This window comes from Sarcophilus harrisii, chromosome 3, assembly GCF_902635505.1.
Source record: "Sarcophilus harrisii chromosome 3, mSarHar1.11, whole genome shotgun sequence".
In the NCBI taxonomy this organism is placed as follows: Eukaryota; Metazoa; Chordata; class Mammalia; order Dasyuromorphia; family Dasyuridae; genus Sarcophilus; species Sarcophilus harrisii.
The window spans coordinates 517,942,804-518,231,161 of NC_045428.1; the positions used below are offsets into that span (position 1 = coordinate 517,942,804).

General features: G+C 35.3%; 3 protein-coding genes across 6 annotated transcripts in view; 1 reads left to right on the top strand and 2 right to left on the bottom strand.

Moving 5' to 3' along the window:
• Positions 1–1,308, bottom strand: part of LOC116422600 (E3 ubiquitin-protein ligase TRIM17-like) — a 13,935-nt gene extending 12,627 nt beyond the window's left edge. The window contains exon 1 of the mRNA XM_031961446.1: positions 970–1,308. Within this exon, the coding sequence (XP_031817306.1) occupies positions 970–1,308 (339 nt within the window). The remainder of the gene's footprint in view (positions 1–969) is intronic.
• A 72,237-nt stretch (positions 1,309–73,545) lies between these two features.
• On the bottom strand, positions 73,546–175,681 carry LCP1 (lymphocyte cytosolic protein 1). Of its 2 annotated transcripts, none has more exons than XM_031961914.1 (16): positions 175,441–175,681; positions 106,500–106,587; positions 105,342–105,505; positions 104,733–104,862; positions 104,121–104,253; positions 100,193–100,274; positions 97,664–97,829; positions 95,448–95,590; positions 92,140–92,235; positions 90,866–91,061; positions 89,233–89,311; positions 88,052–88,166; positions 85,041–85,174; positions 83,223–83,346; positions 79,681–79,805; positions 73,546–75,345 (listed from the first exon to the last, which is right to left on the bottom strand). In XM_031961914.1, exons 2-16 carry the CDS (start codon positions 106,561–106,563, stop codon positions 75,213–75,215), a joined length of 1,884 nt encoding a protein of 627 aa, XP_031817774.1. In that variant the 5' UTR covers positions 106,564–106,587; positions 175,441–175,681; the 3' UTR covers positions 73,546–75,212. The 2 variants fall into 2 exon arrangements, with proteins under 2 accessions (XP_031817774.1, XP_031817773.1); XM_031961913.1 differs by lacking the exon at positions 175,441–175,681 and adding an exon at positions 129,424–129,522.
• Positions 175,682–175,857: 176 nt separating this feature from the next.
• Positions 175,858–242,974, top strand: LRRC63 (leucine rich repeat containing 63). Of its 3 annotated transcripts, none has more exons than XM_031961915.1 (10): positions 175,858–176,076; positions 183,037–183,245; positions 187,571–188,194; positions 188,405–188,479; positions 189,515–189,672; positions 199,717–199,815; positions 203,955–204,091; positions 211,087–211,170; positions 214,231–214,470; positions 242,659–242,974. In XM_031961915.1, exons 2-10 carry the CDS (start codon positions 183,155–183,157, stop codon positions 242,711–242,713), a joined length of 1,563 nt encoding a protein of 520 aa, XP_031817775.1. In that variant the 5' UTR covers positions 175,858–176,076; positions 183,037–183,154; the 3' UTR covers positions 242,714–242,974. The 3 variants fall into 3 exon arrangements, with proteins under 3 accessions (XP_031817775.1, XP_003764635.1, XP_012400750.1); XM_003764587.3 differs by lacking the exon at positions 242,659–242,974 and adding an exon at positions 228,029–228,536 and having other exon boundaries at positions 175,866–176,076; XM_012545296.2 differs by lacking the exons at positions 183,037–183,245; positions 242,659–242,974 and adding an exon at positions 228,029–228,536 and having other exon boundaries at positions 175,871–176,076.
• The last annotated feature ends 45,384 nt before the right edge of the window (positions 242,975–288,358 follow it).

The following is a 288,358-nucleotide window of genomic DNA, read 5'->3' on the forward strand; positions in this document are numbered from 1 at the left end:
CTGTTTTCATGTTTTCTTTTTCATTAGTTTAAGTTCCTCAAGGGCTGGAGATATTTTTTGGTTTTTGATTTCTCTCTACCAGTTATTACAGTACTTAAAATATAGGAAAAGATTAATATGTGTTTACTGATGGACTGTTATTAGGGAAAATGATGGTGGAAAGATAATTGGAGTCACTCGTTTCCAAGTACTCTCTCAAGACAAATTTGTAATCTTTCACACTATTATATTATTAGCAAAGTCTTTGCTGCTCAAAGCCTATTTGTCAAATGAGTCCTAATAGTCTCTTCCTGAAGACCTCAACTTTTTCTGCTTTGATTAGTGAGGGAGTCAAAGTCTGAACAATACAGATCAGAAAGCTCAAACAAGAAGACAGGCATAGTTGTAACCTCCAGCAAGAGACAATTTTTAGACCCAGCACTGGATTTGAGATCAAAAGACATTGATTTGATTTATATTTCTGAACTCTTGTAATACTCTATGAATCTCAATTTTCCTTGTTTTCCTAAAAAGTCTAATAATGATGGGAGGCTTTTAATGAAAATCAATTGAGATTGGGGATATGTTATTGAGGGAGATGAATACTTGCATTCCATGCCACAGCCCAGACCAGAGGTCGCTCCTTCTCTTTTAATAGAATTTTCTGAACTGTTGTACGATTTCTGCTCAAGACTTTTATTTTCCATAGGAGCTTCTTCTGTAAAAGAAACAGGAATAAACATTGTTAATAAATGTTTTTTTCTTAGCCTGAGTTCTGTGACAGCACTATAGTACATAGCTAGTACTATTTCATTGATTTGTAGGGAAGTCACAGAAGGAAAGAAAGACTGTGTCCCACTCTGACTTAGCCGAATACTCAGATTCAAGAGACAGACTTATGTAGGAACAGCTAAATTGTACATGGAGAAGTCATTGTCAATGGTACCTTAAGTCAAGTGGAGGAATGACATTGATTTGTGCAAGACTCACCCTGTAGCACAGAGCAGCCACTGGAATGGACCAGTGTATGTGGTTCTCATGACTTCCTGACTTAGAACAGGTCACACAGAGTAGGGTCTTCTTCCTTTCACAGAATAACTTGAGGTCTTCCCTGTGTATCTCACACATGCCTTCTCCTTCAGGGTACATGGCCATATCAATTAGAGTTCTTAGCTGAGAGAATTCCCAGCATATAGTACAACATAAAGGTGGAGAGGTTTTGTTCCTGAAGCAAGACATACAGATATTATGTCCACATTCAACTCTGATTAGATTAATGTCTTCTTTCGAGCAATTAATACAGAGACCTTCTTGTACTTCATCAGCCATGATCCTGAAGAGAAAAAATGAAGCACAGTAAGAATATTTCTATGACATTTTGGAAGTTGAAAAGAAGCACATTTCATGAAACATCATAGCAAGCAAAGTAATAATTGATGACACACCCCATAAATTTGGGGTAAAGTCTCCAACAATTATAGACACCATCAATTGGAAGGATGGGCACAATGTTGGGTCACCTTGTAGTAACATCTAGCTTTGACCTACATTGAAGTTTGAAAATGTTTGCCATACATTATTCTTTTTGGTCCACACAAAACCCCTATAAAGTATAAGTATCTGCATGGTTGATGGGGAATCTCAAAATAAGCATCTCAGTGACTTGTCCAGAACCAGTCAGGTATTCCTGTTTCCAAGACTGGAAATGTACATGTATGAAATAATTTTGGTACTCTTACTCAAAACAATCAGTATTTATTCAATTTGTTATGATTTGATGTACATCAGCATCTGTATTGGTGAATCAAATAGAATCAAATAAGTTGTTATTGGGATAAGAATTATAAATGATTAATCCACCATGTATTAATGATTGTATCATACTTATCACCTAGTTTCTTGTTACTAGATAGCAAAGTAATGAGCACATAATTGTTGTATTACTTCCTTCCTTGACTTGATGACATGCTATGAGAAGATTTATTTGCTTGTGCAATAGCCCTCACTCATGAACCACTACTGTTCACTCCTTAGTAACTTTTGTTTCAAACCCACAATTCCCTTAGTCTCTAGGATAGTATAAATCAAACATTTGGAATTTATGACCTATTGAAGATCTCGTGAATTGTGAAAAGTCTACCGACATAGATTTCTCTCCACTTCCAGAACTGATCAAGCAATGAATTGTAATGTCTCCGATTTTCATTGTTCTCCCAAATGTAAAAAAATAGCTAGCACCCAAGAAAAGGGGTCTTTGATAGTGAGAAAAATCTTGGATTCAATTAATTCAGGATTTCTGGATTTCCCAATAAATTAGTTGTGTTTGGAGTTCTCTATTACTTTGGTTTCAGATTAGAATTTTCTATCCTACACCAACTAGTAATTAATCAACATTTAAGTGCCTACTATGTGCCAGGGTGTGACAGAAGTTTACAAATGTCATTTGATCAGCCCAATGATCCTGAGAGTTAGGGGATATTATTTCCCTATTTATGCTGGCAAGGAAACTGAAACAAACAAAAGTGAAGTGAGTCACCCAGAATAAAACAGTTAAATATGTATCTGAGGCTAGATATTGGAATCAGGTCTTCCTGATTCCAGGCCCATTGCTCTACACATTATGCCACTTATATAAAAATAATAAGTATAATAAGTATTAATAACAATAAATAGAATATTCTGATACAAAGAGAGAAAAAAAGCAAATTAGGAATCAGAAACTATGTTCAAATTCTAGTTCTGACTTTTTGAAGTTGGCCAAGTCATTAAAAAAAAAAAATCTCTTCTGGATTCTAGTTTCCCTTCATAAATGAGATGATGGAACTAGATAACCTCCAAGGTTTCCAGCCATACCAGAATTGTAGATCTTCAATAGCAAAGAATTTTCCTAAGAGGAATGCCTACCTTCGATATCCTGCCAAACCTCTGAGCTTCTGGAATCTAGCTTTCCAATGTCTTAAGCCAAAGCAGTACACAACACCAGAGTGGGATCTAGAGCTTATATATATTTTTCTCATACACTTCTTCACCTAAATAATCAGTGTGAATTACTAGGATGAAGTGATTGTAAAATACAAAGTACTTTTTCCCCTCCAAGAAAACCCTTTTTTGATTCTTTTTCCTTCAGACACAGAATGAATCTAGGTGTTCCACTCATCAATCAATCAATCAATCAATCAACTATTTCTTAAGTGATGACTAAGTTTTAGCATTTGTACTATGCCTGGGAGGGGAGAGATACAGAACTAGACAAAAATAAGATCCCACCCTTCTAAGAACTCATTAATAGTAAGGAGTACTTGAAAACAAATTTGTATCTAACCAAGTACAAGGTTACTTGCTTAAGTACAAGGGATAAGTCAAGCTTTGAAAGTGTTTGGGAGAGGAGCTGCCAATGATATCAGGCAAAGGTTATCATTTAAGCTGAAATTTTTGTTTTGGGTGAGGAGGAAGAGAGAATTGACTTCTAAGAAATTAATTCACCTATCTCTTTAGCACCTAAGAATAATTAGGTAATAATTACCAATTCTGGTCTTTTTAAATTACAGGTTTTTTGTTGTTGTTGTTGTTTAAATCAAGAGTTATCTTATTTATATTTTATCATGATTTTAAAGACCCAACTATTTATAGGAACCAGATGTGGTGCAAGTTTTTGAAACACTAATGTACTTTGTGAATAAAAAACTGAGTGATGAAAGTCCATGGTGGCTCCAGTCTGCCCAAGAAAGGGCTCTAAAATTTTGGAATTAAAATAGGTACTCTCTTATACAACATGAAGGAGATTCTTTATTGTTCAGTTATTATTGTCTAACTCTTTGTGACCCTATTTGGAGTTTTCTTGACAAAGATATTAGAGTGGTTTGCCTTTTTTTTCCCTCTAGTTCATTTTACAGATGAGGAAACTAACAGATTTAGTCACTAGATTTTCATAGGATTGCAAGTAAATTTCTGGAGTCACTTTTGAACTCAGGATGATTCTTTTTGACTCCAACCCAGGCAATCTATCCACTGTGCCACCTTGCTTAGATTACCCTTTATCATTGCCTCACCAATCTCCACCTCTGGCCAGCTTCAGATGGATTCCCATCTCCATCCAAAAGAATATTATGTTTGGAGACCTTTGAGGCCTCCTGAAATCTGTAAACTCTGTCAGAGATACCCATGGCTGGGTTAGCAAACTATGGACTAGCAAACCTGGTCAAATTTTGGTCTTTTTTAGGTCCAGTGTAAGTGCACATCTCCTTCAATGCAAACTTGCCCCTGGACCCAGAGTAACCAGAAGGTCTTCTACTGAGGCTCTTGTACTGTGACCACAGGTCCAGGGGTCCTCAAACTATGGCCCACGAGCCAGATGTGGCATCTGAGAATGATTATTCCCCTCACCCAAGGCTATGCAATTTCTTTATTTAAAGGCCCACAAAACGAAGTTTTTGTTTTTACTATAGTCTGGCCCTCTAACAGGCTGAGGGACAGTGAACTGGCCCCCTATTTTAAAAAGTTTGAGGATCCCTGTGACTAATGTGAGCCAGATATCATAGCATAGGAGCCAGATCCAACCTGAAAATCACCATCAGCATTCCAGATACATTATTGTTATGAACTGTGCAAGCTACTGGTTCCTAGGGGACTTTCTACATATAGTGCCAGGATTATTTGTGGACAAAGATATTCTCAGATATTGGGTGTATTTAGAGTGGGGTGAGGGTTGAAGGGACCTTTGGGGATTCCATGATTCCTCAAGGAATGTACTTAGAGGAAATTTTTATTGTATTATTTAAACCTAGCCCTGATTAACTAAGACACCAGACCTGTACACAGACCAAGCCAAATTTAATTAATTTAAGGGAGCCTTCCCTCAGCATCATCTCAAATAGCTTATGTGTCTTCTCTGGAAACTGCCTCCATGCTGGACAGTCAAATGTCATTTTCTTGTTTCATTGTTTAAATTCCATGTAACATGTAACTTAATCAAACTGAGGATTGTGAGAAGGCTATTTTTGGGTTTTGGGGTTCTTTTCTGTTTCTGGATATATTAAATAAACTTCCTTCTAAATTATTTCAGTCTAGTAGGTTTCAATTTCGTTCTCTACCACAACAATTAATCAACAAACTTTTCAGAAGTCACCCAGGAAGGAAATTAGGTCCTCTTAGGGTAAGTCTTGTTTGCACTGCCCTCCCCCAACCAGTTGGCATCCCAAAATCCTGCCCCCAAGCACTTTCTTCAATCAACATGTGGTTCCCCACCCCAGCTCAGCACTACCAAGATTTCTCCTTTCCTTTCTGAAAATACTGAGAATGCCCTGGACATGAATGGAAGTAAAACAATGAAATGGTTCCATAAATAAAATGCCCATCTAGGGACCTCATTTTTAGCTTCCAAGGTCAAAATCATAAACTGTCAGATCCATGAAAAGATAGTGGTATGGCACAAAAGTCTAATACTCTAACAGGATGATCTTTAATCCTGATTGTTGGCTGTTTTGAGGAATTTCATGCTTTCCAACTAAGGGACCCCACAATGAGCCTTCATGGATGCTTTAACCCACCCCCTCTTGTAAAAGGCTCTTCTTAACTATCCTAAATTGTCACAGATTGCTAAACAGAACTAAAAGAGCATCAAAACCAACTCTAGCCCATAAAATGCTGAAGCTGCTATCAGTGAGATGACCAGAAATCTCCTAAGAAAGCCAAATTTAAGGAGGACTTCTCTTTTTGGTTTTGGTTTGGCTCCTGAAGTTATTTGACCTGGTCCCTACCCCCATCCTTACTCCCATCCCTCACTCATGACTGGTGGTTATAAGCCCTTAAGCTTTTGTAGAAAACCAGCCTAAGAAATTGCCCAATAATGTTCAGATTTGAAATGATCATGGTTTTAAGTTAGAACTCTATCCTCCTTCCAGTTGTCACAACCTCATTTCCCTCAATTAAATCTTAAAACTTGGCTTGGGACCAAACAGTAATTCAATAGTCTTATATTTGTCCCTTCAGTTTATTCATTAACCTTACTTGCCAAGGCCACATTGCATGATCCATTAGATTGTTAGCTCCTTGAAAGGAAGACATATATACCATTAGAATGTGAGTTCATTGAGAGCTGGGATAATGAATGGTTTGGTCTTGGTTGGTGTCCCTAGGGATTTGCACAAAGTCTGGCATGAAGAACTACTGACTTGCCTATTCATCCCAAACCAGTAAGGTAAATATGAAGCTGGGTCTGGGAGATCTAGGTTTTTTACTAGTAAGGCCAAGAAAATTGAATTAGCTTGGGAGTTCACACCTTTGAGGTGTTTAGTGGCAGTTGTGGGCTTTCTTTGAATTAAAATGCATCCATTAAATGTTTACTGGAGGGACAGATGCTTCCAAAAGATGAAAGGTAAGTTTCTCAGCAAATTTCCTTTATTATCAAAGACCAAAGATGGCAGCTTGGCTGGAAATTTAAAGATTACCTAGTCTGGCCACCTCATTTTACAAGTATACAAATTGAGGCTAAGAGATTTAAATGACATGTCTAAGCAGATAAGAAGTTCAAGTAGGATTGGAGCCTCAGCACTTTGACTCCAAATTCTGACTCCAAATTCTGGTTACTTCCTCTTTAATTTATTGTAGATTGAGAAATTGAAGGGGAGATCTGAATTAATGAAGAAGGGGCTTGATTGTTGTTATTTACTCATGTCTATTCACTTCTTGACTATTTGTAGGGATTTTCTTAATAAAGTTAATAAAGTGATTTACCATTTCCTTCTCGATCTCATTGTAGAGATGAGGAAATTGAGGCAAACAGGATTAAGTGATTTGCCCAGGGTCACTACTATTTTGGAAGCTGGAACTCTAATAAATTCATCCAACCCCCATTACCAGAACCCTAATCCACCTACCCTATTTCCATTCTTACATAGAGAGAGATGGATTTCTAAGACTGTCTAGCTTGAGAAAGGTCTGGGATCTGGTCAGTCATGTAGATTCCATCAGGCTCCTCTTGATCATACCCTAGACTCTCTCTAGTTCCTTCCTAACCCTTCCCTTTTTCTTCCTGTTACTTCCCAGACCCTGTCTTTGCTCCTCCTCTTCCCCGAGTCTTTAAATGTTCCCAGACTCCCAAGATTGTAATTTAATCATTGGATTCTGCCTTGCCTCTTGTCATGTCTGATTGAACCTGTGAGCTATTTCTTTTCACAAATCTCTTTTCTGTGATGAATTTCTCCCTTAGATGTTTCTGGTCTCTTGAACCACTTTCTCCTATTCTAACAACCTAAAATTATGCTTTCTCATTGTATTATTTTCTAATAATCTAAAATTATTCTTTCCCAATCCACTTCAACACAGTGAGGTCAGATTTGAATGCAGGGAAGAGTGACTATGTGTAGTACAGGGATTCTTAAACTTTTTTCCACTCATAACCCCTATTCCTTGAGAAATTTTGACATACTCAGGTATATAGTATATAAAATAGGTACACAAATCAAAAATTTGCTGATAATAAATCATACCTTTGCAACCCTCACATTAGGTTACATGACCCCATATGGGATTTCAACCCACAGTTTAAGAAGCTTTGTAGTAGAAGAAAAAATGACAGGATTGATGTATGTATGTTTTATGTTATTCTACCAGGTGTTCCACTGTAATTGTTCACCCTACTGTGGTAAAAAGATCCCCAAACATTTGCTGCATATTTTCATTGTGTTATACCATTAATTAAGTCCCCAAAGCATAGTGCAAGTGTCATGGAATCCTCTGAACAGGAATATTTTATAAATATATACCATTGTCATAGAACCTTTATAAAAGTACTTTATGACAAAGAAATTATACGTAGTTTTTGAAGGTAGAAATTCTAAGTACAACCATTACAAATCATTCCTTGAAAACATTTTAATCAATATTAAGATCACAAGATTTTAGCTTTGAAAAGATTTTTACTGGTACCAAGTATATGTCAGATATGGTGTAAGTGTGGGGGATATAGGTCCTATAAAAGCAAAAGAAAAGATTTCCCCTGTTTTCTAGAAGCTTAAATTCTAATAGGAATATTATTGGTGTAGGAATTTCAATTGTATGTACTCTTTGTCTTGATGCTGTGAGGGATGTAGAAGATCCTTACTCAAAATGACTACTTAGAGATCACTCAGTAGAAAGCAGAAAAGTTATTTATTAATAAATTCTCATGAGAATGAACAATTCCACTGCGAGTAGGGAAAGAGAGAAAGCTCTCAGTAGAAGGGCTAAAAATTTAGGAAAGATATACAGTTTTTATAGGTTTGTTTGCAAAGGATTACATCATAGGTTGAGGAGCATTGAGAAATAGGTGCCTTCTCCCCTAATTGAATGTTAAACATTGGTGCCAAAGGCAGATTAGAACAGAAGGCTTTGTTTCCCTGATTCTGAGAGGAATCATTAGTCAGACCTTCAAACTTCAGATTACTGAGTTGACGGCATTTAATAATCTAAATATTGATAACATTGAACAAGGATAAATGTCATCATTTCTGGTTAAGTAAATATATTTCTAACTGGCCAAGGCTCAAGTAAATATGAGCCTGCACATATTATATAGGTCATAGATGAAACACAGAAATAATGAAAATAAAATGCAGAAAAAGAATTCATACATTCCTGTAAGTTCTTCACTATATCTCTCTCTATTCCATACAATGCTGTCTATATTTACTAGAACGTTTGCTACAGGTTTGTGGTAGGAAATCATTGAATATGATTTTACTTATTATGGTTATTTCAGGAAATGTGCTTGCTTTGAAGCAAATAAAAATAGGGAATGGGAGAACAATCTTATTCTGTGTCATTGTCTTCTTCAGACTGAAGGAAGATGAATTTGAAGAGATACAAGAGAGAAATTGAGTGTCTTCTTTTGATTAAATCTATTTTAGCTTTGTCCAAAGTCATGATTACTATGTCTTTTTTTATTAACCTAATAAATTCTACTCCTGTTCTTTATTTTATCTTATTGTTCATCTCTCATTATGATAGTGTTTTCTGGAGTAAACACATTTTAATTCAAATTGTTAGTCTACTATTCATTTCTATTTTATGGGTAAATTCATCCTATTCACATTCTGAGCTATAATTACTTTTGCATTTTCCTCCTTGTTTTTCTGACTCTGTTTACTTTTTCTCTCCTTACATCTCTGCTTTATTACTACTCACTACCTTGTTCTCCTATTCCTTAACCTCTCTGCCCCTCCCAGACTCCCTCATTTATCCTCTCTCTCTACTATCCTCTTGCACTCTTTTTCTTTCTGAATTCAGAAAACTTTTATTCTCTTCTAATTATATATGTTGTTTTCCCTTTAACCAATTCCCAATGAGAGTGAGATTCCAGCACTAACAATTCTCCCACCTTCGAGTTTCTTCTGTATCAATTTTTCCTTTTATACCTCAGTTGAATGAGATAATTGCTCCTTTTTTGTCTCTTCTCACAATTTGTTTTTTTTTAAATCACTCCATCATTTTCAACTAGCTGAATCTTTTCTTAAAAACTACTTAAATAATGATGACAGTCATAAAAATATTGCTAATATTTTCACATATGAACTATTTGACCTCATTGATTCCTTTATAATTTGTAACCCAGAACCAAGATCAAATATTAAACAAAACTGGTCTATAAATAATAAATCTGATTTCCCATCCATCCAAATATAGGTTCAAATAAAAAAAAGTTTTCTGACATCATTCATCTTCAACCATTTTCTTGTAGACAGTAGGTCCTCATGAAGAATATTATGGGCTTGATGGTCTCAATCTAAGCACACCCATTTATTGAAATGACTTGTGTTTCTCCTGAAAAGCCAAGTGCAATTATGATAGATCTTATCTTCAAAAAAAGTTGTAGCAATTGTAGCTCTTTAATGATCCTGATACTAAAGAGAGAAAACAATATATAAAGACAAGAAACAATAATTCCAAAGAATGACATTTCATTATCCAAGATTCTCATGAAATTTAAGATTTTCAGAATAAGAATAATCTTTAAATATTATGCTATATTTAAGAAAGAAGATAATACTTTTAGTCAAACCCCAGATGTCTGTTTTAGGCATTTTCTCTTTAATAAGCTCCCACATAAAAAGTCAGCATATGACACAGAAAATGTTAAGAAACTCAGAAATTTTATGTAAATATACATATATATGTACATACACATATACATGTGTACTTATAACATTCTATATTATCAACATTTTGTCTTCTAAGATCATAAATAGATACAATTTCTTTTTTAAAGTTAAAATTTTTGAAAAATGAGAAAGCCAGCAGACAACACATAAATGCAAGAAATGTAGAGATATCTTTAAAAGTTTAGTAACTCATAAATGCATAAAATGTATGCATTGTTTTACATGTAATAATACTTGTACAATGGGTGTTTTACTGTTTAATAATATAAATGAACAGCTATGCAATTTTTTTTCACCTATTCACATCCTTATTGAGAAACAGACTGTGACTTAATGTTTGGATCTGAGGTTTCAAAGTGCTAGAGAAATAACAAACAAAACCACTCCAGTCAGGATGTCCCCCTCTTTAGTAGTTCCTTTGGAGATCAAGTAACAGTCTAATTTTAAAAGGAGACTCGAGGAGAGTATCATTGTCTCCTGGGGAGGGGACAAAGTTTTTTGTCACAGGTTGTGAAAGGAGTGTTAAGCAGGTAAATATCTATTCTGTCTTCATTTGGAAAGCTCTAAACAAATTTGAACTAATGGACCTTGACTTACTAAAGGAATGAAAGCAAGATTCTTAGAATAATTAAACCAAAACTTATTATTTGTATTTCATAGGAATGGATCAGTAATTCACAAGGAAATAGATATGTTTCACATAAACACAATTGTTCATCCCATCCCTAGAATTATAAAAATGCTTTTAAAATTTAAAGGTGAATGAAAAGATTTATAACAAAAAGGAAATACAGCTCTAAGCCTTGTCCAATTTTCTTTTGGGCCAGAACTAATTTGATTTTCACAGAAATGGAATCTCTGGATTGGAAATGGAATGGATACCTCTGTAGCCATCTAGTCACCTTTACCTGAATAATGCAAAATTCTGAAAAATATTTGATAGTCATCCAGACATTCTTTTGTTTGTTTGGGGTTTTTTTGGTCTCATCACCAAGAATGTTTTCCTCATATCAAAGCCAAATTTGACTTTTTACAATCCCTAAGCAATTCTCCTTGATCTAGCATCAGAGATCCAGCAGAGAAATTTAAGATTTCTTTCACAAAAAAATCAATCAAATAGTTGATGACAACTGCCATGGGGCCCCCTAAATCTTCTCTTATTAAAAATACATATGCCCAGTGTCTTTACTTCATGTTTAAATCATGATAACTCAAGTTTGGAGGTGGAGGGGAGAAGATCTGTTTATGAATGTTAAGGGTAAGATGCCTGCGATACCCATGGAAAGATTTGTCCTTGAAGTAGCTGAATAGGAAGTTCTAGATATCAGCATAGAATTTTCATTAGAAAAATATTTGGGGGACCATATGCATAAAAGTTAAATCCCTGAGAATGAATAAGGTTTTTAAGGAAGACAATGCAGAGAATCATAGTTGCATCCTTATTCTCCAGATTGAACCAGAAGAAATAAATCAAATGAAAGATTTTTTATAGATAGCAGGAAATTCAGAGGAGGAAAGAAGGGAAATATATATAAGACAGAGCAAGAGATCTAAAAACAGAGACAAAAAGAAAGAGGTGATAGAGATAGAGAATGTAGAAAAGAAGGTTGGAGGAAAGTGCATGCAACAATAAAAGAGGAAAAGGAAAGAGAGATGTAGGAAATATCCCCTTCAGTTTTCCCTAATGTCACTAAGAGGCAATGGTCTGTGTAGCCCTCCTGTGCAGCCCTCAAATATTGCCCAGCTTCTTGCTGTGAGGGATGTAGAAGACCCTTACCCAAAATGATTACTCAGAGATCACCCAGTAGAAGGCAGAAAAGTTGTTTATTGAAAACCTCCGGAGGATGAGCCGTCCCATCGCAAGATAAGAAAGAGAAAGCTCACGGTAGGAGGGCTAAAGAAGTAGTAAAGATACATAGCTTTTATACAAAAAATTACATCACAAGTAAGAGAGCATTGAGAAGGGGAGGGGGAGGCATCTAATTGGTTGTTGCTATTTGGGGAGATTGGAATGGAAGGTTTCTGTTTCCCTGAAATCTCCTGATTTCGGGGAAACAGAAAGTCAGGCCTTCAGGCTTAATCAAGCAGATAGTGGTTTAGCTAATAGACTAAATATCGATAAATGTCAAATACCAATAAATGTCATCAGCTCAAGTTAAGTAAATATGTTTCTAGCTGGCCAAGGCTCAAGTAGATATGAGCCTGCACATATTATACAGGTCATAGGGGAAACACAGAAATAATGAAAATAAAATACAGAAAAAGAATTCATACATTTCTGTAAGTTCTTCACCTTATCTATTCCCCACATTACGATTTGGAGTGAGACACACTGTCAAGATTTCCTGGGGAAAAGAAGCAACTGAGGGGGCTGTGGAAAAGAACCAGATAGTCAGGCCAAGGTTGAATAAGGTTCTCTTCTCCATTTTCAGAGGGAGCCAAGGAGGAAAGATTTTGTGAAGGTTGAGCATAGGGGAGTGGGGAGTGCCTTAGTTGGAAAAGACGTCCCTAGAACAGTTACTTCTTGTCAAGATCCTCTTTCCCTAGCTACCTGGGATGAACAGGAGAGGCAACATCAAAGCTTAATGCCCTGACCTGGCTCCAAACCTTGGTTAGTCTTTCCATGGGGGAGGAGCTCCACATGCTGGCCTACCAGCTGTGCAGGGTTTTCTGGTTTGGAGAATTGCATCTGTTTGTTTTTTAATCTCTGCATATGATTGGCACAATGAAAAGTTTTATCCCCACTTTCTACTAGCTGATAAATAATTGAAGATTAGTTGATAATAAAACTTTTCTACAATATCCTTTACTGGTAGCTATTCATTTTTTTTTTTTTTTGGAGTCATATTTCTAGATCTCGCTACGTGAAATTTTGATGTTTCCATGAAAGGACTATGAGAACAGTTCTTTCCCAAGGGGAACTTCACTGGTTCAGTGAAGGAAAATTGTTGAACCTACAATCAGTTACAAATTTTTTCTTAAACAATTACCCATATTCACACTTAGAATCTGAATTTTGCTGATGTTTTCAGTACTGGATTATTACTCCATTTCTTAAACTTATATCTTTCTCTCCCAGCTAATTTTATACCTCTCTCATTTGATATTTCTGTATTCTCAAAATATTAGAAATAGTTTAAACTTTGGGGGCATTTGGGAGGAACTTGGGATATTATTTTTCAAAGATTCTTAACCTAGGGTATTTACATTGTTTTAAAAATATTTTTGATACCTGTATTGAAATATAATTGGACTCTTTATAATATTGTATATTTTATGTATTTAAAAATCTCCTGAGAACATACTTCATCAGACAGCTAAAGGAATTCTTGACACAAAAATAATTTATGATTGTCAACTATTGTCAACATTTTTATTTCTCTAAATAGTATTTTTTCCAATTACATGTAAAGATAATTATAAACACTGATTTTTATAAGATTTTTTTATGCCCAAAGGGTTTTCAAACTGTGCATCCCCTTTGATCCTGCATCATTTCTAGTGGGCTTATATTCTAAAGAGATACTAAAGGAGGGAAAGGGACCCACATGTGCAAAAATGTTTGTGGCAACTCTTTGTAGTGGCAAGAAGCTGCAACCTGAGTGGATGCCCAGCAGGTACAGAATGGCTGAATAAGTTTTGGTGTATGAATGTTATGAAATATTATTGTTCTATAAGAAATGATCAGCAGGACAATTTCAGAGAGGTCTGGAGACACTTACATGAACTGATGGTATGTGAAGTGAGTAGAACTAAGAGAACATTATACACAGCAACAACAAAATTATTTGATCAGTTCTGACATGGCTATTGTCAACAATGAGATGATTCAGGTCAGTTCCAATGGTCTTGTGATGAAAAGAGTCATCTACACCCAGAGAGAGGACAGTGAGAACTAAATATGGACTACAACATAGTATTTCTACCCTTTTTATTGTTGTTTGCTTGCATTTTGCTTTCTTTCTCATTTTATTCTTTTTCATCTGATTTTTCTTGGGTTGCATTATATTTGTGGAAATATGTATAGAAAAACTGCACATGTTTACCAGATATTGAATTACTTGCCATCTAGGGGAGGGGACAGGGAAAGGGAGGGAAAAATTTAGAACATAAGGTTTTGTGAGAATAAATGTTGAAAATTATCCATGTATATATTTTGAAAATAAAAAGCTTTAATTTAAAAAATACTAAAAAAAAGATTTTTGAGTTCTAAATTTTTCTTTGATACACACATACATATATATTAAACTACAAAGAGCTTTGTTTCTTCAGTAGATTTACAAAAGCATTTCTCCTAATATATTGACTACCTTGGTTCAAAGATACTTGTGGTGTTCCTTAGGTAATGCTGCTTTTTCTTTTCCCCTTTCAGTCTGTTTTTTGATATATAATGACAAATAAGGAAATGTGTTCAGAAGGATTATATACATTTAACTTATATCAGATTACATATTATTTTAGGAAGAGGGGAGGTAAAGGAGACAGAGAACAATTTGGAACACAGAAATCAACGTTGGAAACTGTATTTGGAAAAATACTATTGCAAAAACAAACAACATTGCCCTACATTTATAATCCTATGACTGATTAAATGTGAAAGCAACATGACAAGAAGATTTGAAAAGATGTCAAGTTTATTAAATACAAAAGATTTCAGCACCATTCAGAACCATTTCAAGCTCTTTGCACAGGAATTTGCTCATGCGGTCATTCTAGTAGGGGTAAAGAGGCCTGGTAGATGATTGATCACTATGAATGCCATTCCTGAAAATAGGGATAGTTTTTGCATATCCATCCTCTTCAACAATTTCATCCCAGGACTAAGTTCATATAAAAAATGATCTTCCTTCGATGTCCTCATATTGAAAACTCCCAAACATGTAAATAGGGTATGTCCTACCTGAGAAGCTAGGGACAATTCTGATTGCCCTCTTTTTTTCCTCAGACAAGTCATAGAAATTGATTCTCTCTGACAGTTTATGTCCTATAAAAAGGGAATAATATCAGTTGAAAAGAAAGGATTTCAATATCCTTTCTGAGAGGAAAGCTTTAGTTGCATCCTATACAGTTCTTTCTCATGATAATTCCAGAGCAAGAATTTTCTGTAAAAAAATTATGCTATGCTTGGGAAAGGGAATAGCAAACCTCATTGAAAATTGGAGTTCTCCATTTCAGGAATTCCATTTTTCTCTAATACACTGCCATACCTATTTCTAGAGCATCCATTTAAGGAATAAGAAAGCTTTCAAAGCAGAAGATGGCAATTTAATCTTTCTGATTTTAAGTAAAGCAAAATGGCCAGCTGAGCAGGTGAGCAACTCCTTTTTTCAGTAAAGACCAGGGTAACTCCAATTATAAAAATTACCATTCACAAATAAATGATCCCTTGTCTTTAGAGGCAGCAATTACTTCCTGGGCTGGGAATGCCCAGGTTTTTCCACCTATCATGGCCTGAGCAAAAAATTAAAAGTTGCTTTCCCATTAAAAAAAAGTCTTCATAGAACTAAAAACTGTTAATTATTGGCATAGCATAATTAGCTAATGATCCAGTTCTCTAGTGTTCTAAAAATCTTAAAGTAAATTGGATCATTAAGGTCATTAGGGTTTACCTCCTCTAATTCCTTCATTCCTTTAGTTCATCATGCAGAAAAGAGAAACATTGGGAGAAAATTATGTCTCCATGTTGTCTATTGACTGGAGCAATATGTTCTTAAGGTAATGATGTGTGTTCCCCAAATATCTGAAGGTTTATTTCTTAATACAGATCTTTCTGAGGAATCTCATCTCATAGGGCTGTCAGGATCTGAGTATCAAAATCTTATATTTCCCACCATGTCCCAAGTGCACTGACAATAGCCCTCAAAGGAGAGGACCCATTAAATATAGTCGTGCATCTCTTAGTTCCTGGATTTTTATTTCATTCCCAAAACATATTCTAAGATAATAGATCCGAAGAGATCTCAAAGAAATCATTTAGCACAACACAACTTCCATCTGTTATACCAACACAGAAATAAAAAATTAGAAAATGAGTTTAAGGCTACAAAGTAAGTGTCAGGAATAACAAAATGGTTTATACTTCTGATTCAGGAACTTCTTTCTCCTGGACTATCGTATTCTCCAGTGCCTAGCCTATATTGATCATCTTACATATTTTAGGATAGAAGCATATAGTACTTTTTATTAAAATCATTTTCTGCCTGGTCTCCTAGGAAAACACTTCTCTGAGTCCTAATACCTGTTGTTTTCTACTCTTTGTGAATTAAGGTCTATAAAGGTACCAAGCACCACGTTCAGATATCCTAATGTCTCCAACTTACCCCAAAATGCTCTGTGTTCCTACAAGCCCTGCTCTTCTGCCTCAACTAAGCTCTCAAATAATTTCATGGAGTTTGTTCTTCCCTTCAAGTGTTTTACTCCTTGTTTTTTCCCCCAACACTCTAATCTGGATCAGCTTTTCTCTTCTACCTTCTGACAAGTTCCAGACAAATGAATTTATCTATAGTAGGATTAATTCCCAAATTGAAGACAAAGGCATCAGAGTTTGAATAGCAGAAATATTCAAAACTAATCACACTGTTTATAAACAGATTGTTTGCCTTCTAGAACTTTTGTGAGGAAAGCTTAAAGATTCTTGCCCAAAGGACTAATACTTACTTTCAAAGAATTTTAAAAATTCGGTCACCTCAGTGATATAAGAAACATCCATTCTTGGTATGAAAGGTTGAAAATTCAGCTGAATACAACTCCTAAAAGAGAAGAGAAATCACTCATATTGTACAATCTGTGCCTTGTACTAAATGCCCTGTTTCCTGTACCTCTTTTGAGTGAACATATAGGTTCAGTCTCCCCCCTCACTTACCACCAGCCCCAAACTAAACTACCTATCATATAGGAAGAAACATACCTTTCCAATGTTTCTGCCACATCCTGGGGGGGAAAAAAAAAGGTCAGTATAGTTTATGAATCATTTCACCTAAAACCTTTTCAGGAGCCTCTAAAGCTCCATAGCTTCCCTGTCCTAAGCAAGGACTTAATCACTGCTTTTTTTTTTTTTAATTATTTTCTTGATTTCACTGAACCTCAAGTTGGAAACCTGGATTCTGCATACAGATTTTCTTCCCATGCCAAAAAGTGCTTGAGCAATTCCTGTGTTGTACTAGGAGAAGTATGGTCAAGAAAAAGGTCTCCAGATGACAATCTGTTTTATTTCATTTGTGATAAGGCCCATTCAGATATTCTATATCATAAGGGGAGGAGGGGGGAAGAAGGAAAAAGTACCGATAAAAGAACACCTAGAAATCAATGAGTATCTTTTGAACCTATCTCCAATAGCAGAGAAGCCATGAATGTTCCACTGCCTTTCATTCTAGCTGCTGCTGCTTACACATGTTATAAATCCAAATTAGAGGAGCCAGGATTCCTAGGTTTCAGATTCTTGAATCACTTGACTAACACCAATACTTGGAGCCCTCCAGGCTACTCTTAAACCAAACTGCTTAGTCACACACCTTATCTCAAGAGCAAACCTACTCCTTTTCCCCCACAGGAAACAGAAGATATATATGGCAAGAAACAAGGGCAGATCCCAAAAGACAACTGATGAGTTTATTGTAGTCTCACTTGTAGCACTGCTATATCTGGCTTGTGCAACTTTTCCTCCAGTTCAGTAATCACAGACTTTAGGCATCTATTTTGGTTGGACATCATGGTCTCCCATTCCTTCTTTTTTTGCATGACTTGATGTTCCTGTATAAACTCCATTTCCTTCAGCCTTTGATTGAGTTCAATGAACTTCTTGTTCTCCTTCCCCACAATGAATTTTTCCTCATTTGCTTTTTTCCATGGTAGATATTCCCATACTCGCTTAAATAGCTTCTGAAATATTCCTCCTCTGTTTGTAAAGTCCTGAAGAGAGAGATATTAGTGATACATTACAGAGAATTCCCAGGAAGCTAGAGACTTTGGTGTTCCCCTCCTCCTGAGATTAATGAAGGGTGCATTTAAGCTAGAAATCCTGAGAAAACACAATATCCTGGCACAATTACTGGGGTACTGGGAACTCTACAAAAGATTGAGTCTCCAGAAATTAACATGTTTCAGAGAGTTAGATCATAGAAAATAGAAACTAGGTTTGGTCACAGAGCAACACTTTTCATAATCACATATGGTTTTAAGGTATATAAGCAGCATGATTTCTCTTAAATAAAAATCTGTTGAATTATCAGCAACCCTGTTCCCTATTTTCAATAGCCACTAGCCCATTTGTGTTGTGCTGGTCTCAATATACCAAGGGCAGCACCCAATTCTCTCCTTCCCTGACTGTTCAATGTGGTGTGATACAAAGAACATTGGGATAAGTAGGAATCAAGTGACTAGGAATCCCATCCTAGCAGTTGTGTGAATTGGGAGAAACTTACTTAGCCTCCGATTTCAATTTTTTAAAATTTGTAGAGGGCAGGAACTCTGAAAAGGTATACTTAAAGAGTCAGTATGATTGATGTAATCTTACAACAAAGATATTAACTCAGTGGAATGGATGAGATAATGGTTCTCTAGTTATATAATGATTGGTTTATACTCTGAATGATGAATTGTAATAGATTAATTAAGAAATTGTAGACTGGCTGACCGAGACTGTTGGTGCAAACTGGGAGACTGAAGGAGACAATAAAGACTTTGGACTTTATTCCTGACTATTCTTGTGGTGATTATTCTGTTGAGACCAAGACATAGTTTGGAGGACCTCCAAAAAGCTAGCCAAGACAAAAACTGGAGTTTTATTATACATGGATGACATCAAAGGCCTTTTCCAATTTGAATTTTTTTATACTTCTTAAGACCATGAAACAACTTAATTTCAATTTGTCTTTCTCCATCCTCTATCTTATCCCCAAAGAATTATCTCTATTAACTCGAAATTTTGTAAAAATGATTTTTCAAAATTGTCTTTACATATGGAAAAAATAAAATGCTATTTAAAAAAGTTTTTTTTTCTCATAATATTGTTGTGGTTCCCTATTTCCTATTAAAAATAATTGATACTTCTTTGTCAAAAACTTACTCTTGTCCATGAACTAGAGCCAAACTACCTTTTAAAAGCATCTCCAATTTCCAGACCATTCCTGTGTAGTTGACCAGATTTCCTGTTTCTGTATCTTTGGTCATGTTACTTCCTAATGGTTGCAATGCCAATAACCTTTGTAAAGGAACTTTCCTCACAGTAGGCAACTCACCTTTCCTGATGCTCATTAATCTCTATAGCACAAAATAGAGAAAGTAGGCTATCACATTCCTCTGTTTTACTAGTCTCAAACCAGCTAAATTCTGGGGAAATCCTAACCCAATGAAGTCATTTGTCCTCATTAAATGCATCTAAGTTGTGTAACTGTTACTATATTTGTAGCAATCTCCTCACAAGCAATATAAAACTGTCATTGTTTACCTACCTAGCTATAATTTGCCTCTTCTGTATAAGGCTGAAAATATGTCTGCCTATCTGGAAAGGCATCAGAAATATGTGTCTTAAGTTCTCCAGTCTTCCTCATCATCATTGCCCTCCACGTGCACTAGGATTCAGTAATAATGGCCTCCTTGCTGTTCCTCAGACAGGATTCTTTATCCATAGATTCCTTTATCACTGGAATTCCTCCATGCTAGGAACTCACTCTGTCCTCATCACTACCAAATGGGTTCCCAGCTTTCTTCCAACTGCACTTAAAATCCTCTATTCAACAAGGAATATTTCCCCATTTTTTCATATTCCCTTCTTCCTATGATGTTCAACTTATCTTGTATATAATCTTGATCAAAAATACCTGTTTTCATGTTTTCTTTCTCACTGGTGTAAGTTCCTTGAGGACTGAAGCTATTTTTTGCCTTTTGATTTCTCTCTACCAAGTATTACTGTACTTAAAATATAGGAAAAGATTAATATGTGTTTACTGATGGACTGTTATTAGGGAAGATGATGGTGGAAAGATAATTGGAGTCACTCTTTTCCAAGTATTCTCAAGACAAATTTGTAATCTTTCACACTATTATATTATTATATCTTTGCTGCTCAAATCTTATTTGTCAAATGAGTCCTATTGAGTCAATCACTCTCTCCCTGAAGACCTCAACTTTTTTCTGCTTTGATTAGTGAAGGGGTCTAAGTCTGAGCAACACAGATCAGAAAGCTCAACCAAGAAGACACTGATTTGATTCAAATGTCTGAACTCATGTGACATTATGTATGAATCTCAATTTTCCTAATAAATCTAATAATGATGGGAGGCTTTTAATGAAAATCAATTGAGATTGAGGATATGCAATATATTATTGAGGGAGATAGATACTTACATTCCATGCCACAGCCCAGACTAAAGGTTGGTCCTTCTCTTTTAATAAAATTTTCTGAACTCTTTTGAGCTTTCTGTTCAAGACTTCTATTTTCCATAGGATCTTCTTCTGTAAAAGAAAAAGGAATGAAGACTGTTATGGAAGGAAAAAGTTGGAACAGAATTGATTGCAAGGGACAATATTGAAAAATTACCCATGCATATGTTCTGTCAATAAAAATTTAAAAGTAAAAAATAAATAAATAAAATTAAAAAAAAATTTTTTTAAAGACTGTTAAGAAATCTCTTTTCTTAGCCCAAGTTCTATGATATATAGTACTATAGTATATAGCTAGTACTAGTTCATTGATTTGTAGGAAAGCGTCACAGATGGAAAGAGATGCTGTGTCCCACTCTGACATAGCTGAGGACTCTGATTCAAGAGACAGATTTATGTAGGAACAACTAAATTGTACAAGGAGAAGTCATTGCCAATGATACCTTAAGTCACCTGGAGGAATGACATTGATTTGTGCAGGACTCACCCTGTAGCACAGAGCAGCCACTGGAATGGGCCAGTGTATGTGGTTCTCATGACTTCCTGACTTAGAACAGGTCACACAGAGTAGGGTCTTCTTCCTTTCACAGAATAACTTGAGGTCTTCCCTGTGTATCTCACACATGCTTTCTCCTTCAGGGTACATATCCATATCAACTCTAGTTCTTAGCTGAGAGAATTCCCAGCATATAGTACAACATAAAGGTGGAGAGGTTTTGTTCCTGAAGCAAGACATACAGATATTATGTCCACATTCAATTCTGATTAGATTAATGTCTTCTTTCGAGCAATTAATACAGAGACCTTCTTGTACTTCATCAGCCATGATCCTGAAGAGAAAAAATGAGGCATAGTAAGAACATTTCTACTCCACTTTTGAAGTTTAAAAGAATCACATTTCATGAAACATCATAGCAAACAAAGTAATAATTAATGGATGACCCCATAAACTTGGGGCAAAGTCTCCAAAAAATATAGATACTATCAGTTGGAAGGATGGGCACAATGTTGGGTCACCTTGTAGTAACATCTAGCTTTGACCTAGAGGTTTAAGATGTTTGCCATACAGTATTCTTTTTGGTCTGCATAAAACCCGTACAAAGTATATGCTATTATCTGCATGGTTTATGGGGAATCTCAAAATAAGAGTCTAAGTGATTTGCCCAGAACCAGTCAGTTATTCCCTGTTTCCAAGACTGGAAATGTACCTGTGTGAGATAATTTTGGTACTCTTACTCAAAATAATGAGTATGTATTCCATTTGTTATGATTTGATGTATTGTCAGCAATTGTATTAATGAATCAGATAGAATATGATTGGGTTGTTATTAGAATAAGAATTATGAATGATTAATCCACCAAGCATTGATGATTGTATCATATTTATCACTTAGTTTCTTATTATTAGATAGCAGTGTAATCAGCATGTAATTGTTGCATTATTCTCTTCCTTGATTTGGTGACATGCACTAATAAGATTCATTTGCTTGTGGAATAGCCCTCATTCATGAACCACTCCTGTTCACTCCTTAGTAATCATTGTTTCAAACCCATAATTTCCTTAGTCTCTAGGATAGTATAAGTCAAACATTAGGGGCCACATGATTTATAGAAGGCCCTGAGAGGTTAAAAGGTCTTAGAATCTTTGAACTTTTTGAAGTTTATGACCTATTGAAGATCTCATGAATTGTGAAAAGTCTACCAACATAATTATGATTGGAAGACAACCTTAAGATTTTTCCACTTCTGGAACTGACCAAGCAATGAATTGTAATGTCTCCCATTTTCATTGTTCTCCGAAGTGTATAAAAATAGCTAGCACCCAAGAGGAGGGGTCTTTGATAGTGAGAAAAACCTCGGATTCAATTAATTCAGGACTTCTGGATTCCTAATAAATTAATTAATTGTGTTTGGAGCTCTCTATTACTTTGGTTTCAGATTAGAATTTTCTATCCTACACCAACTAGTAATTAATCAACATTTAAGTGCCTACTATGTGCCAGGGTGTGACAGAAGTTTACAAATGTAATTTGATCAGCCCAATGACCCTGAGACTTAGGGGATATTATTTCCCTAATTATACTGGCAAGGAAACTGATACAAACAGAGGTGAAGTGACTCACCCAGAATTAAACAGTTAAATATGTATCTGAGGCTAGGTATTGGAATCAGGTCTTTTGTTCTACCCATTATGCCACTTACATAAAAATAATAAATATTAATAGCAACAAATAGAACATTCTGATACAAAAAGAGAAAAAAAAAGCAAATTAGGAGTCAGAAACAATGTTCAAATTCTAGTTCTGATACTTTCTTTTTCAAGATGGCCAAGTCACTAAAAAAAAAAAAAATCTCTTCTGGATTCAAGTTTCCCCTTCATAAATAAGATGATGAAACTAGATGGCCTCTAAGGTTTCCAGCCCTATCAGAATTATAGATCTTCAAAAGCAAAGAATTTTCCTCAGAGAAACACATACCTTGGATATCCTGCCAAACTTCTGAGCTTCTGGAATCTAGCTTTCCAATGTCTTAAACCAAAGCAGCATACAACACCAGAGTGGGATCTGGGGCTTATATATGTTTTCCTCAAAAACTTCTCCACCCATATAATCAGTGTGCATTACTAGGATGAAGTGACTATAAAATGCAAGGTATTTTGTCCCCTCTAAGAAAATCTTTTTTTTTTTTATTTGTTACCCTTTTTTCTTTCTTTCCCTTTTTCCTTCAGACACAGAATGAATCTAGGTGTTCCACTTATCAACCAATCAATTGTGATATGTAAGTTTTAGTATTTGTACTATGCCTTAGGGATACAGAGGAAGACAAAAACAAGATTCCACCCTTCTAAGAACTCATTAATAGTAAGGAGAACTTGAAAACAAACTTGTATCTAACCAAGTACAAGGTTACTTGCTTAAGTTACAAGGGATAAGCCTAGCTTTGAAAGTGTTTGGGAGAGGAGCTGCCAATGATAATAGGCAAAGGTTGTCATTTAAGCTGAAATTTTTGTTTTGGGTCAGGAGGAAGAGAGAATTGACTTGTGGCAAATTAATTCACCTATCTCTTTAGCACCTAAGAATAATTAGGTAGTAATTACCACTTCTGGTCTTTTTAAATTACAGGGTTTTGTTGTTGTTGTTTAAATCAAGAGTTATCTTATTTATATTTTATCATGACTTCAAAGATCTGACTATTTGTAGGAACCAGCTGTGGTGCAAGTTTTTGGAAGACTAATATTCTTTATGAATAAGGGACTAGGTGATAAAAGTCCATGGGGGCTCCAGTCTGCCCCAAGAAAGGGCTCTAAAGTTTTGTAATTACATAGGTACTTTATTATACAACATGAAGGGGATTCTTTGTTGTTCAGTCATTATTACTTATGTCTAACTCTTTGTGACCCCATTTGGAGTTTTCTTGACAAAGATATTGGAGTAGTTTGCCATTTTTTTCTCTTTAGGTCATTTTACAGATGAGGAAACTAACAGTCAGTCACTAGATTTGCATAGGATTGCAAGTAAATTTCTGGAGTCACTTTTGAACTTAGGATGAAGTTTCTTTTTGACTCCAACCCAGGCAATCTATCCACTGTGCCACCTTGCTCAGATTACCCTTTATCATTGCCTCACCAATCTCCACCTCTGGCCAGCTTCAGATGGATTCCCATCTCCATCCAAAAGAATATTATGTTTGGAGACGTTTGAGGCCTCCTGAAATCTGTAAACTCTGTCAGAGATGCCCATGGTTGGGCTAGCAAACTATGGACTAGCAAACCCCACAACACATGGATGGGAGGTGGTCAAATTTTGGTCTTTTTTAGGTCCAGTGTGGGGGTGCATCTCCTTCAATGCAAACTTGCCTCTGGACCCAGGCCAATCACAAGGTCTTCTACTGAGGCTCTTGTACTGTGACCACCAGGCCTTAGACTAATGTGAGCCAGATATTATGGGAGGAGCCAGATCCCATCTGAAAATCACCATCAGCATTCCAGATGCATTATTGTTACAAGCTGTGCAAGCTACTGGTTCTTAAAGGACTTTCTAGGGATGGTGCCAGGATTATTTGTGAACAAAAGATGGACCTCACTTTCTCAGATATCGGTGGATTCAAAGAGAGAGGGGGGAAATTGGAGGGACCTTTGATGTTCCTTGATTTATCAAGGAATGGACTTAGAGGAAAATTTTATTGTATTATTTAAACCTAGCCCTGATTGCCTGAGACAACCAGACCTGTACACAGACGAAATTTATTTCATGCTTAACTCCGAAGTTTAGGATTCACTAAACAGAAATTCTGAGAAAGCAAATTTAATTAATTTAAGGGAGCTTCTCTCAGCATCATCTCAAACACTTATTTCTTCCTCTGAAACTGCCTCCATGCTGGTCAAGTGTCATTTTCTTGTTTCATTGTTTAAATTCCATATAACATGTAACTTAATCAAACTGAGGATTGTGAGGAGGCCATTTTGGGTTTTTTTGATTCCTCTCTCTTTCTGGACATATTAAACTTCCTTCTAAAATATTTCAATTCTAGTAGGTTTTAACTTCATTCTCTGTCACAACAACTAATCAACAAACTTTTTATAAATCACCCAGGAAGGAAATTAGGTCCCCCTAGGGTGAGTCTTGTTTGCACTGCCTTCCCCCAACCAGTTGGCATCCCCAAATCCTGCCCTCAAGCACTTTCTTCAACCAACATGTGGTTCCCCACCCCAGCTCAGCCCTACCAAGAGTCCTCCTTCCCTTTCTGAAAATACTGAGAATGTCCAATATTTGGACATGAATGGCAGTAAAACAAAGAAATGGTTCCATGAATCAAATGCCCATCTAGGGACCTCATTTTTATCTTCCAAGGTCAAAAACATAAACTGTCAGGTTCATGAAAAGCATAGTGGTATGACTCAAAAGTCTAATACTCTAACAGGATGATCTTTAATCCTGATTGTTGGCTGTTTTGAGGGATTTCATGCTTTCCAACTAAGGGACCCCACAATGAGCCTCCATGAGTGCTTTAACCCACTCCCTCCTGTAAAATGCTTTTCTTCACTATCCTAAATTGTCAGAGATTGCTGCTCTACACTATAAACAGAGGTAAAGAGGAATCAAAAACAAATCTGGCCCATAAAATGCTGAAGCTGCTATCAGTGAGCTGACCAGAAATCTTCAAAGAAAGCCAAATCTCATAAATTTAAAGAGGACTTCTCTTTTTGGTTTTGGTTTGGCCCCTGCAGTTATTTGACCTGGCCCCTTTTCCCTCCTTACTGCCACCTCACACTCATGGCTGGTGGTTATAAGCCCCTAAGCTTTTGTAGGAAAACATGCTAAGAAATTGCCCAAGAATGTTCAAATTTGAAATTATCATAGTTTTTAAGTTAGATCCTCCTTCCAATTGCCACAACCTCATTTCCCTCAATTAAATCTTAAAGCTTGGCCTGGGAACAAACAGTAATTCAGTAGTCTTATTGTTGAGGTGTAGACCACATGTTGAGGTCTACATTTGGGGTACCTAAATGAAATTAGGGTTTAGTTAAGGGCTAGTGGCAGGTTTGAGGTACAGGGAGTCAGAGTTCCCCTGCAACCCCCTTAGATTCAGCGCAAGGATACGGTGGTATATGAGGTCTAGAAGCGGCTCGGATTCCCAATAAAAGCATTTATTGGCCCAGAGAGCTAGATTAATAAAAGAGGCTTATTGAGTTGAGAAGTAGGAGATAGGTGAAGGTAGAGATAAGGAGGGCACTGGACAGAGGGTCCAGTGGACTGAGGGCCCTCACATGGTGACCATGTTTGGAATCTCTGCAAAGAGGGGTTCCCAGACTTAGCTCGAGGGGCTTTGGGGTGTAGCCCCAAAGTTGGCTCAGATCCGGGTGGGGCTGGGATAGGTCTGGACCTTCTATTGAAATTCAAAGGGACCAGGATTTGTGAGTCAAAGGGTAATTTACATTAGCTAGGGGTTGGAATCAAAGATTGGAATCTTCCTTCATCATTCCCCTCAAGCAGTTGGAACTTAAATTCATTTAAGGAAAAAGACATGAGGCAAAGTCAGTTATTGAGACAGAATTGAAGATTTTCTCCTTCCAGGATTTTTCCAAGTTCAGGGTCCTTCTTCATCCCCCTTCAAGCAGTCACCCAAGGCATTGTGGGAAAAGGGGCGCTGATCTCTTAACTGCTTCGAGCTGGCAAGGGTCATAGAGATTTGGGGTTCATGCCAGGTGAGGCGTGAGGTATGGGACTTGGGGATGGCAACAGGGCATTTAAGGGGTGCTTGTCCCGGTCAGTTGTTCCCAGTCAGTTGTCCCATGTTCTCCAGGCTGAAGGGGCGTTGTGAGTCCAAAGATGAGCCAGATCTCGGAGCAGGTTAAAACTGGGTTCATCCAGGATGGAGATGAGGCAGGAAATGCATCAGGCTCCCTGCAAGAACCCATCTAACAAGGAGAAGTAGGAGAAAATGCTGGGCAAAAGATTATTTGTCTATAGTAAAAGTGTTAAGTAGCCTAAAGTTTACCTTTATTTTATTCCGGAAAGCTAATTTCTCCTGGGGTTGGTATTAAAGGGTGTGGACTAAGAAGTCAGGGTAGGCAAGAGGCCTCTATTCTAGTCAAGATAAGAATGCAATTTAAGTCTTAGAAATCTTTTAATTTGTGCCTTTTCTTTTAAAAAGAGTTAGTTCCTTAATAAGCAAAGACCTTGAGCCTTCCTCCCACTTTCCCCACTCTTATGGGGAAGGGGCAGAAGGGTAAAAGATCCCAGCACTGCCACCCAGCTTACCGGCCCCTGAGGTGTTGGGATTTCCTGGAATAAAAAGGGAAACAGGGCCCAGACCCCAATTCCCTCGGAGCAAGCGCTGGAACCAACAAGCCTGTGGTGTGACGAAGTTTCTCCATGTTCCTCCTGCTCGAACTCAGGACAGAGACTGGGGTCTCCTCTGACAGTTTCTGGGACACCTACAGGCCTAAGTCTGGGAGAGATTTGTATTAAAGGCGCTTCTCTCGATGAGCAGAAGTTGCCCTGAGATGAAAAAAGAGCTGAAGTCTCAGTTGGAGGTAAAGGAAACCAACAAACAGGTTTTATAGCAAGTGGAAAAAATGAGTTTTGGACCCGAAAAGTTGAGGTGGTGGGTGGTCAGGTTTCATTAAGGTTCAGTTTTTCAGCTTTAAAAAGAGATGTGCAGGGTGTTTTGCTTGCCGCTTTTGCCTGAGGCACAAGTGTTAATTCGTCCCAGGTTAGAAAGAAAAAGCACTTTAAAGGATGGACTTGTCCTTAGAGAGATTAATTAGCTAATCTATTCAGAAATTCAGGTGTTGAAATTAAGGCATTTTTCTCAAACCCACTGCATTGAACACAACTTAAATCTCCAAGGATGAGGAGGAAAGCTAATTCATTGCAAACCGAAGACTTTCCCATTCTACGTAACCTTATAGACGTCTCTAGAATTCAAAGGGCCTCCTAGAAGGCCTTTGCCAAAGAAAACCAAGATTTCGTCCCTACGACGTCTCGTAGCAACTCATTTCCCAAGACTCCCGGAGTCTCCAGCAAGCTCAAATTAGCTCAAGACTTTGAGCCCCCCGTTATAGAACGGTGATGTGGTGGCTCCTGGTGAAAACCTCTCAGAGGCCACCATCTAAGGGCAGTGCTAGGACTGGGTGTGGGTAGTAGGAGGGTGTAATCTCCCTTCAATAGCTTCTCACTTAACTCTAGACAGTATGCATATTCTATAGCCCCCGGGCTCCCTGAGGAATGGGGGAGGGAAAACAGGGTACAAGTCTAGAGAGCTTGAGAAAAGCACAGACAGGAAAGACAGACTTCTCTCCTAAAGGCGGCGTTCACCTAATTCTTTCAGTTTCTCCCATTAACTCATTTCTTGCTGCAGTCAAGGAATGAGGGAAAAAAAAAAATTAATTGTCTCAACCTAATTTTTATTCCCAACCATCATTCAAAGGTCTTTCTTGAAGCTGCAACCTGGCCAGGTTGGAGCCAGAAAAAGAACCTTTAATTATTGGCAGGACATAGAACGCCAATCCAGAAAATAGAACAGAGTGTGCTAAGAGCAAAGGTCTTGAACTGAGAAAATTAGAGCGTAAGAGTTCCCACCTGTAGGGTTAGGTAGGGAAGTGAGAGCCAAAGAGACAGACCTAGCCTGGTTTACCTAGGTTATCTCTCCACAAGCAGCTGAGAAAAGGTTTTAAGTAGTGCCTTGAAGCTAAAAAAACCCGAAGCAGTTTAAATCCACTGTCTTTGTAACAGCCTCCTGAGACATTAAAAGCAATTTGAGGCTTCATTAAGTTGCAGGGAGGGCATTTCTAACACAGCATGACCAAATCAGGAAACGAGTTCCATTTAAAAATGGGCTGAGCACGCTTCCTGAGGGCTGGAAGCTGCCTTTAAGCCAGGTTTCAGATTGCCAGCAAAATTCTGTTTTAAAAGTTGGTGAAACCTTTCCGGAGATTTGAGAAGAGTAAGAGCGAGTCCCCAATCTCCCACTGTATAGTTAACCCAAGAAGGGACAGGAGTATTTAAACGCGGTTGCCAGCCACATGGAAGAGGTCTGAAATAGCCTCAGTTCTACCTCCCACCCATGGAAGAGGGAGAGAAAGGCCAGGTGAGGTGGGAGAAAGAGATGCCATCTTACCCAGCGTCATCCCAATGCGAGGGCTCCTCTAGCGATTCCATGTTGAATGAGGGCCACTCATCTAAGCCCCCAAATCTTGCGGGAGAGCAAGACCTGAAGGAGAACTTCACCCCTGTCCAGGAGTAGCAGCCGTAGAAGACATTCTCTAACTCACCCAAGTCAAAGGACCTTTCTCCTCGTGGTGGGCCGACCTTAAAACTCCATTTCATTTAAATGGAGGGAGAAGGCTCCAAACGGCCCTCTTACGTTTCTCCGTTATCTCCCCACACAGATCAAAGAGCACTGGCCTGGACCCTGAGAGGTGGAGAGGTCCCAGAATCCATTGTCTCCTTGGTCTGGAGGTGTTAGACACCCTCTCCTCTCTCTCTCTCTCTCTCTCTCTCTCTCTCTCTTTCTGAGTCCCTGCCTGAAACAGGGATTTCTAGTGATGAGATTAGAAATGCCGAGATGCAAGGAAGGGCCTTAGTGTCTTAAGGATTTGGACAGAGGAGTTTCCTCAAGTAAAAGAATCTGCTCCAGGAAAGATTTTAGAGGCAGGGAGTGTCTAGATTGTGGACAGGTAAAAACTTTTAGTTTCCAAATCCTTGCACCTCTCTCCATCTCTTAGAGACAGAGAGCCGACAAAAGAGGCCTTTTGTCAAACCCAATTCCTCAAGAATTGTGCCAGACCTTAAACTCCCACCTACGACCCAAGCCTGACCGAGGGCGATAGGGTCCACTGCAAGATTAGGAAAGAAAAGTCTTTACTTTTATCCAGAGTTCCTGATTGCCTGGTCAGAATAGAGGCCTTTTTCACCTGAAAGTCAAATAGGTGAGGACGGATATTCTCCCCACTACCTTAGAGAGAGAGAGAGAGAGAGACGAAAGAAAAAAACAGATTCTTCCCAGAAGAATATTGCCTGAACAGCTCAAAACCCAGATTGGTTCTGAGTGCCCCAAAAAGGTTGGGGTTCGGTTTTTTGCCAAATTATCTAGCTTCCAGTGTTCGTTCCCGGTCAGGGAACCAAATGTTGAGGAACCAAATGTTGAGGTGTAGACCACATGTTGAGGTCTACATTTGGGGTACCTAAATGAAATTAGGGTTTAGTTAAGGTCTAGTGGCAGGTTTGAGGTACAGGGAGTCAAACAGAGTTCCCCTGCAACCCCCTTAGATTCAGCGCAAGGATACGGCGGTATATGAGGTCTAGAAGCGGCTCGGATTCTCAATAAAAGCATTTATTGGCCCAGAGAGCTAGATTAATAAAATAGGTTTATTATTGAGTTTAGAAGTAGAAGATAGGTGAAGGTAGAGATAAGGAGGGCACTGGACAGAGGGTCCAGTGGACAGAGGGTCCTCACATGGCGACCATGTTTGGAATCTCTGCAAAGAGGGGTTCCCAGTGTGGTCCTTTTAAGTCGGAGACTTAGCTCGAGGGGCTTTGGGGTGTAGCCCCAAAGTTGGCTCAGATCCGGGTGGGGCTGGGATAGGTCCTGACCTTCTATTGGAATTCAAAGGGACCAGGATTTGTGAGTCAAAGGGTAATTTACATTAGCTAGGGGGGTTGGGAATCAAAGATTGGAATCTTTCCCTCATCATTATATCTGTCCCTTTGATGTATTCATTAACCTTACTTGCCAAGACAACATTGTATGATCCATTAGATTGTTAGCTCCTTGAAAGCAAGGCATATATCCCAGTAGAATTTGAGTTCTTTGAGAGCTGGTATAATGGTTTGGTCATGCTTTGTGTCCCTAGGGATTTGTACAAAGTCTGGCATTAATTAAGTGAGCACTTAATGTGCTGATGAAGAACTACTGACTTGTGAATTCATCCAAAACCAGTAAGGTAAATGGGAAGATGGGACTTGGAGATCTAGGCTTTTACTAGTAATGTCAAGAAAACTTGTATTTTAAAATTGAATTAGCCTGGGAGTCCACACCTTGGAGATTTAAATTAAGAAGGGTGGGGAAGTGACTGGGGAATATAAAAGCTCAGACCCAATTCAATTTAGTGGCAGTTATGTGCTTTCTTTGAACTAAAATGCTTCCACTAAATATTTTCTGCAGAAATAGATACTTTCAAAGAGATGAAAGGTAAGTTTCTCAGCAAATTTCCTTTATTATCAAAGACCAAAGATGGCAAATTGGCTGGAAATCTTAAAGATTACCTAGTCTGGCCACTTCATTTTACAAGTATACAAATTGAGGCCAAGAGAGATTTAAATGACTTGGCTAAGCAGATAAGAAATTCAACTAGGATTGGAGTCTCAGCACTTTGACTCTAAATTCTGGTTACTTCCTCTTTAATGTATTGTAGATTGAGATATTTAAGGGGAGATCTGAACTAATGAAAAGGGGGCTTGATTGTTGTTATTCACTCATGTCTGACTCTTCATGACTATTTGTGGGGGGTTTCTGAGTAAATTTAATAAAGTGTTTTTCCATTTCCTTGAGGCAAATAGGATTAAGTGATTTGCCCAAGGGCATGAATGATGTGGAAGCTGGAACTCTAATCAGTTAACCCAGCCCCCATAGTCAGAACCCTAATCCACTCAACCTATTTGACATTGTTATTTAGAGATAGATGGACTTCTGAGAACTGCCTTGATTAGTAATGCTTGACACTGGTCTGGGATCTGGTCAGTCTTGTAGAGTACCTGGCTCCTTTTTATCTTTCCCTGACCTCTCTCTAGTTCCTCCCCAACCCCTCCCTTTTTCTTCCCCTTACTTCCCAGACCCTGCCCTTGCTCTTCCTCTTCCCTGAGTCTTTAAAAGTTCCCAAAGGACCAAGATTATAATTTAGTCATTTGATTCTACCTTTCTTCTTGTCATGTCTGATTGAACTGGGGAGCTATTTCATTTGATAAATCTCTTTCCTATGATAAATATCTCACTTAGATGTTTCTGGTCTCTTGAACCACTTTCTCCTATTCTAACAACCTAAAATTATGCTTTCACATTGTATTATTTTCTAATAATCTATAATTATGCTCTCCCAATCCACTTCAACACAGCTAGGTCAGATTTGAATGCAGGAAGAGTGACTATGTATAGTACAGGCATTCTTAAACTTTTTCCACTCCAAGCCCCTATTCCTTGAGAAATTTTGATATACTCAGGTATATAAAATAGGTACACAAATCAAATATTTGCTGATAATAAATCATACCTTTGCAACCCTCACATTAGGTTACATGACTCCATATGGGACTACAACCCACAGTTTAAGAAGCTTTGCAGTAGAAGAAAAAATGAGAGGCTTGATGCACGTAAATTTATGTTATTCTATCAGGTGTTCCACTGTTCTTGTTCACCCTACTGTGGTAAAAATATCCCCATACATTTGCTGCATATTTTCATTGTGTTATACAATTATATCCCCAAAGCATAGTGCAAGTGTCATGGAATTCTCTGAACAGGAACATTTTATAAATATATACCATTGTCACAGAACCTTTATAAAAGTAGTTTAGGGCACAAGGAAATTCTAAGTAGTTTTTGAAGGTAGATATTCTAAGTACAACCATTACAAATCATTCCTTGAAAAAATATTGAGATTTTAGCTTGGAAAAGATTTTTATTGGTATCAAGTATATGTCAGATACAGTGTAAGTGTTGGGGGTACAGGTACCATAAAAGCAAAAGAAAAGACTGCCCCTGTTTCCTAGGAGCTTAAATTCTAATAGGAATATTATTGGTGTAGGAACTTCAATTGTACATACTCTTTGTCTTGATGCTGTCTATATTTGCTAAACAGTTTGTTCCAGGTTTATGGTAGGACATGATTGAATATTATTTTACTTATTATGTTATTTCAGGAAATGTGTTTGCTTTGAAGCAAAAAAAAAAAAAAAAATAGGGAGTCTGAGATAAAACTTATTCTGTCTCATTGTCTTCTTCAGGCTGAGTGAAAATGAATTTGAAGAGATACAAGAGGTAAATACTACCTGTTATAAGTGTCTCATAGTGACCTCTAAGCAAATCATTCTTGAATGTGGACATACTATGTGCAAGAATTGTCTCCAGAAAAAAACTTTTTCCATCTTCATGTTGCACTGTATGCTGGGAATTCTCCCAGCTCAGAATTCATCAAGTTGATATTGCCATGTACCCTGAAGGAGTAGGCTTTTGTGAGATGCACAGGGAAGACCTGAAGTTTTTCTGTAATAGCAACAAGAGCCTACTCTGTGTGACCTGTTCTAAATCAGAGGATCATGAGACCCACATACATTGGCCCATTGAAGTGGCTGCTCTCCTTTGTAAGGTAAGTCATATTGAAGTCATGGAAAATCCCCATAGTGCTTTGAAGTATTCCTTGGTTGTGACCCCTTCCTGTTCATTTTGGTTATTTCTATATTAATTTATCCCATTGAGATATTATCACTCTGCTTACTCAGCAATCTATCAAAAGAGGCCAGACAGCCACTTTTTCCTGCTGTGATTCTTCCTTATAGATCAGACAGTATTGGTATTTCAGGGTTCATGAATTTCTCAGCCTTTCACATTGCATGCTCTCAGCCTAGGGTGGACACATTCTAATAATATTTATTCATATTATTCTTACAGAAATGTATCTTGAAATATTGGAAGCTTATGCAAGAGTGTATGGAAGATACTCAAGAACTAATAATGGAAGAGAAAGAGAAAACAATGGCATGGGCTATGCAGAACATTGTAAGTATCTAACACTCTCTGTCTCGGTAAGATTTTGCAAATCTCTACTCTCAGATGGATTTCCTAATCCTGCTGAAGTTATTAGTTATTAGCCATATCTGGTAGATAAGACTACTGAGGCTCATGGATACTGTGTTACTTTTCATAATTCATGGTACTAATGAATTTGGGAGCTTTGAATCAAACCACTGTCTCCTGATCTGAAATCTAATGCTTTGTGTTAAACTGTCCCCAGCTGAAGCTGCCTTCTCATTTTTCTTCTCTGATTTGTGGTGCCCAGTCTCATGCCCCTCCAACCAAAAGCAGAAAAATAGGGTATTGGGGGAAGAATTTTCTACAAAGAATTAATTGATAAAACAAGCTTTGAGAAGTGAAGACCTTTGTGAATAAAATTCTGGGACCTGGTCATAAATTGGCCTCGAAAAAATAGTTAGGTAATAGTGAATCACATTATCCTTCCATCATCATCATTTATAGTAGCAATGACATGTTGATCATAATACTTTCAGATTAGTATGGCCAACTCAGTCAGATAAACATAATATCCACTTCTGCTCCAGCAGGTAAATTTTTTACAATATTTGAGAATTCCAGGCAGGAAATACTTACAAATATAAATGCATTAATGCATTTGATTCATTTGATTTAATAAGGAAATCACAAATAACCCCAAAAGGTGAGCATTCTCTCAGAAGTTGGCTCTCTTGGATTCAGTAAGACAAAGGAATTAAAGGTCATGTTTTCTTCAGCATAACCTAGAGAATCCTGTCAATTCAACAATCTTTGGGTACCCATATGCTTCAGAGAACGCTTTGCTGAATTCTGGAAGACATAAAAACAAGTAGGCTAAAGATACAGTCATTAACCTGTGTGCTTTATTTCTAATTCCATGAATTGACATAAATAACAACAAATAGCATAAGTGATACAAGTAAAATAGCAGGAAAGTTGAATTGGCTACTAGGGGGAAGGATAGCTTGAATGTAACCATTACAGAATAAAATGATCAGTGATATGAAGGCAGAAAAATTGGCTACATCCCAGGATGATATGAACACTGAAAAAGCCTCTATAAAGGCAGGCTGGACATAGGTGTTTGAAGACCCAAATTCTGGCAAAGTAATTTTAATTATCCTTAAGAAAAAATATATTTTGAAGATAGGATTGATTGGACAAAATCTAAACACACACTCACCCATTCTAAAGTAAATAGAATTGTAAAGGAATTAAGGTTTAAATTCATGATTTTATAAATAATTGAGGAATATGAGGAAGCAGAGAAGTAAGCTCAGAAAAGAGAGATAAAAGAGTCGGGAGTTTGGGAACTTTGGGGGACTTCTTAAAGAATTGAGGAACTAAGTTTAAAATAGATGAGTTGGCAATTGTCTCATAAGGATTATAATGGTAGTTGTCAAACCTTAAATTGCTCCCAGTGGAAAATATTTTACCTTTTAGAATGAGAAGAAAGACAATGGACAACAGATTGCTTAACTGTCTGAAGAATCCCAAAGATTTAGAGCTGGAAAAGGACATATAAATGTAATCTACAGATTCACTGTTTCTGGTTTTAGCAGAGAAAAATGAAACCAGCTGGGTAGAACTGGAATCCCCTGGAATCTGACTCCTACTTAGTCCAGTGCATTACATGACTCCACACTGAACAGAGGGATAGAACGATTTGTTGAGGTCACAATGTCACTAGATAGAGATGTATATGGTTATATAATATATATCTCCTGACTGACATCCTTTTCTTCGGGGATACAAAGTTACATACCGGAGGATGTTTGAGAAAGAAAGTCTTGCAATACAAAAATACCTACTGGATATGAAGGATGAAACTGAGATAGTGGAGTATGAAGAAATTATTGTCGAGCAGGTGGATAAGATATTCAGGGAGCTCTATCAGACGCTGAAGGAGTTGGAGGCTACACTGGAATGCGAAATAATGGAAGAAAAGAAGAAGTGAGACGCTATGATGGCCAGACAAAGCAGACTTCTAGCAGATGTAATCCAAAAGTGGGAAGAAAATCTTCAGAAGTCAAATGTCGAACTACTCCAGGTGAGATTACGACCAACTGTATGTGGTGACAGGCAATTGATGGAATCTTCTTCCATTCTTCTTTCCCAGGGTTTCTTTTGAGGTCTCTCATCTGCTGCTGTTTATGTTTTCTACAAAAAAGAACAGAGAGGTCACTTCCTTTCAGTTTAGCCTCACACCAGCAGAGGAGGGATCTGTGTGCTTGTATGTTCCAGAGTCCATGCTCAGGAATCCTTTGTCTCCAGCTTGCCTCTCTCCCACAGGCAGGCAGCAGCAGTTAGAGTGAGAGACACTGAAAGTATTCATGTTTTGTATGCTCCTCTGGAGCATACTGGAGATGACTCCAGTAAAAGCCATTCAGTTCTTTAAAGCTTTTAATGACTATTTGTTTTCCCTCTCTGATTTTTTTTTCTCATTGTATTAGAATGTACCTCACTGAGCCACATCATATAATGGGATAAATGTATGGTCATCAGGAGACCTCTTGCTTGGCCACCTTTGAGCTAGCACAACCCAGGGACTACCCAAGCACCACCTAGTACAGGAAGAAAGTTTTTGCCCCGAATCCTACTTTTCTAAGTGGACATTCAGTGAAATAAGGAAAATAAGAGAAAGGGGCAATGAAGACCCTGCTGGAGCAGGGAGGGGTGGAATTCTGTGGTTTGTAAAGGATAGTCACAGCTAAGAATTTAGTAATAGTGATTCATGAACTATGATCTTGTTCTATTTTCTCCCTCAGGGTTTTGCCCATGGGATTTTCCATACAAACTTCTTTTTCACCAACTGAAATTTCTTCAACAACAATACTCCATCATGACCAATTCTGATGGGCCTGGCCATCTTCAGCAATGAGATGAACCAAATCAGTTCCAATGGAGCAGTAATGAATTGAACCAGCTACACCCAACGAAAGAACTCTGGGAGATGACTAAGAACCATTACATAGAATTCCCAATCCCTCTGCTTTTGTCTGCCTGCATTTTTGATTTCCTTCACAGACTAATTGTACACTATTTCAGAGTCTGATTCTTTTTGTACAGAAAAATAACTGTTTGGACATGTATACTTATTTTGTATTTAATTTATACTTTAACGTATTTAACATGCATTGGTCAACCTGCCATCTGGGGGAGGGGGTGGAAGGAAGGAGGGGAAAAATTGGAACAAAAGGTTTAGCAACTGTCAATGCTGTAAAATTACTCAGGCATATAACTTGTAAATAAAAAGCTATAAAAAAGCCCCCCTCCCTCCCCCCAAAAAAGGGGTCAGAATCACATAACTGAAAATGGACAGGAAAATACCATTTTTTTCCTCACCCAAAAGCAGACCCCTTCAAATCTATTCATTGAAGTTGAGGATCTATGTAAAATAGAATCCTCTTGCTCTAGATTTTTAATGCTATTACTGACCAAATATGCAAGTGATAGGAATGAATATTTCACAAGAAGTTTAAGTTTATTTAAAAGTGAAGTTTATTAAATACAACAGATTCAAAACCATACAGAATTACCAATTTCAAATTCATGGCCATTTTCACATACTGCTTTTTGAATGTAGGTAAAGAGGCTTACATTAGTTATACCTCAAAGAAAATCACTCAAAGCAGTAATAGTTTTTGTACCTCCTTCATTGTCAACAATTATATCTTGGGACCAAACATTTAGCAAGAATTCTCTTTCATAGATGGCCTCAGCTTGAACATTGCCAGTTGTATAAACAGTTGATGTCTTTCCTGATGAATCAGTTATAAATGTGATAGTCTTCTTTTTATCATCACACAAATTGTAGACATAGCACTTATCTGACATTTTGTATCTGACAGGAAAAGAAAGAGGAGTCCAAAAGAATAGGATTTCAGTCCAAAGTGAAAGGGAAATTTTGGAGAGATATTTGAGATTGGAGAGATGTTGAGAGTTGTAAATTATTATATCATGGTGAGAGATAAGGAGAACATTCCTAGACAAGACCTAGTAATCAAGAATGATTTCAGTATCTCTTATTTGACTAATTGCTGCTTATGTGTGGGAAAAGATGGAGGGGAAGAATTCTTGAGCATCAACTCTTTGTAACACTCTCCTACAACAGCACAAAGAGCCATACCCTCCTGCTCTTAGGCCAAAAGTCTGGTTGGAGGCAGACATTTGCCTAAAATATGCCAGAGGATAGAACAGTGTGCCTATCCAAAGTTAAAGTGTGGGGACCTTCTATTAAGGCAGAAAACAAGGTGGGAGTAAACTTAAGAAGAGCTACTGAAGGGGCAGGTGGGTAGCACAGTGGATAGAGAACTGGATCTAGTTTTAATCAGAAAGATCTGAATTCAAATCCAACTTCAACACTTATGTGTGTGATGTTGGGCAAGTAACCTCTGATTGCCTTCGCAAATAAAAAATAATAATTTTGTTTTTAAATGAGTCATTGAGAGATCTGTCTCATTGGTGTTACTCTGGCTGCATTAGACTACAGGTGTTTTCCCAAAGAAGTATAAGTACATGACATATACAGTGGGGAAGATTTCAAAAGAAATCAAGAAAAGAATTACTTGTTCCTATATTCCCCTAATCCTGAGGAGGTGGTAATTGGTCTTACTCTGTAACATTTCCAAGTTTGGTTTCTGATTCTTTTCCTGCAGCTCAGTGATTAGATCTGTTATGAAATTTCTTTGAGTGGACATCATGGCTTCTCACCCTTTTTTGCTCCATGATTTTACATTCCTGGGTAGCTCTGTCTCTTTTAGTCTGTGATAAAGCATGTTGTATTTCTCTTTTATCTTCTCTAGAATAAGTGTCTCCTTTTCTGCTATTTTCTTCTTGCCTTTCAAGTATTTAAGTACTCCTCAAATTTTTTTCTCACTTTTTTTTGGGCAATTCTCTGTAATCCTGATTGATTATTCCAAAAGATATCTATAATGTTTAACTGAAATCAAAGAATTAAGAGAGTTTTGACTTGATATCAGTCTGTGTCCTTCTGCTTAGGACTAATGGAACAGTCTTGCTACTGTAATAATGTGAGCCTTCTCTTTTCAGAGCAAATTTCTCTGACTATGCCAGATGAACCACAAATGTTTTATAATGGATATTATTAATACTAGAATGGGATGCAAGGATAAAGAATTCTATTGCTTTGATTTTAATCTCCTGGAATTATAATCAATAACTGTCAACTTCCTAAATTAGGCAGCTAAAACAAAACAGTTCTCAGACTTATACTATTTCTTTGTGCATTGTCTTAATAGTTATATAGTCATGTTTGAAATTTTGTGCATAAAATATTGCAACTTAAGTGAATGATATAAAGATTTGTTATTGTTGTTTGTCTTCATTCTCAAAGAGGACCATGATTTCAGGAAGGTGATGCCATGACATGCAAGTGAATGGGATTTAAGCAAGGGAGGCCTGGGCAAAACCACTAGTCTCTCTCTTTCGAAGGTATCTGGGTCAAGTGGAAAGATATAAAGATAATGTATATCTTCAGAATAGGGACAGGACAAAGATACGATATGACAAAGGCAAAGCTTAACTTTAATGAATTAGCAAACTTCACTTTAGACAAAGCAACAAGCTTACTACTTGGGAGGGAAAAGAGATACGAATGACTTTGAAATGTTTTCCATTGGGTAAAACAAAATACATAAGTCTTTTGATAGTTGTAACTATATCAGTAATGTGTTAATAATTGTATCTTGTTCTGGGTTCCTCTGATTCCTCCTTTCTAGTCAAGTACCTTTATAAATAGTAAAAAGTAGCAATAGCAGGAAGTAAGACTGCAAAGGAAAATTTGGAAGTCCTGAACAAACCATACCAAACATCAAAAGAGCATTATCACATATTAGCCAAAATTCACATCTTGGTAATGTGTGCTGAATCAGGGAAAGCCATTTAAGTTTTTTGTTTTTTTTTTTTTTTTTTTATTATGTCCTATGCTATGTAAATTTTAAATTCCAGACGTCAGTAATAATACCACTGGATCACTAAATGATTCTGGTAATTTTGAGTTAACGTGAGCACATTAAGTTTTAAGTTTGACTGATAACTTCGAAGTGACTTGGATATGTTAGTGAATACACCCCAAGATAGCAGAGATAAGAGTTAATCTTTTCTCCAAAAAAACCTTTTAAAAACAGGACCTCAAATCCCTCCCTGTTGAACATTTCCATCTCTTATGGTCCATGCTGCAAAGTGCTCCCAATCAACCGCAGTTATATATATATATATATATATATATATATATATATATATATATATATATATATATATATTACACTGTGTCTCTTTCACTCCCCCTTTTTTCTCCATAGCTGCCTGCCTTCATCATTTCATCACCAATTCCACCTGCACTACAAGCTTCTCTATACTCCTCCATCTTTTAGCTGCTTGTCTTTGTACTTTCTGTGCTGTTTGCCCCTATACCCTCTGTGCTTCATTAAAATATGATTACAGTCCCATTTCTTACTGCCATTATGGTCTTTCCTGGTGAGTATCCAAAGAGTGGGCATGTCTGTCTCATTTCATAATTTTATAAATTAATTATCAATTCAAGTGGTCTCACAATGTTTTCTTTTGTGACAGGGAAAAACAGTGGAAAAGTCAAATTTAAGATGATAGCCCTAATTGATAAATTTTAATTTTGAACTTAGAGGCTATAGGAAACTACCGAATTTCTTTCAGGTCCATTTAAATATCCATAAATGTCTAAATATACGACTTTATATATGTTTTAGTTACTATCTTTGGATGGATTTTTACTTAATTGTTCTTAAGGTCTCAATTCTCAAATTGAACTGAGCTCTTTACATATAGAATTGTTTTAATTAATTTTCAAGAAATTTTTTTATTGGAATATTTTTTGAAAATGAAAAAATAAAGAGGAAGTAAATGCTTATTCATATCCTGCACTAAACAACTTAAACTATCATACATAGAAATACATACATTGTATGCATATAAATTGTTAAAAGAAAAGGGAAAAATACTCATAGAACTCCGGATGACCAGAAACAGAACCCCTGGTCAAAGCAGTCAGGAAGGAATAAATCAGATTTAAAGCATAAATTTGACATCCTGGAAAATAAAGAATGACTCAGTAAAATGCCATGATTCTTTGTATGCAATATATTATTATGGTTTTACAAATAAAAAAATCCAATAACTTGTCTGTCCAAGGAGATACGCAGACAAAAAATATATGTCACCATTCTCTCTCTTTTTTTTTTTAATAGCCTTTTATTTACAGGATATATACATGGGTAACTTTACAGCACTAACAATTGCCAAACTTTTTGTTCCAATTTTTCCCCTCCTTCCCCGCACCCCTTCCCCTAGATGGCAGGATTACCGTAGAGTTAAATATTTAAAATATAAATTAGATACACAATAAGTATAATTGACCAAAACATTATTTTGCTGTACAAAAAGTCCCTCTGAAATATTGTACAATTACTTGGAAAAATAAAAAATGCAGGTGGCATAAATATGGGGATTAAATTCAATGTAATGGTTTTAGTCATCTCCAGAGTTCTTTTTCTGGGCATAGCTAGTTCAGTTCATTTGCTCCAAGAAATGATTTGGTTTTCCCTAGGATGGCCTGGTCCATCAGAACTGGTCATCATATAGTATTGTTTTGAAGTATAAAGTCTCCTGGTCCTGTTTTCCTCAGCATCAGTTCGTGTAAGTCTCCGGGCCTTTCTGAAATCATCCTGTTGGTCATTTCTTTAAGAACAGTAATATTCCATAATATTCATATACCACAATTTATTCAGCCATTCTCCAACTGATGGACATCCATTCAGTTTCCAGTTTTTAGCCACTACAAAAAGGGGTGCCACAAACATTCGTGCACATACAGGTCTCTTTCTCTTCTTTAGTATCTCTTTGGGGTATAAGCCCCATAGTAGCACTGCTGGATCAAAGGGTATACACAGTTTGATAACTTTTAATAGTTCAAACTACTTCCAAAATTTTGGTTTCGTTCAACTCCACCAACAATGCACAATTCCCATTTTCCCGCATCCTCAACAATCATCTTATTTTTCCTTCATCTTGCCAATCGACAGGTGTTAGTGGATCATATGACTAGAAATAGTTTAATTTTTCATCAAAATTGTCTGTTCATATCCTTTGACCATTTTCAATTGGAGGGCTTTTATAAATTAGAGTTAATTTCTATATATTTTAAAATGAGGCCTTTATCAGAACCTTTGACCGTAAAATATTTTCCCAGTTTTTGCTTCCTTCTAATCTTTCTGATTTTTGTTTTACAAAACTTTTCAGTTTGTATAAACGAAATTTTCTATTTTTGATCAGTAAGATCTCTTTCTGCTTTTAAAAGACCTTCCCCTTCACAGGTCAGAGGTAAACTTCCTGTGTTCCTCTAATTTATTAATAATTTCTTCTTTATGCCTAGGTCATGAACCCATTTTGACCTTATCTTGGGGTACGTGTTAAGTATGGGTCAATGCCTAGTTTCTATATTAGTTTCCAATTTTCCAGCAATTTTATCAAACATAATTCTTTCCAAAGCTGGGATCTTTTTTCCAAAGACTAGGTTTAATTTTGTTGACTGTTTTATCCCGAACCTAATCTATTCCCTGATCAACTAATCATTCCTTAGCCAATACCAAATAGTTTGGTAACTGCTGCTCATAATATAATTTTAGATCTGGTACAGCTAAACCCCTTTTTGATTTTTTTCATTAATTCCCTTGAAATTCTTGACCTTTTGTTTTTCCATATGAACTTTGTTTTATTTTTTCTAGGTCATTAAAATAGTTTTTGGGACTCTTGGTATAAAAAAAAGATTAGTTTAGGTAATATTGTCATCTTTTTTATTTCTGCCCTATCAAGAGCATTTAATATTTTCAATTGGTTAGATCAGATTTAATTTGTGAAAAGTGGCTGTAATTTGCCTAAAGTTTTGATTTTCCCTTGGCAGATAGATTCCTAAATATTTTATATTATCAGTAGTTACTTTAAATGGAATTTCTTTTGTAACTCTGACTGTTGGATTTTTAGTATATAAAGAATCTGATGACTTATGGGTTTATTTTTAACCAAAACTTTCTAAAGGTGTGGATTATTTTAATAACTTTTTACAGAATCTGGGGTTCTTAAAATACCATCATGTCATTGGCAAAAAATATAATTTGGTTTCCTATTGCCTATTCTTATTCCTTTAATCTCTTTCTCAGCCTTTTTATAGCTAGCATTTCTAATAAAATTAAATAGTGGTGATAGTGGGCAACCTTGTTTCACTCCAGATCTTTTGGGTGGTTGATTTCCCCTTACATATGATGCTTCGTGGTTTTAAATAGATGCTTGATTATTTTAAGGAAAAGTCCATTTATTCCTATCTCTCAAGTGTTTTTGATAGGAATGGATGTTTGATTTTATCAAATCTTTTTCTGCATCTATTGAGAGATATATGGTTTTTGTTAATTTTTTAATGGCCAATTATATTGATAGTTTTCCTAATATTGAACCAGCCCTGCATTCCTTATAAATCCTACTTGATCATATTTATTATCTTGGAGATGATTTTTAGTCTTTTTTAAATATCTTTTTAAGATTTTAGCATCAATATTCTTGGGAGATTGGTTATAATTTTTCTTTCTCTGTTTTCAGCCTGGTTTAGGTTCAGTACCATGTCTTGTCATAGAAGAATTTGGTAGGACCCTTCATTCCTATTTTATCAAATAATTTATATAACCTAAAAATTGTTCTTTAAATGTTTGGTAAAATTCAATGTAAATCCATCTGGTTCGGGGGATTTTTTCTTGGGAGGTTTTTAATTGCCTTTCTATTTCTTTTCTGGAAATGGGATATTCAACAATTTATTCCTTCGTTAGTCTGGGAAGTCTATATTTTTGGAGGTAGTCATCCATTTCCTTAGGTTATCAAATTTATTGGCATAAAAGTTGGGCAAAAAATCCTTATTTCTCAATTTCCTCTTCCTTGGTGGAAAGTTCTCCTTTTCATTTTAAGACTACTAATTTCATTTTTTCCCTCCTTTTCTAATCAGATTTACCAAACTTGTCTATTTTATTGGCTTTTATAGAACCAACTTTGTTTTATTAATTAGTTAATAGTTTTTTTACTTTCAATATTTTAATTTCTCCTTTTAATTTTAAATTTCCAATTTAGTATTTGATTGGGGGTTTTTTAATTTGGTCTTTTTTTTTTTTATTAAAATTCATTAATCTTTTCTTTCTCTGTTTTATTCAAGTAAGCCCTAAGGATATAAAATTCTCTTATTACCCTTTTGCATCCCAAAATTTTGGTTGATGTCCTCATCATTGTCATTATCTTAGGGGAAATTATTAATTTATCTATAATTTGCTGCTTCACCCAATCATTCTTTAAGATGATATTGTTTAGTTTCCAATTCTTTTTGGTCTATTTCCCCTAACTTTTTTGTTGAATGTAGTTTTTATTGTATCATGATCTGAAAAGATTTATATTTCTGCCTTGCATTTTAAAGCTTTATGTCCTAAATTGGTCAATTTGAAAGGTTCCATGGACTGCTGAGAAAAAGTATATTCCTTTCTATCTCAAATTTTCTCCAAAAGATCCAACATAAATTTTTCTAATATTCTATTTACTTCTTTAATTTCTTTCTTATTTGTTTTGTGGTTTGGTTGTCTAATTCTGAGGTGCAATTAGACTCCCACTATTACAGTTTTTTGTCTACTTTTGCAACTCTCAACTTCTCCTTTAGGAAAGTTATGCCTACCACTTGGTACATATATGTTTAATATTGATATTGCTTCGTTGTTTATTCCCTTTACGGATGTAGTTCCTTCCTATCTCTTTTAATTAGATCAATTTTACTTTTTTGGGTTGGATAAGGATGGCTACCCTCTTTTGACTTCACCAGCATAATAGATTTTGCCCAGCCTTTTACCTTTACTCTATATGTATCTCCCTGCTTTAAATGTGTTTCTTGTAAACAACATATTGTAGGGTTCTGACTTTTGATCCAGTCTGCTATCTGCCTCCTCTTTATTGGGGAGTTCATCCATTCCATTTGGTTAGAATTACTAAATCTGTATTTCCTGCCATCCTAATAACCCCAGATTGTGCTTTACTTATTCTTGCCTCCCCCAACCCTCTTTCCCCCTTTTAAACTTATGTACCCCTCTTGTATCACGATACTTACCCTCTTTATAATCCCTCCCTCCCCCCCTTTGAGTCTTTTCCCCTTCCTTCCCTTATTACTCTTTTTCTTTTCCCTTTTCCTCTCCCCCGTTTTTAATGAGGCGAGGAGAGAATTTTCTCTAAAACAAATGTCAATTATTTTTTCTTTGAGCCAACTCTGATGAGAGTAAGATTCACACAATGTTCCTCCCCCTCTCTAAATTCCCTCAGATATAAGTCTCCTTTGCCTCTTTGTGGGATATGGTTTCCCTCTTTTTATCCCTCCTTCCCACCTTATTCTGCTTGCCCTAAAGAAAGGACTAAAGATTACTTCCCTTTCTTCTAGTACATGAGATTGCACTTCGTTCAATATAGTTGATGTAGTTCCATTAAATACAATAGCTTTTAACAGTTACACAATCCTAAGCATTTAGTTTAACTAAAAAAAAAAAAAAAATTGTCACATGTCGAAGCTCAAACATTAAATGGACTGATTGCCAAAGAAATTCATCATTCAAAAGGAGGCTGAATAGATATTTGTTTTTTAAATTGTTTTGGTTATAGCCCGGGATGATTGGGGAGAGTGAGGCTGGTGTCGCCCACATTGCGAAGCAAAGGTTCCCGGTATGGAGAAGGATAAAGCCAGCACAGGTGCTCTCGGACATTCCTGGCCTGGCTACACAGCTTCCCTGTGCCCTGTGCCAAAGAGGTGCCGCCAGGAGCCACAGCATCTCCCAGCCGCAGCCGCCCGGGCTCGGCGCAGTCACAGTGTGGAGCGGTTTTCTGAGGGAGCCGTGACTGGCAGCTTCAGGGCTTTGAAAAGGCTGTGGTGCCATCTTTCAGGCCCAGAAGAAATTCCCAACTGGGCCGCTGGAATGGAGCCCAGAATGCTCTCAGACTGGGAGTGCAGTACTCATTGCTGCAACAAGAACCTTACCAATAAGGAAACTGCTCCACTGGAAGCTGTCAGGATCAACAACATCCAAGAAGTCTGCCGGTTCTTGTTCCAAGGTGCCAACATGAACAAGCTGAACTGGATACCCCCCATGAGGTGCCACCCCATGGTGGCAGCGATCAGCAGAAGTTATATTGTCATGCTAGCCCTGCTCACCTTAAGAACTGATCTCAACTTAGGAGACAAATTCAGCGGCATCTACAAGACCACCAAGAAGCAGGGTGTCCACTTTCTGGAAAGAGTGCACAAACAGAAAACTAGAAGTCTATAGGAAAGGGATCTGCTAAAAGAGGCAGTGCAAACGAGATTAACCAGCTAGAAATCTTCTGTTGAAGACCAAAGACTACAAGAGTACCTGAAGCCCATAGTATTCTGTACCCAGGAAGAAAACATACTTGAATAAGAAAGCTATAAGGTGGCCAGAAACCCACATTCATGGAGTCAGAAACCATCCACTTGAGGAAGTGGAAGTCAGCAACAGGAACCCAGGAAATCAAGGTCAGGACCAAAAAGTATCCAACCTGATGCCCCTTCCAAAAATTCTAGGGGGGATGAACCTAGCAATGGAATAAAGTCGAAATCAGGATCTGGAAGTGAAGATATAAGTAAACAAAAGGAGACACAAATGCTATAAAGAAGCATTATGGATCCTAAGAGGCAAACCTAGAGAAAAAGAGTAACCTCAAACAGAATCTGAGGCAGGAAAATGGCTTGGCCAGAAGAACTCCGAGAGTACCTAGAAGGAGAAAAAAAGAAAACTGAAATGGGAGCTAGCTTAAAAAGCTATTACACAAGTAATAGGCTCTCTGAAAATTAACAGATCAAACAAATCAATAATTTTATGAGAAAAGAAACATTAGAACAAAACCAGAAGAAATATAGAAGAAAATATAACGTATGTACTACCAAAAATGACTGGCCAAGTAGAGATAATTTAAAAATCATTGAACTTGACAAAAAATTGTGATTAAAAAGAAAGTCTAAATAGCATATTTTAAGAAATTATAAATTGAAAAATGGCTAGGTCTATTAGAACCAGATGACAAAATGAAGCTAGAAAGATTTCTCTGGTTACCTCCTGAAAGGACCTCCCCCCCCCCAAAAAAAAAAATAGGAATAGCCAAAATAAAAATCTTCCAGATCAAAGAAAAAACACCAAGAATCACCCATGACTTTATAGCTACAATTACGAAAAAAAAAATCTAAGGTAAAGGGGGAAAACATGAAGATTTAGGACAATAATTTACCCTGCAAAACTGACCATATCAAATAGATTAAGAAGGAGTATACTCTGTTGCTCATGGAACATTTATAAAAACTGACCTTGAAAGCATATAAAGCTAAAAAGCATAAAAAACATATAAGCAAAGAATAGAAAAAGAAAAATATTAAGCACATCTTTTAGTGTCCACCCTTCAAATAAACAAAAAAGACTTTGAAAAAATATTGAGAAAGAGACTAAATTATTTAATCTTAAAGAATTGGTGGTTTAAAGAACAAATTATAGAAGTGATAGAAAATTTCACTGAAGATGCAGTTAAAGCATTCTCAAAGTCCTAAGCGGAAAATTGGTAACTATGTAATTTATATACTTTTATCAATGAAAAAAAAAGATAACAAATCAAGGAATTGGGCATGAAACTTAAAAAAAAACTAGAAAAGCAATAAATAAAATCCAATAAAACGTCTGAAAATCAAAGATGAGATGAATAAAAGCAAAAGATTGATAAGTTTGAATTGATTGTAAAGTACTGATTATTGATAAGTAAAACTAAGAGCTTTAAAAAATTGTTTGAAATCTACAATGTGGTCTATTTGCTTGTTTAAAAAGCCAGTTTTCAAATTAGAACACTGGAGAATCATTAACAATAAAGAATGGATTTTCAGAGGTTAGATAATTTTGATTAAAATTCCAGGTCACAAAAATGTTTGAATTTTATTTTGTGAGCTTTTCTTAAATGAGACATTAATTTTCCTTCTTTCTCTTTAAGTGTCGCAACATTGAGACAAAAAAAATTTAAGATTTATTTTACAAAAATCAAATTCTCAAGAATCCTCCTTCAGATTCTTCCTCTGGCCTATAGATAGCTTTATCTGTCCCATATACACATTTCAGATAAAGACACAAAGAATATGTATATACTGTTGTAAATAAATCCTTATGTTACTTGATATTAAAATTTTTTAGCTCCTACCAAGAACAAATGAATGTACTTGAACCAAACTTAAACAAATTGTTCTGTCAATATTATGCCAATGTCATCATCAGTAGACCTTGGTCCTGATAAACTTATCAATGAAGAAATAACTGGATGACCTTTCTGAGGACTAAGTTCTCCAACTATGTATTGTACGAAGCTTGAGTTATTTTTAGATACCTATAAGTGCTACCACCCTATTTTCTGTATTAAAAAAAAAAAAAAAAGCTTCACTGTTGATTTGTGTTGTAGCTCACATATTTCTTTTAGATAATATTTTTATTTTTCCAATAATAAAAAAAATTATTTTAGAGACTGTTTCCTCATAGGTTCACTTCAGCCTAACTTTATTATTTAGTGCAAATTGTCCCTTTTATAAGTGTGATATTGGAATGGGGCTTGGAAGGAAATCCTCTACAAATAACCTGTAAGTGAATTCATTCCTTTGTTAAAAGTGAAAGTGTGAACTCAGATCTCAAGGATTTGGGAAGAACTGGAACTGGATGGAAGAGTAAGGTTAGAAGGATCAAATGACTCTAAAATTCCTAAGAGGGACCTAAAGAGTATCTTTGTATCATTTTTCCTGATCATCATGTGAGTACCTTCCTTGCATGAGTTCTCCATAAAATAGTTTTTTAGACAAACATAATGTTTGACGTTCAAGTAGTGTGGCCAGTCCATCTGAGTTGCATTCTCTGCAGTAGAGTTTAGTTTGAAAAAGTTCTCAGTGCCTGATTTCTTATCCTGCCAGGTGATCTTCAGAATCTTTCTAAGACAATGATTTATTTTCCTGGCACAGTGCCAATATCCTTTTCAGGTTTGATAGGTATACAACAATGAGATCTGAATTGTTATTTATAGACCTTTCCTGTTCTGTGATTTCCTATAGAGACTCTCAAACACTGAACTAGATTTGAGGCAATGTGTCAACCTCATTATCAATGTCTGCATACCTAGAAAGTATTTTGCCAAGATAAGTGACCTTATCCATAGCATTTAAAACTTTTCTATTTGATGTAATCTATTGTTCCACAAATGGTTGGTATGGTGCTGGCTGGTAGAGAAGCCTGATTTCTTAGTGTTAATTGTTAGGCTAAAATCAGCACAAGCAGCAGAGAATTGATCCATACTTTGCTGCATCTCAGCTTCAAAGGCTGAATTGAGTGCATAATCATTCATAAACAAAAAAAGAGAAAATTATGCACCAATTCTCCCTCCACTTTAGTCTTGTCTTATAACCTTATCAAGTTAAATAATTTACCATCAGTGCAATAGCTGACCTAATGCTATGTTCATCCTCATTGAAGGTGCCCAACAATATTGTTGAAAACATGATGCTAAAAAGCATCAGCACAAACACATAGTTTTGCTGTACTGGAAAAGTTCAAGTGCATTATCCATTATGCAGAACCTGGACAAGCATACCCTGACGAAAATGACAAACTTCTCCAGGCAACCAAATTTTGACATAATTTTCCATATGCTCTCATGACTGACAGTATCAAAGGCTTTACTCCAATCAACAAACATTGTATACAGACCTTTGTTCTGCTTCTGGAATTGTCAGGCCCCAAAAATCATATTGACTGTTAGTCTAGAAAATTTCAGTCAGTTTTTGTATGACCAACGGACCCTCTTACACACACAACTTATAAATTTCAGTTGGAATAGAATAAGCACTAGGTGCTTTGCCACAGAAAAGAAGCCCAATGGCATTCAAAAATCTCTTCTTCTGTTGGAAGTTTAGCTAGAGACAGATTGACTTCAACCAGAACTAAATGGTCAATGGCTTCAGCATTGATTGCTGATGGTCTGTTGAGAACACTATTCAGTTCATCTTTCCAGAATCATGTCTTTATCACAAATCAATGTGGCTCCCTCATTTCCAAAATATATAGAGAATTAACTCTAATTTATAAAAAATCAAGCCATTCTCCAATTGAAAAATGGTCAAAGGATATGAACAGACAATTCTCAGATGAAGAAATTGAAACTATTTCTAGTCATATGAAAAGATGCTCCAAGTCATTATTAATCAGAGAAATGCAAATTAAGACAACTCTAAGATACCACTACACACCTGTCAGATTGGCTAAGATGACAGGAAAAAATAATGATGATTGTTGGAGGGGATGTGGGAAAACTGGGACATTGATGCATTGTTGGTGGAGTTGTGAACGAATCCAACCATTTTGGAGAGTAGTTTGGAACTATGCTCAAAAAGTTATCAAACTGTGCATACCCTTTGATCCAGCAGTTACTACTGGGATTATATCCCAAAGAGATTATAAAGAAGGGAAAGGGACCTGTATGTGCACGAATGTTTGTGGCAGCCCTTTTTGTAGTGGCTAGAAACTGGAAACTGAATGGATGTCCATCAGTTGGAGAATGGCTGAATAAATTGTGGTATATGAATATTATGGAATATTACTGTTCTGTAAGAAATGACCAACAGGATGATTTCAGAAAGGCCTGGAGAGACTTACACAAACTGATGCTGAGTGAAATGAGCAGGACCAGGAGATCATTATATACTTCAACAACAATACTATATGATGACCAGTTCTGATGGACCAGGCCATCCTCAGCAATGAGATCAACCAAAATCATTTCCAATGGAGCAGTAATGAACTGAACCAGCTATGCCCAGAAAAAGAACTCTGGGAGATGACTAGAAACCATTACATTGAATTCCCAATCCCTATATTTATGCACACCTGCATTTTTGATTTCCTTCACAAGCTAATTGTACAATATTTCAGAGCCTGATTCTTTTTCTACAGCAAAATAACGTTTTGGTCAGGTATACTTATTGTGTATCTAATTTATATTTTAATATATTTAACATCTACTGGTCATCCTGCCATCTAGGGGAGGGGGTGGGGGGGGGGGTAAGAGGTGAAAAATTGGAACAAGAGGTTTGGCAATTGTTAATGCTGTAAAGTTACCCATGTATATATCCTGTAAATAAAAGGCTATTAAATAAAAAAAATAAATTAATTAAAAACAAAACAAAACAAAAAAAAAAAACAAATCAATGTGGCTCCATCAGCACTGAGTGTTAATATATCTTTAGCTCATACAAAGCCTTCAGGGCATGATAAAAATACTTTTTATTGTTACTATCAGTGTGAAACTAATTTCATCTTTTTTTTTTTTAACTGAACCAAGAATCTTGCTTCTCTCTAAGTTTCACTTGGACTTTATGTTGGATGAACTTCAATGCTGCCTTCTTAGACAGATGAACTATCTTACTGGTAAACCCTGTGTAGTTTTGTTTGTTTGTTTTGTTGTTGTTGTTCTTAATTTAGCAACTTCTGAATTTCCCCATCATTTTCATCAAGTCAGTCTTGATTTTGTGAGTATTCTGACCCAGATGAGTAATTGTAGTGCTGTACACGAAATTTCTGAAAGCTGCCTATTTCTTTTCTGTCCCACTGTTGTAGCTAAAGGGCTATAAAACTGTGCATACTTTGATCCAACAATACTACTATTAGATCCAAATCTCATTCTATACCTTTAATCCATCTATTCTCTGTCAAAATGTGATATGACCTATTATTGATCTTTTGGAATTGGTCATTACATTAGAGCTTTTAAGTCTTTTAAATTTTTTGTTTGTATTTTGTTTTTTTAATTAACCAAGTTTTTTTCTTATTTTCTCTCCAGTACTTTTTCCTTCAAATGGAGACAAAGAAAAACAAATTCATTGCAAACACAATTAATACACATTTCTATAAAAATCATTTGACTCATTCTGCATTCTGAATATTTGATATCTCTATCAATAAGTGGGTAACATGTTTTGTTATTAATTTTATGAAATCTCGATTAGTCAATATGCTGATAAGCTTCTAATTCTTTCAGTATTATTCCTAATGTTCTTAATGAATCAATTATTATCTTAGTTTTGTTCAATAAGCCTTGCCAGGTTCCTATGAAATCTTTTTCATAATTCAACATAACACAATAGGGATATGATTTAGGTGAACAATTTTAAGTTCCAAATGATAAGATTGTGGGCATCAAGTGTTGGGGGGTCAGTCATGTGAAGAATTCACAATAACCATTCTCTTTAGCAAAAGGTAGGTTCAAGAAAAGATTACAGACAATGAAGAAATACAATAGACACCAGGAGTGGTAAATATGAAATAGAGTTGGAAGATTGCATAGTTAAGACATCAAAGTGATTTTAACAATTAATGATGTAAAAGACAAGTTCCCTAGTGGAATTCACAATTAACAAAAAGAAAGGGAACACCTTATGAGGTTAAAATATGCCATTAGCTGGCAGGCTAAATCTATAGAGGAGTTAGTTATAAGAAGAAGAAAGAACAGAGACATGGAGAGGTGAGAGGAGAGATACCATGTGACAGGGGCGAAGAAAGGGGAAAGACACCACAAGGCAGAGAACCATAGTGAGCTATAACTCCAAAAAGGATTCATCAAAGATAGCATGAACCATGGACAGATTTATAGGGGAAAATTAACTTCAGGGTTTGATATCACTTGGATTTCTGGCTGAATGCTGCAAGATGTGGCTATAAGGTTAAACTGATCCTATTAGTGCCCTTTTCTTCTTGCTTCTGGGAATAATTCCATTGATACTTTAGTGGTTCTCTGTCAACCCTACCTAGTTATTTTTTCAATAGTATTCTAAGATATTTAAATACTCTAATTTCCTTAACCATTTCCCATTTGATGGGTTTTCTCTCAGATTCCCATTCCTTGTTAATCTACTTTCCCTCTAATTTGTCCTCCTCCCTCTTCCCTTCACTTCCTATTTCCCAAGTAAGTAAAATATGAAGTAAAATGTATTTCTGTATCCCATTGTATGTACATATGTGCTTATCATTCTTTTCTTCAAACAGTCCAAATGAGAATGAAGTTGAAGTGTGAGCTGCTCACTCTACCCTCTTTTGTGTTTGTCTGTATAGATGTCTACTTATGCACCCTGATTATGTGAAAGGACTTGTAGAGCGTTCGATAGATATTGCTGATGGTACTGTTTCAGATACTATCAGTGGAATGGACCCATTCTGGGGGTGGTTCTATGCTTCACAAAGAAAATTCTTCCCAGGATGTCTTCATTCTTGGGATTGGCAATTTTTACAGCAATGGATTTCCTGCCAATACTTGTGCTTGTCATTCCTGTTTCCAGATCCAAAACCAATTGCATTTTCTATCTGCTGACAGCACCATCTTGTGGAGAAATTATCAAGGAAAACTGTCCTGATATTCTAGGACCAGGGAGTAAAATAGAAATTGAAAAAACACACTGATCACCTCCTGAAAAAGATCCCAAAACAAAAACTCCCAGGATTATAGTCAAATTCCAGAGCCCCCAGGTCAACGAAAAAATATTGCATCTAGAAAGAAGTAATTCAAATAGAGTGGAGCCACAGTCAGGATAACACAAGATTTAACAGCTTCTACATTAAAAGACCAGAAGACTTGCAATATGATATTTCAGTGGAGCTAGGATTGCGATCAAGAATCACCTACCCAGTAAAACTGAGTATAATCCTTTGGAGGAAAAAGTGGTCATTCAATGAAACGGGATTTTCAAAGTATTCATAATGAAAAGACCAGAACTGAATGGAAAATTTGATTTTCAGATACAGAACTCAGGAGAAACATAAGGAGGTAATCAGAAAAGTGATATCAGGGACTTAAAGTTTATCTAGTTTATATTCCTACATGCAAGGATGACACTTGTAACTCATTAGAACATTCTTATTATAATGGCAATTAGAAGGAGTATATATAGACAGAGGGCATGTGTGTGAATTGAATATGAAGGAATAATATATTTTTTTTAATTGATAAAATTAAGGGGTAAGAGTGGAATGTACTGGAAGAAAGGGAAAAGAAGTGGAATGGTACAAGTTATCTGCCATAAAAAAGAGACAAGAAAAAGCTTTTACAGTGAAGGGGAAGAGAGGGAGGAAAGAATGAGTGAGTGAACCTTACTCTCATCAGAATTGTTGGGCAATATTGTATAGCCTCAATATGGGTATCGAAATCTATCTTACCCTACAGGAAAATGAGGGGAATGGTGCCTCGGCCCACGAGGCAGAGTGTGTGGACCCTGGAAGAAAAGAGATAAGGGCAAGAGAGAGGGGACGCACAAAATGGAGGCAAGTCAAATCATTCTGAACAAGCCTCATTTTAATGGGTGCAATAGTACAGATATATATAGTAGTAGGAAAGAAGGCAGGGTTGTTCAAACACAATACAGGGTGGGGGTCCTAGACAAAGGGTTGGTATCCCGCCCAAGGATGAGCTGCTCAGATGTTTCTGGTGGCAGAAAGCTCTATGATGTGATTAGGGGATGCCTAGATATCTGCCTATTCAAAGTTAGGATGTGATTAGGAGATTCCTATTCAGGAAGTCTTTGGCATGATGCGATTAGGAGATTCAACCTATTCAAGGTTGGCCTTATGTGGCTGTAGATTAGTGCCTGCTCCCCACAGAATGGGATATGAGAAAGGGGGATGGGTGATAAAAGAGAGGTCATAATAGGTGAGAACGTAGTCAGTAACAAAACACTTTGAGGAGGGACAGGATAAAAGAAGAGAGAATAAATGGTGGTGGGGGGGGGATACAATTAGCAATAGTAATTATAAAACAATTTTCAAAGCAAGTTTTTTTGGTAGAACATTATTGGTCTCTGGAAAATGATGAGCAGGACTGCTTGCCATCTAGGGGAGGGGGGGAGGGGGGAGGGAAAAATCGGAACAGAAGTGAGTGCAAGGGATAATGTTGTAAAAAGAAAAATTACCCTGGCATGGATTCTGTCAATAAAAAGTTACTATAATAAAAAAAAAAAAAAAAAGGAAAATGATGAGCAGGATACTCTCAGGAAAAAAACAAAAAACCTGGAAAGTCCTCTATGAACAAACATGGAACAAAGTGAAATATACTGTATACAAAATAATAACAATTATTCTCAGTAGTATAATCAATCATCCACAACTTCTCTATCTAATCTAACCTTTTGAAAGTTTCAAGCTGTTCCTTCCCACCTATTTTTAATTTTATCAAGAAAGATCAGGACTCTAAAAAAACAGATTCCTGCCCTAAGGTATAAACAAAACAATCTCATACCTGCACACTCAACCAATGTTACAACATATATTTATTTCAGGTTTCCCAGAAAATAAAATGGGTGTAGAATAGTTGTATTGATTCACCTCAATAATTGCTCAGATGAAGCTCTCTGCCCATGCCCATACCATTTAATTTAAACTCAGTAGGATCTAGTACTCCAAGACCTCTTGAGTTTACATGGTAACTATCAATTATATATATGTTCATCTTGGAATATTTATTGGTCTAAAATCAAGAAAAGAACCAACATCCAGGAAGTAATTTTTTTTTTGTCTGTCAACCCCACCTAATTATTCTGACCTCATCAGGATTACAAAAGATTTCAATTATATTTCAATACAGGTATCAAAAAGATTTAGACATCAATGAATGTTGTCACCTACTCCCTACCTCATTTTATCTGAAAACAGGAAGTAGCGACAAAACTTACCTTTCTAATATCCAGTATCCTGAGATTAAAAAAAACAAAAACAAAAGCCTAGAAAATGGTTTGGGACAGTGCATGTCAAGTTCCTTACTATGCATTTTCTGTGATATTCACAGATCTTACTTTATCGTTATTATTTCCTCATCTAGTGGTTACCAATGTTTAACATAACTTTTTTTTGATGAAGGACCTGAGTAGCTTCCAGAGAGTAGAAGTCCTCTGTTTACAGCAAGTAAGAGGCCAAGAGGGAGCCTCAACAAGTTTGGCTGGTTTCAGCCAAGGGCCGAGAAATGGGGGGAGGGTGTAGCCATAATGCCAATTCTTAGGACTCTGAGATAGAGGTAGAAGGTCCTGGACCTTTCTGGTCAAACCACTCAAAAGTCTCTCCTAAAGCCCAAATTGTCAAACCATACCCAATGCAATTCTCCAGCCTAGAAGACTTTGCACAGGTGGTCCTCAGCACATGGAGTATCTCTGGAAAACTGGGAAAAGGAGATGAATCAATCTGTAAACTTTAGTAGCCCATCTCTTCTCTTCCTCCCAAGTAGTTGGGGAAAGAGAGCCTTGGAAAGGAGTAATCTAGATTCTGAACTAGTTGTTCTAAGGAGGAGAAAATGGAGGACTTTCTCAACCAAGGAACCTCCACATTCAGCATTCAAAAAAAAAAACAAAAACAAAAACAAAAAAACCTGCCTCCTTCTCTGGATCCCTCTGAAAGCCAAGAATGGAGCCTGATTTGACCTTTGCCTGAAAGCACTGCTCTTCTCCTGTAATGCTGGAGAAACTGAGGCAAGATAGAGATTAGAGAGATATAATATTTTATTTATTGGAGAACTTAATTAATTGACTGGATTGGACTCTCATCTCCAAGTATCCATTATCAAATGTGAGATTCCAGAAAAGGGGAGGGAGGGAGAGGCAGAGTGAGCACTGGTCATTCTGATAAGTTGGGATTTTACTTCTTTCTCATGGTGATGATTTAGAGTAGTTCTTTGAAGAAAAGCTTTGGACAATATTCAGATCCTACCTTAGATACACACTAGGGGTGTGATACTGAAAAAATCAATAAATGCTAAAACATTTTACTTTTCTCTCATTTTAGTAAATGCATCTTTCTGATCATCCTACTTTCCTGTATCAACTAACATTTATTAAGCAATTACTGAATGCCAGGTAGTGTATTAGGCTCAGGGAATATAAAAACAAAGAATGAAACAATTCATAAAACTCAACAGTCATAACAATCCACATTTGTATGGTGTTTTAAAGTATACAAAGTATTTTATTTGATCACAGACCTTGTAATATAAGGGATATTACTGTCATCTCATTCTGTAGTCTGAGAATTGAGGGACATTAAATGATTTTTTCAGTATCACACCCCTAGTGTGTATCCAAGGTAGGAGCTGAATCTTGATTATAATCGCTTCAAGTACAGCATTTTACTCATTATGCTGCAATGTCCTCTCACATTTTGAGGACTCCAGCTTTTCTCCTCCAAAGTCTTTCTCAGTCACAGATCAAATTTCCCAAAGACATCCTATATTGTCCAAAGCTTTTCTTCAAAGAATTACTCTAAATCATCACCATGAGAAAGAAGTAAAATCCAGTGAATTATTTTTGTCACTAGATGAAAATGCTTGCTAGCAAATATTGATCTGAGTCAAGCAAAACTCATATGTTATAGGAATAGACCAGAACTTTTACCAATAAATATCGGAGTGAAGCAAGGATGTCCACTTTCCCTAATAATTGAAAGAGTTCTGGAAATGCTAGTTATAGCAATAAGACAAGAGAAAGGAATTCAAGGAATAAAAATAGATAAAAAGGAGATGAAATATTTTTCCTGGTGTATACTTGAAAATTCTAGGGAATTAACTAAGATACTAATTGAGACAATAACTTCAGTAAATTTTCAGGCTACAAAATATGTCCCTAAAAATCAACAGCATGTATGGAATAGAGAGATATAAGGTGAAGAACTTACAGGAATGTATGAATTCTTTTTCTGTATTTTATTTTCATTATTTCTGTGTTTCCCCTATGACCTGTATAATTTGTGCAGGCTCATATTTACTTGAGCTTTGGCCAGTTAGAAACATATTTACTTAACCTGAGCAGATAACATTTATTAGTATTTGACATTTATCAATATTTAGTCTATTAGCTGGTCCACCGTCTGCTTGATTAAGTCTGAAAGCTTGACTTTCTGTTTCCCAGAAATCAGGAGATTTCAGGGAAACAGAAACCTTCCATTCCAATCTCTCCAAATAGCAACAACCAATTAGATGCCTCCCCCTCCCCTTCTCAATGCTCTCTTACTTGTGATATAATTTCTTGTATTCTTGTATTAAAGCTATGTATCTTTACTACTTCTTTAGCCCTCCTACCGCAAGCTTTCTCTTTCTATCTTGTGATGGGACAGCTCATTCTCCAGAGGTTTTCAATAAACAACTTTTCTGCCTTCTACTGAAGGATCTCTGAGTAGTCATTTTGGGTAAGGGTCTTCTACATCCCTCACAGTTGGGGGCTCATCCGGGATGGGGTCTTTGGGGGAGAAGGCTCTGTGCACCCCAGACAGGGACAGGTACCCATGGAGTAGTTTTCTCCACGGTCTCTGGTTCAGGGTGAGCAGTCTCCCTTCCCTCTTAGACAACGACCCAAGGCAGGGATACTCAGTGGAACGCAGAATTGAAGACTGAAGAAAGTAGAATCCTGATGGCCGGCATTTTCAGCCTGAAAAGAAACATGTGTTCTCGAGGTAAAGCTCTTTGGAAGTCTGGGGATCTATTGGCTGGGTCAAGGGAGACCCTGAGGGATTAGCTCTCTTAAATTTATTTTTGGTGGACTGCTATTGACCCCAACGATAAAGGACCTTTCCTAAGGAGGCTCTCAGGTGACTGCGGGGGCGTGAGGGTAAAGAAGGACCTCTACCCGAGTGTGAGGGTAACATAAGGCCTCCACCAATACCTGGATCGGGTCCAGGTTGGTATAGAAGCAGTCCAAAAATTTGTATCAGGACATTTGCTAGGGAATTCAAGACTGGAATGAACTTACCAGGTATAAAAGGGAAGAAAACTGGAAGGATGTATATCCCAGGACTATTTGGGTATATCAGACTTAAATCTTTTTGTAAAAGGTGAAAATAGAGTTTTACATTTGTCTGTGTTGTATGTCTGCTTTGCATTGCCTTTCTTCTGTGTTAAAAGTTAGAAAGCTCATAAGAGATAAGAATTCAGCCTCTGTATTGCAGGCTTAGAAAAATATCAGGCTGAATTGTTGGGAGTTGGTAATTCTTTCAAAGTGCTTCAGAATGTAATTTGGGAACTAGTTTGGGGCTTCTCAAGAAAAGAAAATCCTTGGCTAAGATGACAGGAAAAAAATAATGATGAATGTTGGAGGGGATGTGGGAAAACTGGGACACTGATGCATAAATGTTGGTGGAGTTGTGAACGAATCCAACCATTCTGGAGAGCAATCTGGAATTATGCCCAAAAAGTTATCAAACTGTGCATACCTTTTGATACAGCAGTGTTACTACTGGGCTTATACCCCAAAGAGATACTCAAGAACCTGTATGTGCCAAAATGTTTGTGGCAACCCTGTTTGTAGTGGCCAGAAACTGGAAAATGAATGGATACCCATCAATTGGAGAATGGTTGGGTAAATTGTGGTATATGAATGTTATGGAATATTATTGTTCTGTAAGAAATGATCAGCAGGATGAATACAGAGAGGATTGGAGAGACTTACATGAACTGAGGCTAAGTGAAATGAGCAGAACCAGAAGATCATTATATACTTCAACAATGATACTGTATGAAGATGTATTCTGATGGAAGTGAATTTCTTTGACAAAGAGACCTAACTCAGTTTCAGTTGATCAATGATGGACAGAAGCAGCTACACCCAAAAAAAGAACACTGGGAAATGAATGTAAACTGCTTGCATTTTTGTTTTTCTTCCTGGGTTATCTCTACCTTCTGAATCCAATTCTCCCTGTGCAACAAGAGAACTGTTTGGTTCTGCACACATATATTGTGTCTAGGATATACTGGGACATAGTTAACTATATAGGACTGCTTGTCATCTAGGGGAGGTGGTGGAGGGAGAGAGGGGGAAAATCAGATCATAAGTGAGTACAAGGGATAATGTTGTAAAAAATTACCCTGGCATGGGTTCTGTCAATAAAAAGTTATTATAACAAAAAAAAAAATCTTTTTTCTCCTTCTCTCCCTTTGTCTCTGGCAGTGGCTTTGCAGGAAGGGGGAAAGAAGGGGAAAAAATAAAAATATAGATTGAAAGTTTGGGAAATTTTGAGAAAATAGAAGAACAGTGGCTATCACTCCTGTAAACAAGGAGCCTGTTATCAGGACTCAGCCAGAAAAAAAAAAATTTCAAGGTAAAGCAAAGATTGGTACTTAACTCTTTCCTGGTTTATTAAAGAAAAGAAGTTTGAATGGAATATCTAGGTAGATTTTAGGAAATTTCACAAACTAAAGTACTGGTTAATTTTAAAATAACTTTAAATTGGAATGTGTTTTAAGACTGGAAACAGATTAGAAATAAGAAATTGCAGATATTGGAAGGGAGGAATAAAAATAGAGTAAGAGGTAAATATCTGAACACAGGGGCTCTCTGACTTGTTGGATCTGTGGGAAAACTAGACATACTTCTAAAAAGAAAAGAAAAAAAAATTTTTTCAGGAGAAGAAAGAAAAATCATTATTAGTAAGTTTGCTTTCATGGAATTAGAGAACAAAAAGTTTAAGAAGGCTAAACTGGGTAATTATTTGCAACATTTGATTAAGAGTTTGGGGAACTTACTATATTTTAAAAAGGCACTATAATTTTGAAATTGAAATAAAATTGAAATTGGGGAAAATAATTTTACTGTTGCCTTGCACATGTTTATTCTGAGTGTAAAATCTTAAGAATTTTTTGAATATTGTGGCCTTTACATCTGAAGAGAAAAACTTTTCTTTTTTTATTATTTGGTTGCACTTCAAATTAGAAATATAGGTTATTAAATAAAATGCCAGTAGCTTACCTTGGGGGGGAGGGTCGTGTTTGTATCTTAATGGTATGTTGCTTTTTAAAAGTATTGGGTAATTTGTAAACTATATTATGAGTTTTGTGAAATTTGGTTCAAAATTAATCGTGAATCTTGAAGTTTAAAGTTTACAAAGGCAATTTAATGACAAGGGGAAAGAGAGATTGATTTACAAAAGCAAATAAAGAGAGATTGATTTACAAAAGCAAATAATAGTTTAAATGGGGCATCTAGTCAGAAGGATTATTGGTTTGGGAGTGTTTAAAGCATGTTATAAGGTTTGAGCAAGTAGACATTGGGAAGAGAGAGAGACAGAGAGATGGGACAAGAGAATGAAGGTGATTTAAGAAGGATTGATTCGTAGGAGCAAATGATTTCAAAAAGAAATCAGGGGGAAAAAACAAGGGACTGGTTGAAAAGGGTAGTCACAGAGAGATGGCTGTGAGACAGGATCTGTTTTTGTGAGGGGAGAGCAGCAGAGCAGCAGTTGAAAGTGGTAGCAGCTTGGTTCCTTTGGCTGAAGAAAACAAACTGTAATTTAAAGGAACAAGCTGCTCTTACAAGATGTTAATTGATTGAATATTTGTTTCTTTAGGTAAATAATGGTTATGAATATTAAAGAATATGATCAGAAATGTGGTATATAGTTTGAAAGGGTTATTTCAAAAAGTTTAATTGATGTTTTCAAGAACTTTTCAGATTCTTTTTATGTGAAAATAGAGTTTTAATTAACTGTATTGATGCCAATTATCTGAAAGGGACTCCGAGGATAATAGTTTTTGCCTTCTTCCTTTTAAAAATGTTTTTGTTGTGAACAATATGTAGTTTGGGATTTTTCTGTGTATTGGGTATTTTAAAAGCAAAATGATTGGTATAATATTCAATTTATTCAAGACGCAACATCTACTTGAGTATGTAAGAATTGTGTGCATTTTCTAGGATAAATTTCTTCCTGTTACTGATATAAGGTCATGGTAAATGGTAAGCAACCTTTGGGATTTATCTGAAACTTTGGAGATAAAATTCTTTGGGCTTATAATTAATGCTATTTGGGAGTTTTAAAGCTCCACTCTCTTATGTGCTAAAGGTTGAGTTTTAACTGCTTATATTATATTATAGTTATATTATTGCATTTTATTTTCTTCCTGTGACTGATTTCTATCATTAGAGCAATAGTTAATAAGAACTGTTCATGAAATTCAAATATGTCATACCTTGCTGTTTCCAATCTGATTATATGTAATCATTATATCCTAAATATTTATTTGCATAAGTATTGGCTGGTCATCTTTCTGTTACTGGATATTTGTGTTTTGTTTTAAAAATGTTTCTAAATGATAAGAGGACAATTAACAATGGTCTGTGAAACCTAACTGCTATTTATTGGGACTATAGTCGTCTGCCTGTCCTGTGAAGCAAGATTGGACAATCTTCACGTAGGAACTGCTGGCCAATCTATACTGGCCTCCCCACATGTTGTTGCAGTTCCAGACTGTTCTAACCTTTTTAGATTTGGTTTTTTGTTGTTCTAGATTTTGGTCAAATTACAGATTATTGAACCTCTTCTGAGACAAAAGATCGCCCCATCTGAAGTTTAGATTGACACCACACCCACACCCCTGCATAGATTGAGAGCCTTTGCCCATTTCTCAGCCAGAAGCAGCTAAGATTGAGACCATCACCCATGCTCCTGATGTAATTTGAACTGATATGGGGGACTTGGGAATGGTTGATGAATGACTGTTAAATCCTGACTTGGTCATCATGACTGTGTTTTAAGATTTGGGATTGGAAATTGTTAAAATTGGTAACTGTTGCTGTTAAGAAAGTTATACTATGTTTATAATATCTACGTTCACTTCAAAATATGTAATTGTTTGAGGGATTTTAATTTTTTTTTTTTTTAGGAAACTCCTTCTGTACTAGCCTGTTATGTATAGGAACTTTAATTCACTCTTGAAATTTATATGTGGGATGGTTATTTCACTATTTTGTTTTTGGATGATTCCTTTCCATGAGGAAAAAAAAAAGGAGAGGAAGAGATAGGGAACTAGGGAAACTAGTGGATTTTTCTCAAAATACCTAAAAGAGTGGGAACCCATAGTTTTCTGTTCACTTTGCCTTAGGTACTTCTGCCCCACCCCCTATACCACCAGTTTAGATTGAATTGGAATTCCTTCCAGGAGTCCTCAAATTCCGGTCCGAGGGCCAGATGCGGCAGCTGAGGACGATTATCTTCCTCATCCAGGATTATGAAGTTTATTTAAAGGCCCACAAAACAAAGTTTTTGTTTTTACTATAGTCTGGCCCTACAACAATCTGAGGGACAGTGAATTGGCCCCCTATTTAAAAAGTTTGAGGACCCCTGCAAGCAGTCCTTTTTGTTTTTACTATGTTTTAGTTTTGAAACCCTTTATTCTGTGGAATTGCCCTGGTAGACTCAGTTTTGGGGACTATTCTGTTTTTAAGAAATCTCCAAGATATAGACACCTGTCTTGGGACTGGTAGTCTCTAGCCTGTAACCCCAGTTTCTTAATTGGTATCTCAGCATTTTTAATAACATTGCACTTTTGAGATCAAGCCTCTAAAGTTCGGGGTTTGCCTGCCTTTGTGGTCTAACTGTGCATCCTCTGATAGCTCTGTTCAGAAATCTGTATTCTAGTAGTAGCCCTGTCTGTCCCTCTGGGTGGGGACAGGTGGAGCTACTCCAAGCCTCATCCTTCTCCTCTGGAGTGGGGTGCACCTCTGAATGGGCAGCACGACTGTCTCGAGCCCTGCTACTCCCTATATAAGCAGAAGCCAAGTTAAGTGCACAAATGACTGAAGACCACCTAACACAGTGAACTGTCCATCTCAAAGTGGATTCTCTGTCTGAGAAGAGGGCCTTTGTATTGTTGATAACTCTGGGGTTGTTAGGAAGAGACTTGCCCTTGCCATAAGTCCTTGCATTTTCTAGTTTCATTTTGATTTATTTGCCTCACATTAGATTGGTCAAAATTATGGTGCTGAGACCTCCCAGGTATCTAGGGAAGGTAATTCAATAATTCAAATATTTAGAAGGAGAGTGTGTAATGCTGTGCCTCAGTTTCCTAGATTGTCATCTTTGTTTATTTATCTTTGTATTTTTATGTTTGCCAAATGCTAATCTGTTCTGTGATAACTATTTCTAAGATAGTTGGTGGAAGCAATTTTTATGGTATGAATTTATTGCAATCAGTGGTATTATCCTGTTGTCACTATGTCTACCCTGTATAATTATATTAGTAACCAGAATAGTTCAATGGTCCCTATCAAAATATTGCATACACAAGATGCTATTAAAATGATGATTCTTCAGAGAAAAGACTGGAATGTCTAGAGAGGGATGATCTTGATTGTGAACTTGTTAAGCAATGTATAGATATGTTAACTTATTCTGAACAGTGTGTAAGTTAAGTTCTTCATAGAAATATGATAAAAATCATTTACATATTACAAGGGGGGAATTGTATAGAATGGAGAGAGATAAAGTGAAGAACTTACAGGAATGTATGAATTTTTTTTTTCTGTATTTTATTTTCATTATTTCTGTGTTTCCCCTATGACCTGTATAATTTGTGCAGGCTCATATCTACTTGAGCCTTGGCCAGCTAGAAACATATTTACTTCACCTGAGCTGATGATATTTATTGGTATTTGACATTTATCGATATTTAGTCTATTAGCTGGACCACTATCTGCTTGATTAAGTCTGAAGGCCTGACTTTCTGTTTCCTAGAAATCAGGAGATTTCAGGGAAACAGAAACCTTCCATTCCAATCTCTCCAAATAGCAACAGCCAATTAGATGCCTCCCCCTTCCCTTCTCAATGCTCTCTTACTTGTGATGTAATTTCTTGTATAAAAGCTATGTATCTTTACTACTTCTTTAGCCCTCCTACAGTGAGCTTTCTCTTTCTTATCTTGCGATGGGACAGCTCATCCTCCGGAGGTTTTCAATAAACAACTTTTCTGCTTTCTACTGAAGGATCTCTGAGTAGTCATTTTGGGTAAGGGTCTTCCACATCCTCATAAGCATTTCTAAATAATAATAACAAAACACAAGAAGCAAAAATAGAAAGGGAAAATCCCATTTCAAGTAACTGCAAAATGTATAAAATATCTGTGGAAAGCACACAAAAGACTTTTAGATTCAAAAGTATTCCAACTTAAATAACCAGAAAAAAGATTTAGTGCTCATAGCTAGGCCATGCCAATATAATAAAAATGCCAATACTATGAAAATTGATTTAAATTTTTAATAATATATTGTACAACCAAATTACCAAATAGATAACTTTTTTTTTAGAACTTGATAAAAGAATTATTTTTTAATGATTTAGGTTTGTCTTTTGGTAGTTTTTTTTTTTTTTTTTTTTTGAGAAGTATACTTGAAACAAGGTGTTAACTCAGTGGAATTCAAACAAGGGTTTGTGTTATGGGCCAGAACTCTGAACTTAAAACAAGGATTCTTACAAGGTGTTAAGTCAGTGGAATTGATAAAGACAGCTGCTATCTAGTTTAGCATGGTGCTTAATAGTTCTTAATAATTCAGTATGATTGATTTAATCTTAAGCTAATGATATAATGATTGGTTTATACTTAGTGTAGAGCATATAAACTGGGAGCTCAAGCTCTCGGAGCGAAGTAGAGAGAGATTCAATTCCATCTTCGGTCAGGCTCCTGATGACTGGCCTGGCCTCTTGCACTTCTCCACTGAAACACTGACCACTTGCTCTGATTACAGACATTTGCTGTAGGAGATAAAATCTTTTGGGACTGCAGCTGATATTTATTTGGAGTTTTGAATTTAGGTATGACTATCTGCATAAGGAATCATCAAGGAATATACCACAAGCTACTCAGAAGAAGCTGTTATAGGTGAAAGATAAATTTTGGGAATGAATTAGAAGGATTATCTTGGTCTCAACTGAGATAAAATCCTTCTGACTCAATTTCCCAGTGGTCTTCTTTTGAATGAGAACCCACCTGATTATTCCTGAGTCTGGTTTAAGGTGGAATGGCTAAAAAAAAATTTGGGCAATTACCTGAAGTAAAACTGCCTTAAATAAATCAAGTCCCTGATTTTTCCTCTTACAGTAAGCAAATAAATGTGTGTAATCAGAGCAAGTGGTTAGTGAGATATAAAAGACAAGTATGGAGATATTGTAATTCGCAGCCCAGCCCTGGAGGACTTTTTGGTTGTTGCTATTGTATCTTTTTTTAAAATTTATTTATTTTTATTTATTATAACTTTTTATTGACAGAACCCATTCCAGGGTAATTTTTTTTTACAACATTATCCCTTGCACTCACTTCTGTTCCGATTTTTCCCTCCCTCCCTCCACTCCCTCCCCTAGATGGCAAGTAGTCCTATATATGTTGAATATGTCGCAGTATATCCTAGATACAATATATGTATGCAGAACCAAACAGTTTTTTGTTGTTGTTGTTGTTGCACAGGGAAAATTGAATTCAGAATGTAAAAATAACCCAGGAAGAAAAACAAAAATGCAAACAGTTTACATTCATTTCCCAGTGTTCTTTCTTTGGGTGTAGCTGCTTCTGTCCATCATTGATCAATTGAAACTGAATTAGGTCTCTTTGTCGAAGAAATCCACTTCCATCAGAGTACATCTTCATACAGTATCGTTGTTGACGTATATAATGATCTCCTGGTTCTGCTCATTTCACTCAGCATCAGTTCATGTAAGTCTCTCCAAGCCTCTCTGTATTCACCCTGCTGGTCATTTCTTACAGAACAATAATATTCCATAACATTCATATACTACAATTTACCCAACCATTCTCCAATTGATGGGCATCCATTCATTTTTCAGTTTCTGGCCACTACAAACAGGGCTGCCACAAACATTTTGGCACATACAGGTCCCTTTCCCTTCTTTAGTATCTCCTTGGGATATAAGCCCAGTAGTGTTGCTATTATATCTTATATTACCTTTTTACTTCCTGGGGCTAGAGTTTCTTCATCTAAAGGCTTACTTCGACCAAGTATTTGGGGCCACTCCCACTTTGACTTTTGTTAAACTTTGAGAGAAAGCTGGGAATTTCATCAAGCCCTGATGAGGCTAATTCTAGGCCCCTAAAAGTTAAACTAATCTGTCTAAAGAGTCTTTTACACTGTATGTTGATGGAAAGTGGGGCTAGGTCCTTGGGGTCTCTGGAATCTTAGACCCCTGACTTATTTATCAAAGATGTATACTGTCTTCAAATGTGTTTTTCATGTTTTGCTTGATCATGGGGGCTATATGGAAAGAGAACTTTTGACACCCAAACAATTTTCCATTAAATGTGCAGAGAAAATGATTACTGCCAGCTATCCTTGGACCCAGAGAGGTTTCTGTTGTTTTTTAAAAGAAGGGGAATTAACTCCAGGTGAAGGGAAGCAGGCTTATAGATCAGCTGCCCATGTTGCTGATTGTTTGCCCCTGATCATGGCAATTTTAATTCCCTGACTCCTGTGTTCCCTCCAAGCAAGTAAATTCTGAAAAGGGTCTGCACACGTGCCCCTTGCAGGAACTTCAAACTGCTTTCAGTTTTGTTAATACCTGTTAAAAAACCTTGGGTAAAAAACCTTTTCTTGTAAGGCTCTAGCGTTTTTGTGGGAGAGATCATACTCATTGAAGGGCACATGCTCTATCTAATACACCTACTCCTTTGAGGAAACAAAAACAAGAATTTGGAAAAACATTGCTTGCTAGGAAAGCTGTTAGGATGAGAGGCATTTTTGAAAGCCTCATTCCCCCCAGCCTTCTTCTGGGTGGGGTTCCTGGTTACTGTCCTTAGTAACCTCTCCATATTATCTCTACTATCTATTATTCTATAAACTCTTTATTCTTTCTCTTTTACTCATATTTAGCCCTTGCATTTTAATATACTTGTAAGAGTTGCTTCTTCCAGACTCTGAGCCATGAAATTCCAACTACTTGGTCATCCTGAAAATCACCGAGACCTGATTCTGATATTCAGGACCAGACTTAGAGAATAAACTGAATGGAATTCACTGACTTTTTTTCTTACAGAGAGGGAATCACAGATTTGGACTATTAGTAAGCATTTTTAAAGTGTCTACTACAAGCCAGGAACTGCTAAACTCTGACGCAGAGAAGGACAAAAAGAGTCCCTGTCCTCAAAGAATTCACAATGTAATGGAAGAGATACAAGTATACAAATATGTTTAAACAAGTTATAAACAGGAAATAATTAAAAGAGAAAAGGCACTAGAATCAAGAGGGGTTGGGAACTTCCTACAGAAGGTGAGATTTTAGGTGGGATTTGAAAGAAGTCACAAGGCAGACATGAAGAAAGGGAGCATGGGGATGTTTTGCCACAGTTCTCTTTTAATGTCCTGATCTAGTTTCCCTAATTGTCCTATTTAGTTATTCTGCCTCAGGTTATAACCATTCCCTATTAATGTTTGATAGGATAAAGGTCTTATATCGTAGACCTTAGGCTATACTTATTCCTTCTTAATGTTTAATGGGATAAAAGTCTTTATCCATTTTAGACATCATTAGTATATCAGAAGCCTCTTCATTACCTCCCTCCATTATGTCATCCATTTCCTAGGTGCTTCCCCCTTTAGGTCATCCCGATCCAAGTACCTCCCCCATTATGTCATTGGTCTTGTAACTCTATAAAAGAATCTTGTATCCGACATTTAGGGCTGGATTCTTTGAGACGATAGTCTCATTCAGCCCTGGGACCAAACCATGGATCTATTTGGTCCCAGTAAATCTTTCCCTTTTAAATAAATTATTAAATTGTTCTCTAATCTATCTTGCTCAGTTTCTCCAGCATTACATGGAGACAGCAAGAGAAAAATACCTTGAGTATTTTGTTCCAACAACAGCCAGGAGGTCAATGTCATGGATGAAGAATATAAAATTTAACTGTAGTGAAAAGTGTAAGAAGACTGGAAGGGGAATGAGGCTAGATTATGAAGGGATTTGAAGACCAAACAGAGGATTTTATATTTGATTCTGAAGGTTATAGGGAACTACTGGAGTTTACTAAGGTGACATGGTCAGACCTGTGTTTTAGGAAAATAACTTTAACAGCTGAATAAAGGATGAATGAGGTAGAGAGGGTAAGCAGACCCACCAGCAACTACTGCAGTAGTATAGGCAGGAGGTGATTAAGGGCCTATACCAGGGTGGTGATTATGTCAGATAAGGGAACATATTTGAGAGATGTTGCAAAGGTGACAAAAACAATGACCAACCACATCTCCGAGGCATATACAATGAAGTATATTACTCACCTCTTATAACAAAGTTATAGACTGAAGATTCATTTTCTTGAGATTTCATCTAGTAGAACTTCTTGACTTTGGAGAGAGAATACTGAGATGAATGTTAATATTACCTAAGCAGCTGTTAGACAACCACCAGAATGGTGAAATGTCAAGCACTTTACCTCCTTGGTTTCAATCATAACATAATTCAGGAAGATGTGACCTTGTATTTATATACTTTGAGGCAGGGAGGAATTTTTCCCATTTTCAAGTCTCAAGAGAGTTTACAATTTTTTCTAAGATCTCATATCAAATAGAGCCTGCTGTCAGAAAATATTTTATTATAAATTAAGCAAGATATTTATTGAACATCAGTAATAGCTCATATTTATGTAGCATTTTCAGGTTTGCAAAGCACTCCATATTATGTTATTTTATTTGACCATTACAACTACTAAATGAAGTGATGCTCTTATCCACATTTCACAAATAAGAAAACTGAGGCTAAAAAAAGTTAAATGTGCTTAGTGTTACACAGATAATGCCTGAAACAGAATTAAACTCAGGATTTCCTGATTCCAAGCCCAGAACTCTTTAATTCTACTTTGACAAGCTAATAACTCAATGCAACATATAATGGGAGATTTGATCCTTGCCCCATAAGGAATTTGTAATGTTGTAGTTTAAAGCAGTCTTTTGTGTTTTGTTTTTTTCTCTTCATTGAAGATGAATATTTGATTCCCATAATTTTTTGTCTTTAAAAATATATTATTCTTTACTCTGATTCTTTTCTCTTTTTTTAAGATTACTTGTATACATTCATTTTTAACATATTTCTTCTCATGTTAGGGAACAAAAATCAGAAAGGGAAAAACCGTAAGAAAAAAAAATAGTGAAAATACTATGCTTTGATCTATCTCCAGTTTCCATAATTCTCTCTCTGGTTGTGGATGATTTTTCCATCCAAAGTTTATTGGAATTTCCTTGGATCACTGAATTGCTGAAAGCAGCTGCCTATCACAGTTGATCATACAGACTTGATGATGATGTGTAAAATGGTCTCCTAATTCTGCTCATTTTACTCAATATTAGCTCATGCCTTTCCAGGCTTTTCTGAAATTAGCCTGTTCATCATGTTCTAATAATAATAGTATTCCATTATATTTATATGCCATAACTTATTCATCCATTCCCCAACTTATGAGTATTCACTAATTTTCTAATTCTTTGTTACCACAGAAAGCAGCTAATTAGAATTTTTCATTTTATATTGATATTGAATAGACTGTTGGGCCACAGTTCCCTTTTAATGTCCTGACCCAGTTTCCCTAATTATCCTATTCAGTTACTCGGTCTCAGGTTATAACCATTCCCTCTTAAATGTTTGCTAGGATAAAGGTTGTATATCTTAGACCTCAAGCTATCATCATTCCTTCTTCTTTTTTTTTTTTTTTTTAATTTATTTATTTTTTTATTTAATAGCCTTTTATTTACAGGTTATATGCATGGGTAACTTTACAGCATTAGTAATTGCCAAACCTCTTGTTCCAATTTTTCACCTCTTACTCCCCACCCCCTCCCCCAGATGGCAGGATGACCAGTAGATGTTTAATATATTAAAATATAAATTAGATACACAATAAGTATACATGACCAAACCGTTATTTTGCTGTACAAAAAGAATCAGACTCTGAAATATTGTACGATTAGCTTGTGAAGGAAATCAAAAATGTAGGTGGGCATAAATATAGGGATTGGGAGTTCAATGTAATGGTTTTTAGTCATCACCCAGAGTTCTTTTTCTGGGCATAGCTGGTTCAGTTCATTACTGCTCCATTGGAGATGATTTGATTGATCTTCTTGCTGAGGATGGCCAGGTCCATCAGAACTGGTCATCATATAGTATTGTTGTTGAAGTATATAATGATCTCCTGGTCCTGCTCATTTCACTCAGCATCAGTTTGTGTAAGTCTCTCCAGGCCTTTCTGAAATCATCCTGTTGGTCATTTCTTACAGAACAATAATATTCCATAATATTCATATACCACAATTTATTCAGCCATTCTCCAACTGATGGACATCCATTCAGTTTCCAGTTTCTAGCCACTACAAAAAGGGCTGCCACAAACATTCGTGCACATACAGGTCCCTTTCCCTTCTTTATAATCTCTTTGGGATATAATCCCAGTAGTAACACTGCTGGATCAAAGGGTATGCACAGTTTGATAACTTTTTGAGCATAGTTCCAAACTACTCTCCAAAATGGTTGGATTCGTTCACAACTCCACCAACAATGCATCAATGTCCCAGTTTTCCCGCATCCCCTCCAACAATCATCATTATTTTTTCCTGTCATCTTAACCAATCTGACAGGTGTGTAGTGGTATCTTAGCGTTGTCTTAATTTGCATTTCTCTGATTAATAATGACTTGGAGCATCTTTTCATATGACTAGAAATAGTTTCAATTTCTTCATCTGAGAATTGTCTGTTCATATCCTTTGACCATTTTTCAATTGGAGAATGGCTTGATTTTTTATAAATTAGAGTTAATTCTCTATATATTTTGGAAATGAGGCCTTTATCAGAACCTTTGACTGTAAAAATATTTTCCCAGTTTATTGCTTCCCTTCTAATCTTGTCTGCATTAGTTTTGTTTGTACAAAAACTTTTCAGTTTGGTATAATCGAAATTTTCTATTTTGTGATCAGTAATGATCTCTAGTTCTTCTTTGGTCATAAAGTCCTTCCCCTTCCACAGGTCTGAGAGGTAAACTATCCTGTGTTCCTCTAATTTATTAATAATTTCAATCTTTATGCCTAGGTCATGAATCCATTTTGACCTTATCTTGGTGTACGGTGTTAAGTGTGGATCAATGCCTAGTTTCTGCCATATTAGTTTCCAATTTTCCCAGCAATTTTTATCAAACAGTAAATTCTTATCCCAAAAGCTGAGGTCTTTGGGTTTGTCAAAGACTAGGTTGCTATATTTGTTGACTGTTTTATCCCTTGAACCTAACCTATTCCACTGATCAACTAATCTATTCCTTAGCCAATACCAAATGGTTTTGGTAACTTCTGCTCTATAATATAGTTTTATATCTGGTACAGCTAAGCCACCTTCATTTGATTTTTTTTTTTTCATTAATTCCCTTGAAATTCTTGACCTTTTGTTTTTCCATATGAATTTTGTTGTTATTTTTTCTAGGTCATCATTCCTTCTTAATGTTTGATGGGATAAAGGTCTATCCATTTTAGAAATTAGAATTATCAGAAGCCTCTCTGGTACCTCCCTCCATTATGTCATCCTAGGTGCCTCCCCCATTATGTCACCATTCTTGTTACCCTACAAAAGAATCTTGTATCTGACATTCATAGCTGGATAATCTCATTCAACCCTGAGACAAAACCATGGATCCATTTGGTCCCAGTAAATCTCTCCCTTTTAAATAAAATATTAAATTGTTCTTAATCTCTATCCTGCCTCAATTTCTCCAGCATTACAAAATATGTCTAATCCATCTTTCATGTGACAACTATTCCAATATATCCCATCAACCACACAATCTTAAGAGTTGAAAAGTGTATCAGTAGTCATCAAGTCTATAACTAAACAAGAATCCTTTCTCCAGTATCCCCAACAAGTGGGATCTAACATGAGTATTCATGAAGTGATGGAAAACTCAGCTTACAAATGGGCTGATTCCACTTTGAGATAACTTTAATCGTCAAAAAGTTTTTCTGGGACACCTAAGTGATATAATATGGTATAAAGCACTGGTCCTGAAGTCAGGAGGATTTGAATTCAAATTTGCCCTCAATTGGTTACTAGCTGTGTGACCCTAAGCAAGTCACTTCATCCCTTTTATAAAAAAGTATTTTTCTGTCTATCAAGGTAAAATATTTCTCACTGCTCCTAGTTGGGACAAATAGGTGTTACAGAAGAATGCTGGGCCTGGAGCCAAGAAAACTTGAGTTCAAATTCAGCCTGGCACTTTAGCTGGGTGACCCTGGTCAGGTCACTTAAACCTATTTGCCTCAGTTTATCATCTGTAAAATAAGGTGGAAAAGGAAATGTCAACACTACTCCAGTATCTTTGTCAAGAATATCCCAAATGGAGTCGCAAAGAGTAGGACAGACCTGAAATGACTGGACAACAACAATGACAAAACAACACAGGATTGTTGTGAAGACTAAATGAGATAATTATAAAACATAGTATCTAGCACATAGTAAATGTTAGATAAATATTAGCTATTAAATTAATTGTACCTTGTAGGGACAAGTAGAACAAGTTAAATACTTCCAGAACTTCCAGAGTATACTATCAACTTTCACTCTATGTTTTGGATTTTTTTGTTTTACATTAAGTTTCATGTATCCTATGCTACAAATTCTACCAACTAATCTTATCTGGCACATTTTGAGTACATTAATCCTTTAGCAACAATCTCCTTCCCATGTCTTTCATGAAGAGAATTGGAATGGACATGTTTTTGAGAAGTTTCAATCAATGATTTCACACTCATCACAAACACTTTGTAACTGCTAAAATTTCAAAAGAAAACATCAGAACACAGGAATTTTAGAGAACGCTTTATTTGGACAGATTTCTAGCATTATCTTTATTTTTCATTAAGGCAATTATATTCCTCCTATATGGAAGGAGGTTAGCAAGAGAGACAGTTATCTAAGGCTATAGGATAAGTATAGATTAGACTAAGGCAAAATTCAAGTCTGTGCATATAGATACAATAGAAACATTGATTGGTGGGTCAATATAAGGGATACCTCTTAAGAGAACCAATAAAGGATGTCTACTGCTTAGACAGTGGCTAAAGTCCATTAAGTTAAATCTTTAAATGAGACACCTCTGTAAGCAGATCATTTCAAAGCAATTAGGAGATGGTCTGGTGTTAGTGAGAACTGATGTGTTACTTTTAGGCCTTTAAGTTTATTTCTTGAGATTTTCTTAAGTACAGCTATTCAAATCCATAGGGCTTTTTTTTTTTTTCAAATAATTATGTAACTGTCTATTAAACTGGTTATCTGACATGGATAGGATGGATAATTCATTGGCACATATCCCCATGAGGTGCATCATAAGGACTCTAAAGTTTCATGAAAGTAAACTGTTAATGACATGGTCTATATAATAATTGAAACACTAAAATTCTGAGAACAAATCACACTAAGGTATGGATACCCCCAATATTGCTAGGAACAGAGGTATTTCTCAACTGTTCAATTTTATCTGAATGTTAATGCACATGGCTACAATTATGGAGAGTCAAACAACTTCAGTGAATATATGCAAGTCAAAACCTCCATTTACTTCATTTTAATCTCTCCACATTCAAATCTGGGTCAGAGGAAAGAAATGAACCCAGGATTTTGTGCCCAGGTTTCTAAGTCCAGTCTTGTCTTGAACTGGAACACTATGTGGATAAAAAAAAAATCGCTGTTTACTTATTGAAAAACCAAAAGGTTGGACTTTTGGATCCCCATGAGTTTGGGGAGTAAGGCATGGTTAGGCCCTGGAGATGGAAGAACATTGCCCAATAATTTAGGCTCAAATCTGATAGGTAGAAGACTGCCCCCCCCCCAAAAAAAAGATACCTACAATTAATGATAAGGATGGCTGTAGCCTGGGAAGGGGCAAAGAAAAGTCACAGGCAATGCTGCTAAAAGAAGAGGCTGTAGGTTAGGAACAGGGAATGAGAATTAAAAGAAGAGGCACCAGCAAGGAGTATCAAACCAAGAGAACCTCACAGAGACTAAAAGCTTTGCATAGAAGTGGTAGATTTCTACTGACAGTCTTAAAAACTGCTGATTTCTCTTCTTCCTCCATCACTTTGTTGTCTTAAAAAAATCTTTGCAACTGAACTTGAAAAGGAATAATAACAATACTGTAGTCTTTACATTAGGCTAATGATTAAAAGGAAGTTGTTGGGCAGGGTTTTGAGAAAAGAAAATTTCTGGATTTTCAAGGAAGCAAATATATTCAAGGGTATAAATTATTTACGTGAGGTTTTGGGTTTCTTTTGCAAAGAAATGAAGTACATTTCTATGAAACACAGGATAGGTGATTTGGCTGAACAACTAAATGCTGCTTAGAACCTTGTTTTAATGTTATATCTCAGAACTCTGGAATGGCTTAGCCAGTCCACATGCTTCTTGGGTCTTGAAAAGGGCATCCAGTGTTGAGGCAGTCAAAATTGTGTGATTTAGCCTCTAAGTCCAACCCTATTTGGCCTTATACTTTCTTCATCCCCTTTCCCATGAGACATGCAAAAACTGTCATCACCATTTTAGGTTTCACCTCCACCAGGTCTTCTGGAAGAGCATATACTCTTGCACCAATTTTTCGGGCCATAGAAATGGCATATCTAAAAAATAAAATGAGAGATGAATTAAATATCTAAGAGGGGGTGTCATATAATTTCAGTTATGTATCATTTTGAACATATTTTACTACTGTCTGAAGGGCTCTAAAATGGAAGTTCACATCTGGGTACATCTGGGGCCAATAGTCAGCTCTCTTCTGAAGGAAGGTTTCAGATCCTGCCTCCATTTCAATCTTTTTATACCACCAAGCAATTTATAAGATTTTCTTACTATTTCTCACAAAGGACTCTTATTGTGCAAGGGTATTGCTGAAGAAGTGCTTGTATAAATATATAAATGTATGCTATTATTTAATATCATCTAGACTTTTGCTTTAACTTTGCAATCTTTGTTGATTCCCTGCTATATGTCCTACAGTAGTTATCCCAGAACTTCTCCACTCTTCTGAAAACTATATACCTGTCTTCTTTCCTCCAACACTGTTAAAATGACTGTAAGTCTAATTTACTGAAAAGATAGAAGTAACCATATTCCCCATTCTCTACTTCTAGATGTCTTTGCAAACTATTCTTCCTTCTTTCCCTCTTATATTATCTTCTACTATTGAAGAAAACTGTCTTTTCTTGATCATGACCCCTTCCTGAATCTGAAATCTTATTGCAGCATTTTCCCTTCTTTTCAACATCTTTAATTGTTCTCTTCCTGTTGGCCCATTATCATTAGCTTTTAAATACTTTTTGGTCTTCTTAACTTTAAAAGAAAAAACCATTTACTTTCAACTGTTATCTCCAATTTCTCTACACTATACTGTAAATCTATGCTTCCTACCTCTTCTTCCTCATTACTTCCTTTTTCCTTACCTGAAATTGCACTTTCAAAGTTGAGTCATCTCAAAGTTATCAAATCCAATGTTTCTCAAATACTCTTTATTTTATACAGCCTTTCTGTTAGCATATGATGTTATTTAAAGCTCTTGAGTTTTAATGCTATTTTTATAGTTTTCTTCCTAAACCTATGATTACACCATGTCTGTCTCCTTTGCTAGTTGCTTTCATTCTTACCATTGAGAAAATATAATCAGTTTTCAAAGCTCAATCTTGGGCTTATTCTATTCTGGTTCCAACACTGATAGGCTGGGTGACTATAGGTGAATCACTCAACTCTTTATAGCCTCAATTTTTCTTTTTTTCAAAAATGGACATATAAATTCTATCTGATATGGTTGCTTTTAGAAAAACCTTTAGCCAACCCTTAACTGCTACATAAAATGTGAACTGTTTATTCTTAGCTAAATTCTATTCTTTGGAAAGACCATTTTCCTGCCTTCAATTATGACCTCTAGGTTAATTCCCAAATCTATATTCTTAGTCCTGAGCTTTGTCCTGGGTTTCCATCCCCAAATTTGCAACTATCTATTGGACATTTCCATGTGGCTATGTTGCCAATACCTTAAATAACACAAGAAAAACTTAACATTTCTGTTTTTATTAGCAATAACCATTAGTCTTTCAGTTATTCAGGCCCCAAACCTCTGAGTCAGTTTTGACTTCCCCATTTCCCTTACCTTCCCACCACCACATCTAAACAGTATCTATTTTTTTTATTGGTTTTCCTTTTGATATACCCTTCCAGTCATTGACCTCTGCCTCCTCCTACCCTGGTTCAAGTTTTAATCACTGAACACCTGAGACTACTGTAATAGTCTTTTAACCAACTATGTTGTCTCCAGTGTCTTCTTCCTTCAATTTATTTTACATATGACTGTCGGGTTAATATTAAAATTAATATTTAGTGGATTTTGTGGATTTTTTAGAGCTGAAGGGAGCTTTATAGATCATTATATATAAACTTTATAGATTATTTAGATCATTTGCAATTAAAGAAATTGCTGTCCTCATGTAACGAATGCCTATATTAAAAAACCTCCAGTATCTTTACCTTTTCTAAAAATTAAATCTCAAACCCCTTTGTCTGATATTTAAAACTCTTTAATTTAGCATTTAAAAATTATAATTTTAGAGAATTGCTCAAACCACCAAGAGATCAAATGATGATCTCAGGGTCAGGAAGCAATGAATTAGAGGCAGGATTTAAACTCAGTTTTCTCCCAAGTTTTAACTGTAGTCACAGAGAAAATTTCTCACCTAGAAATCCTTGACCAATGAAATTATGGGTCTGACATATTTTTAAAATGTATTTTTCAATTTAATTTTCCTGCTTGACCTTCTCCCTCAATAAATCTTTGTTAATTTAACTTGGTTTTGATCACATCAAAGTCTCTTGTTTTATATTCAAGAAGTTTTTATCCTTTTAAAGGGCTCAAAACAACTAGCACCAGCATCAACAAACCTTTATGCAATTCTTGTTATGCTTAAAGTTGTGTTAGGCAGTGGGAATTTCAAGAAATGTGATAGTTTAAGTACTCTCCCACTTATCCACTTAACATCATTTTGGGTGGCTGAATGTATAATTTAGGATTGGGGAAACTGAGAGAATAAAATATTCAAGAAGATTTTGCCTGGTTTGATGCTATAAATACTAAGGCTCTTGATTCTCACATATAACTTCTGAGGTAGAAGACAATAAGAATCATTACAACATTGATTGCAATGCCTAAGGGTTTGCAGTCTTTTTTGTTTCATAGATCCTTACAACAATCTAGTGAAACTAGATCCCTTCTCAGAATAATACTTTAGAAAGCATGATATAAGATTACAAAAGTAACAAATTATATTGAATTTGTCAGATAAAAATATTTCAGTATAATGTATATGTCATATATACACATACATTTATGTGTTATAAACAAGTATGTTTATACTTATATATTTATATCTGTTTATATATATGTTTGTGTTTGTAAGCACATCAATATTTATGTGTATGTGCATATATATATATATACATAATAGTATTCACATCTTGTTGATATGTGTATATATGTATATGTCCATGTGTATATAAATGTGTTCACATGTATATATGCATACATACATGTATATATTAATATATAAGTACACACACATATACATGGACCCACAAACAAGTTCATAAGAAATCCTGCTTTAAACCCATACACTTGACAGGAAAACAGAGGAAAAACACAAAGCACTCTTAGTTGCCTGAGTCAATGCCATACAATTTCCTTTAAAATTCAGTTCATAAATCAGTAGGGGCTAGCAAGCTGGTCTGGAAGCCAGGAATAACTGGACTTCAGTCCCATCTCTGTAATATTCCGGCTGTGTGCCCTGTGAAAATCATTAAACCTCTCAGGTTAAATGGTCTAGGTTATTTCAGTTCGAAGAAGATTCCCATATCAATTTGGATTAGTAGAAGGAACTTTTTTTACCAGGAATTTCTTATACCAAGGAAATCACAGGACCAATTTCTATCCCAATTAAGTTTGTAGATGTTGGTTTAGTTCTGAGGCTAGTGCTTTAAAAACTTATTTGATGTACTTGAAATGTGTTTTTCTAAAAATTCTTTCTACAAACATTTGTTGTGTGCCTGTTATGAGCAAAACAACATTTTAGGTACTAAAGAAGGTACAAAGTTTAGGTAAGATATGATTCTTGTCCTCTTTAGCAGGAGGAAATAACACAATGTCACATAAGTGAATCAGAGTCCCATATCAAAGTTTTGTGTGGGCTAACTTTTGACAAAAAGTGTCTTAACATCAAGAGCCATTTTCTTATACTGGTATGAACATTAACAGCTGTTGAACATCAAACAACAATGATAGAAATAACACTTAAAACATGTCAATAGCAGCAATAATGCCAGTATGATTCACAAGTTAATGTCAAAAGACTTTTTATTTTAACACTCTCCCTTATTCCCCTTGGAAATCTGGGTTCTCTACCCTTGAGAAAAACTTTAAGATTCTGTCACCTTTGATGGGCAGTGTGGCATTAGGAATAGAGACTTGTTCCTGGAATCAGGGAGTCCTAGAATCAAATCTCATCTCTGACAGTGGCTCTGTGATAAGAAATAAAGTCTCTTGACTTCTTACAATCCATGATTAACTTTCTAAGGTTCTAGTTGCAAAGTAGTGTCAATCTGCATTAGTGAAGTGAGTTTCCTATACAAACGAAATCCCTGAGACAACTAGGCAGTGTAGTGGATAGAGACCTGGGTCTGAAGTCAGGATAGATGTCAGTTCAATTCTAGGATCACATGCTAAACAAGTATGTCTGTTTCCCCAAATGTAAAAATAGGGACAATAACATTATTTACATATTTTTGTGAGGATGAAATGAGAAAATATTTGTAAACACTACTAATATATGTAAAACATAATAGGTGTTACATAAATTCTTATTATTCTTTTCCTTTCTTCTTCCTACCCCACCCAAAAAGAAAATGTTTTTACATACTTGGCATTATTGAGCTTTTCTTCATCATCTAGATTCTCTGTTTTCAAAAGATCATATTTAATGGATCCTGGCTGAATAGCATCAATGAGATCCAGAACAGGCATACTTGTGCTGATCTTAGGATCCTAGAGAAAGAAAGAAATTTTACATACAGATATGTCTATAGTTATCCCTCTTGTATTAATTTCCATTGGTCACAAGAAAAATAGACCATTCAAGTTACATTTTTCTGATTTCTATACAGTTTATTTTGAGGTCTCAGCAGAATTTTATTCCTTCAAATGAACTACTTCAGAATGGACTATAACCTCAAGAATGAAAGGAAGAGGCCTCCGGAAGTTCAAATGTATCTATTTATTATCATTTATTTTAAAAATTATTAATATTTGTAACAATAAGTCACACTTTTAAAGAACTTTAATATTTACAAAGTTTTTTTTTTCTCCTCCAAACAGCACATTGTAATTATTGTCAAGTGACAGAGAAGGAAATTGATTCTCTAAAAGCCAGCAAGTGATTTGTCCATAATGACATGGCTAGAAAGTGTCTGAATTGAGACTCAAACCTATATCTATGGATTCTAAATTTGGTATTCTTTCTACTCTCAGAAGAAATCCAGTTCATAAATACCTGGGAAGATGTCCATTCATTCCATTAATGATAAAATACATCAGATAAAAGGGGAAAAAAAGCCAAACCTTAAATAAAACTGTAATTTTATGAAATCTATATTAATAACAAATAAATTTATCATTCCCTACATATTTTAATGAGTACTGTTTGGGAGAGAAAGATTAAGATAGTTCTTACTCTCAATTTAGTTAAAGAGAAATAACAAGATAATGCAATTTTTTTAAAAAATGAGAACTAAACAGCCTGCAAATGATGTGGATTTCAGAAAAGGGTTAAATCAGGAAAACTAGAAGAGACAGAGAAAAGTCTTCTTGGAAAAGTTTGGCCTTGAGTTGGTCTTTAAGAAAGGCTAGGATCTAGATGGGCTGAAGAAAGCTGAAGGCAAACTAGGCTTGGGAAGTTGAACAAGACATGTTCACAGGACAGTGAGGAATCTCTGAAATGTACAAGAGAGTATCATATGCATGAGATAAGTTAGGAAATAAGGAAAGGTTAGATTATTGAGGACCCTGAATGTTAGGGTGGAGGAGCCATTGTAAGTTCTTGTACAAATAAGAATCATAATGATATGGTGGCAGTGTATAAGATTCTTATTCTATGTTTCTATTCAGAAACATTATTTACATATATGCATATTTGTACATACATACATATATACACACAAATCTATTTATATATCTATCTATCCACACACATCCACACACACTTTTTTAAATGTCATAAGTGATCCCAAAATGCCTGGGAAGGAGAAAGCACTAAAAGCTAAAATGAGTCAGTCTTTTCACTTTCACTTTAAATCACTTATTTTAGCCTTCTATCATCATGAATTTTTAATTTATTAGAATTTCTAAGAAGCCAAAAATGCCAGATTTTAATTTTATCCTGATTCCTAGATTTGATTTATTAGACAAGATGCTAAATGCTAACAAGCAGTGTAAAGACAATACCACAAGAGGGAGCAGGAGACTAACTAATAATATCAGGAGATGGTTAGGCAATGAAGCAACTAGAATGGGGAAAATACTAGATTTTCAATCAGAAACCCCTGATTTATATCTTGTCTCCACCATACATTAATTATGTGGCCTTAGGAAAAAAGCAATTTTTTCTGAGCCTCAACTCCCTAAAATGAAAAATGGGCATAAAAATATCTGTACTCCCTAAAAATGTTATAAAAGTTATAATCCACAAGCAGCATTTAAATTGGTTTGGATGTTTGTATTATTTATGTAAAATACATCATTTGATCCTTAAAAGAGTCCTATGAATTAGGTACTGTTGCAATTATATTCATTTTTGTTTATGAGGAAATCTTAGAATGACCAGCCTAAAGTTATACATCTAGTATTGTATACTACTATACATCTAGTAGTATAGCCAGTATACATCTGGCTAGCAGAGCCAGAATTGGAACTCAGGGCTTTTGATGGCAAATCCAGATGACTCTTCACCTCCTAATTTCAGGACCTTCACAAACTGTATAATAAAAAGTTGACTGGGAGTACAAATAGAATTCACTCATTTTGTAAGAAAATTTGAGACCAAAATGGCATCTCACTTTTGTCCAGGAAGTCCAATGTTTCTCGATTGCGCTTTCATTTTTACAGAAGATTTGAGGGATAACAACAACAACAAAATAACCTGAATCTCACTCTTGCAACTTTTATCCCATTAGTTAACACTGAGGACTATGTTCTACACAGTGATTGCCCAATGGATCTAGAGCAACTCCATTTGCCAAAAGCAGAAGCCACTGGCCTTTTACTGGGGAGGAATGACTTTTTATTTCCTTGAAGTATCATGATGTCTCATGGTTCAGGAGACTACTGATGCTATGGCCAAGACTACTCACTGAGGAAGATAGGAAGGCTTTTCTCTAAGGAAAGAGTGAGGATGGAGTTATTCCCCATTGCCCCTTGGGAACACCGTTAGTTGTATTGTCTTCCCTAGCAGCATATTCATCAGGCCTCATAGAGGAGTTGAAAGTTAACCACTGGCTTACACATTCTAAGGAAAATCATCTACTCTATCAACATCTGATCTATATTAGTTGGAGTTAAACTAGGAACTCATGACACTTGGACAGCTAAGAGGCATAATGGATAGAATGCCAGACCTGGAATCTGGAAGACCTAAATTCAAATCTTGCCTCAGATATTTACAGCTAGTGTGGGCAAATATTTAATCTTATTTGCCTCAGTTTTCTCATCTGTAAAATGAGCTGGAGAAGGAAATGCCAAACCACTCCAATATCTTTGCCAAGAAAAGAGCCACAAAAAGTAAAACATGACTGAACAATAATAACTATTTCTCCTCATTTTAAAAATGCCACAGTATCCAGGATTTTATTAGGGCAATAGCAAACTTTGACTTTTGTTTTGCTCTTGATTCATATTACATTAAAAAGAAAAGGAAAAAAAAAACCTTTTAAAAAAGGAACAAGATTTTTCTTCATCAAAACAACCATAAGTGGTGGTTATGACCTGTCAATCATACTGGCTTTCTGTGTATATTAACTTCTTAAATGCAATTATTCTGCAATTATTAAATGCAAAAATTCAAGATTGCATTACTTTGATGCAAGTATTCCTAAAATCAAAGCCTGTGTTATATTTCTAAAAAACAAAAATAAAAAGGGTATTGATAAATATGATAGTGTATGAAAATAAGTATCATTCCCAAAAATGACTTCTTAGAGAAATCTGTCAATATTCATTTCATGTTATAAATGTCACAACAACAATGGGTCATTCTGATCCTAGACTCTTTCAAAGTCAATAAGAAAAAGTTTCTATATTTAACAAACATCATATAAGAGCATTGTACAATACAGCAAGAGACCAGGAAATTTCAACACTGGGAATAAGGCTCTAGGTCTTTAACAAGCAATGTAGGACTGAGACTTTTACCTTGAAACTACTGATAGATGAGCACTTCTCAGCTTCTTTCAATGTTTCATTCACCCAATTGACAATAATATCATCATAGACTTTCTGTCCTCCACCAATATCTTCAAGAATACTCAGTGTATACCTATTCTCCCAAAAGAAGAAACTTTATGTTATCACATAAGAATTCATTACATTGGGGCAGCTAGGTGGTGCAGTGGATAGAGCACCAGCCCTGAAGTCAGAAGGAGCTGAGTTCAAATATGACCTCAGACACTTAACTCTTCCTACCTGTGAGACCCTGGGCAAATCACTTAACCCCAATTATCTCAGGAAAAAAAAAAAAGACATTAAAAAAATAATTCATTATGTTAAGTAGAAATAGTAATGATAGTATTTCTTTTTTTTAAATCTATCATCATAATAATAGCAACAACATCATGGCCCAAGAGTAGACACAAAGTACTTTCACCTGCTTTATTTCATTGATATTCTTAAGTGGCATTACTATAGATAGAAATCTAATTATACTCTTTCTGGCTCAGAGGAATACTGTCACATCTGAGGTATTGGAATCACAATGGAGTATTATTGCTATCTAAGATAATTTTAATTAAAAGCTTCATTGTTATTATGTCATACAGTACAAATTTCAAAGTTTCCCATCATCTCTCTAGGGGAAAAAAGGAGAGGAGGGAAGCAGAAGAAAGCAGAAGAACAAAAAGAAAGACTGATGAACAGGAAGGTGTAAATTGAACAAGATTATTCTAGCCAGAGCTACGTGTTTTACACATAAGTAATGAATTCAAAATAAAAATCAGTAACAAAAGCAGAAAATAACTAAAAGCTGAAAGATCAGGTGTACCAGAATAATTGGGGAAAACATTTAAATAGTTTTATCCCAGAGAAGAAAAATTAACACTAAAACATTTTCTCAAGTAAAAAGAAACATTCAAAAGGAAAATGTTAAGAAACTTTTAGGCAGCTAGGTGGCACAAAGGACAGAATGTCTGGGCTGGAGTCAGGAAGACTCATGTTCCTGAGTTCAAATAGGACTTCAGATATTAGCAAGCCAGATCCTAGGCAATTTACTTAATTGCTTAATCCTGGGCAATTTCTTTTTTTTTTTTTTTCTTTCCTGAGGCAACTGGGGTTAAGTGACTTGCCCAGGGTCACACAGTTTAGGAAGTTTTAAGTGTCTGAAGTCAGATTTGAACTCAGGTCCTCCTGAATTCAGGGCTGGTGCTCCATTCTGGGCAAGTTCTTTAGCTCTGTAAAAAGAAGGAAATGGTAAAAACCATTCCAGTACCTTTGCCAAGAAAACCATAAAAGTCAGAATTGACTGAACAAAGAAAAAAATAATCTCTGGTCCCAGAGATTGAACAAGAATAAATCATACCCTTCTGCATAATGTCACAAAAATTGTCTTTACTCAGAAGTTTCGTGGCATAATTCAGAAGTTTCATGGCATAATCTATATGTCTTTGAGTTTATATCCTCAAAAGAGTTTACTCAATAATAATATTTTTTGTTTCCTTTTTTATGCCTACTTACATCTCAGTCCAATACAATTAACATTACCTTAAGTTTGTAGGCTATATAAATGATGGGATTAAACTCAATAGCTTTTGAGATCTCTTTCAATTCTAGAACTAAAATTCTACACAAGTTTAGATTTGACTCCTTAAAGGCATCTAATGATGTCTTCCATTACGGAAAATCACCTTCTGTTGAGTTTGGCCTGCCAGTTAGGTTAAATCCTATTCTTGGTTGCTGAAGTTACTTAGCTCTAAAATGTAGTGACATGTGTCTATTACCAATTTATCCAACAACTAATACCTTCTCATTAACTGCCAAATTAAGGCTAGTGTCAATGTGCGGTTTCCTTCATTGAGATCCTGTCCAGCAATGCCAACAAGAGAAAACTTGGCTTGGTTCTTCCCCAGTTCCACAGCATAGTTACAGTTCTCAAGCTGTTAATGATCAAACAGAAAAATGATTTTGTGTTATCATCTTCATATGAAATTTCCATTATAAAGCACATGAATACAACATCAACAGATGATGGGTATAATACAAAACTCATTTTTTTCAAAGTACTAGCCTTTATTCTTAACTCCTCTGAACACTCTCCCCCAGACATTTTCTATGACTTTTTAAAAATCTGAACCTGTGTTATCATAAATGTGAAGAACTCCAAGTATTAAAAACTCCTTCAATGAAAAAGATGGTAATTTGGCTCTAATTAATAAATTTAAGAGAATTGCCTGAGGTCAATGACTCACTGATGGTCACATGGGTAGTATGTATCAGAGACAGGATTTGAACATCAGTGTTCTTGATTCCAATGCAGATTCTTTATCCACTATGCCATGCTACTTCTTTCTATTATTATAATGAATAATTTCTATCCAGATTGACAGAAAAAAAAATTAGGGAAGGCAATTGGAGTCAAATGACTTGCCTAGGGTCACACAGAGTGGGGTCTGAGGATGGGTTTAAATTCAGCTCCCCCTAACTCTAGGGCTAGTACTCTATCCACTGGGCCATCTAGTTGCTCCAAGCAGAAAGTTTTTGTTTTCAAGGTTGGAATCCATTTTCTTGGACTAAGGAATGAATATGATAAGTAGCCTAGATTTGTATCTCTAGGGGTCTGATGCTATGATGCAATGTTGTTGTGGTGTTGGTTGGTTGTTCTAAGAGAACTATAACATAAGGGAAGTAATGCTATGACAAATAAGTGAATTGGATTTAAGTGAGGGAGGCAAGTCACCTGCCTCACTTTCTCTTCTAGAGTCCAGTAGAGTGGCAAGATGTAGATCAGAATGACTAAAGATGACCCTGGATGCAATGAGAGACCCTTGGCCTCTTTAAGTTAAGGTCTTTAAATAAGTCTCAGTTTAACTGAGGCAATACCCATTCATTCAGTGATTAAGGCTAGGTAAGAAATGAGGCAGAGCATGGCCTCTTTTATCTAGTCAAATAGCTTTTCTTTCTCTTTTCCTCTCTCCTCTCCTTCTTTCCTTCTCTCCCTTTGCCTCTTTCTTTCTCTTCCTCTCTTTCTTCCTCCCTCTCCTCCTCTCCCTTTCTCCTTTTCCATCTCCTTATCCTTCTCTCTCTGTCTCTGTCTCTCTCTTCATATATATATATATATATGCACCCACACACATATACATGTGTTTGTATATGTGTGTGTGTGTATTTGTATATTAATCTCTGAGGAAAAGAACCTCCAGGATTTCTGGCCAAAACAGAAAAAATTGCTGTTTATACTCAATCCAATCAAGATCCAAACAATGACTAAGTGGGAACTATTATTGATCAGAATTATAATTTATCTCAATATTTTTATTACTCCAACAGCTACTAATGTTCTGCACATAGTAGATGCTTAATGATATTTTAACAAATAAATGTGTCAGCTAAGTCTTTCTTGATCAATGGAGATAGTCTCCAAAATTTCCTGCCTGATGATGACATCATACTCTAAAGAAAGGGGAAAGGAAAGAAGCATTTATTAAATGCCTACTGTGTGTCAAGTACTTGCCACTTCACAAATATTAATCCGATTTAAACCCCCAAAGTGCTATTAATCTCTCCATTTTAGAGATTAAGTTGCCCATGATCAAACAGCTAGTAAGTGTCTGAGGTCAAATTTGAAATATCTTCCTGAGTTCAGGCCCAGTGCTCTATCTTTGCTGCCTAACAGGAGAAGTCATTACTACCAAGTAAAAGTTTAAAAAAAGTGCCTGAATTGAGAGCATAATGCCTTGGAAAGCAGAAACACTTAATAAATCTTTCCCTGGAATTGAATGACCAGTTTGTAGATGTGTACATCATGTGTCAGATGATCAGACTTGTCTCTCTGGGTGAAATGGTAACAAGTGTTTGAAATATAACTCGCATCAAGAATTTTTCACATTTTCTTACATTCATACTGTACTTGAACTGCAAAACTACAGCAAATTCATCATAGCATTGAGTATTATTGCCCTCTACCAACCTGATAGTGATTCAACCTTGATAAATTAATTGTTCAACAGATCCCTTGAATGGCTGAGTTTATGGCAATTCACATGGACAGTTTGAATTCCTCATCTTCCAGGCCCATATCAGACTGCCAAACCTACCTGGGGCTACATAATATATAGAACTTTGGTACCTGATGTGATTCATGGCAACAAATTGTAGATCTTAATGGGGACATTAGACCTATTTGCCCAAATAAACCACCAACACAAAAAGAGTCTTTCTCTCTTTCTGTGTCTCTTGTCTCTGTCTCTGTGTTCTCTCTCTCTCTCTCTCTCTCTCTCTCTCTCTCTCTCTCTCTTTCTGTGTGTCTGTCTGTCTCTGTCCCTGTCTTTGTCTCTCTCTCTCTCTCTTTTTGGCTGAGGCAATTGGGGTTAAATGACTTGCGTAGGGTCACACAGCTAGGAAGTATTAAGTGTCTGAAGTAAGATTTGAATTCAGATCCTCCTACTTCAGGGCTGGTACTGTATCCACTGTGCCATCTAGCTGCCCTGAGAAAATCTCTTTTGCAAGTTATAGTGGAGTCCTAGACAATCTATAGGAGCTGTAGGAATATGGCATTGTCTTCTCTAATAAACTCAATCAGAATTTTCACATTCAGTATTTTTGGTAAACTAACATTTAAATGTAAAGAGATCATTACCTAAAATAACAGGGACACTTTTAAGGGGAAAAAAAAGCTGCCCTAGTTTCTGATCTTTGTGTTTTTGTGTAAATGTTACTTATTTGAGTTTGGCCTCCTGATAAAGTATTCACACAGTGTTTGGCAAGGTTATGCCTGCATTAACCTACTAGAGTCTGGCAATGGTATATTTGCTTACCTTCTTCATGTTACCCCCCAGTTTAGGGTATGGCGGTTTGTTCACTCGATTCCAGTCCACAGGTACTTTAATCTTTTCATAGAGCTGGAAGATGACCAATGAGTCTGACAAATCACTAAAAGAAAAAAAAATACTCATATATCACCTCATGTAAACCTCATATAAGCCACACATCTTTTACAGAACAAAGCAAATAAGAGTCATTTTCCATAGGAGGTAATACAGAGAAGCTTAGAGCTTGTAGACTGCTCTTTCCAAGGTAGATTTACTAAGAAGAATTGAACCAAATTTTAATTACAACTATGCTATTGAATATTTTTTCCCCAAAAGGGAAAGGAAGAGAAAGATGTAAGAACATGAAGAAATATGACATATCTACTAGGAGCTTTGACTGCAGATCAAATCAGTGGGCTGACATATCCCCTGGTTTATGTCAGAGAAGGCATGAACAACAACAACAACAGCTTCTTTTAAAGAAAATCTGTTCATTTAGTTCTATCAATGCAAGAAAGCCATACTTATAACTGCATTTTTATGGTACTTTGAAATGTACAGAGCTCTTTCCTATGCAAGGATCCCTATATTTATAGATAAAGAAACTGAGGCTAAAAAGGTTGAGTTATGTTCTCAAGGTCACATAAAAGAATGACATAGTAAACAGTTATTCAAAATATCTAATTCCAAATCCAGTCCTTTTTCTGCTACTACCAATGGTTAGAACAAATCAGTATGATACATACTGAGGCTACTGATAGGGCCAATAGAGGATATATGGAAAGCTGGCTACTTGGCCTAGTGCAGTTGAGAACTAAAAAAAGACCCTTAACCCAACTTAACCATAGATCCCTGTTTTGCATTTAAATCTAAACAGCCAGCTCAATTTCCCAAAGAACTCTTATCATAATTTTTCTTTTTCTTAAAGCAGCCCCAACAAATCTATTAATCTATGGATATGGATGCTGTCCTGTTGGTCTCATCATGTTGTCTATCCTCAGAAAATAAGGTGGGTGTGGCCATATACTTCTTGTGTCTGTTATTATTTGGAGTGACTGGATGAGAATAAAAGACAAAATCTGAATTCTAAGAAAGAGATGGCTTTTTGTGATTCAAGCTAGGGAAAGCCATGCTTGAAGATATCTCTTTTTAAGGTGTTTCTAGGCCAAACTTCCATGTCTCCTTACCTGTATAAATGATTGACTCGAGGATTCACACCCAAGGAATTCATCCAGTTCCTAAATGTACGCTCCTCCCTGGTCTCACCTAAAACAATAGAGGACAACCAGTTATTAAAGAGATGTGTAGAAAACATGTTATCCTTATAATCAGAATAGACAGAGACTTTTAAAAAATTCCAAGTGGAGTGAGAAAGCAGCTGACAAGAGGGACTAATAGTAATGAGCCTTGATTTCAGCTGTTATCACTGACCAATTCTAATTAGTTAAATCTTTCTTCCTCCCCCACCATGTATGTGCCCAATACAGTGCTGGGTATGATGAAGAATACAAAAGACACCAGAGGCCTTGTGCTCAAGGACTAGTAGTCTAATCAGGGAGATAAGACGGCTATGCACAAAAGAGAAAACAGTTTAAGACAAATATAATTACTAAGTGGCCAAATGTGTGATATAGATAGTAAGTGCTAAGGGAGATGAGAAAGAGAGAAACAAGTGTGGGTCATCTTTATAGGAAAGATAGCATAGAGGAATATGTTTGAGCAAGAACTTTAAACTCATGAGATCACTTTGGTTGGGTTGCTTTTTTTGGTGTTTTTTTTTTTTTTGGGGGGGGTGTTGTTAATGTGGGAAGAGGAAGTCCAGGAGGTAGAGAGAAATGGGGAAGGTGTTCGCCAGGGAAAAAGTGTGAGCAAAGGCATGACAGTGGAAATGAACATAGCATCTGTTAAAAGATACTAATTCAACAGACATCTTAAGATTCCAGACCTGGAATCAGGAATCTGAATTCAAATCTGACCTCTGCCACTTAATAACTGTGTGATTCTGAGCAAGTCACTTAACTCTATTTGCCTCAGTTTCCTCATCTGTAAAATGAGCTGGAGGAGGAAATGGCAAACAACTGCTGTGTATTTAACAAGACAACTTCAAATGAGGTAATGACATGTCAAATGAATCACAACTGAAATAACGAACACATTATACTTAGAAGAAGAATGGCTAAAACATCTTGCCCATGGAAACTTCCATTAAGTCCCTTAATAATGTGATGCTATTCTATTTTTTAATGCAATGATTTATTTCATTTAATAATGAGATGAAGATGTTGATGTTTCATCTGAAAATAAGATGCTGTACCAGTCATTTCAGTTGCATCTGACTCTTCATGACCCCAGTTTGGGATTTCCTTGCCAAGAGTATTGGAATGGTTTGCCATTTCCTTCTTCGGTTCATTTTCAGATAAAGAAACTGAGGCAAGTGGGATTAATTAATCTGCCCAGGGTCACACAGTTAGCAAGTATCTGAGGCCAGAATTGAACTCAGAAAGATGAGTCTTTCTGACTCCAGACCTGGCACTCTATTCACTGATAGTGGGATGAGCAATGCTTTTTTGAAAGCATTGAATCCTGATAATGGGTGAAAACTATATATAATGGATGGGATATAAGAGTAGTTGGTTATTTCTTCTTGGTTATAATTGACATGACATCTGTTTATTCTATTTTTTTCCTTTATGGCAAGAAACCTAAGTGCTCATCAATGTGTTTTGTTTTGTTTGCAATCATTTATGAATTACAAACTGAACAGCTATCCTATGTGTTTTGATTTTTCCTGACATCTTGATATAATCATTTAAGAGTTACCTTCAAAAGATCCCCAATCAATATCTTGATTCTCTGGTTTATGTAAAGCAGGGTATCTGTTGAAGAGATTGGCAATGAAAGCCAAGTTCAACTTGGGGTTCCCACGGACAACATCTGTGGCGGTGACAAATTGCCGGCATCCCAGTCTTTCTGCTTGTTGCAACATACATTCTGCCCTCTGGATGTCATCCTTCTCCTGCATCAATTTAGACAGATCTCAAATCTTGGTCAAAGTACCATAAGTCTTGAAATTATAGATATAATATATAAATTAACACTAGGTTTACTTATATACTAGTATTTTCCCATGGAAACTACTCCAAATAATCAGCATTTTATTTATAACTTTATTTGCCTGAAATCAATACCCAAGATATAAATCTAAAAGAGATCTTAAAAAGCTTACCTCTAGAACTGGAATTTTATCTAAATGAATTATAGATAGGTACCTGTCCTTTAAAAAAAAAAAACTTCCGAGACGATTCACAAGTTCTTATAGTAGAATCTAATATGTAATTAAATGCATCAGGTATTTTTAGAAGATGCCTCATTATTCAATTTTGGACAGATTATATAGAATAAATTTATAAAATTGTTAAAAAATCATAGTTAAAATTCCACAAGAATAAGAATTCCTTTTTACTTTGAGCCTTACATAATATATAACATAATAGTAATAATAATAGCTTATTATATAGCATGCAAAGAACACTGTATACATCGTCTCATTTGAGTCCTGTAACAACCCTGTGAGGGAGATACAAATGAGAAACCTAATGCTCACTAAAGGGGCCTTACCCCAACATTATGTAGCTATTAAGTTTCAGAGTGAGAATTTGAATTTTGGCTCTCCAGTTTTCAAGCCCCACATTCTTTCCAGTATACTGTATAGTCCCTTAGAGTATACTTCAGATTACCCATATGTTTTCTTACTCATCAGTTACTCAACCAGTGCTTAGCACAAAGTAGATGCTTAATAATGTTTATTGACTGATTGATTCTTTTCTTTTGCCAGGCAATTGGGATTAAGTGATTTGTAAGTGTTGTGTCTGAAGCCACATTTGAACTTGGGTCCTTCTGACTTTAAGGTCACTGCTCTATCCATTGCTCCATCCAGAAGCTCCAACTGATCAATTCTTTAACTCTTTTGTCTTGTTTTTTAAGAATAAGAATTTCTTAACACCAATCCCATTCACTGAGGCACAGAAAAAGAATGGTCTTTGAACTTTAATGTCTTACATTTCCTAAGAGCGAGTTTATATGTCCATTCTTACCCTTATTCCTGACATGTCAATAGTAATAGCTGGAATGCCTTCTTCATCTCCTTTTGGAGCCACCTGTTCAAGCAGGTGGAAATAAGCTTTGGAGTCCTGAAAGAAAGCAAGAAATTACCATTTTAAAATAATACAATAACTACAGGTGTGCTGTGACAGTATTTCCTAATAGCAAGCATGCTTTATTTCTGATTCAATAAACATTCAGGATTAGAACTTCATTAACAAAGCTAGAAACAATTTTCTAATTTACATATTATGCACTGTGGCTTATTATATCATTTCACTTCAATAACTTCTATTCAAAAGCAATTTAAAAAAAACTTTAAATTACAAACAAACAAAAAAACCAAACCAACCATTGTTGCCATTTAAGAGATTACAGTTAATTTATATGTATTAAGTTGTATGCATGAAAAATATATACCTTTAAAATGCTGTAGAAGTCAGTCAGCTAAGGATTAAACAAAAGACATGACAGGAGGAAACAGAAGAGTTCAAAGAAACATTAAATGGACACTAAGCAAAACAGAAGAAAGTCAGAGATAGAAGTTGAAGCAATCAGCAAGTATTCTTTAGGACAAAAGGGGAGAGTAAAATAGTGCATGCAGTAAATTCTTGGCTAAATCTTTTGAACTCACAAATCCATAAATAAAAGTCAAATATTAATTCTATCTTATAGAATAGTTACAGCAGTTTGAACTTATGGATGGTATTTCCACTATCCTTAATATTCTGGAAAATGTCTCATCCAGGAGAAGAATTTTAAGAATTTTAATCTTTTGAAAGTATTTTCTTATTTTCACATGTGGAAATAGAGATTAGAGGGGAGAGGGAGAGGGGTAATTTAAATTCTCTAAAACCAATCATATGTCTTTTGGATAAAAACGGTTATAGAGATATTGTTCTCTACTTATTAAATCGGAATAATAATATAGTGTTATTCATTTCTCTTATTAACCTACACTGGGGCAAAAGTGATTTTCAATCCCTGTCACACCATCAGACCTAATCTCAGTCTTTCTGCTTGATCTTTTTTGACAGTCTCTTTGGGAGCATTTTCAAGGCAATTCAGTATGAAAAGATTAATAAAGTCCAAATTCTAAAACCAGGGCTTAGTTATATTATATGCCATAACATTTCTTGCACTTCGGTTATATTCAGAGTCCCAGGAAAAAACAGAAATAGCCAAATCACCAGATGCCACATAAAGCTCCCAGAGTAGTATGAACTCTACAAACAGAATGACTGTCTGCTCTCTCCATAAATGTTGACTTTATATGATTTAGAGTACATATTTCTTTTAATGTTGCCATCAAAAAGAGAATTTGCATCAATATATCAATATTACTGTACTTTTAAAAAATGATTCTTACCTCCTATAGAAACTTTTCAAACTCTCAATTGGTTACAACTCTGGAAGAGCTAAATAATTCTATTGAATAGAAATCAGTTTAATTTGTGTTGCTAAACACAAATAAATATTCAAGTACCTTAATTTTGATTGAGAAAAGGTGTAACAATTTAGAAGGCTGAACTGCTAATGGAATTTGCAGCTAGACACTTTGTAATTCAGTCATTACAATCATGTCCAATTTTTCATGACCCCACTTGGGAATTTTTTGGCAAAGAATTTTGGAGTGGTTTTCCATTTCCTTCTCTGGTTCAATTTATAGAAGAGGAAACTGAGGCAAACAATATTAAGTGACTTATCAAGAATCACACAGCTAGTTAACATCTGAAACAGGATTCATACTTGGGGCTTTCTGATTCCAAATGTTGCAGTCTATCTGCTGTACCACCTAGCTGACTTTAGTTAGGTGGGAATATGAACTTGAGGGTATTAATAGATATACCAAGCAAATAGGGAGTTTTCTATAAGGAAGCATCCCTGTAACTAGAACCCTATGAAAAGACCAGGAAGAGAAGCTAAAGTTTCAGCAATGTAAAGAACCATACTAATCATCTAGCTCACAGCATACTTAGTACATAAAGCAGATGCTTTATTGGAACACCTAATTTACAGAATCCCAAGGCTGGAAAGTATCTTGAAGGTGTGTAAATCCTGTCTCTGTTTGTTAGCTTATCTTCAAACTATCTATCCGTGAGTAAAGCTTTTAGTCTTTTGAGCAAAAGACAACCACTTTTCTCGTAATGCAATTAAATGTACCATATTTTTTAATTACAATGAGAAATTACTTCCTGCTGTCTAGCCAAAATTTCTTCCATATTATCTCTGCCTTTCCCATCATCTTGATTTGTTCTTGACCAGAAAAAAAAACCAAACAGCTGTTTCTCACTAATGTATCTTCTTTCTGAATGTTTAAAAATAACAATTATGCCTTCTTTTGGGGGTGTCCAAAACTGATAACTAGCTGAGATTTTAGTATAGGATTTAATTTTCCACAACTCTCTGGAAGAACTCTTAATCAGGAGAAGAATTCTTAGATTTACTATATCTGAAATTCATAAAATTTTCCACATGTAGAAAAATTAGCAGATTTTCACAAAATCCTCACTAAAAAAGCAAAAATAAAACATTTTTGTTCTTAAAGTTTTCAAACAAAAATGAGTTTTGTTCATTTTTTTCCCCTGAGGCAATTGGGGTTCCATGACTTGCCCAGGGTCACACAGCTAGGATGTATTAAGTGTCTGAGACCAGATTTGAACTTAGGTCCTCCCGACTTCAGGGCTAGTTCTCTATCCACTGTACCACCTAGCTGCCCCTTGGTTCATTTTTTTTTAAAAAGAGTATTCACCAATGATGAAATTATAAAGATAGTAGTCATATCTATAGTATAACCTGCTCCTGCAAAAATTGACATTTGTTTCTTTTTCCTTTATATTCTCTTCTTCCCCTTTGTTTTACCCACTGAGCTGCAGTAATTGCTAACTGAAGTACCTAAGACTTTTAAAATATGTATAACACAGTCACTAGAGCCTTGGAGATGCCTCCTCAGATCCAGAAGTGATAATTTCACCAAATCCAAAGCTTGTAGGCCAAAGTTCTTAAATCTGAATGAAGCCTGTGGAAAGATTTCAGGGGGTCCATGAACTGATATGAGGGAAAAAAGTCATACTCTTATTTTTCACTTACTTTTGCTCAAAATTCATCACTTCCTTAAATTTTAAATATTATTCTAAGGAGTCCATAGACTTTACCAGATTGCCAAAAGGGTCCATGACACAAAAAAGGTTAAGATCTCCTGCTATAGCCAGATCTAAAGAAAAGTATCTAGGAACTTCAACCAGTCCTAACACCTTCCCTCCAATACTAGTCAAATTGAATTCAACTGCATTCTTCCTACCTTGATGTCAGTACTGAAGTTGTTGATTTTATTGCAGCCTGAATTTTCCAGGTGATAATTTGCCCATCTCAGCAATAGGTCCTCGGGGGAAAGTTTCATCAAATCCTCCAGACTCTCACCTTCCCTCAAAAGGGCAATCAGAGCTAGACAAATAAAAAAGTGAAAAGGAAAAAAATAAATCCTAGGTGCATATTGAAATTGGCCATGTCTTCTATCAATATAATCTATGGAATTAATCTGAAGAGGGAATTAATAGTCCTTTAACCTCTTTGGGTTGGGTTCATCATCTGTAAAATGAGGCAGTTGAAAAAAATGTCTTCTAAGGTCCCTTCTAGTTCTAACATTCTAATTCTATGACTTGTCCACATGGTATCATACTGATTGGCCAAATTTTCTTTTTTTTTCCTTCATAGTCAAACTCCTTAAAAAGAAATTGAGGAAGGGAAAAAACAGACTAAAAACTTTGTAGAGGTGTAATGGAAGATTCCAATTAGATCTAACACAAGATCTCCATAGTTCTTTCTATCTATTAATCTCATCTCAGTTAATATTCCCTGTGTCCCTGCAAGGAAAATGGATGGAAGGTATAATGGTATTATTTGTTATTCTCTAACAAATAAGTTAAGTGAGCTATTCAAAATCCCAGTGGTACAACTAGAAATATCTCTCATATTACTCAAAATCCACTCTGTGTTCCTGATATCATGTTTCCTGATAAGAGATTTACTTTTCAATCAACTAGATAACAATGACAATATAACTGTTTCTTTTCAATTCTCAGAGATATTTTAGAATTCAAATGCTTGTATAATTAAAACATCTCACCAACATAATCTATTCTCCTCTCCACTTCCAGAAGAAAAGGTGCAGGCTTATTTTAGAATCTGCCATTTTCAAGCAAAATTTTTGTGCCACAGTTTCTAAGATCTATTTTGGCTCTTTTTCTCCTTTAAAAACATTAACTATAAAGAAATATCACAAGAATACAATATATATGAATTGAAAACATGTAAAGTTCTCTGTGCTGATTATTACAGTTATAAAATAAGATATAAAAGACATCATGGGACACTCCACAGACTATCACAATTCAAAGACAGAGGTGACATATCTGGCTAAATAGAAGTCAAATAAAAGTTACATTTCAAGTGCTAGTTATGTCTGTATATGAAATAAAGCTTTTAGATTGTGAAAACTGAATGTATTTGCAGTCATTTAATTATGCTCTTATTTTACAGATGAGAAAAATGAGGCTCACAGAGATGAAATTTCAAGATCTCATAGCTAAATCAGTGGCAGACCCAGAATTAGAAATCAAGTTTCTGGACACCCGATCCAGGGGCCTTTCTATTACAATCTTGTGTCATGTGGTATTTAGTACCTACCTGTGAGATTGGAATATTGTTAAGTCTGTATGTACATGGAAAGGCTTTGTTGTGGTAGGTGTTTAAACTTACATCAGTACTTTCTTATGAATTGAAAATCTGATATATGACTTGTATTCTGCTTAACACATGAAAGTTTCTTCAAGAACCTACATTTCTAGACAGGGATAATTATGTATAAATTCAAGCACAAAGTAATCTACAATATTCAATTATTATATTGGGTGGAAGTGGCACAACAGATAAGAGTGCTAGGCTGGGAGTCAGAAAGACTCCTCTTAATGAGTTCAAATATGGCCTCAGACACTTACTAGTAGCTTGTGTGATCCTGAGAAAGTGACTTAACCCTGTTTATCTCAGTTTCCTCATCTGTAAAAGGAGCTGGAGAAAGAAATGGCAAGACACTCCAATATCTCTGCCAAGAGAATCTCAAATGAGGATCATGAAGAGTCAGATATGATTGAAATAACTGAACAGACAAATGTTTTATTATCTAGCTCTAAATCTGAGGAAAGGTTTTTGAGGCTGAAGTCCCAGACAGCTGAAGTAAATTGCAAGTTCCATTTAAATAGGCTTCACCAGCCTGTGGTATTAAGAAGCTTTCACTTTCTTATTTTAAGAAATCTGATTATTATGGGAAAGAAGAGAAATGACAAAATATTGGGTTTCATCTGCTGTGTCAAGTAGAGAGCTCAGCATTATTTTACATATACTTTATTCACGTCATCTTTAAAAATCTGAACCTGCAGATCCACATCATTCTCTACTTCATCAAAATATATGCATTAATAGAAGGTCATCCCAGAAAATAATAGGCTTTAGCCTCTGTACCTTCATTTCTGCTGAGTTCAATATCGGCAAACAATCCAATTTTGATGACTTGCCACAAAAGGCCCAAGACCAGATAAGGTTTTCCCTCTTTTAAGTCCTCAGCTCCTATGTTAACAACATGGCACCCAATGGCTGAAGCGGAGTTCAGAGCCAGGTTCAAATTCTCCTGAAGGGGGGAAAATGAGAAAACATGCCAATAAATACCAAGTGGTAATTAATGGTGACAACAACAACAACAACAACTTGACAACCATCACTTGACAACCAACATCTAATTTCTTCTAAAGACCTTACAGAGCTTTGAAGACTTTATTTCTCATTAGACCACATAACATCTCTGAGAAAAAACTGGTAAAAAAACAGAATGAAAAAAAAAGAGAAGAATTTAAGATAGAAGACCCAATGGTTGGTCTAATTCTGTATTCTTCAAAAAACAAATGTTAAGTGAGTAACCATTTTAATAATGATTCTTACATTCCCCATCCTGCTGGGATGGAGGCAGCACACTAAACCCCCTACTGAGAAAAAGTCAACATTATGATATTCAAGGAGGCCACCCATTGTCTTGTCATTGCCTATGCACTATAACCAACAGTTGATGTAAAGAAAGGTCATAAAAGAAAGAGGCAATAGCTTTCTTGGCATGGAAAGTGAGTGGGAAGAGAATAATAACCAACATTCAAATTTCTGGAAGAGGTATGGCTGGTGTTATTATGACGATATTTACTGAGTACTTATAATATTTAAATAACTTGGTTAAATAATATTAATTCCTTATAACCATGTAACTCATTTGTACAATTTGGAGAGGGGTTAAAATATGCCAATTCAAATTAAAAACAGTGATCTCAGGGCCATTTGAAAGTCAAGAAAAAAAAAGATGGGAGAATACAGATAAAAATGGCCTACGAAGCAGGAAAAATGTCAGGGATTCACAATGTTATGATCAAAGAATAATACAAGCTTAATTTTACACAGGGCTTTAAGGTTTACAAGGAATTTTATATTGAAATTTTCAATTGATCTTCATCTATGAGGTAGGTGCTATTATTATCCCATTTTACTGATGAGGAAGTTGAGGCACAAGAGGCTAAATAATTTGCCTAGTGTCACATAGCTAGAAAATGTTTGAATCAGGATTTGAATCCAGTTTTTCTTGGCTTTTCTATCATTCTATTTTGCTGTGATGTTTTTCCTTTATTATTAATTTTTTTAAATTGGTAAATTCAATTTTATTTTACTTTTATTAAGATCTACCTTCTCTGCCTCTTACTTCCCTGTTCTTTTTTAATGAGAAAGCAAGAAAAACAAAACCTCTGTTACAAATGTGTGCAATCAAGTCAAATCTTTACATTGGGTAAGTTCAAAAAATATGCCTCAATCTGTATTCTTGAGTCCAACACCTCTCTTTCAGAAAACGGAGAGCACGTTTCATCATATGTCTTCTAGAATTGTGGTTGGTAACTATATTTTTTTAATTAAAGCTTTTTATTTTCAAAAAAAAAAAAAATATATATATATATATATATATATATATATATATATAATTACAGAAGGAACAAAAGATTAGTGAATTTTTTCCCTCCCTTCCCCAACTCCCTGGTTGTCCATTACATTCATTCAAATTACTAAGTCTTCCAAGATTTTGTCTTTACAACATTGTTATCATTGTTTAAAACATTCTCCTGATTCTATTCACTTCATTCTGTTTCAGTTCATACAAGTCTTTCTAAATTTCTCTGAAACCACACCATACACACACACACACACACACATATACACACATACACACACACAAATATGAATCAATAAATTAATACATTGCAGATAACTAATCAGTGATGTATAGTCTTAACCAAGTGGATTCAATTATTTTATAGAACTGGAATGCAAAGCAGAAAATTTAATGTTTTTGAACCCACTAACTTCTGGCTAGTGTTCCAGTTAATCAAAGTAATTGAATGCTAAAAGAAGGTTATATTTATCACACTAATGCAGCCAAAGTGCAGTATGCCATAGTGAAGGCTGCCAGAACACTTCCCGTTTTCTACCCCCTCATTTCTTAGAAAGGCTTATCGTTTTCACTAAAATGGCATGTTTTTGGAATGGGCTCAACAATAACTCAGAGGGGAAGTTTGAAGTTCTAAGCTACTAAAATTTTTCTTAATTTATGAATCTCCCTCTTCCCTCTACCACCATCCCCACCCCCATTTCTTTTTTTTTTTTTATTATGTATAGGTATTGATTGTACTAAAAGACAAAATAGAAACATTTCTCCTTGATTCCCACTTGTCTGCACAGAAATGATAGGCTTTAAAACCTGGCTTATTTCTCTTTTTGGTCCAGTTTCTGGGAAATACTGTACTAAATCAAAACAGAGCTAATTTTATAGTCTACCACTTGCTGATTTCTGGTAGCTTAGGAACAGGTACATGGATTGACTTTGTGCCTGTGGCATTCATCTTTCATCTAAATCTATTTTTATAACTTAGATGAAGTAGAAAAAAAATGAAAACATTTTTTCCATACCTGGATAGTGAATGGGGTAAGTTTCTTTTTGTTGATTGTTCTTTCATCAATTGTATCTGGCACTGATAGGTTGATCATTTTACTAAAATGGAAAAGGTAAAAATGAAAACAATAAATTGGTTCCTGGTCATCAAGACCTAACAACAATTTTAAAAAAAAGTATTCCTCATCACAATAAGCAAGCAAGACAACATTATACTTAGGCACCTAGTGGTAGAGTGGATATAATTTTAGATCCCAAGTCAGGCAGATCTGAATTTAAATCTGCCCTTATATACCTTTACTAACCAGATATGACCCTGAAAAAATTATTTCATCTCAGTTAACTCAATTATATAAAGAAGATAATAACGGCAACTTTGCAAGAGTGTTGTGAGGATCAAATGAGATAATATTGATAAAGTGCTAGCACAGTTCCTGGAACATAGTAGGTACTCAATAAATGCTTGTTTCCTTTTTTCTTTCTAATCTATGTTTCCCATAATTTAAATGTGAAACCAAAGAGGATTAATTTTGATTCAAGAAAACTCAATAAAGGCTTAATATATATGAAGGAGCGAAGCTGAATACAGTAATATTTTTGAAGAGGGACTGAAGAAGCAAAGACATTTTGTGGTGTATATATACACATTTTCTTAGCACAGCAACAAAAACTGAAGAGACTGTTAGGTGGCGCAGGGGATAGATAGGGTGCTGGATCTGCAGTCAGAAAGACTCTGAAAGATCAGAGTTCAAAGCTATCCTCAGATACAATCTGTGTAACTCTGTCTGCCTCAGTTTCCTTGTTTGTAAAATGAGCCAGAAAAGGAAATGGCAAACCACTCTAGAATCTTTGCTAAGAAAACCCCAAGTCAGGGTTTTCTCAACTCCCAATACACAGATATAGTTGAAAATGACTGAACAACAAATAGCAACAAATGTTGAGCAAGCTCCAAAATAAATTTCATTGCTTCTTCATTTCCTTAGTCATTTCAGTGAAGGTCATTTCTTCACAAAGAAAGCCAGTAGAGAAAGCTAGTTAGTCTACATGTTTCTGTCCTGGAAAAGGGCATCAGCTTCACCTGCATATTGTTCAAAATAGGAGCATTAAAGTTTGTTGAGAGAAGTAATGAAAGGAAAAACATTATTTGGTTGATTGTTTTCAATCACCATAACCTTGTACTTCTAATGTTAAAACAATATTTTAGGCAAGAAAAATATAAAATTATTTAATATTATTATCACTAAATAATAGTAGTTATCTTTAATATAGCAAAATGCTTTATAAATATAATCTTATTTTATCTTCACATCAATCCTAGGAGGTAGATGCTATTATCCTAATTTTGCACAAAAGGAAATTGAAGCAGAGAGAGGTTAACTGGCTTGGCCAGAGTCACCAGCTAATAATTGTCAGAGATCAAATTTGAACTCAGATATTCCTGACTCCAAGTCAGGTATTAACAATAGTTACCTGGTATTTATGCAGCATTTTAAGGTTTGCAAAGCACTTTATATACTTTATCTGATCTGATCTTCAAAAAAAAAGCATTAAACTTTACAGGTATTATTATTCCCATTTTATAGAAAAGCAATCTGAGGCTGAAAAAGGTTACATTGATAAAGTGATCTCAAATCTATTTTCTATCTATCTGATATTAATTATATACTATTATTTGGTTGTCTTTCTCTCTCCAGCTAGCTCTTCTCTCCTTCCCTCCCACCCCTTTAGAATGTCAGTTCCTTAGGGGCAGGGACAATTTTCTCCTTTAAAAAAATTCAAAAATGCTTGATTGTTGGTTGATCACGAATGCATAACTACTAAATGTTGGAGGTGGGAGGCAGTATGTTCTAGTGCAAAGCTCATTGACAAAGAATTGAAGGAGCTTGATTCAAATTCTACATTTGATTTTTCAGTTTCTTCATTTGTAAAATGAGAGATTTAGACTAGATTGAAGTACTTTCTAGTTCTAGATCTATGATTCTATGATTGCTGGTTTCTTCTGACTCACAATCTCTCACCAGAACTATGTCTATAATCCTGCTGGGAAAAGGGTACAAAAAAGAGTTTCAATTTAGTAAAGAATCATAGAGTAGCTATATTAGAGAAGCCAGCCCAGAAGATTATACCAATAGTCTTGACAACTTACATTCCATTGGAAGAGAAGAACATATAGGTATATGTGGGTCTCATACTAGGCAGATTTGGGGTATGGATTGGGGCAAGAGAAAATGAAGCATACATTCAGACCAATGTTGTGGAAAGAATGGTATAGGGCATTGTACAAGTGGAGTTAATAGAATTGACTAAAACAAATAGCCAGGAATGAGAAACATGTTTTCAAAGGATAGAACATAGTTATAACTTATTATAAATATTATAGAATATATTTATGATATATTACAGAATACAATGGTAATTTGTAATAAGTGATTTAAAATGTGTGGGAAATTAGATTAAAAAGATAGATTGAGGTCAGGTTGTGGAAGTCCTTGAATACTAATCTAAGAAGTTCAGAATTTGAACTTGATTCTATAGGGAAGTTATTGAATGTTTCTAACCAGGAAAAGGGACAGGTCAAAGTGATGTTTTAGGGAAAAGAATCTGGTACTGATCCCCAAAATGGATTAGAGAGAGACTGGAGACAGAGATTAGTTAGAATATGATTGAAAGAATATGTGAATTGATAAGTTCCAATATTATGTAGTTCTCAGATGTCATGAGTTCCTTACAGAATCATAGTATCATAGATTAATCTCATTTATTTATGAGGATATTGAGGCCCGTTAACTTGCCCAATATCACAAGTATAGTAAGTGACAAAATAGAAATTCAAGGCCTCTAATTCTAAATTTAATGTTGATTCCAATATGCTACACTGGACTGGAGTGGAAATGGCTGAGGTAAGGATTCATGACCATCTCCCAGGGATATACTAAAGGAGATTTCTGCACAAGGAGAGAAACTAGACAAAGTAATGATCCCAAAGGCTCTGTTTAAGCCTAAGAAGTTTACAGTCATTGGCTTAGCACAGAACCATAAGATAGAGCAGAAGAAAAAAAAATGAGAAATATATCAAAGGAACAATCACAAAAGTTGGTGACCAATGGATTGGATGTGAAAGTAGAAGATAACAAGAGTCAAAAAATAACTAGACTTTGTCCTGAGGCATCTGGAAAATTGGTGGTACCAATAACAGAAATCAGGTCTCCAAGAAGATTGAGACTATCAAATATAAGAATATACTTTTTGGCTGTTATGAATCAGCATGTCAGGCAAGTTTTGGTCAGATGTGTGCTGGGATAAACTGCCCATACTTTGTGAATTATTGTTTTCTCTCAGTAGCTTGATCATTCATTTAGAGATCATGTGCCCATTTATGTACAATACAAAAATTCTATTTCAGCCATAAGGTTGAGTTCCTTCACTCTAATAACAGGACATATTCAAAGTTGAGAGATGCAATGCCCAAATGACTCTGCAATTATAATTTCCCATCTTTTATTTCTATTAGCCAATATTAGGTAATGTTTAGATGACACAAAATAGCAGATTACATACAAATTCTTTTCATTTTGGCCATAATACACATCATATCTTTTTTTTTTCCTCACTGATTTTACCTTGCTAATTATATTTGGTTTAGCCTTTTTTAAAAATTAGTTTAGACTCCCTGAGCTATCAACCAATGATTAGGGGAAAGGAATCAACAGAATACTATGCTTTCACGAAACTGCCATGCATGGGGTTAAAACAATAAAAAAGTTATTTCATAAACTAAAAAACACCACACGCATACATTCAGATAAATGTTATATAACTTATGTATATGATTATATGTGTGTGATAAGTACATTCAGGTTTATGTATATATGTATGTGCATACATGTATGTATGTATTTATAATTATATAAACATTTTAGAAACTAATGAGGAAGTATTATTTACCATAGGACGATGCCATCTCCAACAGCAGTAAAAAGGTCATCTGTGTTTGGATCCATAGGGAGGACATGCTTACAATCAGGATCATTTTCCAGGGCTTTGTTTATCCAGTTAACAAAGGCATACTTTTCTTCCTCTGCAAGTCAATGATTACATTTATCCATTTGTAAAGCCATACTTCAATATAAACAACAGAGGTCACTATGGTCTCCGAATGTCAGACCTGGAACAAATCTAGTTCATCTAGACCCTCTCCCTGCTACCTTCTAAAACCTTCAGTGTTTTTTGTAAACAGCCATAATATCTCTGTTTACCCAGAGTTACAATATACTTTGGAAACAGACTCAAAAGCAAACAAATATTCAATAAGTACATTTAGTGGGAGAAAATAAATATTGCTTCTGGCACAGAAGAAGGAATATGGTCTAAAACTTATAGGAAGAATCTTTGGGACTCTTTCTAGTCTTCTTGGGAGTTGTGATCATGGGTAAGCCAAAATCTCTGTTTTTTTTTTTAGTCATTCCCCCAAATAGGTTAATTCATGGGGGATTTTGAGGTAAAATGGATATTAATGATGCAATCTTTCTCTTCTATTAGTAAGCATTATACATTTACCTGAATAGGAATGTTGTGTCCCAACACTGGATTGTTCTGAGGTACCACCAATGGCACAAATTCCTTCTTTTTTATTAATGGCTTTTCTGAAGGTCTTGGCAACGTCTGTGCTTTTTAACCCATGAAACATCTGTGAAAACAATATGCCTTTTTAGAGAAGTTCAAGACATAACCAGGAAACTTTTTGGGGAAAAAAAAAGAATATTGCTGTAGTATGAAAACCATATTTGCTCTGGCTACACATCAAAAACCCTCCACTAAAACCCTATTCTGATGGCTCATGGGGAGTAGTACAAGGTAATTCTGTCTTCCTGGTACTACCAAGAGGACCACAAGCCTTTGTAGGTAATATCAAGCTGGAAAGATTCAAGTATGAGCCCAGGGGAAGACTGCATCATTCAGAAGTCACTCTATCCAAGTGCAGAAAGGCTCATCACCAGAAGATCAGTCATTAACCTTCTTAACATCTTTTACCATAACAAGCCATGAAGACTGACTACTAAGATGTAGAAGAATCTTTTCATCAAGGAAATACTTATACTAATGACCCTTGGGATTAAAAGCTCTATGTTGAAAATGTCATTTTGCAACTTTTATTTTCATACTCACAGAAATAAACTCATCAAAGCTGATCCGACCATCATGGTTTAGATCTCCAGTTGCCATCAGATTTTCTGTGATTTCCCTTATTCTGTATCCAGGTAAAGGCAAGCAAGCTGCCTTGAAAAGGTCATTCAGTTCATTACAGCTGATGTATCCATTGCCATCTGTATCTGTAATTAATAAATAACAGACATGTTAGTATTTGTAGTGGTAACCCATTATCATTATCAAGCACTTTACACATGTTACTTCATTGAGCCTTACAATGATCCTATAAGAGTTGTTTAGGCAATTATTACTTTCCCCATTGATTTGTCCCAAAATACACAGCTAAAAAGTGAGAAATCCTAGGTGTTCTGATGCCAAATTTAGAGTTCTTTCTACTATACCATGCTGTCTCATATCATGCTGCCTTCCTAATGTTCAATGGCCAATACAACCAAGAATACCCGGTGTGAGAGAATGCATGGGAAATGAGGAGTGACGGTATTAGAGACAATCACCCCAGGATCTGTGTGTGCCACAATAAAAAGGTCTCAACAAAAAAGCTCAACAAAACACTGCAGCTATCAATCAAAAGGTATATCATACTGTCACTGACAAGATTTCATGCTAGACACTTCTGGGAAGTGAAGGAACAATAGGTCCTACCTCCAGAGTGAGGAAGTTGAAACTCTTAAAGAGTCAGAGGTAAGGATTCTGGAAAGAGAGACAGGAGAGATCTAGAACTAATAAGAAAATAGTCAACCAAAGGGATTCTTTTTTCTAAAGCTGAAAGGAATACAAAATGACTGTTATTAGGTAGAAGGGAAAAATGGGGGAAAGGGAATGGATGCCAGTAATAGAAAGTCAGGAGAAACAACAAAAGCTAAGTAAGGTCTGAAAGAACCAAGAATTGGGAGATTGCTCATGATGAAAATGGATTTAGGGAGAAGAAGGAGGATATTAGTTTAGGCAGAGGGGAAAGAGACTTTAAATATAATTTCTTCTTGGGAATTGGCATCTTCAGCTCCTAACCATTCCCACTGCTTTTTCTTTTTCTAAGCTCTTCTACTGTGCCCATATTTCACCAATTTTGACGAAGGTAATTGAGTAAAATTGAGTAAAGAGAAGTATGCAATATTAGACCCCCCCCCAAAATGTCTTCATACCAATACTACTCACCAACTTTGGAAAAAGCTTCTCTGAGGTCTGCCATTTCTTCCTCGGATACTGATCCTCTAGCCATTTTTTACTGCTTTAAGTAGTCAAACTACAAAAACAAAGAAACTCATATGTAATATATACATAAACATATGTACAACAAATATGACCTTGTAAGATAGACTATAAAAATATGCCACATATATATCAAGGAATATATCTGATAACTTATAAAGCATCATGTTCCTCTATCTTCACAAAATCTTTCAGACTTTCAAAGGCAATTGGTTCAACAATGGAAACCCTCATCACATGTCTGGAATAAATGCTTAATTGCACTTTATACCTCCTCTGCCCAATCTATTTACTTTTAAGCCTAACCATAGGGTGGAGGAACAGAATGAAATAAAAGGTAAGGTATCTGTTTTATTCTCTTCTTCTGTCTCCAAATTATATTCTGATTTTAACCTGTAATATCATAATTGATGCTAAATTTAATAAATGATAATACTAAAAGGGGAACGATGAAAGCCAGAAATTTACCCTTAGCCAGAAACTTTATCATTTTGTTTTGCTATTATCCTGATATGATACAACATAAAAAGAAAATAAATGAATATTATTATAACCTCAGAATTTCCATATTCAGAGTTATTTTTACTTAATTTTAAAATATTATTTTAGATGTTTAATATGGTATTGTTGTATACAAACTATTATAGATTTTGCTTCATTACCATGTAATATATGTATATATACACACATATATTTGTGTGCATGCGTTACATTTATACATACTGTTGTGTATTCTAAAGTCAATTAAATTAAAATTGTGAGTTTATGATGCACACATTCATTGATAATATATTTATCTAGATATATCCCAAATACATCATTTAGGTTTGACCACTTGATTAGTAATCTCTAGATATTTTCCTTTTAAATATGATTCTGTAATTTCAAAAGTTTTGAAACCTATTTCATATGACACACATGAATTTAATAGTTATTAAAAAACATCTGCAAGGCACAAAGGGATATGAAGAACAACAAAATATAGTTCCTGACCAAAAATGGTTATAATGAAGGATATAAGGCAAGTATACAATATATTTAATAAAAGATAATATGTGAAAAGTGAATTCTTGTTGGGTTTGGATACAATTAGCATTTTCCTTTGAAGTTTTGTTGGTAGTTTTCTTCACACTGTAGTCTGGTCTGATTTATGATTTATGTCTTAGTCTTCCAAGTTCTTTTATTTGTTGTTTGCTCATTTTTCCAGCTTATTTCTTGATTTTGAACTTAAAGTTAAATTCTGCTTACCTAGGAATAGGGAGGACTGGCCTAAGAGTCAGACTTGAGCTAGTTTTCAAGGTCTGCAAGTTTTTAGTGCTTCTATGTGTTATCCTAGGAGAGGTTTGGAAACTGTTCCTTGGTTTGTTCTCTGGTCTTTACCCAGGAAGCGCTCAAACAGCCACAGGCATTAGCATTCTCCTATCCCTGCAACTGTAACTAGTTCACCTGTTCCCCTGTCACTGTAGATTCTAGTGCTCTTTTTGGCCTTGGAATTGTAACTACGACTCCTACTACCTTGTTACTGATGACCAGCATTCTCTGTCCTGAAACTGTAACTCAGGACTGTGTATGGGCAATAGAGTTGCTCATCAGCATCAGTTGGACCTAGTATCAGCAGAGTCCCCTATGATCCCTTTTCAAGTCTCAAGGAGATGCTAGACTAGGGTTTGTAAATGGACCTATTGCTGAGGGAAGCAGAGTAAGAATTGGATTTACCATTAAATAAGCTATTATGCTTCATAAAAGAGAAGCACATCTCTCATCTAAATAAACTGAATGTGCAAATGACATAGTTTTGCAGAAGCAATGAAGCAGGAAGTGGAAGTAATTAGATTGAATATCGTTAGCTGAGTTCGTTTCTAAGAAATGTATCTATAGGGCTAGCAGCAAATATCAAGCACTATACATAGCATCTTCATTGTGCTTACCTGGAAAAGTGAATTCATGAAATTACACCCTTATTAAAGGTACAGGAAATGGCAATGCCATTAAGACCACAAAGTTTAATCCATAAGGTTATCATTGTATGCACTGCTGGCACAGCAGGAAAGTAACAAATGATGAGAAGAAATAAAAATAAAAGCACACACATAATCAAAGGGGTTCAAGGAATTTGGAGCACTGAAAGAGAACTGATGAAACAGGTTCTCTTTGAACTAATGTGATATCTTTAGTTGTGGTCAGTTGCTCCTGCATTATCTCTTCACTTTTATGAAAAAAACTTCTAATCATATTCTGGCCAAGAGCCATTTTTAAGATCTGCAGCAAATTTAGAACCAAACTTCTGAAACCCTGTCTACAAGATAAATTTTAAGGGCAAAAATCTCAAATCATTTATCTGTCAGGTTTGATTGTATTTGTATGCAGACTTCATTTTATTTATGTAATAAATTAATTGTTAATAAAATAAAGGCACCAAATTAAATTATCATTGATTATTGACAAATGTGATATTCTAAGGCATTTAATCACAGAGTATATATATCAATTTTTAAAAATTACACAGTTTTAAAAATAGTATTTAGAAACATTAATAAAACAAAATATCCAAGAGCAATAAAGTTCATCCATCATTCCATAGGCCTAGCATTCTATAATTCTATGACTTAATTTAGTCTAAGTCAAGAGATTTTCGGGCTCAAGATAAACAAATCTGGGATTTACTCATCAAGAGGGAAAGAAACATTATAAGAAATAGAGCTTATAAAAAGAGAAAAGGGCTAAGAGAAAGAGAAATGTCAAAGTAATTATTAAAATGTAAACTTTATTTTCTATAAGTAGCTTGAAAAATAAAGAAAAATAGTTTGATAGAAAATGTTAGAGGTTGGTGCCTATGCAGAGAACAGGAAAAGAAAAAGAAAGTGATCAGGGGGATTAAAGATGAAAAAAATAAAAATATTTCTAAAACAAGTTACTGCAGTTGATTTTGGGATTATGCATTTTGGTGACCAATTCTTCTTTCAATTTGGTTGAATAATTTCATAAGCTGATCAATTATCAGGTAGGCATACTTCTCCCACAATATGGTTCAGAGATCAAAGAATTCAGATTCTTATATAAATTCAGTGAGATATTACTCAACTTCATTTTTAAAAAATGTAGTAATATATAACAACATTAATATATCTAGAGTAACCAAAGAGAGGGACTGCAAGAAAATTCACTATTATGAGAGAATGATTTTAATAGTCGAGTTAAACAAATCAATATTAAGAATTTACTATGTACCAGGCACTGTGCTATAATTTGAGAATACAAAGAAAGCCAAAATTATTAAAAGAAAAAAAAAACAAACAAAAAACTCACTGTCCCTGCTTTTAGGGAGCTTGTAGTCTAATGGAAGAGACAGTATGCAAACAACCATGTACAAAAAAGATATATACAAGATAAATTGTAGATAATAAAAGAAGGCATTAACATTTAGGAGAACCAGGAAAAGTTTTTTTGTCTTGTTTTGTTTTTTGTAGAAGATGATATTTTACCTGGGACTTGTAGAGAGAAAAGTCAGGGGATAGAGGTGAAGAGAGATTCCCAGGCATAGGGGACATCCTATGGAGAAATGTTGTCTTGGGGGAGAGGGGAAACAGTACATAGGCTACCGTTACTGGATCATAAGAGTATGTGGAAGGTAGTAAAGTGTAAAAAGATGGAAACAAGAGGGTTGTGAAGGGCTTTGAATGTCAAAAGATTTTTAGTTCTAGGGAACCACTGGAATTTATTGAGTGGTCAGATGACTTTAGGAATATCACTTTGACAGTTGATTAAAGTATGGACTGGAGTGGGGAGAGACAAGGAAGGGAGACCAATCAGCACATTACTGAAATAGTCCAAATATAAGGTGTTTATACCAATATAATAGCAATGTCAAAGTAGAAAAGGGAACATATATAAGAGAAGTTGTCAAAGTAAAATCAATAGCCTTTTAAATGGAATGGATTTGGGAGATGAAGAGTGAAGAGTTAAGGATAACAATTAGATTTTGATCTTGGATGAAGGGGAGAATGACAATTTCTTCAATAGTAGTAGGCAAGTTGAGGGGGGTGGTTAGGAAAGAAGCATAAGTTCAGAAATTAAGTGCTCTACCCCTTAGTAGATGGTTTCATGAATTATTATGACCCCCTCAAAATGATTCAATGTCTTAATTCATTTGGTGATAAATTTCTCTAAAATGATTTTTAGATAAACTCCTTACACAAAATGCTTGCAAACTTTAAAGAACTATGAGTAATATGGTTTATGTGAGTTCTCCTGGTCTATACTCAAAGCTGTTTTGCTTGTGAGTCTTTGGGGAATTCTCTTAATTAGGAAGTTGAAGAGGATTTCTAAGGTCCTCAAGAGTTAAAATTCTTACTCCTATACTTCCATGAAACTAGCTTGTGCTCTGCTACCATATATGATATTTGAGAACACTTTAAAATGGGGCATAAGAGCAGGACTTTACCTTTCTTTGTGTCCCCAGTGCTTGGCAGTGTCTAACATGGAGTAAGTTCTTAATAAATGTTCATTGATTGATTTCAGTGTAGAAACTGCCTGGTATTTAATTTATATTTATTGACTTGCTACTTATCTTAGCAAATATGAAGACACATAAGAAAAAAAGACCAGGTTTTAAAAAAACCCAAGATAAAACATGTCAAATAATAAAGTTAGTACAAAATTACATAATTTTAGAAATATAAAGTCTTTACTCAGTAGAAATATTTCTAAATACACAATAATTAATGATTGGAAGAGAGAATTATATTGAAACACCTTTGAATTTTTACCTCACACAGAACAAATTGATAAAGATGATAAAAGACAGGAATGGTCAATACCAGAGGGGTTGTGGAAAGATGGACACATTTATGCACAGATTTTAGAGCTTGAAATTGGCCCAACTAGTCTAGAAAGCTATTTAGGAATTTTGTGAAGAAATTAACTAAAATGTTCATGTTCTTTGACTTAGACTTTCCAATAGCAGCCTTATGCCCTAAGGTACTCAATGAAATAACATCAATATATTGTATTTCTAAAAGTGCTTTTTATAGGAACAAAGAACTTGAAAACAAAATAGATGCTCATCAATTGGGGAATGGCTAAACAAGTAGCAACACATGAATAGAATGGAATATTACACTCTGTAAGAAAAGATAAAAGTTGTAATGAATGTTTGAGAAGACCTATAGGAACTTAAAGCTAAATAATGAAGCTAAACCAGCAAAATAATATGCACACTGACTACCGCAGTGTAAATGGTAATAATTACAATAAAACAATTAAATATAAATTATATGAAATTGCAATGACCAAGGTTGGCCTCAAAAAAGATATATAAGAAAGTTATTTTCTTCTTTCTTAAAAGAGGAAAATTACAGGTATAGAACATTACAGATAATGTCAAACTGTATTGATGTATTGGTTAGTGTTGTTAAACCTTTTTGATTACTTTTTTTCTCCTTTTTAATTCTCTGGTATAAGGGATAACACTCAAGAGTGGGTAAGGGGAAGGACATATTGGACAATGCAGGGTTATATAAAAACAAAATGTGCCAATAAAATTAATTTTAAAAATAAACAACCACTTTGAGGACAAATCCAGAGAGATTAGAATGACATTGAATTTCAGAGGTGATAAGTGAATATGCCCAGAAGTGAATTCTGACTGAGTCCTCCTTCCTCAAAAAGAGTTGCCTATTTTAGGGATCAGTACAGAATTAGGGCTCATCCAGTATAGGTCTCTCTGAAGAAGTACCAAAACAACTGCAAATCTTGTATCTCAGATTCACTAGGCTACCTAGGGTAAGGCATGTACACAGGAAACAAGAGCAACAGTAAGTGGGCCAGCATACCTCTGATCCATTTAGAACATCAGCAGAGTGTGAGATCTGATAGCCTCCTGTGTTACCACACATTTGTTTGGGAAATACCAATCTAGTCCATTCCCTGCTTCCAGGCACTCAAACTGTCCCAGAAAGAGAGCTTTCTACCATTTTATTAAAATTTTCTAAATAAGGATATGCTACATCCTCCCTTGGTAATACATCCCAGTGTATCACATCCCTGGTGTGTAACCTAAATTCTTTCTACTGCATCTAAAACTTATCTTCTCTTGTGCTTTTCTCAGTGGAACAGTAGAAACTGTTCCCTGTAATTCAAACACAAATCCATCATATATCTGAATTCTGCCACTGTTTCCCCTCTTTTTTCTTGGTTAAATAAATGAGGTTTATTTAGCCTCTCTTTGTGTGCTGTCTGTTGTTGTCTGAACCGTTTTCTTTGTTTTATTCTGGTTTTTAAAAATCCCTTGCCTACCCAGCCACGTCTTTACTTTCACAAGTAGAAAACTCCTGGGTCTCTGGACTTTCTCTAGAATGTCAAAGAAATCCCCTCATCTGGAATTTTATTTCACTTCTAGACCTCTTACAATGCAAGTACACTCTGACCTGAAGCCCTTTTCCCTGATTGGCTAATTCCTCCATTTTTAAGGAAACCATTCAGACCTGCCATTTCTAATTCGCTCTTCTGACTTTGTCTATCATGTGTCAGTATTAATATCTTTTCTCCTGTCCCACCCATCAGATTCCTTTTATGTATTTTCCCCCCTTTTTAAATTGCAAGTTCCTTGAGGGGGTAGGACTCTTTTGTTCATATTTGTACTTCCTGAATTTAGCACAGTGCATGGCGCATAGTAGATGCTTCACAAATGCCTGCTGACTTGACCATTCTAGACTTTTCAGTCAAGTTCTTTAAATATTAAGTGCAATTATTAATATAACTTAAAATTAAATTGTTTTCTTTAAAAAAAGCAATGAAAATTTAATTATAAAATAATTAACTCATAGTTCTTCCATATTCTAAGTATGCATGTGGGCATAATGTGTACCTCATATATTTAACTGTGTGATAGGGGTGGTGAACTGAGGTAGAGAAGAGGAGGTACAATCATTGAATCATGTTAAGATAAATCAAGTAGCCATATGAAAACTAGGATTCATATATGGGCATAAAAATATTTTTTGTGCTCATTCTTGCTGATTTTTAAGTAATAGGACTCTATGACATTCTCAGTTCTACCAATAATAACTTTTAAAAGCTCATTATAATTTTGGAGCAAACTTGAAATTCTCTAAATTCTTGTTAAATTGAAGTTAAATCTTAACACGTCTATTTTATGAAATTCAAATTTGTAATAAATCTCTATTAAAAGGGGAAAGGGTACCAAAGACAATAACTAATAATAATAGCTAACATTATATAGTATCTCTATATGCCAAATACTGGGCTAAGCCCTTTGCAAATATTACACTTGTTCACACAAAAAACCTGGGATGTAGGTGCTGATATTCACAATTATTATCTGAGATTGGATTTGAACTTCCGGACTTCAGACTTATTGTGGCCAAGGAAGAAAGCCAATAGGATTGCCAAGAAACAGCCATGATTAGTATAAGGATAAAATACAAAGTGGAGTATGATAAGAGTAAGGGAGGAATACAAATAAAGTATTAAAAAGAAATAGGAAGAGGAAGACAGCAGAGAAGGCTTCATGGAGGAGGTGGCAATGCAGCTCCATGCTCCATACAAGAACCTCTTCATCTGCTAAACAGTACATCAGTCTTGGAACTCACATGTCATTATACTCTGCTTCTGAAGCTTCTCTAACTAGACATCAGAGAAGAGCTTCTCAGGCTTAGTCTCCTGATTTTCAACTTCCTTTTGTGTGTTGTGTCTCTCATTAGATTGTAAACTCCTTGAAGGCAAGGATGGTGGTGTTGTTTTTTCTTTTCTTTTCTTTTTGTTGTTGTTGTTATTCCTCAAGCATTGAGCACAATACCTGGCACATAGTAGGCACTTAATATTTATTGACTTCCTGAGCTGAGTTGGGTCTTGGACAAAGAGAAAGCTTTCAATAGAAATGAGGAGTCAGTACAGCCATGGAAGATGGTTGTTCAGAGGCAGATAAGGGCAGAATAACTGATATAGGGAAACAACTAACCAAGTGAGCATAGGAAAGGAGTAATAAAAGAGTTGGAAAGATAGCCAGATTGTGGAGAGATCAAGTGCCAACCTGGTTAATATTTCAAACTCTCTCTTTGCATTCCATGCTTTGCCAGTACACAGATAATTTTTAATCTTCACCCCACTCCTGTCCCTATAGAGGAAGGTAAAAACACCTATAACCTGAGAAATATGGGTCATATGTCCTTAGTTAAGATTTGTACTGAAATTAACCCAGGGACTGCTTGCCCTTTCACAGCCTGATGATCTAAATGAGGTTGGAAGAAGCTGTGACTCTAATGCTTTTTAGATGTTATAAGCCATGTCTCCTTCAGTGCTCAGAATAGCAATGTCAGCCAAAAGGGTTGTACTGAGAGAGCTGAACTTGATTGTGGAAATGGGGAGGGGATAACAGAGGGGGAGTTAGACTAAAAATAGCGTAAGTGTGCTGACTATACAGGATGAGCTAGACCACAAGGCAGACTTTTCTGGGGGCTTGCCTCCATGCAAAAGGGAGATTGATACCTGCTTGTGCACAACTACTGCAGCTCTTACATGACCCATGCTGCCTGTTCTTAGGTATAGCACTTTCAAGCTTAAATATCAACATCTCTCTGAAGACTATTCTCTTCCATGTTCCTCACCAAGCTGACAAATCATTTATTAAGAGCCTACTATGTGCTCTATGAGCAAAGCAGAATTGAAGTAGCGCAGAAGAAATGTGAGATGCAAAAACATTTAGGTGAACACCCTGTTCATAGAGACTATTTGTATCTGACCTATGGTAGAACATTCTAAGCTCATAATGGTCTATTTAGTTGGACATACTAATTTGACTTTAACATGGTGATGTCATTTTGATACTCTTCAAGAATGGAGGACAACAACCAAGCAATCAACTAAATGCTAGGCAGTGTGCTACATCACCCACTATCATTGATCCAAATGCTATTGTGAGAAAGTATGTGAAAGAGGGATTCTAACTATTAGAGAAACAGATTTAGAACTACAGGGGGAACTTAAAAGCCCATTTAGTCTATTTCTCCTATTTTACAAATGTGGAAATGTAAGCCCAGAGAAATAGTGAGTTGCCTAAACTCATACAAATGAGAGGGAAAACCAGGATTCAAACCCAAGACCTGCACCTCCAAATCCAGCAGTCTTTCCACTTATTTTTTTATACAGATTTTTCTTCTTGGCACTAGAAAACTTCTCTGCAAATTGCTCCTGTCAGTTCTTGCTTGGCTCACTTTGTGTTTTAGGAATACAAGATAATGCTCTGGACTCCTAGGTTTTGGGAGGGTAGTTCTGAAGATCCGAACCAGTAGGCCGAGAAGCTTAAGAGCAGTTCTTCCTTTCTGGGCCTTGACTGACCTCTCTAGTGAGCCTTCAACAACCACCACTCCTTGTGTCTCCACTGGCATGGTGGAGAAAATCATAAGGAGAGACTGAAAAGTTTCTGCACTTGAGTTCAGTTTATCAATTGTGCATGTAGCTAGCTTTACAAACTTCCAGTTATTCTAGGCCTCCCACTTTCCCTCATCCCAGATATCTAAGACATTGTCAAATCTTATCTACTCTATGTCCACATCTTCCTCATTAGTTTCCTCTTTATTTAAGACTTTACTTTTTAGTTCAAGCCCTCATGACCTCTATACATCAGAAGCACAATGGTGTCCTAAGTGGTCTCCTTGTTCAATTCTCTTCCCTCCCCTCTTTTCACATATTCAAAATTAATTTCATTTATTTTCATATCATTTCCTAGTTGCCAAAGTGATTTTCTTAAAGTACAGGTCAGACCATTGCACTTCCCTCCTTCAGAAGCTCCATATCATCTTTATCAAAGTGTTCTTTATTATAACAGGATAGGGAAATATAACTAGAAAACAGCTAATGTGAAAATGATCTAGAGGTGCTAGTGGACCACAAACTCACTGACTCAGCAGTGTGATGTGGCAGTCTAAGCACTAGGTGGCACAGTGCATAAAGATTTGGATTTGGAGTCGAGAAGATCTGATTTCAAATTTGACTTCAGACACTTAATATCTATATGATCCCGGGCAAGTATTATAATCTGTTTGTCTCAGTTTTACTGATATATAAAATTAGGAGAATAACATTACCTACTGCCAAGGATCATTCTGAGGGTGAGATATTTGTACAATGCCTTGGAAATTTTAAAGTACTATAAAAATACTAACTTATTATTATTGGTAATAGTCTGCATTATTATTGTTGTCATCATCATTAAAAATTACTTTAATCATAAATTTCATTAATAAAACCATAATATCCAGAACAGGGGTTCTTAATCTTTTATGTGTATGATGCTTTTGGCAAAAAGGTGTAGCCCATGGAAACTTTTGAGAATTTGTCTTAATTCATGATTAAAAGAAATGCTAAGTTTCAGTTAAAGGTTAATGAATATAAAGATGTAATTTTTTTTCAACCAAATTCATGGACCCCTGAAATCTAATATAATAGACAAAAATGTCATGGTCAGAATACATCTCTATTATTGTGTGCAGTTCTAGGCAATATATCTTAGAAGGGACATTGAGAAGCCAGAGGAATGTCTAGAAGAGCATAATCAGCATAATGAAGTGGCTGAAAATATGGAAAGACTGGATGAAAGAACTGGGAGAAAGGACAAAGCTAAGGATCAGAGAATAGAGGAAGTAGCTGGATTTATAAATGATGAACGTCTTCAAATATTTGAAAATATTGGTTCAAGAGGACCTAGATTTATTTTACTTGACTCTGTAAAACTATGGAGAAATTATGGATTGTGGTGAACTTTGAGCCAATATAAGGAAAAATTACCTAACAATTAAGCATGATCCACAAACAGAACAGGAAACTAATGTCCATTTACTGAAGATCTTCAAACAGAGGTCAGATAACCAGTTGTTAGAAATGTTATAGACAGGACTTGGGATCATGAAGAAAGGTTCAAATTTTCTATTCATATGCTTTTACCATTTATCTTTTAGGACATGCATTTTTATCTTATAAATTTGACTCAGTTAGTTATGGATGTTGAAAATGAAATTTTTATAGAGAATCTTTTACAAAGATTTCTCCCCAATTATTTGTTTTCCTTCTAATTTTTAACACATTCTATTTTTTTGTGTGTAAAATCTTTTTAATTTTACATCATCAGAATGATCCATTTTATCTTATGTGTCCTCCACTTTTGCTTAGTTATTAAATTTTCACTTTTTCATAAATTTGAAAAAGTAATTTTCCCTTATTTCTCTAATTGATTTATTATGTGACTTTTTATATTTAGTTCACCACCATAACTACTATAAATGTCCCCATTGCCCCTCTTTGATAAATTTTCACTGGGATCACCCTTTTTCTATCTTTGTTAGTCAGCATTTATAAATTTATGTGGCATTCCTCTTTGGGGGGAATTTAATTCCATGAAATGGAGAGAAAGCAAGTATTATGATCCCACTTTAGAGATTATAAATGAAGGCACTGAGAAATGAAATGTTTTGCCCATGGTCCCAAAATGAGTTTGTGGTAAATCCAGGAAGATAAATCTTAAGACCTTCTCTCTCTTGGACTTAAATTAAAATGTGAAGAATGTGGGAGCCATTTAATATTTAAGGAAAAATAGAAAAACCTTTGGCACAAGGTTAGATACTAAGGAGATTATTTAAGAAAAATTGGTGCAATTATTCCCATCTTGGGAGTGAATAAATAAATACCTCAATAGCAGAGTAGTATAAATGTAATTTTTTTTTCAAAGAGAAACCCTCTTATCTCTTTCCTTTCTCCCCACATAGCATTTCAATATTCTTAAAATACTCTTCATCATATATCCTGGGGATCTCATTTCTTTCATATATTTTGTAAGCATTTTGGAGAATGTATGAACAGGAGATAAATTTCTGAGAGAATTCAACTTGCCTATCTCACAATCTAACAGATCAAGGTCAGTGCCATCCTGTGTACCTTGCGAGCTCCATATGAATAATAATGTTCACAGTTTTACTTGTGAAATTATGCTAACAGTCTGGACAAACTCTGGGGGAACTAACTACTATCATTGTGACTCATGCAATAATGCATAGATTCAAATAGGAACTGCCTGACAGTTAAGTCTAGGTGCTTTAGGTGAAAACTTGCATTTTATGGTTCCTTAGAGTAGTTACATTCTAGTTTTAGCTTTGCTTTTCCCCTCATTTTAGCTGTCAGTACTTTTTAAAATATACCTTCTTCAGAGTTGTTGACAATTTATTTTCTAAGAGTTTAGCTAATAGGGTAGTAGCAACAATTAGGACCCAACCACTTCTCTATTTTCTGACCTATTTTCTGTGGAATGGTTATGGGAACCTGACCTAATCTACCCTGAGCCCCAAATGTGGAAAGTACCTTGCAACAGCTGAGGAAATGGAGCCAGACGCTGTGAGAGTGTAGAAATTCTGAGGGAAAGGACACTAAACTGGTAGTGAGGTCATCAATTCTATCTAGTAACCTCAAAAGATAAGTAAATTTAAAAATCCAAGATGTTAGATTTGTAAAATGGGACTACATCATAAAGTGAGGCTCAACTGAAATAATATATACAAATTGTTTTGCAAATTTAAAGCAATATGCAAACACTAGTTAACATTAGCTATTACTCTTAGTACTGAGAAGCATGGGGTACTAGTTCTGTTGACTCTTTCAAAAGTTGCTACCATTCCCTCCTAACTGATAATTTCCTGTATATGTGTCATACCTAAAGTTTGAATTTAAAAAAAAAAAAAAGGAACCATCTTTTTACAAGTAGTTACTACAATTTTTAATTTAATTTTTTCTTTATTTGATCTCATTATCAAGAGGATCAGATACACTAATGTTTTCATGTATTCATCTCAAGAACTAAAATAAAACGGTACACTTTGAAATGGTAAAATTTGTACCAATTTGATGGCTTTCACCTTGACTTTTAACTGCTGATTCACATTCCCTCCTTCAGAGCTGTTAGAAAACTCTTAGAGACAGGACTCAGGGAGTCATAGCTTATTTGGTTGATATTTACTGTCAAATGGTTGTATTGTATATCAAGGGGGCAAAATGTCAAGTAACCTAATGCTTACATATAGAATTTTCTCTTAAAATATTGTGCATCACAAAATTCTTTTCTTGGACTTTTTTTTTTCAGGACTGCTTTACAGACTAGTATATCCCTAAAATAATCTTAGAATCCTTTGCAAAGCTAGATCAATAAAGATTAGAGACCACATTGTAATAAATGAGAAGTTTAATTTGAAAAGACTGTTCAGATTGTTACTGTTAAAAAGCATTTGGTCCATGGGGCTTTCATGTTTTCCAAAGCAAACTCAACAGGCCTTAATCTTTTCTTTTGGAATTTGTAATTTATAATAGATTATAGCCACAAAGACAAATATTATACAAGAACAATTCAAGTCAACAAATTTTTATTTAGTACTTTTTGTAAATGAAGTATTCAAAACAATGCTAATGTTTAGAAAAAAATATCACCCTGTGCTTCAGTCTAGTAGGGGGATATGACATATATACACAATCTATAAAATATAATTGTATATGTAGTACACAGGAAACCTTCCTCCCCTAGCTCAAAACTTATTAGATATTTTAAGCAAAAAAGGTGATATGACCATGTCAACTAATGACATTGAACCTAGCAGTTATGAGGAGGGATAGGTGCAAGATAAAGAGTGGAGGTGGGAAGAAATGCTATAAAAATTATAATAGTAAATCAGGGAGAATAACAGCCTATCCTGGGGTGTATGTTTTTTTGTTGATTTTTTTTTTAAAAGCATGTTTTCCTTTTTAATGTGAGAATAGAGGGGTGGGGATTGAATGAAGAAGAATTGATGACTACAGATGAAAGCTGTAGAAGGAAGAGTCAAAGACAAGATTTTGAACATGGCCAACAAGATAAAAGGCAAGCCTTTGACAGAAATAGTCAAGTAGGAAGGAGAAGCAAATCTTGGAGTCAAGACAACATACCAGGAAATGAAAGAAACTGACAAAATAAGAGCTTAAGTAATATTTCTATTAGATGCGTAATGTGTAGCAAGTGATTCTGAATTGATAAGCAATGGAAAGGAAGCCTGTCACATCATTTCCCAGAGGTTTTAATAGTCTTTGGGGAAGGAGTGATAACAGAAGTCTGAAGATAATCCAATGACAAAAAAAGAAAGCCTAAAAGTCCATTGAGAGGTGAGCAAATTCAAAGGGGGACTTTCCAAAGTATTTAGTGAGTACTGTCATTAGCAATGAAATGTCACCTTGTATTTTTTAAAGGAAAGAGAGTTATTTAGCAATGCAAACCTCTTTCCTATCTGTATTCTGCTCAAACTCATTTTGCATGCTCTATATAACATAGCTTCCTCCATTAGGAAAATCATGCTATGCTCATCTTTCTTATTACCAAGAGTTTTTTCTTCTTTCCCTTGCCAAGGTCTGGTGTGTCAGTATTGTGGACCAACAGATCACTATCAATGCTGGAAAAGACAGAAATCAAGATGTGCCAGACTTTTAAGGCAGCAATAATGTCATTTGAACCCCAATCTGTCTTGAGAAATGACAAGTAGGTGAATCATATGTAAATTTTATGCAACTATGATTGTGGTCCACTTCCTTTAAGGCATTTGGAAAGAGATCACAGGAAAATCCTATCAGAGGTGCCTGAATTAGGGGATCAAGTGATAGGCACCCTGAATACAAAGCATTGTAATTTTCCACTCTTCTCTCCAGCATGCAAATAGAAGACAGGGAAAGGCAAGTTCTTAGTGAGATTGAAGATCACATGCATAATTCATTTGTCTACTGAATTTAGTGTCTTTATGTTATCCACACAGAAAGGGTTCTCTTTTTTTCCCTTTAGCTCAGCCAGGCAAGAACAGGAAGAAAATAATGAGAGAAACCTTGTAGCTTGTGCTGGACTAAAAGAAGAATCAATGCTACCACCACAAAACTGTGGCTTTGCTAGTTCCTCAATTTAGCATTTCAGTGCTTCCTTCCGGGAGAAAAAACAACTGAAGTTCTTTAAGAACCATCCTCTTTTTAGCTAGTCAGAGTGACTTCCTAACAATACTGCTCAAATCTTCAATAAAATAATTTTAATGCAAAAGATTTGCACTAATAATGCTAAACTTCATTTGTTTTTCCATTCACACTTAAAACATATCCCTTTCCCTTTGAAAAATTTCAAGATACCTACATTTATTTATCCAATAATAGTGACAGTAAATAACAGTGGATTGATGGCCAGAAGTATAAAATAGTTTGTTTTTCTCGTAACTCCTCTGTCCCAGATCTCACAAATGTGATTCCTACAACTAAGCTCATTCTAAAGGTGAGACACAAAAGTGAGACACTACTTTCAAAGGAAAGCTCATTGAGGATGGGTTCCATACATGGCGTAGTATGTGGTTAACTTCAATTTTAGACCTATCAGCATTGAGTACTTAACTAATAACTGATCACAGGATACTAGATTTACAACTGGAAAGGGCCTTAAGAATGTCAGAGATGATGATGATAATATAAATATTATACCTGAATGTGTATATGATTAGATGTCTTTTTACATGCAAGTTTGGAGTTAAAATTATATGAATTACTGCTCTCATTTGACATTATGTAATTTCTGTCTTTTCTAGCATTTATACTCAACTAATTATTGTTAACTTGGAGAGCAAAACTAATTATATTAGTTTTTCTTCTTGAGAATAATGCTTAATTTGTGTTCAGCTCAAGAACACCTCAGCACTATAGCTCTGCTTACTTTTCTGGCCAAGGAAGGTATTTGATGAATTTGATGAATATAAGACTTATCCCAACCAGAGAATTGGATAAAATAAGAAGGCAAGTGTACTAAATTTTGTACAAAGAGAAGGAATTGTATTTTGACTGCACTTGAAGTGAGAAAAAATTTGGGTCTAACAGACACTTAGCTCTATCTTTTAAAGAAGTTAAAACTTTTTTTTTTTTAAACATTGCCTCTCCAAATATCACTTAGGCTAGAAATGCAAGGACTCTTCATGGTCTAACACCACTACTCATGAGCACAGAAGCACAGATAATCTATTTTCTGATCTAGGTCAATTGGCTTTTTCTTAAACATCCTCCCCTTTCCCCACAATTTCCCACCATGCTTAGGGACTCACTACATTGATACCAGACAGTACAGACACTCAAATGGTATAGGATACTAAAGCTCAGAACTCTTGAACCCCCTAAAACAACCAGCCTCTGCCTTCCTCAATTGTTGGGGATATGGGTGAGTACCAATAACTAGAACCCAGCAATTGGGGAAGACTGAGGATATAGATAAATGGCACCAAACCCAGCACACATTTCACTTTTTGAGCCTCTGTTTCCTCACTATAAAACAAGGATAATAATCCTTTTACTATCTATTTCACAGAACTATTATGAAGGGAAATGCTTCATAAACCTTGAAATGTTATGAAAAACCTGAAAATTTTTATTAGGACTTATTATCAGAGGACTTTCACTTTGAATTGTTGTTTTTGTAAAGGTAATAGAATTTGCACCATGCAAGTCCGGACAAGGGTAGGGTATGAACTGTAACTGATATAATCGGCCACAGACCCCCAAGGCAGCAATACAATCATGGAGTTAAGACAAATTGAGACCTAGGGGCTCACTTAGTGCAACCATCTCATCTTATTGAAATCTAGAGAAATGATGATTTGCCCAAAGGAACAGAGGGAATAAATAGCCAAGCTGGGAGGCAAACTCAGGTACTTTGGCTCCAAATTCAGTCCCTTTCCAGTTTCATCATACTGACATGAATAACAAGTGTAAGATATACATAAGGTAAAAGCCACATAACATTGTTTAGTTTGACAAACATAAAACCAGAAATTCTTTTCAACTAAAAGCACAAGCTAGATATATTCATCCCATGTGCTTAACTTTATCATAATACAATTTATCCTACTTCATATTAGATATTATTAGATTAACTAACTAGATTAACAAACCTTACAGAAACCAACATATCCAACTGCTACTTAAAATTAAGAGGAATAACAAAATGGCAAATAATTAGTCCAGGGCTTTCTTGCCTATCCAGCGCGAATCTAGGAAATAAACACAAAAGGGAGATTAAAAAGTAATCTCGTGAAAGATTCTGTGACTGGGGGGCAGAGAATATACACCTGCTTCTCAGCTGCCTTTTATATTATCTTCTATGCTACACACAATTATGAATTGCTGAGAAAAGGAACATAATTCCTACTATTGACCTATTGAAAACAATGGGGACAACTTTTTTAAAGGAAGATACATCAGAAAAGAAATAAGGAGAGTAGCAGAGAAATCCCATCTATGATGATGGGTGACTAAGAATTCAGAGTTGTGATGGAAGAAGGTTTCTGAGATCACTAGGTGGTGATTTCCCAGTTTTCACTTATAATTCAGAATTATAACATTTTAACTTCTTAGACGTGTGTAGACATGTGTGTGTGCATGTGTAAAGATTCAATGGGTATGGATAGTCTTTTTCCTAGGCATAGCAGATACCTCGGTGAAACTCATTCTTACCTTAATACCAGTTAGTGTCATGAGACAGAAAAAAATTAATGGCCATCCTCTTCTATAAAGTGCCTTAATAAACTTTATGATCCCATTATTTAGAGAACAGATGTCACCGGCTTACACAAAAGCTTTTCCAGTTCATTACGGTATGCCAGAACTTCCATTCTGGTGACTTAGCCTTCAAAAACCCAAGGTCCCCTCTACTCCACAAGAATGGTAGTGGAAATGGGGGAGAATGAGCTGAAAATGGCTTTATCTTTTCCTATGAGCTGTAAAGAATTTATATCTATCGCATGTTTGACTTGAGAAAATAAAGTCAAGAGAAAAAAATATGTAGAATTGTTCACATATACTGATATAATTTAGCTAAATAACTGGATTCCAATTATCTGTTTTGGTTTTAGACTTTTAAAGATGTAAAAATCCATAATTCATTGAAATAGGTACAGAAAATTGGTACCATTTGCTCAACCAATAATCAATGGAAGGATGCTAGATGGTAAGGGAATATTAGCCTAAGATTTTTACTGTGAATTTTTCAGTTTAGAGAAAAGTAATCCAAAATTATTTGGATTATTTATTGGATTACCTAGGAGTTAATTATATATGTCTCTCTGTCCTGTTTTGGCAACAATAAAGCAGGAATAGATAGAAAGACTTGTTTCAGTCTAGCAAGAACAGGTTATTGAGTTATTACAAAGTAACCACGAGTAGGATTGTAAAGCTCAAATTAAAAACATGAATTAAGTTTTCATCGTAAATTTTTTTTAAAATACAAAATTAAAAAGAAAAAACATTAATGAAAATATTACTTGTAGCTGTTTTCATTTAAGTCATCAAAGTCATAGTTCACAGCATATTTTAAGGAAAAATGAAAGAAGAGATGTGAAAGTGACTTGAAAAAAGTAAAAATAAAAATAGAGTCCACATGCAAAGGCCTACTATTGTTATTATAATCTTTGTGGACTACAATTCCACAGCAATTATGGCAGATGCTTTAACAAATAATAAATTATTCAATGAACTTCTCTTCCAGCCAGAAAAAAAGATACACTTTTATAAATTGACATAAAATCTCCCAATAAAACTGAATTGGGAATGAACATGTGCATATGTATATATTAAGGATCTCAAATTCATCATTGTGTGGCTCCTACATCTTATTTGTCATTATGATACCATAAATATGATAGTTTCCGATGTCTTTAACTTTCAAGTCTCCCTCTGCTACTAAAACCTTCAAGTCTATTTAATCTGGATCAAAGATATAGTTCAAAGAAATATCCTTTCCTTCTTATATTTTCTATTTAAGTGAATGAACAAGTACAGTTGAATCTAACATTACTGATAAAACTTGTTTAATTCCCTTATTCACCTAAAATAACTCTGAGGCCTTATTTTGTAAGCAATTTGGCAAAAAATAACTGCCAATATTATTGATGATGGTGGAAGTAAGAATTTTAAGGAAGGAGAATTAAACCCTTGATCAAGAACAGCATTCTTAGGATGTTCCTGAAGGGGCTTCTAATTTTCTCAGTCATTATGCTGAAAACTTATATGTACTAATATCTTATTTACTCATAATATTGTGTACACACATATACATATATGTACATACACACATACTACATATGTATATATGTATATATATATGTGTGTATATGTTTATAAATGTGGTATGGACCATGCCGTCAAGGAGATCCAGAAGGTTCACAGTTGATATTCAGTAAAGCTGAAATAGAATAAATTCTAAATTAGATCCTGAACATATCAGGTCTGTCCTTTTATAACTAAAATGTTATTTTAACTCATATAATTTTGTAACTTCCTTGCATTCAACTTTCTCACTTTTCTTCTCCTGCTCATTTATACAGTAAAAACACTGCATTGAAAAGGTATAGTTGAATGAGCACTTCATTGGCAGTTGGAAGACCCAGGTTTTTAGTCTTCCTTCTCACACTGAGGGGCCTTGGAAAACTGTGTGGGCCTCAAAATCATCTGTAAATCTGAAAAGTTTAAAATTAGATCAGAGTTTCTTAAGCTGGGGCCCATAAACCTGAATGGGAAAAGCAATTACATCTTTATTTCCATTAACCCCCAAATGAAATTTAGCATTCCTTTAAATTATCTTAAAAGATAATTTTGAGGAGTTCATCACCTTCCCCAGATTGCTAAAGTTATCCACAACACTCAAAAAAAAGGTGAAGAACCCATGGCCTAGATGATAGCTATGGGGAAAATGGATTGATTTAAGGCTGATGGGACTGGGAGAAACTATGGTAGCAACAAATGGACCTTTTAAGTTGGACTGCAACTCACCTAGTGAAAGTACTCCCAGAGGGAGTAGATCATAGGAAGAATAGTAAGACCCTCTCCCAGGTGCTTCTTTCAAGCTTTTGCCATTTGCTATTATTTGCTTTCCTTGCCATTTTGTACAAAACTGTTGCTTTTTATCTTTAAATTTTCTTGAGAGTTTCCTCTAAGAAATCTTGTTAAGGATTATATTTTCACATCATTGGATGAGACAAGTCAACAAAGGTTTTATACATAATTTAATTTGATATATAATACCAGCTCCAAAAGATTCAGTTTATCATGTCAGTACAGATGCCCAATTCCAGTCCTAACCACTCTGCTGAATTCCAATCTCCCATGACCAATTGACTTTTAGACATCTTGAACTAGATGTCTCACAGGTATCTTAAATTTATTTTGTCCAAAATAGAATTCATTATCTTTCTCCCAAAACTTTTCTCTCTTCTGAATTTCCCTATTATTGCTGAAGATAATACCAACTTCTCAGTCATACAAGTGCCAAATCCTGAAATTATCTTTCATTCCTCATTCACATTCACTCTAAGGAGGAAGTGAGGCTAATAAAAGAAATGAGTAAATAATGCCTTAGGCTTAGATGGAAGCCTAACCTTCCCTTAGGTTATCTTCTTAAAGAGACCACTAAGTCTCAGTCAGAGAGTAGATTGCTCCTGAGGTGGGAGGGAAAGGGATGTCAAGGCTGAGTTGGGCAAGTAAGCAACGCCACTGTACTGGTTCTTCCTCATTTAAATTAAATGAGCTCTTCCTCATTTAAATCCAGTTTACTCACATGTCATGGCATTATCTCCCTGATGTCATGGTCTTCTTGGAGAACAAAGGACAAACACAACAACTACCCAATCTATGGCCAAATCTTGTCATTTCTATCTTTGATATATAGCTCTTGTATGTGTTTCCTTTTCTCCCATCACATAGCCAACAACTTGGTTGCAGACCCTTACTGCCTCTTACCCAGGCTACTGCAATAAACTTCTGGTTAATTTCTCTGCTTCAAGTCTCTCCTAACTCTACTCCATCTCCCACTGCTTGCCAAAGTGACTTTCTTCAAGTTCAGGTATGATCATGTCATTCCTTCTACCCAAAGAATTCTAGTGGCTATTACCTGGCAGGATCAAAGAGAAAAGATTTTTGAGGGCAAGAAATTGTTTTTTGCTTTTTTATATTGCTAGCATTTAGCATAGTATCTGGCCCATTGTACACATTTAAAAATACTTTTTGACTGAATGGAAATAGCATCACAAGAGTCAGCTGAACTAAACAAAGTTTACAGGGAAATTAGGAAGAAGGAACTTCACAGTGGTTGAACATAAGGGCAGATAACGGGAATGAATCTTGTCCCTTAGACTAAGGATTAGAGTTGAAGAGTGTATGGAGTGTATGGAGAAGACCAGTAGCTACAAACCTCCAAGTGGGCAAAAGGCCAGACAATATTATCAAAGGCAGTCCAGAAGGATCAGTAAAAATGATTTGGATGAGAATAAACACATGATTCAAAAATAGCTTTAGATAAGAACATGGATTTGTCAGGCAAATTATTTTTGACACATTGAGATAGGGAGGAGGTAGCACAAAACTCTAAGGTTTTCTTCAAGCTACATACACATTTGTAGGATTCTATAAATTACAAATACTTATGACCTTAATTATTCCTTTATATACCAGTAAATTTTATATTCATTAATATTTTTCCTATGAAATATAAGCACATTTTAGTTTTCCTAAACCTATAATTTGTTGGGGTTTATTAGGACCAATACTCTTCCAGACTTTCTTCTATCTTTGTTAATAATACCTAAAAAAAGTTCTTGGAGACTTGCAGGACATAGTCCGATAGTCACATTCTAAAATGTCCTCAGAATATCTCTGGGATCTCTTTTTGATTAGATTCCATGTCTTTATTTCACAGTTAGTTCTACTAAAATTCTTCCCAACAGTCTGATTGGCTTAATGAAAATAAACTTAAAATCAAGGGGTGTGTATGTGTGTGTGTGTGTGTGTGAGATCCCCTCGATAAGTTGTCAGGGAAAAAGTCACTTTAGAGAAACATAATTCTTCAATTGATGAAAATGAATTTGAATATTAACAAATTGATCTCTTTCTAACACAAGTAGCATGTTTATCATGTCAGATTTTTAAACATCAGTGAGTACTTAATATTGTTTGAGAACAATTATTTATTCAAGGAAATCCATGCCTTTTATGTATCTGGACCAATTTACGTATCTGACCTTCAAAAAAGTATCCTTTGTAATTCAGAGCTTTTCCTTCTAATTTTATCCAACTTTTCATGTATGTGTTGTACAAAATGCCTTAAAACTCATGGAGAAAACAGTAAAATTAAGGAATATACTGCTCTTCTAAAGGAGATTAATGGAAAAAAGATGCTTCTAGCTTTCTTAGGTATCAAAGGGTATCCATTAAAAATTCTGGCTTAGACTAAACAGTTCAAATAATTACAATCACAGTGTCAGTACTATATTTCAAGATGTCCACATGGAAAAAAATTAATTTCTTAGAAAAATTCAGAACCATAAAAGCTAAAATTAAACCATCCTGTTGGTGCAATATGTATCCCAATCTTAACAATCCCTCTGTATCTATCTTTAAAATATTTTAGCATCAATAAAGCCCTGTCAGTAGAGTCTCCAAATAAGGAAGAAATGTGAAAATACAAGTCTAAAAAATCCATTTCAGTCTTGCTCTAAACAATTCAAGTGATGCTCCCACCCACCAAATCTCCTCTAAAACCATCTGCACCCACTCTGACACCCATCTTGGGCTGTTAGACATTTACCACAAATTTCCTGTGCAGTTAAACTGCTGTACTGCTTGCTTGGACACCGTTCTAAGCAATGACAGGTGGTGCCATCTTTATTACCTTATCCTTCTACTGGCCCAGCCACCCAAGCAAACAGTCCTTAGAAATAAAGAGCGAATTCATTGGTACCAACACGATAAGATATTGAGGGAAGAATGACTTAAAAGAATGAAAAATTACCTTGTGTAAAAAAAAAGCTGTAGATAGCACAGGCAGTTGATTAGAGACCCTTCCTTTCTGGTCTGTAGAACTACTCTGCTGTCAAACCCTGTATGTGGTCTAAAGACAGGAAGTGAGTTGGGTGACAAATCATCATTCAGGAAGAAATAGATTTTGACTTTATAAGGACATTTTACTTACTTTTTTCTTCACATCACCCTCCCTATCAGAAATCACCTGACCCGGCAGGTCTCACTGAAATGTAGAAGTCCCTTACCACTTCTTCATAAGCATTTTTCTCCCTCCTTTACTTTCTTTCCTGCTCTAAGCCTGCTTCTAGTAGGCATGCAGATACTTGCGCCTTTCATGATAAGAAAGGCAACTTTTACTATGCTACTCTGTAGTTCTTATTTTAACCACCAGTATAGTGGTGTTGCTTACTTGCCCAACTCAGCCTTGACATCCCTTTCCCTCCCACCTCAGGAGCAATCTACTCTCTGACTGAGACTTAGTGGTCTCTTTAAGAAGATAACCTAAGGGAAGGTTAGGCTTCCATCTAAGCCTAAGGCATTATTTACTCATTTCTTTTATTTATAATGCTACCTCTGCCCTCACTTCTAAGGAGTTCATTTAACCCAAACACGACTTAAATTATTTAGAAGTTTCCTATAAAGATTAGCATTAGGTAACCAAGACAGCTATCTCAGATAAATTGGTGACATTTCTTCACAGAGATCAGAAACAAGCAGAAAGAAAAAACAAACTTTTTTTTTCAAAATTACAACTAAGGAAAAATAAATGTTTACCAGGAAGCTTTCTTGGAGGCAGAAAACTATTCAATGTTACATCTATATACACATGCACTGATCATGTGCAACATATGAAATTTCATGTGAATGAAGCTCATAGCCTATAAGCTTACATTTATATAAAATAAAATAAATTTAGATTCACTTTTGTTTTGTTGCAATGAAGACAAAAGTAAAAAAACAGAACCACTTAAAGTTGTCAAATGAAGACTTATTGGTTCACCGATTAGAACCATTCCAAAAGGTACTTAATATGAGGGTGATTTTTTTTTCCCTGTCCACTTGAGAAGACAGTAGAGTATTTATTACAGAGCTACATTTTTCCCAGTATCTAATGTATTCCCAGAAGTATCTTACATTGGGTAGGCATTTCAGAAGGCAAACCAATTCTTTAAACTACCAGAGAACAAGTGCTTTATACAGTAGGAAGGTTTTATTGAATTTCACAGAACCCACCCAACCCAACCATCTACTCCAACTCGAAAGGACTACCGACAATAACATACAGACCTAACAAGTGATTATCCAGCTTCTGCCTGCAGGCCTCAAAAAGGGAGACTCCATCAACTCTCAAGGAAACCCATTCCACTTTGAGAGAGAGCGCTAATTGAGAGATATCTTCATTTCACAATTTGCCTTTTTGCACCTTCACCTTCTGCTCATTTCTGCTCTTGGGGGTCAATGATGAAGATATAATTCTGCACTACCCCCAAAACAGCCTTTCTTGAAAACAATTATCACATGGCTCATGTGCCCTTTTTTTTTCCCCAGGGTAAACATTCCCAGTTTTTTCAACCAATCCTCATATGACATGGACTCAAGGCCTTTTGCTGTTCTAGTTATTTTGGACACTCTCCATCTTATCAATGTCCTCCTTAAATTGTTGGTGCCCAGAATTGAACACAATACTCCAGATGAGGTCTGATGAGGACAGAGGACAAGGGGACTGTCATCCTCAGCCTCTTCAAGAAGAAAGGATGAACAACAAGAGTGGGACAATTACCTTCCTATTTCTGGAAGCTATGCCTCTTTTAATCTAGTTCATGATCTAAAGAGTTAGCCTTTTTGGCTCCTAATTTATGTTAAACTTGCAGTCCACTAAAACCATCAGATCTTTTTCAGGCTTCTAGGTAGTATAATGGATATTAATGGACTCAGAATCAAGATAATTTGAGCTCAAATCCTGTCTCAAACACTTAGTACCTATGAGGCATTGAGCAATTCATTTAACCTGAGTTTCAATTTCTTCATGTGTAAAGTGGGGATAATATCACTTTACAAGTTTATCTGAAGGATTAAATGAAATATTTGTAAAGTGCTTTTACAAATACTAAAACTATATATAAATGCTATTATTGTTGTCCAAATTTCTCCTATCTTGTACTGGGGAAGTTGATTTTTTTTGTAAGATTTTCTTTTAATAAAAAATTTTTTATTAGATTTAATCCATTGCCCTAGTGGGGGGTTCCTATCCTGAATTACATGCACTTATTTTTAAATATTTTGGTAAGATGAGCCTACCTTCTAAGCCTTATCCAAACTGTTGGTAATCATATTCAGCAGTATAAGGCTGAGCCCATATCCCTGGGGTGGTTTACTAAAGACCTCTTGCTATGTTGATATTAAAACATTAAACAACTACTTTCTGAATCCAGCCAGCCAGCTACTTCTGAACCATAACACTATCTACTCCATATATTTCCCTCACTTTCACAATGGTACTGCGAGATACCAAAAGCTTTGCTAAAAATAGAGATAGACTACATCCACAGCATTCAACTCATTAATTTAACAATCCTGCAAAAAATGGAATTGAGTTTGTCATGAAGTTAATTAATGAATTTAATAAATTCTTGATGAACAGGTAAAGTTCTTTATCATCACCTCTTCCCTTTCTAGATGTTTACTAATTATGTCTTTAATGATAAGTTCTAAAATATTACCCAGAATCAAAGTCATTGGCCAATGTTTGTAGACTCTTATCAGAAGAAGATCCTCCAGACTTCTTGAATTCTCCTGTTTTTCAATGATCTTTGAAATATCACTGACAGAATCCCCACACTCAGCTATGTCAAGTCTTCCAGAACCCAACATTGTAGTTCATCTAGGATAGGTAACTTGAATTTATCAAGTTTAGTGTTCTATTACTATCTCCTTCCTTATCTTGGTATCAGCTCCTTATTATCATTTGTTGACAAATTGTTGAATTTGTTAAACTAAATTTATGTATCACACCGACCTTACTAAACAAACTACAAAGTAATAGATGACTTATCCAACATATTCAAAGATGATGATTGATTTTTTTGCATTTTAAAAAAAATTCTGAACTTGGCAGAAATCATAAAATAAGCTTTTCCAAAATTGAATATAAAAAGAAGACTGTACATAAAGCTTGTAAATTGATATTTAGTGTATGCAATAAATTATTAACTAAGAAACTCTAGCAGTAATGTACTAAATGGTGACCTAGTGACCTAAGGAGTTAGTGCTTTGGAGTTAAATTGAGCACATATACTTAAATGGCCTTAGTCTGGTTTTGAACTTTTGTGGATTCAATAATGAACAAGGCCAATATAGTTTTTTGGTAAAGAAGAATATTCCCTACTATAAAAAGCAACCTTCTGCATCTACTTGTATCTACATATCTTAAGATTTGGGTAACCTGTAAAGGAAACCACATGCAGAAACATAAGGCAAAAAATAAAAACAAAGATTTTAGCAGTGAATATGCATTTATTAAATGATTACTATGGGTTAGGCATTCTGCTAAACACTGATAGAACAATGAAAGGTGAAGCACAATCCTCCTTTCAGAAGTTCAGGGTCTAATGAGGACATTGACAACTATTTGCAAATAAAATACAATAGGATAAATGGAGACAATCTGCAGAGGAAAGTCATTGTTATTAAGAGGGATCAGGAAAGACTTTTCATAGAAAATGGGATTTTAGCTAGGACTTGAAGGAAGCCTGGGAAATCAGCAGATGAGAAGAAATTTAGCATCACCCTCAGAAACCTGCAAGTCTTTCACCAGCCATATCTTTAGAACCCACTGTACCAGAGTTTGTTAGGGAACTGATGGATAGAGCTCTGGACCTGGAGTCAAGAAAACCTGAGTTCAAATAGGACTTCAGACACTTATTGTGTCTATATGCCCCCAGCAAGTCCCTTAACCTTTGTTCGCTTTAATCCACTGGAGAAGAAAATATAAAGTCCACTCCAGAATTTTTCCAAGAAAGCCCATGGACAATGTGATACCTAGGCTCACAAAGAGTCAGACATAACTGTATAACAACAATAACAAAGCTTACCCCCTCATTGCTGTTTTCTCTGTTCTTATGGTAGAATGATCACTGGGATAAGTTATGAATTGCCAAAGATTTGACTTGCAAATTCAAGCTAATTTCAAAGAAACTAGAAGCTGTATGATGCTGTACAAGTCACTTAAGTTACCTGAATAATTAATTACTAACAAACAATGATAACTTTACAAGTCTGGCCCATTTTCTAGGACATGAATTTTTTTTTTAAATGAAGCATATTTTAAAGCACTTCTCTCCTTGAAAATTAATAATTTAGTGCCAACAAAAGAGGTTTTGTATTATTAATAAATGAAAATGTTAACTTCATCTTTCTATGTCATATGTTTCATGATATATATAACATTAATATGGTAGTGCATTTATATAATTATATATAATATATAATAATAATATAATAAATACATCGGGGGTACATGATAATTTTTTTATTGTTGGATTAATCAAACAAATGTAGCTACCCCCAGCCTAGAACCCACTATTCCAAACTTCCTCACTATCATTAAGCACCAAGTCCCAAGCCACCCTCACCATTGGCAAAGACTGAGAAGATACAGGCTATCAGATTTGAGCTGTCCTGTCTACACCTTCCTTTAAGCCCTCAAAATGGTTATTCTCTTAGTATGCTTTCCAGTCCCAGAAGACCAGTTGTGTCCCTCTTCTTTTCCAAAGTTTGACTTTGGAAATCTTTAACCATCAACTTGTGGGCTCAATTCTATATCTACCCACTCTCTCAGGCACCTTTTTCGTTTGATGATTTCCTATTATCCATTGTTTTCATTTTCTCCCTTTCCCTCTCCAGTGGTTTTTTCCGCTGTATATCCCCCAAATCTCCTATTAAGTTAATTTTAAAAAATAGAATTTCTATTAAACATTATTGCTTTTATTTATGACTCAATTTCTTTTTCCTTTCAAGGACACATTCTACTTTTCAAATGAGTAACTTCTGCCTACATTTACTTATCACCCATGAAATTCACTAATTACTGTCTTGTAATCCTGTTTTATTGTTCAAATAGAAAATGTGCTTGAAGGCCACCATTGATTGGCTACCTCATAAACTCTATATCCTACTGCTAGTGTCAAAAACTTGATGACATTTTTTGATCTCAGACATTCTATTTATTCTCCACTTTTTTTTCTTTTTTTCCTGAGCCTAAAGACTTAGCGAAGGCAGTTAGGTGGCACAATGAATAGATGGGCCTGCATTATGAAGACCAATCTTCCTGAGTTCAAATATGGCTTCAAATACTTACTAGCTGTGTGACCCTGAGCAAGTCACTTAAACCTGTGTGCCTCAGTTTCCTCTTCTGTAAAATGAACTGGACAAAGCAATAGCAAGTGATCCCTATATTGTTACTAAGAATGAGATCACGAGTCAAACATAACTGAAACAACTAAATGGAAAAGACTTGATCTTCTACCTCAGTTTTTTATTTGTAAAATGGGAGTGCTAATAGCACTGACCTTTCCCCCCGTCAGAGTTGTAAGGATAAAAAGATAAAACATTTACAAAGCACTTTGCATGGCTTATGTAAATGCTATTTTAAAAAAATTATTCATGGGCATATGAATGTCATAAAGCCTCTACTTTTTTAACTTGGGTTCTCTGACTGACTCATATTTCCTGTTCATATCTTGATAGTCAGCTTTCTTGTGAGGAAACCCTAATTACAAAAAAAAAGAAAAATTTTAATAAACAATGACTTCTAATCCTAAAAATAAGAAACCTAATGTCTAGACATAGATTTGCTTGATTGTCACAGCTTAGAGGGAACACAGCTCACATTCCTAGTCTTTGCTTCCAAGCCTTTTGTCCTGTTTATGTAGGACATGAAACCAAAAAACTCAGGTTCTTAAGTCCAACGTAAATGAATCTATACTGCAGCTGGTTCCTGACGTGGATTCCCAGATATTCTTTGAATTCGATTGCTATTTGGGTACTGACATCACTCTTCCTGGCCCTAGGATGTCTGTTCTTTTCTCCAGCAACCACACTTGCATTTCTGGGTCCTATTTCTGGGGCCCTAGCTGATAGAGACATTACTTTCCCTTGCTCCTCAAAGATTTCTCCTCTGGCCTTCAGGCTAACCTGTGCCAATTTTTAAGTTGTCTCCTTTATCTTTTTCATAGCTGATTTTCTTCAAGTCTTCAGGAAGTCCTCCCCCTTTCCCCTTGATCACTTCCTTTTCAGTTGAATTTACTTTAATTATATTCACTTTACCTATTACTAAAGCTGGCTCTACTTTTAAAGCTAGATAGCATCCCAACAACCTTGATAGATAGGTGCCATTATCCTGATTTTTATTGATGAGGAAACTGAGGCTCACAGTAGTTAGTTAAATGGCTTGCCCAGAGTCACATTGAGTTCTTCTAGTGCTTCTGTGGTCCATTCTAGCTTTAAATCTATCTAAGATTTTATAATTTATAAACTCAACCTATTTCCCCAAGTTATCTTTGATGACTCACTTTGATATCTTCTTCCAGTCTGACTCTTGGAAAAATAATTCCTTCTACCCATGGACTGATTCCAGACTGATTTCTGCATCATTATTAATTTTATCCAGGACAGAGCTCTGGATACTCTGGACTCAGAGAATCTGAATTCAAAGACTGTTTTGGCAACTTTATAATGTAAGTAATCTTGGGAAAGTAATTTGATTTCCTTAGTTCTTAGTTTCCTCATTTGTAAAATGAGAAGGCTTTGCTAGATGGCCTTTAAGGTTCATTCTAGCTCTATATCTGTGATCCTATGATCCATCTTTTTATCAGTTTCTGAGGAAGATATTATATTACTCTGCAACCCCACTTCCTTCTGTACCTTCTGTAATCACTCCCCCTCTTCCTGTCATTTTTAGTCTCTTCTTATTTGCTAGCATCTTCCTCACTATCTACAGCCAACTTTCATGGGTCCTTTTCAAAAACAACTCTTCATTTGGCCACCTTTATTTCATTACTGTCCTATATTTTTTCTTCTATATCATAGCAAAACTCATTGTTATCTACATCCATTGACTCATTTTTTTCATTATTTATTCATTTCTCAAGCCCAGGCCATCTGATCCCACTGTTTTCATAGAGTTAGGCAATAATCTCTTAACTTGCACATCTGAAAGCTTTTTCACAGTCTTCCTTGACCCCTGTGCTATTTTTAACATGCTGACTATGATTGTTCCTCTTTTCTTTTCCTTGGCATTCATGATACTGTTCTTTCCTGTAGTTTTCCTACCTATTCTATACCAAGTTTTCCTTAATGAATCTTTCATTTATCTCCTGCCCCCCAAAGCATGAAGAATTCCCTAAGATTCTGTTCTGGCCCTCTTTTCTTACTTCTCTTCTCTCTTGACCTCATCTTCTCCTAGAGCTTAAATTATCTTTACAAAGGTGATTCCCAAATTTATACACCCTAATCTCTAATTTTAATCTCTACCTTTAATTACAGGTCTGGATTTGTAATTGCTTCCTAAACATCTCTTACCTGCTCATTTTTTAGGCCTTCAAAACTGAATATATCCAAAGTAAAATTCATTATCTTCACTCTCTTCCCCACAAAACCATTACAATCCTTCAATTTACCCTACTGGTACTGAAGGTTAACTACTATTCTTGAGGCCGGCTAGATTCATAACCTTAGCCATCTCTATCTCTTCTTTCATTCCCCATTTCCAATCAGTTGCCAAGCCCTTTCAAGTATCTCTTTCCCCATCATTGCATTATTCCCTTTCTCTTGTTTCTCTCAGCTATTATCCTAATTCTTCAGGTTCTTTTCATGTCTTACCTATTTCAGCCTTTGGTCTCCCTCCTTTCTTCAGACTATCTTCCACACTTTTCCCTAAGGCCCAGACCTAACAACATCAGTCCTCTTTTCAAAAATGTTTAGGGTCTCCCTATTATCTGTAGGATAAACACAAACTTTTAAGCCTAACATTCCCTTTAATCTGGATCCAACTTAACTTTCAAATCTTATTTCAAATTACTCTACATTCTGGCCAAACTGGACAAGTAACTGTTTTCTGAATGCAACATTCCATCTGTGATTTCTATGCATACAAACTGTCCCCCACGTCTGGAGTTCTTGTCCTCTTCATCTCCACCTTTCAGAATTTTTCTCTTCCTTCATGGTACTGTCTCCTTACTGAAGAGTACCTTCATTCCCCCAGTTGCTCATTCTCTCTCTTGCCTCAAAATTGTATGGACTGAATCTCATTGTTATTAATATTTCACTGGCATTTCATTGGTATGGCAATTTCTGGTGAAGTTTGGCAGCTGTTCTCAACCTTAGGCTTGGAGAGAGGTCTGGAGCACCTGACATTTGACTTGTCCAAGATCACACAGATGATATGTTTCAGAGGTAGAGCATGAATCAAGGTCTCCTTAAGCTCTTTCCCTGCCCCAAGATATTTGCATTATATAGTTAGGACCATAGACTTAGAGTTGAAAAGAAACTTGGAGATTCTCAAGTTCAGCTGCATAATTTTATAGATGAAAAAACTTGAGGACTAGAGAAATAAATTGACTTCCTAAAGATATAAAGCTAGAAAGTAACAAGAACCAATATTATTGTTGTTGCTTGTCCTTTTCTCAAAGAGCATCATGACATCAAGGAGGTGATACCATGATATGCAAGTGAATTGGATTTAAATGAGGCAGGTGTGTGAAAAGTCACCTGCTTCACTTTCCCCTCCAGAGCCATCTGAGTTTGGTGGCAAGATATAGATTAGGAGGAATGGAGATGGCCTGAATGAAATGGAAGACCTTGGTCTTTTTTTTTTTTTTTTTTTTTTTTTTTTGATCTTGGTCTTTTTAAGCTAATGTCTTCAAGAGGTTTCAGTTCGACTGAGGCTGTACCCATTCAGTGATTAAAGCTGGGTAGCAATTGAGGCAAAGAATCATCTCTTTAGCCTAGTCCAAAAAAATCTAAATGAATGAATGAATGAATGAGCGAATGAATCGATCTACTTAGGGCTCCTTACTCCAAATCTAGCATCCTTTAATAGTACTCTTCTCCCTCAGCTATTTGTATGTCGGATTTCTTCTGTTTTTGTATCCTCCAGCACTCAGCATAATGCTTTGTACATAGTGCATAAATGTTCACTTAATTGAATCCTATTAGGATCATAAATGATAAACACAAAAGTCAAAGAACTTTAGCCCACAGTAGACTACACATTCTCCACTCATACTTATACTACTGATATAGGGTAGTGGCTTAGTATTTTTTATTTTTTTAATTTTATTACTTTTTTATTTAGATAATTTAAAAAATGTATTTTAAACACATATTGCTTTATGAATTATGTTGAGAAAAATCAGAGCAATAGGAAAAAATCATGGGAAAGATAAAAAAAAGAAAAAAGTGAACATAGCATGTGTTGATTTACATTCAGTCTCCTTAGTCCTTTTTCTGGATGCAGATGGTATTTTTTGTCCAAAGTCTATTGGGATTGCTTTGCATCACTGAACCATTGAGAAGAACTGAGTCTTTCATAGTTGATCATTGCACATTCTTCTTGTTATTGTGTATAATATATTCCTGGTTCTGCTTATTTCACTTGAGCATCTTTACATGAGTAAATCTTTCCATGCCTTTCTGAAATCAGCTCGTTCATTTTTTACAGAACAATAATATTCCATTAACCTTCATATACCCCAATTTGTTCATCCATTTCCCAATTGATGAGCAACCTCTCACTTTCGAATTCTTTGCTACCACAAAAAGAGCTGCTATAAACATTTTTGCTCAGTTTTAAAGTCAGGTAGCCCTGGATTCAAATCCCATTTCAGTCACATTCTATGGATAAATCATTTAACTTCTTAGTGCCTCCATGAAACTTTCTAAGACTAAACTCCATTGGTGGAGAGAATTTCCACACCAGAAGTTTCCTATGGCAATGAAATCACAAGTCTAGTCTCTTCTACCTTCTAACCCATTCTACAAATCACCTCTTGATTACTCTTCCCAAAACACAGATGAGCACAATATACATATATGCTTTTATATATATATATATATATATATGTATGTGTATATGTATTTTTATGGTTGTTCAGTCATTTTAGTTGTATCTGACTCTTTATAAACCCATTTGAGGTTTTCTGGGCAAAGACACTGGAATGGTTTGCCATTTTGTTGTCCAGTTTATTTTATTTAGCTGAGGAAACTGAGGCAAACAGAATTAAAGAGACTTTTGTCCAGGATCAAGTATCTGAGATGAGACTTGAACTCAAGAAGATGAGTCTTCCTGACTCTAGACCTGGAACTCTATCCACTGTACCACCTAGATATGTATAGATAGGTAGAGAGATAGACACAGAGAGAGAGACAGACACAGAGAAATGGATGGATAAAAAGATATATATATGCTTAGATGCATGTACAAATTTAGATATGTGACTTCCCAAGGACAAAAAGCTAGAAATTAGCAAGAGCTAATATTTAGGGCCCCTGACCCCAAATCCAGTATCCTTTGATAGTACCGTTCTCCTTCAGCTATTTACATGTTGGATTTCTTTTGTTTTTATATTTTTTGTTTTGTGCTTTTTTTCAACTAACTCTCTTTATGTGTGTGTGTGTGTGTGTGTGTGTGTGTGTGTGTATGTATGTGTGTGTGTAATAGTGAGAGAGTATATGTGTATACATATAGATACATCTTAAATCTTCAGGAAGCCTCCCCATTGGTTTCAATATTTAGTGATTTCTCTCTTCCCTGAATTTAAGCTACTTGTTTTCTCTACCCATCATATGGCAGTTAATGATCTTTTGAATTGTTATACCTCTTTACAACCTTTTGCACCAACAAAGGTAACTAAAAGGAATATATGTAACAATCATTAAATGCTTACTGTGTACAAGTACTCAACAAAGAATTCTGGAACTTCAGAACTGCCTCTATTTTTCTAGACATGGACCTTGTTATTTAAATTTTCCTCTATTTATTTATTGTCTTTTAACTCCTTTACAAGAGCAAGGGCCATGCATGACAGAAGTCTCTTTGCATTCTCCCACATCATACACAAGAACTGCTTGCACTGGTTCAGTAAATTAGTTGATTGAGTTTTTAAACATTGGAGCATTTCCACAAGTAAAATAAAAATTATAAATAGAATCAGGTGAAAATAGTTTTTAAAAATTTTTGGGATGCACTTCAACATCACTGCATATAACTAGGATATGTGGAAAATCTATATACACAGTTTAAATAATTCTGATGATTCAGAAGATGATTTTATTTCCAGTTAACTTGATTTCATTTAATCTTTCAGAAACTCTGGTCACTTTTTATGTCTACATTTTATTTAGCAGGAGTTGATCTTCATTGATAAACGGAGTTTCTGCATTGGAACTTACCTATACAGATGAAATAACAGATATTTATTTGGTTTTCTTTTGTTTGTTATTTAACACAACCAAAGGATCTTTACTTTAACTCTGTTTTGGGCAATATGAGTAAGACTAGTTGGTCTGTTACTGAAGTCATAAATGAAAGAAAACTAGCTACATTTGAAAGTGATTTTATTTAACAAATGAAAATGATATCTAAACCTTTCTTATCACCCAGAAGCAGAATGGAGTTAACTGCAAAAGACAGAATGATGTGAGGACGAGAAAAGTATTTCATCATTCTGCAAAATAGAATCAGCCTTGTATTCACATTTCATCAGTACTCTTTGCCCTCTGTTTGGAAATTGATTAGAGTTACACAAGTTTTGGAAGTCTTTGGACTTCTTCATTATGCTTTTGCTATTCTAGAAGTCCCTTGAAAGTAGGAACTGTCTTTGTTTTTATTTGTATTTGTTTCCCTAGTGCTTAGCACAATGCCTGGCACACAGTAGGTGATTAACACATAGTTATCCAGTATTAACTATTAAATCAAATAGGGAATGAACTTAAAATTTTGGAACTCTTCTGGAAATGTAAAATTGGCTCGATTTCTGTATGTTTTGCTGCTTAGACCATTTCACATAGATGCCTGTGGCCAAGAGAAATAATATCAATAATAGCTAGTATTTACATAATGCTTTAAGATTTGCAAAGTACTTTATAAACATGATCTCATTTGATCTGCATGACAATCCTGTGAGATATGTTCATTTATTATTCTTATTTTATAGAAGAGGAAATTAAGACTGAGAACACTTTAAGTGACCTGCCCAATTTCAAACATCTAGTAAATGAAATAGGATTTGAATTCCTGTCTTTTTCAACCTTCAAGCCCTGTACTCTATCCCTTGTGCTATCTAGCTGCCAACAATACTAAGAAAAAATGAAAATAAACCTAAATAAAACAAAAATAGTTTTTAAAATTGTACATTGTTTGGGTAAAATAGCAAAGCTTGTAGAAAAGGTTGTGAGAGCAGATAAATAGATATGAGTGATGTAAAACACATCCATTAAAATTATGCTTTCACTTTCACTGTTCATTTCCAGTCCTGAAATAAAAAATGTTCTTTTGTTAAGTTATATATGAAGGAATTCCCTTAGATCAGAGCTTCTTAAACTTCTACTTCCTTGATCTGGGCCTCAGTTTCCTTACCTGTAGAATGAGGGACTTGGAGTAGATAGCATCTAAAGTCCCCTCAAGCTCTAAATCTATGATTCTTTTATTCTATTAAATGCTTGTGCCTATAGCATGTGATAACTAGATGCCAAGAAATTGTAAACAGAAAGGTTTTTTTGAGTGATATATAAAGTCAGTGTTTTGAGGAAAATGATCTGATGGTATTATGTAGGATAGACTGGGAAAAGGGAGAAGACAAAGTTGGAGATACCTGTATAGAGGCAAATGCAACCCTCTAAAGAGATGAGAGATCTTAGAATGTGGAAAGACTGCTATAAAATAAATAGCAAGGTAACAGTATACCCATTTCAAAGATTAGAAAACAGAATTTTTGACATTAAGTGTAATTTGTTCAATTTCACATAATTAATGTGTAGGGTATGGATTCAAACTTAAATTTCTTGCAGCTTGAGTTCTATGTTCTCTTTTTTCCTAGTAAATGTATTTATTTCTAATATACATTATTTTATGAATTATGTTGGGAGAGAAAAATCAAAGCAAAAGAGAAAAACCATGGGAGAGATAAAAAAAAAAAACAGAAAAAAAAGTGAACATAGCATGTTTGGTTTACATTCAGTTTTCTTAATTCTTTTTCTGGATGCAGATGGCATTTTCTGTCCAAAGTCTATTGGCATTGCTTTGGACCTATGGTGTTTCTGATTAAGATTTTAAGACTAAATGATTGAGGCAATGATAACAGAAAACATTGTCAGAAACAGATGTGAGGAGAAGAAGACTAGCTTTTCTGGTATGTTATATTCCAAAGGGTAACAACTATAGTTTTGTGTAAACACCATATCAGTCCACGAAGAGGAAGTTTTGGGTTTTTTTGAAATTGAAAAAAGAAAAACAAGCTTTCCCAGAACTTCCTCAATGAAATTGTCTGGTGAGGAAGTTAACATCTATGCAACTCCTGTCAAGTTTGCTTGATATACTGTATCTGCAATGTTTGATTTATTGGGAATAAATAAATCATCAACAGCCCTGGGAACTACCTGGAACATAGAAGCTCTCAATTGTTGCTATTACTGTTGTTCAACTAACTATGACACGAATATACTGGATAAGACTCCTATCCTTCTGAGGGCTTCAGTCACCCTTTATGCAAAATACACATTAAAGTGATGAATATCCTTTTTTAGGAAGAATACTATAAAAATGCTAGCAATCATTGTAGTTTTGCAAACTACAGAGATGTTAAGTAATCATTGCTTGTTGAGTAATAAAAAAAAAAAAAGGTTAAAATGGAGCAAGGAACGTGGTTGGAAAAAGGGAAGGGATGTGGTAACACATTGATCAGACTAGGAACCAAATGAGTGGTCAGGAGGATTTCCATCCTGAATTTAATATAACCCTGATACAGGATTGCCTAAATTTTAAATTCTTTCTGTAACAATCAGGGTAAGCCATATGTTTTCTTCGTTCTGTTCAAAATTCTACTTTGATGCTTTATCTTGGGGTAGTGTTACCCAGATTTTCAAAAGCTATGCCAGTCAAGCATTGGAAGGTTCTGTCTATATAAAAGCTTTGAACATGGTTCCAGCAACAAAGAAAATCTGATTTTTGAAAACAAACCTAGTAATGTATGAAAGGTATGAAAGGTATCATAGTAAGCTGAACAGTTGATAGGGATTATGTTGACCAAAGAAACCATGAAACACAGAAAAATACAAAATGGCTTTATGGCATGTGTAGCCTCCTTCAGTTTCTGCAGTGATAATGACAGAATGGCAGAAATAAGGACAGGAGCTGGTGCTAAGAATTGTAATTTTTTAGGGTATCTACAACTTTTCATTTTGCTGTTAGTACTTCTAACACCAAAATTTGTGTGTTAATGTGTGTTCTTAGTTGGTTAAGATAAAAATGAGACTCGAAAAATGTCAACTTCTTTTATATCTTTAAGTTTGTATATCTTTCTTGCACACCTTGATTTTGTAAGAAAGTTCCCTCTCTTCCTTCTTTTCTCTCTATTGAATTCTCTTTCCCTTCCTATTCATTCTTCTGTAAGATTTTCAGAGCATAAGAAAATTAATCCTGCTACCTTAATAACTGCCTTATTAACTTCTTCTTTGACCCTTGATAACATTAGGCTTCTAAGAAGATACTTTTTTCTAATCCCATTTGAAAATAGGTAATCTCATCTTCCTGAGTTTAAATCTAGCCTCAGAAAGTTTCCAGTTTGTAATTTCAGGCAATGATTCTTTGCTGTCTTATTAGGTGAAAATTCATTCATTTTATTCTTGAAATATGGTATTTAAGCTCTTTTTTGTTTATAGCTTTGTCAGTCCAGTGAATTTTAGCTTTTTTTCTTCCTCTTAACCTGTTTTCCAAATCAGTTGTTTCTGATAATGCAGTGTTATTTTCTTCTATTTTTAGTTTTATGATTTTGATTTTTTACTATTTCTTGGTATCCCATGGAGTTACTGAATACTGTTTTATATATTCTCATTTTTATTGTTACTTGATTCAGATTTGCTATTCATTTTTCTTCCAAGTCTTTCCTCTAGAACTCTAATTTCTTTTCTTTCTTTTCTTAAGAGCTCTCATTTAATTTATATTATTTTTTAAATTCTTCATTTTTTTCTAGAACTTGTAGTTGATATTGTGGCCAAACTGTGTATTTGTTTAAGACTTTGCTTGTAGTTGTTACAGAAATATTGTTTTCAGAGTAAAAACTTGGATTCATTATCTTTTATATCTATGGGGTTTTTTCTTTTATTTTTCCAATATTGTTTCCTGAATTGGGTTTTGTATTAGAGTTGGGTTTTGTATATTTATGGAAGAATGTTTAAGCCTTGTTCAGTACTAATCTATAAAATCTGATGTCCTGCTATTGCCTTCTCTTGCCATTGAATGTTGTGTCTTTTAAGAATTCAAGGTCAACTCAGGCCAGTAAGCTGCAAACTTTCAGGACCCTATGGGTCCTAACTAAAACTTGCTCTGATTGCTGCCCTCCTAATATGAATTTTGCAGGCTGAAAATGCTAATTTTCATCTGGAAAATATAATTATAGGCTTTTTCTTGGTTACAGCTTCAGCAGCCGCTGTGGGTTGTAGCTCCTTTTAGATACCTGCAAGATTTTTAAGGTTCTGAGCAATAGAACTACTGGCTTTTTTCACTTAAACTTTCAGTCCTGGTTACTTTACTTTTGCCTCCAAAAGTTGGAACCGTGAACCTCCTCTGAGATCAGAACAACCAAACTATAGGTTCATCCCTAATCCATACATTCTCCCCTTATACTCATACAGAGCTATAGTCTCCAGCCCTACTTCAGTTAGAGCAACAATTCCATAGGTTTGTCCCTGCCCAGAGCATCCTGTTTTGTACACAACAACAATTGCAGGCTCATATTTTTTCCACAGGATAGGAGGTTTCTTCCTAGATCTTCAAGGCTTAGACCTCCCTACCTAAAGCTCCAAAGCCTCTGGATGTCTCCTGACTTCTGCTGTAAAGCTTCACGACCCTGGTCCAGGATGAGAGTAACAAAGCTACTAGCTACTTCTCATTCTTACTTCCTGCCTGTATTTAGTTACAAGCACCAGTTCAGTCCTCTGTACAGGTGGTTTCTATTTTGACATCCTGGACTCCATTCCCTGTGCCCACAAGGCTCTAGCTTATTCCCTTTGGTGACTTGGGCTGGAAAATTGATTCACTGTGGTTTCTCTTTGGATTTCCTGATCACCACTTCATCTGAAGTGACTATCAATTTTTATTGTAGTAATTGTAAAAGAGCACTGGGTCCTAATGCTGCCTCTTATCTTCCACTTTTGCTGGTCTTCCTAAGTTTTATAACAATTGCTTTCACCATTAAGGGCAATAGAGCCACCACAATTGGCTTCCAATGTCATACAATAATAATTTAGCTCTTGTAAAAATCCTATAATATTTATTATTACCATTGTTACCATGTTTGATTAAAAATTTATCCCCTATTCAGCTTTTCAAGGTGTATGATATGTTTTTCTTTTAATTTTTAATTGTATGTTCTTTACTAATCAGTTCACATATCATTTTTAAATTAATTATGGAATATTGTGAAAGATGTCAGTCTAAACAATTTATTCTAGATTGTTTCCCAGAAGTTCTTATGAAAAAGAGAGTAGTATTAAACACTGACAGTATTAAACATTGCTGTTGAATTAAATTATTTCTAATTTTTTTTTGTTTTGTCTGTTCTATTGATCTAGGTTTCTATTTTTTTTAAACCAATGTTTTTGAGGACTGCTACTTTAAAATATAGTTTCACATCCTAATGTACCAATCTCCTTTCATCCCTTCTTTGGTACTTCTCTAATTTTTTTTTAAGTTAAACAAATCTAATTTGATAAGATAATCTAGTCAGACAATATATTCAACATTCTATCCCTGTGATTTCCCATTTTGTGGTATGATGGAAAGAACTAAGGAAACATAAAAACTAATTCAGATCTTTGTGTACACCACTGAAATCTTATTGTGTTTTGTTTTCTTTATCTGTAAAAATGAAAGCACTAGATCAGAGGTCTTTTGAGGTTCCTCCTAGATGTAGATTTATGATCCTAGAGACAAATATCTCATCATCAATTTTCTAGAACCTAGATTGGTCATTGCAACTGAGTTGAGTTGATTGAGCCATATATTTTCTCTTTTTCTTTTTTTCCCCCTGAGGCAATTGGGGTTAAGTGACTTGCCCAGGGTCACACAGCTAGGAAGTGTGTCTGAAACCAGATTGAACTCAGTTCCTCCTGACTTCAGGGTTGTGCTCTATCCACTGCACCACCTAGCTTCCCCTGAGCCATAGATTTTCAAGGTACTTTGTAGAAATTTTGCAGGGAAATTATTTGAAACCATGTGCTATGTATGTATTTTTGTTTTTATTGTGAATCTAGCTGGTGACACAATGGATAGAATTAGGTCTGAAATTAGGAAGATCTGAGTTCAAATCTATCAGACACTTACTACCTGTGTGATCCTAGGCAACTTCCATTTTTAGATGGAAACAAAACTCCCAAACAATAAAAACTCAAGAGTAATTAGTGCAATGTTTTCTTAACAAAAATATAAGTATTGCCACTGTGTTATTCAATACACAAGCTAACAAAAAGCACAAAACTATGTCTCTGATGATATCTTGATAAATACAAAAATTTTAGAACCAAAGAACCGACATTTATTAAATACTTATCCTATATCGGTCATTGTGTTCAAAGTTTGGAATGCAAAGGAAGGCAAGAAATATCCTGTTCTCAAGAAATTCACCTAAAGGGGAAGACAGCATGAAAATTATTAGGCATATATACAAGATATATAATATACAGAATAGAAGCAAAACAACATCTAAGGGGAAGAGGGTACTTGGAGCTGGAGGAACCAGGACAGGCCTAACAAAAAAATAGAATTTGAACTAAGTCTTAAAGAAAGCTAAGTAAACTTAGAGACAGAAGTGAGGGGATAGAGTATTCCACGTTTGGGAGACAACACAGAAAGGAGAGATGGAATATCTGTGTTGGAAGAACTGCAAGTAGGGCAAGGTAACTGGATCACAGAATGTGTTTAACAGAGTAATAAGCCTGGAAAGGTAATAGCAAAATTAATAAGAATACTGTGCTTTTCATTTTGTTTACATGCTAGTTTCATAAAAATCTATTTTTAAAAATCTATCCAAAATATGAACAAAAATCAGCTGTAAAATGTTAACTAAATTTGTGACACCTAAAAGATTTTAATGTATTTGCAGGACTGTGTCCCAGTTTCTCCTTAGGTAAAATGAGACAATTAAAGCCTTCTTCTTCTTTCCTTAATTTCTTTATTTCCTTTAGGTGATTCCATATATTTTCCCACATATTTTAACAGGAGCCTACTTTTCCCATGAATCCTAAATTGAAAACCTCAGAAAAGGAGCAATCTCATTTTGTGAGTTATACATATTAACACAGATGATAAAGAGAGGAAATTTGAGGCAATTAGACACATAAATACAATAAGAGTAGAAAAGCCAGCTTAGGTCTCCTTTATGATAAAAATAAACAAAAAGCTTCTCTCATTCTCTTGAAAATGCTATTCCATTTTTCTTATTCAATTAACTGTCCAACTTTTTTTTCCTGAGGCAATTGAGGTTAAGTATCAGGGTCACACAGCTAAGAAGTATTAAGTGTTTGAGGTCAAATTTGAACTTGGGTCCTCCTGACTGTAGGGTTAGTGCTCTATCCACTGCACTATCTAGCTGTCCCAACTGTCTAACTTCTTAAAAGAAGTTCTTGCTATCTCCATTGCCTTACTACTTACTAATTCTAAAGTTCTTAAAGTCTAGCTTTCACATTTATCTCTTTTACCTATTTATGAGACTATTTTTTTTCCCAAAGGTCACTAATGACTTCCTGATGATCAAATTTAATATCATTTTTTCAGTAGTTATCCTCCTTGAACTTTTTGCACACTAGATACATGGATAATTTATTTTTTTTTTCAGTTGTTCAGTTGTGTCCAAATCTTTGTGACCCTCATTTGGAGTTTTATTCGTAATGATACTGGGGTGGCTTGCCCTTTTCTTCTCCAACTCATTTTACAGATGAGGAAATTGAGGTAAATAGGGGTTAAGTTACTTACTCCGGGTCCCATAGTAAGTATCTGAGGCTGGATTTGAACTCAGATATTTCTGACTCCAATCCAAGATAGATAAAGTGATATAATAAGATAGGTAAATAGAAATAAATATAGATGCTAAGATAAAGAGAGACAGACAATAAAGATAGATGGAGGAAGAGATAAAGATGGACAGATAAATTGAGAGATAGACAGATAGACAGACAGGCAGGCAGATAGATAACTATTACTATGAACCTAGCACTGTGCTGTGCTTTATGAATACAAAGAAAAGGCTATACCTTCAAGAAACCTACATTCCAATAAAGAATTACAAACATAAAAGGAGTTGGAAGGGGAGAAAAGAAGTGCACCCATATACGGCATTATACATGGTTCACCATATCAGAATTCTTGACACTACAGTCTCCTAATTCTTCTCCGACTTCTCTGATTATTCCTCTGAGACATAGGGTGATATAATAGAAAAATTGAATTCTGAATCACAAACATCTAATTTTGAATCCACATCTAATACTTATTAACTATTTAAGGTAAGTCATTTAATCTTCAGCCTCAATTTCTTAATTTGTAAAATGGGGATAATGTTACTTATACCACTTCCCTTACTGTAATTAAATAAGAATAAATATGTAAAGTGTATGTTATGTAAAATGTCCACAATATAAATATACATATAAATATAAAATATTTGTGTAATTTTTGTTCTTTTCCCTCTTTCTTCTTTGCTGACTCTTCTTTAACAGAGAAGTCCCCAAGACTTTGTCCTAAAATCTCTCTTTGTCACTCTGGATCTTCTTTCTTCTTCCTCGGTGACTTCAACTATGCCCCAAAGCTTTAATTATTACTTCTATGTAGAAGACTTCCAGATCTATAAGTACTTCAACTCAGTTCAGTAAACATAAATTAAACATCTATTATGTGCAATAAACTATGGTAGGTGCAGAGATACAATAACACCCAATTTCTCCCTTTATGTAACATCAGTTCTATTAGAAATTCTCTCAAAAGTACAGTGTCCCAGATTTGTGCCACAAATTGAAGGATACCCATGTTGCCAGTGGGTGTTTTGGGCGATCAGTTTCAGAATACTGAATTGAAAAATCATTCAATATTAAGAGGAACATGAGGGAAAACTGAAGTAAAATCAATGAAAATTTCCATTTTAGAAAGAATGTCAAAGCACTGCAAGAGAATGCTAATTGTTTGTGGGTTGAAAATCACTAGTGGAAGAAGAGCATTTCTGGCACAGGAACAAAAGTACAGTGAGAATGATGTCCTTCAGTTATACCAACTTCAGAGCTACTGGTATGAGAAACTAGAAAAAAAGGAAAATGGATTAGATGATGACCAAGAATATCATGGGAGTCTTCTATAGAAAAAACCCTATCAATTGAAGTTTGACCTCTGGGAAAATGGGACAAAAGTAAGAAGGACTGGATGATGCCTAGGAATATGTTGGGAGGCTTCTATAGAATATTACCTATCAAGCAATATAATGTATTTTATTCCCAACCATATCCCCACTATAAAGAGATCTCTTTTTCATAATCAACTTATATCTTGTCATATACAATGGGAACATAAAAACATACCATCATCTTCAACCCGCTGAACTACATGTTTTAAAAAAATGAGTCTTAAAAAATGGTTGAAAGGTAGTGATGGAATAGATGACTGGATTAAGAGAGCAGTTTTCTGTGGCTAACAGGGCAAGATATCTTTGATTCAAAACAAGCTAGAAGGTCCAATGATCATAAGTTCTTGAAGACTTGAATGAAGTAGCTACCATTTTATTTTCAATCTCTACATGCTTCAGAGGAACAAGCAATAGAGATGTTTAAAAAGGGGAAAGGAATTGTTTACAGGGTTCTCTAAAGAGTGATCTGACTAGAGCCAAGGCAATAGGAAAGATATAAGAAAGCAAAAACAAGATTTCAGGCATTTTCCCCCTTCTGTATCTCTGAAAAGTCCAATGGAAATTTACTCTTACACTCTTGAAACTGGTGCCAAACCACATCACATTTCAATCTCTATTCTCCAAACCATCCTCCACTCTGCCCATAACACCTTTTCTGTTAGAACAAAGCTGTCATATTTTTTACTGCCAAAGCAATGGCATGTCCACATATAATTTTGCTCTTTCCTTCTTCACCTATTATTTTCATCCTCATTTGGGGAATTAATCAGGAGCCTTGTGTCAAATAAGTTTAGTTTCAGAAAAAGCAATGATTTATAAACAAATCCAATCCTTTTCACAATAATATGTCTCTGCTAATGCAGAAATATGTTTTGATTTGAAAAGTTTTTCTTTTTCTTCCTTACCTCCCCTCTCCCCCTTCTCCAAAATAGCATGGATACAAGGAAGAAAAAATAGTTTTTTGAATTAAATGAAAATTAATTGAAAAAATAAAAGTTAACTTTTAAAAAGGAATGTGTCGCTATTTTAAGGGTTATTATTTTAAACCTTTCTTTTCAAATTATGTAAATAATTGGTAGAAATACATGTTTATTGAGCTTGAATAGGTATAGCACTATACCCATGATTTCATCAGTCTAAAGAACTCTTTGGTGAGGAAATTGCTGCTACCATTTCAAATTAGTATCCTCTCGAGCTTAATCTTAGATAGTTGCCTAGAGAAGTGAGAGGTAAAACAATCAGTGTGTGTTAGAGATGGGACTAGAACCCAGAACTTAGATTTAAGACCAGTTCTCTATTCAGTATTTTGCATTGCTTCTCATGTTGAACTAAATTTCTCTACACAAGCCAAAACAAGGTAACAAATACTTATTATTTATTATGTGCCAGAAATTGTACAAATACAAAGGAAATATAGTTCACAAAAAGGAAAGGGGGTGAGTGGGCATGGGAATTGTGGTGTCAGAGTACAGTCAATCAGTATCATCTAGGAGAGGAATGAAAGTCGACCAGCTGGGCCCATCCCAAAATGAAGTCCACCATTTTGATGAGGAATTCACCAATGGGAGAAGGGGACTTTCATTAAAGAAGGATGTTACGTGAGGCCAGTTGTTCCAGGGAAAATAAGGAATATTAAAGTGTGGAAAGTCAAAAACACATATAAAGGTCTCTCTCTTCTCCCTTTTCCTCCCCCCACCTTTCTTTTGGACTAGACTTATGATTTCAATGCTATATGGAACTGGTTAATGGGAATTTCATTTTGTTTTGTTCTAAAGATTTGTTTTTTTCCTTCTTCCTTCCCCCCAAAGAAGAATGGGTATGAGAAAGAGAAAATTGAACTTTTGAAAGTTAATTGAAAAATAAAATTGAACTTTTTTAAAAAAAGAAACGTATCACTATATTTAACCTTATGTATTTTAAAATTCTCTTCTTTCAAAGAGTTGCCTAGATATCACCAAAAAAGATGATGGAAGCATCTCTTTGTTTTATGTGGAAGTATATTTTGGTGCGGAGATAAAAATTTTTTCCTTTTATATATGGACAAGTATTTGCTAATAAAAATATTTGTTTCATCAGAAAACTCACTTTAATTCCTCAAAAGCCAATATAATTAATCCAACTATTAAATACCTACTCTATACAAGTCACTGGTAGTTTTGGGGGATGCAGAGACAAAACAGCAAGATTCCTACCCTCAAGAAGCTCACATGAAGAATCTGGACTTAGTCCTAAAGACAAGAAGAAGAAACTGAAAATTCTTGACCATGGGAATGTACAAAATCAGACCAGGGCCTTAGGAAGATTATTTTAGCGGTTATAAAGAAGACAGAATATAGACAGGAAGTTGAAAGCGGGGAGATTAATCAGCAGGCTTCTGCAATGTTCCAGACAAGAGATGATGAGGGCCTATACAAAGGTGGTAATCCTGTAAGTGGCAATCAAGGGCATGCATGTGAGAAATATGGACATAGCATGAATGAGACTTGGCAGTTGATTGGATGTGGGTAGAAATATAAAATAATGCATCAAGGATGACTCTGTGATTGTCTGAAAAGATAATGGTTCCCTTATCAGAACTGTTAAGTGTGGAAGAAGGTATTTAGATAGAAAGAGAATGATCTTGATCACTCTGAGTTTGAGATTCAACTTTAAAAAATTCAAATGGGTAGTCAAGCAAGTAGCTGATGATACCAGAAAAAATCAAGAGAAAGTTCAGGGCTAGATACAGTGTGTAGATCTGGGAATAGTGCATATAAATAATTGAATCAGTAAAAGTTGATCTATCTCTGATTTTTCTTGTGGAGCATGATAATGTAGAAATAATATTTAGAAGAAGTGCAGATGTTTAACCTAGACTGGATTACTTGCCTTCTAGGGAATGAGGGAGGTATGAAGAGAGGGAGAAAAATTTGGAACACAAAATTTTGCAGGGATAAATGTTGAAAAATATCTTTGCATGTATTTTGAAAAATAAAAAGCTATTTTTTTAAAAAAGAGTTGATCAAATCACCAAGGGAAGATGCTGAGAGAGAAGAAAAGGTCCAAGTCAGAGCCTTAAAGGCCACCTATCGATGAGAATGATCCAAGGAAGTTGAAAAAGAGTAGAACAGGAAAGAACAGAGTCAGAAAAAATTTAATTGTGTCAAAAATCTGAAAAAGGAAAAAGTGTTGGGGGAAGAAGAATTAGGAAAAAATTAAGAGATATCAAGCTTAAGAGATGTCAGAAGCAGAGGAAAATAAGCACTTATTAAACACTTACTATGTACCAGGCACTGTTAAGTGCTTTACACATATCCCTTTTATCCTGACAACAACTCTGGAACTGGGTCCTATTCTTATAACTATTTATAAATGAAGAAACTGAGGCAGGGGAAAATTAAAGAATTTATACATAATAAGTATCTAAGACCAAATTTGAATTCAGGTCTTCCTGACTCCAGGTCCAGTGCTCTATCCACTGTACCGCTAAGCTGCTGCAAGGAATATAATGGCCGAGAAAAGGCCATTGGATTAGGAAATGAAGAGATTATTAGGTACCTTGGAGAAAGCAGTTTTGGTTAAGTGATAGGATAGGAAGCCAGACTACAAACTGAGAAATGAGTGGAAGGTGAAGAAGTCAAAATACAGTCCTTTTTTGATTGATTATGAGAGGGAGGCAAGATAGAGGATAACTCAAATAGCTCTTTAAAGCAAAAATTTTGTTTATAAATGGAAACTTATGCCACTAAAATGAAATTTGCTCTTCTCTGGGTTAAGGTGATGGATTATTTTTAAAAATCCCCAATATCTTTACAGGTTGGTAGTCATTTATTCTTCATTAAAAATTCAAGTTACCCAAGAACTCCTGTAGAATTTTAAAGGATATCTGAAAAGACCTTTCTTTTCAGGGCAAAAATGTTCAGACAGAACAAGTGCACTTAAAATAAGCTTTCTCCAAATTCCATATTTGTAAACATTGTAAACCATCAATGCAAAATTTGAGCTGTGTGCTTAAGTGTGACCAATGGCAAAGGAAATGCAGACAATCTGAAACCAAGAAAAAATTTGCATATAATTCTTTGCATTTTTTTTTTGCATCTATGATATTTGATGTCTGACTTTTAGCCACAGAGAAAAATTCTTGGATATAAATCCTGTAGTTACTTAGAAATAATCATATCCATGCTTTTGGAGTGACAAAATGATATAAACCTGGCCTGAATTTCTAATTCACTTTGCCTATGCCTTTTGTATTAGTGTAGACACCAGAGGTTCATGTGTTTTATTACTGGCTTTTTCTTGAATTTTGTCTATTATAAAATTTGGGGTAGTTCTCTGCTATTCTAACCAGATTAGTAAAAATATATAGATACTTTTCTTCCTTCCTCTTCTCCAATTTAATTCTTTTTGCTGAGGCAATTGGGGTTAAGTGACTTGCCCAGAGTCACACAGCTAGGAAGTGTTAAGTGTCAGACCCACATTTGAACTCAGGTCCTCCTGACTTGAGGGCTGGTGCTCTATCCACTGCACCATCTAGCTGCCCTTTCTTTTTCAATTTAAAAATCTTTTTATTGGACTTGGAAGATTCTGGACACATACTTATTTTTATTATTGATGCCTTTTGTCATTATGTCATAGTTATTTGGGAAGAAGATGAATGGAAGAGGATCTTCCTCTATTTCCATGCTGAAACCTAGTAAAAGAAAAACAAAGCAAAAAGACCTGATACAATTTGGCAACATATACAACAATTTGCCCTAATAGTTCCCAGCCCTTCTGCCATGATGTGGTAAATACAGTTTTTTATTTGCTTGTTTTATCTCTTTTCAGGGCCCATATTTGGTTTCTCAGCTATTCAGTTAGGATCTCTTTTAATAATGGTCTTTTCATTTACACTGATATGTATCTATTGTATACACTACTTTTTTTTTTAAGTTTTTCTCCTTTCATTCTGTATCAGTTCATTAAAATCTTTCCATGTTTACTAATGGATAGAAATGTCCAATAAAACTCTGATCCTTAGATCATGTGAAATACCTGCCTGTAACAATCCAAGTGGAATCCTGGTAAGCCTCCAGAAATATATCATGGAGGAGGGACTCTTTCCCATCCCTCTTCACAGTAGGGCAAGTATGAAATGTTTCTTGTTATTCCACGGTATCATGATGAAAAACTTCTTAATAACCAGCTAAGTAAGAATTAAATATGAATACAAAAGATTAAAACAGATGTAATCTATTTTCACTTACCTAGTGGCAAACCAGGCAAAAAGTGCTATGAGCTGCTAGGCTGGGGAATCTATTGCCCACTTGGTTACTATATGAATTAAGTCTTTTCTATCTTTTCTCTATTCTCCCCTGAGAATAGGTGAATGAGTATTGGAGATAGACTAGATCTTTGAAAGGCTGAAAAAGTCACCAGAGGTCCAACAATAGGTAGAGCACAATCTGTAAATAGCTATTGAAGCCAAATCTAGTGAGGATCTAGTCATGAGAAGAAACCTGCCTGATCGATTTCAAAACTCCTAAGACTTTAACCCCCAATTGAAAAGATTGATCTATGAGCTATGTTAGACTCAAAAAAGAACATACTAGAGGAAATGTTTATATAGAAAACATTTAAGAAGTTTGATCTCACTTTCCCCAGGAAATAAGATGGTAGAGTAAAATGTGTTCTCTATATAAGAAGTTTTTATATTTCAGTTCTTAACTGCAAATTTCAATAAATATCATTTTATAAAAGATAATTTATGTTAATTGGTTAATTGATCGTAAAGAGAGAACATCTAATCTATTAATCCTGGTGAAATTTTACCTGCCATTTGATATTGGAATTGTTATTTGCCCTTTGTTTTCAGAGAACCATGACATCAAGGAGGGGATCCCATGAGATGCAAGGGAGTTGGATTTAAGTGAAGGAGACTTATACAAGATCATCTGACTCACTTTCTCCTCCAGAGCCATCTGAGTCCAGTGGTCATAGATCAAGAGGACTAAGATGAACCTGGATACCATAGGAGACCTTGGCCTTTTTAAGCTAATGTCTTTAACAGGTTTCAGTTTGACTTGGTCCACACCCATCTGAGAGAAGAACATACTTAATGAGGACTCAAATGCAGTGGTACTTGGAAAATATCTCCAGTTCCACAAGTTACCTCCCTAGAATCAGGAGGAGAGATATAGTAACTAAGATCTAGGGACCTAACCTGGTAGTCAAGTAGGGTTTGAGAAAATGAGTTCAATGCCTATGTGGTACATTCCAAATTCCTTATAATCATATCTTTCTACAGAGTTATATTTCATTGCTTTTATATGCTATTGTGTTTTAAGCTGGTCCCTAATTATTGAGTACCCACTCTGTTTCCAATTCTTTGCTTTTACCAAAAACGTTACAAATAATATTTTCCTATATATCGAACCTTTGTTTCTGTCTTTAACTTCTTGGGCAAACAATGTTGTTGTTCAGTAATGACTGACTGTTCATAATTCCAGATAATGTTTTCTTGGCAGACACTAGAATAGTTTGTAATTTCCTTCTCCAGGGAATTAAGGTAAATAGAGATTAAGTACCAGGGTCACACAGCTAATGAGTGTCTGAGGCTCTATTTGAACTCAGATCTTCTGGACATCAGGCCCAATATTCTATTCATTGAGCCACCAACCTGCTCCCAAGGATCTACTCACTAGTCCATTTTTATTATACTCTATGACTCGTCATGAACTTGTCATTCTTACAGTTTAAGCTACAAGACAAATAAATTGTCCCATCCTTTCCTTAGCAAATATTTTCTTAACCAGCTATTCACTTTTTAAATCTCTGTTTCTTATTCTAAGTCCTTGCCTTCAATTGGCAAAAGTGATGAAAATGCTAATTGTATGTTAAAGACTTAGTTCTTGTCTAAAACTCTCTAATTTTAGCAATACTTTCTAGACTCATTCTATCAGTGTCATTTCTGCCCATGTGTAGTAGCAGAAGTGGATGGTAGTCCTAAGATTGGATGTACCTTCAAAGATTCTGTTCACAATTTAGATGTGTATCTTGTAAAGACACAATACTTCTTTATTTTTATCATCAGGACAGAGATACTTTAAGAATATCCTTGTATCACTTTTTCTGACCATCTTGTGAGTGCTTGCCCTGTGTGAGTCCTCAATAAAATATTTTTTTTTGGCAAGTGTACATTTGACATTTGAACAAGGTAGCTAGCCCAATGGAATTATGCTCACACAGAGCAGGTGCTCACAAGGTGGTTAGAAAAGGTGATATAAGGACATTCTCAAGGTATCTCTTAATAATTTAGAACTGATTATATGACATGGGAGGGCACAAGACCACCTGGCATGGTGGGCCCTCATCAGAGAAGTTGCTGTGTTCTATGAGCAAAGCAAAATTGAATTACCTCAGAACATACACAAGATATACAAGGTTATAGAAGTCACTCCTAATGTTCATCAGGACTATTTATGTCTGACCTACGGCAGACCATTTCGAGCTCATATTGGTCTGATCACCCATGGTTGGACACACTGTAGCTTGACTTTAATATAAGCAATGCCATTTTGGTCCTCTTCAAGAATGAAGTACAATAATCAACCAACCAAACAGGCCAACAAAACAGGCTGCATTAGTATTCCTCATCAGGAAATCACCAACCATTGCTATTCATATTTTCTTCTTTTGATCCTTGCTGGAGGATCTCTTTCTTATAAGTACACCTCATTATTTCCTAAAGGATAAATAGCAAATTCCTTTTCAAAAGATGTGACTTCTTCTTTTGTAAAAAGTCCTATATCTGTTACTTAGCTCCAAGTGATCAGTGATTACTTTTCTCTTTTTTTCTTTTTTGTATCATATTCTTTTAATCTTCTGTAATGTTCTAGTTGCTTTTCTGGAGGTCTTCTTTACCAGTCTTAGTTTGAGCTGAGTAATCACCACAAGAATATCCAGGTGTTAAAGTCCAAATTCTTTATTATCTCCAAAGTCTTGTCTCCTTGCCTGGGACCTGGCTAGCTTTCTTGAGGTCCTCCAGAATGTGTCTTGGTTTCTGTGAGGGAGGCAGTAGGACCACCACGATGGTCTCTGTCTTGAAATCTGTCTCAGCCTGAGGGGTTGTGCTCCAGCATCCAGCCACCACAAAGGTGGGAGATGAAATGAATCTCTCTGAAATGAATCCCAAGGGATGAATCTCTCAACAAATTGTTGAATTTGTCCCAGCTTACATGCAGTATGCTGAGTATAAACCAATCGTTATATCACTAGGGAACCATTATTTGTTGTAAGATTAAATCAATCATATTGAGCTAGAGATCTATTAATCACCATGTTAAACTAGATAACCATTGTATTATCAATTTCACTGACTTAATACCTTGTAAGAATCCTTGTTTCAAGTACAGAGTTCTGGCCCATAACAACTTTCAAATTCCTGACACTATATTTATTATTATTTTTTTTGGTTTTGCTCTTTTCATTTTACTTCAGTTTATGCAAGTCTGTCCATATTCTGAACTTACTGACATGGGTCAGAATTTTCTCCTGCCTCTTCAAATCCATTTCCTTTGTCTTCATATTAAAACTCTCCTTCCAAAGGAACACTTGATTGTGGGAATGCATTTTTCCAGCTCTCTTTTCCCTTCTCCTCTAGAAGACTATCTGGCTCTCAGAGTAGGGTTAACAATTAACTCAGTTGTAGCGGGTGGATAAACATTAATATCATGAGCTCTATAGAGGCCATACCATAACATTTGTCATGCTCTTCATACTCCCTGAAAGCAATATTCTTACTATTTTGTTGCTTCATCTAGTACCTCTTGTGGCCAACTCTCCTGAGCACCTTGAAATTTATACTAAATTTCCTTCCCCACTTCCCCATCCTTTTCCTCCTCCTCCAAGTTTTCTCAGCGTTCTTCTCTTTATTCTCTTGTATGACCTAATGATAGTACCAGATTTTCTCTTCACTCTTCAAGTCTTCTATACCACTCTTTCCCCATGCCCTCTCAGATGAGTATCTCACCTCATATTTTACTAACAGAAAGCATTTATCTTGAGCTTTCCACTTCTGATTGACATCATTTCTCTCTTTTCCTTTATTGTAATTTTTGATGAAATCCTTTCACACATCAAGATCAACTACATCCCTTATATCTTTTATCTCATCCTCTTTTACCTCCTATAGTAGACTGTCTTCATAATCAGGCTTTCTTTCTCTCTAATCTTCTCTCTCTACATTTATATATTCCTTGTTGCCTACAATTATGTCCAAAAAACCCTAATCTTTAAAAAAAACTCCTTACATAGCCTTCTCTCAGGGAATCATCCTTTATCTCTACTGTCTTCCACAACCCCACTCTTAGAAAAACAAAAGTTTGCTCTCATTGCTTCTACTTCCTTTTTCGTTTCTCCGTCCCTTACAATCTAACTTCTGAGTTCATCACTCAGCTGAAATTCTTTCCAAAATTAACAACCATTGCTTAATTGCCATGTATAATGGTCTTTTCTCAACTTTCATCATTATTGATATTAATACAATATTTGAAATTTACAACCCTCTCCTTCTAGATATTCTTTTCTTTCTGAGTTTTCATAATACTGTTTTTCTGTCTTAAGGTGTTTTTTTTTGTTCTCCTCTATCTGATCACTTCTCAGTTTTCTTTCCTATAACTTAATCCATTTGAGGATTGAGTCCTATATTACTAACAGCCTATTGCCATTTTGAATTGGATGTCCTATAGGTAATTCAATCTCAATATGTCCAAAGTAGAACTTTTTTACAAGATTTTTCCCAGTTATATATAAAAACCAACATTTTGTTTTGTTATACATGTACGTTTACTTATTTCCTAATGAATCATTTTAAGAGAGAAAAATTAAAACAAAAGGAGAAAACTACAAGAGAAAAAAAAGAAAAAAAGGTGAACATATGTATTGATTTATATTCACTCTCCATAATTCTCTCTCTGGATATGGATAGTGTTTTCCATCCAAAGTTTATTGGTATTGCCTTGGATCACTGAACTACTGAGAAGAACCAAGTCTGTCATAGTTGATCATGACACAAAATTGTTGCTGTTGATGTGTACAAGGTTTTCCTAGTTCTGCAAAACAGAACTTATTATCTTTCCTCCACAACCTATTCATCTTTCCAAATTTCCCTATTTCTAAAATGGCAACAAAATCCTTTCAGTTACCTTGGTTCAGAAATTTCATCATCTTTGCCTCCTCTATACAATTGATTATCAAGTTTTGTCAATTCTGCATTCCCCTACATCTCTTGAATTTGTCTTCTTTCCACTCAAAATGCTGCCACCTAGTTCAGGACTTCAATCCTTTCCACCTTTACCACTATTATATCCTAATTGGTCTCCTCAACCCAAGTCTTTCCACTTCTCTTGTCCATTCTCTCTCTACCTGGCTGGACCATACAAATTTTCTGATCAGAAAAAATCCAAGGTATAATGAACTATAGTTGTTTCTATTTGTCCTTTGTTTTTGGAGATGACCATGACCTCAGAGTGGTAATCCCATGACATGCAAGTGAGAGATTTGAGTGAGGGAGGACTAAAGGAACTATATAATATATAAGTGGAAAGAGCAATGGACCAGAATTGAGGAGACCTGAGTTTTCATGTAAGTTGTACCACCAACTAATTTTATGAGCAAATCAATTAATCTCATGGAGACTGTTTCTTAATCTAGTAAATGAGGAAGGTTGGACTAGATGATAGCTAACATTATGATAGGAATAAAATTTTAGGATTCTGTGGTACTATTTATTTATATCTGCCATTTCATTTTCCCAACCTCTTTGCCACAATGAACTTAATTTCTCTCAGCCTTGCCCAAATAGAAGACTCTACTATGCATCATTTTATCCTAAGATTTCCTATCTCTACTTTTATCTTCCAGGCCAGCTGCCTACTAGAATTCATTTATTCATTCACTTGCTCATTCAGAAAACACTTAAAAAGCAGACGTTATATTGTACTGTATACCATGCTTTTCCCTATAGGAGAGTCCAAGATGAATAAAATGTATTTGTTTTGCTTTCAAGGAGTTTTAATACTAGCAGAGAAGGACGAGATATGTACCCAAACAAATGTCATAATGGAATAAGATAGCTGCCTATAATAAAGTGTTTTTATATTATGTGATACTGTTATTATATACTATATATTAGCATTATATTATCTATATTATTATAATATGTATATTATAGATAATATATTATTAATACCAGAGGTGTTCTTATATAGTATCTGTAGTATAATACATACTAAAGTTAACATACCATCATAAATTATTAACGCTATTATTTATATAATACTACATTATTACTAATATAATACTGTATTACTAAATATAAGAAAATCAATTTAAGCTATGAAAATCAAGGACGTTTCATGAAAGAAATGACATTTAAAATGGGAATACATTCGCATGACCTTCAGGATCAAATATGAGCTCCTCTTTTTGGCATATAAACACCTTCATCAACTGGTTCTTACCTTCTTTTCAATTTTATACTCTCCTTCACACACTCCCTGGTCCAGTTAAATTGGCTTAATTGCTATTGCTCGTGCAAAATACTTTATTTGCCATGTCTGTGCATTTGTACAGACTATCACCTAGATCTAGAATGTTCTTTCTCTTTATCTAAGCCATTAAAATCCCCAGTTCTCTTCAAAGTTCAACTCAAATGATACATTCTACCTGATGCCCTCTTCATCTTCCTAATTGTTAGTACTTCTCTTCCTGCTGAAAACATTATTTTGTGGACCTGTGTTTTGTCTATATATGTATATGTATCTGTGTTCCTTTTTCCTTGGATAAAATGTGAACTCTTTTAGGGCAGGAACCATTTCATTTTTTTGTCTTTTTATTCCCAACAACTAACACAGGTTCCAATAAAATTAGACATTTGTTTAGTAAATATGGGTTGATTCATTTGATAGAGGACCATTCCTCTAGCCCAAAGGTGTCAAATACTCAGTCACAATACTGCTGGCCTATAACAGTTTAAAATGTAACTAGGAAATATTTACCAACATAAATAAAAATACTGTTGTTGTTGAGTCATGTCTGACTCTTTGTTACCCGATTTGGGATTTTCTTGGCAAATATTTGCCATTTCTTTTTCTAGTTCATTTTATACATGAAGAATAGGAAAGCAGACTTAAGTGAAATTTCCAGGCTCATACAGCTAGTAAGAATTTTAAGGTCATATTTGAACTCATGTCCTCCTGATTCCATGGCTGGCACTCTATCCACTTCACCACTTATCTGCCTCCAAATGCAGCAAAACATATATCATACTTATTATGCAGCTCACAGGGATCCTTACAGATAGATTTGTGGCCCTTGTTTCTATGTTAGTTTGACAACACTGCTTTAGGGAGAGATCTTTCACCTTCAAGGGAGAAAAAACCATTTTTGGAACATAAAGCCGATATTAGTTCTGGCCCACACAAATGACACTCAATTCCTCTTCTCCTTCATACCTGGTGAATCAAAAAGTTTAATCTATATTTTCCTTATGACTATCTTTTGGGAGAGACCTTAGAGATACTTGGGCATACATACTAAAGTTTTATTTAAGAGTGATGTTCTGGAGTGGTATCCTAATGATCCAAAAAGACAGGGAGAAGCTTGATATTATCGTCAAATTGTAGGGTTGGCTTTAAGAATCATAATTTAAGGATCATAAGGAGAAAGAGGAGTGTAAGCCATAAGTCACTGCCCCCAGGCAACTCTTTAAGACTAAATTGTCTAATAGTTGTTCATCTGCATTGTTAAAGGGAATTTCTTCATTGCCTCAGAAATAAGCAAAGGCTTGATTTACTGTTTTGTTAGTTTCAAGATCTAAGAAGGAAATAGAGAAAATATTAATAATATAGATTAAATGTAATAATGTAGAATAATGTGGAGAGTACTTTTTAATAAGTTTAATTGATAAGAACATAGATTAAGCTTAAAATTAAGCTTGTATGTACATTTTCTCTTTGATAGCTATTAAACATCTACCAGCACAGCCCAATATAAAGGCTCTATCTGCAACCAGCAAATCATTTGGGTTTTTCTCCACCATAGCATCACATTTTCAATTAATTAATAAGCATTTATTAAATGCTCTGTAGTGAAATGGTTCATAGCCACTAAAATCCATGCACCATTCATTTCAACGACTTTTGAGACATTTTTAAATCAAAACACAGGATCATGTAATTTAAAGTTAGAAGAGATAGTATATGTCCTTTAATCCAACTTCTTCATTTTTCAAATGAGAAAACAAGTTCAAGATAGGTGAAGAGACTTTTTTTTTATGCCATACAGTAGGAAGCAGAAATAAGGCTTGAACTCAGGTTCTGGACCCTAAATCCAATCCTCTTTCCATTAGACCCTGTTGCCTCCTGTGTTTAAATATGGCAGAACAACTACTTCTTTTTAATGTGATCCTCATCCCTACCCCAACACAAAAATGAGTGAAATGCATTTCTAGGATATAGGACCCTGCCAAGAGGGAGTACAGAGGCCACCTCGACCTTTGGTGCAAAATGTTTTCTGCCACGTTGCAGAAATGCCCTTGTTGAGCAAGGAGCAATGATTTGTGATCATGGGAACAGGTTCGGTTTGAGGGTCACAGCTAGTGGCTTGTGAGCAAGGATGATTTGACAGGGCCTCTGGCTTATGAGGGGGTTGCTAGAATGACTGGATTGGCTCTCCTCCCATTGGCAGATACCATGCATACACATAGCCCATGAGCTACTTCTCTGAATGGTGATTGAGGATTGCCTACTGTTCACATGCTGATCATGCTTGCAAAAATGTATATCAACAAGACTGTACAGCATAATAAACTGGACTTCTTTTCACACTCTGAATATCCCGCCTTATTCATCTTTCGCCTTTGAGATCAAAGGACTCATAACCAAATTTCTTATCATATGTTTATAAGGAAACTGACTGCTAAAGAGGCCACATCAGGTTTATTTTAGAGTCCCAGTCTGTTATCACTACAACCCATGACATCTCTCTCTTTTTTTAAAGTATATTCACTGGCATCATTTTTATCTGAAATATAAAGCATTTTACCTTCATCAATGCTGTGACATTAAGGATGGAGTGGGTAAAAAAATGGTTTTTTTTTTTTTTTTTGAGGAAATGGGAACGTCTGGGTAAACTGATTTTTGAAGTTAACAAATTATTAGAGAAAATATTTTTTAAGATTGGGAGGGACAGATGGAGAAGTTCCAGGCAGTTCAGGATTGAGTAGATACAACTGTTTGTTGAAGAAGATGGTGGGTTCTCTGCTTGATACATGATCCTGGTGAATGAGGGTGGAGAAAAGTGAGTAAATCCCCATGCCTTCATTATTGTATGTACAGAAAATCAGTTGCTGTCTAGAGGCCAACAAATTAGCAAGGGAACATTTCAATAGACAAAAGAGGCCCCCACAGCAGTCAGCAGAGATGAGTGACAAAAAGTCATGCCCCTTTTACCCTGGAATATATGAAAGGTATTAGTTCACAGGAAGGGGAAATAAAAATTTAGAGCTAGAAATCATCTAATAAGATATCTTTGTCCAAGGGAAGAAACTGAAGCTTACAGGAATATTATCCCTTGCCCTAAGTCATACAACTAATAAGTTTCAGAGCAAGGAACTGAACATAGGTCTTAAATTCTGATCCAATATTCTTTTCACCATACTAAGGAGGAAGATAAGGAGGCACAAAAGGCTTGGCAAGGCAGCAGCAGAGTAGAGAAAAGGTATCTCATACTATCTAACTGGGGACAGAATGCCCGCCTCACCCCTTAGCATTTCAGGGAAAAGGATCCTATTTGAAATAGGGAATTTACACATCAGAACTCATCATCCTATCTCTGCTTTTCCAATCCCTAATAACAAAGGTTATGAATATAAAATGCCATCAATCCTCTTTATTAATAGAAGTGTTACTGTAGTCATCAAAAGCAGGCACATCTGAGAGACACATTTCTTCCTCAGAGGTTTGAAAATTATCAGTTTCTATTAACTCTCCAAAGCAATAAACTTACTTATGGACTGAATAGTCTTCAAGATGCTTTCAGCATCCCAAGTTAGAGAATATTCCAATAAACACTTTGTTCTTCTATGAAGTACTTTATAAATATTTCAGATGTTTTATCAAGGCAGAACAGAAAGCTAACATAAAACTTTTGAGTACTCACTTGTTCCTCATAAATTCCAAACTCTAGGTCACAAATATAAAGATAACCTCAGATCTCATGGACCTGATTGATAGTTCTGGTCTTTCCACTTAATGGCTATGTGACTTTAAGCTATTCACTTGACCTAGAATATTAAGAGCAAAGAAAGTTCTTTAAGATCATTTAGTTGAACATCTTTATTTTATAAGTGCATAAGTAGATTTGGGGAGACTTTTCCTCACCCCAAAATTAGGACTAGTAATATTAATCCCTGCTTACCCCACAGAGTTGAGGTAAGCCATGAGATCACAGACAGATAGCTAGAAGAATTCCAATAAGTCATTTTAATGAATCAAATTCTAACATTTATAGATGAAAACTTGAGTCCTCAAGAGGTGCAACACCATGTACGGAAACATGTAAAGTGCTTCAAACTGTTCTCTAGAGTACATTCCAATTCACTGAAAAAACCCAGGGATTACTGCTCTTATATAACTTTATTTCCTTAAACTGTTCAAAGGATCTCTACATTACAATCCATTACTCCTTTGTTGGATGTGAAGAAACCAGCTTGTCTAGAGGAAAATGAGAACAAGGAAGCTTTTACTATAGGCTACTAAGTTGAAATTCAGGCTAGGTAAGTATGCTTACAGCAGCACTGGCGAGCTCATGTGAGTAAAACTATATAACTCATTCATTTTATCCCTGAACCTTTTCAGATTCTTATTAATACCATGATATTAGCAAAATTTAGAATTGGAAGTGACCTTAGGGAACATTCTAATTATTTTTTTTATTTTACAAATAAAGAAACAGTAAGCCCAGAGAGTCTAAGTAATTTGTTCAAGGTCATAAAGTCAAAATTTGAACCCCAGGACTTGCATCTTCCCCAACATAGAACAATATCAGAATTAGTGACTCCATGTAGACTGCTGGGGTATAGTGAAACAAAGGATTTCCCTGATGGAGCAAAACAATGATAGTTCACATAGTCTTTTTTTCTCATCTTCAAATATCATGATGTCATGAATGATAGGTCTGGAATCAGAAAGAATTGAATTTGAATACTGCTTTAGACACTTTAGAGCTGTGTGACCCTAAGCAAATCAGTCCCTAACAATTACATGCCTCAGTTTCCCACCTGTAAGATGATCTGGTAGGCCTTGATGACCTCTGAGGTACTTTCTTACCATAAGAAGAATATCATATCTATAAGCCAATGCGAGAGAAGAGAAGACATGATCATAAATTTTTTAATTTCCTTTTTTCACAATATTCTTGATTAATGAGGGATGGGGGAAGAATGACAAACTTTAGAAAAAGAGGGCAAAACTTTTTACACTAAACTTAAAAGGAAATGAAGTTATATAAGTTTTCTTATTGAAAGATTACCATAATCAAAGATAATATGAACTGACCCTGACTTCTTTCTAGTAAGAGATAAGAAAAGAAGAGACTTCTATGATATTATAATCAATTTTGTTAATGCTTTAAACAAATTTAGTGATATTCCTATGTCACTGATAATCCTGCAAGATGCCTTTATCCTTCTGCTTATATATAATGATTTTTATTTAATTGGTGCATGGCTTCTAACTATCTAGATGCACTCTATTCTTCTGCATCTGTATTTTCACTATATCTATTCTGAGAAATAGGAATTTGTTGTTCAGTCCTTTCAGACTGTTCACAACTCTAATTGGGATTTTCTTGGCAAGGATACGAAAGTGGTTTGCCATTTCTTTCTCCAGCTCATTTTATAGATGAGGAAACTGAGGCAAAGTGACTTGCCCAAGATCATAAAACTGGTAAGTGTCTGAGGCTAAATTTGAATTAAGGAAGATAAGTCTTCTTGACTTCAGGTCTGACACTTTTACTGTACTTTTACCCCACTAGAGACAGAAGTCCTGGGTTTTTATTCCTGGCTCTACTACTAAAAGCAAGTCATTTCCAAAGATTCTCTAAACTTCAATTTCCAGATCTGCAAAATAATTGTGCCTCATATTCAAAAGACTTTAAAATGTACAAAACACTTCAATTACAACAGTGCTGTGAAGTATTATATCTTAATATTATTTAAGGATAATAATACTGTCTCAAAGAAGTGAAACTATTCACTAAGGGTCACACAGTGTAAAAACTAGCTAGAATTCCTACACCATGCTGCAATCTATGAGAATCAAACTAGATGATCACTCAAGGGTCTCAAATCCTAAAATCTTAGGATTCTCACTTAGATTGCTTGATAAGGTATGTAACATAGTTAAAACTACAAAATATTTTTGATGTTGCTGCCATTTGATCAAATAAAATCATCACGGATGAGCATTTTCTTACTATGACAATTCTTTCAAGATCAGTAATGGAAAGAATATTAGAAAAATGTGGGTTTGAATAGCATCTCTGACATCTCCTATCTATGGAAACTTTGGGTAGGTAATATCTCATGGTGTTCTGAAGATAAATTGAATATCATGCCACATATTTTGTAAGCCTTAAAGTTCATTATAAATATCAATTATTATTATCAATAAACATTTTTTGTAGTTCTAATCTTATGCCAAATCAAAAGTTTTTGAAAACCTCTTATTGTAATGTTCTTCTCTAAAATATAATGTTCTCTGGGACCAGGTTTCTCGGAGGGCTTCTGGGAGCAGCCTTAGTTTCAGTTCTGAGTAATCACCCCAAATGCAGCCAGGAATTAAAGTCCAAGTCTTTTATTTTCTCTTTCAAGTATTGTCTCCTTCCTTGGGCCCAGTTAGGTTTCTTAGAGGCCTATTTCTCTCCTTGGTTCTGAGAGCTCTTGCTGACCCTAACCCTCCCGACTCCCGACTCTAACCCTAAATTCGCCTCCCGACTCTAACCCTAAATCCAGCTTCTGCCTCTAGCTCCCTCCGAATCTCCCCAGCCAGCACAGGGGTGGAAAATGGAATGAATCTGTCTCCTCCTCTAAGAGTGAGCTTGTGTGTCTGGCCCTGAGAGCTTTTTGCTTATATGCTGTACAGTGAGTACACACCAATCATTATATCACTGGGAAACCATTATTTGTGGTAGGATTAAATCAATTCTAAATTAGATTTAAACATTGTCTCCTCAATTCCACTTAGTACCTTGTTTCAACATAACATCTTCTTGTAGGATCAGATCAATTATACTGAACCATGCTAAATTAGATAACTATTATCTCTATCAATCCCGACTCCCGACTTAGTACCTTGTAAGAATCTTAACACTTCCCGCTTTCTTTTGATTTAGAACATAGGTGGTCATGACTTCCCTGACTTCTCAAGGAGGTGAGAACCCCCCAAAAAAGAAGGTGATCACACCTTCCCTGACTGCTCAAAAAAGGAGAGAAAATACCATAAAAAGGAGGTGATCATGATCTCCCTGACATCTCAGGAAGGGAGATGAAAACACCAAAGGAAATGGGGAATCAAATCAGATTAGCAGGTTTCTGAAGGGGCTCACTTGAAACAGGTATACATAAATCTATCAGTATGGGAGGTATTACACATAATCACATAAATTACATAAGCACATAGTAACACAGGCTAGAAGTGATGTAACAAATAACATGAATCAACATGAGGAATTGTACATGTCCATAAGTCCTAGAAATAGTCCAAAAGGAATCTATTGTCCATTAGTTTATGTGCCAGGAATCCAATAATTCCTGCAAGCTTTGAAGTCTTGCAATTTTTCATCTGAAGGAATCCAATGATTCCTGCTGGTTTTCAAGCCCTGCAACAGTCTCATCTTGTGTTAGGGAATTCAATAATTCCTGTTGGTTTTCAAGTCCTGCAACAGTCTCATTATCAGCCATGCTCTTTCAGTGTCAGATATTTCTTAGATTTTCTCCTTTGTTTTGAGGTTCTTCTCCTTTTCTGTCTCTCTCCAGGTGCTCATTGCCACTCATTTATTTCCTTCTCTATCTGTAGGAACACAAGCAAACCCTCTCTCCCAGGCAGTTAACCTATCTAGTTCCCTTTTATTTACCACTTTCTGAATCTCTCTTCATCATTAGGCAATTACATTGTTGTGCTTACACTGGACATTGCCGTTGCTTACACTGGACATTGCCCTTCTGTTGGGTTAAAAAAGCCTGTATTCTCCCCAACTGTAATTCCTTTCTACCATCTGATTGCTTTTCAGTGAATTGATCACATCAGAGTCCTGACCTTCTAAAGACTCTCTGTGTAAACTCAGCTGCCATCATGCCCCACCTGTCTTTTGACTGATATTTTGGAGCTGGGCCCTGCCTCTAATTTTCTGGGTCAATCTGAGGCCCAGTGGAAGCCCTTTTGGCATTTTGGACGTGGGATTTTGGGTTTTATTCTCTCACCCTGTCCTCTCACTCTATACACACACTGGGCTCTCAACTGTCCAACTTTTCCATACTAAAAACATCGACGAGTTTCTCTAGAAGTCCCTTGCCAAGAGGGACCCTGTCTTCCCATATTCATCATAGTCTGAGTATAATAAGCATTTGTGCCCACTGTGGCACAGTGTCTCATGATCTCTAAAGGAGCATCTTTGTCTAGTCCCCATATAATTCCTTTGCAAACTTCATTGGCATTTTCCTTAGCCAGTTGTCTTATCATAATTCTTGTAGATGCATTTTCTCCAATAGTTCTTGTGACAGCTGTTTGCAAACATCCCACAAAATCTGCAAAGAGTTCATTGGGACCTTGCTCTATTTTTGTGAAGGCTTTACCTCCATCTTTCTCTGGGAGAGAATCCCAAGCTTTTGTTGCAGCAGCAGCGATCTGTTCATAAGCTGTTGTGGGGTAATTAATCTGTTCTGAATTCTCTCCATACTGACCATCACCTGCTAGTTGGTCAAAAGTGATTTGTATGTTAACTCCTGTTTGCCTATTGCATCTGGCTTGAATTCTACATAATTCATGATACTCTGAAAGCCACAACAAATTTTGTCCAGGTTCTAAACATGTCCTTGCTATGGATTTCCAGTCACTTGGGGTTAAGATTTCATAAGCCAAACTGTAATGGGCTGAGGCTTGAGTTGATGCACTGAGGTCCCAAGCACGTGAGGCTAAATAGTAATTGGACTACACTCTATTAATATACATGCTTGGATAAAGAATGGCCCCCGCCCACTCTCTGTGCAAGTCCTGATGTGTTGAATAGGAAATGACGATTTTGGTGGGTGGAGGCAGAGAGACAGGAAAAGAAGCTGGGAGAGATTGAGCCTAGGTTCTATGCTTGTAGCTGTTGGTCGTGTGGCTGCTGGTCTAGCTAGCTTCTTGACTCAGCTGCACACATTGCTATTGCCCATTCTCTTCCACCTCTGATCTTTCTTCACTGAGAATAAAGACTGACAATTTTCCCCTAACCTGAATTCCTGACTCCGGCTGATTTTTAAAATACGCGGTCTTCACACCAAACTATCTAGTAATATCTTAACATAACACGATGTAGCCCCATAAAGAGTGCAACCCTTTTTCAAATCCTTAATTTTTTCCAGATCAAAAGGAGTGTATCTTCTTTTTTGACCTGAAGAATCAAATCTTCTTCACATCACAGGGTATGCATTTATTTTTAACTCAGATATATACTGTCTTTCTCTCTTAGCCTTAACCAATGCCTTTTGTAATCTTGTCATAGGCTGCTTAATAGGTGGTTCTGTTTATGTACTGCCTTTCCCCCTCCTCCTTCTCCCTCAACCTATGAAGGGTTAATTGAGGGAAGTAGGTCAGGGAATGGGAAATGCTCCTATTGTGAAGTGCCACACTCAGAATTGTACTTAACTCCATTCTTATCTGATTCTTCATCCTTTTCACCTAGTTTAGTTGGATTCTCCCTCTCCTGCTCTTTCATCTTTTTCCTTATTCTATAACTTGTATAACTTCCTAAAGCCAGTTGTATTAAATTGTATGTATTAAGTGTGTTTTTGGAAATTGAGTCAGATCCATTTTCATTCTAGAATTGATATAATTGCTCTCTTACTGATTTCCACTCATTTGGATCCAATTCTTTTTCCTTAGAGAACCAAGGAGATGTATACTGTACAGTTTCTAAAAGTTCAGTGATCTGCTCCCAAATTATAATCAAACCTTGGCTTTTCATAAGTCTGGCAATGCTCTCTACACATTTTCCTTGAACAGGAAAAGCAGGCTGTTTTCTAAACATCTGTCCCATTTTAGCTGAAATTCTACTTTAGCTCTTTAACAAAGTTTCCTTGTTGTATTTATTCACCCTAATTTCTGAGTCGAGACTTTTCCACTGAAATCAGGATCAGAGGCTTTTCCACTGAGGTCAGGATCATATCTGTCCCACGTTCAAGTGTCAAAATGTAATGTTCTTCTCTAAAATATAATGTTCTCTGGGAGCAGATTTCTCGGAGGGCTTCTGGGAGCAGCCTTAGTTTCAGTTCTGAGTAGTCACCCCAAATGCAGCCAGGAATTAAAGTCCAAGTCCTTAGTTTTCTCTTTCAAGTATTGTCTCCTTCCTTGAGCCCAGTTAGCTTTCTTAGAAGCCTATCTCTCTCCTTGGTTCCGAGAGCTCTTGCTGCTAGTCCTTTATCTCTTCCAGATTCTGCCTCTAGCTCCCTCCAAATCTCCCCAGCCAGCACAGGGGTGGAAAATGGAATGAATTTGTCTCCTCCTCCAAGAGTGGGCTTCTTTCCCTAGCCCTGAGAGATTCTTGCTTATATGCTGTACAGTGAGTACACACCAATCATTATATCACTGGGAAACCATTATTTGTTGTAGGATTAAATCAATGCTAACCTAGATTTAACCATTGTCTCCTCAATTCCACTTAGTACCTTGTTTCAAGTTCTGGCCCATAACATCTTCTTGTAGGATCAGATCAATCATACTGAACCATGCTAAATTAGATAATTATTGTCTCTATCAATTCCACTGTCTTAGTACCTTATAAGAATCTTAACATCTTATGATACTGATCCTTTGTTTTTGAAAAGAAATAACAGACTTTTCCTCTATTCATCACTGGGAAAAATACTGGTTTCTTTTAAATTTCTAAGCTGAGTATTCTATCAGGGTGTCTTATAAATAATGTTTTCTTTGAAAGGTGCCCCATGAACTCATCTCAAGCAAAAGGAAAAGAAGCATTAATCATTTTGAAAGTAAAAGAAAATTGTCAGGCTAAATAGTTTCTTCCAATAGGAAAACAAATGGTTATGTTGATAGTAAGACATTGAAAAAAACTCAGAAAAGCATCTATTTAAAGTAATATTTTTTATTAAAATACATTTAAGACAACAAAATTATCTCTGTTAATTGATGGAGAATCAAAATAAAGAACAGATATAAATACTGAAGTTTAAATCACAAAAAGCTTTTATAACTAGCAGCCAGTAACAAAATAATTCTCTTGAGACATATCTGGTTATAGTAAGGAGAAATGAAAGTCTTATATGACAATTGTATTAGCATAAGTAAAAGAAAAAATTAACACATTATCAATAAGTAGTCTATCCAATGAAGCCAATTAAAATCTAGTCTCTTTTTAAATGCTGCCAATATTCTAAAGATGCACATATCTACCTCACCTCTTCATTTTACATACAATTTTTAAAAATTTTAAAATGTAAAATAATCACAAAAATATGTCACTCCAGCAAATTACAAAAAAAAAAAAAAAACAAAAAAAAAAAACTGGGGATGTTAGCTAATAGCAGTCTGTTAGAAAAATTTCTGTCTTTTTTAAAGAGAGTACAAGAAGAGTTGTGAAGATTGCAAGTACTAATTACTTAAAATCATTCTCATGTAGTCAGTCATCAGAGTACTTTTTCACCTATGAGCAAATTAGAGGTTCTCCATACATTTCTCATACATTATTTAAAATCAATTACGATATATATGGGGTGGTCAAGTTGCTTTTTTATAAAGCTTTTATCTCATGTAAGTAATACATAAAAATCCAGGATGTATATAACCTTGGAGCTCATGACTATCAGCCCCTTTTTAAATGCAATCTACTAATACATGTGGTTTTGTTTGACAAGCTGCCTCACATGGATATGCCCAACAGTAAGAAGTAATACTGATGAAACAAATAAGTCAGCTAACTATATATTCTGTTCCCTTTAAATCAAAGGAATGAAATAAACGTTTATTAAATGCTTACTGTGTGCCAGGCATTGTTTTAAGTGCTTTGCAAATATTATCTCAGCTGATCCACATAACTGCCTGTGAGGTAGGTGCTGTTATTATCCCCATTTTATAGATGAGAAAACTGAGCCAGACTGCGGGGGGGGGGGGGGGTTAAGTGACTTGCCCAAGATCACACAGCTAGTTAAATGTCTCAGATCAGATTTGAACTCTGAATTAAGCCCAGAACACCTCTTTGCCTAGGTTAATCCATGCTGTTTTTTAAAAAGCATGTGTAAAAACAAAGAACTGGACATGGAAATGTCTTGTCAATCTAAACAATATTTGATAAAATTCCAAATGCACCAGAAGTTTGCATACTATTTACATAGATATTAGTATATGCTTTGTATTATGTTATGATACAGGTATATCTACGAAGCTATCCCTCCAATCTTGCTTTCCTTAAATCTCTCTCCTTTCTCAAAATGTGTATCAGAACAAAATATTCACAAGTGGAAAACACATAAAAATTCCTGTCAATAGTATTATTTAGTAAAATGAGCATTTATCTGTTAAGAAAAGTACCTATAAAGCAGGGAAGGCTTGTTCCCCTGGTGACAAAGCATTTCTTAATCATACCAGGAGCATCACTTTCATTTCCATACTGCTACATACTCTTAATGGAATTTACAGGGCAAGCATTAGGTGAACTGAAACTATAAAAGTTTTCAGGATAAAATAAATATATTTTCAAAGACAATGAAAGCAAAATAATCCAGGATCCTGGCCCTCATTGTCATTTTTTAAAAATCTATTTAAATTGGGGACACAAGCTTTTGCAAGGGTAAATGTTGAAATCAATCTATGCATGTATTTTGAAAAATAAAAGGCTATTATAAAGAAAAAAAGAATAAAACTGTCCTAAGTCTTTGGGGGTAGGGAGGAAAAATCTGTTTAAATCGGAATGTTTCCTTTCCTCCTTCCCTCATCTGACAAAAATTTATTTATAGGGAAATGTTATTTCGAGTTTACACTTGAGATTTCCGGCCATTTCCCTAACATCCAATCTAATAATCATTCTCTAGAGCGTAACCAAACAGATTGGAACCTTATCTATCTTTGTGATTGATCACTTAGGAAGAGATCACAGAAGGAAAGTCAGACAGCCAAGGTTTTGGATGACTGCCTAGTGAGAAGGCAACTAACCTTCAAGGAAGGAAGCAGATTTATACTTTAACCCTTAAAAGGATGAACAGTTGAATAGAATTTCTTGGATGGGCCATAGAAATTGAGGGAATTACCATTAAATGAGAACGTTAACTTTATGGAAATAGGGAAATCATCTTCATTAATCAGATATATAATAAGTCCTTTCATTAAACCTATTTATATAAATTTCCAAGAAATCAATGGAAGTTTAGTAAAGAAATTCTTTATTTTACAGGGAATTAACCTAATCTTTCAGCACCTGTTAATTAAACTTCTTGCATCTCCATTTCTTAGAAAACTAGAACTTGTAATTTTCCATGTTCCCCACTACCAGAGTAAGGAGTTTACATATATATATATATATATATATATATATATATATATATATATATATATTACTTCCTTTTCTTTTTCGAACGGGGATTTTTATTTAAAGAAAGTTTGTTTTTTTTTCTTTTTGCAACCTTCCCCTTTCCCAGTCACTAAAGGGCATTTTGTTCCGCACGCACATGCACTGATAAACACACACTGACTATGTACACAGAGAAAGCCTACCCAGAAACCTCCAGCAAACAACTTGACAAGAAAGACACCAAGGCAACACCAACATACTTTGCTTAAAAAACATATGGAATGCGACAGACAAAACAGGTGCCTAACTCACATTTGGAGAGTTCACCCTCTGCTCCTCTATTCTTACAGATGCCCTGTATTTCAGCAATTTTTAAAAGAAAAGAAAAGAAAAGAAAACCCACCCCAGAACCAGTTGCATTTAAATCGCAGCCCAAGCAGAGAAGTGAGTAACATCGCCAGCCCACTGCATAAAATCTCCGGCCCCGGGGAGAACCTAGAGATAACAGAGGGAAATGCGACATGAGAACTAAGCTTGGTTACCGAGCAAGGAGCGTCACAATAAGAGGTAGAATGGTGTTCACCAGGGCTCTGTAATTCAGCGGCATGTGGCACTAGCGTCTCCTCCTGCCCCTACTGCCTGCAGCCTCTCCCGTGGCCCAATGCAGGGGAGGAGGAAGGTGAAGGGCCCCAGTGAGCACTCTGCTCTCTCCACAGCTGCAGCGGCGGCCGCAGCAGCAGAGCCGCCAGCGCGCTCCTCTCCTCCTCTCCCGGGAACGCGCCGCCTCCTCGCACTCTCTCCCAAGCACTGAGCGCAGCCCTGCCTGGCCTTACCCAGCCCTGCCCATCCTTGCCCAGCCCTGCCCTGCCCTCCTCTCAGTTTTCCTGGCAGGGCTCTCGCGGACGCCCGTGCCTCCTGCCTGGAAGGTGCACGCGCTGCCGCTGCAGGTGAGGGCAGGGCTCCCCCTGTTGCCAAGGGCCGGTCTCCAAGACGCAGGATTCTAACCATAAGAGAAAGAGTGGGATAGAAGGAGAAACTGGGACCAACGTCTGGAGGGACTGGGATTTTGAGCACAGTGGATTTCTAGAAATAAGGAGTACTTACCACTTTCTTGGAGGCATCAGGGGACAGTGCGGAGAGTAATCCAAAGGTTATAACTCATTCAGTTCCTAGGAGAGGTGAGCCTTCCCTTCCGATCCCTTCCCCCTTACCGTCCCACGTCCCTTTTCCCTTCCCTCTCCCAACCGACTCTCATCCAAAGTAACTACTAAGCCGAAATAAAAACAAGAAAGTTAGTCTCATCATTATCATTACCTCTGGTTAGTAGTTTATACCTTAGCCTAGTTTGGAGACCATCCTGAATTTTCTAACAGTATCAGGAGGCTCTTAATAGCTTCTACCTAATAAAAAAAGGTTCTATTGTATTTTTGCCAATGGATGAGTCAGCTTTTAAAGGACCAGCCTAGCTAAATAGGTGATGAATTCTTTGGAGAGGGCCATCTCTGAAGTCAATTTAAAAAAAAAGTACCAGCAGACCTGATAGTCCCCTTCCATTTTCACATTGTAGAGATAGGTTAGAAGAACAAAAGATAGAAGATTCCAGGAATTACATTTTTTCCGACCTATTAATATTATTTTAACTTTATTCTAAACGGTATACAGCCGATACTGGAAGAATGTGGGAGTATTTCCAACTCAACACACTGCCTGGCATACAGTAAGCCGTTAATAAATGTTTATTGACTGATTGTCTAGGACATCTTGGGCAAGTCATTCATGTATTGGTTAAGTCATAAGTAAGAGAGGGGGGGAAAAGTTGGTCTAAAAAACTTCTGGGCTCCCTGCCAGATTTAGATTTATGATCCTATGGTCATCCTCTTGTAACTGAAAACTTGGCTTACTAGTAAAAGAAACAGACTACACCAGAACTGATATTCTCACTAAAGGAAATCTGAAAAGACATTTCAGATTTACCTTGAAGAGACAATGGGGTTAGCAGAGTTGGTCTGATATCCCCCAAAAGCAATAAAACATAATTCAAGGAACCCTGAGTCATCTCATCTTTCAGTGCTTGTGAGACAAAATGACCACAAGGAAGAATTTTGCAGCTCCTGCACCAAAACATGCTGCAAAAGTCAAGAAATGCTGTGATGAACTTGACATCTAATCAATCAAGCATTTATTAAACACAAAGTTCCAGGCACTGTACTAGACATGGGAGATTATAAAGACAAAAATGAAATCAGTCCTTGCCCTCAAGGAGTATATAATCTTTGAGAGGTATAATATAATTAATACTAAATTAAATTTAATACAAAGTAAAAATAAAAGTACTTTGAAGGATGACACTAGTAGTTGGGGGCATAAGGAAAGAAGGAAATGACACTTAATCTGGGTTTTGAAGGAAGCTAGTGATTCTAAGAATCAATGGTGAGAAGGAAGAATATATTCCAGATACAGGAACCGATTATGTTTAGGAACAGAAGGGAAATGGAATGTTTCATGTAAGGATAAGTAAACAGGTCAGTTTTGACTAGAATGTTAACTATCTGAAAGGGACTGAAGTAGAATGAATAAATCTGGAAAGATAGGCTGTACTCTATGAAGGACTTTAAATACCAAACAGAGAAGTTTGTATTTTATGTTAGATGCAATAGAGAGCTTTTGAAGCAAAAAAGGGACAGAATCATAGATCTCAAGATTTCAGAGGTCAGCTAGTCCCACTCTTTTAGATAAGGAAGCAGGCACTAGGATGTTAAATACCCTGGCCAAGATCACGCTAATCGTCTTAGACAGAATTTGAACCAGATTCTGTGTTCTCTCCGTATCATCATCAGTATGCTTTAAGAATTAGTATTTTGGCAACTGTGTAAAGTATGGAATAAAATAGGGATATCATTTATGAAGACTATTTAGGATTGCAATATTGTAGTTGAGCTACTTGTGTTGTGTCCAATTCTTAATGACCGACCCACTTTGGGGGTTTAACTGACAAAGCTCCTAGAGTGGTTTGCCATCCAGCTCATTTTACAAATGAGGAACTGAGGCAGACAGGGTTGACTGATTTTCCCACGGACACACAGTGTCTGAGGCCAGATTTGAACCCAAATCCTCCTGATTCTGGGGCTAGTACTCCTATCTACCTTGCCACCCAGCTGCCTCCTCTTCCTGGTTATTTAGTTTAAAGATAAGAATAAAATGAAATCCTTGTAGTCTAACAGTTAAAAAGATTTGTTTACCCATAGCTTGGGAATGATGTTGAAAAAAGGCTATGCAATGGGGACATCATTGTTGATAGAGCTATGTACATCTTCTCTGAATCAAGTTGTCTTCCTTATAGCATAGTTATATAGAAGGATATGCAGTGAAGACATCAGAGTTGATAAAGTTGAATACAGTATCCCAGTCTTTGAGTTTCTTCCCTATGATGTTCTAGGGTCAGATATCAGGGAAGAGTTCCTCATGGTTTTTTGTACTTAGGTGACCAGGAAAGGATTTCAATGGCCTGAGCCTCTGGTCTCTTGAATCAACTTATTGATTCCATATCTTTTAAGAAACAAAAGTAGGCCAAAGGGAGATAGGGAAGGGATTGGATTTTGATGCAGAAAAGTGGGAAACAGTAAGAGACAAAAATATTAAGCTTAATTATCCCATAAAAGAACAAAATAAAAGTCATTCTAAGGAGAATGCCAAAAAAAAAAAAAAAAGAAAAGAAAAGAAAGAAAAAGAAAGAAAACAAAACCCTAAAATCCACACAAAGCAGCAAACCAAGATCTCCTTGCCAATTTCCCAAATTTTTAGACTTAATGCCATTTCCTGGCTTTAAAAACATAACAACTTTGGGGTTAAAAACAACTTTGAGGTTTCTATTATTTTATTTCTTTCATAACAAGCTGTACTAGGCAATAAAAATCTCTGTTTTGGGGAGAAAGTTCATTCAATGTTAGAAAAGTATGAGCGATTTTATTAATTCTATAAACTTTTATGTATTTTTAAAGATATTTATAGTTATTTTGTTTTTTTTCATGTAAAGAAATTGTACTTTGATGTACTTAACACAATTATATATTTAATTTTTTATTCTAGAGAAATATGTTAAGATGTGTAGTTTTGATTAGCTGCCTTGGGGATACAAGTGGAATATTTCAAAATCTCATCAATTCTGCTTTAGTAGGAGTGGTAAGAACTAAAATCCAAAAATAGAGATAAACAATAAAAAGCAACCAAAATTTAAATACAAACTTATTTAATAAAAAGCAATCATAATTTAAATACAAACTTATTTATAATGTAATTTGTAATTTTTAATAATATGGAAGATGATAGAAAATTAAAGTCATCTTTTAAAACAGTAGTAAAACCAATGAATAAGCATCAAGTCCTTTATTTCAAGTGCTGAAGATTAAAAAAAAAAACAACTGAAAACAGTACTTGTTCTCAAGGAGTTTGCATTCCAATGGAAAGACAATATGCTTATAAATATGTGCAATTCACATGCAGAGGACAAATAAGATAGCCTTAGACAAATGAGGGAAGGTCTGGCTTCTCAGGAAATTGGGAAAGGCCCTCTTGCAGTCTGAGTCTTGAAGAAAGTGAGAAATTCCAAGAGGGAGAAATGAGGAAAAAAGAGTAAATGCATGGCAGACAGCCAGTTCAGACACCTGCAAAAGTGGGAAATTGAATATTCTCTGTAAGAATGAGCAAGGAAGCAAGGAAGACCATAGAGTGAATCAAGGGAATGATTTATAAGAATGATGTGATTAGTGGCAGTGCAGAGAGTTGAGGTATGAGAATCCCCTTCTAGTCGGTGCAGGTTCAACATGAAAGAATTCACAAACCAGAAATATTAGTAGCAAAAAAGGAAGTTTTATTGGCACTGAGAAGCCAGTTTTGCTAGGAAGACTGACTTTCTCTATGACAAGGTCCTGGCAGAGAAATAACCAAAGGTTTTCACTAAGAAGAGAATGTCTTCACAGTGGGAAGGAGTCCTGGCAGGCAGCTATGTCAAGGAGAGAGGTTCCTTGACAAGGCATAATCCTGCTTCAGACATTCTACAAAGAAATGAGTTTAAAATTGTCTTTTTAATAAGAAATCAATTAAATGAGATTCCTTCAATGTTGTCATTGCCTCCAGGCCTAGATTTCCAGTTGAATGAGACCACTCAAGTTTGAACTAAGCAGGAGTGATCCTGAACTAATTTTCAACTCAATAGAGGATGCAGCTAGACCCACCAAGATAACAGAATGAAGTCACTTTATCTTGATTCCCTGAGACGGGCCTCTCCCAGAGGAGAGTTCACCCCCATGGCTTTCCCTTCATAGTCAGGGAGGACAGTTTCAGGGTTCCCTCCATCAAGAAGAATTGGAAGGATAGATGGGACCAGGTAAAGAACTTTAAAAGCCAAAAAAGAAGAGTTCCTGTTTGATCTTAGAGATAATAGGGAGCCATTGGAGTTTATTGAGGAGGAATAACATCATGAAATCAGTACTTTAGGAAAATCAATGTCAGTTTTAAATTTGATCTTCACTCTTTAAACATTTCTTCAAGGACAAATAAAGTCACAGGTATTCAAAATTTGTATGCCTATCTTTTTTTTTTATTTTTAAAGGGTTTTATTTCCAAAATATATGCACCAATAATTTTTCAACATTGACCCTTGCATAGTCTTGTGTTTCAGATTTTCCCCTCCTTCCCCCACCCCCTCCCCTAGATGTATGCCTATCTTTTAAAAGTAACTACAAAATATTTTCAAAAGCACAATTTTTTCTTTATGTAAATTATGGCAAAAAAAGGGGTTATCGTTCATTATTAGTTTCATACAACACATTTTCCTTCTCCCACTTCTCCCTTTATTCCTCCTATGCACTCACTCTATATACCCATGCACTGAATGTATTTTCTAAGGTTCAAGTACAAATCCATCATGCACATTTCTAATTTGACGACACAAACATTCTGATGCATATAGATGCAAAACTGATGGTCTTGTCATTGATAAAATGTAAAATCAGATTATTTTTTTAAAGGTAGTCAAATATCATAACAGATAACAGAGGGGCAGGCTCAGAGAGGCAGAGATAGGACCACAGTTCCATAAGTAGTAAGTGACAAAGCTAAGATTCAAACCCAGATATTTTTAATCTAGATGTGTATTCCCATACCACTTAAGACAAGTTTCTCTGGTCAGGTTTTCCATACCAAATGTGAAAAAAAAAAAAGAATGGGTTTCTTTGATAGATTGTAAAAGAAGTTTCTTTTACATAGCATAAGTTAGAATTTTCAAGGCTTTAGCAACTGTACTTTTTAAAAAATCATAGGAAAGAAGGAAGGAAGGAGCAAAGGGAGGGAGAAAGGAAGGAAAGCACAGAGGGAGGGGAAAAAGAAAGGAGCAGAAAGAGGGAGAAAGAAGGAAGGACAGAGGGAGGAAGAAAGGGAAGGAGGGAGGAGGGGAGGGAAGGAAGAAAAGAGGAAGGATCATAGAAAGGAAAAATGGAAGGAAGGACTTATTAAGCACTTACTATGTGCTGGTGCTGTGCTAAGCATTTTACAAATGATAATTAATTTTCTCTCAAAATAACCCTGTGAGGTAGGTGCTATTATTAGGCTCATTTTATATTGGAGGGAACTGAAGCAGAGAGTTAAGTGACTTGACCAGTCACATAGCAAGTAAGTTTCTTACTAGATTTAAACTTGGATTTTCCTAATTACAAAGCCAACACTATCCATTTTGCTATGATAAAATAACTTTATAGATATTAAAACTTCAATTATATGTCAACAGTCTGTGATTTCATTTGGTGTGTTTCCTGCATCCTTCCCAGATGACAACCCCTCTATGACTTAGTGGATAACCTTTCAAAGTTTCTGTGACATATATACACACACACACACACATACATATATGCATATGTATGTTTGTGTATATGCATGTGTGTATGAGCACACACATGCATATGTGTGTTAAAATTACCACTCAGTTCGTTAATGATTCTGTCCAAATATAGCTAATTTTATCCTCAACCAACCCATTATTATCTGTATTCAAAGCCTTTCTACCTTGATAAAGCCTGTTAAATGTTGTATTCTTGCTGACATGACCTTAGGGTTCAATTCCAAACTATTTTGAGTTTTTTTTTAGAATAGAATTTTAATAAATGATTTGGGGCTTTCAAAATAATTAGCCTTGAAAACATTTGCTCCCAGTGAAAAAATTTTTTTGTCATTTTCAAAATTGTCAAAATTTTGACAATTCAAAAATGTCAAAGATTTTCAAAATTCTTTTTTTTATATAACTTTTCTTATGCAAACTTTAAACAATGCCATATTCTGACTTTGAAAATATAACTACACTAGAGAGCACTAGTAAAAGAGCTTTTGGGGGTGGAGCCAAGATGGCAGAGAGCAGACACATATATCTATCTGACCACCTCCGAGCTTCCCTCAGCCGATTAAGCCTCTGAATTGGTTTTGAAGTAACAGAACCACAGATATTTGGAGGACAACAAATTTCCAGAAGAAGATACTTTGGAAGAATTTCAGAAAAGTTTTATTTGAATGGGGCAGGTGCAGAGGCGCTGTCAAGAGTGCAGGACCCCCTGGGGCAAGGAGCTGGGGTGGGGAGCCAGGGCTTTGTGGGATTTCAATATTTCACTAAAAATTAGAATTGAACAAATGGAAGTGAATGACTCAATGAGACTTCAAGAATCAGTCAAACAGAAGCAAAAAAAAAAAAAAAAAAATAGAAGAAAATATAAAATACTTTTTTAAGAAATAGAAGGGATTTTATTTTATTTTTTTAAATAACTTTTTATTGACAGAACCCATGCCAGGGTAATTTTTTACAATATTATCCCTTGCACTAACTTCTGTTCCGATTTTTCCCCTCTCTCCCTCCCCTAACTTTGGGGTTAAAAGATAATACTTATATTATTATTTCATTCCCCTTAACGATTCAAGCTGTACTAGGCAGGAAGGATTTCTGTTTTGGGAGGAAAGTTCATTCAGTGTTAGGAAAAACATCACACAAATTTTATCAATCCTGTAAGGTTGCTCATATTTTTAAGTTATTAATTTGTTTTTTCATGTAAAGAAATATTCTAAGTATTTAACACTTTATAAATTTAATTTTGTTGTTCCAGATAAACATGTTAAGATGTAGATTTGATTAGCTGCCTTGGGATTGCAATTAGAATATTTCAGAGCCTCATCAATTCTGCTTAATGAGGTCTGTAAGAACAGAAATTAATTTTAAATAAAATGCTTACACAACCTAAACTCCTTCGAAAACCTCTGCCTCCAAAATCCCAACTTAAACCACTTCACCTAAAGAAAGGAAAAAAGCAGACAGGTATGTAATATTAATCATAGAACTCCTCAATCTCGATAAAAATAGAGTTTCAGATAAACACCAATGATAGACATATACACTTCAAGTGAATATAAACTAAATTAAATAAATACTTCCCTGACACTTAGTCTGATTTCAGTTTACATCTCCAAATTTCAATCTTATTCCTAATCCCAACACAAATTCCCCTTTAGATAAACTGCTATAGCATGTTTTCTAAACATTCTATACATGTATCTTTATGCCATTATTTACACCACTAGCCCTTCCTATGTTGGTCACTCATCCAGTTGGCCTGGAAGTTTGATTTCTATGAATTTCTAAATACAACTAACAAATTTATCTTTCTAAACCATGTTTAATCACATCATCCCTTTTTTCCACCCCAGCTTTATGGAACTTTGATACTAAAGGAAATGTAGATGTCATTAAATCTTGACTTTCTTCTCACCACAAATTAGGAAATTTACAGAAAGGTTGGGTTAATGATTGTATTTTGTCTCCCCTGCAGGATAAGTCTCTTAAGCACAGGGATTATCATATTTCTTTCTATCTCAAAAAAGAGATAGGTAAAGAGATAATTAGAGCAAGCCAAGCATTTATTAAGCACCTGCTATGTACCAAGCACTATGCCAATTTTAGCAAGCACTATGCCAATGTCTGAGAATATGAAGAAAGACAAAACTTAGACTACTCTCAAGGAGTTCACAGTCTAATGGGGAAGATAATATGCAAACAACTATATACAAATGATAGATACCTATATAGATGATGATAATTTAAATGTACATATAGATATTGAAAGAGGTTGATTCTGTCTTCTTAATTGATCAGATCTACAATTAACTGACTTTTGTCCTGCAACTGCCTGCTATGATTCTTTGTCTCTGAATTTAATTCAGAAGTTTAACTCTCCTGTAATGAATTGAGTTTAGAAATCCACTTTTCCTGTTAATCATTGTTCTATTTTTGTGTCAAGGAAAATAGTTACACTTGAAGGATATAGATGGACACAAGGGATTCTGGTCTAGAGTTTCTATACAATTAAGCTATCGTTCAAGAATGTCTGGTTTTATAATCAAAGATATCTGATTCACTACCTCTATCCTTGCAGATGCAGCTGGATTCAAACATTTCTTAGTCACAGATGGGAAGGAGGGGGTGTGGCTAGCCTTAATTTCCAATTTCCATCCAATTTTCTTCTATCTGTGATGCTAACGTTACTGTTTATGTACTCCTTGAAACTATAAAAAGTGCTATAAACCCCATAACTGTTTTTTGCTGAGGAAGCTGAGGTCCTATTTGCTGGTAAATTCATGCTTTACTAATTAATTGTGTCTTCTGCTTGGAACTTTGTGTCTCAGTCATTTATGTTTTTTTAAATTGTTAACCATATCCATTTATCCCTATTAATATCTATTATTTGTATATGGTGGTTTGAATGTTGTATACACTTATTCATCTATATAGATATCTCTATATCTTTGTAAGATATTTCACAATATTTAAAGCTATTGTTATTATTATTAATATTCATGGGAAGTAAGACTATAAGGCCTAAAGGAATGGATGGATCATGAAAAATGAATTGAGGAAATAGAGATAACACATGTAGTCTAATCATTTGAAGAGATTGAGAGTGAGTGAAAGGAAACAAGAAGCAATGTGTACATGTACAAGAGGATATGATTGAAATCAGCGCCTAAAGTCTTTGAAATATATTTTACTGAAGTCTAGCATGTAATTAAGAATTTTCCCATGCTCAGTGTTCTGGTTGATATCAAATGATCACTGATTCCCAAGGCTTTCATCATTTCCATTTGTCAGTTAGTTCCTCTTTACTGGTCAGAGTATAGTCTAAATTACCAGTTCTGTATTTGCTTCCATTATTTTCTAAAATCTAAAACTATCAGTAAGAGAAATAAAAGATATGTGTGATGCTTTGGATTTCTAACTTTGATCCAAATAATTGAAATGCTTCACCACACCATGTTTTGTTTTTTTTTGTGCCAACCTACTAATCACCACATAATATATGAATTATTTGAGCAATTTTAGTGCCATTTAAGCTATTTGGAATATCCTGCATATGAATTCTCAGGTTACTACTTCCTGATATACCTAAGCACTACCCACTTCCATGAAAAAGCTGGAGAAAGGGAAGACATCTTTCTACATAAAGAAAATGTTATGAAACATGTAGCTAGTAATGAATATTTTTCTATGTAATTATCAGCAAAAAGAATAACCTGATTAAAACAGAGGGTTTCATGTTGTGGAATAGTGGAAAATGAATGAATAGGTAAGATGGGAGCAGCTACAAGATGATAAGGGACTACAGTTTATCCTCAACTATCATAAGGGTAATGTTCCTAGAAAACAGTGCAAAAGTAAAAAAAAATGTGTATGTATATATATATATATATATATATATATATATATATACTATGAAAAACAGGGTTTAGGTTCCTGTGACCATCAAAAATTGTAATTTTTGGCTAGAAATTGAAAATACTTTTATGCTTACAACTATTTATAACAAAACATTAATTCTGATCATTCCTAACACAGTAATCATGAAATAGTCTGTAAAATGCAGTACACAAAATAAAATTACATACAAAAACATAACAAAACATTTTTTTCTCTCTAGTAATTCCCTAGCATTCTGTAACCTTTTATACTGACATTTCAGTTTAAAAACTGATTTCAGACAGTATTAATTTATCATAACACATGGAATCTACAATCCCAAATATACTATATGTAACAAATAAATTTCTTAGAACTAAAACATTTTAAAACTTGATTACCTTCCACTGTGTCAGGTAACAGTGTGAAAGCACTGTATTGTTGACTATGTTGTAAACCTTTCTGCCTTGCCACCCTGTGAAATTCAAAGAAGAGGAGGCTACTAATAGTTTAGTTGATGATGTCAGAAGACCCCAAGATCTCAACATAATCTTTGATACTCTGTCCTTCATGACTGGTGGATATAATTGGAGATCATGCACTATCTTGAAATAAACCAACAGGAAGTCTGCTTTGTGAGCTAATTGAGATCCTGAAGGGTCTTAGAATATGGGAACAAAACAGAGCAGAGGCAAGTTGACATTTAACCTTGAGGCTGTGACCAATGATAGGACCAGTAAAACATCTAGTAGTATACTTGCAGCTTCACACACTTGTGAATGGACCTCTCTTTTTTCTCTTCTGTGTATAGCTACAAATGTGCATGGTTGCCAACATGAAAGTGAAAATGAGGTTATTAGCAAAGCACACAAATGCTTGAAGTTGTGAAAGTTAAACATATGTTGAGGATTTATCATATTTATAATTTAAAGTGGAAGAGTATTATGATCAAAACAATATATAAGGCAGATGATTTTGGTTGCCATTTTTAGGCTTATTCTAGGATGGAGGGAAGATAAAGCTGTTTTATAATTATAAGAGTAAGGGAATTAGAGTTATAGACTAGGGTGGTATTGATGGAAATGAAGAGAAAGGAACAAAACTATAAGAAAAACTGATAGGATTTTGTGATTAGTTGTGAGGAAGCAAGAAATGGATGCCATTGAAGAATTGGGAGAATTATTGTTTTGTGAACAGAATGAGGATTCAGAAAAGAAAACTAGTTTTGAAGGGGGAAAAAGAATTCCAATTTAGACAAATTAGAATTTTTATCAAGAAATATTTACTTAGGATTGAAAGGAAATGACAGAATCTCAAATGTGAAGTGTCTTGAAGGCAATTAGACATATGGAACTAAAAATCTGGTCAGTAGAGAAGGACTAGAATTATAAAGCTGAAAATTAGACACATGAATATTGTAGATAAAGCTATAGATGCCCTACCTCTACTTCTTCATTAGTTCAAATCCAACCCTTCCTTTCATACCAGATCCTTCATAAAATTTTTCTTAATGGTTTACCTTAAAGTAAATTTCTCATTATGATGAGTGTTTAGCTTTGACTATACTATTCATTTGTCACTTAATCACTAACTGTCCTTTGACCTCTCTTCTATTTTTATCTTATGTAGATATTTAATTAATTTTTCTCCCTGATCTTTCTTTGTGTTCATATTTATACGTGTGTGTGTGTGTGTGTGTGTGTTTATGTAATAAGTTCATCAAGGGAAAGGGCCAATTTGTATCTATCTAAATAAATACAAAATTTCATGGATGAATAAAATCTCAGGATATATGCTATATTAATGAAGTGATCTGTTAGTATTATATTTTCTTGACCAAAAAACATATTGATTAATAAACATAATTCAATATTTTTTTTCTCCCTTTCCCTTCTTCCCACACTGCAATTTAGGTTTCACCAAGCAAGTATCCAAACAAAAAGATTTTCTTCAACCTTGTCCCAGTAAAATTATTCCAACTGAAATAGAGAAGAATGGCTTTTTTGGAAGATTTCCAAAGAGAAGAAAGCAATCCCGGATCCATATCAAAACCCTTCTTCTTAAATGGCATGCAAAAGGACCTATAGATCCTGCATCAAGGCTGTTTTTAAAGAAATATCCAAGATTCTATATGCTATTTTCAAACATTAAAGATAGTGGTTCTTTCTATTTGCCAAGTGACGATTTGATAAAATATGGAAGTTCAGAAAAGTTAAGTGAGCAACGTAAAATGAGACCCTCTTTAATGGATTCAACCATGTCTTCTGAGATCTCAACATCAACAAGTTCCCAATTAGAAATGTCCCAAGTAGGACATTCATCCAGCTTCATAAAACCTGACCTTGACCATTTAACTACACCAGACTCAAGATGCTCTTCTAGATTTGTGGATAAACATGAAACTGAGTCTAAGAAAGAAAAAGTGAAATGGTATGAAAAACTGAAAGAACCTCATGATACAATGAATAACCAAATTTTTTCATTTGATGATCTACCAGCAACTTTAGAAAGAAAGCCTATTACACAGTATTTGTTAGGTAAAATTCATCTAATCCTATAGATAATTTTTAGTTTTTCAAAAATTTTGTGAAATTTTCTGTAAGATCTATATCTTATACTTCCAAGGAAATATTCCTTCTCTATGATGATTTACAATAAGTATGGGACCAGTCATAGGGAGTATATGAATTTCCTCCAAGTTCCCAAGCCCCCACCTAAACACAGCTCTCTTTTTTTTACTCTCCTAGATGTTTATCGTAAAGAAGAGGAAAAAATAGACTTTAAAGAACCCGTACCAATAGAACAAATGACCCGTTTTCCAGGTAAATTATTTATATTTACATTTCTCATAAGACAAAGTAAGAAAAACTACCCAAGGACAGGCAAGGAGTGAGGAATAGCAAAATCTTCAAACTTTCTAGGGCACAGGAATATTTTTCTTTGGATATGTATTTTCTTTAGTGTTAAATAGCATATATCATTAAGCATAGAACTATGTAAAAATCTTGGTATTTAAATTTTAATTTCCACTGAAACTTGGATTCATATATGATGTGAGTAACTGAACATTAGCTCTTCACTGGGTATTAGTACTTATTTATATTTAATGTTTAATCAGTTCAAATTTTGATGTAGCATCTCAATGTTATTTTTTCTCAAATAGTTATATTGTTTCTATGATGTGTTAATTATTCAGAATATTATTATTTAGTTTCCTTTTGGGTTTGTATCTTTTTCATTATCCTGTTTCAATTACTAATTTTTCTTTTATATTGTCTTTAAAGAATATATTTGAATTTTCTCAACTCTTTTAAATTTGTGTAGATAGTAGTCTTCTACAAGAGATTTAGCAAAGTTGATGGCTAATAGGTGAAAGGCATTGAAAGGTAAAAAGAGGGATTTGCAGAGACAAAAAAAAAACAAACCTCTTTTACCTTAGAATCTGATTTACTGTTACATATTTTAAATCCTCATGTTTTGTTGTGCACATGACAATGCTTTTTATATTTTGGTTTTTTTCTATTTCATATTTTAAGTTTTAAGTACATTGAAAAAAGAAGGAAGGAGACTGAGTTTTGAATGTTTGAATTATATATGAAGAGTCCAGTAAGTCAATTATAGACTGTTTTGTTATTTTTGTTTCTAGACATTTATCTGTACAGTGAAAGCAATGAATAGTATTGAGAAAAAAGCCAACTTTAAAATGGGAAAATGGGTTGTCTTAAATATTGTGACCTCAGCCACCTAAACAGTTGATGTCATCCCTACAGAGTGCTCCCTGGCTCATCTTTCAACTTATATTCAATATGATTTAGCATTCAGATCTTTAAAACCATGTTTTTGTTTTTGTTTTTTAGATTCTACAGAATCAGCAGAGTCTGAAAAAGATCTTGTTGTGTATGGTGAAGGTTATTATAAAGAATCAATGCACTTGTTAGAGGATCAAAAAATAAATCTTGCCAAATTAGCTATCTTGAAATGTCAAGAATTTGGAAGAAATGCACTTAGTTTAAAGGTACAATATTTTTCAGTGGTTATATTTTTTTGTATTTTTTTCTTTAATCGTTAAACTTAAACTACTTTAGATGATACTTTGTCATTGTAAATGAAATTTCCTTTGAAATGTACACCTAAATTTTGATGGACCCATAGTATTACATAAAAATATTACTCTCTAATTCATCTACTTGAATAAATAAGAGCTTAAATTTCAGTTCTGTGCATTTAATATTTGGTAATTTCATTTAAAGTAACTTTAATGAACTCTCCATTATCCAATGTGTTGAGGTAATAGTGGTCTTGCGTAGGTGACAACTATGAGTTGGAAGCCAGCTGTGAGACAACAATTGATAGACCTCAACCTTCCTTGGCCCTCAGTTCTCAGATCAGCCTGAGTTTGGATACTTCTCTCATTACTACTATAATTTCTTCTTATCTTGTTAGAAATAACTATAGGAATATCAGTTAGGCCATAAGGTGAAGATGATGTTTGGAGATTTTTCCCACATGTACTTTGGGGAAGTTGTGGTAAATTAGGACCAGAATGCTTGTTTTTATCTGTTGAACTGGTCTGTATTTTGTGAGGTTTGCAATGTAAGTTGAGAGAATAGAGGAAAAAATGGCTAGTTAAGATTGTGAAGGTGGTAGCTACTTAACCAGGGAAGACTATTGTTTCTGTCTCATGTTTGTTAACTAACCATTGCTATAGTCTTTCTTTTTGACCTAATTTTTCTAATTTTCATGTCTTTCGGGAATTAATTTAATGCTTTTTTAAAAATTGCATTCTTGGTTAATTCTCTGCTTTTCTGTTTTATTAGTATGTGTATATTGTATCTAGTATATGTATACTGTATCCTTTTCCTCTATGATATAGCATGTGGTCCTAACTGCTGAATTTCTGGAGAGTAACTGCTCACATTTAAAATTTGCAAAATGATTTTCTTGCTCAAATGTGAGGAAATGATAAAATTACTACAACATTCATTTTACAGGTGAAGAACTGAGATCTAGAAGTGTCAAAACTCAGGTCTTTTGATGTTGAGCTCAGTAATTTTGCCACTCACTGTTCTTTGGTGCCACTAGCTCATAAAATATGTCTGTGTCCCAGATGTTTATTTCTAGGTCACAATTAGATACTCAGACTGCTTCAGATCTTTGAAACAGAGCATATAAAAGAGTAAATTTCTAGCCACAAAATTTTTAATCTGTCCTCTCTGCTCATATGATCACTCTAGTTAAAGGTCACTTGAGTTGAAAGGAAAATTCTTCATTTGGACTAATGAGGGCAGAACTCAGGAAAAAGAAAATTAAATGTTTACCTGTGACAAATTTACAATGATCATTCTTTTTGGCAAAAGGTAGATTTATTTAGGGAAAGAGGCTACAGACAAAATGAAGGGATGCAATAGGCACCAGGAATGGTAAATATAAAATAGTGTTGGGAGAGCATATAGTTAGCAAGGAAAAATACAAGTTTCCTGGAAACTCACAGTTAACCAGGAGAAAGGGAATATTTCATGAGGTGGGAGAAAGTCATTGACTTTAGATTAAACTGACCAGAATTAGCTAGAATAAGGAAAAAGGAAAGGTACTTTGAGGGAAAGAAAGAATACCTCAGAGTGCATTTAGTCCTAAAAGAACTTATCAGAGATCTTCCTCATAAGCAGATTTTATAGGGGAAATATAGCTTTGTGAGTTTTTCAGGGAAACCAGAGAAGTAAAAGCATGAAATCAAGAGGGAGGGGTCAAGAGCCAGATGGAATGTACCTGCCTAAAGATATGCTAATATCTCAAAAGGCTGTTTTAAGATACCCATAGATTAGGAATTGGACAAAGCGGGTAGATAAAGAATTCCTTCCTAGATAGTCTGGAAAAGTTAAGTTCCCATCAAAGTTATCTCAAAGGTTGTTGTGAATGTCTTTAAAGATGCTAACTGGTTGGTTGGTTGGTTGGTTGTTGTCCTTCATACTCAAAAGAGAGAACCAAAATGACATAACTATGTTAGAGTTGAGTTACAATGTGTCTGACTGTGGCTTATCAGATCAATACAAGATTAGAATGCTCTGTCACAGTAGGACACAAATAGTTGCTATGACCATTTGGAGTAGTTTCTCTAATTTGCACATCTCACATTTCATTTGGGGTAATTCAGTTCTGCTTTGCTCATAGAACATAACATCTTCTCTGATGAAGACACACCATGATGGGTGGTCCTGGGACAGCTAGGTGGAGCAGGAAACAGCACCAACACTGATCTCAGGAGGACCTGTGTTCAAATATGACCTTGGACACTTAACACTTATTAGCTGTATGAAGATGGGCAAAGATGCTCACTAGATTGGATACAGGATGGATGAATTAACAATAGACTCTGATTTCACAGGATCTGGGCTTTTTCCTGACAGGAAGAGAATAAGGCACATCAACTGAAGATCAGTGATAGCTTCAAAGTAGGACTAACATGTAATGGGAACTTTAAAGATAATGAATAGTTCCACCTCAGCAGAAGAATTTGCATCCTTGAATTTCAGTGCCTTCTCAAGATAGCAAGAAACATATCAATTTGTAGGTAGGGGTACATACTTCATACAAGGGTGGTATGTGACAAAGAGCAAGCAATGCAAAAAACTGCAGACAGTAAGCTGTTACCTTCCCTAATAGACCTCCCCTAACAAATGATATACAAGCAGACTTAGAAACAATGGGTCACTGAGTCAACATAACTTTCAATAATACCCCATTTGGTGCTACCCATCTATAAGGAAAAGATTGAACAATAAAACAAAATATATGTAGTTCAGCATCACATTCAGTCATCTATCCCACCTTTATTCCCAATTGTAACATTCTCATGTCTGCTGCTGATTATGTCAAATTAGTGGCTATAAGCTAGGAGACACAATAGAAAACAAAAATCATAAATCATAATCCCATGTTTCCATCAGTCTTATAAAAGTTCAATAAATTTAGATAGAGTCATAATCTCATGGACCAAAAAGATAAGGCTTGTTAAATAGGCCCTGGGTCTAAGCTAAGGCATGTTACAGATTAAGCCACTTAGAGAACATACCACATTCTTGTTTTAGAGGGAAGATATGCGTATCACCAAAGTCACCAAGAAAACTCAGTAGACATAAATACCATGAAACAAAAGACTAAAGTAATTCAATAGTCATCAATATCAAATAACAGCAATTCTTCTTGTATCTTAGTAACCCAGTACAAATAATTCAGTTAATCAGCACATTTCATCTTGAATCCCAGAGTCCCATGTAGGTATCTGGTCTCTGGAAGCATCTTCCCCTGGATTTCCCAGCATAGGTGGTCTGCTCAAGCAGCTCTAGAGTGATCTTCTTCTAGTAGATTTGTTTCTCTGGCTCCAAGTCAGCTGCAAAATCATAGGTGACTCTGGGAACAACTTTTGCAAAACATAGTACAATTCTCACAGCCATACATTGTTACTGAAAAAAACCATAGCTTTGACTATACAGATCTTTCAACAAGGTGATATCTTTGTTTTTTTTAGTATACTTGTCCAGCTTTGCCTTAGTTTTCCTTACAAGGAACAATTTTTTTTTTTAATTTAATGACTTCAGTCTCTGTCTGAAGTGATCTTTTGAGCTCAAGAATATAAAATCTGACACTGTTTCCATTTCTTCTCCATTTGCCAGGAAATAATGAGACCAGTTGCTATGCTCTTTGGGTTTTATTTAGTTTAATTTCTTTTTTAATGTTAAACCCACTTTTACACTTTTCAGTCTCCTATTTTACCCTCATCAAGAGGCTTCTTAATTCTTCACTTTCTGTCATCAGATGGTATCATCTGCATATCTGAGATTGTTGATATTCTCTGGGCAACCTTAGTGATTTAGGTTTTTGATTTATCCAGCCTGGAATTTCACATAATGTACTCTGTATATAAGTAAATAAAAAAGATGAAAAGATATATCCTTGTCCATTTCCAATCTTAAACCAATCAGTTGTTTTATAGGTTTTATAGGTTTAAGTATTACTTCTTGGCCACCATATAGGTTATATGTAAAGTCCAGGCTAACTCTCTGGAGGGCCTCAGGATCAGTCAGAGTCTGGATCAGTCAAAGTCTTTGGTCTTTAGGGGGAGAAGTGAAGGAGGCAGGCAAGCTGCCACGTGGTTTACCAAAGATGTGTCCTGGATTATGGAGTATGGTCTCTCCAGCCTCTCTCCTCCTCAACAGCCAATGACCCTGACCTCACTTCCTCAGCCTGAATCCTTTTCTACCATTGTAATGGGCTGAAGCTCAAGTTGATGAACTGAAGTCCCAAGCACATGAGGCTAAATAGTAATTGGACCATACTCTATTAATGTATGCTTGGAGAAAGAATGGCCCCCCTCCACTCTTTGTACAAGTTCTAATGTATTGTATAGGAAATGATGTAGGGACGATTTGGGTGGGTGGAGAGAGAGGGGATGGGAGAGAGGCAGAAAGAATGCTGGTCTGGTTCCTGTCGAGACTGCTCACATTGCTATCGCCATCCCACTTCACTTCCACAAAGAATTAAGATGGAAGATTTTCCCTTAACCTGAATTCCTGACTCTGGCTGATTTTAAAATACATGGTCATCACATACCATTACCTCACTACCACACATTCAGCAAGCACCAATGGTGAAGAGAGCCATTACATTACCATATCATCTAAGTATATGCTTATAGAACCATTATCTCACAGCAAATAGGTAATTAGCCTTAAGTGCTCTGCAATCTGATTCAAGTACACCTTTTCAGGGTTTTAGCCCTCTACAATTCCTCAGGAGAAAAGTAAGATATATCTGGTATTCCCATCTCTTTGATGACTTCTCACATTTTGTTGTGACCCACACAACAGCATCATCTTTTAGAGTTAAATAGCTTAGCTGGAATTCCATTACCTACATGAGCCTAATTGTTAACAATGCTTCCTAAAGTCCATTGACTTCATTTTCCAATATGTTTGGTTCTAGATTATGCTAAGCGATGATTTTAAGATTTTTCTTATATAGTTCTTTTGTGTATTCTTGTTGCCTCTTCTTGATCTCTTCTGCTTTTATCAAGTAAGTCCTTACCATTTTTGCCTTTTATCATTCCAATTTTTTCATAAAACATTCCATTCATTTTTTTAAGAGATCTCCATGCTATTGCTTTCTTCTATTTCTTTGCATTACATACTTTAACAAATTTTTTTTCTCTGGAATTCTTTATCAGTTAGATATAGCTTTTGCTTTCTCCTTTCTCAGTTTACTTTCCTTCTCTCCTTAGCTAGTTAAAGTCTCATCAGTCATTTTTCTTTCTTGCTCTTCTTTTTCTTTGGATTTTTTTTTCTTTTTTTTGCTGCTGTCTCCTATAGTTCTGCCTATAGATTTTGCCTAATCCATTCATTGAAATATATTTATCACCTTCACTTCATATTTATAAGAGATATTTACATCATGCTTATATGGTCAGATGGTTTTCCTTACCGTCTGTTTTCAAATGAGATAGTGTTATGGGCCAGAACTTGAAAAAAGGTACTAAGTGGAATTGAGGAGATAATGGTTAAATCTAGTTTAGCACTGATTTAATCCTACAACAAATAATGGTTTCCTAATGATATAATGATTGGTTTATACTCAGAATAGAGCATATAAGCTAGAAGCTCTCAGGGTCAGAAAAGATAAGCTCACTAGAAGCTCTCAGAGGCTGAGACAGATTCATTCCCACCTTTGTTGTGGCTGGAGGTTGAAGTACAAACCTTTGGATTCAGAGAGATTCAGAGGGCAGAGAAGGAGGCAGGAGCTCAAACTCTGAATCAAGGAGAGAGATAGGCCTCTAAGAAAGATGGCCCGGGGCCCAGGAAAAGAGATAATAAAGAATTTGAACTTTGGATTTTAACACCTGGCTACTCGTGTGGTGATTACTGAACTCAAATGAAGGCTGCTCCCAAAAACCTCCAAGAAAACTCAAAAGAGAACATTACATTTTGGCATCTGAACGTGGGGCTGACACAATCCTGATTTCAGTGACAAAGTCTCTCTGACCCAGAAATTAGGGTGAGTATAAGAAGGAAACTTTGTAAAGGTCTAAAATAGTATTCCAATTAAAATGGGACAAATGTTTAGAAAGGAGATTTCTCCACCAAAAGGAAAATTTGTCAAAAGCTTGGTTAAACTCATTAAAAGCCAAGATTTGATTGTAATGTGGGAGTAGATCATTGAACTTTTAGAAACAATACAGTACACATCTCCTTGGTTTTCTAAGGAAAAAGAATGGGATCCAGAGGAGTGGAAATTAGTAGGAAAGCAACTATGTGAATACTACAATGATAATGGACCTGATTCAATTTCCAAAGAAACACTTTATACATATAACTTAATCCAATTGGCTTTAGGAAATTATATAAGTTATAGAATAAGGAAAAAGAAGAAAGAGCAGGAGGGAAAGGATCCAGATAAACTAGGTGTGAAAAGGATGAAGAATTAGACAAGAAAGGAGTTAAGTACAATTTTGAGTGTGGTGCTTCACAGCAGAAGCCATTAGGGCATTCCCTATCTCATGACCTTCTCCCCTCAATTAACCCTTCATGGGTGGAGGGGCAGTGACACAATCAGCACTACCTATGAAGCAGACTATGACAAGATTACAAAAGGCACTGGTTAAGGCTAAAAAAGGACAGGATATATCTCATTTAATAAATGCATAGCCTGTTATTGAAGATCTTGACTCTTTAGGTCAACAAAGGAGAAGATACACTCCTTTTGATTTGGAAAAAAATCAAGGATTTGAAAAAGGGTTGTACTCTTTATGGGGCTATATTGGCTTATGTTAAGATGTTACTAGAGAATTTGGCTTATGAAATTTTAACCCCTAGTGATTGGAAATCTATAGCAAGGACATGTTTAGAACCTGGACAAAACTTGTTGTGGCTTTTGGAGTATAGTGAATTATGTAGGATTCAAGCCCAACACAATAAGCAAACTGGAGTTAATATTACAAATCACCTTTGACCAACTAGCAGGTGAAGGTCAGTATGCAGAGAATTCAGCACAGACTAATTAGCATAGCAGCTTATGAGCAAATTGCTACTGTTGCAATAAAAGCTTGGAGTTCCGTCCCTGGGAAAAATTCAGGGGAAGCCTTCAAAAATACAGCAAGGTCCTAATGAACCTTTTGCTGATGTTGTGGGACATTTGGAAACAGCTGTCACAAGAACCATTGGAAAAAATGCAGCTACAAGAATTATGATAAGACAACTGGCTAAGGAAAATACTAACACAAATATGCTTCTTTAGAGGAGATCATCAGAAGCTATGCCACAGTGGGCACAAATGCTTATTATACCCAGACTATGATGAATATGGGAAGACATGGTCCTTCTTGGCAAGGGACTTCTAGAGAAACTCGCCAATGCTTTCATTGTGGAAAAATTGGGCATCTAAGAGCTCAATGTAGGTATATAGAGAGAGTTAGAGGACAAGATGAGAGAATAAGACCTAAAACCCTATGTCCAAAATGCAACCGAGGTTTCCACTGGGCCTCAGAATGTAGATTGACCCAAGGAAATGAGAGGCAGGGCCTACTTCCAAGATATCTAACAAAAGATAGGTGGGCCATGATGGCAGCAGGTCTCTGATGTGATCAATCAGCAAAAAGCACTCAGATGGGAGAAAGGGATTACAATTGGAGAGAATTCAGGCTTTTTTAACCTAACAGAAGGGCAATGTCCAGTGCAAGCAGCTCCAATGTAATTGCCAGTGATGTGGAGAAATCTAAAAAGTGGTAAATAGAAGGGACTAGATAGGTTAACTGCTTAGGAGAAAGGGTTTGCTTGTTTCTCTACAGATGGAGAAGGAATCAGATGGGTGCCAACAATCACCTGGAGAGAGACAGAAAAAGAGAATAAAGAAATATCTGACACTGAAAGAGCATGACTGATATTGAGACTGTTACAGAACTTCAAAGCCCACAGGAATCATTGGATTCCTTGAGATGAAAAATTGTTGATGAGACTGTTACAGGACTTCAAAACTTGCAGGACTTATTGGATTCCTGGCATAGGAACTAATGGACAATAGATTGATTTTGGACTATTTCTAGGACTTATGGACATGTACAATTCCTTTTTTGAGCAATCAGGGAAGACATGATCACCTCCTTTTTGGGGGTTCTCACCTCCTTGAGAAGTCAGGGAGAGCATGACCCTCTCTGTTCAAAAAACAAAAGAAAGCAGATGTTATGGGCCAAAATTCTTAACTTGAAACAAAGGATTCTTACAAGATACTAAGCGAAATTGAGAGACAGTGGTTAAATCTAGTTTAGCATTGATTTAATTTTACAACAAATAATGGTTTCCTAGTGATATGATGATTGGTTTATACTCAATGTAGAGCATATAAGCTAGAAGCCTCAACTAGGTTGATTTGGAGAAATTGACAGCAGCAGAGACAGTCATTCCATCGTTCACTTTTGTGGTGGCTGGAGGCTGAAACACCAGTCCTTGGACTGAGACAGACTGGAAGACAGACTGTGGTGATGGTCCTCCTGCTAACCCTACAGAAACCAAGACTCATTCAGGAGAACCTCAAGAAAGCTGGCCAGGGCCCCAGGCAAAGAGATAATAAAGAATCTGGACTTTAGACTTTAACCCCTGGCTACTCATGTGGTGATTACTGAACTGAAATGAAGGCTGCTCCAAAAGACCTCCAAGAAAACCCAAAAAAGAACATTACATTTTTCAATTTCAGTCTGAAGCAACAATAAGCTCATGATCTGAACCATCATCAGCTCTATCTTTTTTTTTTGCTGAGGCAACTGAAGTTAAGTGACTTGTCCAGGGTCACACAACTGGGACGTGTCAAGTGTCTGAGATCAGATTTGAAGTTAGGTCCTCCTGACTTCAGGGCTGGTGCACTATCCACTGCACCAACTAGCTGCCCTTCTAAATTTTATTTTAACTGTATAGAGTTTCTCTATTTTGGGGTACAAAAAATTGGTTTTATTTTGATATTGACCCCTTTGTGATGTGTAGCGACCATATGTAGAATTGCTTTTCAAGTCAAAAAAAGTATTTGCTATGACCAGTGAGTTATCTTGACAAAACTTTGTTAATCTTCATTTTGTACTCCTTGGCCAAATCTGTCACCGAGATTGTTATTTCAATTATCTTTTGATTTCCTACTTTAGCATTCTATTCCCCTATAATGGATGTGACATTTTTAAAATTACTATTTCTAGAAAATGCTTTAAGTCTCCATAGAACTGATCAACTCTGGCAATCATCAGCATCAGTGACTTGAGCAAAAATTTTATTGTTGTGATGTTGAACAATTAATTTATCTTGGATTTGAATAGATATTATTGTGTTATTTTCAAGATGATACCCCAGTGCTGCTTTTCTTTTTTAATGACAAAGAGGGCTACTCCAAATCTTCTAAGGAGTTCTTGCCCACAAAAGTATATGTAGTGATCACCTGAATTAAATCCCCCCATTTTATCTATCTATTTAATCTATTACTTAATCCCCAAAATGTCAATGTTTAATCTTCTGCACATCACTTTATCTCAGTTCATAGATCTCACAAGTACCTATACAATATTGATATTTGCAACATCAGATTTTATTTTTGTCATTTTTGTAACTACAATTGAATCAGTTGAGTTTGGCTCTGCTGCTTTATTAGTAGTGGAGGTACTTAGACTTGTCTTTTGCTTTTCTTCAATAGCACTTTCTGTCCTAAGGAGCTTATCTCCTGGTATCATATCTTTTTATCATTTTAATACTATTTTTGGGGTTTCTCAAAGTATCTATAAAACTTAATGTAAAGTTCTATGCCAATATTTTATTAAATTAATAAATGTTAAATTAACATTGGTTTAACTGTTATCTTCAACAGATTTTAAAGAATTAGATGATTTTTTAAAAGGAATCTGAACATCTTAAAAGTGATTTTATATCTATTTAAGAATAATAGTATGTGAATAAACTTAAAAGTTAAGAATTTTTTTAGTGAAGAAAAAAACTAATATATAATATATTATTGATAGCTTTTTGTTTTTAATTTCTTCTAGGGTTTCTTTATTGATAAATGTCCAGACTTAAGTATTTTGGCAGATCAATTGGTATATCTTAACTTGTCCTACAATAATTTATCAATCTTTCCCCCAGAGGTGAGTCCATTTCTAATTAGAATTATTGTTAAAATTTATTGATATTCTTGTTAGCAATCTATTGTTAATTAGTATCACAAAACTGGGAAGAAATTCATTATAGTGTGCTGTATGCTTACTATCTACATTTACTGGGGAATGGAGCTGATAATTAGTTTTGAAAGGCAGGAGAAAACCTGAGCATATTTAAAGGCAAAAAGGAAAGAATAAGTAAGGCGAGATTAGAAATGAGAGGGAAAGAAGGAATGATTAAAAGGGTTAACCTTCTGAAAGAGACAGGGAAAGGGGATCGAGATTGAGGCCAGTGGTAGAAGGGCTGCTTCTATTAAGAAGAGGCACCTTTTCCTCACTGACAAGAGGTCTCCAGGAGAAGAAAAGGATCAAGTCTGACTTTGTGATATAAAAGAAGGAGGATTAGATTTGTTCATGTTCCTCTGAGGTTCAAAATTAGGGAGTAAGTAGATGGAGAGAGAAGTAAATTGTTCCCTTCACTGAGATTATATGTTAATGCCATTTTTTTCTTTTATTGAATTCTTGCTGATCTTTTGAGGCCCAGGTCAATGGCCATCTCCTTTACAATAATAATAGTTAATACATATTAAAACTTTAAAATTTACAAAATACTACATAAGTTATATCATTTGATCTTTACAAATATTCTTGTGAAGTATAAAAAGGGAATGAAAGTAAGAGCACCTCTTGTGAAGTAGGTGCTCTTAATTTCATTCCCTTTTTATAGATAAGGAAAACGAGTCTGGGAAAGGTTGAATAATTTGCCCAGAATCACACAGGTAATCAATACTTGAGATAGGATTCAAATTCAAGGCTTCCTGATCTGTGATGGTTTTCCTGAGAAGCAGCCTTAGTCTCAGTTACAATCAATAATTAATCCAAAATCGCAACCAGCTGGTAAAAATCCAAACGTTTATTTCTCCTTCCAAATTAGCCTGGTTAGTTGAGGCCTATCTCTCTGCCTGGCTCCAAGAGATTTTGCAGCTTTGTCCTTGGCTTCTGCCTCTGCTTTCTTCAGCCTCCAGCCAGCTCCAACTCGTGGCTTCTCAATCTCCAGTCTGTCCCAAGCTCCAAGAGCTCCCTCTATTTATGTGATCTCCCAAAGGTTAACTCCGCCTTCTGGAGGGAGAGGGATTCTGGGTTATCTCCCAGAGTGCTCTCTGGTTCTAAGGGAGGTGTGAATTCAGATCTCATACTAGCCCTGAACTCTCCCAAAGGTGTGAACTCCATTGAGTACTTAGATACTTATGAGCTCTCTAAAGGTGTGAACACAAGCATTGTTCAATCAGTTCCACTTAGTACCTAGTTCAAGTTCTGGCCCAAAACTCTTTCTAAGATTAAATTAACTCCAATGTCTTAACACTTTGTAAAGATTCCAGCACTGATCTAAATCCAAAACTCTTATTTTCTTTTCTCTTTTCTTCTTTCTTCTTCTTCTTCTTCTTCTTCTTCTTCTTCTTCTTCTTCTTCTTCTTCTTCTTCTTCTTCTTCTTCTTCTTTTGCTGAGGGCAGTTGGGGTTAAGTGATTTGCCCAGGGTCACAACAGCTAGATGTGTTAAGTGGCTGAGGCCAAATTTGAATTCAGGTCCTCCTGACTTCAGGGCTGGTGCTCTATCCACTGCACCAATTAGATGCCTCCCAAAACTCAATTTTCTAGATCACATATCAGCCTTTTGACAAATCCCTCCAAATACCCCTCAAATGGACATAATCTCTTCATCTTAATTCCCCTTAGCGTTCTTTTTGGATTTTCTTTTAGAAAATCACGTTCTTCCTTATAATGTACTTATTTTATTTCCCCTTATTAGATTGCCATGTTCTTAAAAATAGAGACTAAGATACTTTTTTTTTGTTTTGTTTTCCCAAATACACATTGTAGAGTAACTAACAGATTATAATTGCTCAATTAGTATCCATTATGTGAACTGGCAAACCCAATTTATCAAGTATTCTCTAGATGAGAGAGGCATCCCTACTCTGGGATACCTGGTCCAATTTCATAGGCTGTAATTTTTAGCTGGGCACTGTTAATAAGCCTTAATTGGGAGCATAATATAATAAGAAAAGTAAGAAATCAAAAGTCCTCTACTTCATTGACTTTACACATTTTACCCTGAAGGATTACATTCAGTTTTGCTGGATAGGTGATTCTTGGTTGTAATGCTAGTTTCTTTGCTCTTTAGAATATCATATCCCAAGTGCTCTAATCCTTTAGAGTGTAGAAGTTGCTAAAACTTGTTATCCTGACTGTGGTTCCATTATACTTGAATTGTTTTTTTCTGGATGCTTGCACTATTTTCTCCTGGACCTGTAGTTTCAGAATTTGGCTATAATATTTCTGAGAGTTTTTATCTTGGGATTTCTTTCAGGAGGTGATAGATAGACTCTTTCAATTTATTTTCTTACCCTCTGGTTCTAGAATATCAGGACAGTTTTCTTTGATAATTTCTTGAAAGATGATTTCCAGGCTTTTAAAAAAAATCATGATTTCCAAGTAGATCCATAATTTTTAAATGATCTCTCCTGTATTTATTTTCCAAGTCAGTTGTTTTTTCATTGAGATATTTCACTTTTTCCCCTGTTTTTCATTCTTTTGGGTTTTTTTTTATTGGTTCTGGATTTCTCATAAAGTCATTAGCTTCCATTTATGCAAGTCTAATATTTAAACAAGCTATTTTCCTCAGTGAGCTTTTGTACTTTTTTTTTCCCATTTGGCCAGATTAGCTTTTTAAGGCATTCTTTTCTTCATAGACCTTTTGTACTTCCTTTTACATCATTCTCATTTTTCTTCTCTATTTTTCCTCTACCTCTTTTACTTGACTTTCAAAATCACTTTTGAGCTCTTCCATGACCTGAAACCAATTCTTATTTTTCTTGGATGTAGAAGGTTTGATTTTATCTCTTTCTGAGTATGTGTTTTGATCTTCCTTGTCACTATAGTAACTTTCTTTGGTCAGAATCTTTTCCCATTGTTTGCTTATTTCCTCAGCTTATAGCTCCACTTTTAACTCTTTGTTAAAGTAGGGTCCTATTTCCAAGGTAGAGAGTACAATATCCCAAGCTTCAGGAATTTTGTGCAACTGTTTTCAGAGATCCTTCTAGGAATGTGTAAGTTTTCAATTCTTCCAAGGTGGTATGATCCAAGGCAAAGTATGTTTACTATTCTCCTAGCCTATGCTCTGGTTTATGAGTGACCACAAGCATTCTTTACTGCCCTATAACAGTGAGAAGAGTCCACCATCTACTCTGGCTATAAGTTCTAATGTATTAGTACTCCTCCTTGCCCTTTCCAGACTGTGAACCAGGACTGCATCCCAGATCTGTTTATGGGCAAAACAAGAGTCCTTTCTCAGTATTAGTAAAGAGATTTCCTTCTGACTAGCTATTCAATCCTCTTTCTGTCTGTGAGGTGAGGCTTCCAGAAGCCACTGGTGTTACCACTGCTGCTGCTGCCAATTCAAGACTTCCACAGCCCGCTCCTGGTTTGCTGGTGTCCTAAGGCACTCTCACCCTTGTGAGACAAATCTTACCTGCTGACCTTCCAAGTCATCTTTTGTAGTCTGTGGGCCGAGAGGTCTGGAGACAGCCAGTGCTGTCATTGATTCTGACACTGCAAGACCAGCTAGCTTGTCTTAGGTTTACGGGGCCCAGGCTGACCTGGTGCAGCTTGAACAGAATTGTACTGCTTTCTTACCTGATGACCTTTTCTACTGACTTTCTAAGTGGTCTTCAACTGGAAAACTGTCAAATACTTACTATCTTTTTGTGGTTTCGGACACTATAAAATTTGTTTAGAGTTATTAAAGTTCAGGTCAGTCCCTATCTTTGCCATCTTGGTTTCTACCCAAAAGAAAATTAATGCATGATTTTTCAGAGTCTGAAATATACTGGAAAGGGATTTATTTTAAATTTCAGCTGTTTTATATTGAAAGGATTTCATAGTATTTTATGAAGTTTGACGATTTCTTTAAATATATTGACAATGTTCTAATAATTATATTATTATACTAAATCTACTTCATTGTACTGATGCTGCTTATTCAAGAACTATTATTTAGCAATTAAAAGGCAAAGAATAAATCATATGTATATTTATAACTATTTCTTGTCCCTTTTCTGTTTTGTAGGTGATAATTTTAATCAATTTACAAGTTCTGATCATGAAAAATAATCCCATCAAAGAGATCCCTTCTACTATTGAAGAATTAAAACACCTCACAATATTTGTCATTTCCTTTAATTTGCTAACTTCTCTTCCAAAAGGGTAAGGTGACAGATTTTAAAGTAATTAGATAAAGAATTTTTGGTTCAGCAAGGAATTCTATTGATACAGTACCTTACACAATAGGTATTTAATTTTTTTAAAAAAAGAAAAACCTCATTGAATAAATGTGACTGATTTAAAAGTAGACTTTTCTTTGAATGACTCTTATACAGATGCAGCTTGGAATAATGGAAAGAGTACTAGTTTTTGATTTGGAGATCGTGAACCCAAATCCACTTTTTTTTTTTTTTTTTTAACATATTAAGTGTATGGTCTTAAGTCATTTACATCTCTGGGCCTAAATTTTCTCATCTGTAAAAATGATCCTGTGATGTAGTTCTCTATGACCTAGTTTTCTGCTTTGCTTCTTAATAATATTATGCAATCTACTGACTGCATATACATACAATTAAATGAAGCTAGGAAATGCACATAAAGACATCCACTTTCTTGGCAATAAATAAATAATTTGAATAAATCACATGAGAAGAATTTCAGTTTATTTGTATGTGTATACTCAAGCAGTCTGTGACTTGATTCTTCTGATATCAAATGAGATAATATTTCTAAAGCTTAAAGCACTACATGGGTACTACCTCTCTATATGACCTTTTAAATACATTATCTTAAGACTGAAGAATTCATCAGTTCACGTTTACATCAGTTATATCCTTAACCAAAGCAGATCCTCACATCACAGACATACAGTCCATCATTGGACCATGCTGAAAAGACTTTGAGTTTCATAGGATCTTCCAACACTTTAAAAAATCTGGGCACAGGGCAGGGGGCAGTTAGATTGCATATTGGGCAGAGCACCCAGCCCTGATGTCAGGAAAATTTGAGTTCAAATCTGGCTTCAGACACCTAACTCTTATTAGCTGTGTGACCTTAGACAAATCACTTAACCCCAATTGTCTTACAAAAAAAAATTAATAAAATTCTATTTTATATAACACTTGAATGTTAATTTTTTTTAAACTTTGTAGTGGAGAAGTTATAAAACAGGATCGTTTACATAAGCTAACATGTATAGTTTATTTTGCAAACCTTAAAGAGGTATTATAGATAGTATTTCATTATCTGAGATAAGTCTTACCATCATCACAGTCTGAGGCTCTCCTTTTATTTTTGTAGTTCTGGAGCCATAGAAGTTACAAAGTTATGCAAGAATAATTAGACCCCCAAAAATTATACCTTCATATCTTCAATGAACCCATGAGTATTCAGACCACTTCTCTGCCCTTTATCGGGCAACTTTCTTCTCATGCTTGCTACATCTCCACTTCTGCAGTCTGTTCCTCTAATTGGTGAATTTCTCCCAAACCTCAATTTGAGGAATTATATCTATTAACCAAGTTTTTATGTTTTGGACAGTCAATGAGCTCAGCCCTGCTTTGAAAAGAAAGAAGAGATTGGGAATAATTACATTTCAAAAACAATGCAGTGCTATCCAAAGCTATTCAGTGCTACTAAATCAATGATTTTTTTGTTGATACTCATATGACTATTAATCATAGAATATCATGGTGTCTAAAGAATTAAATTATATGTGATCTAAAAGACAAGGGAAAGGTACATGGTAGGCATTAATAGCCTGCAAAATGTTGCCAATAATGACATCTGTGCAAGAAGTAGTGTAGCACAAAAACATAGACAAGGAAAGATACATTTGGAAAAGGATATGAGCTAGTTATATTGTGACAAAGAATATTTTTAAAAATTGGAGGGAGGGCTCCAATGCATTTTGTAGATTTTCCATAAGGGTATATGAAAGGATAGGAATAAGCATTCTATATCTACATAAAAAATACAATTCTGATCATTCATCATGGCATGGAGGTAGCTTTGGATTCTTCAAAGCTATACCAGAAAATCAGAGAAAAGGAAAGGACAAGAGGCAAAGAATTCTGCAGGAAGAATCATAACCAACCTTTCTTCCTCAGCTACTCTACAAACATTTTTTTTAATGTACTGTATGAAATAACATAATTCAGTGTACAAATAGAATACCATACTAATAAGAAGTTAAGAAGTTAGAGAAGAGTGGATCAGGGGAGACTTGAATTTTATCCTAAACTGATCAAAGGAGATGTAAATGGAATGAATTTACCATAAAAAAGATGATAGCAGCAGAATAGACTAGAAAGCACATCCAACTACATATATAAATATGCATATCTATAAAAGTAATCTATATTGATATATATTTTTCTTTGCAAGAAGTATGCTTGAAGCATAAAGATTTACTAAAGTAAAACAGATTAAAGCAAATGTACTATACTTCGAGGGGTAGGGGTATGGGGGAATGGGGAGAGTAGAACTCATGATCCCATATAAGGAAATAGTAAACATCACAGTTTGCTGAAAGGTCAAAAACAGTATTAAGACTAAACATATATGCAATGAACAACACCCAACAGTATTGAATTGTCATCTAAATACTTAAAGAAAAAGTTATATGAATTATTAGGAGAAATAGAAAGTTATAATAACAGAGTATAAATTCTGGTAGGTTCTGCCAAGTAAAGACTTTCTATGATAAACTTTTGGCTTAGAATGGGCCAGCTGTGCAAAAAGAAAAAAAATAACAAAATTCATAATCAGTCTGCCACTAAGTATAAGGAAAAGTGCAAAATGACTTTGAAGCTCATGTAGATCCCATCTGTTTCCACTGTAATAGTTGTAACTGTAACACAAAAACAAGTCTTAAAGTGTTTATTCATCTTTGGCTAAGTCAATGTCTTTAAAAAAGTTTGCATCAGAAAAGACAGAGTTCTGAATATAAGATATAATTTCAGTGACATCAGGATAGAAATAACTAAAGTTTTTCAGGTATTCAGAATTTTTTTCTTTTCAAAGTAATTGACAGGATTTTGTAGCTCGACTCCATCTTGATAAAGTTCTTCCCCCAAAATTTGAAAGTTTATAAAGCTATCAGCTTCTACTTTCTTCTTTTATATCAACTTCTTAAACAGAAATATTGTCATTTTTTTAGTAGTGTCCAGATCAGTGACTTCAGTAGCTTGAGTAAAAGACCCTGGGTAAATTGAGATTCTGGGTATTGAATATCACTTGTACATATAGATCCAGATGTAATTGAATGTATTCTAGTCTTATCTTTAGTGAAATGTGTTCTTGTGTTAGGATAATTATAATGTTTGATCTTTTATTAAAGAAATCAGACCTTAATGGAAAGGCACATTTCCTTTCCATTCCATTCTAAAGCTTAAAGCACTACATGGGTACTACCTCTCTATATGACCTTTTAAATACATTATCTTAAGACTGAAGAATTCATCAGTTCACGTTTACATCAGTTATATCCTTAACCAAAGCAGATCCTCACATCACAGACATACAGTCCATCATTGGACCATGCTGAAAAGACTTTGAGTTTCATAGGATCTTCCAACACTTTAAAAAATCTGGGGTCACAGGGCAGGGGGCAGTTAGATTGTATATTGGGCAGAGCACCCAGCCCTGATGTCAGGAAAATTTGAGTTCAAATCTGGCTTCAGACACCTAACTCTTATTAGCTGTGTGACCTAAGCAATATATCCGTTGTTGTTATTCTGTCATTTCAGTCATATGTGACTCTTCATGACCCCACTTGGAGTTTTCTTGGCAAAGACACTAGTGTAGTTTACCATTTCCTCCAGCTCATTTTACAGAAGGGAAATTGTGAAAAACAGGGTGAAGTAATTTGCTCAGAGTCACACAGATACTAAGTATTTGATGCCATATTTGAACTCAGGTCTTCCTGACTTCTGGCCCAGCATTCTATCCACTGAACCACTTCATTGCCTAGGCAAATCTTTAGAAACTGAGGAAGTAAGTTTTGTTAAAGGTATAATGGATCAAAATTACTCTTTATTGGTCTTGAATGCTCTCAGTACAGAATACCAAAAATGATAAAATGAATGAAATGATTTTCTGTGTCAGATAATTTGGAAATATATTCAATTGAATTGATGACATCTGACTGATAATAAGTTTCATTTCAAGTTTTAAATACATGATATCTTGTATGTTATTATTGTTTCTAAATATTTTTTTCTTATAATGTAAAATTTGGGAAACCATAGTATCAGAAGTGTTAGCAAAGTAAATTCTCTTTAATATGTATTATTAGATTATGAATTGAGCTGTTAAAGAAATGTGGTCAAAATGTTTGAGAAATATTAAGACATTTGATGGGGTATTTTTTATTATAAAATCGACAGTCAATAGCTTACTATTGGGGGGGGAATAGCAAAGTCATCTTTAAGTTATCGTTGAGGGACATGTCTCTTGAAGGATAGTCCTGATATCATTTTAACCTCTCCTTTCCCTTTCATAACAAATTTCTATATTCAAGATAGCTAAACTAAAAGTTTGTCATTGTATTACCAATTAATTAATAGATTGATATTAAACCAACTCTGCTAGTTGTAGCAATATAGTAGTAGCAATCCCTACTGTAATAGGTTGCATGTATAAAAGATATTATTATTTTTGAAGTTGGGGTCAATTCCATAGCTTAAGCAACTAAGGAAATGAGTTCTTAGACTTGCCATCCCCTTGCTAATAATTATATACTCATGTATAAGATTAGGCCCTTGAAGTATCTCATTTTTCCAGGATCAACTGAGGATAATACCCGCAAAAATGAAGCAATAAATGTTGATAAAGCAACAGACTCTAAAATAATTTATACACACAGATACATTTGTGTATAATATGTGTATGCATATAGTGTGTGTGTGTATATGTATGTATGTGTTCAATTGGTTTCTAAATAATTGTAATGGAATATAGAGGCCTTGAGTGTCTTTTAGTAACAAGTTCTCAAAATTGGATTAAGTATTTTACAAATAAAATTATATTTATAATTGTAAGGAAAGTGATATTAATTTTCCGCTAAGTTTCTCTGATTATTTCAAGAGATAAAAGGGCTCATTTTCAAAACTAGACCCTCATGGTTTTGCTTTGTTTTTAAGATTCTTCCTTCAGTCTGCTGATGGCAAGCCTAATATGATGGCATCATATTAGATACAGTTTTTAGGTAAAGATAGAAAGAGTATATGATATTAAAAATGGAAAATATTTGAAGTTTCAAGTAAATTATAGGTCCTTAATTTGATGCTCTTCTTATAGTTCTGTTGTTAATAGGATTAGAACCATAAGATTTGAGCTGTTTTTCACCACATGAACTAATTATTGGAAAAACAAAATTTAGAGGTTGTACTAAATTATATTGACTCTTGTTACTGGAAGATTTTAGCAAAATTATCTAGGAATTTCTACAAGTGATTTGAAACTAGAGAAGTAGATCCTTTAGGAGACTTGGTGTCTTTATTCCACTGGAAAACTCCTGTTCCTCCTCTTAGAAAATATTAGGTTCACATTTTAGTTCAATCTCTCTATATTATAATCTCACTAAATTACAGACCAAATTCCTTCTTTGCCTTGAGTCGGAGGGACCCTGATTTCTTAGAGCTTCCCTGAGGGGCTAGAAGGCTACAACATTTGGTAGGGAATCCTCCCTCCAATGTTACCATGGCTTGAGTTCCAGGGTCCAGTGGGAAATCCAGCACCTATATCTAGAATTAGCCTCCCCTCCAATTCCAAACTTATTTCTCTGTGCCATAAGATTAAAAAAAAGGAGGAAAAAAAAAAAGAAATAGTCTTTCCTTCCTTAACAATTTAGATTACAGCGTTTGTGCCATGAATGAACTTGAACCTTCAGCCTCTCTGAAAACCTTGCAAAAAAGTACAAGTGTGAACCAGTCTGGTCATTTTAAAGATACAACCTGTTCTGGGTATGTAGCCAACTGAAAGTAGCTACACAAGGTAGGGGAATGTAAAATGTTTTCTCCCAGAAGTCCCACCTTCTATTGTATGTGATATGGACATGTTCCAAAGCCTTGTTAAACAAATAAAAGAAAGAACTTTCTTGATTTACAGAAATTAAAAGACTATGCATATCATCATTCAATCTGTTAACAATTATAAGCAATTGCTTTAAATAATATACTTTCAGCATTTATCTTTTGATAGTATTTAAACTTAATTCTACACTTATAGACCAAGTGCCAATCCATGTTGCAAAGGGTCTCATTGCCTTGCAAAGAGTTCAGAATTCTCATTAAAAGTCATTTAAACATTTAAATTCTCAGTTTTGCAGAACTTTTAACAATAAAAAAGTCAGTGTTCATGTAATGCTTTAAGATTTACAAAGAATATTAAATGTGGTAACTCTTGATTCTAGTAACAATTCTGGGACATAGTTTTTACTGATGAGTAAACTGAGGCAAAGAGAGGATAAGTGACTTTCTTAGAATCACACAGCTGTTAAGTAGCTGTGGCAGTACTTAAACTTAGATCTTCCTGACTTGAGCTATTAACTGAGCCATCTGGTTTCACCTCCTTCTATATCTTGATCACCAAACAATTAAATATAAATAATAATCAGAAGCAACATAGAGGATTGGGTCACTTATGTAAGATCAAGTAACTTCACTCTTTGTTGGCTGAATGTTTATAACTGCCTGAAAGGTGCCCAAAATATATCACATAAATGTTGGTGGACAGGAAAATTGGGATGATATGCCATCTAGCAGAGGGTCTAAAACCTTTAATAATTTCAAAATAGGGATATGTGTAAACAATATTTTGAAACATCTGTAACAATTATAACATGATATGAAATTATCTGTGACTTTTATCTCATGGTAAAATCACAAATACTACTAATAACCCTCGTTGTCTATATTCATCAGTTTAGGAAATAGTAAATTTCATTTATTGTTATATATACAGGTAGAACCTGAACTCAAAACTTCCTGACTGAGGCTAGCTGTTTAATTACTATACATTGCTGCCTCTCTTTAGAAAAGAACAATGTCTATTAACTTTTTTACATTTAGTGAAATTCCTAATATTCTCTTAATTCTCAATAAGTGACCACCACATAATTATTTTATAGCTTGCTGATTTTCTCTCCTTTTAAGATTATTTACATTGTCTGAACTTGAGTTCCTGGATATCTCCTACAATGAAATACCTGTTATTCCAAAGGAAATCCAATATCTCAGGTATTTAAAAAGCAGTAAATACAATAAAGTTTATGTATTTTAAACATGTGTTTAGTCACAAGATAGAATTGTTCTTTTGGGTCGAATTTAATTCATATAATATTTTTAAATAGTAATTTGAAAGCAAGTAAACATAGAATATATAAAGTATCAATTCGGGAAGAATGTAAATTGTGATTTCTCTGTGGGGTACTAATTAATCAGGAAATATTTATAAAATGCATATTATGTGCCTGGCACTGTGCTAAGCATTGTAATAAAGAGAAAACAAAATTTTTCAAAACTGTTTGAAAAAGAATTTTAATGATTGTCTAACAATACTGTTACCTTTATTCATATTTAAAAACTAATCACAACTAATTTCAAAGGACCCTTAACCTTGAGATAAAGCAATCCAAGACTAACAGGCTTTAAGTGAAAAAGCAAGAACATATAAAAAGGACTTAGTTGATCTTAGTGTACATTTTTTTAAACTGCTTGATGTCTAATGTATTAGCCAAATCTGACTTGTTTAATTTTTTACATTTTCTCTATGCATAACTCTTCCAGATGCTTTTCTATCTGTTTCCAACACTAAGGGGGGAAGAGGGGAGTGTGGTTTTGTACATGAGAGAATTGAGATAAGTGAATTTTTTCAAAAGAAAATTAGTAATGTTCTTTTTAACAAGGGGAAAAGAAATTAGTAGAAGCAATTGTTACCATATAAACAAATATATTAAGAAAAGACCTTTATGGTATTAAGGCCAGGAATATCCTAATTTGACTGAAATTGAGAGCTTGTCCCTTAAATGTTTAAATTAATTTTATTTTTAGAGAGATATTAAAATATTTTACTGGTTAAAATATAACTTCAAAGCTGTGGGGTTTTGCTGCTGACAGTATACTTGAAACAAAAGCAAAGGATGTAGGCTAGATGAATGAAGAGCAATGACCTTTCCTCCACTTTTGGTTCTAGCTCAAATTTATTTGTATAGTAAACTAGAGAAAATATTCAGAGAACCCTAACCATAGGTCAGACAATTATTGTTTGTGACAAGAGACTGTGATTTCTAATTTAGCCATAGAGATAAAGAAGAAATAACTTCATGTGAACTCATTTTGCCATTTTTTAAACGTGCATATAGTCTTGTTGTAACTTAACTAGTTGTCCAACTGTACTTATTAGGAAAAACCTTTTAGTTAGTACCTCGTAATGGACCTCAGATGAGCTAGGAGGTAGTTCTAAAGAGACATAGCCCAAAAGCTAGTGAAATAAAACATTGCCCAGCAAACTCAAGGAAAACAGTACAAAGATATGTCTAGTGGATATTGGAGGAGACCCTCAAGATTAACAAGAAGCAGATGTTGATGACCAGGCTGAGAGAGTAGTGATTTCACCATTAGATACCAGAAAACATGTAGGTTGCCCTTCATGCATGTACTTTGATCACACATGTTCCTAATATGCATGTCCCCTTGTGAGTGCTTTATACTTAGAATATAGGTATTTGTGGCAGAGATTTTTCTTTCCCCAAAGACTGGGGAAAAGATTCTGTTATTATCCTTCTTACTATGCTATCTTCTTAAATGTCTTTGCTTTGAATTAATTGTATCCATAGACCAAGGATACATATTTACTATAAAATGTAAACATTAGGTGGGAGCCATGGTTTTGATTACATTTGGACCCATAAAATATTGAATAACTCAATTGCATAAGGAAAAGGACAGCCAGACAATGAACTTGCTTTGAGAACATAGATGATATTCTCACCTTTACGCTTAACCATCCATCTGCATAATATCCCAAAAGAACATGAAAACTGTAAGTGACTAAATTGGGACTTATCACTCCAAGGCAAGATAAAGTGCCTCAGTAAGGAAAGAATCATTTGAACGAGGAAGGATGACTGAACAGAAGAGTTTATCTCTCTTAACGCCTCCCTGGAGGTGAACAAACATTAGAGCCAAGACACTGAGAGTATTAAGGAGAAGAGGCCTCTGTCACTATCAGACAAGAGCATTATAAAACTCCAGCTAAAAAAAAGCAGGGAACTACTAATCAACATAGTGATTCACAAGATATACCCATCCATAGAGACTGTGTCCTGTAAGGAGCCAGCTTAGCTGAACAGTGAACAACTCATCCATCATTAGCATCATGACTCATCTTGAATGTCATGATCTTATGGAGAAATAAAGGATGTTGAGACCCTGACCTTTTGAAGTTTTGACTGTGTTTAAATTCATACTTATTCTTCTCAAAGACTGTGGGAAAGTGTGCACCTGGTGCCATATAACTACTCTTTTTGCAATTTTGCTAAATTCTTTTGTCAAAGAATTAAATTTTTTGGATGATTGGATGATTAAGGGAATATAAACTAGTGGGGGTTCTTAATCTAGTGTTAAGAGGATGACCATACACAGGTTATCTACTCTAGAATCCTAAGAGTTTGGAGCGTCTTTCCCACAAGGGATTCAAAAACCTCAGGTGCAATTTGGAAGGAAAGAATTTCTAAGGATATTACCTTCAGCTATGGTAGTCCTTGGGCTTTAGACAGTTCATTTTTAGCCCCAAATTTTAAGCCTTTCCTGTCTGGGAAGACCCTCTACAATTAGGTTTCTAGTTTACATGGCTTTTGAGAAAGCTAGGGCTACCTCCAATTCATGGGTGTGAATTCACAGTGATGCTTTACCTGAATACTTGATTACTCCTATAATGCTGGATTCCATTTATTTTGCTTTTTAGAAATTAGAGGTCTACAAAGGTCGTTCATATATTAATATACACATTTCACCTGAACTCTCACAGAAACTTTTTATATGGACTAATACTTTGACTTGGTTGCAAGTGAAAACATGGTTCTCAGACTAATTTTGAGTCACATTTTGACATAAGAATTCTATGGTTCTTATATAATTCAAAGAAAACAACTGTGTTTATTTTTTGTCTTATGTAGTGGTCATAAAATACAGTGGGAATTATTAGTAACCATGGCTCTAGAATCTGAATATAATCAGTATTTAGCTTTAGTAATATGAATTGCATAGGTTATTTTTAATGATGTTCTTTTCCTGCAGCTCCCTTAACTATTTGAAACTTGATGGAAATGAACTAACAACTTTCCCACCTGAAATTTTGAAACTTTCACTGGACAAATTTTCTTTAGAAAATAACTTCACCCACCCTTTGCTGTGGAAAGAGAATTCTAAAAATGATGCTCAAACTCTCAAAGATCTAGCTCTTTTGTCCTTATCTCAAAATGAACTATGGAAAGTTTATAAGAACCTCGCACCTGAAATTAAGCAACAACTAAACACGTAAGCAAACTATGGAAACCTTCTATTATTGACAATTATTTTTCTATTTTGTTTTAAACCAGAATATTCCATGTAATGGAAAGAGCACTACATTTGAAATCAGATGATTTGTATTTGAATTTAGATCTTCCACTAAGTTACTGATATGATCTTGAACAAATTACTTAACTTCTGGTTGTTCATATTTCCTCATCTATAAAATGAAAGTGTTGGATTTCACTAAGTGTTTCTATTAGGTCACCTTATTAGACCCAGATGACTAATATACAGCACATTTGATATAAGATTTACGAGAAATATATCTCTGAGTTTTCTTTCTGATATCAAAGAATCAACCAATGTAGATGCAAAGAGTAGGGAGAGAAACTTTCCTTTAGCTACATTCCTCCATTGTTTTATGAATAATGACATGCCCTATGTAAGCTGCAAATCACTTAACTATAGTAGGTAGACATTGCATGATTACCAGTTAAAACTTTTGACTGAGTGAGTCCCTGAAGATGAAGAAAGTATTGGAGTGGATCCATAGGAACCATTTTTCTGTCTGGAAGACTGTGCAAAGAAACCTGTACTACTTTGTTCAGAAGGATTCAGTAATGAGTAAACATGTATGCAAAAAGCCACCACTATTCTTTAAGGGGAATTCACAAACTCACTACCACACTCTGATAAACCCAGAAAGAGCTTTTCATCCATAGTTTTCTGAGGAAAGCTTATTTTTCTCTAATCAGTTAATTAACTAAATTCTTAAATACTTAATTCTTAAAATTCATAAGCACTTTTTATATGCTAAGTGATATACAACTCTTTTTAATTGATTAGTCTTTTTCAACAGGGGTGTTGATGTATTCAAGGAAGGCTAGTACTTTCGGGTGAAGCCCTTTACAGGACTTCTTTCCATCTTTGATGTCCATCTAGTTCAGGGGTCCTCAAACTTTTTAAATAGGGGGCCATTTCACTGTCCCTCAGACTGTTAGAGGGCCGGACTATAGTAAAAACAAAAACTTTGTTTTGTGGGCCTTTAAATAAAGAAACTTCATAGCCCTGGGTGAGGGCGACAAAACATCCTCAGCTGCCGCATCTGGCCCGGCCGTAGTTCGAGGACCCCTGAATTCTAAACCATCTAACTCTCACCTCTGGCTCCAAGAAGCTGTAGCATGCACAGTGGCCACATGTCATTAAACCAATTTGGCAGAAATGCTAAACTAGATTAATGGTAACCAAGGAGTCTAAACCCTATAGTGAGTTAGGGGGTGTCCCCAAGCATATGAAGACTGTCCCTGGTGGAATAGACAGATGAGAGCAATTTGTTCCAATGATCATGAAGGTAAGTGAAGCAGGTGCTGTGGTTAGACATTAAAGAGGGTCATCCACTGCATCTGGAGTCATCTCCAGTCATCTTAACTTTTTTCTGCCACCAGACAGTGATGACTTTGGAAAAGAGAGTGAGGCTGATGACTTCATGTAACTCTGCCTCACTTAAATCCAATTTTCACTTGAATCAAAAGACATCACCATATAATTTTACCATTTCTATCTCAAAGTCCTGTAGCAGTGGACAAGGATGTGGATACAATATGTGGATACAATAGGAGCCGTAGTCACAAACCTGCACATGAGCAGCCCAGGTATAGAGTGGTCTTATCACTGGAAGCAGTAATAAGATTCTGCAGCCCCCTGGGTGTCTGAGCAGCCTTTTAAGGATTCTGCTCACTTCCAGCTGTGAGGAAAAATCTAGAAAAAGTGCCCTAAAAATGCTTACTCAACCCTGGCCTGATTACCATGGCAGGCCTAGGGATCCCACCCTGCACTTGAAACTCTAAATATATAAAATCTTCTTCAGAGTTGATTCCACTCACTATCAGTACATGGAATGTGCACATACTTATAAAGAATACAAATTCAGCAAACCTGAAAAACAAACAGCTCTTGTTGCTAGAGAATTCAACAGGCATCATTTCTAAATAGCAGCCCTGAGAGAAATAAGGTTGACAGATGAATGTCAGATTAGTGATGTCAGAGCTGGATATACATTTTTCTGGAGTGGCAACAGTAAAATGGAATGCTGTGAAGCTGGTATTGGTTTTACAATCAATTTAGTAAGCAAACTCACATGGTTTCCAAAAGGAGTGAATGACAGGCTCCAAACAATGTAATTGCTACTTTTCAGGAAATGCCATCATCATCAGTTCCTATGCTCCCATGACAAACTCTACAATGATAGCAAAAAGATTTAGAGATCCTAATCATAATTGTGCCAAAAGAATACAAGCTAAAAATTCTTGGTCACTTTATTGTTAGAGTAGGTTCAGACTACCAGACATGGCAGGGAATTCTTCCAAGGAATGGAGTTGGAAATAGTAATAGCAAGGGTTACTTCCTATGAAAGACTTGTGCATCTCATGACCTCATTACTAACATTATATTCCATTTAATGGAGGCACCCTCATAGCAAACACTGGCATTTAATAAACTTATGTGACTGTAAAGAGAAGAGACTGAGACAGATAGAATATGAGAACAACAAAGGCAGTATATGGCGCAGAATGCTGGACTGATCATAGACTAATCCTTTCCAAGCTGAATATTCACATTCAACAAAAGTTAAGGTTCTAAGGCAAAAAGACTACCCAGAGAATTAATGTCAACAGATTAGAATGCTTCTCTGAGAGGGAACAATTTGATGCTAACTTGGAGGAAAAGTTGAGCCAAAACACATTTGGCAACAATGGAGCAGAAAGGTAATTGGCAGCTTTGAGAGATTCGGTGTACAGCACTGCATTTGCTCATCTGAGTCAGACCATTCACAAACATCAAGACTGGTTTGATGAAAATGATGGTGAAATTCAGAAGCTGATAAATGAAAAATGAGAACTCCACAGGGTGTACCAGCAAGATAGATGAACCTTCTCTAAGAAGGTAGCATTCAATTCTCTCAAAAAGTAAAGTACAATCAAAACTTAGAAAGATTTATAATTCTTGGCTCAGTAAGAAAGCAGTTGAAATTCAGTTTTATGCTGATAGAAACAATTCAAAGTGCTTTTATAATACACTGAAGGCTATTTATGGGTCAAAGACCTATGCCATATCTCAACTATTCAGTGCAGATGGAGCATATTGATTAATGATAAAAATATTATCCTAGAGAGGTGATCTGAACACTCCTATAATGTTCTTAACACATTGTCATTGGTCAATGCTGAAACCATTGATCATTTACCTCAGGTTGAAATCAATTTCTGTCTAGCTGAAGCTCCAACTAAACAAGCGGTTTTGAAGGGTATTAATCTACTTTCATGTGGCAAAGCACCTGGTGTTGATTCTATTCCAGCTGATATTTACAAAGTGGGGATATCCATTGTTTGTACAAAAACTGACTGAAATTTTTCAGATTATATTGGAAGAGAAGATTATGCCCCAGGAGTTCAAGGATGCCTCCCAATCTCTAAAGGCAGAGAGAATAGGCAATCAAAGGAGTGTCTCTCCCTTAGTCATTTCTGGCAGGATTCTTGCCAGCTCCCTCCTTAACGAGCTGTTCCTTCACCTATAAGAAGGTCATGTACCAGAGATTGTGTAGCTTCAGAAGAGATGAAGAACAGTCAATATATGGTTTTTGCTGCCTGACAACTCCAGGAGAAATGCCAGGAGCAAAACAGAGGTCTGTATACATTTGTAGTTTGCCTTTCCTGTCATACATGAGGACTTAAAAGAAAACTGTTAAAATTTGATTGCCTAAGGGCAATTAGGTGGTGCAGTGGATAGAGCATCAACCCTAAAATCAGAAGGACCTGAGTTCAAATCTGGTCTCAAGACACTATTTCCTAGCTGTGTGATCCTGGGCAAGTTACTTAACCCCAGTTGCCTCAGCAAAAAAAAAAAAAAAAAAAAAAAAAAAAAAAAAAAAAAAAAAAAAAAAAAATTGATTGCCTAGAGAAATTCATCAATATAGTACATCAATTTCATGATGTACTTGCTCAGTCTGTGGACAAATGACAATGTTCTCAGGCTTTCCTAGTCACTGGTGGAGTGAAAAAAGTAGAGTGAGTGTTGGCACATGCTTTTTTGTTTGCAGATAATTGTGCACATAATTCAGCCTCCAAAGCTGAGATGCACAAAGTATGGATCCATTCTCTCCTGCTTGTGCTAATTTTAGCCCAGCAATTAACACCAAGGAGAAACAGTGCTCCATCAGTCAGCATCCTGCCATCCGTATGTGGAATCATTATTTATAGCAAATGGAGAAGTTTTGAATGCTGTGGATAAGTTCACTTTAGCAGTATACTTTCCAGGGATGTAAGATCCACAGCCACAGTTGGGCACACTGATTTTAACATAGTGATACCATTTTGTATTGTATATACATTGCAGACTCTTGATCTTAAAATTTTGTTATACATATATACATATACATTCATGCATATCCATATGTCTGTTTTCATATATATATATATACACACAATACACATGCATATATATAATAAGATTTTAGACCTTTAGACACAGAAAATTGTTTTCTGCAAAGATTTTAAAAAGAAAATTTTAAAGTTTCTTATTGGGTTCCTCTGCAATTTCCAATCAATTTCTGCTCACTGTGTTTTCTTTGCCTATCCCTACCTAAGCCATATACTTGGTCTAGAAGTGATCTGTTTTCCTCTATAGAATGGGTCAAAGCTAAGCAAATAAACTTTAGGTTAACTCTGCCTTTATCTCAGGACAGTTCCAGGGCTAGGAACTATAATTTTCCTGTTGTTTTTGTAATAAATGAATAGCTTAGAGACTTAACTGATAATTCAGAAACTCTGGAATGGCATAGGCCCTCATTTGATGGATGAAGATAAATTACAACTCAAAGAAAGAGCCTATCTTCTGAAAAGGGTATACAAAATGGCCTTGTTAACATTGGAGTGGGGTAGAAAACATTACTTCTTATAGGAAAGAAAAAGGAGACATTTCAGCAGCATGTACAGGCACTAAACTATCATGCCTCCTGATTCTAGCAGAGTTTACACAAATTGCTAAGTCAGTTTCTTCATCTATTAAATGAATATGACAACAACTACTGGATGTTATAAAGACAACTTGGCTTTCAACAGTTTTTTTCAAACTCTCCCATTTGTGCCAACAAGGAGTGCAACTATCCAGGATACCCTGCCTTTAACAATAGGCTAAATTTACTATCTGGGTATTAGCAGGCATCTCTTCCATTAGGGACCCTCGGAATTTATTTACCAGGTTCTCTCTAGACCAGAAGATGTCTAACCTAGTAGGAACCACAGTAGTTATTTATACTAATGCCCTGTAGTTATTTATACTAATACATATACTAATATAAAAGTATTGTATATACTTCTACTTGTGTACCATGATTATATAATTTCCCCTACTCTTCCTTTCCTTTCCACCTTCCACCTTCCCCCCTCCCCCCATCCCTTTAAAATATATTCCCTTTGCCTTTCTTTCCACTCATTTGAAGATCATTAACAGAACTACTTCTCGACCCTCTGTCTAATTAAATTTTTTCTGTTACCCCTTAAGATACTAAGGTTTAGAGGTGATATATAAACCATCTCATATTAAAATATTAGCACTTTACGGTTGTTTAGTTCTTTATCATTGTTTGTTTACTTTTTTATGTTTTTCCCTCCTATGTTTGAACTTCAGAGTTTCTATGTAGCTTTAGTTTTTTCATTAAGAATGGTTAGAACTCTCTGTTTCACTGAATGTCTTTTTTTTTCTCGTATGATCACACTCGATTTTGCCGGGTTAAATTATTCTTGATCATAAGTTTTCAACTTCTGCAATATAATATTTCAGGCTCTCCAATCCTTTGTAAAGGTTGCTGCCGAACTGTCTCGGATTCTGATTGTAACTCCTTGGAGTTGGAACTTGGCTTCTTGCAGTATTTTTTTTCTTTCATATGGAATGTCTGGATTTTGGCTATAATGTTCCTAGGAATTTTCCTTTTGAGATTTCTTTCAGGTGGTGACCAGGATTTTTTTTTATTTTCACTTTCCCCCATCCTCTCCCTGCTCCACTTGGATTCTAAGAGTAAAGTAATTTTGTTTAAACATTTCTTTGGATATAGTACCAAGATTCTTTTCTTTTAATCATGGATTTCTGTTAATCCAATGAGTCTTACTTTTTTTCTTCTCAATTTGTTGTCCAGGTCAGTTGTTTTTGCTGTGAGGTACCTTACATTATCTTCTATTTTTTCAGTTTCTGATTTTGTTCTGATACTTCTTCTTGTCTCACAGTGTCATTGTTGTTTCTTTTTCATCCCTTCTAATTTTCAAAGAGTTCAAAACAAGGCATTGCACCTCTTATTTTAAGCTGTTATTTTGTTTTCCAGTCCTTTCTTCTATAACTTAAATTTCTCTTCCCATTTTTTCCTCTAACACTACCATTTCCCTTATAAGAACATGCCATACTTCCCCTTTCTAAGTCTTGCTACATCTCCCAGAAATTCTAGTCTTATTCATGCCTAAGATGTGTTTTTTTGTTGGGGCTTTGCTTACAGATTTTTAAAGCCATCCTCTTCTTTCAGGTTTGTGTCTTGAATATCCCTATTACTACTATGGTAGGATTCTTTTGTTTGTTTGGTCTACTTTTTGACTAAAGACTTTTAGAGTCAGGTTTGCTCAATTTTGGGGGAAAGATCTGAACTGGTCTTCTTGTTGCTTTCATAGAATATTGAGCGTTATATTATTACAGGCTCTCAGAGAAATCTTAGGCAGGAGATTTCCTTTCAATGTTCCCATAGTGGTATTATCCATAGCGAAGTATGATCCTATTACCTCCACTATCATCCCACCCCACCCCCGTCTGAGATCTGCAAGTGCCTGACTTGGACTTCAGTCTAAGCAACAACAGAAGACTTCTTGTAATGAGTTACTGTTAACTATCTGGGAAGCTCTCCTGATTCAAAGGTCCTGTTTATGGTCATAATAATATCTCCAAACTACTTGTTGTTATTTGCCCTTTATTCTCAAAGATGACCATGATGGCTGGGACATGAGAGGTAATGACTGGACATGCAAGCAAGTTAAACTTAATTGAGAGGACAGATGTTTTATATCTCTCACAGCAAAATGGCAAAGATGATAAAGGATGGTAGTTGTTAATCCTGGAAAGACTGGGGAAAGAGACACATAAAACTGTATGCTGTTTGGTTGAGTTATTAATTGTCCTACCAATTTATGTTAAGAAGTGACTAAATTTTTACACTCTTTGGTCCCAGAGATCCCACTGCTGGTATCCACATTAAGATGTCCAATGAGAGAAAAAAAAGTCTTTTATGGTATTACTTTTTATAGTAACAAAGAAAAAGAATGAAGGAAGGAAGCAAGCACTATATGTCAGGCACTGTGTTAAATGCTATACAAATATTAATTTGTTTGATCTTCACAATACCCTTGAGAGGTAGGGACTATTATTATCCCTATTTTACAGTTGAGGAAACTGAAGTAGTGGTTAAGTGACATATCCAGGGTCACATAACTAGTAAGTTGGAGGCTAGCTTAGAACTCAAATTTTCCTGACTACAGGCTTAGCACTCTATCTATTGTGTCACTTAACTGCCTCTAGGAAGCAAAGTAGATATCCACTAATTGGGAAATGATTAAACAAATTTTATATAAACATATTGTAAGAAATGATGAATATGAATATGAATAAATATGAAGAAATGTGGGAAGATTTAAATAAACATAGAAACTGAGATAGGCAAGTAAACAGTATACACAATGACTATGGCAATGTATATGGAACGAACAAAACAATAAAACTGAATGCTGTATAATTGCATATATTTTTTCTTTTTTAAATTTCCTTGCTAACTCTTCTATTTTAATTCTGCTCTTTAACTTGTCTTGTTATTACTAATATATATTTTTAATTTTTTCCTTTTTTATTATAGCTTTTTATTTACAAGATATATGCATGGATAATTTTTCAGCATTGACAATTGCAAAACCTTTTGTTCCAATTTTTCTCTTCCTTTCCCCTCCCCTTTCCCCAGATGACAGGTTGACCAATACATGTTAAACATGTTAAAACATAAGTTAAATACAATATATGTATACATGTCCATACAGTTATTTTGCTGTACAAAAAGAATAGGACTTTGAAATAGTGTACAATTAGCCTATGAAGGAAATAAAAAATGCAGGTGGACAAAAATAGAGGGACTGGGAATTCTATGTAGTGGTTCATAGTCATCTCCCAGAGTTCTTTTGCTGGATGTAACTGGTTCAATTCATTACTGTTCTATTGGAACTGATTTGGTTCATCTTATCACCAAAGAGGGTCGCACCTGTCAGAATTGATCATCATATAGTATTGTTGTTGAAGTATATAATGATCTCCTGGTCCTGCTCATTTCATTCAGCATCAGTTCCTGTAAGTCTCTTCGGGCCTTTCTGAAATCATCCTGCTGGTCATTTCTTACAGAACAATAATATTCTATAATATTCATATACCACAATTTATTCAGCCATTCTCCAATTAATAGGTATCCACTCTGTTTCCAGTTTCTGGCCACTACAAAGAGGGCTGCAACAAACATTCTTGCACATACAGAATTTGTTTGTGCAACTTTCCCTTCTTTAAAATCTCTTTGGGATATAAGCCCTATAATAATACTGCTAGATCAAAGGGTATGCACAGTTTGATAACTTTTTGAGCATAGTTCCAAATTGCTCTCCAGAATGGCTGGATGTATTCACAATTCCACCGACAATGTATTAGTGTCCCAGTTTTCCCACATCCCCTCCAACATTCCACATTGTCTTTCCCTGTCATTCTAGCTAATCTGACAGGTGTGTAGAGTTATCTCAGAGTTGTCTTAATTTGCATTTCTGTGATTAATGACTTGGAGCATTTTTTCATATGACTAGAAATAGTTTCAATTTCTTCGTCTGAGAATTGTCTGTTCATAGCCTTTGACCATTTATCAATTGGAAAATGGCTTGGTTTCTTATAAATTAATCATTTCTCTATATATTTTGAAAATGAGGCCTTTATCAGAACCTTTGACTGTAAAAATGTTTTCCCAGTTTATTGCTTCCCTTCTAATTTTGTCTGCATTAGTTTTGTTTGTACAATAACCTTTCAATTTGACATAATCAAAATTTTCTATTTTGTGATCAATAATGATCTCTAGTTCTTCTTTGGTCAAAAGAATTGGTTGAATGGTTTGAGATTCTACCATATACATACCAGATTGGCAAAGTCATCAAAAAAAAGGAAAATAGGTCATAAATTCCTTCCTCTTCCACAGGTCTGAGAGGTAAACTATTCTATGTTGTTCTAATTTGCTATTACTAATCTTTTCCCACCCATAGATCCCTCCCTTGTCTTCTTCCCTCACCCTTTTCATCCCCACCACCCGCCCATCCTTTCCACCCTTATTTCTTTATAGATTTTGGAGAATGCTTTATCCTTCAAAGTATATATGTATGGTGGCCTATTTAATCTATTCCTAATGAGCCTTCTCTCCCCCCTCTAATGTTTCTATGTTTATTCTTCCTCTGCACCTCGTTTGTATAATTTTTTTTTGAGCTACTCAAATTACTGATGTCAAATCTTAAACATAGGGTACACGTTTCCATGTAAAAAACAAACAATTTGTCCATGTTCCTTGAAATTCATTTTGGATATTGGCTCTTATATTTTCTATTTTCTATTGATCTTGGGTTTGGTTGAAAGTCCTGAAAATCAATCTGCCAGTTTGCTGAATGTCTTTTTTTTTTCATTCAATATAATGGATAATTTTGTAAGATATGACATTTTTGATCACAAGCTTTTTTCTTTTTTGATCACTGGTATATGATTCCAGGATCTGCAGTCTTTTATTGTAGATGTTGATAAAACTTGTACAGTTTTAATTGTAGCTCCAATATATTTGAATTTTTTTTCTTCTTTCTTGTAAAATTTTCTCTTTGATCTGGGGGTTTTGAAAATTGGCAGTAATAGTCCTATATGTTTCCCACAAAGGATTTCTTTGAGGTGATGATCAGTGGATTTTTTTTTTATTTCTACTTTCCCCTCATGTTCTATCACTCTAGGACAATTTTCAAATGTTTATTGAATTAAATTACCTTTTCTTCCTCACATTTTCCTCCCACATGCTCACACTAAAAAAGAAAAACAACACTATCACCTCCTGTAGCAAACAGCTATATCCAAGTAAAGAAATCCCTATATTGACCATGTCAAAAGAATAAAAGTTTTAATCTGCACTTCAAATACACATCTCCTGACACCCTGTTTCCCCATAAATCCCCTGGAATTATAATTTGTCCTTGTATAATTCATAGGTATTTAAGACTTTTAAAGTTGATTTTCTTTATAACATATTGTTGGATGAATTGTTTTTCTGGTTCTACTTTTACTTTATTTTGCATCAGTTCATACAAGCCTTCTCAGGTTTCGCTGAAACTATCCTCTTCCTCACTTTTTATAGCATGATAGAATTATATCACATTCATGTACTATAACATGTTCAGTCATTCCTAATTGATGAGCACATACTCAGTCACCAATTCTTTGCATCACAAAGATTCTATAAATAGTCCCCCCTTTCTTTGATCTCTCTAGAGTATAGACCTACTAGCAATATTGCTGAATTAAACATTACAGAGTTTAATAACTTGAGAGGCCTATTTCCAAATTGCTTTCCACAATGTTTGGACCAGTTCATAGATCTACCAACAGTATTAGAGGACCTATTTTCCCATAGTTGTCCTATAATTTGTAATTTTCCTTTTTTTTTGATGACTTTGCCAATCTGGTATGTATATGGTAGAATCTCAAAGCTTATTTAATTGTATTTTTCTGATTACTAGTGAATGATAACTTCTTTTTCAAATAGCTATTATTAATAATTTGGATTTCTCCCTTTGAAAATTCTTTATTCTAATCCTTTAACCATTTATCAATGGGGGGGTGTGTGTGGCTCTTAAAACTTTGAAGCAGTTATATCTTCTATAAATGAAAATTTATCGGAGAGATTTACTGCAAAGATTTTCCCCCACCCCATTTACCTTCTTATTTTCTGATTTTAGCCACATTAGTAATCAAAAATGTTCATTTTGTCTTCTGTGATTTTCTCATTCTCTCTTGTTTATGAATTTTTCTTTTTATATTAAATCTGACAAGTAATTGCTTCTAATTTGTTTATAGTTTCATCCTATATATGTTTTGATCTATGGTGTAAAATGTTGACTTGTGCCTAATTTCTTTAAATCTATTTTCTAGTTTTCCCCAAATTTTTTCTAACAGTGTATTCTTACCCCAAAGACTATGATCCTTGGATTTACTAAACTCTAGGGCACTGTTCTTAGTTACTTCTTTATGTTATGTATTTAATATCTTCCACTAATGAACATTTTTTTTCTTAACCAATTTAACCAACCAAGCGTATTGACTAAGTTTGCCCTCAAAAAAAGACATATGAGAATGTACTTCCCTAACTTTTTTTGCAGAGGTAGGAGGTTATGTGCATTGAAAATCATTTTCATTTTTAAATTCCTTTGACATATTGGTTAGTTTTGCTGAAATGCTTCTCCTCCCCCTTATTTCTTTTTTGTTGTTGTTCTTTGTTAAAAGGTATGCTAGAGGAAGGATATATTTGAAAATGATCATAATATAAAAACAGGAAAACAAATGAAAAATTTGAATTATAAATTATTATTTTTTTGGAAATGTGCATAGCTTTAATGCCAGAAAATTCTATTCTCTATGTCTCATACTTATGTATTTTGTAAAGAATAAAATTACATACATGACAGTGAAGACTCCAATCATCCTGTAGACATTAGCAGAGAAGAGCCACAAATTTCAAAGGCAGGAAGAAGGTAAAATTTCTAAAACACATAAATTCCTGGTTTCTGCTTTATTTTGTTAGTGTTCTGCATCTTTTGAGTTCTTATCAGGATGTGGAAAGTCTCTTAATGTTTCCATTGAGATAAGCAAAAGCACAAACTCATAGGCTTAAAAGCAATTATTTTTTCTCCTGAAACTACTTCCAGTGCGAATTTCCTAGAGTTCCTTTCTTTTCTTTATTCCCCTAAAATCTTGTCAAATCTTCAAATCTAACCTAACCAATGCATGCCTTAACACCTGTATCAATGTCTCTAAACTCATCTAACTTCATATTGACCTCTGTAGATATCAAGAATCATCTTCTTTGATCAAGAACCAAAGAGTTGTAAGAAACTTCTGAGAGATGACTCATTCATTATTTTCATCTGCCTTTCCTGAGTTAGAAGTCCATAATAATTACAATTCATTCATATCAAATCTTTAATCAATTATATGCTTTAAGACTCATCATTAGTTAGCACTACCACTTTTCCTCTTCTGTCCACTTAACTTTCCATATTTTCTATTACACATCCCCTTGAGGTGTCCATTCAAATCAAGCCTATCTGTTTGTCCCTGCACATCTCATTACAAGATCTCCCTTAGGAAGGGTCAATGGTCTATTTGTCATCTTTGGCATGCTAATTGAATTTTAATAGTTGTAAATCCATAGAATTACAGTTTGCAATAATAGTGGTGATGTCAAAGTTGATCACTATGATACGCAATATAGTCATATAGTGGTTTTGTTTTCTGAATGTGAAATATTTATTCTGGATATCGTTCCTTTAGAAATTAATCACATGCTGCTTTATGACTTCTTCATTATTGCTATTTTAAATTGTTACTTAATTTTAACTCTGTTTTCTATTCACGTGCACATAGGTGGCTCAGTAGATAGAGCACTGGCTTTGAATTAAGAAGACCTGAGTTCAAATCCAGCCTCAGACATTTATTAACTATGTGACTCTGAGCAAGTCACTTAACCTCTGTCTGTCTCAGTTCTCTCAGATGTAAAAGGGGGATAATAGTAGTAGTATATACCTTCCAGGGTTATTATAAGGCACAAATGAGACTATATTGTAAAGCATTTTGCAAGTTTTGGTCTATAATTGCAAGTACTTCTTTTTGTTATTACTATTATTGTTATTATTTCACTGAGGTCAAGGACCATATCTTTTGTTTCTTTGTATTGTCTAGGGCCACATTGTTGGAATACCAAATGTATGCTTGCCAAAAAGATTATTTTATGGAGAACTCACACTGGGTAGGCACTCAACAAGATGGTCAAAAAAAGTGATTTAAGGATACCCTCAAGGTCTCTTAACTTTAAAATCAATTGTATGACATGGGAGATACTGGCACAGGACTTTCCAGCATGGTGTGCTCTCATCAGAAAAGATGCTGTGCTCTATGAGCAAAGCAGAATTAAATTATCTCAAAAAAGAAATGTGAAATGCACACAGAGAAGCCACCCTCAATGTTCATAGGGACTATTTGTGTCCAAACTGTGAAAGAATTCTGAGCTCATAATGGTCTGATCATCATAGTTGGACACACTGTATCTCTAACATAACTGATGTCATTTTGGTCCTCTTTGGGAACAAAAGACAACACCCACCATTATCTATGGTACTTAAGAACATCCTATGTAGTAAACATTCAGTAAATAAAATTTTTTTCCCCTCTATTTCAGCTCTAATTTGTGTGAATATTGCCGAGGCCCTTTGTATGGTAAAGGACTTCGTCTCATTCGACCCTTCGATGTTTTTAATAATTCACTTATTCCCATCTTGCTTAAAGTCTGCTCTTCAAAATGTTTTATGCATGCAGAAAGTGATCCAAATGTCTTGACTCTTTTGACCAGATGATATTAAAGTCATGGCTTCATTAAGAAAACTGTAGTTCTACCGCCAAATCAGGAAATTTTGCAATCTACAAGTTCTATTAACATCTCTTAGAGAATCTAACTTTGGTGAAGTTGCTATAATACAAAACACAGACCTCTTAACCTGAATCTTCTGTGTAATCCAGGAGTTTTTCACAAATGTATTACTAATAGCAATGACTGGCTTTTTCTCAAAGAAGAATCTGTAAGGGGCTACTGGAAAACATGAAGTCAAGGACAAATTTTTTTTTCATTATGTGTTCTACATAATAAAAATGTATTATAATCTCTACAATAAACATTTTTCTGCAATTAACCATTTTACCTATAACCTGCTTCTAAGTTAAGAAAAAAGTATGTGAAAATGAAACGTGATTTATGCTCATTATAGTTTATTTATTTGTGCTCATTATAGATTCAGGCATCTGAATCTGTGATCTCATCATTTTTAACTAATATTATAGTATTAATGTCTAAAACATGGGTCTATCCAGTACCATCTATCTACTTAATAAATTTTGTTTAGCTTTTTTTTTGTTTTTATTTTTTAAAAAAATACATGTATATGCATATAGCAAATGGCAAAGGATAAAACCAAAAGTATATTTACAGTTCTTTATGCTTAACAATATATTCCAATATATAACAATATAACAATAATAGGTCCATAAAGCTTTTTTCCTCCCATTCTGTTACTTTATTTTTGTATTTCTGGATAATGTATATGCATTTTTTCTATTTACATAGTTATAATTAGTATGTGTGGTGTTCTTTTAGTTATGCTTTCTATTATGTATTAATATTCCTTTATATATATTAGTGACATCTATACATATATTGATATTCTAGATAAATGTCATTAATCAAGATTTATTCTTTGCTATATTATATACTATAAGATAGTATTTTGATAAGAATAAATATAAGGACTAGACCCATGGTTTCATTGGTATGGGAATTCAATGTAAGGGATTTCAAGAAAATCTAGATTCTAATCCTGCATCTAATGGGTACTGGCTATGGGACCCCTAAAAAGTGTTTTGATATAATATAAAACTGAAAGATTTATTATGCCATGGAATCAAAATTGCAACTAAGGTGGGTCAACATGAGTTCTGTCTTAAGGTCCCCAATTTGGATGCCATTCATATCACTTAATGTCATTCAGAACTAAAAACAAGAGAATTTAGTGCCTAGTTAGCAAAAATAATATATTTTTTAAAAGGAATCAATCAACTGTGGTAAGTTCTTTTCACTCTTCCTCTTCTCCTCTTTACCTCCATCCTAGACTTGCCAGAAGCCCACTCCTAACAATTACAAGCAAGAGAGAGAGAGACAGAGAGACAGAGACAGAGAAAGAGAGAGAGAGAGAGAGACTGAGAGAGACGGAGAGAAACAGAGAGACAGACAAAGACAGAAACAGAGACAGAGATGAGAGAGAGGGATGGATGAATAGATGGATAGAGATAGGTGATAGATAGATAAACAGACCATTTATTAAGTGCTAATTGCTAAGGACAAAAATACAGCAAAGCCATACTCTCACTAAAAGAACTTAATTCTAATGGGAAAGACAATACTGGGGAGCTAGAGGAAGGAGGGAGCAGATAATCAGGAAGTGGTATAGAGGATTTGTTCTATGACAGACAAAATAAAAGGTCATCTATAGAAATCGGATTCTACTCCTTGTGGTATGGTCTTATCTTCTATGGGTCCACACTTGGCTGTAGTTTTTGGGTGGGATATTGTTCTGTTCTTTCAGAAAGAGCTGGGACCTCTGTCCCTAAGCCTAGCAGAAGCCTTCTCTGTTCTGCTCCCTGGGAGCCTATGTTGATTTCCACTGTGGCACAAGCATCACATCCAGTAGTCTTGGTACTAGCCTTGGTCAACAGCTCATGCTTCCAAAGAACACTATAGGAGGGGATTTCCTTACTGTTAAAGCACAACGTTTAGGCCTTTGCTCTCTTTGTTAAAGGCAGAAAGTCCTGCCAGTGAGGGTATGACTGAGAAAAGTCCTACTACCAATCAATAAACATTAGACATCTATGTGCTAGACACTCTACTAAACATTGGGATGCAAAAAGAGAGGGAAGACAATCTCTGTCCTCGAGGAGCTCACAATCAAATGGGGAAGAAAATATGCAAACAAATGTGTGCATATATATATATATTCATATAATAAATGGGAGGTAATGCTCCTGGAGGCAGTTTGAGACTTTATTCAGTAGGAAAGTAAAAGGATCAGTCCTGGTTTTAGGAAAATTTAGTGGCTGAATGGAGGCGGGATTGGAGTGGGGAGAGACTTGAATACAGTTCTACCAGCAGCCGATTGCAATAATCCAGGAGTGAGGTGATTAGGGCCTGCACTAGAGTGGTGGAAGTGTCAGAAGAAAGAAGGGAATATATTTGAGACATTACAAAAGGGAAATTGACAGGTCTTGACAGATTGGAGATGGGAAGAGGGACTCAGCGGAGAGGGGAAGAAATAATGAGGAATCCAGATAATGAATAATTCTTTGTGAGCCTGAGTGACTGGGAAAATACTCTCTACAATCATGGGGGGCGGTTTTAGGAGAGAAATGAGTTCTGTTTAGGACATAGGGACTTTAAGATGGACTATATAAGTCAGGAAGTATGGGGAAAAAAGAGTTTTCCTATAAATGAGGCTTCAGGTTCAAACTTTTTGGTGAAGGTCAGAGGTACCATACATGGAGGTATGGCTGCCAACAATCCTAGCTCCAGTCCAGGCTAGAGATTATGGATGTAGGAGGAAAGATCTAAAAGAAGAAATTCAATGATTCAGCCCCTGTTTTCTCTGGAGAACAACGAAGATGACCCCATGGCTGCCTATTTCAGCTTGTCCACAAAAAATGCAACTGCCAGGAGGTATAGTCTCAGCTTTGATCAACTCTCGAGCTAAAGGGAGGTCCTAATGGTCCAGGCTTAACCTATTCCCCACTCAGGTTCAGTAGGATTTTGAAGAAAATAATGGCTCCAAAGAAGCTTTATTGGCATATATACACTACTAGCAGAGGCCACTGGTGGATGTGAGCAAGGTCCAGAAGCAACAAAACTCATAGAATGGAATAGAGAAGGAGAAAGAAGGCAAATAACTTGGGGGAAGGGAGTCAGAGTATTTCAGAAAGGTTCTACTCAGAGAATTAGGCAACCCCAGTGGGATAAAAGGCCTAATCTCCAAAGCATTAGCTGATAGTAGGGGATAACTGCATGTACATGTACACTCAAAGCAATGGCAGATTGCTCCACTGACAAAGATTTCATGTTTTTATAAATATTTTCAAGAGCATTTCTCCATTTATCTGCAAGTGGTAAGGGCTTTTCTCCCAGCACATGGTAAGCAAAAACCTACTCAGTATTCTGATCTTCGGCATCTCAGAAAGGGAAACTTATCTTCCAGAGAAGGGTAAGCAAAAGCCTAGCCAATATTCTGTGCCATCTCATCAAGCCTTTACATCAAGAAACAGGTTAAGGGGATGATCTATTAAGTTACATAGAGAAAACCAAGGCTTTGGAAGAGGAGTGAGAGCACCAGTTAGTTTCCATGGCAAATTAAAACCACATTACGAATCAGAATTATAAAATGGAACCAATTTCACTTTAGGGCCTCAGTTATGAATCCTTCCATCTCCCAAGTAAGGTACTCCCAGCAAACTAATGCACCATTTAAGCTTGGTCTTTTTACTTTTGAAAATTCTTCCAGGTGTAGGACTGAGTCCTCTTGGTAAAAACCCTCACCTTATTTTATGGTGACACTACAGTTCACTTCCAAAATCTTCATCTCATTAGGCTAGGTCATACCAAGTCAATGGCCAGTTCTTCAATAATTACCAAACAGCTCTAGGATATAGGGTTCCCCAATTTTTTATCTTGAGTTGGTTCATACAAATGAGTATGATAGTTCATACAAATAGTTAACAGGATCAATTAATGCCTTGTGGTCATGTTCAAAGTCTTTACTATGTTTATTGTTAGCTCAGTAGCTTACCTGGCTTTTCATATGAAAATAAGCTACTCAGAATCTCTTTACATTCTACATAAACAATTAAAATTTTACACTCTATGAGATGTAAAATGATTCACTCATTTAAAAGATCACCCTTTACAAAGTATAAATGCAATTTGAGCGAGATTGAATTTTTACTTTATAAAAGATGAACCTAGTACATAAAATGATAAAAATCTACAATAGACAGAAAATATAATAAAGTCTGTTACTAGAGGGAGGGAGAGAATTCAGGACTTAATATTTTTTTACGGATTGAAAAAATCTTAAAGGGAAAAAAAATATGAGGATGACATCTATACCGGCAACAGCAAGTACTGGATATGGTTTGTATTTCACTAAGTCCATCAGAGAACTACATTTAAGAACTTCATAAGGCTACTACCATGGGAGAAAAGAATTTCTAGTCATCAGAATGAATGAAACCTTTGTCCTAATGTCTTCTCTCTGTCCTTCACTACCATTATTGTTACAGACTTGAGCACCTTAGCTTTCCTTAGGCACTTTGTACATGTGTAAAGTGAGAGAGCAATCCCAGTTTGGAAAATTTTTTTTGTAACAACTAAATTTTCTATATCTATTTATTATATATACTTTCTAAAAGCTAAAAAAAAAAAAAGAAATTCTGTTACTTGTCCAAATAAGAAGAGATTACTTTATGGTGTGGCTAGAGGCTTCTTATGGAAGGTTATGCAATCATAAGTCACTTTGACATCAACTGAGATTTAAGATGTTTTGTGGGCTATACAGAAGTAACTTTGTAGCAGAGTGGATAAATTTGGGACTTGGAGTAAGGAAAACTAGAGTTTAAATATCTTGAATTCTGAGCCAAACTTAAATATCTTGAATTTTGAGCCAAACTTATTGTCTATTTTCTTTATCTGTCCATGACAGATATGCCAAAGAATAAATTCTGTGGTCCACAAGTGCAACTCTTGTCATAATTGAGCAATATAAACTTTTCATCCACTTTGTGGATTCATGTGTACAAAAGATTTAGCAGTTTTGCTATGGTCATATGAACAGATGCTCTAAATCATTATTGATTAAAGAAATGCAAATTAAAACAACTCTCAGGTACTATAGAGGGCCAGTATTGAATAAGTCCATGTACAGGAAAGAGTCTGGTCCAGGTATTATTTGAGACCTGTTCTCTGTAAGGGCTAATCAATTCAAAGCATTGGTTCACCATCTCCCTAACAATGAATGAAAGACATTTTCTAGACAAATTTAGGATAATTTTGATGAATAATACATATGACAGGAACAAGGCATCACAATTATGCTATTTATGATTCTGTCTTGATAAATGCATTGTTATGATAATTTCTGCTATTTACAACTGTTTCAATAAATACTTTGGTATTGATAAACATTACAACTATTTATAATTCTGTTGGTATTGATAAATACAATTATTCTAGTTACAATTCTATTTTGATAAGTACCTTGGTATTAATAGTTAAGGTGGATATTGAAATGTCAAAATATGGTTTATACATTAACCCTGAAATGTATATGATATCACCTGGAGGTAGCTAGTGTTAATGTAACATTAGCTTAAAGAGCATATAAACCCTGGCTCTCAGATTAATAAATGGAGATTGCAAAGCATATCTTCCCCCAACCTTGGATATTCATTTCAGATTCACACTCTCGGTTTTCACTGGAGCTGACTCTGGTATAGTACAACCTCACACCTATCAGATTGGCTAATATGACAGAAAATGAAAATGACAGATGTTGGAAGGGATGTGGAAAAATAGGGACATTGATGATTAGTGTAATTGTGAGCTGATTCAATCATTCTGGAGAGCAAATTAGAACTATACCCAAAGGGCTCCAAAATTATAATACCACCTACTTGTAGGTCTTTAACCCAAAGAGATCAAAGAAAAAGGAAAAAGACATCTATGTATATGATTGTGATGTAAAACTATAGTAGTCTGACATGATGAGAAGAATGCTTTCAAAAAAACCTGAGAAGACTTATATGTACTAATTGTAAGCTGAAATGAGCAGAGCCAGGATAACATTATACATAGTAACAGCAATATTGTAAGATGATCAGCTGTGAATGATTAGCTGTTCTCAGGATTACAGTTATCTAAAACAGTTCCGAAGAACTTATGATGAAAAATGCTATCCACCTCTAAAAAAAGAACTGATGGGGTATGAATGGAAATTATTTTTGGGTTTTTTAGTCATTGTTTTCATTTGTGATGTGATTAACATGAAACTGTTTTATATGACCAAATGTGTATGATCTATGTCAAATTGCTTGCCTTTTCAAGGAGGGGGGAGGAGAAGGAAAGAATCTGGAACTCAATTTTTTTTTAATTAAAAAAATTTTACATGTAATTGGGGGAAAGTTTTTTAATGAAAAAAATTGATTTAGCAGTTATTAGCCATAAAGAAATAAAGAACATGAAAAATGATAGTCTGAAAAGCAAATAATATAGACTTACAATCATGAATGATTTATTCAGAAAATCCTGCATAGAGAAAATGAAATTTTAATTAAATAGAAGAATTCCAGAAATTCCTAATGAAAAGAGTAGAACTAAGTAGAAACTTTGAAATACAAACTCAAAAGTAAAGAGAAATATGAAAGTTACATTTGAAAGCAATCAGGAAAGAGATGATACAAACAATCCTTTTTTTATTTACTTTTTTTAATTAAAGTTTTTTTTATTTACAAAATATATTCATGGGTAATTTTTCAACATTAACCCTTGCAAAGCTTTCTGTTCCAAATTATCCCCACTTCTTACCCCCACTCCTCCACTAGATGGCAAGCAGTTCAATATGTTAAATATATTAAAATATATCAAATATCCCTTAAGAACCATGTTATCACAGCCATTGAGGGAATCAAATAAAATGGAGGATTTGAAAGTGATTTTTGTCATATTTCAATGATCTTAAAAGAAGAAAGGAAAGAGAGAGGGGAAAAGATACACCAAGGAAGAAAAGAGGAATGAGAAGGGAGGGAATTTATGATCTCATAAAATCAGAGTGTGAAAGCAGAAGTTTATTTGAATGAGGTCCAGACTTCACTTAAAAATTCACCTCTATCTGGACTAGTCAAAGGTGATTAGGACACACTTTTTTGGTATAGAAATATATTCTCAACATTGTATACTGTAACAAGATTATGTGATGATCTTGACTTTTTTTCAACAATGAGGCGATTCAAGACAATTCCAAAAAACGGGATGGAAAGTGCCATCTGCATCTACGGAGAAAACTATGGAAACTCAATGTTGACCACAGCATAGTATTTTCACCTTTGTTGTTATTACTGTATGTTTATTTGCTACTTGTTTTTGTTTTCTTTTTCATGGCTTTTTCCCTTCTGATCTGATTTTTCTTGGGCAACATGATGAATATAGAAATATGTTTAGAAGAATTGTACATATTTAAGGTTTATCAGATTGCTTGTTGTTTTGGAGATGGGGGAAAGGGTGAATGGAGGGAGAATAATTTGGAACACAAGGTTTTGCAAAGGTGAATGTTAAAAACTATCTTTGCATGTGTTTGAAAAAATAAAATACTACTGAAGAAAAAAGAAATGTATTCTTAAAAAGGAAACTGGGAGAAGAGAAAGGGGGTGATGATATGAATATTTAAAAAGGGAAAAGAGAAAAGAGAGTGCTAAGTATCACACAGTTTCAACTGCCATTCTTAAATCATTCAGTTTAAGAAAGGTAGTAATGGGGCTTATTAGGTCTGACTCTCTACACTAACAAAATAAGAATTCTTTTGAAAAAGATGTGATACTATGTTAGTTGCCCTTAATTGATTTAGGAGTCTGCTGCATGTTGGAAACATAGAATATTAAAATTGGAATTATCACCGATTCCAACTGCTTCCTTTTATATGTAGGAACCAGAAGTACCAAAAGATACAATAAGTTTCCCGTGTCCTTGTTGTTCCATCATTTCAGTTGTGCCTTATTCTCTGTGATCACATCTGGGGGCTTCTTGGCCATTGGTTGCCATTACCTTGATGCTCTAGTTCTGCCATTACCTCGATGCTCTAGCTCTGCCATTACTTCGATGCTCTAGCTCTGCCATTACCTCAATGCTCTAGCTCTGCCATTACTTTGATGCTTTAGCATTGTCATTATCTCGATGTTCTAGCTTTACCATTACTTTGATGCTCTTTCTTGCTCATGTCAATGCACTGACAAACTTGGAACTCAAAAACAAGTCCTTTGACTCTTAGACCAGTGATCTTTTCACTAGACGTCACTGATAAGTTCTACATTCTATCTACCCATTGTGTGAATTTTCCTGTCACAGCTCTCAAGAGCTGCTGCCCAACAGAGTTCTTTCTTTCAAACATCAGCACAATACTTTCTATGCCCAGAAAACTGGAAGGATAGTGGAAGGATTCCAATATCACCATTTCTGAATTATTATTAAGCCTTGAATTGGTGCAATCAGAGGTAACTTATAAATAAGAATATATATAGTCCTTGCAATATTCTGGATCTGTTGTGAACAACTTTAAAATACTTTAATATATAGTAAAGGTCACCAGCATCATTAAGTAATGCTAATTACTCTCAATAACCCTGATGACATGTCTGGATGTTTGATCTTGTGGTAAGAAAAGAATATTTATTATATATAATAAGATTTTCTCAACATTAAGACTTCATTTCATTTAATTAATATGTTCTTTTGGGTGTCATTTTATTTATAAAATAGAAGAGAAAAGTTCTGAGACCAGTGGTTTATCCTGCCTGAAAGATCACAAGACATGGAATCAGAAGACCTTGTGGCTCATGTGCTTGTTTTAATATTTGTGAGTTGTGCAATCTTGGACAAGTTACTTAAACTCTCTAAAACATTATTAATTTCCTCATCTGTAAAAAGGAGCTAATAATTACTGGTTGACCTCTCTACCTCACAGGCATGTTATATAAGTCTGTGCCAGTGGAAATATAGGTTTAAAAGTATTTTGTAAATGTTAATTATCATAGTCATCTTATAATGTGTTTCAATTATTGATAGCAGAATTCACCCTGATTTTGTAACATGATTTTTCTGTGAGTTTGGTTTCACATATCTCTTGTATAATATATATTCTCTATTACTCCAAAGTGGAGTAGAGTAAAGTACTCAGAACCCTTCATCATTTTAACTTTGTCCTTGTGCTTTTAATTTGGGGACAAGTTACTAAAATGTAAGAACTGTCTGTGCAATTTATAGTAATGTAAAAATTGGCTCCACAAAGCAGATCAATAATCTCCTGTCTTCAAAAGGGATTGGGTCCAGACTCAGAGAGAAATAGAAGTCTCCATAATGCACCCACCTTCTAATTGGAGAATACTTTGCTTAGGCACAGAATTTCCTCTTAACCTCAGCTAAAGAAACAATTCTCTTGGTCCAGAAAGCAAAAGGATAGCTGGTCTTATGACAGCATTCTGCCCAGGACATTTTTTTTCCATCCTCTTGGGAGAGTGGGCAGCCTAAATGGACTTTTCCAATTTCATTTTCTCTTTCTTATGGCAACATACCAAGAAATAATCACAAATTGATCTACAGCCTCTCTCTTGGCAATACTCAAAAAACCTGAAATTGTCCTTGCATTCAAATTATAAGTGCATCCTTTCTCTCAGCTGTATTTGTCATCACAGCTAGAAGATCCATAGCCTCTCCTCCCACCAGGACAGAACATATGGGAGCACAGACACTTAGTATTAAAAGGGGAATAAAGGGGAATAATATATTATATGGAAAAGGCAAAAAAGACAAACACAGTATTATTTACTTGCTGAGTTGGTATAGAAACAAGTCAGAGAAGAAACATGAGAATATTTGCTTCATAAACACCCAATGCTGTTCTTAGAACAAAATTTCAAGTTCAAAGGATCTTTAGAGGTCATCTAGGTTCACCCACATGTTAAACAGACAAGGAAACCAAGGTTATAAGAGCTTAAGTTCATACCATTAGCCAAAAGCAAAACTGGAAATAAACCTTGAATCTTTTTATTCTTTCTTAGATCAGCAGACTACTTCTCAAAGGTTTTTCTTCTAAAAGTAGGTGATTACCTCCCTGGAGTGATTTGAATGGCTCCCAAAAAATCTGTGTCCTCATAATCTTATCTGCGAAAATTCCAAATTTGGCAACAGTAAAAGACATCAAATATTCTCACAAGAATTCTTTAAAGTAAATAAGTACATTCATCTCATTAGTATGCAACTTGCTTTGTCTATAGTAAATCATAAAATTATATGTATCACAAAAAACTTTCAAAATAAATTTATGGTTTATGTTTAATAATTTAATTTTTTATATTTTTATATACCTATATATCTGGAGTTGCATAAAAATTTCTTGAGCAAAAAGGAGTCATGATCCTGATCTAGGATATATTTTCACTGTTTATTTTTGCTTTGTCTGATAGTGATTAGAACACCTGTTTTTTTTTATATTTTGCTGATATATGGTACATTTTTCTGCCTTCTACCTATTCATTTTTTATTCTGTAAATTTCTTTGTTTTTTCAACATGTTTTTAGTAAGCAACAGTTGTGGTATTTTATTTTCTTACCCAATTTGTCATTCTTTATTGTTTTATTGGATAACTCAATCCATTCATAATCAAAGTTATGAGAATTAGGCTTGTACTTTTCTCCCTATAGTCTCTGATTTTTTTTTTCCAAATTAGGATTTTCTTCTTAAAATACAGTTCCCTATCTTTTCATCTAGTTTTATTTAATCTTTTTTAAAGCAACCCTATTCCTACTAGTTCTCTTCTCTTCTCCTTCAAGCCTGTCTCTGTATCAAGATAAATATTAAGATGCTCCATTCCATGTCTTTAACTGGAGTTCTACCTTTGTGTGTGTGTGTATGTGTGTGTGTGTGTGTGTGTGTGTGTGAGAGAGAGAGAGAGAGAGAGAGAGAGAGAGAGAGACTGGCTTTGAAATTATATCTATTATAATCAAATATTTGACTTATAGGGGATACGATTCTTTCTGGAATTTAAGATAAAAGCTATTTCCTTAGATACTTGGGGTTTTAAAGATAGAGTATCGACCTGCATAGTAACAAATGATTTATTCTTGGCCAACTTAATTTTTCCTACCATTACATACTTTCTTTTTAAAAAATTATTATTATAGCTTTTTATTGACAGAACATATGCATGGTTAATTTTTCAACATTGACTTTTGCAAACACTTCTGTTCCAACTTTTCCCTTTCTTCCCTCCACCCCACCATCCCCTAGATGGCAGGTAGTCCCATACATGTTAAATATGTTAAAGTATATTTTAGATACAATATATGTATACATATTTATACAGTTCTCTTGTTGCACAAGAAAAAATGGATTTATAAAGGTAAAAATAACCTGCGAAGAAAAGCAAAAATGCAAGGAAAAAACAAAAGGAAGAATACCACCATATACTTTCACAATCATATAAACATATTTATCAAAGTAGATATTAAGCAGTAATCAGGGAAGTCTTACAGATAGGTTTAGGAAATAGAATGCACAAGAGTTTTGTGGGTCTCTGAGATTTAAAAGTGAGATGAAATCTCAGCTTATTTGGAGAGAGAACAGTCTCACCCTATGAGTTCACTTTTAGCAGTCTCTGGGGTTGTAAGCACTCAAAATTGAGGGGCATATTGGAATATCACTTTTTTCCTATATGCCTTAAGTTTTAAAGGAATCTCCCATTTGCCATCCAAAGGATGTGCCTTCTTCTCTTGTTCAGTCTCTCCCTCTTTCTCCCCTTCTCTCAAAGACTCTTATTCAGTCAGGAGTCCTATCTTCCTCTATCTTCTCAGTATGTCTAAAAACCTGGGAGTAGGGCTACATAAAGCTCTGAGAAGAGAAAGGGGAAGACTACTAAAGACTACTACTACTCATTGGCACACTTAAATAGGGCTTTACATTTTTGCAAAATGCTTTAAAAGTATTATCTCATCCTCACAACATTTCTGTGAAGTAGGAGATGTACTACTTCTCCTCCATTTTACAGAAGAGAAAACTGAAGTTGAGAGAAATGAAGTCACCTATCCAAGGTCCAAGTAAGTGTCTAAAACAGGATTTGAACTCAAGTCTCATCCTCTATCCAAAGGACCAAGGCTGACTTTAAAAATTGTATTTGTTTACTATTTGTGCTTATAGGATATGATTTCTTCCCCTTACCCTGACCTTTTTACTATTTGAGGAAAATTGCCTCCTTTGAATTTTACTGAGACTTATTCTAGAAGTATTAGCTGTAAATAAGTGGAATATGATTTACTAAAGGACTGCCCATACCCTGGGAATGGGGAAAAGTGACTGATCTAGAACTCCTTAACCTCAGTTACTCAATAAATGCTCCTGGGGTGTGTGTTATCTTGACTTCATATCTGACCTCATTATACTTAGCACTTCCCCACTCTGGGGCCCTGTGCACTGAAAATGTTTCATAACTGAGAGCAGTGGTTTCCAAACTTAGTGTAGTCCTATATATCCCCCCCCCCATCATTCTCTACCATGGCTACATAAGCCAAAGGTACTACAAAAGACTAAAAATGTCAGACAGAAGCAAAGGTCCAGCACATACCAAAATATTCACAGCAGCATCCTTTGTGGTAAAAAAGAACTGGAAACAAAATAAGTGGTCATTGACTGAAGAAATGACTAAGTCATGGTCTTTAAATGTAATGGAATAAATATTATTCTGTTATAAAAATAAATTTGAGATTTTAAAGAAATATGAAAAGACTCTATGTATTAACGAGGAGCAGAATAATTAGAACCAAGAGAATATACACAATAAGTACAAGAGTGTAGAGGAAATCACTAAAAGGAAGTTAAACTGAATAATTCAAAAAAGGAAAAAAGTGAAATTCTCATGATTTACAATCATGTCTGACTCTTTGTGACTCTAATTAGAGTTTCATTGGCAAAGATAATGGAGGGGTTTGCCATTTCTTTCTCCAGCTCATTCTATACATAAGAAAATCAAGGCAAAAAGGGTTAAGTGTCTTGTTCAGTTAGTAAGTATCTGAGGCTGGATTTGAACGCAGGTCTCCCTGATTTCAGCCTGGCATTTTATCATGCCATCTACTTGTCTAAATTCTCAGAGAAGAAATAATGAAACATGACTTTTCCAATAATAGCAGAAGAGGAGGATCCAATTAGAGAGAAAATTAGAATGCACTGTGAGATGCAGACACTGGGAATATTTTTGTTTGCTTTTCTTTTTGTCAAAAGGGGGGAGTCAATCAAGAAAGAGGATGTGAAAAGAATGTATCATTCAAGCAAACAGCATCAATTTATTTGTTTTCAAATGAAGAAATTTGGCCTTGACAACTTCCAAAGTCCTTTGCAGCTCTAGAATCTATGATCCTATGATTGTTGATTAATTTGACTTAGCAACAGCCATAAATTGTTAGTAATTGGGCAATAAGAGGAAGATCATCAAAATGATTTATAAAGAATTGGTTACTTTGGTGGGTAAAAGATGAAATAGCTGAGAAAAAAAGGTTCAAACTTCCAAACATAATGATTTATTAAACAATGCATGCCATTTGCAAAGCAAAGACTTTCTTCAGCTTTGGCATTTGACCTTGAATACAGGGGATCAAATGAGACTAATTAGATAAAAGAAAATAATTAAGAAGGAATAAATAAATATACAAACTTAAGTAATCTGATTTCAAATTGGAGGGAAGAATTGGACTTTCTGTGTTGGAAAGAGGAGAGCTAACAGGTGTTAATTCCCTGAAATCAGAAAAAAAAGGAGGTGTCCTATTTCCCCCATTGTCTCTATCAATCAAAGGAATGTGGAAATAATAACTGATTGATCAATACAAGATCAAATTTAAGATAAGAAATATGGTTTAATTGAGATGTATAATCATGAGAAAACTCCTTGCAATATAATTGGATCTTATCAGGTTGGGTCAACATAACCTAGCTTCTGTGTTAAGGGTCTCTAAGCAGCAGGGAGAAGCGGTCCAGCTTCCCAGCTATGCAGGGATGTTCAAATAATACAATAAAGTTCTCTCACAATTCCCACAATTTAGTAAAGTTTTCTCACAAGACAGAAACTGGCAGATCCATAATTAAATAGAAAGGAAACTGAGCTAGTTCCAGTATTGAATCACAAGATGGAATAAGTATGGTTTGTTCAATTCCCACAACTGACCACTCATTGTCCTACTCCCCTCTGTTCCCTTAACACTAAAAACAAAAATTAGAAATAAAAGAAAAACAGAGAAGTAGCTGGCTTGGTTGTTTGCCTTATTAATGTCTTGTGCTTTTTATATCACACTTATTTCTTAATATCCCCCATACTTTCACATGCTCTCTTTAAAATAACAAAGAAAAAACAATTGAGCAAGATAATACCATTCTTACTTGACTTTTGTGCTTGAATTTTGTGTTGTTCCCTGTAGGAATCTCCAAGGACCAAGACCTGTCTGTGCTTTCTGCAAGGGTAGAAGTTTCTAGAGTCAACTTTTCCTGCCTATGCCTATGACGGATCCTCAAGATGCTGAGAGATCAGAGGAGGGGTCCTCATAGAAGGATAACCGATCTCAGATTTGTGGGCAAGTCCAGATGCAAAAGGGACTTTTCAGGGGTTCCTTTTTCCTCAGCTGAAAAATAAGAGCAGTAGAGTAAGTCCAGAACTTGGAATCTCTTTCCCAGAGTAACCCCACCTTCTCAATGAATGAGATAAGTGTTCACAATCTAAAATTAGGCTCTAAATTGCATCTGGAAGTCCAACCTACACCTGAATAAGATGATTGCTAAGTTTCCTTCCAACTCTATGATTTGTGTGACTTTTTATTTTGATTTGGCCATTCTTTAATAATAATAACAATAATAATAAATAACATTTATATAGCATTTACTATGGTGCCAGGTAAAGTGATAAACAATTTACAATGTTCATCTCATTTAATCTCAGAATGACCCTAGAATGTTAGTATTGTTTTTGTCCTCATTTTACAGATGATGAAACTGAAGCAGAGTGATTTGTTTCATATGGCTAGTAAGTTTCTGAGGCTGGATTTGAATTCAGGTCTTTGTAACTCCAGGTCCAGTGCTCTATCCAATAAACAACCTCTCTGCCCTCTTTAATTAATAGGACCATAGATTTAGAGGGAGAAGGGAACTTCTAGGGTATGTAGTCCTGACCCTTCATTTAGCAGATGAGGAGACAGAAGTCCAGGAGAGATCAAATGATTTGCCCAAGATCACATAGATAGAAAATGTCAGAGCTAGGATTTTAACCCAGGTCATCTGATTCCAAAATCTGCCCTCTTGTCTTTAGGCCATACTGCCTCCTGAAATATGGAGTGCAGAGTTTCACTTAATTTCAGTGAAAGTGGGTTTCCTACATCCATTTATTTTAGCTTAAAATACTGTCAGCACAAGTGTTTGGAGATTTTTTTTTAATTGCACAACAGAATTCTAATTTTTAATAAAAACTGAGAGTATTGCAGAAAGGGGAACAGAAAAATTAACTTAATTTCCACCACTGAAGAGTGAAACAAATAACATATTCTCTGTTTCCCTTTAAAACTTTTGAGGTAATATCATACTGGCCTCCCTTGCTCACATATTGCTATTGCATTGTTAAGGTTGTGAAATTAGACAGGAAATGCAACAGTGATAACTAATTTGAAATATAGTCCAGATAGCATTCATTTCCTGTAACTGAGGTTAATAGTGTCTGATGGCAGAGAACATCCTATGAGAAACTGACCCTTGAAGATCTCTCACCCTTAAACAATTCTCCTCAACTCTCAGCTCCAACCCAGGTTCCCCATCTGATCTGCTCTCCTTTATATGTTTCCATAGTAATGATGCAGGTCATTCATTGGACCTTCTGTATGGCTGTATGGCTGCCTTGTTATACATAAGGGAAGGGTGTAAAATAAAATGGAAGTGGATAAGGAAATGGGTCAATAAGTTTAGAACTTAAGTGAAAGAGGATGGGATATATTTCGATTTTTTTTCACCTTACATCTCTAATATTGACACAGGGAATACTTCCACCAATGTAGATTGTATTGCTTTGAACCTTGAGATAATGTGATTTACTTATAGTCACATAGCCAGTTGGTTGATTGTTGTCCTTTGCTTTTGAAGCAATCAAAATGACCACACTGTGGTCGTGTGTCCAACTATGGCTGATCAGACCAATACAAGCTTAGAATGCTGTACCAGAACCAAATAGTCCCTATAAACATATGGGGTGGATAGTCTAACTTTGCACATTTCTTCTGAGCTAATTTGATTTTGTTTTGCTCATAGAGCACAACACCTTTTCTGCTGAGGGCACGCCATGCTGGGAAGTCCTGTGCCAATGTCTGCCATGTCATGCAATCAATTCTAAATTTCATAAGAGAGACCTTGAGAATGTCCTTGTATTGCTTGTATGAGTTCTCACATAGTGATTATCAGAGGAGAGACCTGAATCCAGTCTTCTTAAAGACTTTTCCTATGCCTTACGTAGACTTGATTACTTAGACTGTATAATAAAAACAGAGCGTCCCAAACAAGTAATACCATAATTTCAAGCCTCACTGAGATTGAATTTATTGGGAAAAAAATCTTAAAATGGTGGTTAGTTCTTACTGTCACATTTGAAAAGGGATAAAAAATCAGCTCAAAATTAGCCTAGTCATTAGACAAGAAAAAAAACTTATCGACATGGTATTTTGATTTTAACTTATTATTCATTATTATCTTGTTTTTACTGTTATTAATTTGATAAGTGTGCACAGGCATTCTCCTGGGTCCTTATTGGTCCTTCTGTTAGTACTAACACCTGTGATATCTCCTTATAAAGATATAAGTTCTCATTGCCTTTCTGATAAGATTTCTGATGCCTTCTTGATAAAGAATGATATCTTTGTCTTGGTTGGGGTGTTTGTTTATCACATTAATGAGGACTGATTTATAACTGATTGATTTAGTCAGTTTATATATCCCTAGTTTTGGCCATTTAAAGCAGACACAAAGACATTAAGACTAGAAAAAGGACCTGGGGACAGAGAAATACAGAGAGAAGAGAGGCTGTACAGAAAGCTACTTGGTTCCTCAAGATACCTTGAGATATCTTGAAGGGATATCTATACTTTACAATCCAGTGGTTCTCTAAAAAAAAAAAAAAAAAAAAAACGAATAATGCAGGTCTAGGAATGGAGGAAAACTAAAACATCAGCAGAGTGATATATAAAGGATTGTGGGCCTTTGCTTCCTGATTTGCAAAGGTCAGGTTTGCTCTTCTCCACATTAAGCCCCTGATAACCATCTAGAATGAGGAAGTGCCCAAGGATTATGGACATAGTAAGAATTTAACGGGGTAAAAGCAAGAAAACTAGGTTAAAAGGGGGAAAGTCCAAAAAAACAAGATTATAAAATAGGAGAAGGGAAAATCCAAAGACACATAGCCCCAAAGTCATAGTCCTTGTTTTAACAAGTGCTTGGTTGACCACTCACTTCCCATCCCCCAAACTGACAAGACATCCAAAATTTGGGTATGAAAGCATTTTCAGGGGGGATATTATTTTTCTTCTAACAGAATAATATCCTAGCCATACCTGCTAGCTGCTATTGACACCCAATATGAGTCTCTGTGGGAAAGATGAAGAGGAGAGGGGAACCCACCCCCTTATCTGACTGCAATTGCTATCTTTTAGGTCTTCCTGCATCTTATCAAAAATGTTCTTGTATGCTTTGATGACCATAGAAAAGCACTACTGTAATGAAAATTCATTTTTTATCTGATCCTGAACCAGAGGCCTCTCCTGTTTAATTTAAGGATGTAAATTAGAAGATGGTAATATACCTTCTAAATCTAATTTGAATTTCTGAGCATTTCCCAGGTAAGTTCAAGAACTGAGCCAATAGAAGAAGTAGGAGGTAGTGAGTGAAGGCCAAATTCCTAAACCAACAGGGGATACCTCAAAGTTCTTTCACCCTGTAAGGACATCCAACACATTCTCCCAACACTATGTGCATTCACATCTAATTCTTTTTTGATGGAGAATTCACAAGAGTGTTATTGGGGCCTTTGAGAAAATCCCTACTTTTTTCTGCCTTTCAGAGGATATAACAGTTTTAGTACAATTCTTGGGACATAGTAATCATTTAATAAATACTTGTGGACTTCATAACAGTGCTATGTTTAATCTAGTATCTTTTAAACTAACCTATATTATGGACAGAATAAGAATATTGGAAAAAAGAATTAGCATTTCTTAAGCATTTGCTAAGTGTGCTAGATTGTGTTAACTGATTTGATCCTGAAACAACCTTGCGAGGTATATGTTATTTTCCCTATGTCAGTTAAGGAAACTGAGGTAGAAAAGTTTAGCGACTTGCTCAGAGTGACACAGCTAAGAAATGTGTGAGGTCAGATTTGAATTTAATTCTTCCTGATGCCAGCCCCAGGTTGCTAGCCACTTAGATTTACCATTTTAATCTTTATCACCTTTCCCCAAGAATTCCTTTTCCTCACTGCCTTAAATGTTTCTCAGAGGTGTGATTATGTCCTCTTATTTAATCCTGAGCCTTTTACCTATTTCATGACAGCTTGGCAACTTTATGTAAATGTTTGTTTCATTTGTGCTTTTCAAAATTTCCTTTCATTCAGACTAACAAATAATAACATTCACACAGTTTATACTTCAATAGGATTAAATCAGACTTAATTTCCCCCTTGCAATTCCTATGAAGATTCTATAAAAAGAACATGCTACTTCAATTATAACGATTCATTACTGTTTCATTAATGAGGAATTGATTTTAGTTTATGGGTTACAGTTATTGATGCAAACGTTATTAGGCTATTGCCCATCACAAAGGGATGTTGATAAACTGGAACAGATCCAAAGGAGATTGAAATGGATGTGGCAAGGAATGAGAACAGTCAAGTATACATCAATTGATGAAGACTGCTAGCCTGAGGTAGGAACAACTTAAGGGAATGAAATGTGTAACTATTTGAAGGACTATCCTGGGCCTATTGTGGGTAACGCAATGGTCAAAAGAACTTTAATAAGCGTTTGTAGAGGGTAATTATGGCATTCTCATTTGGGCTTGATTAAGGTAGGATCAGGGAACTTAGCTAGGTGGCTAAGTCTCAGGGGTCCTCAAACTATGGCCCACGGTCCAGAAGCAGCAGCTGAGGACGATTATCCCCCTCACCCAGGGCTATGAAGTTTCATTATTTAAAGGCCCACAAAACAAAGTTTTTGTTCTTACTATAGTCCGGCCCTCCATCAGTCTGAAGGACAGTGAACTGGCCCCCTATTTAAAAAGTTTGAGGACCCCTGCTTAGAGCATCAGGCCTGGAATCAGAGAGAGTTGAGTTCAAATCCAATCTCAGATACTTATTAGCTATGTTATCTTGGTCAAGCCACTTAACTCTGCCTCAGTTTCTTCATAAAATAAGCTGGAGGAGGAAATGGCAGTATCTTTGTCAAGAAAGTCTCAAATAAGGTCCTAAAAAGTTGGACATGACTGTGGAAAACAATTCACCAAGGGAAAGAACCTGTTATTTCATTGGTATATGGATGGATAGTATATGGCATATGGCCTGTATGAGGAAATTCCATTTACAAATGCAGTCACAGTCTTAGTAGGCTGCCAAGAATTGTAAGATGCCAAATGACAAGCTCAGAGCCACATATATGTCACTTGCAGGAACCACATGAGGAATCCAGGTCTTACTGATCTGCTTAGATCTGCTTATATATGAATGGGCTGCCTTATAAAATACTGAGTTTTCCCCAATTACCGTATTTAAAGAGGGGCTAGACATCTGCTGGCCAATGATATTGCAGAAGGTACCAGATAATAAGGAAGGAAAAAGAGTATAGAAAGTACAGGAAAGGAAGCATTGTAAAGTAGAAAAGACCCCTTGTCTGAGAAATCAGAAACTTGGTTTCAGAGTCCATTCTGCTATTACCAGTGTGACTTTGGACATCTTATTTCATCTCTTTGCTGGATCTCAGCTCCTCATTGTTAAATGAAACAAAAAGGCTAGAGAATCTCTGTAAGCATTCAATAATTCTAAATTCATGTACAGGGTCTCAGATGGGAATATATGTATACATATATACATATATATATATATATATAAAATCTATGAAGTCTCTCTCAACTTTATGAAAATAACTTAAAATTATCAATTTTTGGTTGTATTGTAGCAATAATCGCTTCCTTTTTCCATTCTATTCTTTATAATCTTTATAATCTCTGCCATCCTTCAAATGACCTATCACTCATGTTTATGGTAACATTCAATCTGGATTTTCTGGTAAGTTGAATCACTGAAACTTTGCAAAAATAATAGCCTTTGAAAGAGCCTGTGCCCTTATTTTTGTTTCAGGAAATATTATTTTTTTGCTGTCTCCATGTAATTTACATAGTCTTCTGACTCCTTAAAGTTAGAATTTTGTAACATAATTGAGATTTGTCATAGCAGAGAGTAGATAATGGAAGACTGGGGAGGGAGACTTTCTTCAACTATGACCTGGATAGATAAAATTTGCCTTTGGTGATGAAAATGAATGAGTAAGATCTAAAGTTGTTATTGTTCAGTCATAGGCAACTTCTCTTGACCTCATTTAAAGTTTTCTTGGCAAAGACACTAGAGTGGTTTGCCATTTTTTTCTCTAGCTCATTTTACAGATGGGGAAACTGAGGCAAGCAGGGTTAAATGATTTACCCAGGGTCATATGGCAAGTGATGTATATGAAGACAGATTTGAACTCAGGAAGATGAGTCTTCCTGGCTCCAGGTCTGGCATTTTATCCACTGAGTCCTCTGGGTTAGATTAGATTATCTAACACAGAGGCCTCTTCATCCCCTCTCATGGAGTTTTAAATTTCCTTGATTCCAGTCCCATATTTTATTCACTAGTGCACTTAGCTGCCTTTGAAATCTAAGATACATGGTGATAAGATTGTATATTTCTATAGTACTTAACATTTGCAAAGTGCTTTCTTTACACTATTTCATTTAAACAAGTATTATCCCCATTTTATAGATGAAGAAACTGAGACTCACAAAGGTGAAAAAAAATTGCCCATATTCATGCATTTAGTAAGAGTTGAGGATAGGCTTTAAACCTTGGTCTTCCTCACTCTAAATACCGTCTCACATGATGAATGTATGAAAGGTATTTGTTAAGAATGTTCCCTATGCCATTTATTATTCTACGAATACAAAAACAAAAGAAAAAATAGTTCTTACATTCTAATAGGGAGAGACAATATATAAGGTAGAAGTGGCCAAAGATAGATATTTTAGTTTCGAAAATTATAGTAATGATGAGCAATTATATTCTCAATATTTGGTTGTATCACAGAGATAATCTCTTCCTTTTTTCACTCTACTTATCTTAAGTATAGTGACACATCCCGGTAGGGGCAATTAAATAGTTCAGTAGATAGACAGCCAGACTTGGACTCATGAAGACCTGAATTCAAATCAGGTCTCAAACACTTCCTAACCATGTGACTTTGGACAAGTCATTTAATATCTTTCTGATTCAGTTTCCTTATCTATAAAATGGGATAAAAATAGCACCTTTCTCCCAGAGTTATTTTAAAGATCAAAGGGGGAAAAAAGTATTTTTGAGGTGCTTAGTACATAGTAGGAATTATATTGAATGCTTGTTCCCTTTCCACCACCATTTTTCACTTCCCTTTCCTTTCCCCCGAGTAGCAGTGACCATAAAATGGTAACAACTACAGATAGAGAATACTGATAGAACTTTGTACTAAAAATGAATTCAGGAAGTTCCACCCAGACCCATGATACAGAGGAGGGAGTATTTAAGGAGATAATGGGGTCAGCACAACAAAACAGCAAAAGGAACCAATATCAAACCAGATAATGTTTCATCATATTCATTCTGCAGTCTGTGGAAGAGAGGGAGAACAAATATCTAGATCTGGCTCTGGGTGGCAGTGCAATTAATAAGTTGTTTGTCTTTCATTCTTGAGGAGGATCAGTAATATCATCAAGTAATATCTTGATTTGCTTGTGAATTGCTCCAGAGTTGCACAGTCAATAGTCTCACTCTTTTTTCCAGAGTCATCAAAGTCCAGTTTCAGGACAAAAGTCAAGATAATTGATGAGGACCAGGATGAAGGGGATGAGTCCTTGACACATGACCAAACTCCAAGCACTCTCCAGCACCTGCTTCAGCTATCGTGATGGCTATTGGAACAAACTGTTCTCATCTGCCCATTCACAGAGGGAAGTCTTCCCATGAGGGGGATGGACATCCCCCTAATTCCCCAACTATTTTGAAGCTTGCTGATTACCTTCAGTCTGATTTAACTCATTGGCCCACACAATTTTACTAGGGTGTGATTGCTTCTTGGAGCTACAGGTGAGAGTTGGGTGACAGGAGGACACCAAAGGTAGATGAAAAGCATTCAGCAAGACCTCACACCAGAGGCTTCAGACCCCTCTGACCTTGCCATACACCCTAATTGTCAAGTAATAGTAATCTGGTGATCATTTGAGCTTTCCTTTGTACTTGTTCCAAATAGATATGGCTACTGACCTCTGGGACAGACATTCAGAAGCCTGTCTTGGTATGTGAGTCTATGGTAGCCTCTGTATTCGTCTGGATTTAGACGGAGTATATCCCCAAAAAGAATCTGAACAAAGATATGAGGTATGTCATGTATTTAGCCTGTATTTGTATGTCAAATCTTTGGTGACTGAACTCAATCCTCCTTCCTTAGAGAACAGGAGTGGGATGCCAATGAACAAAATATGAAACTATAAATGCAGCTTTTTCAATAATTTTTCAAGGTTAATCATCTTGATATCCTAGATTTCCCAAAGAATTGACTGGCCAGGGCACTACCATAAAATTTTCTTAATCTAAGGCCCCTCACTTTTCTAAGGGAACACATTCTTAAGTAAAACAAATATGCATAAAAAGAGACATTTTCTAAAAAAATTAAAAAGGCATTTTCTATTTTCTCTATGGCTATAAATGTAAACATGTGCATGCTCACACACACACACACACACACACACATCTTTACAATCAGAATTCCTTGATACTTCATGAAATGACAAAATTCCAGGGTTGTGAAAGATCTCAGAGATCATCTAGTCCCATTCCTGCTTTATTAAAACACCCTTGATGACATACTTGACCAATAGTCATTCAGCATTTGCTTAAAGACCTCCAACAAAAGGAAGCTCCCTCCCTCTGGAGAGAGCCCATTATATTCTTGGATGGTTCTGAGTATTAGGAAGCATTTCCTTACATCAAGTCTAACTTCATTTGTCTACAAATCCTACCCATTTTTCTTTGTCCTTCCCTCAGAGACCAAGCTAAATAAATGGACTCATGAAGACCTGAATTCAAATCAGGTCTCAAACACTTCCTAACCACATGACTCTGCACAAGTCACTTAATATCTTTCTGATTCAGTTTCCTTACCTATAAAATGGGATAAAAATAGCACCTTTCTCCCAGGGTTATTTTAAAGATCAAAGGGAAAAAAAAGCAACCAATTCCATAGAAAGCCCTTCAAGTACTTAAGTGCCAGTATAGGTTTTCTTGAGTCTTTTTTCCCCAAACTAAATATTTCCAGTCAATCCAAAACAATAATAGTAATAAATATACACTTATACATTATATAAAAAAATGAAGCAATCCTTGTCCTCCCAAAGCTTACATGCAACAGGTGCACAAGTAACTGCAAAGCACATTCAAATCATTTATACAAAGTATATTGTAATTTCAAGAGAGAAGTGCTAGGAATTTAGGTGCCTTCATATAGGAAAAGAGACCTGAGCTGTTCTTTGAAGAAAATTGGGAATTCATCTAGGTGGTGTGAAACCTATGACCACCTTTCCATAAATGAGTCAAAAACTAGATGTGAGAGGGGTGAACATCTATGAAGACACAGACAACAATACTTATGAAACTTGAATTAGGGAGGCAGAGAGCAGAGCAATGGGGACAGTAGAGGACATTATTCTGTTGGCTGTTTTCATAGCTGACTCAACTTAGTAATACTCTTAAGCTCTTATGTTATGTGCCTGTGAAACCACAAGACAATGTACTTACCCAATTAGCAAATAACACCCTTTTCTGAATATATAGCAACACATAAACTTAGCGTGGTTGTACCCTCAAAGTGGGTTACACCCTTATAGCAGCAGCTAAGCTTGACAGATAGAACTTGGGATTTTGTCCACTGATGGGTCAGCCTAAAATCAGACCAGCTGTTTTGGTCATTGAGACTGACAATAACAGGATGGGGCAGCTCACCCTACTCTGTCCAAGAGGAGCCATGATCTTGCCTTGACAGTATTCTTTTTTTTTTTTTAGGCATATGTATTTATATGGTTATCTTGCTGCACAAGAAGAATCAGATCAAAAATGGAAAAAAAAAAATGAGAAAGAAAACAAAATTCAAGCAAACAACAACAAAAGAAGTGAAAATGCTATGTTGTGATCCATACTCAGTTCCCACAGTCCTTTCTCTGTGTATAGCTGGCTCTCATCATCACAAGATTACTGGAACTGGCCTGAATCAATTGACAGTATTCTTAATGGGGTGATCCCATATCTTTGCTGTACAATCTGTGTCTGGTCCTCAGGAGCAAACTCCACCCAGAGGGAGCAGTGAGCCAGCTTTGCTGGCAGCCTGGATGGACTTTTTCATTTCTCTGTAAGCCTAGATAGCTCTGAGTTGTCTTGCCCAAAACCATACCTGATTTTAGGTATTGACATCTTTTACATGACATAGATCATGTGTCAAACTTCACATTCGACTGGACCAGAGTTATTCACAGCACTAACACATCACATTTGACAGCGGAAATGAGGACAGAGTGCATGCCAGACATAGGGAATGATACCTGCAAAAGCACAGAGGTGAAAGAAAAAAATTCTGTCTATAGGAAACTGCTGGCAGGCAATTTTGGGTAATGTGTGACCAGTAAATTAATATAAAATAAGACTGGAAAAGCAGATGGGAGTCAGATTATGGAAGGCTTTGTTTGTAGAGCTGAGGAATTTACATATTATGTAGGAAGCAATAGGAAACCTTTGAAGATTTGTGAGATGGGAGAAGGGACACAGTCAAATTTGTGTTAGGAATTTTAATTTGCCAACTTAAGTGTTGGATGTATTGAAAAGGAAAGAAAATGGAGTCAGATCATTTAGGAGATTATGTAATTAATTACTAAGGACTAAGGACAAAATGAGGGTCTAAAATAGACTAAAAGTTAGGCAAAGGAAGAAGACAAATACAAGAGTATGTGGAAGTAAGAATGATAGGAATTGGCAACTCATAGGCTCAGGGGAGTTAGGGAAAGGGAAGATTCAAAAGTGATTCAATGGGTGGTGATGCCCTCAACAGAAACTGACTTTTTGAAGGAAGGATGTGTTTAGGAAAAAAGAATGAGTTTTATTGGCCCTGTTAAATTTTTTTTTTTTTTAATTTATTTATTTATTTATTTATTTATTTAATAGCCTTTAATTTACAGGATATATACAAGGGTAACTTTACAGCATTAACAATTGCCAAACCTCTTGTTCCAATTTTTCACCTCTTACCCCCCCCCACCCCCTCCCCACCCCCCCCCTCCCCTAAATGGCAGGATGACCAGTAGATGTTAAATATATTAAAATATAACTTAGATACACAATAAGTATACATGACCACAACATTATTTTGCTGTACAAAAAGAATCAGACTCTGAATTATTGTACAATTAGCTTGTGAAGGAAATCAAAGATGCAGGTGTGCATAAATATAGGGACTGGGAATTCAATGTAATGGTTTTTAGTCATCTCCCAGAGTTCTTTTTCTGGGTATAGCTAGTTCAGTTCATTACTGCTCCATTAGAAATGATTTGGTTGATCTCGTTGCTGAGGATGGCCTGATCTATCAGGACTGGTCATCATCTAGTATTGTTGTACCCCTGTTAAATTTTAAATAGACATATTTACTAGTAAACATTCAGGAGAGATTAAGGCTGGGCTGTCTACAGATTTTATAACCATCTGCATAGTTATGATAATCATCTTCTCTGGATACTCTCTAACTTTGGAATATCCTTCCTAAAATATAGTACCCACACCTGAATACAAGGTCCAGATGTGTTTTGACCAAGGAAAAGAAGATGGCCAGTTCCTTAACATTAGACACAATGGCTCTTATGATGAAGTCTAAGATTACATTAGCTTTTTTGGCTGCTCTAGCATACTGTTAGCTCATTAGAAAAATTTCAGATCTTTTTTTTAAACAAATTATTATCTTACTACACCTCTTCCACTGATGACACTGATGTTTTTTAAGGATACCTTCATCCCAAATAAATATCATCTTTTTAGATTCATTCCAATGTTCTCCCCTGTTGAGATATTTGGGAACCCAATGTGTTAGTAATATCTACCAGTTTGCATCATCTGCAAGCAACATCATCTATGCCTTTATTCAATTCACTAATAAAAATGTCAGATAGCATGCGGCCCTCAAGTCTTTTATGGGAGTTTTTCACAAGAGATCTCCCTCTGTATAAATTCATAAGTTCATCAACTCAGCATCCATATTAGTGGAGAAAGGAAAAGATCCAAGTATAACACTTAAATGTTCAATACTTTTTTTCATAATCTTGTTTTTCTTGAATAGTTTTTAATTTAGTTTAGTTTTAGTTTTTCCTCAATGTCTCTCATTTGATTTTTAAAGTCTTTTTTGAATTCTTCTATAAATTCTTTCTGGGCAGGTAACCATTTAAACATAACTCTTTGGAGCAAGGAAGACTTTTTTTTTCACTTCACTGACCTCCTATGAAGATGAACCCCTGTCTTACTTATTCCCAAAGTAAGTTTCTATGGTTGGGTTCTTTTTTTAAAGCACCTCTAATCCTGGGTTTTGGGGAAATAGTGCCTCTAGCTTCACTTCAGCTCTCTCTTCTGACCTAGAACCTCAAACCAAAAGCTCCACCTTCTTGCAAGTGCCAATAGCCAGTAGCATCCCTGCTCACTGCTTCTGCACTCACTAAGTGTGCTGGCTCCTTCTCACCCAGGACTACATCTCAGCAGCACAGCTGGACCTGCCATTCCTAATCAGCTGAGGTTCCCTCAGTCTTCCCAGATTCAGACCTCAAGCTGTCTGGGAGGTGAAAGTTCCTTTGATTCCTGTTGAGACTCCTGCCAAACCAAAGCTAGTAGTAGCTAGATAGTATATTGTAGAAAGCAGTGGACTTGAAGTTAGAAAGGCCTACATTCAAATTAAGTATTTATTAGCTATGTGATCCTAGGCAAATCATTTAATTTGTCTGAACCTCAGTTTCCTTGGTGGTAAAATGGAAATAGTATCTACCTCAGAGAGTTATGTAAATCAAATGGAAAAATATGTATAAACCACATTGCAAACCTTCAAATATTAGTTATTATTTCTTGTTCTGTAACAAAAATATCTTAAGATCCCCTCATTCTTTCCCACTTTGTTTCATTCTCAAAAAGGTAGCCCTTCTAGTCAAAGCCATCTTTTCTTATGGGTTTTAAAGGTTTTTTTATTCTCATGTCCTCTAGCAGGTTGCTCATTTAGTCATTCTTTCTCTAACTCTTTTCCTTCTCTTTTTGTCTTTGTCTCATATCGTCAATCCTTCTCCATCCAATCTCTTCCCTACTGTCTTTAAATATGCTCAAATAGCCCAGAATTAAAAAAAAAACTTTCACCTGCCATTATCATTCTTTCAAGCTACTATTCTATATCCCGCCTCTCTTTCACAGCCAAACAAGAAAAGTTATCTGTACTCATTGTTTCCTGTTCTCTTACTCACTTTTCTGTCCCCGTTTTTGCAATCTGATTTCTGACTTTATCACTTAACTGAAATTTTCCTTTCCAGAATTACCAATGACCTTTTAATTACTTAATTAAAGTCCAATGACCTCAGGCTTCATCCTTCTTGACCTCTCTATAGAATTTGCCACTGATGACTATCCTTTTCTCTGGGATACTCTCCTCCCTAGATTTTCATGATATTGCTCTTCCTTGGTCCTCTTCACACTTGGCTGATCATTCCTTCTCAACCTCCTTTACTAATGTCATCACTTATAGTCCACTGGATGCTCCACGTGGATGCCCAGCCTGAAACCTCTTATTTTCTCTCTCTCAGTGATTTCATCAGATCCCATTGGTAAAACAATCATCCTTTTGCAAGAGTCCTACATCTATATATATATATATATATATATATATATATATATATATAGTCCCATATCACAAAATATCCGTTTTACATTTTTTACTAAGTAACCCATAAGCATCTTACATTCAACATGAACCATAATTTATATTTTTCTCCCCAAATCCATGTTTCTTTAAACCTTCCTGATTTCTATGAAGGATATCATTCTCCTTCAAACTTCTCAAGTTCACAACTTTATATTCAATCCTGACTTTTCATTCTTATTTATCCCCCACCCATATTCAATCAGTTGTCAAGTCTTTTCAATTACACCTTCATGCATCTCTCTCTTTCTCTCCACAATGTAACCACTACCTAGTTCAGATTCTAATGATCTCTTCTGGATTATATAGTTAACTTCTTAGTTGATCTCCCTGTCTCAAGCATCTCTCAAGTCCAATCCTGCCTCTACTCAGCTTCAAATTGATATTCCTCAAGCACACACTTAACTATATTACTCCCCTGCTCTACAAGCTTCAGTGTCTCTTTATTGGTTCTTTGTTGAAGAACAAATATGTCTGTTTTACTTTTAAAATTCTTCATAATCTAACTTCAGCCAATCTACTAGGAATCAGCATGGTTCAGTCAACTAATCAACAATTATTTATTAAATGCCTATTAAATTGTGTCTTTCTTTATATTCCCAGAACCTAGTGTACTGCCTGGCACATTTAATCAATGTTTTATTTTTTTATTAAATAAATAAATATAAAATTAATATTAAAATAGGATTTTAAAAATCCTATAAATATATGTAATTATATATAAACATATTTAATTATTATATGTAACATTTATGTAATATATAGATTCTATAAATATATGATTATATATAAGTATAAATTATTAAAATTAAAATTCTCTAGGAGCATACTTCCTGTCATATGCTGAAATTCCAATCAAATTGACCTGGATATTGTTGCATATATGCAATATTTCTTCTTTAATCTGACTAAACAAATTTTCTCCCATGTCCAAAATGTACTTTGTCCTCTCCCTCTTAGAGAATTCCTAATACCCAAAATGCCATCTCCTACACATGATATTTCCATGATCCTCTAGTTGTTACTAGCATCTTCTCCTCTCCATCATATCACTCTAATTTTACTTATCTATATGATACAGCTCTCCCTACATATATCTCCTACCCAACCAAAATCATCTAAACTCCTCAAGGGCAGGGAATTATTTTTAATTTTGTCTTTATTTCTCTATCATCTTGCACAGTACCCAGAATTAGCATTTTAAAAATATTTGTCAAATTAATTAATATTATCTAGATCAAATCTCTTCATCTATTCTACAAGAATAGTATAAGAGACTTTATAAAATGTTTTACTATAAGATAAGATAAATTACATTGACAGCATTACCTCATACCTACCACTTAAGTCAAAATAAGGAAATAAGGTTGGTTGGGTATGATCTGTTCTTAATGAAACCATGCTAGTTGTATTCACTCACTTTTTCCTTTTCAAGCATTCACTGTCCATCCTATTAATAATATATTCTAGAATTTTGTCAGGACTGTAAGTCAAGCTTGCCAGTCTATTACTTAAACACCTCATTCTCTTTTTAAGGAAAAAAAGTGAACAATTGCCATTCTAATCCTGTGATTCTTCTCTTATTATCCTGAACCTTTCAAAGATCATTATGACAAAGTAACAATTTCTCGCTACAAATTTATCAAGGGCTGTCAGATGCTAAATTCATATTTCTCAATTTTTCTTGAACATTACTTCCCTATTAGTCATTATGAATAATTCTGTTGGGTTTTTTTTCCATCCAAAGATTATTCTTCTTGGAACAAAGTAAAGATTGAATTGCTTTTTCTTCTTTCCACTGTAAAATGTTATTATGTCATTCATCCAGAGATAGAAGCAGTATCTGCCATAATACCCTGTCACATAGATTAATCCCTTCTTTAGTCTTGTCTCCAGCATAGCTCACTATAAAATTTTTACAGTTTCCCTGGGATTTTCCTGTCTTCTCAGTTGACATGTTGGTGAGGACAAAGTTTAAATGTTTCCAATTTTTCTCATTTTCTCATCAGTTCTAGCCTATTAGCATCCAAACAAAGGCTGACAGATTAGGAACAAATTCTGTGATCATAGATAGATCAGGCTAAAACTATTTAACTCACAAGTTAAGTGAAAGATCAACTTTTTGAAAGACATTTCTTATTAGACTGAAAAAGCACTGCCCCTTTATGGACAAAGATGATGTCACCCTTACAATCAAAAAGAACATCTGAGGTAGCAAAAAACACTCTAGGGAAATAATGCTTTATTTGTTTAAGTCATAGGAAAATATCCTAGAGAACATTTCATTCAACTGTCTCATTTTAAAAAAGATAAACTGAGGCTCAAAGGGTTCAAATTATTTGCCCAATACCAAAAGCCATTAAGTAGGTTAAAATAGGTTTGGATTTAAGAAGTCATACCTTTTCCATTGTTGCCATTAATTAGATAAAAACAATTGCATGGGAGAAGGAAGTTTTAGAAAGTGTTTAACAGTATTAGAGGGTTAAAGCTAAAAAGGGCTGAGAGATCATCAAATCCAATCCTCCAATGGAACATATGGCCCAGAAAGAGGAAGTAAGTTGCTTATGATGATAACATAATTTGAGTGATTCATAGAGCAGATTCTTTGTCCAAATAAGCCTTCTGTCTACTGGCACAAACCCTTTCCTTCCTTTTCTTTGGCAACGCCACTTTGATTTGAAGACAAGGTCTGATCCAATGCTCTTTTCTTTATGATACTGTATGGGTTTGGCACTGCTTCAGAAACATTAAAACCATCGTTATTGTTATAAAAATGAGGTCCTTTCAAGCCATCCACCTGTGCTTATGAGGAGAATGGTATAAGATAGGAAATTTAGCTTATGCCTCTGGGAAAAGAGATCTTTTGCAAGGTTCTATATATGTTTATAATGAATCCTCAGTTATTGTACAACTTTGTGTCAGAAAAATATATAGTGCAATGATGTTGTAGACCTAGCCTAACTGAGGAAGGCTGGTCTGGTAACTCAGTTTTTAAATAGGAATGAAGTAAGACTCTCATGGATCATTCAACATCAACAAAACAAGGTTTACTTAACCCTAGCAGGAAAACAATGCTCAACAAAGCTATCCCATTTGGCTCACGCAGACTCAGTTGCTTTTATCACCACATAGAAACTCATCTGGTCAGCAAAGCAGTGTAGTGATTTGTGACTAGGAGACATTGACCAAGTCTGAAGGACACTGAGTCTATATGGACTAGCCTAATTTATGCCTTTAAGTGATCAAATGTATACTATAGCAGCTTGAAGTTTGTTTATCTTTTTTTCCTTGAGCTGATCAAGTCTCTAAGACCAACTTCCTTGTCTTTCAGGGAAAGAATGATCTTGACTTACATAGTATAGGGATTCTGGTAGAAACTTAACCTACCACAACTTCTAATTAAGGTTTTCTATCTATGTATACATACATACATACACACAACTGTTTTTATATTTCCACTCTTAAATTTTATATTCCTTTATGTAATTTACAATCCATTCACATATACCTTCTCATGCACAATACTCCATCTCACAAATCCATGACATATCACTGGCTGTCCCTTGTGGCCAAAATATTCTTCCTTCTTCTCATTCAAGCATTGCTTCTAAAAAAAAATAGAACTTTTTGATATTTGAAAATCTAATTTCTAATTTGAAATTTTTATCATCATGATGCTTCTCCTAGAATCACTAAGAAAAAAAATATCCTACTGGTCAGTGTTCTAGCATCATTGATTTTCAATAATTTAGGTATAGAACTAATAATGATAGATGGAAATTTCAAGGGGAAAGATATAAAGTCAATAAAAAAGAACTTTCTAAACCATTAGAGATATGAAAAAATGTAAGGTGTTTCCATTCCAGCCTCCCATGGAAGAGAAGATAAAATACTGAACTTAGGAAGATTTGTATTCAAATCCTGTTTCTCACACATACAAGTTGTGTGACCATGGGTAAGTCACTTCAGTTTTCTGAACCTCATTTTCCTCATCTGAGGAGCTGAAAAGATTATTTCTATTGTGCTTTTCTTGTTCAAGTGAGGTCATATATGTAAAGTATTCTGCAAATTTTAAAGAGTCATATAACAGGATGTCTCAAAAGTCTTAATACAGTTTAATACTGCTTTAAACCATTAAAGTCTTAAAATGTACAGAGTTTTGAGATACCCTCTATCTGTTATTACTATTCTTTTTCTTCTTAGTAAAATAGTGAGATCCCCATTGATGAGATAAATAGAGTTCAGCAAAAGACCACGTCCCTGGCAACAACCCAGGATCTGAGTTGGCAGTGAGAAGCAAACTAATCCTGTAGAATTATCTTGTACTGACAGAATTATCTATACAGAGAGAGCTATCCTGTACTGATGCCCACAGTTAGTGTATACAATCTGGAGGTTAAGTTATAGAGGTCAATTCTTACATAAACAGGATGGCCACTGCCACCAAATGATTTACTGATGCACAGAATTAGCATAGTTAACACACCTTGCTCTGAGTCCTTTCCTATAAAAGGTCCCACCTTTCCCCTTACAAATTGTGAGTTCCATTAAGCAACTCAATTCACCTTATGGTGACATAACAAATCTTTTTTTTTTTGAGTTGGAGATGGTCTGAGATTGTGAATTTTTTTTCCTGAGGCAATTGGGGTTAAATGACTTACCCAGGGTCACACAGGTAGGAAGTGTTAAGTGTCTAAAGTCACATTTGAACTCGGGTCCTCTTGACTTTAGAGCTGGTGCTCTACCCACTGTGCCATCTAGCTGCCCCTGAGCTTGTGAATTCTTTCTGTACAACTCTCCACCTTCATGACTTGTATCTCATTACCCTTGATTTAGAGTGTTCAGGCAGAGGCTGGATGACTACTTATCTGTACAGAATATCACAGAGGGAATAGGGAATTCCTGTATTAGGCAGAAGTTGGCCCTACACATCTCTGTGTAATAAAATTATGATTTTAAATGCTGTTATTATAGGTAGAACTATTATTCTGAAAGCCAAAAGAACTATTCTCATCCTGTTTCTCCTAATGTCTCACAATGTGACCTTATGCAGGGCATTTAAAATGAGAGAGTTAAACTTAATGATCTTGTCTTTTGTCTGGCTCTTTCTAGCCTATGTTCAAATGAGGAGAGTGGGCCTAATCTCTCAGAGTCCTCAAGTCTTATTCTCTTTACCACAGGTGCCATGATATGTCCCTGTTGTCGCTTCTACCTTGTTGTAGCTATTTTTTTTTTTTTTTTTTTTTTTTTGCTTTTAGGTGAAGGAGATGGGAAATAGCCATGACCTTGTGGGTCTCAAAAAGTCAGGCTAACAAACTACCAGAAGGTCCAGAAGTAGAGAGTCCATATTGGGTTTTGTGACCAATTGGTCCAGCATAGAAGGGAGCCCTGAATTAAGGATTCCAAGACCTAGCTTTATGCTAGCAAGACTAATCCAGCAGCTGTGCCACATTTGGATGTAAATTTGGTGGGATCAATACCATGTAAAAAGCTGTTAAGACAAAATCTTTTCTCACCAGGGACTGAAGAGAAGACCACTCAGGTCTTGGGGATGGGAGAGGGAAGGAATAGATGTCTGTATTTCAATTCTTGCAGGCAAAAACTTAAGAAAAGGTACTTTGACTTTGACTATTAAGTCCCTTTAGCACTAATAGTCTATAATTTTGTGATTTACTAGATAGATTACAGTATTTGAAGTCAGGAAGACCTCAATTAAAATCCTAAGATTTGAAAAAAATTTTGAAAATAAAAATCCTAAGTAGCTTTATGACTTTGGCCGCCACTTAAGTTCTCGTTTCCTCATCTATAAAGTGGGAATACTAGCATCTACCTCAAATGGTTATTGTTAGGTTCAATAAAATGATATAAGGCACTTCCTACATAAATGTTAAGAGTAACTAATATTACTATGACTCATTTTCAGACATTGTAGTATATAATAATTGTAATAAGACGGGTTTAAAAAATTCTAGTTTAGTTATTTATGCACTACCTGTATGACCCTGAGCAAGTGGTCAAGGCTTTTCTTGGGCCTCAGTTTCCTCATATACCAAATGGGGAGACAGGTCTGGATGGCATCTAAAATTGCTGTCCAGCTCTAAACCTTGTGTTTCATTTGTGCATTATTCTTGGTTCTTAGAAGAGTGTCATGGAGTCTGATAAGCAATGCTGCCCCCTTGTGTAAAGATGGGATTATCACTTTAATAAGGAAAAAAGAAAGAAGAAATGAAAGAGAAAGAGAAAGAAAAGGAAAAAGAAAAGGCGAGGAGAGGAGAGGGAGGGGAAGGGAAAGGAGGGAAAGAAATATCTAAGTTCCACTTAATGAAAAAACAACAGATACTTCTTCCTATGACAAAGACATGATTTTCCTGAATGGAAAAAAGTACTAGACTCCTGATGATGCAGGAGCTAAAGAATTTCAGGGATGGGACTTCTTACACATATTCCAAACTCTATAGATATATCCTTTTGGGGCCAAATCCCTCTTCATTCTCCTTCTCCCTCTCTGATCTATTCCTATGTAGTGGAATGTGTTGATATAATCGCAGAAAGAAGAAGATAGCAAAGATACCAAAATATTAATATCTTAACAAAGTGCAACTGAATTAGAAAGGGAACTGGTTATTGACTAGAGCTATGTATATATGTATGTAAAGTCCACAGTGCTAGAGAGCCGGGTAAAGGCACTTGACACCTTGAGTACAGGGGCCATTTAAAGAGGGGGTTAGATAATCTTAAGTAAAAGCCCAAAGAGAACTTCTGGTTCTTGAACAATTTTGCCTTAAGTTGGTCCGGTGTCATTCCCTATTTCCAAATTGAATGTATATGTATACATAATATGTATTAGTATTATTATGAAACATGTATTAATATTAATGTAAATGCATTTGAATCTCCTTATTTTTACCCACATATTCCATGCTAAGATATCCACTCTCATATACATATTCCTGTGTGTTTCAAGGCTTCTTATATCTTTCCTCAGTCCCTAACATCAAAAAAAGTTTACAATTATGTGATTCACAAACACATGGGATATGATTCCCTTTTGTTTACCCTAAATCACATTTCTAAATTTATATCTTACCCTTTTATACAACATAGTATTTATTCCTTAAAAATTCAAAATTCAGAAAAGACATTGATTTAATTTATTCTCACCTTATTTTTGTGAAGCATAAGAGTCATTTTTCCTGTAAGACTGTTGAGTGATATGACTCATTATACAGACATAATATCTACTAAGTTCCAGCACTGCCTCAGAATCTGTATCAAGATGGTATTCTTAAAAAAAAAAAAAAAGGACTATATGATCAATGCGTAAGAAGCTACAAGATCCCCAAATAGAATCTGCACACCCAGAATTAGAGCAGAAATCAAAGTATCAATCTGACTAGGTCATCAAGAATTCAACCTAAGATGAATAATACTGTCCATCTGGGAAAATCTTTGCAAGAAGTAAAGCATATTGGGAACTGATTTGTAAATAGTTGGAAGAGAAAATTAATCAACAAATATTTGTTAAGTGCCTTACATGTTCCAGGCAGTAGGAATACAAATGCAAAAATGAGGCAATCTCAGGCCTCAAATATTCTATTAACATTGAAACTCAGGTGTTTCTGAAACTTAATAATTGAGGATGGCTCTCTAAAGTCTGGTCAGGAAGACACTGATCTAAACTTTAATGAATATAATTAGCTGCATATAATTGTGACAGGTCTGTTACAAATTTAGAAATTTTCTTAAGAATACTCAATGTGAGGGCAGATAGGTGGCTCAGTGGATAGAGCACTAGCGCTGGAGTCAGGAGGACCTAAATATAAATTCAGCAGGTTAACCCTGATTGCCATATATGTATGAAGGGAATAAAAATTTTCACTTAGAGGCTATAGAGGTGAATTTTTTTGCATCAAAGTTAATGGACTCCTTAAAATCTATCCATGGATCCCTTGGTGTTTGTTAACTCCAGGTTAAGAACCCATGATTAAGAGGTAGATAGGACCTCATTTTACAGATGAGGAAACAGAAGCCTAAGTAGGTTAAGTAACTTGAAAGTCACATAAATAAAAAATATCAGGTGGAATTAGAACATAGATCCTCAGATTCCAGAGAGAGGGTACTTTCCATAGAAATGTGCTTTCTCCATATGGACATCATCATATTTCATATTCAAACAATAACTTGTTCAATCAAGGAATGAGATTTTTTTTTTCTCTAAGAAATTCCCAGTAAGTCTTTTCAATATAATGAGGGGGAAGGGATTAGTCAACAAGGCCAAATCCTTAAAATATATTCATTTTTGCTCTTCTCATGGGTTACACGGATATTCTCCTTGTGTAACTCTGAAAGTCATATGTAACTACAAAAGTTGATACTATGTGATGACAATTAGCTCTAGAAATAGAACAAATGATTTTTTTTTATTAAATAACTTTTTATTGACAGAACCCATGCCAGGGTAATTTTTCACAACATTATCCCTTGCACTCACTTCTGTTCCAATTTTTCCCCTCCCTCCCTCCGCCCTCTCCCCAAAGATGGCAAGCAGTCCTATACATGTTAAATAGGATACAATATATGTGTGCAGAACCGAACAGTTTTCTTGTTGCTCAGGGAGAATTGGATTTAGAAGGTATAAATAACCTGGGAAGAAGAACAAAAATGCAAGCAGTTTACATTCATTTCCTAGTGTTCTTTCTTTGGGTGTAACTGCTTCCGTCCATCCTTGATCAATTGAAACTAAGTTAGATCTTGTCTTTGTTGAAGAAATCCACTTCCATCAGAATATATCCTCATACAATATCATTGTTGAGGTATATAATGATCTCCTGGTTCTGCTCATTTCACTCAGCATCAGTTCATGTAAGTCTTGCCAATCCTCTCTGTATTCATCCTTCTGGTCATTTCTTACAGAACAATAATATTCCATAACATTCATATACCACAATTTACTCAACCATTCTCCAATTGATGGACATCCATTCATTTTCCAGCTTCTGGCCACTACAAACAGGGCTGCCACAAACATTTTGGCCCATACAGGTCCCTTTCCCTTTTTTAGTATCTCTTTGGGGTATAAGCCCAGTAGAGACACTGCTGGATCAAAGGGTATGCAGAGTTTGATAACTTTTTGGGCATAGTTCCAAATTGCTCTCTAGAATGGCTGGATGTGTTCACAGTTCCACCAACAATGTATCAGTGTCCCTGTTTTCCCACATCCCCTCCAACATTCTGCATTATCTTTCCCTGTCATTCTGGCCAATCTGACAGGTGTATAGTGGTATCTCAGAGTTGTCTTAATTTGCATTTCTCTGATCAATAGTGATTTGGAACACTCTTTCATATGAGTAGTAATAGTTTTAATTTCATCATCTGAAAATTGTCTGTTCATATCCTTTGACCATTTATCAATTGGAGAATGGCTTGATTTCTTATAAATTAGAGTCAATTCTCTATATATTTTGGAAATGAGTCTTTTATCAGAACCTTTGACTGTAAAAATGTTTTCCCAGTTTATTGTTTCCCTTCTAATCTTGCCTGCATTAGTTTTGTTTGTACAAAAACTTTTCAATTTGATATAGTCAAAATTTTCAATTTTGTAGTCAATAGTGATCTCTAGTTCTTCTTTGTCATAAATTCCTTCCTCTTCCACAGGTCTGAGAGGTAAACTATCCTATGCTCTTCCAATTTATTTATGATCTCATTCTTTATGCCTAGATCATGAACCCATTTTGACCTTATCTTGGTGTACGGTGTTAAATGTGGGTCAATGCCTAGTTTCTGCCATACTGATTTCCAATTTTCCCAGCAATTTTTGTCAAATAATGCATTCTTATCCCAAAAACTGGGGTCTTTGGGTTTGTCAAACACTAGATAATTAAGGTTATTGGCTGTTTTGTCCTTTGAACCTAACCTATTCCATTGATCAACTAGTCTATTTCTTAGCCAATACCAGATAGTTTTAGTAACCGCTGCCTTATAATATAATTTTAGATCTGATACAGCTAGGCCACCTTCATTTGATTTTTTTTTTCATTAATTCCCTTGAAATTCTTGACCTTTTTAGAACAAATGATCTAATCTCAAATACAAAGAGACAAACCTGACAATCTCACTCTATTTTTCTTCTTAGCAAGTAAAGAAAAATCCATTGTGAGTTTCCAGGTGGGAGAAAAAGGTCTTATTTCCTACCTAGTTTTGATGTATCTATACATACTGGGCACCTCTCTTGGATGAAATTTTTTTTAACTTTTCTCTTTTTTCTTCTTTTTATTATTATTTTTAATTAATTTTATTTATTATTTCTTAATCTTAAATGAGTACTCTGAGAATACTCTGCATATATTATTAGGTGAATCCAAGAGAGCCATCAGTCTCCCAAAGGCCTATCAGCAATCAGAGTCAGTAGCAGAGTCCACCAATGGCAGAAGTAGGATCTAACAGAGTGATGGTGGGCAATTGCTAAGGAAGGGCCTGCAGATAGATGAAAGAAGACCCAAAAATCCTGGTAATATCATGGTACCATAGTGACACGATATAAAGAAGTTCCAAATATAGACACAGGCCCTCAAAGCCCAACAGATGAATGAGAAAAGGATTTCCAGGTTCAAGAATCAGGAGTCACGTAGCCCCTGAGTTACATATTATCTACATATATTCTTCACTGTCATTGTGTAAGTTTGAACTCACTCTCCCTAAGAATGATATGAGTGCTTCATTGGAAATGGAAAGAATGATTAATGTAATACTGTTCTTGATATACTCTCAGTGGATTATTTTTGTAAAAGCTAATGGGTTTTAAGTGGTTAGTTGATAACAGGAAAGACACTAATGGAGACTCCAGAGCCATAGTATTTCAGAGTGAATCCCTTCAGAGCTATTTCTAGAATCTTTAGTGGAAAAAAGCAGTCAGCTGTCTGCTGGGAGCCCCAAACTTGTCCTGGGTGAGCTGAGATAATGAGCCTAGTGGGGTTGTTACATCAATAAAGGAGTCAGAAAAGTGCTCACTTGCCATGAAAAATAAACTTAGGAATCCTGAAAATGATTCAAGCAACCTCTACAAAAGGCAGTGTTGTGGCAGAAACTTGGGGGTCAGAAGACCCGGGTTGTCTCTATCACACATGAGTCACATGACTATCTCTGAGCCTCAGTTTCCTTATCTGTAAAATGGGAATAATCAAGTGCTAGATTGGCTCATAGGGCTGTTGTGAAGATTAAATGAAGAGAGAAAATGTGAAATCACTTTGTAAAATATAAAGTGCAAATGTAAGACATTATCAGCCCCACCAACATTGCTGTCAGCACTTAGTTAGCTGAGTCAGTGTCAGCAGCTTTCCCTTGGCAAGAGTCAGAATGTCCCTTCTGGCCCTGTCATCTTGTCTTATTGGCTATTGGCTTACTTTCTTAGCAGGCTTCAGCAAGCAGTCAGGACCTTTTGTCTCAGTGAGACCAACTTCTCTGCTAATTAATGCCATCTTAACAATAGCTTTGTTGGAGAAAGTGGGAAAAGCAAAAATTCAAAGCTGTCTTCAAAAAGGCTCATTTATTGTTGGAAGAGCTAGTCTTTTTTTTCCCTTTAGAATCTTTGTCTTCTTTATATATTTGGTTATAAAAGAAATTTTTTTTTGAAATTACCTAGACTAGAACCTCTGTCAGTAAAACCAAGAAGGTAAGGACAATCATGAAGTCTAGAAAGTTTATCGTCCCTGGTCCTTTTTCTTCCTCCCTTTTAATGCTCTCTCCTTGCCCTTCCTCCCCACAAGTACACACGCTAGTGTTCTCATGCCTGCTTCTCTTTCACCATAGATTATTCTATCCCATGTAAGTGGATCTGTCTATTCTGACCTCAACTTCCTGAAGATCAGGTAGATTACATTTTTGGCTCTTCCCATGATTCTCCAATATACTTAAGGAAATTTGGGGGTCTAGCCTGCAAATGGCTCTATCCCCCACTAATAATATTCCCTCATTTGTAGGAATCAGTTCTTTGTACCCCTGTTCAATTTAGCTACTTAGAATCAGATTAGCTTTTACACAGAAATATTTATTTCAAAAGGTATAATCACAGAAAATATAGTTTAAAAAAAAGTTATTTCAAATATGATCCTAAGTTAGAACTGGCTGTTGAGCCAGCTCTAAGAATTTTGAAGGGAAGTGATCATTCCATTTTAGAAATGGTAATAAAAGGAGAGGAACAGGGGCAGCTAGAAAACACAATGAATAGAGTTCAAATCTGGCCTCAGACACTTACCACTTCCTAACTGCGTGTCCCTAGGCTAGTCACTTAACCCCAATTACCTGAGGGGGAAAAAAAAAGAAGAGAAGCTCTTTTCTGAGTTTTCCTGAGCTCATCGTTTATTGCTTCTTCCTGAATAGGTGATTAATAACATACTCCAATAACAATATAATTTCTATTCTGCCTCTCTTGAATTTCAACTGAAGGTTCTCCACCTTGGTTTTCCTTTCTAAATCCTGGATTTTCTCCCATTATCATATCTTTTCCTTTCTGGCAAACGTTTTATTGTAAGTGGAAAAGGCTAGTTGGATGTGACTGACAAATCCAAAGCATCATGGTCTGGAGCAAGTCGAATATAGACCATCTTCTCTGCCTCTAACATACACCATAGATTTTATAAGAGTAGGTAACAAAGAATTAAAAGGATAGGTGAGTATGCTAGATCTCAAAATTCCATGGGGAAATTGACCTAGGAAGGATTGGAATCTCCCTTTGAATGAAATGCTGAAAGACACATAGAACATATTCTGATACAGAAGAAAAAAAGTCAGACCTCTATGAATTGATCCAGAGAGAAGTAAGCAGAATTAGGAGAGAATTTTATACATGGACAATACATTATAAAGAAATACAACTTTGAAAGATATTAGAACTTTGATGAATGTAATGACACTATGACTTCAGAGGACTGATGATGAAGCACACTTCCCACCTGTCATCTGAGAAGTGATGAATTTAAAATGTGGAATCAGTGTTATGTATGATCACATTATGATCAATGAAGGAATTTATTTGGTTTTTACTATTTATATTTGTTATGTGGAATTTCTTTTTTGTTTTTGTTCATGCCTGTAAAAAAATTAAATGAAAAAATAGGAGGATGTCATCTCTGCCTTTTAACTCTCTGGTTTTCTTCGAAGCTTAACTCAGCTGCTATCATCAATATGAAACCCTGCCCATTCTCTCTACCCAGTCTTCCCTCCCATTTATCTAAAACATCTTTAATTTCACACAAATGTCACTTGTTTCTCTTCAAAGGACTCTAAGATCCTTGAAGGCAGGATGTATTTCATTTTTGTCTTTGTATATTTAGAACCTTATACAGTAGGTGTTACATAGTTGATATTTAATGTATAGTTATGATTAATTAATCAATATGGATGCCAATCAATACAGAATTTAAAAAATATATTAAGAATAAAAAAACCTGAAGGAATATAAGAAAACATATCACCACCTACTTTATATAGATGCAGGACTATAGGTATGGAACACTATATATAAGATCAGGCTTTTTTTTTTTAATGTGTTAATTGATTCTGCCAAACTAGTTATTACTTCTTTGTTTTTTGTTATAAGGGATGGATCTTTGGGAGGGAAGGAATCAGGGTTATATTGGAAAATATAGGAGATATAAAACTATATTTAATGTTGAATATATACATATATACATTAAATATGAACACACATATGTATATCAAATGATTTATTTTTTTTTTAATGTCCAGAGGATAGAAGCAAAGAAAAATGACAGAAGATAAATACAGAGTGTGGCTTTGTCTAAGAATATTATCAGATAAAAAAAAATTTAGAATGAGCTAGCTAATGCTGATGAAGAACATTAAGAACAAGAAAAAGAGGCTTGGGGTTGTTTGTTTTTTAAAATTATATCAGTAAAGAGAAGGATCAAAGAAAAGTTAAAACTACAGCTTAGAATGGATAGAATGATGATCACAGTAGAAAGTACAGAATTATTTAATTTTATTTTGCTTCTATTTTCTCTCCAAACAAAATAATCTTTAGACTAGAAAAAAAAAGAAAAAGAATGTTTAATAGGGAATTGAAATCCAAGACAAATACAGATACTAACATATTTAGTTGCTTGTATTGAGTTTGAATCATTAGGCCTAAATGAAATACCAAAGAGGAAAGGATTTAAGGGTCTAGGAACTGACTGACTACCTGTCAGCTGTCCAAGGACCAGTATAACTTAAAATTTAGAGCTCACTGGCATGTTAGCCTTAGGATAATGACTTTCTTTTTTTAGCCAGTGGTTCTTAAAGACCATTTCACCAAAGTACAAGAGATTGTGATCTGATCAAGAAACCACTAATAATGACAGTCTCATTGTCTAAAGTTTTTCAAAAACTTTTCTCAAAGACAGGCCACGAAATTTCAATCATTCATTTACTCAAGAATCTTCTGAATTTATACTATGTATTATGTATTCTACTAGATACTGGGACAGAGGCAAAATAAACAGAAGTTACCAACCTTTCTCACTGTCCTTGAGAAGCTCTTGAATTAGCTGAGAAGAAAAAGTACATTGTATGACCTTGCATATTTTTTCTTCTTAATTTCAATTAGAAATTTTTTTTTCTTCTGAGATAATGTTTCTATTTTCTTTTTTTTTTTTTTTTTTTTTTTTGAAATTCTACCCCATGGTCAGCAGGGACTTTCCAGGGGTATAAAAGCATGAATCATTTTCACAACCTGAGACAGAAGTAATACTAAAGCAATTTTCCTTATTTTTTAAAAATGTAACTTAATTCTTCCATGAAGAAAAAATAAATAAAGTTAAATAATATTTATATATGAATAATAATACAAATAATTAATAATAATCAACAATTAAACATTTATATATAATATATTTATTTTTATGCTTATATATGATTTATATTATAATTACATATAATTTATATATAAAGTAAACATATTATATATAATTTATATTATTATAAACATATAAAGTTAAATAAATAAATTCATTTCTGTCAAGGCAGACAAAGGGTTAAATGAAAGAACTAAATTAGTAGCATTGTAGAGCTCACCACTAAGTGGAGAAAGTGAGTCATCTTCTCATTCTTTTGTATTAGCCTCCCTTACCTCCCCCCTCCTGCCCCCACTTTAGTAATCCTTTCAGCCTTCCACTTCCTTTTTAACTTTCAGTCCCACATCCTTAAGACTGATAGATGTCACAGACTATCGTCATTGAACTAGTAGTTTTTATACAGTTTTGTTCAAAGATGAAGCTAAGGAACAGAAAACGGAATTTAAATAGAAGTACTTTTTTTTTTTTTTTTTTACAAATATTCATGGAGGGATAGATAGAAAGATAGAGCATTTATTAAGCATTTACTATTTGCCAGGAAGTTTTGGACTTCTGCAGAGATTTGGAGTTCAGAAACCTTCTGAGGCTTGGGCTTCCATTCAAAATTGAATGAGATTCCTTCAATGTTGTCACTACCCAAGGTTAGATCTCTAATAGAAAAGAGATCACTTATCTTAGAACAGTGGTTCTCAAACTTTTGTTTTCAGTATCTTTATCCTATTAAAAATTATTGAGGATCTCTCCAAAGCGTTTTTGTTTATCAGGATTATATTTATAGACATTTACCATATTGGAAATAAAAACTATTTTTGAATTTGTAGACTCTCTAAAAGAGTTTCAGAGATCCCCAGGATTCTCTAGACCATACTTTGAGAACCACTGTCTTAGAAGTTTGAGTTTTTGGGAGTGGTCCCAGACTAATCTTCAACTAAATAGAGGATGGGACCACATCTCTGGCCAGATCTCCAACTGAATGAGACCACTTAACTGCCATGAAGGATGGGTCTCTATCAGAGAAGAGTTTCAGGGTTCACCTCCATCATTTGGACAGTTTAAGGGTTCACCTGAAAGGAGAGGATATATGTATAGTAGGAGAAGAGATACATGCAAGATAGGGGGACACATGCTCAGAGAATATGTGTGACCAAGGTGATTCATACTCTTTGGGGCAGTATCTTTATTAGAATACCTCTGACTCTAAGGATGCTACTTATTTCACCACAGAGCTGGCTATGTACTCTTGGTGATGTCATAGTATTGAAAGCTGACCTATATCCTGAGGTGCTTTCTGCTTATATATACATGGATCTGTTCTTGGTAACTCTCTACTAAACCACAGATGCTATTGTTGTTTTGTCCTTCGTTTTGGAAGAGGACCATGACATCAGGGAGGAGATGTCATGATGTGCAAGTGGATTGGATTTAAGTGAGGGAGAACTGTACAGGATCACCTGTCTCAGTTTCCCCTCCAGAGCCATCTAGGTCCCATGGCCAGATAGAGATCAGGACAACTAAAGATGGTCCTGAATAAAATGAGATACTTTGATCTTTTTAAGCTAAGGTTTTCAGCAGGATTCAGTTTGACTAGAGCCATATCTACTCAGTAATTAAGGCTAGGTAGCAGTTGAGGCAAAGAATCTCCTCTTTACTCTAATCTAGAAATATTTAAATAAATGAATGAATCTAGGAGGGGAAGATCCTCAGGTTTTCTGGCCAAAGCAGAAATGATTTCTATTTACATTCAATATGAGTCAATCAAGACTCAAACCATGACCAAATGGAGCTTGGCCAAAGATTTTTGGAGGCCAATTAGAATCAGGTGGTTTTGGTTTAAGGTGTGGTCCTTAATAAATCTAGCCAGTAAACCCCAAGATATTTTGGGAGGTTTCAGAAATGCAGAAAAGGAAAAGACATCTGTGGGTAAGGGTATGATACCCCATGAAAGGGGAGGGGAGTGTAAGGAAGAGAAGAAAGGAGGGACAAAGGAAAGAAAGAAAGGAAGAAGTTAGAAATGAAAACTATAGACCCAAATTATTGAAGTGAGTGGAAGAAGGCTTTAATACATTTCTTGTAAGAAGTGGGCACCATACTTCTTTGAGGGAACATAATGAACATGATTTATAGAAGCTCAAACCAGCAGTTATATTCCATAATTTCATCCTGTCTCCTCATCCCTACCTCAGAATTTCCACTGAAGATCTTTCCAAAAATCTAATATTTCATGACACTCCTGTTACATGCACTCCTTGATATATTATCATGTTCCCCCTCCCCTTGGCACATCATTATATGTTCTCTTAATGAGGTTCTAATTTTATGTGGGTGTGCCAGCTTATATGTGTGAGGCTTATTAAGCATGCTCAATTAAAAATGTTGCTTGCCCAGAGCATAAATCCAGGTCATTTGCACTCAACCAGCACTTGTAGTTACTTCTGTTGATTTAATACTTTCTTTAATTCTCTTTAGTCAGGATGTACTACCCCTAAAGCAGTGATTCTCAAAGTCTAGTCCAGAGCATCCTGGGAATCTCTGAAATCCTTTAAGAGAGTCTACAAATTCATAATTATTTTTTTATTTTTAATGTGATCAATATCTATAATTATAAATCACATGAACAAAAACTCTTTGGACAGATCCTCAATCATTTTTAATAGGATAACGATATTGAGAACAAAAGTTTGAGGACCACTGCCCTAAAGCTTACATCCCATTCTTTTTACCCATGGAAATGGAGGGGGAGGCTATGAGACTCTGAAACTTTTCAACTGTGGAAACAAAACCTTCCAATTTTACTTTTTACAGAAGGAAGGAAGGTGTTTTCCAACCAATTCCAAATCAACTTTACTCACAGAAATGATTGTTTGTCCTTCATTCTCGAAGAGGACCATGACATCAGGAAGGTGATTCTGACAGGGGCTAGGGGCTTCAGTTTTTTAGCTCATAGTTTTGGGATGTGGCAAGGGAGAGGATGCCTGTGGGGAAATGTCTTGTGATCCAGCTCCCCCAAATTTATGCCAAGCTAATTAGCTGGGCATAGGCATTGAAGTTTATTTTCAAACTGAACTACTCTGCTGCTTCTCAAAGTACCTCAGTCTAAATTCTTATTTGAAATTTTCTGATTTCATTAGTAAAAAGAACACCCAGTGAGAAACCTCACTCTACCAATGCAAATGAAAATGATGCTAGAATATTTGGTCTTGTTTCCTAGGTTCTGAGACATCAAGTGACTTGCCCTAAGTCACAAAGGCAGCATGCATATGTCAGAGGCAAATTTTGAATGGAGAGTATTCTTACCTCTTAGACCAGGTATTTATCATACTATCTTTCTTATTGGAATTATGGACAGAAAATTCTTTATTACTCCTATCTCACTCCTAGTCATTGGCTTGGATTCCCAGAAACAAGATTGACAGGAGATAACTAATACTATGGAGAAAAATTTTAAATACTCTCCATCCTTCTCCCTCCCCCCAAAAAATTCCTGATCTTTTGGATAAGGTCAGGCTAGAACTGTTATAATTGAAGGCAACAGCCTGAGTCCATAAACATCACTTTTAAAGCATGATTGATATGAAATGGATCAGGTTGGTGAAACTAATTATTTGTCTTGTTCTACTTCCCCCAGTTGTCAAATTTCTACACTATAAAAGAGAAGAGGATAGTAAACTTAATTTCTATTCCTTGTTTTTAAAATATTATTAAGGGAGTTATTTGTTCATATCTATAATAGAAAGGGGGAAAGAAGTCATGTTAGACTAACCTTACTTCTTTTTTATAATACAATGACTAGAACATATAATTTGGGGGAGAGAGACAGAGACAGAAAGCATTTGTTATGCATTCATTGTGTGTGAAGCAATATGTTCAGTGTTGTGGATGCAAAATCAAGAGAAAAATGATGGTTTCCCACTCTCAAAAGGCTCTCATTTTAATTATAAGAAAACATGAGAATCTGGAAAAGGGACAAGAGAAACAAGGTAGCTACTATGGTGGTACAGGGCAGAATATGAGCTGGAAACATAGAGAGAAGAATGAATAGCATATGATAAGACAGGGACTCACCATTCATAATGTTGGCTTATGAATGGAGTCTTCACTATAAGTCTAGGTAGTCAGTGTGAAGGTAGACTGATAAGTATGGTTGGGATAACATAGCTAGGCAAATTTGAAAATGGTTGAATAATTGCATCCAAAGATCCAATGGGATGTCAGGGTAAAGAGAGATCTATACTTGGAACACTCAAGGGATTTGTTCTTGGTTGTGCTAAGCTAATGACTTATCAGGGGTCCTCAAACTTTTTAAATAGGGGTCAGTTCACTGTCCTTCAGACTGTTGGAGGGCCGGACTATAGTAAAAACAAAAACTTTGTTTTGTGGGCTTTTAAATAAAGAAACTTCATAGCCCTGGGTGAGGGGGATAAATATCGTCAGCTGCTGCATCTGGCCCGCGGCTGTAGTTTGAGGACCCCTGAAGGCAAACAAGATGCTTGTCATATTGGCAGGTGACATGACATTATAGCATACTAAATGACAGAGTTCAGATCCAGAATGTCCTGAAAAGGCTAGAACAGTGGCTTGAATGGATTGAAACAAAATTTAATGGCCATAAACGTAAAATTTTACATTTGAACTAAAAAGCTAAATTTCATTAATATGTGAAAGATGTAGCCAGATAAGAATTTCTGAGGTAAAGGTCTATGAGTTTTAATGGATTTATGATTAATATTAGCTTAATATGAACCAATAGTGTACCATGACAACCAAAAAGGATAATGCTAAACCTAAGCTTGTATTAAGAAAAGTATAGTACTATCCAGAATTAGATATTGATCTTTCTATACCCTGCCCTAGTCAGGCTACTTAAGAAGTGTTTTCAGTTCTAAGCACTGAATTTTAAGAATGACATAAACAAGCTAGCCAAAAGTATGCAAAAATAATAATACTAAAGAACATCTCATGGTAATGAGATGAATGAATTAGAGAGATTTAGCCTGGAAAATTAAAATACAAATAAATAAATAAATAGAACAGAAAGAGAAAAAAAAATGACCAATATGATGGATAGAGAGAAGCATGGTAAAATGGGTAATAACTGATGGAAAATGAAGTAAGCAGAACCATACAACATGATATAATTATGATAAGTAACTGAAAGCTAGGTTTTTCTTATTCTATATTTGTAAGGCTTTTTGAAAAACCCAAATATAAACTTTTTCAACATTACATTCCATCCCATACAATTCAAGCCACAATTCTAGCCTATTGAGATCATTTGGGATCCAAATTTTATCATCCAAAGCCAAGCTTCTTAAGTTATGGGTTGTGATCCCATATATAATTCCATAATTGAATGTGAGGGTCACAAAATTATGATTTATTATCAGTAAATGCTTGATTTGCATACCTATTTTGGGAAGTCCTGATCCAGTATACTATCCCTCTAAATTTAATGTCATCTGCAAAATTAATAAACATTTTAACTATAACAATTCATGTATGATAAATGATGTATTATAAATATGTAAACATGTGTATATATGCATATCTGTGTTTGTATATTCCTCTTCAAATGTTTGTTTATCTACTTAAGAGGATTAGCCTGGAGCCAGGAAGAACTGAGTTCAAATCCTGTCTCTGGTGAATACTGACTATGTAATTCTGAGCAAGTTAGTTGCTTAACATTTCAGTTCCCCTAAGATGGTAAAGTACAGAAAAGGTGCTGACCTATACTTATAGAAGGAGTTTCCTCATGTATGCTGGGAGTTGGAGAAATGAGGTTTCCTATACTAATGAAATCACAGGTGATGTCTCTATCATAATTACATTAATATATTTATTCATATAGCATTTTAATATTCCATTAAAGCGCTGCTCTGCTTCCTCTTTAGATTGTCTCAGGGCCTGCCTGGTTAATTTGAAAAGGATTCTTTTGAGAAAGACTAATTTGAGAACAAGGTTGGCCCATGGTGATGAATTTTTCATATGCAACAAGAAATGAAAAAGCATACTACAGCATGAAGAATGGTGCCTTAAGCCAGGCAAATGCTAACCCCAAATGCAAGTTCAGGATCTGGAGATTTCATGTGAATTCTTAAATCTTTCAAAGCTGTTTTTGTCGACAATGTTTTCACATAAATTATTCTCTTGGTTCTGCTTATTTCACTTCACATTCATTTAGAACAATACTGTTAATCTCAGATAAAAATAGGGACACTAATTTGTACATAAGAATCCCTATGGATCATATATTGACTTAGTTTTAAAGTGTAATATTTACTATGGCATTTATTTATTTATTTTGTAATAAAAGTGGGCCATATACTTAACTTCTCTAGTTTGGATTTTTATTATTCCCTGCAATTACTTCTTCTGTCATTTTTTACACTAAAATAATATTGCATTACTTTATTATAAAACAATCTGTTTAGCTATTCCCAAACTGATGATGCCTTTTACTTTCAGTTATCCTTTCAGCATCTAGAAATTTGATAATTTGATTTGCTTTCAATTATTCTCTTCCTGGGGAGCTAAATGGTATAGTGGATAGAATACTTATCTTTCCAAGTTCAAATCTGACTTCAGATGCTTACCAGCTGTGTGACCCTAGGCAAGTCATTTAATCCTGTTTGCTTCTGTTTCCCTATCTGTAAAATGAGCTGGAGAAAGAAATGGCAAACCACTCCATTATTTTTGACAAGAAATCATAAGGGATCATAAAAATTCAGACATAATTAAAAATAACTGAACAACAATATTCTCTTCTTAATATTATCCCCCTTCTGAACACCACCATCTTCCCACTTGTTTCTCTATTGCATTTGATACATTTATACATAAAATACTCCTTTGTCCAATTCACACACTGATGCCCAGGTATCCCCCCATGTTTCTCCATGTTTATATATTCTCACCATAATTATGAGAAATAGCAGGTTCTGCCCACTTTTTCCTTTCTATACTAACATATTCCTTTTATATGTCCTTATCTTTCCCTTCTTAAAACCCTCAGAACAGAACCAATTCAGAACCACTCCCCACAACAACCACTACCTACTTTCTTTTTATAACACTCTCAATTCCCTTTGAAGTTATTCAGGTTTTGAAGAGATAAGTTTCTTCTCTCTCTCACTGATATATTATCATTATGTCATAAAGTCCTTTCAAATTGCTCAAATAAAATTGCTTTTCTAGTTTTCTCTTAAGTCTTGACTTGCATTTTAAAGTTCCTGCTTAGCTCTTGTATTTTAATCAGAAATATTTGAAAGTACTCTAATCCATTAAAGATTCATTTTTCTTCTTGTAAGATTAAAATTAGCTTTGCAAGGCAAGTACCCATACTGATAGCTACTATTCCTCAGCATTTCCAAGGCCTCAATGTGGGGTTACAATCCTTAGAGGTCTTTCTTGTAGGAGCCTTCTGTTTTATTGCTTTTAAACAGAGAATTCTGCAAACTACAGTCTCCATCACCATTGTCACTGATCACAACTGGAGGTTAGATTTGTTTGCCTGTGCTGGAATTGTATTTGCTGGTTGCCATCTTTTCTTTTGATTGTTGGCTTTTGGATTACTTTTTATGCATTTCTGGGATAGATTATAGTTTCTTCTTGGATTTCTTGATAATTATTCTCTCGTGCAGATTTTAGATTTTTGAAGTAAATGTTAGGCAGGGATCTGGGGTACCTGCCCATTATCAAACAGTCGTCTTGGCCAGAAGTAGGAGATTAATCCCAGAGGGAAAAGAACTAGTTGCTAGAAGGATGGGGAAAAGCTTCCCAAAGTAGATGAAATTCAAGATATGCCCTAAAGAAACTGGAGTTCTTTACTCAAGGAATAGTAAATTGATCAATATTGCTAAATCATAAAGTTTCAGGGTGAAGGGAGTCAAATATAAGAAAATTAAGATAGCAAATAGGATTTAGGTTATGAAGAGCTATAAATGCCAAACAGGGGATTTTATATTTGGCCTTGCAGGTAATAGAGAGCCAGTGATGTTTATTAAGTATGGCTTTGTTTTTCATTTTTTAATTGGGGGGGAGGGAGTAAGAATAGAAAAGTAAAAGAAGAATAAGAAGAAAGAGAGAGGAGGAGGAGGAGGAGGGAGAGGAGGAACTATTAGAACATTTTTAAATGTATAGTAAAGAATAGAAGGAAGATCAGATCACAGTAAGCATGATAACTTTGAAAGTTATATGTTGACTATATTATATTTATTACATTATATTTCAAAAAGAAAAACAACCTGCATACAATAAAGGTCCACAGTTTCACATACATTCCTCTTTTTTCTGTTCTACTAAATGGCTATTTTATTTGATGTTTGTTAACTTCAGAATAAAAATAAATACATTTTTAGAAAGAAAATGGATAGGGTCAATGTCTACTATTCCTTTATTTCTGTTTAAAATGGAATGAAATGACAGAGCCAAATAATTTATACCTAACACAACAAAATGTCTAAATGGTACATTTCTATTCATTTGTTAATTATTTTTGTTTTGAAACAGCTAATATTTCTTCTTTTAATTATTTTTCTTGCTTATAATATAGCAAAAGCTAATATAACAAATTATGTCATTTTATTTTACAATAAAAGGAAGAATAGAAGAAATGAGGGCAGGCAGGGGCCAGGTTGTTAATGACTTTGAAGATAAGTGTAGTGGATAGAGTCCTGGACCTGATATCAAGAGAGATCTGAGATCATTTCAGCTTCAGATCTAAAGTAGCTGTATGACTTGAGACAAGTCATTTAAGTTCTGTCTCAGTTTCCTCATCTGTAAAATAGGAATAATAATAACACTTCTGTCCCTTGTTTGTTGTGAAGAGAAAATGAGATAATGTTTGTAAAGAGCTTATAAGCCTTAAAACACTGAAGAAAAGATGGCTATTATTATCTGATGGCAATTAGATGGGTTTTTATTTGATTTGAGAGAGAAGACATCCTAGGGATAATTGAGTAGGAAAATGACATGATCACTGAAAGAAAATTATTTTAACTGTGTGGAGGATATATTGGAGTGGAGAGAGACTTGAGACAGGGATACCAGTTAAGAGAATTATGCAATATTCTAAGTGAGAGGAGATGGAAATAAACTGAGATAGTATTTGTGAGGTGAGAAAAAGGTTCAGATGTGAGAGATCCTGTGGAATTATAAATACCAATAGATGGTCACTGATTAGCCATATGAGGTATGATGGTGGAAGCAGTTGAGAATCAAGGTTACAAATCTCAAACCTCAGACATTATAAAAATGATGGTGCCCTTAATATAAACAGGGCACTTAAGAGATATGTTTAGAGGAGAAAATGAATTCCACTTTTGGAATGTTGTGATTGAGCTTTCTCTAGAATATCCAGTTTGAAATATCCAATAGGCAGTTGATGAGGCTAGATTGAAGCTCAGGCATGAAACTGGACCTGCATGTATAGGTACAGGAATCATTTGTATAGCAGTGTCTAGTAGTCTTAAATACATGGCAACAAGGATCTCTACTAGGTCAATGAAAGTGGAAATAGAGATGAAGGGATGGATGTGGTATCATGACAATTCTGTTTTTGTTCTATGCATTATGTGATAGTGACTGTTTCAAAACCAAATGATTATAGTGTTAGAAAAACACAAAGAACTGACATCAAAAGAATACTTCAAAATATCAAAACTCTAGTACTGTGGTAGCTCTCAGACAGGAAGGGTGAATAACTTTCTTGTCTGAATCAGAACAAAATCATTCAAACTCAGACAATCTCATTGCACCATCTCTTGCTCTTCCTGATAAGACAAGAACATAAATGTGAGTAAGGACTATTGGACTTTAAACTACAGTGTAACCAGGTTCTACTGAAAATAAAACAAACTAAATTTGGGTGTCATACTTCTTGTCCTCAAGGAGCTTACAATCTCTAACCACTATAAACCAATAAATTTAACATCCTTATAAAGCTGCTTCTCTTTTTTATTAAGGAAAAACATTTGAAGGTATCTCTATTTAGAAAACTATATACTCCACTCACTTTAAATGGATACATATCAATCATTTGTTTCCCCTTCATTTCTATATTCCCATTTGATTGCTCCAAACCAGTCTCCTCACAGACTTGTGAGTCATATCTTCTTAGTCAAGCAGAATACAGGAACTGAAACCATTACCTGATAGTTCCTTGAAACCCGAATTTCCCCTAAAGCTTCCCATAACTGAGACCACAATGAAATGAGCTCTTTTTTTGGTCAGGTTGAGTTTGAGATGTCTCCAGGATGTCCAGTTTAGAAAGTCCAAGAGGCAACTAGTGAATTTGGACTGGAACTCGGGAAAGAAACTGAACTATTTATAGAGGTGGAAGTCATCTGCAGAGGCAGATGATGGTGAAGTGATAATGAGGCTTGAGATTTTTCCCCATAACTGGAGCCATGACATGATTTCCTGTAAGATAGGAGTAAGAATAGAAGCTCAGAAGACAAGGACCATTACTAAGAACTTTACTGTAATTCAATAACTTCTCCTGAAACTACAGACAAGACTCTACCTGCTCTAGATTAGCCATGGTAATAAAGAAAATATAGTAGCTACAATTCTGACTGTGGTATTGCCATGTGTAAAAGGACCCCATAGATAATGAGGGCAATCCCCCTCTTAAAACATTGCTTAGAAGGAGGCAGGATAGACATCATTAATCTCTTCTCTTCCCACTTTTGTCCAAATGTGGATTTTATTTCCTGTCAGAGAGGAAGTAGGAAGTTAGAGTTCTCTGCTTTCCTCAGTGAAAGACAGATTCAGACAGAGAGACTGAGACAGTCAGAAACAGAGACAGAAAAAACCAGGCTAGAATATATATCTGCTCCCTTCAATATTATTAAGTCTAGGGGATATGATTTTTCAGTTTCAAGTTAACTTTTAGATCATTGTTTCATTATTGGGGAAGGAAGGCACAAGCTTTATATGCAAGACTTTACTTCCTTCTCTTTACATACCAGTTCCACAATTAACACACGTAGGAAATAGCAAAGAAACCCATTTATCCAAGTCAGTAGCAAAACAGAAATCAAAGTAAGCATGTAGGAAAATGAATATCACATAACACAGACTCTCCCATTTTGAGAGAGGTAATTCAACTTGGCCAAGAGAGTCCTAGATTTCTCCAAAAGGAAAGTCCCCTTAAGTTTAGCATAGCAAGTTTGGGATATAGAGAAGTGATGGAGTTTGCCAGCTCCTCTCATGTTGACTTCTTCCCAGAATGTTTGCTCTCAAGCATCATACACTTTCTCTCTCAAGGCTGGAATCCAGTAGTGTCCAAAATCCAAAGAGGCTCAGCAACCCAAAGCAAAACTTAAAGAGAACTGAAGGGCTCTTCTCTCTCAAAAACTGCATTCTGCCCTTCACACAGGTGCAGACCAAAAGAGATTATACATGCTCTATGGAAAGAGAGATTTTTATTTTGAGTTTCAGAGTCTTTATACTTGAGTCTGTGATCTTGTTTTTAAAAAATATTTTGACAACTGTATTTCAATAAAATTGGTATCTTTTGTAATTTATGCATTTACAAACACCACTCTGAAATAGCTCTAAAATATAGTTTTCATCAATCAGTGGTTCTCTGTCAACTGTACACAGTTTCAGAGGACAAACTGAAGGAACGAAGAGGATACAATAGCAAGCTATACACAGATAGTATATATCACTTTTTTCTCTCCATCTATCTTTCTAGTTATTAGTCTTTTTGTATGTGTATATATCTATGTATATCATCTAATTAAATTCTTTCATTTATTGGATGCCTTTAAGCTAGACATATGCGAGATGCCAGAGGAACAAGAAAAGTGAAACCATGTCTGCTCTCTCAGAGCAATCAATAACATATGTACAGATAAGTCTGATCAATTATGTGCAAATTAAAAACAAAGTCTTTTCAGTTGGCAGTGTGGGAAACTGAACAGAAAAAAATCTACTATGGCAAGTGGTACTGAAGAAAAGAAGCTATATCAAGTTTGTATACTAAGTAGGCATGAGTTGCCATGACCAAAGAATTTATCATCTAATCATCAACCTTCTGGTGATGAACTTTCTACATTAGCCTGATCTTCAGAGAAGACATAATTTATTCTGCTGACTTAGCTTTTAAGAACCCAAGTTTACCCCTATTCCATGATGAGACATTCTTAGGGAAAGATCCATACACACATGTATATGTGCACATATGTATGTTTATAATGAATTTATTTATATGTGTCTGTGTAAAAATATTGGCAATATATTTATTAAGTACTTACTATATGCAAGGCATTGTGCTGGTAGTGTGGAGATGGCATCAAAACTAAGATAATGAATTAGTAGAGGCTAGAACAGAGAACAACTAAAACAGAGATTCAACCTTTTCTGTGTTGTGGAGCCCTTTAACAATCTGGTGAAATCTACAGACCCTTTCTTAGAGTATTGCTTGTAAATGCATAAAATAAAATCCATTAGACTACAAAAGACATCAATTATGTTGAAATATAGTTGTGAAAAATACTTTTTTTTTTAAAAAAACAAGATCATGGGCTCTAGCATAAGAATCCTTAAACTCAAAAAAGTTGGAAAATGATTCAGTATATATTTCAATAAAAGTTAAACCAAAAATATGAAAGCTTACTGGCAAGTTGGATGATGGCTAGGATCGATCAATCTGTCAGTTGGGTAGCATTTGTTGATTAAGTACCCACTATAGCACCATACTGAATTATGGAATACAAAGAAAGGCAAAATAATAGTCCCTTTTCTCAAGATGCTCACAGTCTAGTAAGGGTGGCAACATACAAACAACTATGTACAAACAAAATATAAATAGGATATATTGGAGTAGTTTCAGAGAGAAGACACTAAGATTAAGAAGACATGGAAATGATTGCTGCAGAAAAGAGGACTTGAGCTGAGATTGGAAGGAAGATAGAGAAGGTAGAAGGCATAGATAAAAAGAAAGAATTCTAGCCATATGGGACAGCCAATGAAAATGCCTGAAGTCAGGATATTTGAGCAACTGCAAGGAAAGTATCATTGGATCCTAGAGTATGGGTTGGAAAGGATGGAAAAGTAAGAAGGGACCAGATAATAAGTGGATTTAAAAGTCCGACAGGATATTATATTCATTCTGGGAGCTCTTAAAGTTTATTGAACTGAGGAGTTTATTGAGATGGTTAGATCTGAATTTTAAGAAGACAATTGGACAGCCGAATGGAGGATGGGCTGGAATGGGGAGAGACTTGAAGGAAACCAATTAGAATGCTATTGCAATAATCTGGCACAAAATAATGAAAACCTGAACTAGGGTAGTGGTAGTGTCAGAGAAGAGAAAGGAATATTGCATATAACAGATGTTATGCAGATAAATCAATAAGACTTGGCTACAGATTTGTCATGAAGGGGTGAGAAAGAATGAGGAATTGAGAATGACACTGAATTGTGAGACAGTGACTGGGAAGATGATACTTTTGACATAATACAGAAATTAGGAAGAGGGAAGTGTTGACAATGGAATAGGAGAAGATAAATTCGGTTTTTAGACATGTTTGGTTCAAGATGTCTACAAGACATGTAGTTCAAAATGTCTAATAAGCAATTGGAGATGTGGGATTGAATTTCAGGAGAGAGGTTAGGGCTAGGTAAGTGATTTTGAGAATTTTCTGCACAGAGATAATAATTAAAACCATGGGATTGAGGAGATTATCAAGTGAAATAAAATAGAAGAAGACAAGAGGGCTGAGACAAAGCCTTGGGACACCTTTGAAATTCAGATTAGAGAACTCTTCATGGAAAAGATTACATTCAAGCTAAATCTTGAAAGACAAGAAGTATTTCAGGAAGGAAGTATATAGGTGAGATTCATTCTAGATATGTAGGATATTGAGTAGGATTGAGAGAAATCCACTTTGAGAGAAATTACAGCAAAGTAATATGAAGAAAGACTGAAAAGCTGTCTTTGTTGTTGCTGCATCCTCCTCCACACCAAAATCTTCTTAAGTATTGAGACTTTCTTATGTTCATCCTTGTGACTACCACAATACATTGGACACAATAGGTATTTAATAAATTTTTTTCCATCTTTTTTTTAAAACATATACATGCTTTAAGACTTAAGAAAAATACCTCCCTGACCATATAGTGAATTTTGGATACTATGTCTACTTGAAAGAGATCTACTAAAAAAGACCATGGATAGATTTCAGGAAGTCTAAATTTGGATAGGAAAAAATTACATCTTTATTTTCAATAACCTTTTATTTCCTTTGTAATCCTCTGTATTGTATTTTATGCAATTAAAATCATAGGCTTCACCAAACTTACAAAGGCATAATACAAAATATTAAGAACCTCAACTCTGGAGATATGAAAACTAATTAGGAAGGTATTCTGACAGCCCTTTTTATATGTAATGAGGCCTTGAGCCCTCAATGGTACCATAAGAAAATAAAACAATTCATAATAATTACCTCAAGATGTTGTTCAAAGAATCAAAGGAGATGACTTGCATCAAAAGGGCAGATTTGTAAAATAGGACCAATATTCATAGCAATTTTGCATTCAGAAGTGTAGTTATGAGATGGCTTATGCTTATACCCCCAGTTAAAGAGCAAAACTTCTTATAAGTGGACTGGGGATGGAGCTCCTAGATCTGGGGTAGGAAAGATCCCTTTCTTGTGTGACTCCCATTGAGCCCTCATGTTACAAACAAATTCTGCAAACAAAGGAATACTCAACAGTATAAGGACAAGGTTACCATAAATATTTATGAAAAACCAACAAATGTACTAACAGAATAAATTTAAGAAAAACACAGATGGAAGCAAGAATAGTCAAGGTAAGGTCTGCCCACGTTCCTTATGTAGTTAATTGGTTTCCCTCAGCAACAAGGGTCACAGAGAAGATGTCCATAGTCCCACATATTTCTCAGTTTACCCAATAAGAAAGAGGTCATCTCTAAAGAGCTTAGAAAAGAAAATTGCTGATGTGGCAGATATTAGTTGCTACCCTTTGGTATGGTTGCCATAGTGTAGCCAATATCTCTGTCTTCTTGAGTTCCCAAAATCTACTGCCAGAGCATCCAAGTGATTATCTTCACTTAATTTACTCTCTTCAAAAACTGGTAAAGGTCATTCCAGAAGGTTTTATGATCAGTCAGCCCACTTTTTAGGAGTTTTTATATATGTAAAGTCCTTTGGCAAACTGTAAGGCCACAAATAAAATTCATACATGTATAATCTGATCTCAAAGCTATTTGCATGAGAGGCTCTGCATTGGTAGACAGTGATTGCTAAATTCTCCATTAACATGTAAGTTCATTGCAAGTAGGGTTTTTAAAAAATATTGTCCTTGCATCCACAATGCAATTCCTGGTAGATAATAAATGTTTAATGAATACTCAGTGATTTTTTGATTAGGAATGTCATCTAATGAAATCAGTTATCAAGAGAGAAAAGTATAAAGTTAGTGGCTAACTGCATTAAGGTAATGGCTGCTGGAAGGTATTGACTTCTAGAAGAGAGCTCCTACTAAAGATTAACCTGTGAAATCCATCAGTCTAAGACCCATCTTATGCCAGTTAGATATCAATCTTATGCCAAGCTGTCATGAGACAATGATTTTGTGATAAGTTAACATTTTCCCTGTCCAGGAAGAATAGGTATAGCTCAGGAAAACTGTTGCAAACAGTGGAACCCTTGTTGCTTAGAGTTGATTAATGCCTGTAAACATGCTGCCCTAATGGCAGCAGTCACCTCTGTATCATATTAAAAGGAAGATTTTAAAACCAAAAATAAAGAGGACCTGAGTCTTCCAAGACATTTAACAAGTGGCTCTCTTCCTCATAAAATAAGGATAGCTAATGCATTTTAGCATTTTTTTCCTAATTGATGCAGGCACATCCTCATTTTAAAGTAAGAGCCACATATATTATCTATCAGAGAGCTCAGAAAAAACAGAAACCTTACCATAAATCTTATACTCACACAGTTCTCATATCTTGGTCCTGAAATCATTAGTGAGAAAATATGCAAACCTATGTATGCTTCCAGAGGCAAAAGACATATAAAGTATTTGAGGTGGTATTGGGCAGAAAGGGAGGCTAGATCCATCACACTATTTGTGTAAAAATTGGTTTGCTACCTTCTCTATGTTCAAAGCTGTTTAAAAGAAACAATTTTTAAATAGATGTCATCATAACCAACTTATTAACAGCTTTCATAAAAGCTAAACAGATTGATAAAATATTTTGTGTGTGTGTGTGTGTGTGTGTGTGTGTGTGTGTGTGTATGTGTATGAAAATCCATTATTCCTGATCCTTCACCAGTGGGAAAAAGAATAGATAGGAGCAGAAACAGGAATCTCTATTATTCCTGTTTGGCAACAGTTTAAAGTCCAGTGGTTCTCAAAGTGTGGTTCAGTGAATCCTGAAGGGTCTCTGAAATCTTTTCAGAATGTCTACAAATTCAAAATTAGTTTTTTTCCTAATATGATAAATATCTATTATGTAGCCCATATAAACAAAAACACTTTGGACATATTCTCAATAGTTGTTAATACTGTAAAGATACTGAGAAAAAGAGTTTGAGAACCATTGGTTTAGACAATTTAAAATTGTCATAGTATGATTAAACAGTCACTCAACTTTTGAGTCAGAAGATTTGGGTTCAATTCCTAGCCACTATACCAGAACAGAAAGCTTTATTCCCAAATCTTAGGCATAATGTCTTATCTAAATTTTGTATTTCTACCAACATCAAGAATAGTGCTTTGCAAACAGCACGTATGTAATGAATGTTTGTTGAACTGAACAGTAACTCATTTCTCTTTTCTTCACCTGTGTTCTCATTAATGAAAATGGAAATACTATTCTTTGCTCAAACTACCTCACTGAATTGTTATATGGACCAAAGGAAAGAATATTTATAAAGAACTGTGATGAGCTATAAAGTAATAAATAATCTCCCATTATATTCTTCCTAATGAATTTTCTATTTGAGAAATCAAAT

Bases quoted from the DNA above. Each gene is read 5' to 3' on its own strand.
- LCP1 (XM_031961914.1), bottom strand. From the start codon at position 106,563: ATGGCTAGAGGATCAGTATCCGAGGAAGAAATGGCAGACCTCAGAGAA. The intron at 91,062-92,139 runs GTAAGAATGGAC...AAATTGATGCAG, and splicing joins TTGACATGTCAGGAATAAGG to GAGAAGGATGACATCCAGAG. The intron at 88,167-89,232 runs GTAAGGAGACAT...TTTTTCTTTTAG, and splicing joins CGAGTCAATCATTTATACAG to TGATTTGTCAGACTCATTGG.
- LRRC63 (XM_003764587.3), top strand. From the start codon at position 183,155: ATGCTTACACAACCTAAACTCCTTCGAAAACCTCTGCCTCCAAAATCC. The intron at 188,195-188,404 runs GTAAAATTCATC...TTACTCTCCTAG, and splicing joins TATTACACAGTATTTGTTAG to ATGTTTATCGTAAAGAAGAG. The intron at 204,092-211,086 runs GTAAGGTGACAG...TCTCCTTTTAAG, and splicing joins CTAACTTCTCTTCCAAAAGG to ATTATTTACATTGTCTGAAC.